At 42.9% G+C, this 288358-nt stretch overlaps 5 protein-coding genes and 1 pseudogene across 17 annotated transcripts in view; 3 read left to right on the forward strand and 3 right to left on the reverse strand.

Annotated features, from left to right (window-relative positions):
• Positions 1-12424, forward strand: part of PNOC (prepronociceptin) — a 26118-nt gene extending 13694 nt beyond the window's left edge. For 2 of the 3 annotated variants that reach the window (XM_067040191.1, XM_067040190.1), the window contains exons 3-4: positions 8232-8683; positions 11997-12424. In XM_067040191.1, coding sequence (XP_066896292.1) covers positions 8232-8636 — 405 coding nt within the window. In that variant the 3' untranslated portion in view covers positions 8637-8683; positions 11997-12424. The remainder of the gene's footprint in view (positions 1-8231; positions 8684-11996) is intronic. The other variant, XM_059071377.2, reaches the window with a different exon arrangement.
• A 2947-nt stretch (positions 12425-15371) lies between these two features.
• ZNF395 (zinc finger protein 395) lies at positions 15372-54726 on the reverse strand. Of its 3 annotated transcripts, XM_067039976.1 has the most exons (11): positions 54258-54398; positions 34734-34983; positions 31845-32091; positions 30233-30465; positions 27722-27831; positions 23205-23440; positions 22653-22753; positions 21658-21937; positions 19993-20085; positions 19013-19116; positions 15372-18815 (listed from the first exon to the last, which is right to left on the reverse strand). In XM_067039976.1, the coding sequence occupies exons 2-11, from the start codon at positions 34760-34762 to the stop codon at positions 18704-18706; spliced, it is 1545 nt and encodes a 514-aa protein (XP_066896077.1). In that variant the 5' UTR covers positions 34763-34983; positions 54258-54398; the 3' UTR covers positions 15372-18703. The 3 variants fall into 3 exon arrangements, with proteins under 3 accessions (XP_066896077.1, XP_066896078.1, XP_058927330.1); XM_067039977.1 differs by lacking the exons at positions 34734-34983; positions 54258-54398 and adding an exon at positions 54696-54726; XM_059071347.2 differs by lacking the exon at positions 34734-34983 and having other exon boundaries at positions 54258-54425.
• Positions 54727-87188: 32462 nt separating this feature from the next.
• FBXO16 (F-box protein 16) lies at positions 87189-144249 on the reverse strand. 8 transcript variants are annotated; one of them, XM_067039982.1, is made up of 9 exons: positions 144061-144132; positions 140027-140162; positions 134728-134799; positions 131039-131074; positions 123852-124058; positions 118143-118307; positions 114170-114384; positions 108050-108152; positions 87189-87753 (listed from the first exon to the last, which is right to left on the reverse strand). In XM_067039982.1, the coding sequence occupies exons 2-9, from the start codon at positions 140123-140125 to the stop codon at positions 87727-87729; spliced, it is 924 nt and encodes a 307-aa protein (XP_066896083.1). In that variant the 5' UTR covers positions 140126-140162; positions 144061-144132; the 3' UTR covers positions 87189-87726. The 8 variants fall into 8 exon arrangements, with proteins under 8 accessions (XP_066896083.1, XP_066896085.1, XP_066896079.1 ...); XM_067039978.1 differs by lacking the exon at positions 87189-87753 and adding an exon at positions 97058-97396; XM_067039981.1 differs by lacking the exon at positions 87189-87753 and adding an exon at positions 97149-97396 and having other exon boundaries at positions 118143-118202.
• A 3708-nt stretch (positions 144250-147957) lies between these two features.
• On the forward strand, positions 147958-222963 carry FZD3 (frizzled class receptor 3). Its single transcript, XM_059071335.2, has 7 exons — positions 147958-148138; positions 158084-158610; positions 174064-174260; positions 181393-182410; positions 211279-211427; positions 215266-215499; positions 221066-222963. Exons 2-7 carry the CDS (start codon positions 158422-158424, stop codon positions 221277-221279), a joined length of 2001 nt encoding a protein of 666 aa, XP_058927318.1. The 5' UTR covers positions 147958-148138; positions 158084-158421; the 3' UTR covers positions 221280-222963.
• An 11632-nt stretch (positions 222964-234595) lies between these two features.
• LOC131760875 (ubiquitin domain-containing protein 2-like) lies at positions 234596-238800 on the reverse strand (annotated as a pseudogene).
• An 8896-nt stretch (positions 238801-247696) lies between these two features.
• Positions 247697-288358, forward strand: part of EXTL3 (exostosin like glycosyltransferase 3) — a 142986-nt gene continuing 102324 nt past the window's right edge. Inside the window, exon 1 of one of the 2 annotated variants that reach the window (XM_067039987.1) lies at positions 247697-247940. The gene's annotated coding sequence lies outside the window, so the exon portion shown is untranslated. Of the gene's footprint in view, positions 247941-261622; positions 261716-288358 lie in introns of those variants that run through there. The other variant, XM_067039989.1, reaches the window with a different exon arrangement.

Consider the following 288358-nt stretch of genomic DNA (forward strand, 5'->3'; position numbering starts at 1 on the left):
TGACTTTGAGCCCCTCGCCTCTGCCTCACTCCTTAGCTGCTCTCGGAGGTCACCAGCAGCTCCTAACCACAGAACCACCCCCTGGCAGTTGTGCAGGCTTCCTCTCCTCGTCCTCTCTGGGTGAACCCGGCTCTCTTCCCCACCATGGCTCTTCCTTTTCTGCCTCCTGTTGCCGTCCTGTTCCTTTTCCTGCCCCCTGAACATAAGCAGTCGCAAAGATTCCCTGCCTCTTACCTCCTTCTGAGATGCCTCATTCCCTTCCCAGGCGGTCCGCTCTCCCCAGACAGCAGGTAACGCCCAAAGGTACACTCCTCACCTCTTCTCTGCTGGGCTTCCATCACTTTCCATAGTTTCTGGGAAATCCAGGCTTCCCTTGCCTTTCCACGGCCCCAAGAACCTGACCCGCCATCTTGCGCATGGCTCTCCCTCCTCCCCCAGCCAATAAATCCTACTCATTCTTCAAAACCCAGATTAGGTTTCACCTCTCAGGAGAATCTTTGCTGATTCTCCACCTGGCCCCAATTGAGCCAGCCCCTAGCTCCTTTGCTCTCTGATGATTACTTGCATCAGCTAGTCTCTCACCACCAGGTATGAGCTTTCTTTGCTGATTATTCTGGGTATCCCCAGCATGTTGCAGTGTGCAGCACAGAGCAGTACTCAGTTAAGAGGTCCCATGGAAACTGTAAAATTGCAAGACCTTTAGTCTCCTAATAGGTGCAGGCACTGCACAGTTTTTACACTGGTGTCTTTCAAAGCCAGTGAAGAATTTGGAGCCTGTTTCCATTTCTCCATAGCATCTTCAGTCTCTGGGGTCCAGGCAACACTGTTAGAAAATGGCCAGTTCTAGTCTCACAGTGAGGGATAATCCCTGCCAATGCCTGCTGACCCCCAGAGGACCTGGCTGCCTGACTGTTTGGTTTCTAGCTTGTATTCACTGTTAACCTACTTTTTTAAAGTTTTATGAGATGCCTAGAACTGAGGCAACCACATCTCATTTCCAAATCTTTCAACCCTTGAGTATGTCCGCTCTGTGAATGATGGGGGACTCAGATATTTAGGCAAGGGTCACCTCCCCAGTCCCTCCACCAAATGATGTAATCCTGAGCTATCCCCAGGACCCTCTGGACCCTCGGCTTCATCAACAATTTCTTTATTTCTCATTCCAGGGCAATGGTCCAAGTATGATTGCCTTTTTTTTTTAGACTATCATTTTGGTCAGTAAATGATTCACACACCCCTAAACCACTGCAATGTCCTGGGCTTTCAGCTAAACTGTGAATGGTACTTACACCATCAGCTTCAGAAGAAAAAAACTAGATTCACTGAGTTGTTTTAGAGACAAAGAAGAGGGTAACTCCCAAGAAAGGTCTGGGGAAATTTATTTAAATTCCCTAAAACTCTATTAAAAGCAGAAGAAACTACCTTCTGCTAGTACTTTGTCTTCATTACATGAAAATTCTTAGTAGTTGACTTGCAGTCGGCGTTCCTAATACGTTTTTCTTTTGTACTATTCCTCTGCTGGCCTGCTTGTGTTGGCCCTCAGATATTCTGGCACAACCTCCTAAAGCAAATAGATCTCAAATGTCTGTCTGTCAGAAGTGGTTGGATTCCTTAGTGGCAGAAACGTCACAAACTCAATGAGTTGCTTCTTTTCCTTCCAATGGGCTTGTGGGCCTGTTTCCCTAATCTTCGATCCCAGACATCCAAATGGCCCTTTGCTCAGTTTCCTCCCAAGCCCAGCTTTACAGATCAATCTGGCACCAGTCTGGGACTTTCCAGATGCTTCTCGGCACTGTGGCTTAATATAGCAATGTCATCAGTGTGGGCTGTGAAAATGTGTCCAGCTCACTTAACGGGCCATTAACCCATCTCTGGAAAGAAGCTGGTGGGTCCCTCAGACCAGAGAGTTTCGGCATTAAGCTCATATGCCCATCTGGTGCTACAAATGCTGCTGTGAATTTGGATTCCTCATTTTTGCCCCAAAGCTTCTCCTAAATCAAGAATTGAGATGATTTTGTTAGTACCTGATTCATCTAACAGTACGTTGAATCTCGGTGTGGGCTCTGCATCTGGTCTGATCGTAGAATTTCGTTTTCTCTGATTGACACACAACCGAATTTCCATCTGGGCTTAGAAACTCAGGGGCTCACGGAAGATCTGATAGCCTCTGGGCTTAACAGCTTCCACCTGTTTCTGTAAATGGAAGGAGCAGAACAATACCACAAGCACTTTGAGGCTCCTGTTCTGTGAGGATCGGACCCCGTGTGCTCCAAAGGTCCATTTCACCTCTAAGCTTCTACACCTCTGAAACTGCACACCGCCGATGGGGACTTGAACCAATGGAGCTGGGACTGGAACCCAGCCCAAACCCAGACTGGGACTTGAACCCACGGTCTTTTCATTGAGATCACCCACCTGGTCTCAGGACTTAATGAAGCTCAGTTTTTTTTTTTTTTTTTTTTTTTTTTTTTTTTTTTGCGGTACGCGGGCCCCTCACCGCTGTGGCCTCTCCCGTTGCGGAGCACAGGCTCCGGACGCGCAGGCTCAGTGGCCATGGCTCACGGGCCCAGCCGCTTCGCGGCACGTGGGATCCTCCCGGACCGGGGCACGAACCCATGTCCCCTGCATCGGCAGGCGGACTCCCAACCACTGCGCCACCAGGGAAGCCCCGAAGCTCAGATTCTTTATGTCTCATCACAGAAAGAATTCAGTACAAGACAAAGTGAAAGGTAGGAAGTGGATTTATTTAGAGAGATACACATTCCATAGACAGAATGCGGCCCATCTCAAAAGGTGAGAGGCCTAGAAATATATGGGGTGGTTAGTTTTGACGGGCTGGGTAATTTCATAGGCTAATGAGGGGGAGGAGTATTCCAACTAGTTTGCAAAAGGGGCGGAGATTTCCAGGAAATCTGGTTTCTCTATGTATCTCACTGAGTTGTCAGCATCTCTGAGGAAACTCTAAATGGAAAAGACATACTCGAAAAAATCCTGTGTTATCAGTAGGGGCCGACCTCACCGCCTCTGGCCAGCAGGTGGTCTGGGCAAAGGTGTTCCTTGGAAACCTTACCAGTGAAGGAGAGTGAGAGTAACACTCCCACTGAATACCACCTCTTTCTTCTCTCTGGTCCGGCAGAAAATGAGCAATTTCCCCATCAGAACCTTACTTTTTGGTCTCATAGAATCCTTATTTTTCCCGTTAGTTTCCACCAATTCGTATTGCAAGCACAGAGAAGTCGCTGACTAGGAGGTGTCCTGGGTTGTGACTTGAAACGTTGGAGTTCTGTTCAGGTTATACTGTTATTTCACCATGTAGTTTTTTTTTTTTTTTTTTTTTTTTTTTTTTTGCGGTACGCGGGCCTCTCACCGCTGTGGCCTCTCCCGTTGTGGAGCACAGGCTCCGGACGCGCAGGCTCAGCGGCCACGGCTCACGGGCCCAGCCGCTCCGCGGCACGTGGGATCTTCCCGGACCGGGGCACGAACCCGCGTCCCCTGCATCGGCAGGCGGACTCCCAACCACTGCGCCACCAGGGAAGCCCTCACCATGTAGTTTTGGACCCATTACTGAACCTCATTATAGCATGCGAACATGGACCACACTGGTCGTTTCCAAACCCGGGCAAATCTCACAGTCACCTGAGCTTTGTACAAATAAGCTTTAAACCCTGGTTCTATTCCTCAGAGATTTAACTGGGTTGTGAAATTCTGCGCTTTAAAAAGTTCTGCAGATGATTCAGAGTCACACCCACGTGTAGGACCCATTGGACCAGGTGTGGCCCAAGGAGTCTATGCAATGCCTTGATGATGCACGAGAAGAGCTGAGGCATCTCCCAGTGTGACCACTGGGCGACCTCAACTGCAGACCCCCTCTTCCTCCTCTTGTTTCTCTTCATTCCACATCCTCACTATGGACTCCACTTTGTATTCCAGCTATGAGATGCCAGGAATGCATACACGTTCTCCCTACAGCACAGCTAGCAGCCAAGTGAAGAGGTCCTAAGCCTGGAGTCCACGGACCCCTGTCCATGGCTAGGCTTTAGAAGATGGAGGAATCCCCTAAAATTATACGCAAATGTGATACGAATGTGCATTTATACGGTGAAAGGGAGGGAACCCCTTATGGAGAATCATTAGATTCTCAAAAGAGTCCATGACCCAAAAAAAGGTGAAGAACCCTGGTCTAATGGGACGGACAAGACAAAGAGCTGCAACGGGGTGACGAGCCCTACATCGGAAGCGTGTGCTAAATGCCAGAGGAGTTCGAGTCTGGGTGCAACTAGCTGCAACTCCTGTTCTTCCAGTGACTCCCTTTCTCATCTTTTTTCTTTTCTCTCTCTCTTTTTTTAAAAGTTTTCCCTTGGTCACGCTTAGCTAAATATAAAGTGAATTCTTTATTAATACAGCTCAGGGCAACAAACCTCTACTTGAAACCCTCCTATTTACTGGACGGAGAAGATTCCTCCATGAGTAAGATGTGCTCCCTAGCTGGTCATATTCTGTCCCGTAAGGTGTTACAATTATGCTAAACATTCAAATTCAAACAAGCGCAAAACAAAGTTTTGTGGGAGCACAGAAGCAGGAGAGAGCAATTCCAGCCGGGGAGCCAGAAGCAGGTGTCACTGAGGGGTAGCTCTGGAGCCTGGTTGGCCCCAAAGGATGGATGGAAGGAGGTTATTCCATCAGAAGGAACAGAGTGAGAAAAGACGTGGGGAAGGCGAGGGAGCTCACTGTGTTTGAGGCACTAGGAGGAACCTCATGTGCCTGAAGCAATGAGGGGTGTTGAGAGGAAGATTCAGAAAAAAGACTGAGGGATTTCCCTGGTGGTCCGGTGGTTAGGACTCTGCGCTTCCACTGCAGTGGGCAGGGGTTCAATCCCTGGTCAGAGAACAAAGATCCCGCATGCTGCGTGGCCAAAAAAAAAAAAAAACCAAAAACTGAAAGACGGGCGAGGACAGGATGTTGGAGCCACTTGAATGGTCTGCTCAGGAGTTTGGAGTTACAGTATTTTATAGACAAAGACAGATATTGGACAGTTGTGGGTAAGTAACGATATGTTGAGATCCATTCTTCAGGAAGATTATTCTGCCAGGGATATAAAATGCATTAAGGCAAAGCAAAGATCAGAGATGGAGACATCTGTTAGGAAGCCACTGCACCCCCAGAGGAACTGAGGCAGAGGGGATGGAAAGGAGGGGGCAGACTCACATGCTGATTGGATGGAGGAATGGGGTCCTGAGAAGGGAGACGTCAGGGTGATGCCCAGGATTCTAAACCTGAGTCACCTGGGGAATAAGGTGCTGTTCAGAGAGAGACAAAGAGAACACAGAGCAGGACAGACTTGGGGCGGAGAAAGTATATCAGACAAGAATTAAATTCACCCGCTAGTGACAAACACCTAAAGTAACATCTTTAATAAGATGCAGATCTGGGAATTCTCTGGTGGTCCCGTGGTTAGGCTTTCGGGCTTTCACTGCCCTGGCCTGGGTTCAATCCCTGATCCGGGAACTGAGATCCCACAAACTGCGGTGGTGCAGCCAGAACAAAAAAGAGATGAAAAGATGGAGATTTGATTCCTCACAAAGAAGTCAGAAGGTGGCCAGTCCACGGCTGGTGTGGCAGCTCCATGACATCACCAGACTCCTCCTCTTTCTGCTTTAGCTGTCTATGGCTGTCACCCTCATATAGTGCCATCCTCTGAGTCTCCTCAAGATTTCAAGATGGCCCACCGAACACCTGCCAAAATGTCCACATTCTAGGCAGGAGGCTGGAGGAAGGGGAGGAAGAAGGAAAAAAAAAAAAGATGTTCTTCCCGGATAAGTCAGCCCCCTACTTTCCCAGAAGCCCCACCTGGTCCTTTCCATGTATATGTCATCGGCCACCTCTGGCTACAAAGGAGGTTGGGAAACATATATGTGGTCTTCAGGAGGAAAACAAGTGTTCTCTCTCTTTTTAAAAAAAAAAAAAAAAAAATATTTATTTATTTGGTTGCACCTGGTCTAAGTGGCGGCATGCATGTGGGATCTTAGTTCCCCGACCAGGGATCGAACCCATGCCCCCTGTATTGGGAGAGCGGAGTCTTAACCACTGCACCACCAGGGAAGTCCCACAAGTGTTCTCTTAGGAAGGAAGAGGGGAGATGGGTACAGAATGGGCAGTTGGTAGCCTCTGCCCCAGAAGAGGTGGGCTTTATTCTTAACAAATTGTACTTAACGTGTTGGTCAGACATTTCGATGGAGATAGAAGACAGGGATCAGAGAAGTGTCTGGACTTCAGGAGGTAACAGGTACCGGATATAGAGACCTGGGGTGCCCTGAAAGAAGTGATGACCAAAATCACAGAAAGGAACAAAGTCACCACGGGGCAGATTGTAAAGAGAGATGAGAAGTGCAAAGACGGAATCTTAGCAGCCCAGGAGGAAGGGGCACCAACAGTCTGAGGGGTGAGTGCAGTATCCGCAAGAGAATTCTCAGCAGGGTGTGGTCCCCATTACCAAATGCTGTAGGTCAAGGGGAAGGAGGGCTAAGCAGGACCACTGGCTCTGGTGACTGGGAAGTCGCTGGAGGTCCCTCAAGTAGGGATGAGGGTGGGAAGCAGAGTCCAAGGAGTTGAGAAGAAAGTGCAAGATGCCGAGGTAGAGACATGGGCACGTGACCACGTCTTGGAGAACCTGGGCCGTGACAAAAGAGGGGCAGGGTTGGAGGTGGCAAAGGCTTCAGGAGAAGTCGGATTGAAGGAAACGTTTTGAGGGTTTGGTGGAACAGCCTGTGAGGTCTGTGATTTACGCTGCATACATATCTCACTCCTTGGTTAGAGATCAGGTTGGAAACCTTGCCTGTGGAGGCATCTGTGCCCCTCTGAACACCTGGGCGGATGTTTTTGCTCCCCAGGTAGGGCCGGTGAGGCACACACACATCTTCTCACGTGCCACACCTGCCCAGGCGGAGCAGTAACTCTTGACGCCCTGTAAGCCAAGCAAAGACTCCCAGGTCTGACGAAGGGCTCCGCCGCTTCCTGCTGAACCATGATGTCAGGGTCGGGTTGAAAGGCGGTTTCCATCTGGCCAAGGCCAGAAACACAGAGAGGAGCATTCAGGGTGAAGTCAAAGCAGCAAATAGGAAAAAAAAAAAAACTTGGAGGCAGAGGCTTCCAGGAGACCTAATCGGAGGCCGGAATGTGGGAGGGAAAGGGCCAAGGCCGGGACCAGTCAGGAGGGTGGGAGATATCACGGTCAGGCTGGTAGCCTAGATGAGAAATGGAGATGCCTGGAGAGACAGCAGCAGGAGTTCCTCGGGGGCTGGCGGGTCTACTGGATTGTGTCCCATGTTCCCCGAACGCCCAACCTGCCTACATCCCAAAGTCTTGACCCCCATTTTCTTTTTTTAAAAAATTTATTTTATTGAAGTATAGTTGATTTACAATGTTGTGTTAATTTCTGCTGTACAGCAAAGTGACTCAGTTATACACATATATACATTCTTTTTCATACTCTTTTCCATGATGGTTTATCCCAGGAGATTGAATACAGTTCCCTGTGCTATGCAGTAGGACCTCGTTATCCATCCATTCTATATATAATAGTTTGAATCTAGTAACCACGAACTCTCAGTCCCTCCCTCCCCCCCTCCCCTTCCCCCTTGGCAACCACAAGTCTGTTTGACCCCCATTTTCTATAACTGATGCACAGATAGTGATGACTAGTGTATGTGAGGTGAAAAATAAAATCACACCAAGGTTGATCTTTACCTGGTGACCTTAAAATAACCATGCAGATTTAACTACGTGACCACATACTTTGACATCCCCGATTTCTTAAACCGATCTGACCTCTCCTAAGCTTGATAAGAGAACAAAATAAAATTCTTCTTTATGGGTGACCTTGATGAGCTGTGTTTGGCTCCAAAAACCCGACGGAGGCTACAACGCGGTGCAGAGTTGCTGTGCTCATTCTGTTAACTTGCTGTGTCACCTGTGGTGAGTTAACCTCACCTCCCCGAGCCCCAGTTTTCTTTGTGAAATGACAGAGCTGGGCTAGTTTTCTGCTTCTTTCCAATTCTGAAATTCTACAAACTTAAAGAACTGCATGTCAAACTGCTGCACGGTCCTTGATAAATAGGTGCTTCAGGAGTACTTGCATTGGCACCAAAGTAGACGACAGGAGGACTTGATCTCCTCGCTGCCTTGGACCAATAGCTGTCCCTGGTCTTTCTCCCTCCTCCACCTCCATCTTGCAGGTATGCATCCTCGAGTGTGAAAGGAAGGTTTTGTCCGGCCCTCTCTGGACTCCGTGCACCAAGGTCATGGCGAGGGGCTCCTGGCAGCTCAGCCCTGCTGACCCAGACCACGTGGCAGCTGCTCTTGACCAGCCAAGAGCCTCTGAGATGCAGCATCTGAAGAGAATGCCCCGTGTCAGGAGCCTCTTCCAAGCTCAGAAAGGGACAGAGCCCGGCGTGGAGGAGGTGGGGGACATGGAGAAGAAACAGCTGCAGAAGAGGTTCGGGGGTTTCACCGGAGCCCGGAAGTCGGCCCGGAAGTTGGCCAACCAGAAGCGGTTCAGTGAGTTCATGAGGCAGTACCTGGTCCTGAGCATGCAGTCCAGCCAGCGCCGGCGCACCCTGAACCAGAATGGTAATGCGTAGCCGGAAGGGGAGCCCCTCCCAGCTGTACCATCCACTTCAACCCATGAGTGAGTGGGGCCCGAATGGGCTGGGGGCAAAAAGAAACCTCCTCTACCCCTGTCTTAGCCATCCTCTCTGGCCTGGGGAAGCACACTGGCCCCCAAACACATACACACACCCTACACCACCTCCCGGGGTTCGGCTCCTGGGAGGCCTGGGAGGTAAACCCACCTCCCTACCTCCTGCCCGCCTTCTCTCTGGGAGCAAAGACTTTCCTGGGAGTGCTGTCGACACTGACCACTGCCATTAAGAGACTGGTTACCATGGGGATAATAGTAGTGTGTTGAGATAACTAATTCCTCTATAGCTCTCCAGGAGCTTAGTTTCTATGGGGACAGTTAAGTGGACCAATCCTCCTATCTGGTTGCCATAGAAACCATTCACTCACCTTTCCTCCGAGACTAAGAACCGAGAACTGGACCTACGCTTAGCCATTCGCAGAGAGTCTGATTTCTGTGGCTCTGATGTTGCTATTTCACCTTCAAAGATGGCTTAGCTCTCCCTTCCCTTCCCCCTGTATCTCAAGGTGACTGGCTTCCACGGAAACCATGAAACTTTCCCAATCTCCCCCAGTCAAGGAGTTCTGGTTAGGACCAGTTCTTGTCAGGACACTTTCTGCTTTTCTTTCTTCCACACATCACTCGTCCATCTGACCACTTTGCCAGAGACGGGCTGATTCTTTGCAGCCAATGGAACCTGAGCAAGGCTTTGAGAATCTGGCCCAAATGACCTGAGTCGCTTTTGGAAGAGGGACTAAGGGATCATCCTCTTTCCTCAGATTTTGCCTCTTTCCAGGTGCCATTTTTGTTGCTTTCTTGCCCTTCTTCCTCTCTCCCTTCTGGTATGTTCTTACCCCCACAGACATGTTTATACATGTACCTATAATGCAGACCAGATGATAAACATCAGAGATGCTCATTTATTGCCCAGTCATTACAAACTCAGCTTTCCTCAGCCCATCAACTTACACATAACTTTGAGTGGCACAGTGGAATTGTCTGAAAATCTAAGAAAATCCCAACCATCAAGCGTGTATGCCGTAATTCATGTGTGGGAATGTGATTATCTGCAGGATCTCATATCTTTCCTTAAACAGTCTAGAAACTTCCCCTAACAGAACGAACTAATCAGTTGGTCAAAAAACTTTCCCCAAACACTGTTACCCAGGTGGGGGCTTTTCCCTGACTCAGAGGCATAAGAGGAAAAAGTCTGCATGTGCTGTGTTATCTTGCTTCCCGAACGTCAAAGGTAGCCAGATGGTTCAAAATCTTCCTTCAGAGTATATTAATACACGTGTGAATTTTTGTCATCCACACTGTAGCGGGGAGGCAGCCCACGTAGTGCTTTGCAGGTAGGCTGGCTTGTTTGCAAAACATCCGTTGCCAAACACGGGTATGTGTATTAAGTTGTGAGCCGAAGGCCGCCGTGTTTATTTTTGCAGAATGACTAATCTCCAAAGGTCCTGAATTAACCTGCAGTGTTTTTGAAGTCATATTCTTGGATCCTTAACAAGCATTCTATTTTTTCCTAAGCCATTCCTGCACAGGGCCTAGGGGTAAATCTTTCAGAGCTAGCATGGATTGAATTCTTTCAAATCTTAAAGGTATTCTTCTTTAAAGGGACCCTCAAGGAACACTGAAGACATGTCTAACTCTGAACTGCAACCATTTTCTTTACCTAAAGACAGTTCGGAATCAGTCACATTAGCAAGAATCAATTTATTTTAAAAAACGTAACAAAAACTATTTGAGCCCCCATTCAGGTAATTGGTTTTTCTCGTTATCTATTAAGCTTCCAGCTGAGCGGCACTGAAACGTAACTGGTAACCAGCTTCTGTCTGTGGCTTTGCTCGAGATGTAAAGTTCTTGATGGAAACACTGCAGATATTAACCAGCTCATTTGGGTGTTATTGACTGCTCTCCTCCTGTGACCACCTCACTCATTCTTTTTTCCACGCATTCACGGTTGCTGAGTTCCAGTACAACTGTGTATTTATGAGTCCCTTAAGCCTGTCTTTATTCGCCTACACATACTCCAACCAGCCCCACACATGCTTGAGATTTCTCCACGGCTGGGGAACTCCTGTTGCCAGGCTGTTCTGGACTCCTGAGACATCCAACACAAACCTATATTTAGAAGGCTTGGAGGAAATGGCGCCACCTAACACACGGGATCAAGAGCCCTTATTCAGGGACTTCTCTGGCTGACCAGTGGTTAAGACTCTGCGCTTCCCACGCGGCAGGGGGGTGAGTTCAATCCCTGGCCGGGGAACTGAGATCCACATGCCACACGGTGCGGCCAAAAAATTTAAAAAAAAAAAAAAAAAGCCTTATTCAGAAAGTATAATTGTTACTGGGTCTAAGCTGGGCCACACGACAGACCAATAACTGAGAGATGAGCTGTTGGGACAAAGCATAATGACTTTATTCGGGAAGCCAGCAAACCGAGAAGATGGTGAGCCAAACCATCTTGCCTGCGTTAGAATTCAGGCTCCTTTTATACTAAAAGGGGAGGGAGTAAGGTCAAACACTTCCTGGTTCCCATCGGCCTCCGGAGGGGATGTGTTCATTTCATTCACAGGTGGGCCTGGTCAGGATGTTTCCTGTGAGCTAAACAAAGGTATTTTAGCTGAATGCTCATTACCTGGGAAGCAGGATTCCCAGAGATGGGCCTTTATGTGTAACTTAAGCTTATAGGCAACATCCCTTTAGTGATTATTAACATGTAGTAGAATACAAAAGCTCTTCCCTATTACATAATGATGTCCTAGAAAGGAAGGACACTGGGGTGCAGAACCAGTTCTAGACAGACCTGGGAAAAGTCCACAACTGGTGGCGGTATATACCGTCCTTTTCCCTGGCCCTATACTTCCCTCCTCTCTTCTGCTGTCCCTGGCCTTGAACTTCTAGACACTGGAAAGTAAGCAGATTCATTCCTGGTGAGAAATTAGTGAAGTTAGCACTCATATTATAAAAGAGAGCCATAAATGAGGGCTCTATTTAGCCTGAAGAAATGAATTACCACACACAGATTCCAAACTCCAGGGAGGAGAGAACTGCTTCTGGGCAGTTCTCCCCTTCTGACTTTCAAGCCCTAGCCCACAGACCTGCCTTCATTCTGTGGTCCTGCCACTAGACCGGGGACCAGGAAAGCAGGCGTGTAGAGGGAGACAGGGAACCCCTTCTTGCTGCTTTGGAGGCTAATTATGTGAATGATAGCTTTTCTTTGCCTCCTGTCTATTGCTCAGGCACTAGGGAAAACAGAACTGAAGGGTCAGAAAAACTGTCAGATTTGCCACTGTAATCATTTCTGTCTCCCCAGGTGTCCGGGTGATCCACAAATCAGCATGTCTCCAGCCCCAGACCTGCCGGCTGGGAGTCAGGACTCCTTACTCCCCAAGGCCCTGAGGCAGGCCTTGTCTCCGGGCCTCCAGCCCCAGGGCCCAGCCCCATCTGGCTGTCTTTCCCTTCCCCGCTCCTTCCTGCCCCCTCCCCCCATGGCATGTTTCATGGCAACCCTGTTACTACATCAGAGTGTATTTTTGTAATTCTTCCAGCTAACATTTAAACAGCCCCATCTTTCCTTCTCACCCGCCTCTTCCCTCTTCTAGGGGTGGGTTCAAGGAACAGGAAATCAAGAGTGGGCTTTTGACTCATCACTGCCATAACTTGTTTGTAAAAGAGCTGTTCTTTTTGACCTATTGTTTTAAACAGATATTTCTCCATTAAACTTCTACTGAGCAAATGGTTAGCAAACTGGTTGGCTGGTTTTTTGTTTTTTGTTTTTTCTTAAAAAGTGAGCATTTTTATTCCTGAAGAGCCTTTAGTGAGAATGAAAACAGGGACAAAGAGGGACTTTCCTGGTGGTCCAGTGGTTAAGACTCCGCGCTCCCAGTGCAGGGGGCTGGGTTTCGATCCCTAATGGGGGAATTAGATCCCACATGCATGCCGCAGCTCACACCTGGCATAGCCAAAATAAATAAATAAATATTTTTTTTAAAAAAAAGAAAGGACAAAGAGAAGTGTTTAAATCCAGAAATTACCCAGGAATATGATCCAAAATGCAAAGGGGGGGAGGGGTGGGAAGCTGGGATTAGCAGATGCAAACTATTATATATAGGATGGATAAACAAGGTCCTACTATATAGCACAGGGAAATACACTCAATATCCTGTGACAAAGCATAATGGAAATTAATATGAAAAAATATATGTGTATATATGTATATATATTATATATATAGTGTATATATAAAATATATATTTAATATATATTATAATATATATTTTTATGTGTACATATATACATATATGTATATATACATATATACACATATATGTGTATATATACATATATATGTGTATATACATATATGTATATATATATATGTATAAGTGGATCACCCCGCTGCACAGCAGAAACTGGTTGGCTGTTTTTGTTGTTGTTTTTTATAAATGTGTTTTTTATTTTATTTATTTATTTTTGGCTGCATTGGGTCTCCGTTGCTGCGCACGGGCTTTCTCTAGTTGTGATGCGCGGGCTTCTCATTGCGGTGGCTTCTCTTGTTGAGGAGCACGGACTCTAGCTGCGCGGGCTTCAGTAGTTGTGGCATGCAGGCTCAGCAGTTGTGGTGCATGGGCTTAGCTGCTCGGAGGGATGTGGGATCTCCCCTTACCAGGGCTCCAACCAGAGTGCCCTGCGTTGGCAGGTGGATTCTTAACCACTGAACCACCAGGGAAGCCCTGGTTGGCTGTTTTTAAGTGAAGTAAGTGAGAGGCACAGACGCCGGACACACGGTCAGAGCTGCCTCTCCTGGGAGGCAGAGGCAAAAAGAGTGAGGCTCTGCTTTATGTAAAGTGTGACAGGCGAGATACAAGAGCAGAAACGCCGCGACTGTGCTGGGTCCCCAGATGCAAGCCCACAGCTGCGTGATTGGACCCGGCGGGATGGCGGGGGCCAGGTTGCTGGGCACCACCCCCAGTTTCTGACTCACTAGAAATTTGCATTTTTAACAAGTTCCAGGTGATGTAGAGCCTTTAGGTTTGGGATCCCCGGATTGGGTCGCAATTAACGCGAAACATGTTACGATGTGTAATCATCAGTTCAGCCAAGAAACCTCGGGTCCACCCAAACGGAGTGCCTGCAGAGAGTCAAACATCTACAGAAGTAGACGGGGCCGTGGGAAATCAGTAAGGGAGGGAGGATAAGGCGCTCTGTGGGGAACTGGGAGGCCCTGGTGAGGGATTACTGGAACCCAGTGAGAACTGTAGCTCCCTCTAGCGGTCAGTAGGGAAACGGCCACTCACTGTGCAGGGCAGTAAAGGGCGGCGAGATTCAAATACCCCAACTCCTCTCTCCTCCGTCCCTTCCAACTCCAGCCTGTTGTCTCCAGTTGGTCAAACCCAACTGGAAGCCAGAAAGTTAGGGAGTCCTCGGATGCAGGCCCAAAGGTAGGCCTGGGAGGGCCCAGGGCCGCAAACGGACGATGTCCAGCCCAAAGGCAGTAAACTGATTTAAAGGAGGGATGGGGGAAGGGGGTCAAACTGCAACAGAGCAATGATTCTATTGGGGCTTTCTTACCGAAGTGGGGCAAGGACAAGGGAAGGGGGAGAAAGGAGCCCTCTGTTCTACCCCCAAGGTGAGGAAAAGGCCAAGGACAACCTCCTCCACAGGCTGCTGAGCTTGACGGACTCCGGCGGTAATGCAGTCCCTGGGTCTTCTCCAAGTGGCCTCACCCTCCCCACTGGGTGCTGTTAGGGGGCCCTAGAACCCCCTCCCAGAGATGCCTCACCGCCCCCAGAAACGCCTCCAATTTCGTAAAGCAGTCCCTGAGCTACCAGAACGAGACAGCTTTCTGCACCAGCTCCCCTCCCACCCAGGCCAGCCCTGAACCAGCTACGTGGGCCATCATAGGACATGGAACCCATGAATTCAGGGAGCGGCCCGTGTCACTCCCTAGGGTCAGAGCTCACTCCATAAGCAGAATGTGACTCATTTTCTCCTTAGTCACCTGCACAACTGCCCAACAATCTCAGGTACAGAGACAGGAACATCTCCCCCGTGGTCAATACAAGCAGGAGAGAAAAATGGTTACTTCCTCAAGCGAGAAAGTAACTGACACAGAAAGTCAAAGAATAGTGGTTGCTTTTATGCGGAAGGGAGGAGTGGCCCTTTGCTTGAGGTACAAAGGCAACTTCTGGAATGCTGGCAATGATCTGTTTCTTGAATGACTGGTAGATACTTTGGTGTTTGCTTTGTGATAAATCATTAAACTGTACAAATAAAAACTGGAGATTAAAAAGAAAATGGTTACTTCCTAGATTGTAATACTAGTGCCATTATTTCCCAGATGATGACTTTGGTCAAGTTTTGTAACCTCTGGGCCTCACTCTCCTCATCTGTAAAATGGGAATGATGAAAAGAAGAAAATAAATTAAATTAAGAAAATAAATTTTAAAAAGTTTTTAAATTTTTAAAATAAAATAAAATAAAAAACTGACAATAGTAACTCCTTCGTGGGTTATTCAGGTAATCCACGTAAGCAATTGGCTGGGTCCCTGATAATGTTGCCTGTTGTTATTATAAGCAAACGAGTGTGTATGCTTCGCCCCCAGGGCTATCACTTCTTTAACACCAAGGATAATGATCATCTTATCCTTTGTAGGGGGAGAGGGCAAAGGCACAGGCACACATTAAATCAGACAATGTACCATTTTATTCCTTATAAAATATATTTCATATTGTTGCTGTAAAAACATTACATTTCACATTTTAAAAAAAATTTTTTGACAGTAAAAATAATACTTGGAAGACAGCTGGGGGAAAAGGCGCCAAGAAGACAAGTTCACAGATGGGATTTGTCTCCCTCTTCTCCTTTTTTTTTTTTTTATTTGCCCCTGGTAAAGTCAGAACCTGGGAGGACCAGAAAGTAACAGGACAGATTTCTTCAAACAAATCAGGGTTTCCACATCCAAATTCATTATGTCCTCCAAGAAGTCGAGCCGCGGGCCGACTGCATCAGTAAGGACCGTCGCTCAGAATGCATTCTGAAATTACACAATTGCTTTCACAGCCGGCTTAGAAGTCAGATCATTAAATCCAAGCCATTTTACTAACTCCTTGGCCCTTATGCTTTGCACCTGTGACCTCATTTGCCCACAGCTACCATTCGCCGGTCTCTCTCTGCACTGAACGCGTAAGCACGGGTGCAGATTTGGTATCATTAAGGCTGTTCGGAGCAGGCACCACGGACCCCAAAGGTACTTCCAGAAATGTTCTGAATAAGGGAAACGTCCCTGGAATAGTTTCCCAAGCCACCTGCCTTTGCCGATCCGTCCTGTTAGTTTCCAGTGCGCACCTGTGGCCTCTTACCTCCTATCAGATTCTGCCGCCCGGGTGGGCCGGGAAGGAGGGAGAGATACAGAGATGAAGAAAACAGGCGTGATCGCGGGATCAGTTCACAAACCCCCACCCCCACCCACGAGAAGAGACGAACGGGACAACCCCAGGACAGACCACACGTCAAGAACCAACACGATAGCCACAGATGGGGCAGCGAGAGGAGGGTGGCCAGAGGAGGCCACCGCCACCAGAAAGGAGGCAGGAGCAAATGCTGACGGGAAAAGCCGCACCAGAACATTATAGAAAAAAAAAAAAGAAAAGAAAAAAAGACCTCAGTTCTTAAATTGTTGCATCAATTTCTTCTCTCTTCCTTTTCTGCCCTGTGCACCAGTGACATAAGAAGCCTGCCTTACCTAGAGAAAATCTTTATATCCAGTTATATCTACACGGTCCAAACTGAGGGGGAAATTAAAACAGCTTTTCTAAAGGCGAGGCCCAGCAAGAGCTCTGATTAAGAAGGGAAGGGAAGAGGCTGCTGGGCTGAGCCTCCCCCCCCACCCCCATCTCAGAAGCCCCTTCCCCTCTCGGGGAGGACCTGCAGATGCACAGGGTGGGAAGTGAGGCGTCAGCACAGCAACACCCTGCGTTAGCTTTTAATCAGGGAGCTTGAGGGGGCAGCAGGAAGAACCCAGGGCACCTCTTGCTGGCCTGGTTTCAAGCTTTACCAAGGGACAGAATTCCACATACATTTGTGTTTTTTGACTAAATTATAAAAATATACCCCATCACCACCAAAAACACTCATGCATAAGAGTGTCTTTCCCTTCTGTCACCAAACCCAGGTCACTATCACTCTTCACAACATCACAGCCCTATTCTGTTTGCAACGCTCGGAAACCTGCGTGTTTGCAGGTGTGTCTCGGACCGAAAAGGCATCTGCACGGTTCCTGCTTCGGCAGCCAGGCGATCCCACCTGGACAGCCTCGCTCACAGCCAAGGGCTGGACGCCGCTGTGCAGGCCCCAGAGGGGTGGCCTGGCGGGATTCCCTGAGCCCCTGAGGGGTCCCCAGACCGGTCCCGCTCACAACAAAGGTGAGGCTTCGAGACGAAAACACGCCCTCCCCTCAGCCCAGCTCACCCAGCCTTGACCCGTCACTGGCTGGCACGGCGCGGAACCCCCCCTTCTCCTCCCTCCTCAACAAGAATAGCTTGGCTTATTTACCTCCCAAGCATCGCAGTCCGGGCTCCCCTCCATTCCTGAGGCCTCCAGAAGCGCCAGCAGCTGCTAAATCAACCCCGGTCCCCCTCACGTGACCTCCTCAGGATCTTAAGTTTCTGCATCCTGCCGGCAGGCAGAAACGGTGCTCAGCACGTATCTGGGAAGGTGACACCGTATCAAGCTGACCCTCCGCATCACACTGACCGGACCAACCAGAAGTCTCCTGCACTGACTGAGGAGTCCTGTCCTACCTGTCACCTCGGGAAGGAGACCAGGTGGTCCCCAAAGGGGCAGGTGAGCCAGTGGACCCTTTGGGGACCACTCAACACCCTCTCACAATGGGGGAAGCTGCCACCTACCTTTCAGTCTGTTCTCCCTGCCAGCTCAGCCCTGCGGCCTTGGAGGGACATGGAAAAACCCCTGGTGAAGCCAGAGACAAAGAGGAACCTACCTCAGGGCAGGGTCTCTCTCTCGGCCAAACAAAAGGGATCTTTAATCAGAAAGAGGCTTCTGAATACACCGTAACAGAAAACAAAGGGCTTCCAGGGTGTCTTCCAGAGCTGGGGGGAGTTGATTCACTCGGGGGAAACAGGGGAGAACTCTTACAAATACTATACCCTCTGGTCTCTCCTCAAGTAAGTAGGAAAGGGTGATCAAGGTAGTGTTTAACTGCCACACCGCACAACATGAATTCGTTTGAGCCTTTTGGCTCAGCTATTTGGGGACAGTCTTTACAAACCTGCGAGTATGGGCTTGGAGAAGAAGCCATACAATACAATATCTGTTGGGCTGCAACTCAGTGTCAGGGAAGCCAGATTCAAACAGTCATCACCAGGAAAACGGTTTTCCTTCGACTTCCATGGAAGCTGACTGGTGAGGACAAGGTCTCCCTTCTCCCAGATTCGGGCGGAGAAGAGGGCCGGCTGCACCTTACAAAGCCCTCAGATTCCCCCCACTCTCCCACCCCAGCCTCGGCAGGTCCCGCTCTCTGAGTCATCGGCCAGAAACTTCTTTCTTTCTTTCTTTTTTTTTTTTAAAGAAAAGCAAATCCATCTTGCTCACAGTGCCTTCTGGAAGAGTGGAGAAAGCAAAGAATTCACCACCTCAGCAGGAAACAGAATGAGCTGTTCTTTCTTTCTTTACGTACAAACTAAGCCCCTAGGGAGACGGGCTGGGGGGAGGGGAGTGGAATCAGTTCTTTGGTCTCTGGTTCGCTGCAGAACACCCTTGGTCAGTTTTGGCTCTCTTCTATTTTAGGGGGAGGAAAAATCTTTTCGTGGTTTTTTTTGTTTTGCTTTGTTTTTTAAATAAAACGTTCCCGTGAGGGAGGGAAAGACGTTTTAAGTATTGAACCTTAGCCAATAGAGCCCAAACTCCCAATGTCCACGCTTTAGCTTTTAGGTTTCTGCTGAGGGCCTAGGACGCGCCTGCCTCTGTCCTCTGGCCGTCGGCCGGGGCTGCCGGACAGCTCAGTCCAGGAAGCGCTGGCAGGCCTTCTTCCAGCGGCAGGCTGTGCACCACTGGTCCCGGTGCTCGATGCCGTACACCTTGCGGCACTTCTTAGCCTCCCCGCGGGCTTTCCTGCAAGGCGGAGCAACGAGGGGACAGTCATGCACTGGCTGGAGTGCGGCCAGGCCCGAGGCCGAGCCAGAGCGGTGGCGGGAAGGGGCAGGAGCCACCGGGGACCAGAGGACCAGCTGCATCCCCCTCCACCCGCCCACCCCGCCCTCAGGGTGGTTCCCCGGGACTGAGGGAGGCCACGGGAGCAGACATCTTACCTGGTGCTGCTCTGGGCCCGGGGTGAAGAAGTGACAATCAGGTGAGATTTCATGGCGGGTGGAGGCTGCTGGGGCTCGCTGAAGCTGAGCGACCGGCTCCGGACCTGGGCACGGCAGGGAGGGGCCGTGAGCACGAGGGCAGAGACGTGCAAGACGTGCAAGGCAAGAGGACCATCCCAAGGGGCAGCCGGCCACACCGGCCTTGTGCCAAGGAGGCCTTCTCTGGAAGGACATTCCAGGCAGAGGTGAGCAGGGACCAGCTAGGGAGGGAGGGGAGGTGGAGAGGGAGGAGCCGGCCTGGAAGGCCACACTCCCGCTAGGAGTAGGGACCACGGGCAGGGGCAGCCACTTGGCCTGGCCACCTTGCAGACTGCTCCCTGCAGGTCTGGATGGAGCCACCATATGTGGGACAAAAGGAGGCACGGCCCTGCCTCAGTGGCACCTCCAAGGCATGTTTTACAACGTGTGATGCCTTCCCGCAGCAGATGTTTCAGACTGGAACCCACTAAGCGTGGTTCAAAGAGACTTCCGATTTACTTTAGTTCAGAGGCAAGCCACCTAAGGCGCTGGTCCCCAGTGGCCTGGGGACCTCTGATCTACCCGCACAGCCCACCCACAAGCTCCTCTCTCCTTTCTCACCCGCCCTCTTCCTCTCAGCTTTCCCACGTTCTCTCCCTTCTCCTCTCAGCATTAAAACCTTACCAAGCACGCACAGACGCTCACGGCTAAATAGGGCACGGACCCCGCCTGGCCCCGTGATCTTCTTGGCAATCAACTGCTCGATCTCTGTGCTCCTCTGCAGGTGCGCCCCTCCCACCTTCTACGGGAGCCTGTGACCGGCTGGGGGTGAGGGGGGCGAGCGGGGGGCCGAGGGCACACAGACCTTCGAGAAGCTGGGGCACGGGAGGCGTGCGCGGGGAGGCGGCCTCCGGCACCGGGTCCCTGGAAGTGCTGATGGGCTCAGAGCTGGGCACACTCACCGGAGAGAGGGAGGAGGCCGTAGAGGGGGCAGCGGCCCAGCTAATACTGGTGTAGATGTGCGGTGAGACGGGGATCTGGAAAGACGGCAGGGCCTGCCGGAGATCAGAGAGCGTCAGCCTGGGCCGCAGCTCAGGAAGCTTTCGGGTCCCAGCCCCTCCCCCCGTGACCTCACGGTCTGCAGCAGCAGGTGCACCTCGGACTAGGAAATTCTGGGACACCCCGAAATGCTCTTCTGGAGAGAAATACGAGAGTACCGACTCTGGGGTCGCGTGAGTCTCAGGCTCCAATCCTTCTTTTGGAGCCCTTCTCTCGGAGCTGGTGTACACGCCAGCCTCGTGACTTAATCATCTCCGCGGAGGATTAACTTCTTGGCTGGATCACCCACCAAGACCACGCTGGAGGCAGTTTCCCCCAAGAAGTCCAAAAGCCTTCCGAGTGGGAGCTTCCGGGGCTGCGCTAAGGGTCTGGTGTCCCCAGGCAACCGCGTGGAAGAGGCACGTCCAGGTGGAGGGTTGTTTGTAAAAACACCAGCCGCCCTCTCCAGGCCCCAGCTCACGGAGTTGGCCGGCTGCCCAAGGGGCCACCTGAAGTTGGCCCGACATGCAATAGCTAAGCGGCCACTCATTCTAATGAGCAGGAGAGCTGGCTGGACCTGGAAAGGCTTTCTGATGGAAAACACTGCTTTTTAATTACAAACTTGCAAGTCAGCCTGGAGTCGGATAAAGCCAAGCTGGAGGCACACAAGGATTTTAAGAAACACTGACACATGGCAAGCAGGGTGTTCAGTACCTACTACGTGCAGTAAAGACCGTCCTAATGCCACTCCCTCCATGACAGCTTTACCAACCCCACAGGCATAGTAGCTTGGTCTTTCCTGTACCCACAACAATTTCTTATGCCTCCAGTAAGATACTTTGATTACTTATTATAATTAACCATAGTTACCCACCATTCATTTCTCTCTCCAGCTAAAGCATACACTTCACAAGGCCAGGAACTATGTCGTATTCTATACGTAAAGCTTAGCCCGAGGCTTAGTAGGTATTCGAAAAACTGAGTGCCAGATTACTTTTTTTTTTTTTTTTTTGAGGTACGCGGGCCTCTCACTGTCGCGGCCTCTCCCATTGCGCAGCACAGGCTCCGGACGCGCAGGCTCAGAGGCCACGGCTCACGGGCCCAGCCGCTCCGCGGCACGTGGGATCCTCCCGGACCGGGGCACGAACCCGCGTCCCCTGCATCGGCAGGCGGACTCTCAACCACTGCGCCACCAGGGAAGCCCCAGATTACTTCTTAACACAATTCTAGGAACCGGGGATTTGCTTTGGGAAACCCAACCACACTATTCTATCCCCTTTTATAGCCAGCGATGTACCAATTCCCCAGCCCGAATCCATCAGCCTGGTTACCCAGGGATTCATCCAGATTTCTCATAACTGCTCATGACGGCCACTGAGGCAGAGAACTCTGGAATCCCCATATTTATCGAGTGTGAAGTCATTTTTCTTTTTCTTCTTTGTAGAAGTCAGAGATTAGTAATGCAGCCAAAGGACTCAGCCTTCAGCCGGGGTGGTCAGTGGCCTGTGATCAGGCTGACCGGTGACGGTCAGACACTGAATGTCCTCACGGCCACCAGACCGAGCTCCCACCAGGTCCCCACCCTGTACCTGGTATGCATGGTCGGCCTGAATGTGCCAGAAGGAGCCAGGAGCTGACTTGCTGAGAGCACCAGAGGGCAGGTAGGACTCCAGGCCAGGGTGATCTGGGCCTGAGGACTGGGCTTTGGGAGGAGGCGGAGGGAGAACGGCAAGGGGCGGGCTGGTCACGCTGGGGGTGGGAGCCGGGTCCACGGTGGGGCCACCAGCGGCAGTAGCTTCCTCCTTCACCTGCACCTCTGTGTAGTAGAAATCCTCCTCCCGCTTGAACTGGTCAGAGTCCACGGTGTCCCTGCGTGGGAGGGAGACGCACTGATGACCAGGGCCACGCTGCCTGGGTCCAAACACAGGGGAGGGTGGGGCGCGAGGAGAGCACTTGCCCAGGGCCACCTGGCAAGTCTGGGAAGAAGGCAGCAGGACACCCAGGAGCCCTGCTGCTGACGTGGGCTCACGGGGGATTACATGCTGGCCCGCCAATGGGAATTGTTTTCCCCATCACTGAAGGCTGCTCCTCCCGCAAGATCTGACTCTGCTCTCCGCCCGCCCCGGGTCCTCTCCGGGCCCCACCCACTCGCAGTTGCTCTCCTTCAGGGAAAGGGCTCTGAGTCAGCTTCCTTGGCCATAAGCTGCCCCAGCTCCAGGGAGTCAGTGCAAAGGGAGCCCTGGCTTCCCGAGGGGAAGCAACAGGCTTCTCACCAATCGCCCTCTATCTGTCCGGAACCGAAACACCTTCCTTCCTACGGTGAGGTGAGAAGACACAACGGCAGGTGGAGAGAGCTCCCTTTTCCCATCAACAGCATTAACATCCACTACCGCAGGAGGGGCCTCCTTCCCGGCAAAGATCTCTTTCCAAGGGACTGTTTTGCAGGGCACAAGGGCCAGGGACAGGTGGCGCCCTCAGCCGGCCAGTTTCTCGGAGGCGTTCGGGACTGTGGGTCTCGGGGAATCGGCAGGTGGAGGACGCCTGGACGGCGCCCTCGGCAGAGGGGCCCTGGGCTCGTACCTACCCCAGGTGGAGGGCTTTCACGTGGCGCTTGATGCCCACGATGGAGCGCAGGACTTTGCCACAGTTGGGCCACAGGCACTTGTACATCACCTTCACCGAGTTCTGGGGGAAAGGAAGACGTGATAAGGGGGACGTGTCCTCCCCTTCAGCCCAGCCTCACCCAGTGGGGGCTTTAGCTGCCTTCGAACAGAACCCAGCAGAAGGCCGAGGAAAGGGTTTCCCAGGGACCAGAGACACTGACTGACAAGCAGGGACACAGAGCCTGGACTCGGCAGCTGGTCCCGGGGGCCGGCGTCGGCTCCGGGAGTGGGGCTGGCTGGTGGGGAGGAAGGAAGGCCTGCCGGAGGCCTCTGCAGGAGAGTAGGAACGAAGGCAGGGTTGGGGCAGAGGTGAGAAGGCCAAGGACGTGGCGTTGGAGAGGAGGAGCAGGCTCCTGGGAATGCCAGGAGGAAAGAGAAGCAGCAAAGGAAGCTGAAATGGGATGGAGCCTGAGAAGGCCCAGGACCCGGGGCCCGTCCCCTCCATGGCTGAGCTACCGGCTCACGCCACGTACCTTTCTTTTGCGGGGAGCTGGTTCATCCAACAGGAAAGCATCCGGGTCGGTCTCAAATCCATTATCAGTCTGGGGAGAGCCAAAGGCATCCCCCAGATACTTGGGGCTGGCCTGGGGGTGGGGGGGCGAGGGGGTGGAGACGCCGCTGCTCCCGCTCCAGTGCCCGCTGGTGGTGCTGCTGCCGCTGTCCGACACGTCGCCACTCTCCTTCCACGGGTCACAGGCCGCGCGGGAAGCTGGGCAGAGACAAGACAGAGGATGCTCAGGGGCCTGTCCCGGGGTCCACTCCAGATTCCACACAGACAGCCCAGGACGGAGGCCAGGAAACTCTAGTTTGGAGTCTGGGTTCCCACATCTAATTCCTGGCTCTGGCTTGCCTGACTTTGCCACTCCAAGGGGGAAACACGAAAAGACCCCAAAAAATGTCGCCCCGCCCCCAACAAGCCCCTCCCCTTTCTGAGCTTCAGTAAAAATGAGGAGTGGGTCCATTCATTGCAGCGCTGTCTGTGGGTGGCCCTGCTCTGCTGTAGTGGACACTTCCTGGCAACAGCCATGCTGATAATCTGACCACCAGACACACGCTGCAACTGCATTTTGTGTGCAGGCGTCCCCCACTTTTCGGAGGTTTGCTTTACACCATTTCCCTTGGATGAAAGACCCACGGTCGGCCCTCCGAATCTGCAGTTTCCGCATCCAAGAATTCAACCAACCGTGGATTGAAAATATTCAGGAAGAAAAAATTCCAGAAAGTTCCCCAAAGCAAAACGTGAATTTGCCACACACCAATTAAACATTTAAACAGCAACATTTAAAAGGCATTTACATTGTATTTAAAACTATTTACACTGTACGCAGCATTTACATTGTTTCAGGTATTGAAAGTAACCTAGAGGTGATTTAAAGTATACAGAAGGATATGCGTAGGTTACCTGCAAGTACTATGCCATTTTATACAAGGGACTTGAGAGCATCTATGGATTGTGGTATCCGCACGAGTCCTGGACCAATCCTCCACAAATACCAAGTGACAACCATACATTAGTATCTGTTTTCATTAACTAAAAGAAATCTGAGGAGGGTTTTCACTTTATGAAAAAGGGTGAAAATAGCGTTCGATGTTGGTTTTGCAGCGAGCTGTGACAGAGGCAGCGCGCACCCCAAGCAGTAAGAGTGGCCCCGCTGAGCTCCTTCCTGGGAACCACACTTGGCGCCTCGGCACCTAGCGACCATAGCTTTGAACTGTGTCTGTGCGCATCCGTGCTTTATCTAGATTTATTCTGTGCATCTGTTAGCAAGATGTGTCCTAAGGTAATTGCTTCGCTTTACACCATTTCAGCTTTCACAGAAACGTTCTGCTTTCAGATAGCAGGGGAAACCTGTATTATTAATGGAAAGATAACCTAAGTAAAATGTACTTGTCACTTTAAAGGCAGGGGGAGAGCGGGGAGAGGGGAGGGGCAAAGCCTCTCCTGCCTCCCTCCCAAGCACAGACAAGCGGGCTGGGTACCACTTGGGAAGCTTTCCCTGCAGCAGAGTAGGATGGAGAGGCCAGGTTAAGGGCTTGTTAACCAGGCTTTCTTGAAAAAATGTCTGTTTGATCATTTAAACCCAGGCGAGTACATCAAAACCGGCGTGTGAAAAGAAACCATCCAGCTAGCTCTCGCAGCTGTCGGGAGGTGTAGCCTTTACCAGAGCCGGCTGTGGCCCAGGTGGCCTCTTTTACCCACAGGGAACACGCTTAGAGCAGGAAAAGACAAGCTCTGAGAGCAGTTCAGACTCATCACAAGATGACAGGAAGCCCACACAGCCGACGGGGCCTAAACCCGCTGCCCTGCTCCCAGCAATGCGTCTGAATGGGAAGGTCACAGGTGAGATGTGTCAAATTTTCGGTTTTTAAGCTGTCTTTCTTCGGGCTGCTTTAGGCCCGATCCAGATTCTTCCATGCCGAGACCACAAATCCATATTAATTTTTACTATAGGAGAATCTGAAATTTTGATATGTGGAAATAGCAGGAAAAGGGGGGGGAAACTGTGACACATGCAGGTATGGTGGCCTTGTCCCCAAAAGCCCCAACTCCCAACATGGACGGCATTCCACGGAGCCCCCTTACCCTGGATTCCGAGATGGTCTACCACATCCCCTGTGGCCAGGATAAACATCTCACTGCTTTTCTCTCATCCTGCTCCATATTCCAAACCGCTTCTAGACTAAGGTAGACACCCAGCATTTCGTGTTTCCAACGCAGGCTTTCCTTAATTAAGTCTCACACGCTAGGAAAAGCCCACCCAAACAGAAGGGGACAGATGAACTCTGCCCTTCCTAAGTGTCACTGTCAAGTCTCAAAGCAACGACTTCCTGGAAACCAAGAGTTTACAACATCTACACATGGGGCTAAAAACAGGGTAGCCCTTCAGGAAAGATCTCAGGAGGCGCCAGCAGGTCAAGGGTTCGCACACATCCACTCAAGAAACCTATCAGGGAGAGAAGGGCAAGGGAGTCGAAGTGCTACATCGAGCATCAGGACAGAAGAAGAGAGCAGGTCAAACGGCAGGCCTGCCCTACAAAACAGCAGCCTTCCACGGAGGAACCATTCCAATGGCTCAACAATGACACTGGCAAACAAGGAAAAATACAAAACAAAGCAAAAAGTGAATCTCGTAAATTAACCTATACCTTGTAAGAGGAACATACATCACTCTACCTCAGGTCATAAGATTTTAGGGCAGGGTCAACAGAGCATGAAAGCAAAGTGCTCCCCTGCAAACGCATGGCGAGCTCCTAAGAAATCCTTGTAATTTCCTCTGCCCTCTACATGCCCATGCAGAGCCATCCTAACAATACAGAGACCGGAGGGAATGGGCGGATTCTGCACAAAGAGCATCCACGATTAGAGCAAGGTTCTGGTTGTTGCAGAGACCTCGCCTTGCAGAATACGTCAACATAATTAGCTGCCAAGGGGGCCTTATTTCTCCACTGACTTCAACGTAAGATCAGAAATATACTGGAACTTCGCTGGTGGTCCAGTGGTTCAGACTCCACACTCCCAATGCAGGGGGCCCGGGTTCGCTCCCTGGTCAGGGAACTAGATCCCACGTGCCACAACTAAAGATCCTGTGAGCGGCAACTAAGACCCAGGGCAGCCAAATCAATCAATCAATCCATAAATTTTTTTTTTTAAAGATATTGTAATGGGAAAAAAAGTCTTTAATAGACAATGAAAAATGTTTATCAAAAGAGACTTAAGATATGGCATACTATCAGTTAAGATACATATATGCTGGTGTTGGGACATGTGTATGAAGATATATAGATGGATTACACACACACACACACACACACACACACACACACACACACACACACACACACACACACACACACACACACACACACACACACACCCTAATGGGAATTGCAGTGAACGATTTTCTCGCCCTTTATGACACTTTCCTGGATCTTCTTCCTGTTGACCGAGCTCCTGCATCTCCTAAACTCGTAGAGTTTCCTAAGAACTTAAAATTGACTCCTTTCCTCCCTGCATTGCCTGTGTGGCCCCCAGGTGCTCACAGAGCATGTATGTGATGCTCTGCCTTACAAGTGGTACCGTCAGACTGCAACAGCTTCCTCTAGCAGCCTAGCCATTGACGACAGGCCTTGGGGGAAACAAGTAAGTCTGCCTTTATCACCCCCTTAAATTGATTTTCTATGTAGGGAGATTACTTAATGAGGGATGCTTATAAATAAAGGCCACTTTCCTCCTGGTATGTGTTCAGAGCGGACTCCGTATTTTCCTATAAGCTTTTAAGAAGCTCGCAATTCAGTTGGATCTCACCAATGAAAAAGTTATTCCCTGGGAGTAAGTTAGGCCAGCCTGATGACAAGTTTCAAAAAAAAAACCCCTTCAGGTTCACTACCAGTCTTATCAAGCTACTAATATCCAGCAACCCTCCTGCCTCCCATATTACTCGTGATGTATTTTGGGGGTTGTGCTAGAATTTTCTTTTAATTTATAAATTTGCTGTGAAGTCTTACTATTGATTGGTATTACGCAATTAGATTTATTTTGGACTTCAGCTCATTTGTTCCACACTAATTTACAAGGCTGAATCAGGCACTTGTAACGGGGCAGTGAATCGGCTGAGGCCACGAGGGGACCATCTGGTAGGTCTCTACCTTTAGACCTCAGTGTTCCTCCACTGGCCACGTTCAGCCCCACAAGTGCCTCGCTCGCTTACTCCCATTGAAGAACTTACTCAAGTGGCCAGTGTGGCTCAGTCCCGCGCTCAAATCATCTTCACAATGCACCAGGAAGCTTCTCCCCAGAGGAGGAAACTGAGGAGAAAGAATGCAAGCGGCTAACTCCGGGTCACTCAGCCACTCTGCGATGCCACAGGGAGAAGAGACTCCAGGAACCCTGCTGCCAGGCCGGCAACTTGGGCGATTCTCTGCCCAAAGCACAAGAGGTCTGTCGCGGGCCTCTGCCGCACCCAGAACCCACCCGGGCCCCGTTCCTCACCCGAGAAGCTGGTCTCGGCCCCAGGAGGACTCTGCACCACGGGGCTGCAGGACAGGGACGTCAGCACCATGGCTGCCATCATCTCGTCCATCTCCACTGCATCCGACTTCCTGGATTCAGACAGGTGAGAGCCAGAGGTTACTTCCCGACACAGCTGGTCATGTGAGCATCTTACATTCCTAGATGGTCCCCACCTCCGTGCCTCGACGCCAATCAGTCAGTGTGTGCTCAAGTAATACTGTTAAATAAAGCATGCAGGCCTCTCTTCACTCTTCATGAAAAAGACTCACTTCTGAGCTACACCGGTAATATCAAGTCAACCCCCCCACAGAAGCAGGCTGGTCCCCATCCCACTGCTGACACCCGGAGGCAGTTCCACTCGCCCTTGAATTCCCTTCCTAACTCTAAGTCTGCAGCTTAAAATCAGGAATTTTACTTGGGGGAAAGGAAAATGAGTCCAAACAATGAAATAAAGCATGGGCATGAAAGACGGCCAGCTAGAATTCAAAATCACCAAAATTACGTTCCTTTCCTCGTTTTATATTTAAATTTAAGAGGGAACAATTACACTAACCAATTCCTTCCCCTCCCCCCAAGATTAACGATGAGGTATTGTGATAGCTTCTGGATGTGAACAGAACCTGGTACATAAGCCAAGGAGCAAAAAACCCAGAAATACTAAAATAAATCTTCCAGTGCAAATCTCAATGCTTCATACGGCAGAGTTCTATAAAATTTTACACATAATTTTTTAAATCCATATAAAGTTACATTATTTGGAAATAAAATTAAAGCTATCTATAAGTTAATGCTAAAGTTAGTCCATCTGAAATAAATTTCTAGGTGGCTCCTCTGTTTCAAAGGACTGTATTATACAATTCATTCTTTACAATTCAGATCCACTAAAATATACGACTGGGCTTGAAGCAGCTAAACGAAAACTAGTAATGTATTAAATGTGTCAGCATCCCCCTTTTTATATGATTATTTGTATTTTTATTTCCACAGAATAGAAAGGCAAATTCTTTGCCAGTATTCCATTGAATTGACAATCACAAATGTTGTTGCTCTGGTCTGGTCTCAAGACACGGGGTGTTACTGTCAATAACAATAATACTCACAGACAAACACACATGGGGCAGGGGACAGGGCTCAACTGCTTACACATCCTGTATATAAGAATCTCATTGGCAGGGGCTTCCCTGGTGGCGCAGTGGTTAAGAATCCACCTGCCAATGCAGGGGACACCGGTTCAAGCCCTGGTCCAGGAAGATCCCACACGTCGCGGAGCAACTAAGCCCGTGCGCCACAACTACTGAGCCTGCGCTCTAGAGCCCGCGAGCCACAACTACTGAGCCCGCGTGCCACAACTACCGAAGCCCACGTGCCTAGAGCCCATGCTCCGCAACAAGAGAAGCCACTGCAATAAGAAGCCCGGGCTCCGCAAAAGAGTAGCACCTGCTCACTGCAACTAGAGAAAGCCCACATACAGCAACGAAGACCCAACACAGTGAAAAATAATAAATAAAAATAAATAAATTTATTTTTTTAAAAAGGAAAAGAATCTCATTGGCAGATTTTCTTTTTTAATCTTAAAATATCAATGTGCATAAAGTATATAACATAGAAATTAGAATATACATATTCTCAGGGTAAAACATCATGTCATAAAATTCTCAAGCAGGGACTTCCCTGGCAGGTCCAGTGGTTAAGACCGTGCTTCCACTGCAGGGGGCATGGGTTCAATCCCTGGTCGGGAGCTAAGAGCCTGCATACTGTGCAGTATGGCCAGAAAAGTAAAAATAATTAAAAAAAAAAAAATTCTAAAGCAAAGTAAGCATTCTGCATTCAGCATCGATAGTTTTAAATATCTAGCCGGGGCTCTGCAATCTCTAGACTGAGTCTTCCGCCTCTTTTAGCCTGGCTCACAAGCTAAGAATGGCTTAACAATTTTTAAATGGTTTTAAAAATCGAAAGAAGAATATTCCTTCTTGACATGACACATGGAAATGACATGAAATTGAAATCTGAGTGTCCATAAGTAAGGTTTTATTGGGGCACGACACGCCCACCTGTTTACATACTATCTGTGGCTGATTTCACGGGACCACAGCCAGGCAGAGAAGCTGTGACAGAGACCATGTGGCCCACAAAGCCTACGTTATTTACTCTCTGGCCCATTCTGAACACGTTTGCTGACTCCTGATCTAAGCCATTTTTTTCTCTCTCATCGTGAAAAACTAAGACCTAATTTTAGTTTGAGCATGAAAGGGGAAAAAAAATAGCCCTTAGCCAGACAAAGCTATATCACCCATAATAGAGTTACAGGGAAGAAAAGACGCCCTTCTGGGTCTTTTCAAAAGGATGTCCTCTCACTGTATCCCATTTGTCTGATATCTTGACAACTAGACACCTGGTAAGTTCCACATTCCTTCCCCAACACAAGGCATCCCAAAACCCCATACCTCACCACCCATGTGTCTTTCAGAGCCCAGGTTCTGTCACACAAACCTCTTTGGGACATCAATGTTCCTGGAGACAGGCCTGTAGGCTGGCGCCTGGGTTCCCTGCTCGGGAGGTGGCGCCTGGGGGATGGGGCTCTGCAGCTCGGCTGGCCACACCTCCTCCGCTTTGCAGCAGATTTGTAACTTCTGGTCCAACAGCCAGACAGTCACCTTATCCTCTGCCCAACTATGCCGCTCCACCAGTCCTGTACACTCTTGACCCCCGTACCACACACAAACCTGGGGAGAGAAAAACAGCAACCAGTGGTCAGCACTTGGGAGTCCTCACTCCATATGTCCCAAGTTCTGGAAGCCAGGAGCCGTACGCCACAAACTGCATTCTCTGACTCATCTTTAATTCAAGCAGATGCTCCCAGGTACCTGCTTCCCACCTGAACACCCAGACTAGCCACAGTGGATTGGTTCTTCCCAAAACAAATCCTTATAAATTCTCTAGATGGAGAGGGCAAATATGTCAGTTTCTTGGATTTTTTTTTTTTTTAACTTGGAGTCTACATGCAATTAAAGTTATGTTGTTATCATCTTAAAATAGACTGTTGTAACTATAGGATGTTTTCTGTGAGCCTCATAGTAACCACAAAGAGAAAACCTCTAGGAGATACACAAAAGATAAAGAAATCAACACACAGGACTCAAAAAAAAAAAAAAAAATCAACAAATCACACACACACAAAAAAAGACAGCAAGAGAAGAAGAAAGAAACAAAGGAATTACAAACCAGTCAGAAAACATTTAACAAGCCAGCAATACCAAGTCCTTATCTATCACTAATTACTTTAAATGTAAATGGATTAAATTCTCAAATCAAACGAATTTTGAATCTGTGTCCCTCCCTCCTGATTTCTTGCCCTGATTTCTTGACTAGCCTCTGAAGTCTTATATATCTGCTGGTCTCCAACTATTGCCTTGAATTGCTCACACCCTGCATTTTTCCCTCAGAGGATCCTGAGTCTACCGGGGAGCAAGATGGTAGGTGGTGAAGAAGTAGGCTGACTGCTTTTCAAGGGTGCCTAGCAGTTGCCAGGTGGCCTCACCTCATGGGAAGAGATGTCTGGACGACACAAGCCTTGAAACAGAGGCAGAAAGCAGAGCCTCTATTATCAGCTCTTGAGAAGGCAGTGAAGGAGAAGCCCATGCATCTGGATCTAGTGACAACATCAGGCACAGGTGATGCCTGAGCCCTGCCACAGGGGAGGAAACACTGGAAAAGGGACTCCAAATGGCATTCCAACTAAACAAACACCTTCATCTCTTGAAAACATCTAAAGGTAATTCAAAGATGAAATCTTATCTGTCTTCTGTAAGTCTGAGATTCTTTCCCTTGTTTTTGTAAAGTTGCAAACGGAGACAGATTAAGAGAAACAGCTCTGGCCATGCTTTGAACTGAGGTTATGAACAGGCCTGAGCCCAGAACTGTCGTGGAGGAGCCCTGGGTCTGCTCATTCCCTTGGGAAGCCTGCTGCCCAAGGGCTCATATGGCTGCAGGGAAAAGGTCTGTGCTAAAGCCCGTGCCCAGAGAGTTTCACTCAGGGCACCACTGGGCCGCCAAATGCAAGCCTGGAGAGATTGGACATTTGTCCACTCGGGGATCAACCTACCTTCTGCCCAGGCTGAAAGGCCACCTGCTGGAGGCCTGAGGTGCCTGAAGCCTTGAGGAGTTCCTTGGGCTGCTCCTGGCAGGTCATGTCCTTAGAGGCAAGGAAGGGCTGGGGAGCCGCCCCCTCAAGCAGCTCTGCCTGAGGCTCCAAGGGTGGGGCAGCCCCGGGTGGCCCCAACACCCGGGCGCCCAGGAGGGACCTCTTGCCAAGGCGCCGGGACAGAACGCTGGCCATGCTGCTGCCTTTCCTGGGAGGCAAAGGGGACACAGAGTCCTTTATCCCGTATCTGGAGGCATCAGGAAGCCCTACACACAGCTGGAACCTGTGAGTGTCCGTTAAAAAGGATGCAACAGTTTAAAGTAACTTTTACAACTTTTTTCTTTTTACAAGAGTAATACCTGTTACTAGTAGGACATTTAGAATGTACTGATAAGCACAAAGAAAAACAAATCCCTCAAGAAGCAGCCTCCCACAGATACCCATGTTTCCCATACAGCATTCCAAGCTTTCTTCTACACATAGGTTTATTTATGTATTTCTATTTCTACAAAAATGGGATCACGGTTTGGTAAACTGAATTTACACTTATCCTGTGTGGGTTATACTGTATCATTAAATGTTATTCCACAATCATACTTTTGTAAGTCACACAGTGTTTTCTTAGGCGGATGCGTCACTGCAAATTTAACAAATTCCTTATTCTTCTTCCTGAGGGCTGTAGCCAGGGCTGGGCTGCCACAACTGCTCTGCCTGCAGGGAGCATCTCAGCACACACACCTGTCCGCTTCCCGGGTCAGGATGCTATTACAACAGCGCTAAGTCAGAGCGGGAGGGGGTCTGTCACTCAGATGCTCAAGCTCAGCGGGCTTCAAAGTTGCCAACAGCCACAGAAGTGAGCCAACTATCCTTGTTTTCCACTTGAGGGAACCCCACTTGTGGGGAGCTTAAGCGACTTATTCCTGGCGGTGCAGGTAGTTGGTGTCAGAGCCTGAACCAGAACTGGTCTCCTAACCCCAAACCCAGGTCTCCTCAGCGCCTCCCAACTGCCTGCCCCCTGCCCCCGACAGGCTCCGGGGCTTAGGCCACTCGAGCATTCAGGGCTGATGGAAACGCAGGACCACAGCCCTGACGTGGACCAAAGAGAACCATTCCAGGCCTCTGCACGGTCACCCCACGACGGACAGGAGCTGCTCTGGAAACCGCACACGTCATTTCTGCGTGCTCAGAGCCATCAGCAGAAAGCTTGGTGTGATGCTCCTTTAGTCAAAACCCTCCTGCCTGAGAGGCGGGGTTCTAACCAGCCGGCACTCTCTAAGCCCCAGGGCAGGGGCGGGGGTGGGGGGCAGACACCCCTTGACCTTCAGGTGCCTACACCATTCCAGAAAAGAGGAAGTCAATCGTATGGGACCTCAGAGATTCAAATCAGTCAATGAGCTTGCTCTTGGGAAATCCCACCCCAGATCCACAGCCTCCCTGCTAAGCAGGATGCAGGGAAAGCACAGTATCTCTATCTGCCTCAGGCTGCACTGTGGACCCCACTCAGAGCCTGTGTCCTCATCTGTAAGTCACAATGCTAAGACTCCCCTTATCAACCTTCGAGGAGCAATGAGAACCTTCCGGTAGAAGCCCTCTGGACACAGGCCTTCTAAATAATGCTGTATTAGACTTATCTTTCAAGTTCTTTAAAAGGTGATGAATAATCCCTTTCTCCCCAATAAGATGTGACCCCCAGGTTATGTGGACAGCTCGCCTCTTAACACCTCATTTATGTGGAGACACTGTATTCATACCTAACACTGAAGAGCATTTCCTATGTACTAGACTCTAAGTGCGGTACTGGCATTCTCTCATTCCACAGGTACCATGAGTCTCCATCCTCATTCTGTCCTCAAAAAAACAAAGACCCAGAGAGATTAAAAGCCTTGACCAAGGTCAGGGTAACAGGCCGAATCAGGGCCCCTCAGGACCTGCTGACTTCAAAGTCTGCTTTTTTAGGATGACACCATGCTCCCCCAAACCCTCTGCCTGGGGCCCATGACCTATGGCCTCTAACTTCCCTATTCTCACCTCCTTGGACTCCACTGACTTCCATCTCTGCTGTCCACGTCACGACCTGGGTCACAAGGTACCGCCCAGCACCAGAGGCTCGAGCTTTGGGCTCACGACCCCAGGCGTACCCTCCTTCCTGGTTCCCTCTCCTGGTTCCTCAGGCTACTGGCTGCCCTTGTCAGCAGCCCCATTCCCACCAACTCCTCTCCAAGAACTGCCTTCCACTGGTCACCCAGCAACAGGTCAGAACTCTGCAGTCCCTTCACCCCCAGAAACCAGAATCCCTCGCATCCGCATAGGGCTCGAGGGGTGGATCGCCACCAGGGGGCACAGCTGCTCCCAGGCCTGCTGGGTCTGCTGGCGGAAGGGGAAGAATCAGACCCGGCACCCTGTGAACTCACGCTCCCCCTCCTCCAGAGCGCTCATAGCGCCTCAGCCGTCCTGCGGCTCATGCCCTCTGGGAACCCTAGCACACTCAACACCTCTGCTGCCCCAGGTCATCTGTTCCCTCTTAACTCACTTCTCCAGTCAGTACTTAGTCGATGAACCGATTTGTACAGAGCATATCCCCGGTGCTGTGGCAGGTGTAAAATACTAGGATTTTCACGGACTCAATAACACCACCGTCTCCCTACCTGGAATGCCCATCCGACTAACTCCACCCCTGTCTACTAAGCTTGGCATTTCCAGAGACTGTTCCAGCGGCCTTTCCCCTCCCTCCCACCCCTCTGCCCGTGGCCGCACCCACGCCAGGAGAAAACTGCACCACAGCTATGGGTTCAAACTTGCTTTGAATAGTTCCATAAACCTTCTTTACTTTGCACCCTTGTCCAGAAGTACCTCGGGGCTTCGTTTGGGTCCCATGCCATCTTCACGTCTCCCGATTCCTGGCCTCCTTCCCAACCATCCCAGCAAAGTACGCTCAGCAAACATCTCCACGATAACAAGACGTGAAGGGTAAAAATAAGCTTAAAAGATAAGAATAAAGTCGCAAATACAGAGGAAAAGGGTTTGGCACATTTTTATCAGTGTTTTACTCAGAGCTTCAAGGGCTAGAATCAGAGAGTATGGTATGTCCACCATGAATTCCCTAGAAAGCAAAGAGATAAGAAAAAGGTCAAAATCACAGCAGCATCCTACAGAGTTCCTCTCTAAGTGTCTGGTGACTTTATATTTAGTAACACTCTATTGGAAAGCTTTACTATGTATGTCATCAAAAGGAATAAAAACGTTAAGGAGTGGGCTTCCCTGGTGGCGCAGTGGTTGAGAGTCCGCCTGCCGATGCGGGGGACGCGGGTTCGTGCCCCGGTCCGGGAAGATCCCACGTGCCGCGGAGCGGCTGGGCCCGTGAGCCATGGCCGCTGAGGCTGCGCGTCCGGAGCCTGTGCTCCGCAACGGGAGAAGCCACAGCAGTGAGAGAGACACGCGTACCGCAAGAAAAAAAAAAAAAAAAAAAGTAAGGAGTAAATTCTTTACCACTACCAAAAAAAAATGTCCAAGCTGATTTGTTGCTCATTTGGTTTTAAAAACTCAGTCACCTACCACCATCCTCGAAGCCTCAAGCCGGAAACAAGAACCTCAAACCCTCAGTTTAATGTCGCTGAGCTAGAAGTGAAGCCACAGTGCCACTTAGAGACATCAGATGGCAGCATCCATCCAGAGAAAGAAACAATCCTGCTCTTGACTCAAAAAAAAAAAAAAAAAAAAAGAAAAAGAAAGAAAGAAAAAAAACACAGTGGCCACCCCCACTTTCCACAGCAGGAAGTTTGAGGTTTCTACCACTGAAATGAAGAAAGGGTAGTATTTCCAAAATTCCTGGGCTTCCAGACGGAGCCTGAAATATTTGGCTAACAGACTCTGACGATGTTTTTGTTAAGTCTTTTTTTTTTTTTTTTTTTTTTAAGTGTAAAGAACGCTTTTTATTTGGTTTGTGAAGCTGCACCTTCCAAAGCCTGCTGGATTTGCACAGTTGGTGAACCTGCCCACTTCCGGCTTCTTCCCACATGCATTCTCTGGCCTTTCACCTTTAACTGGCCTGAATTCCACCCTGAAATACCTTTTATTATTTGTTTTATTTATAGTGCGCCCAAATCTTATTTTTTAAAAGCAGAAGAGAAAGAAGGAAGGGAAACTCTCTTTATTAAACGCCTAATAGCATCAACTTTCGCAAATTGTATCTAATTTAATCCTTAGAGTGACTTAAGATAAACATACGGTCTTTTATGTCTGATGAGGAAACTGAGCCGCTGAGAGGTTAGGTTGCCAAGGCTACACAGTCAGGAAAGGCAGCCACTAGAGACTGAACTCATTTCTGCCTGGTGTCAAAGGGCATGATCCTACCATTATTCCAATAGGTGTGAGATCTCTCAAAATAAAACACTCAAGTTGCTTTTCATCTACATGGTATTTTTTTTTCCCTATGTCGGTGAACCTCTACAGGAAAGAAAAGGAAAAAAAAAAAAAAAAAAAAAAGCAAAACAAACAAAAAACCAGCTCCCAATCCTGCAAGTCTCCTTGTGTACTTTTTCTTTCCTTGAAAACCCAATTCTCCACTTGCATCTTAGCCTCCCACCTACAATATAAAGGTCAATGCTTTCCTCCAACCTTGTTCAACAGTCCAGGTCACTGTTAATCATTTAGCCGTTTGGGAAGACCTTTATACACAATATTGCCCTCTGAGAGGGTGCAGAGAGATAATGTAATCAATCCCAAAAGTTAGGGGAAATCTTAGCCAAATTTACACTGAGGATTGATGGCATGGAAGTGAAAAAACATGAATCTAGATTAAATGTAGGCTGGGCAGTATGTCCAGGTGTGTTGATCAGCATTACATTAGGAACACGGCTCAACAGATAACACCATCCCTCAAGTCCCTCGGGGATTCGGAAGTGAATTCAAGCACCTACAGAGGTCTGCCATGCAGGCAGGAAGAGGATCCAGGTTAATCTGGACTCTAGAGGGACTTTCCAGGACCTGTTACTTTATACCTTAGCTTGAGGGTCCCAACCCCCTCCCAGCATGTTTGTACCAATGTAACCACCGCTTCCTTCAAATCTTTCTTCCCTGATCTCTACTTTCAACGCACCCCCCTATTGGTTTCTTTCCTGGGAGCTATTGATAGTCCATAATAACCAGCCAGCCCCTAACTTGCCATATGGTTCTGGTTCGGCAAAGAGAAATCAAGAAACATCTATTTCAGGGTAACAATAACAGTGTTTCAACACATAGTCAAATTCAGCTTTATAATGTTACATTCTCGACTTACGGAAGTCCTTGACCGAAACATAAACTCAGGCTAAAAAAGACTTCCTGGCTGATGTACAGTTTTAAGATATCCCGCGTCCTCTTTGCTTCTCACCCCCACCACTGTCACCCATAGGGAGGGGTTGGCTACCCGAGAAGATGTATTTTGGTCCATGGAAAAGGGGTTAGCCCTTTTCCAGGCTCAGCAAACATCTTCTGATGCGCTAATAGCCCTTAACGAGGACATCTGCCATCAGTTAAATAACTGGGACAGACAGAATAGGAAAACAAACCCTCTCTGTGGTTCTAAGTTGCAAATTGCCATTTGACATGTCACTGTTGTCAGACAATCCCAGGTCTCAGCACACCCATGTGTGTGCGCATGCGCGCGCATGCGCTCACATTCAACAGGCGCTCTCTCCTACCTCCCATGGCAACAGGCCATGACGTCACCGAGTAGCACTTCCAGCACACAGGTCATAAAGTCAAACTGATTCATTACACAACTAATGGGGTTTTTGGTGGTGGCCGTTTTTTTTTTTTTTTGTCGTTAAGGAGGGTGAAGTTTGGAGTAAGACTCCCATTTGCCGAAGCATGGGTGCTTTGCTGCCTCTCTAATGAACAATCTAGGGACCAAGGTGCCGGGCATTACTCCTCTTCCAAGAGTTTCAGGGTCTCCACTAACCTTCAGCTTTCTACTCTATGATCTCCCCTGGTAACCACTGCACAGAACATCGATTTGAGTTTTGGGTTCTTTGGCTAATATTTTGCATATCATTCTTAATCTTTTATCAGAAAGTTGCTAATGTTTTCTTTTTAATTTTATTTATTTATGTCTGCGTTGGGTCTTCGTTGCTGTGTGCGGGCTTCCTCTAGTTGCGGCACGTGGACTTCTCATTGCAGTGGCTTCTCTTGTTGCGGAGCACGGGCTCTAGGTGCACGGGCTTCAGTAGTTGCGGTGCACAGGCTTAGTGGTTCCGTGGCATGTGGGATCTTCCCGGACCAGGGCTCGAATCCATGTCCCCTAAACTGGCAGGCGGATTCCTAACCACTGCACCACCAGGGAAGTCCCTCATATTTTCTTTTAAATCTGTAAAGTTTTAACTTAATTTCTTTTTTCAATGTGACATTCTAAGCTCATGCAAAGGTCAGAATGTTGCAGCACACCACATCTTTTATTTTATAACAGAATTCAGTGGAGAATAGGACAATTCATTTGTCCAAAACAATTCATGTTTCAGCAGTTCTTGGCCAGGGACGATCTCTGTTGAGAGATGCCATGTGCGTCCATAGCATATTGATGACTATATGCAAATACGTCTGTGGTCCTTGCCATCTGAACCTTGGCAGAAAGAGGTAAGGTGTCATACTCCACCATCACCACCCAAATGCTGCCTGGTAGTTTCTTAAGCCTTATTTTCTTCTGGGGTGCCTTCTCCAGAAAAAGTTAAAAACAAACAAAAAAAACCTCACTTCACTGAGCATATATTGACCGTTTCTTCCCAGAGGATTTTCTTCCCAGCCTGGCTTTGGACAGAAAAACCACCAAGGGTAGCCAAGGACCTGCACCAAAACATCTAGGTCTCTCAAGTTATGCATCAGGTCCTGTTGCACCATTTTTTAAATGTGTGGTATGCATTTTAGGTTTTCATGATATCAGCTTAAGATCACAGCACTGAGCATATTAGTAATTGATTCAATACCAAGATTTCTAAATCAGCTGTTCAGAGAATGACCATTTGGATTCTCAGGTCATTCTAACTGTTGTCGTCTTCTGAAGTTTTTTTTTTTTTTTTTTTTTTTGGATTTATTTATTTATTTGGCTGTGCCGGGTCTTAGTTGCAACACGCAGGATCTTCGTTGCCACGTGCAGGATCTTTAGTTGTGGCACGTCTGAAGGTTTTTTTTTGAAAACTGGATTACACTGCCTCCATGTATAATAGTTTAGACTACCGGTAAAATTAAAATGAGACAATCAGGATAGGCAAGGATCTTAAAGGTTGCCCATCCCCCATTCGGGGCTGGCTCCTCGCCACAGCATTTCCTATAACTGAGTGTCCAGCCTTCCCATAGCTGAGTAATAGATGTAACAGAAAAGTGGAAGGAGAAAATAAGGGCCCCAAATAGCCGTGCTATTTTCATATCCCAGCAGATGGGCCACAGAAATAGGTCACCTGATCTGGTTACACTGAATTTTCTCCAGCAAATAACAAATGACCCTGATCAACAAATACTTTTGTTGGTCTGACTGCACAACAGCCATTCAATCAAGTGAAAGAGACCATTCTGTCTGCACTGCCAGCAGGGAAGGAGAGCATTTTCATAGTTCAGCCCAGAACTACACTTCCCCTTCCTTAACACCTAGCTCCCCATTTGCTTTCAAAACCACCAGCGCCCTTTATTCATTGCTCTGCTGTGCGTACGCTACTCTGTATGAAACAAGACAATTCTTAGCACAGTCCTGGGCACACAGGGCTCAGTGATCTGTAACTACTTCTATTAGTTCCGACGGACCGCATCTCCCTTAGACGGCAGGCCCTTGCTCACCCCATCAAATTTATGATTTTTGAAGAGATGCTATTCCCATAGGTGAGGAGAGCCCCGGATGTAAAAAATAATGTGTTGTAAGAAATAAGACCTGCTGCTCGCCCAAAAATGAACAGTCATAGTGTCTTAGTAGCGCTTCGGTGTTCAGACTCGGTTCTAAGACAGCAGTCTTTTCTTGACAGCAGGTAGAGAATGCTTTATAAGGAAGCAGGGATAAGTAAAAGCATGCCTAGGAACGTGCCATGTGAGAGGGAGAGACGATCCAGCACTGTTTTCATACATGCACGGGGCACGCATGCATGTGTATACATGTGGGTGCCTGCACTGTGGTTAAACCTGATTTGGCTGTACCAAAACTATGTGAGACGCAGGAGGCACGGAGATGCGTGACTGCTGACTCAGCATCCTACCCAGAGCCAGCAGGAAGGAGGGAGCCAGGAGCTGAGTATCTCCGCAAGAACAAGCCTCGAAGAACTGACAGTTCCCTCCAGCAGTTTGCAGGCTAAGCTTCCAACCTGAACATTAACCGCCAATGAATGCCTGAATGGTATTTGGGTTTACAGTCACTTTGATACACACATTCGAGGCTTCCTTTTTTTTTTTTTTTTTTCTGACCTCCTGGCAACTCAAGGAAACACGGAGGGACAATTTAATCCCAATTTTACAGCTCAGAAAACTGAGGTTCCTCCAGAAGGCCACTGATTTGCCCGAGCTAGCCTGCTGGGGTATCTGCAGCTTTCCTGGCCCCTCCCTGGCCTCGTTCTCTCTTCCCCTCAAGGGGAGACCCAGCAGCAGGACAGGGGCTCGGGCTGGAAGGGCTCCAGAGTTCGCAGCCCCAGTGCCTTCACATTGCCTTGTCTGGTCCTCACAATGAACGCTGTGAGGAAGAAAGCGTGAGTTTCATTGGGAAGAAGGGATCTATTAGAGGCACTTACAATAATGAAAAGAGAAAGCTGGCAATAAAAGAACCACCCCCCCAAAATATAAAACACAGAGGGGAGAATTTAAAACGCCTGACAGTCCAGGACCCGTTAGTGTAAGGCCCTGAGTGGTACACACGCCAGAAAAGCTCTGTGATCATGATACCTGAGGTGCCAACCCCGAGATACAAGAAAAGGGCCCCTTATGTTCTCCTTACTTTGAAGGCAGAGAAATGCAGGCTCTCTCTCTATATATATATATTTTTTTTTTTTCATTGAAGTGGTTAAAGTAGAAAAATTACTCAGAACTCACCAGTCATTTGAATGAATAATCACATTCCTTGACTATGCTAAATAAACAGATGGTGGGGGGGGTGGCAGTTGTAGGGAAGGTGAGAGCCACCTGGCGACTTTCCTGGCTGGAATCAATAGGTAATAAAAAGGCAGCAGCCCTCTACAGGGGTGGATAATCAGAGCACAAAGGGCTGCAGGTGCCCAAGAAAGGAACCACCTGGTCCGGGGACCGGGCCAGGAGTGGGAGATGCAAAATTATAGATGAGAAACCATGCACACACAGACAGGATGGCCCAACTAGAGACACCAAACCAGAAAAGAGAAACAGCTATGGGAAGGGATCAAGGTGCCCAAAATACCCCTCCAGAATCCAAGTCTCATCTGGGAGCCACCGGTGCCAAACCAGCCAGTGGGAAATAAAAGTGTAATCTTGGCAGTTATAAGTCACAAGATAAGAAACACGTGCCGTTGGGATGACAGAACATTCTAGTGGCTGATAACATTTAAAAACCTGAAATAAGAGCTGGGTGCCAGAATTCGTTCCAAGACCAGGATGGCTGACCGGCCAAGGGAATAGACGTGTCTAGCCAGAAGGGCGATAACAGGCCTCCACAGATCCACTTTTAATCCAACTTTTCCCTCCCTTCTGACTTCCCGGCTGACTGTACAGGCTTTCTGTTTCAGGATGGCAGTGGCTCCTCATGCTGTCACTCTATCACCTTCTCCCGGGAGACTGCTCTGATCATCTCCTGGGATTGGAGCATCTCCCCCAGTACCAACAGGAATGCTTCCCATCCCCCAGGAATGCTGTGGCTGAGGGGGAAAAAAAGTCTGGATACACCTGAGCAACTAAAACTGGCTCCTCAAAATGGAAACAGAATGTGCAAGAGAAGCTAACCCCGGGCACACTGCCGGGGACGCCTCTCCAGGAAAAGGGCTCGTGGCAGCCCGTCACCTTGACCTGTGCAACTTTCGGCAACAAGCCACCCCCTCGGAGCCTTAGTTTCCTGCCTCAGCGTGAAAAATGAGAACAGTGCCCAGCATGTGAAACGATCTCAACAGATGTGTTGCCTCCCCTGTTCCCCGATTTCAGACCAGCACTAGACAGCCCAATGACACGGTGGGCCACTCGGAGAGCTAAGGAGCCCCTGTCCCGCTGGCATCTGAAAACTGAGGCTGCAAAAGGATATTCAACCCGAACCAGTAATACAACTACTGACTCTAAAGGGAATCAAGAAGTTGACCACAGGTGAGCCGCTGATTCACTGAAATCCCAACAGAACTGATTTCAGCAAGACCGGGGAACCGAGAAATCCAGCATGTTCCATTTAGAGGCCAGCTGGCCACGGTGAACCAACCCCAGGGCTCCCTGCTTCGAGAGCTCAACACCCAGCCAGCCAGCTCTGCCCTGCGGCCCAAAGCAGAGCCCACGTGACCCGGCCCCCCACCTTGCTCTCTCAGCACACAGGTCCCGACCCTGCCTCCTCTTCTAGCTGAAATCTCCATCTTGGTGCCCCGCCCAGGGCGGCTCGAGGCCCACTGCCAGGCCTCCCCGAGGCGGAGTGTGACCAGCCTCTGCGAGGACAACCCCCCCCCAGGATCCGACGCTTCAGCCCCGGGTCCCCGCTGTCCCAGATCTGGATCCACATTCACCCGTGCAGACCTACACAGCACACAGGGCAGCACCGACTCTACCAGAAACCCAGGGCAAGGGGGGCAGCAGAACCAAAACACCAAGCGTTCTAAACAATCTGTCGGTACTCGACACGCGTGCAGGCTCTCGCCGGTGAACCGAACAGGAGAAGGACGGAGCCTCCGCTTCGGACCCTGACTTTAGAGAACTTTAGGCCTCGCTGAGCTCCTCCTGCATCCTCCCCAGCACTTGTTTATTAAAGCACTTAATACGCTCCAGAGTGACATTCATAGATCTGTGCCGTTGCAGTGAGTGTGAGGCCACACTCTGTATTTCTAAAGACGGGCGGAGAAGAATCACAGATGCGCTGAAGATCTCCAGCTACAGGGAATGAACTGGGTTTAGAATTTACCATCCGGAGTCCACCACCGCTGCTCACCCATCCAGTAATACTTCTCCCACACACACAGGCCAGAGTCCTCGGGGGCCCAGACAGAACTGACTACGGGGCTGAGCGGAGCCCTTCCCAACACCCACCCCTCCAGCCAAGCCGTGGTGAAGCACACGGGGCCACACACCCACCCGCACACCCTAACGCCTGCCCCACTCTCAGAAAACAACTGCTTCGTGTCTGAGCCCACCTCATGTATGCCCGGCCTGCGTTACATCTAAGCTTGGAACTGACCTTGTAATGGGTCTTTACTAAGATTTTAAATTAATGTACCCTGTTACCTAGCAAGTCCCCTTTCTCAGGATCTACCCTAGAGAAACACTCACGTGTGTGGCAAAGAGGCATGTATAGCCACGTTTATTGTAACAGCATTTGTAACAGCAGAGGATTTGGAAATAACTTAAAATGGCCATCCATTAGGCTAAATCAACCAACAGTTTAGCCTTCTGATTCTAAGGAAGGCTATGCAGGAGTTGAACAAAATCAATAAGACCTATACATATGGACAGGACGCCATCCCTGAGATGTAGTGGGGTGGAGGGGGCCAGCACACTACTACTGGTAGTGCACTTAGCTTCTTTTAAGTTCTTTAGGTATAAATGCAAGTATGTTAAGCATTTGGAGAATACCAACAAACTGGTAACAGTGGTTAACCTCTGGGGAAGGGCTGGGATTAGGAGTGGTTGTCAAGGAAGATTTTGTTTGCTCTGGAAGGTTTGCATTTTTTTTTTTTTCCCCTACAGAGAATGTGTTCAAGTACTACTTGTGTAATGAAAATTTCATTTCACCATGTAATTTTGTTTAAAAAGAAAGAAACTGACCCCGCTCCGTACATTTCAGTCACGTGTTTGGGGGCAATTTCTACTCCAATCTCACACACGCGTCCCAGGAGGCTGAGCGCTCAGCGGTGCAAAGCAGTGGGCTCTGCAACACAGATCTTGTTTCAATATTAGAAGCCCAACTCTGTGACTCTGTGAACCGTTCAATTTATACACTACTTCAAGGAAGAGGCAAGAAAAAAGAGAAAGGCATGTCAGGGGACTTCTGGGTAATTCAAAGGGATGTCCTAGGAGCGATTTCAGTTCTTCTAGTTGAGCATTCCAGCTCTCCAACACCACACACACACACACACACACACACACGCACGCACGCACGCAGGCGCACACGCGGACTTGCCAATAATGGCAGCCCTCGCCCAACCACACGTAATCCACACCAGGCCTAGCCGGCTGTGCCTCAGACTCTCCCATCCGGGAATCAGGATTTCTAACATAAATTCAGATCCTGTGGGCTAATGAGAAGGAAGAATCTGACCACCACATTAGAAAAGCTCCAAAAGATCATTTACTCCCCCAGGGCCACCTAACCACACAGAAAGCTGATTTTTAAACACAGACACTCCTCCACCTCCACCTCTTCAAGACACTATGTGAAAAGTCCTTAGAAACACAAAATTCTAATATTAAGGACCTAGGCTAGGCAAAACTAACCTAGGGTGATAGAAATCAGAGCTGTGGTCCTTCCAATCGGGGGAAGATTCACTGGAAAAGGTCACATGGAACACTTCGGAGGTGATGGAAATGTTCTGTCTCGAAATGCATTTGTCAGAACTGATCAAACAGCACATTTCAGATCTGAGCATTCCACTGTATGCAAATTACACCTCAATTAAAAAAAAAAAAAAAAAAAAAACAACTACCCCAGTACAGTTTCTCTGCTAGCTGCAGCAGAACTTTGAGCTGTCCTATCAGACATCTGAAATCTCTGTTGTGCTATGTAAAGAGCACAAGTACCATGGCGACAGTCACCATAAAAATAGATAACAAGATTAAAATGGATAGAGGACACAGGAATTTAAGAACTGGCGCACCAGGAGCAATTCGTTTCGGCAGAAGAAAAATAGAGGACAGGGAGTTTCTCCGTTCCCCCTGCACTTTGAAAAACAACCATTTAGTGTGGTTGTTTTTACTAGAAGAGTTTTATGGCTTCCCAATACTCAAAGGACAAAAAAGGCTGAGAGCTGTTACTTATCATATTTTGCCTTAAAAAAAAAAAAAGTATGATACCCTAAGTTTTTCCCATACCCACTGTTCTGTGGCCCAGGGAGCCGATTCACAGCAATGTGACCAGCACAGATGACGTGCCATACGCTGTGTGAGGTCCAAATGATCCTGAGATAAAGGCGGCCTGGGCACTTTATCAAGTGCACAAAGACTTCCAACTTTAGTTCCAATTACCAAGTTCTGCCTACATTCTTTACATACATCGAAAACTGACGCCCCCTAGGTGTACACCCTGAAATTACTCCACGTGAAGAGAGCACTTTCTTGCCCCATACTGACTTTTTTCAAATGCCAAGATATAGGCATGAATCACTTGGCGACAGAAATCTTGTGTTCTTCTCCAAAAGATGAGATAAACCTCTGCTCTCCTTGTGGAGTTTCTCTAAGAAATGTCTGCTAAGGGACTTAGCCCTTGCAGTGTCCCCAACAGCAAAAGAAGTAATCCAAAAATATCAGGAAGAAAATCTAAAATTTTTAAATAATCAGGGTGGATTCTAAATAAGCCATATATTTAAGTAAAATTTAGGCAAAATTAAACTTCCACGTGTACGCTACAAATAATAAAAATGCAAAAACAAAAAAAATTTTCATTCAAACCACAAATTTACTGTCGGGTAGCAACTAAACATATGCATTCCTGGAAAATCCCACCCCGAAGTTTCTTTAAATCTGTCTCTTGTTCCCTCTGTCACTAAGCCTACAGAGCAATCACAAGGTTCAGACTCGTCCCTGATGTTGGGATGGTTTTAACGTGCTGCACCTGGTGATATAAATCTGCGGTGGAGAAAATGAAGGAGGAAATGGTCAAGGACACTCCCAGGCCCTCCGCAGCCGAGCAGAGGACCCAGGAGTCAGTTAAAGGTCCCCCATCTTGATTCACTCATTGTACTGAATACAACCAGCCAATAAACATATTAGTCTTCCGTATGTCGATCTGTTTTATTTATTGTTATTTGCCGTTTTCCACCCCACACCCACTGTCTTGCTCTTCCTAAAGACAAAATTCCATTTTCAGCAGCCCTGGGGCCACAAACTGAGTCCTGACCCACCTTGGAATAGTTCTCTTCCTCCTTTCTAAAATAACCCCAGAAGATCTCTTGAAAATGTTAGGACCCACTTATTAACATTTTTTAAAAGAGCTTAAAATGATGATTTGACCCCAGTACTACACACTAGAGGTATATTCCATACTCCACATTATCTTTCAGCTTTGACAAGTCACACAATAACCCAAGAATTAGAAAGGACTTTGGAGGCCAGCCTAACTCCTGTTCTCTTCTACAGCACCCCTAATCCACAGCATTCAGCCCAACCTGAATACCTTCAATGATGGGGAGCTCACTACTACTCCACGGGCAGACATTTCCACTGTTGGTCAGGGCTGCCAGCTAGAAAATTCTTTTTCTGATACAAATGAAATCTGCTCTCCCAGTCTTTAGGGTTAAAAGGAACCTTAAAGCTCATCACATTTGTGTCATCATTCAGTGGATAAAGAATCATGTAACGCAATCATTCTACAGAAGAAGAATCTGAAGCTAGAGAGGATAAAGCAGTTGTTCCATCCACTGGCCATACTCCGACACCAGAGAAGAAATGAACAAGTCGACTCTTTCCTATACCTCATAACCACGAAAATATCTGAAAAGTGCTATTGTGTACCCACCCCACGAATGTACTCCGGTCATTCCTGATCCCACAGCATCCTAGTCTCCCCTTCCTGTGGGTGAAGCCTTGTTTGTTCATGTTTCTTTTCAATCATGGCTCCCCAGTGGTCCGAACGCCACAGGACCAGCAGAGGTCATTAAAACTAGACCCTGTGATTGGACTGATGAATTTCTGATCCAGTTATGGATTCCCATCCATTCCCATCAATTTCTAAAAAGCCTCATCCCACTCAGGGCTCACATTTAACTCATGAACAGAACAATCTCAAAACTTATTTCCCACATGACCTGCTCCCTCCTCAGCATCTGGAGGACCACCAGGGTTACACTGTGCTTGTCTGTTTACCTGTCAGTCTCCCTCTTTCAATCAGATCATCAGCTTCAGGTCAGGGACTGAGTCGTCTTTTTTTTTTCTGACTCCAGTACCTAGTCAGTGCTTGACACACGCAGGTAAACACTCAAGATTAGTCACTAAATGAAGCATCTACCTTTACCCATCCTGTCCTTGAACGATAAAACGTTTTTAAAATAGCAGTGTTCAAGAGAATGAAGAGACAAACCACAGGCTGGGAGAAAATATCTGCAAAAGACACATCTGATAAAGGACTGTTATCCATAATATACAAAGAACTCTTAAAACTCAACAATAAGAAAATAAACAACTCAATTTTAAAAAGGGAGCCAAAGACCTTAACAGATACCTCGCCAAAGAAGACATACAGATAACAAAAGCAGCACATAAGATGTCATCACAAATCATTAGGGAAATGCAAATTAAAATGAGATACCACTACACACTTAAGAGAATGGCCAAAATCCAGATAACTGACAACACCAAATGCTGATGAGGATATAGAGCAACAGGAACTCTCATTTTTTGCTGGTGGGAATGCAAAATGGTGCAGGCATTTTGGAAGACAGTTTGGTGCTTTCTTACAAAACCAAACACACTCTTACCATATGACCCAGCAACTGCCCTCCTTGGTATTTACCCAAAGGAGTTGCAAATTTATGTCCACACAAAAACCTGCATACCGGTGTCTATATATAGCAGCTTCGTTCATAATGATTGCCAAAACTTGGAAGCAACCAGGGTGTCCTTCAGTGGGTGAATGGGTAAATATACTGTGGGACATCCAGACAATGGAATATTATTCAGCGCTAGAAAGAAACGCGCTATCGAGCCACGAAAAGACATGGAGGAAGATTAGATGCATATTACCGAGTGATGGAAGCCAATCTGTAAAGACTATATAGTGTATGATTCCAACTGTATAACATTCTAGAAAAAGCAAAACTGTGGAGGCAGGAAAAGGATTACTGGTTACCAAGGGTTGTGGGGAGGGAGGGGTGAATAGGCACAGCACAGGGCATTTTAGGGCCGTGAAAGAACTCTGTGTGATACTATAATGGTGGGTACGTTTGTCCAAACTCAGAATGTACAGCACCAAGAGTGAACCCTCATGTCACCTATGGGCTTTGGGTGATTATGACTGTGTAGGTTCATCAGTTACAACAAATGTACCATCTGGTAGGGGACGTTGATGGTGGGGGATGTGCATGTGAGGGGGGCAGGGGGTGTGTGGGAACTCTCTGCACCTTCCTCTCAGTTTTGCTGTGAACACAAAACTGCTCTAAAAAATAAAGTATAGTTTTAAAAATATACTTACATATATGGTAGTGTTTTTTCCACTGTGATATACATACACACTATAAAAAATGCAAATAGTAAATTTTAAATGTAAAAAAAGAAAGTCACTCAACTCATCCATTTAGAAGTAAGCAATATTAGTATTTTGGTATTAGAATTTTTAGTATATTTCCTTCCAGTCATTTTCTATGCACTTTATTTAAGATTTGAAATCATATTGTAGATGCACCTTAACTTTTAGCAGAAACATCTGTCCATGTTATTTTAAAATTATTCCTAAACATTATTTTTAATGGCCATAATATTCCACTATTATGGAATATTAGTGGAATCACTTTCGGATTACTTCCAGCCCAGTCGCACCATTGGATATTTAGGTTGTTTCCAATTTTCCATTATATTTAGGTTGTTTCCAATTTTCCATTATAGTTTAAGAAAAAAAAAAAAAAAACTTCTAAATAACCTCTGTGCACAAAGCATCATCTACATTTTGGATGTGGTCTCCAGAAGTGGAATTATCTTACCAGAATGTATGAACATTACAATTCAAATTTTAAAAAGTAAATCAGACTTTACATTTATCCCTTACTGAATTTTTTTTAAATTTGGGGCCTCATTCTGGATATCGTTGAACCTTGGTTTATCTACTAAATAAGCAATTCCTCCCACCTCTACGCCATCAACAAAGCTGACAAACATACCTTCTGTATCTTGATCCACGACACTGGAGTAAATGTTGAACAGCTCAAGGCCAATAATAGAAGCCTATGGCACTCATTTTCAGACCCCTTTCCAGGCTGGCTCGGTGCCACTAATTAACAGGTTTTGCATATGACAATCAAATTAAATTAATAACACCATCCAGCCCACATTCTACCACTTATTTAATATGGACTGTCACATCTTCAGAAACTGTTAAGTACTTTACTAAAGACAAAGTGTACTATAGCTGCTGCACCATTTCTCTGATCTAATAGCCATCATATAAAACAGGAAATGGGTTTAATTTGATATTATCTGGCTGACTTCTGATTATCCCTGCATCCTAAGGGCACACTTTTTCAAGCAGTTAAGCAAAAAGCATTTCAGTTTCGACGTTTTTTTTCCCCAAAACCTGTATTTTAAAATAATCAGACCTGTATAAAGCAGGGTGGCTCTTATTCAGTCCCTGTCACCTGTGGCTCCCCCAGGGAAGGGCTCTGAATTATGGACCCCCAGGGTAAACCAAACTGTCTCCAGATCACAGAGATCTGAACTTATTCATTTCAGCTGGTCCCAAATCAGCCTAGTTTTCCAGGAGTCGTTTGCATTCACACCTTGAACCAATTATCCCGTGGTCATTGGGAATCCTGGCTTCTCAATCTCTGGATCCTGGAGGCCTACCCCCTGACACAGCCCCTCTCCTTGCCGTTCCTTCATTACTGACTCACAGAACCAAAGCTCCTGAGAATCTAATGTCTTGCGGCACTTGGCGGCCATGACTCACATCTCACCAAGTTATTACCCCGACATCGTTCTCAGAGGATACGTGCCAGGAGCCACCAGCTAACCAGGTCAGCCCGAAGTGGAAAATGGCAAGGCCTGAGAGATCTTGGGGTCGCAAGAAATTGGCTTCACCATAGAGAATACATACAGCCCAAAGCCATCTCTAATTAGTACCATCCCAGTCATCAGAAAAATATTTCACAGTGCCAGCCGACAGCAACTCAGAAAGTGCTGCTCACCTGCCCAAAACAAATCATGGGCACACAAGGCTCTCAGATTCCATGTCACACTCCTACCCGAATCCCTGCGGTGGCCACCCAGGGCCAGGGACGCCAGGGACGCGATCCCAAAGTCCCTACTTGGCCTTCGAGTCTCTTGAAAACTCAGGTCACAAACCCAAAGGGCTGCAGGGCTGAGCAGGGAGTTGACTTCGACTGGATTGAGGCAACAGAGCAAAGGGGAACTGGGACGGCTGGGGGCCCCCCCCCGGGCCATCTCCCGCCCACAGGGGGGCAGCCGCCATGCAGCTGCACAGACCTGCCTGCTCTGACTCTTTACCAGAGTCCCCACTCCAGAGGTTTTCCGGATTGCTCCTAATTTTTGAAAACCTTTGCGTGGTCCCAATGACAACTCATCTGAAGGCTGAACACATTCTTCAGGCCTCCCGTTTACATCCCTTCCACTGCCCTTTGATCCTAACCGACCTTTCCAGCCTGACTGCTCCCCCCTCTCCCGAGGACCTCCGTTCTTCACTCTTCCGCACGCTATGTACACCCCCAACTCCAAGCTGTGGCCCGTGATACACACCCCACCTGTGTGGCACCATGAGACACCCCAAAGGGTTCTTCCCAGACTTCCTTCCTTATTCCAGAAAGTTTTCCAAGCCCAACAAGCATGGCCCCTTCTCCTGAGCCCTATGGCTACTGATTTTTCATCTTGGCATGTCGTCATCTTGCCTTGCTCCTTAATCACGGGTGGATCCTAGCTCTCCTATCTTTCAATCCCTTCCTCACGCTTCCTTCCACCTTCAGCATGACTAGGGGTAGCTCTGCCCAGGCGCAGCTTACTAAATGCTTCTTAGATATGAAGATGCTCTATAGCTGTGAGTTATGACCCATTACAGACTGGTTACATCGACTTAGTGTGAAACAATAAGCATTTTTAAATGAAAAATAATGGAATAGAAAATAAAAGTACCAGAGAAGATTGCACACCAAGCAAAAGACGTAGTACTCATGAACTTAAATTAGATTTTTACATACATGATTGAGTATACTAGGTCATGATGTAAATTTTTATTTCTTAATGTAGGTCACAGTCGAAACAGTGTAGAAAACACTGCTCTCTAACGAATAGATTAGCTCCACCAGTGTTCGCTCCACGCAACTTTATTTTTTTTTAACAGTCATATATTCTCTAAAAAGAAAAAAATATCTGATGGCTACCTCTCCCCACACGAGTCAGCTTCCCCTGCTACTTCACTGATCCTGCATCTCAGAGAAACACGGAGGCTAAGTAACTGCAATTACATTCTCGCTCATTCTGCAACTTTTTGCAATCACCCTTCAAATTCACCAGCCCTCGGATGCTGCAAGTTGAGGCTTAGGGAATTTGTTCAGCAAATCACCCTAAGTCACCCTTGCAACAGGAAGGCAGAATTCAGAGCTCAGGAGAAGCCCCAGCTCCCCTCTGCGGGCTGGTCACTGGCTTCCAGGGAACTGGCAAAGGCTCTGGTTAGGAGGGACCTGGCCCTGGGAAAGGCACTATCCCTAGGCCCAAAATCTTCTCCTTCCTCTTTTAGATCATCTTGCTGCCCCCTCATCTTGTTGCTTCCCCCATGCGCGTCTACAAGGGGACAACAGGACTAGACTGAAGGTCTCGGCAGAGAGCAAAATTCAACGTATTTCAAAGCCCAGCAATGTATGTGCTTAGTGAATGCCATTCTACTTCCCTCCAATCTCCAATTCCACCCTCCTGGTTAGCAGAAGTGGCCCATCCTCCTTGGAGCCACATTTCCTCCGAGTTGCTTTGCCAAATTCATGTTCAGGACCAGGTGGTATCTTCTGAATGGCAAGACAGAACAGAGCCTTCCAACTCAGACCCCCAGTCCCCTCACCAGCATCCTCTACTGCCCCCCACCCCATGACCAAGAAGACACTCCTCGGAATGCCTTCCCTCCCCGGCTTTGGCAGCCTTTTCCACCCTACACACCCTGGTTTCCCACCAACCTCAGAGACACAGCTGCTAGCAGGACACCTATGTTTCGACGTCTTGGCAAACACAAGAAACTTCCCTGCAGCCTGAGTGTCAATTACTTCTCTCCAAAACACACATTTCCGATTTCTCAAGTTACCAACTACAGCAGCTCCAAGGCCCTGGCGTGTAATCAATTTCCACAAAGAATTAATTTCCATTCATCTCCTTCCTTCACCCTGCCCCTGTCAACAGATTATTTCAACAGTAATGCTTCTAAAATCCACTGTTTCCCATTTCCAGTTATCCCAGTCCAAGCCCTGGGCACTCCACAACTGTAACAGCCTACTAACTGATTTGTCTCCTAACATTACTTTTAAAAATCTTTCCAAATACCCTTTCGTTACATCAGTCTCTGGCTCAGAAACCTTTACTATCTCCCCAGTACACACAGTGTAAAATGCAATACCCCAGCCTGGCTTTCCAGGACGTTCACAACCTCAACCATTGTTCCTCTCTATCTTTATCTCCTACTGTTCAGGAAACATCCCCTGGTCTGGCCAAGGCCATCTCCTTGTCTCTCGGGAAAAGTCATGTTCATTTGCACCTCATGGCCCATCTCAAAGGTCTCACACCCCAGAAACACAGTTCTGGTGATTCCTACCGTATTCCTTCTCTGAACGCCAACAGCACCTATTCTACACCTCGCAGTTTGCCAGGTCATTGGGCCCTCTCTTGAGGTCTTATTTCCCATGTTCAAGTCTTTCTGTCCCCCCGCCCCCCGAGGTTATAAACCCTGGAGGGAATCATCTCATGTATCTTTTGCATCCTCCTCACTGAGATAACTGTTCGAACCCCTTCTCCTCCGTAGTCCCTTTCTGACCTCTCACACCGGTTACTTCTTCCTCCCTTGCCTTTGGCCTTTACCGGTTATCCTTCACGTGCATAACTTATTTCCTAACTTAGGACTCTAAGTCCATTCCCAAACTCTGACCTTGCCTTTAATAGTCCCCCCTGTCCCCCAGCATTTGCAGTCACTTAGGCAGTGTGAGCACATTAATTTGAACTTGAGCTCTCAAATCACTTCCACTTGGTCGGTAGGCTTTCCGAGGCCTTAGATTTCTTGAATGTCTTTTATCTCCCAGAGAACCTGGCATGGTGCTGAGAACGCAGCGGCCCCCCAGAGGTACCTGTGGAGTTGAACTTAATTGCTATGTTTCCTGGTATTTCAAGTTCCCTGAGACCCAGAACCTCTGTTTACACAACATCTTAGGAGGGTGTCGAAAAGGCCTTCAATACCTGTTGATCACTCACTTCCAGGCAAAATGCACCAAATACACTTTTCTAGAAAAGGGGGTGTAAAGAACGGACCGGTGGCCTGTAGGTAACCCCTGCACCTGGCCGCCTGGTATCAGGAGAACGCCGGCCTGCGGGAAGCGCTCCAAAGCACCGAGCATTGGCCCAGGTTGCCTGCAATCAAGGGGGCAGCGGGACCCCCCCCTCGCCGCCTGGTAGGTGGGCTTTTTTAGGTTACTGCGTCCGTCCCAAAGTGAAGGCGCTGAGCCCTGAATTCCCAGGCAGAAAAGAAAATGCTGCCTTTGAAATTGCACATGACAAACTCCCCGTCCAGGCCCCCACCCGGGCACCGCACATGCCCACAGTGCCAGTGCTGAGGAGGGTCAGGGGCCGCCGGCGAGGAGAGGCAGGGTGAAGGCGCGCAGAAGCAAGCAGGGGGGTGGACAGAAGGGCACCGGGAGGGTGGGGGCCAGCCCCCGAGGTGGAGGGTGTGTCGCGCAGCGCGTCCTGGAGCGCGGCACTCGCCCGCCCGGCCGCTCGGCGGAGCGGGCAGGAACGCGCGGGGCGCCGGGAGAACTGGGCCGGCGGCCCGGCCGGAAAGGGTCAGGGAGGGGGCAGGTCACCCTCCGGCGGAGAGGCGACTCCTGGCCAGCGCTCAAAGTTGGGGAGGGGATTCCTCGGCGAGCGCCGGCGGCGGACGAGATAAACAAGGCGGCGCACGGGAGGGCGGGCGGCCACCCTCTCCCGGCCGGCGCGGCCACTGCCGCAGCGCCCCCGCGCCCCGACCAGCCGCTGCCCCGGCGGCGCCCGCCTCCCGGGCCCTCCTGTCGCCGGCCCGGGCCCTGCGGGCGTGCGGAGCGTGGGAAGTTCCCGGGCCGCCCCCGTCCCCGGGCTGCAGCGCCGCGAGGTCCCCGCGCAGCTCACCTCGCCCCGCCACGAGCGGTGGCACGGGCCGGGCAGCTCCCGCTCGGATAGCTCGGCTCGGCTTGGGGCTGCGGCTGCCGTGGCCCACCGCCCGGCTCCGCTCCGGCCACCCGCCCGCCGAGGCTCCGTTCGCGCCCACCTGGCCGGCCTGCCCTCCCTCTCCGGGACACTGCGCTCACGTACGCGGCCGCGGCCACAACCCGGCCCGGATTCCCCGCCCGGGAAGGGAGCGGAGGCGCGCGCCAGCCAGCGAGCGCCCGGGCGAGGCGGGGGACACACCCCCTCGCCGCCCTCCCTCCGTTGCCTCCCCCCAGCCCTCAGTCCCCCGCCCCCCTCCCTCGGCGCCGCGCGCGCACGCCACCTGCGCGCGCCTCGCCGGCCACGCGCGCTAGCGCCCCCCGCCCCAACACCCCTCTAGCGCGCGCCCGGCGTACACACCCCCGGCCGCTCGTAGACAGTGGGCGCTCAATAAGTGCCGGAGCGACTCCTCGCGCACATGCGCACTTGAACCTGACCGAGTGGTGACGCCCCCGCCCCCACCCCCAAGTCGGACCCGGCGGCTGCAGCTCCAAACCAAACTTGAGTCTTAGCCTGTTTTCACTGAACCGGCCACCGAGCCAAAGTTTCTTGCTGTTGTTTTTCCAAGCCGGGCTCCGGGACAGGCTTCTCCGAGAGAGGCCGAGCTCGCCCCAAGGCGGGAAATGCCGCCAGCGGGCTCCGGACGCCTCCGACGGGCGCTTGGCGGGGGCGATCGAGACCCAGGCCGCGCCGCCCCGACCCGCCGAGCGTGAGCGAAAGGCGAGAGGGAGGGAACGCTGGAACCAACCTTTCCATCTTCCTTTGCTTTAATGTTGTCTTCTCCATTTTATGACATTTTACTCGATCTCACTCTTTGTAGTTGTAGAGTGAGGCGTTATTTGCTGTTTCTGGAATTAACGTGAGAGAAAGTTAACTATTAGCCTTCAGCCCTTATGTAAACAATACCAGTTGCTTTTGGCACCGTTAGGCTCTGGCTTTTGTATAATTTGTAACAAGGAGAATTGAAGCTGATCCATTGTGTTGCTCTATGTTTTTCAGAGATAAGACCAGAGCCACAACTGTAGTGAGGAGCCCCAGTACCTACATGTGTGAGCATAGAGTCATATTCAAATAAGTTTAATGGATAAAAGAAATAAATCCCCTCCCCCCAGAAGTTTTAAAATATTTTTGGACATACTTGTTGAGTTTGCAGTCAGTTCACCTTCAATTTGAGGTATGCTGTTTTTCCTGCAGAGAGGCAGTGGGGAGTGTGTAGGAAAGGACTAAAGGCTTTGCAGTCAGACAAGCCTGGTTTGCAATCCTGATTTTACTGCTGAACTAGTTTTATGATCTTCAGCAGGTTCTTTTATCTCTCTGAACCTCAGTTTCTTTATCTATAAGATGAAATAAAAAACACAGGTATAGTGCCTAGCTCACACTAAATAAACACTAGATATTATTTCCCTTCCCCCACCGTCCACCATTTGTTACAAAAGAAATTAATCTAAAAAAAAAAAAAATTCCTATAGGACATTGGTTCTCAACTGGGGATGATTTTGCCCCCAGGAGACATTTGGCAAAGTCTGGAGACATTTTTGATTGTCACAGCTGGGGGTAGTGGTGCTCCTAGCATCTAATAGGTATAGGCCAACGATGCTGCTAAACGTCCCGCAATGCAGAGGACAGCCCCATACAGCAAAGAATTACCTGGTCTGAATTGTCAATAGTGACATCGTTGAGAAATCCTGCTATAGGCTAATTCTGCCATCGAATAATTCACCAAAGACTGGTTCTACCTTTTAATTCTCATCCTCAAGGAAACATTCTTGTTTTGCATTCAAGAGCACAAGAATGAAAGCATTTGGGGGACCACAGCAATTATATATATGCAACGGCTGCCCTTAACATGAAAATGCAGATTCGAATTTTACATTTTATTATTAAAGGAATATTTTACTTAATTAACAACCAATGTATGTGCCCTAATTATTAAGGTGTCTTATGATATATTATGTATTACTACAAGTCACAAATAGCTTTTGGTTCTGTTTCCCTTTTTCCTCAAACAGTGGGTGTTTACTCACTTCCGCAGATTCAGCTCTCTGCCAAGTCCCTCACCTATCCTGAAGTTTATAACATAGTCCCTGCCCCCAAGGAACATCCAGCCTAGGTGGAAGTAGATGAATGCACATGCAACAATTAAGGAACAATACAAGATAGCATATAATTAAGCTTTAATTGCAGCACCCAGACTAAGGTGGCACAGAAGCAAGGGAAATTAGTTCCAACAACAACACCCAGTGCCGCCTGGCTGAGGTGTTCTGTAAATGTTTGTTGAATGAAATGAAACAGCGAAAGCTTTTGACATGAGATAGGACTCCAGCTAGTATATAAATTCCATTCCAGGATTTATACTGCTAGACTTTGTAAATGGATGTTGGTGCCTGGCTGTGAGTTTATTTTTCTTAAAACATCCAGTTCAAACTTGTAACCCAACCTATATATTTCCTAAAACGATCAAACTTTAATAAAATGGAAACAATCATTCGTTTGACAACTATGTGAGCGCCTGCTGTGTGCAGCAGGAACCAAAAGAGTCTCTAAATTTGAACAGAACCCAGAGCTTGTTCTGTCTGAGACAGGCCATCAAAAGGCACGTGCTCTCTTACAGCATATATTGAATGAATATCCCCTTTGACTGCAGGTATGTACTTGTCAGTATGCATTCCAGAGTTTTGCACATTAACACAGACTGAGAACTTTCTCTCACAAACATCCATTCGCAAACACACACCCAGCACTCAGAACCTCCACAGGGACTCCAGGCCCTGTCCTAAACACATACTGTGCAGCACACAGGACATAAAGCAGGAGGTGCTTAGAAAACTCTAACTGGTTGGTTTCCAATCTTGGCTACAGCCCCACCCCCCAGAATAGAGCTCGCCCTCCCTGGAGGCTGTCCCATCCTAGAACTGCCGCTTACCATGGCCCCCTATTAAAATGTAGGCATCTGGTACCTCCTTTCCATCAAAGTCATTAGCTTCTCAGAGAGCATCTCCCATTAAGCTGGGGTTCAGCAAAGCAGACCCAGGCCTCCTCTCGTGTTATATGGACACATTTAGGGGAGATTTTCAGGGCACTGTGAGTCTGAAATTGCCACAACCTCCCATCCCCTGATGTAACTCTTTTCAGGCTTGCCTCCCTCCAATCCATGCTTTACACCAGCCTCTTTCCTCTGCTTCAGACTCCTCCAAGGCTTCCTGTAGCTTTTATAATAAAGTCCCAGCATTGCTCATTAAGATCCTTCAGGGTGGGGCTCTTAATTAGTTCTCCAGTCACTACTTGCAGCTCTCCGCCTCCAGCCCCTTCACCCTGCACTCCAGACAGGCTAAACTGAACTTCTGTCCTTTGCCTGAACAGACGTTTTCGTTGCTTGACCCATGCTCTTCTCTCCACCCCGAACACCCTCCGCCCCCTCTCTCATGTCTTTATCTGGCTATCCCTACCCATCCTTCAGAGTCAGCTTAGATAGCACTTTCTCTCACCTCCAAGGCTGGATTAGGTGCCTCTCCTTTAAGTCCAGTAGGACCTATACTCCCTCCCCTGCCCAGTGCATTGTACCGAAATCTCCCTTCCCTTGTCCTAATTTCCCACAACACTGAACATCCTAGGGGGACAAGGAGTGTGTCTTGTCTCCATGGAATACCCAACATTTGGCAGAGTGCCGGGCGTGGGGTAGGCACTTGATAAACACTGGTGAGTAATGAATTGCTGGTTGAAACCTGGGGAGTGACTAGAGCTTTTCCATCCATGGTCCAGGCAATCCCTAGTTGGAAGCGTGCCTCAGATGCTGAGAAGATGTCAGGGCTGGTGAAGACTTTCTAACCACTTATTTAGAACAGGACGCAGCCTATGGAATGAAATGAGTTTTCAGGTTCCCCCAGAGCCTCACTTTATACCTCACCTGGCTTCTTGAACACCAGTGATCTACCTAACACCTCCACTTGGATATCAGATTGGATCTCAAATGTCCACGTCCAAAACCAGACTTTGATTTCCCTCCCAAATCGGCTTCTCCCTATCTCGGTAAATGGCAATTCCATTTTTCTAGTTGCTCAGGAAACAAAAGAAACAAGAAAACCTTGGAGTCCATTCTTTAATCCTTAACTCCTTTCTTTTTCTTTTACTACACGTGGAATCCACCAGAAAATCCTGTTGATTCCATCTAGGAAACATATCCAGGATCAGTGACATCTCTCCATTTCCAGCCCTCCATCACTAGGCAGACCACCATCTCTCTGAGCTGGATTTCCGCAATGGACTTCTACCGGCTCTCCCTGCTTTTTCTGTGGCCTCCTTACACTGTGCCCAACACCACGGCAGCCAGAGTGATCCTTTTAAAACCTAAGTCAGATCACATTACCATTCTGTTCAAAACCTGCAACTGCTTCCCGCCTCCCTCACTGCAAGGCCCCCAGTCAACTCTCTAGTCCTACCACCCAGCACTCTTCCCTGGGTGCCCTAGTGCCAGCCACACAGGCCCCCTTGCTCTTCCTCAGACCCACTTCCAACTCAGTCTTTTCAAGGCTGTTCCTCTGGGCTGGAATGATCTTCCTCCAGATATCCACATGGCCAGCTCCGTCACTTGACTCAGGTCCCTGCTCAAAAGCACTCTTATGAGAAAGACATTCCCTCGCTAACCTATCTAAATAGCGCCACCCAACCATCCCTTGGCCCAGCTTTATTTCCCTTCTTAGCATTTATCACCACCAGACAGCCTGTTTCCACCCACTCGACTATAAGTTCAAGGATAGTAGAGACTGTAGTTTTGTTTACTGTGTATCCCCAGCTTCTAGAACAGTGTCTAGCATATGGTAAATATTCAAGCAATAATCACGAGGGACTTCCCTGGTGGCTCAGTGGATAGGACTCCACGCTCCCAATGCAGGGGGCCCGGGTTTGATCCCCGGTCAGGGAGCTAGATCCCACACGCATGCCACAACTGAGAGTTTGCATGCCACAACCAAGGAGCCCATGTGCTGCAACTAAGGAGCCTGAGAGCCACAACTAAGACCCGGTGCAACCAAATACATAAATATTTTTAAAAAAGAAAGAAAGAATCACGAATCAAGGATCTGGTTATACTACCAAAAAGTTATCCCTGAACAGGTTCCTATCCACTGCTTTAATCCCAACTAGTCCCTCCAGAATTTAGCTCTCCTACATTAGGGCATCAGGATACCAACAGCCCAATTGCTTGCCACCCTGCTTCTCATCCACTTAGACCAGGGACATTTATTACCTCTATGATACACAGTTTGAAACACAGCTTCCATATCACAACCTCAAACCAGGCTATGAGTTTCAAATGAAAAGAATAATACTGCAAATTTTGCATTTGTAGCAGACTTTATCCTTTTCTTTTGATTTAGAAAAAGTACAATGTGTCCTAGTGACCAAAACAGACCCAACACCTAGTTTAAACTTTTCATTCTAAAAGGCACAAGACTCAGGAACTCAAAAGAGAAAGTCAGGGACTTCCCTGGTGGTGCAGTGGTCAACAATCCTCCTGCCAATGCAGGGGACACGGGTTCGATCCCTGGTCCAGGAAGATCCCCCATGCCACGGAGCAACTAAACCTGTGCACCACAACTACTGAACCCACGCGCTGCAGCTACTGAAGCCTGTGCGCCTAGAGCCCATACTCCTCAACAAGAGAAGCCACCGGGATGGGAAGCCTGCGCACCGCAAAGAAGAGTGGCCCCCACTCGCCGCAACTAGAGAAAGCCCATGCGCAGCAACAAAGACCCAACGCAGCCAAAAAGAAAAAAGAATTTTAAATAATAATAAAGAGAAAGTCGGTTGCAGTTATGCCTGAGGCAACTGGCATCTTCTCTCTGATCTACCCAATCTGTAAGGCTTTCCTGGAGAAGGTGGGCTTTGCATCTCATTGAAGAGAAAGGATTGACAGGTTGCAAGTAGGCTGTTCAAAGTTTAAGGGTGTCCCTGGAGTAGCTGCTTAGATCTGCACAGCCATACTTTTTAACAAACAAGCTCCCACATGTGTAAGGATACTCACAGACACACCCCAGTGCATAAACACCCAGATCCTTGCTTACTTCTTCCTAGCTCTGAAACTGGGAATACAAGAAAGAGTGCATATTCACAAGGGGAAAAAATGAGCTGACTTTGGGAAGACAGACCATAAAGCCCTATAACTCTGGGTATGAAAGAATGTGTAAGCCCAGGCAGGCTCTCTGTGCACATCTGGTTTTTCCTTTTATGCTTCTGTGATTTCTATGACACAGGAAATCCATTCTGGAACAACCCTGTCTGCTTTCTAGTGAGGACATAAAAAATGAGGATTAAAAGTATGTTCATCTCACTGTTCAGGGCAGGAAGATAAAATCCAGAACAGTACCAATTTGAGGGTGGACCAACTCCAGCTTCATCCTCCATGGTGCCCCAGGGGAGATGCTAGTAACTGAGATACAGGAATGAGAGGCCTAGGGAAAAATTTCTGCCCAGGCTTAAGACTATCTAGGCATGGCTCTCACGCTGAAGCATACCAGGTATAGGAAAATACCACGTGGTGAAAATACCAGTTCCGTCAACTCAACAAATACTATTGGAACCGCTCCCAATCTCACTGGGAGTCCTTCTCCATTCGGCTTCCCCAGTGTAACCTTTGTAAAAACAGTCTTCTCACACAAAGTCCTTAAAATGGGCTGAAGCAGCCAGCTTTCCCACTCCAGTAAAACTTAGAAAAAGCTTTCCTGGAAAAAGACAGGAAAACTTAGATTGTGAAACTGAAGAGGACTGGGTCACACCCCAGTGGGGTTGGGGGCTGAAGTCATCTCACCCCCGAGGAAGCAAATGTGATGAGAAAAGCAGATTGGGAGAAAAGAGAGATCAAGCAAAGGGAAAACAACCAGTAAGAAGCAAAGCAGTGCCAGAAAAGTGTTCATTGTGAATGCACCTCCATGCCACCCCTTATTTTAGTTTCTTAGGTTCCAATCAACAATAATTACTTTTCTGGGACTTTCCTGGCAGTCTAGTGGTTAAGACTCTGTGCTTCCAGTGCAGGGGGCGAGAGTTTGATCCCTGGTCAGGGAACTAAGATCCCACATGTGGCATGGCCAAAAAAACCCACACAAACAATAATTACTTTCCTGCCCTCTGTGTTTTGTCATGTGATTTTGCTCTTAAGCCGTCTATTTTTGCTTTCTCTCGCATGGCGGTAGTACTCTCCCCGCTCCACAGCTTCCCAGAGAAGGGGCTGGTGGCCTTTTCTCTGGAGAACTTGCCAGAGTTTCATTTTGCCAAGCTGTTAACCCCCTCAAATACATGCCATTTTGTTCACTAGCCCTGCATAAGGTCTGAAACTTAGCTTCTCTTTCAAATTTCATTTTTTCAAATTGAAATCATTTACTGACAAAAATTTCTCCTATTTCCATAGACCTGCCTAAACTAATTTAGATGAAAAGAGTGAGCCTTCCTGATCTTTGGTTTTCTGAAGAAAGTCGGTCAAATACTTGCCCAGGAAACCCATAATCTTACCTTGATAATATATCCATATAGTCACCATGGTGATTCTTTTTTTTTTTCCCCCCACGGTGATTCTCTACAATTCATCTAGCTTTAGGCCACATCCTGCCTTAAGAATCCTTATAATACATTAGAGTTGGGGCTTCCCTGGTGGCGCAGCGGTTAAGAATCCGCCTGCCAGGGCTTCCCTGGTGGCGCAGTGGTTGAGAGTCCGCCTGCCGATGCAGGAGACACGGGTTCGTGCCCTGGTCCGGGAAGATCCCACATGCCGCGGAGCGGCTGGGCCCGTGAGCCATGGCCGCTAGGCCTGTGCGTCCGGAGCCTGTGCTCCACAACGGGAGAGGCCACAACAGTGAGAGGCCCTCATACCGCAAAAAAAAAAAAAAAAAAAAAAAAAGAATCCGCCTGCCAATGCAGGGGACTCGGGTTCGAGCCCTGGGCCGGGAAGATCCCACACGCCGCGGAACCACCAACCGAGTGCACCACAACCACCGAGCCTGTGCTCCAGAGCCCGCGAGCCGTAACCACTGAGCCCAAAGCGCTGCAACTACCGAAGCCTCGCACCTAGAGCCCGTGCTCCGCAACAAGAGAAGCCACTGCAGTGAGAAGCCCGCGCACCGCAACGAAGAGCAGCCCCCACTCGCCACAACCAGAGAAAGCCCGCGTGCAGCCATGAAGACCCAGCGCAGCCAAAAAGAAGTATTTTTTTAAAATACATTACAGTAGAAATCCTGTGAATTAACAAAATCCTGCTCAATTATCCTTTTGCGTTATCCACCTGGGAGCACTCCGATTTGCCAATACTTGTTTTCGACATAGCCACTCACAATCTTCTCACTTATAAACTGTTGAGTCACCAAATCCCAACTTTCTCCATCTGACAGTATAATTGATTGCCTCTCAGATCACCCTTGATAAGCTATAAATGACTCCTGAGGGCAAGAGAAGTGGCTAGCACCTCACCTAGGTTTTCAGCCATTTATCATGCAAACGTGGGAGTGAAGATCTGCCATATACAGGAACCAGATTTCTATCCAGTCCCAGACCACCCGAGGTTGTTATTTGTCTGATATTTCTCTTCTTCCTTCGTGGCTGACCTCCCAAACCAAACTAATCACCGAAAGAGAAAATTCACTAGCCAATAACCTGCCAAGCTTCTTTGACATGAATACTAACAGCCAAAATGGCTGGGGAATCAGTACTATCACATACTTTGGCATCCGCTGGTCCCACGGCCAACGTGCTAACCCACCACTTGATAAATGAAAGTTATCCTTGTCACTGACTTCTGCTATGCATTGGGAAAGGTGCAGGAGGTGAGATGCTACAGCACCTTCAGTGAGTTAGAGGGGTGATGAAATGCTGATGGCAGACTTGTGAAATCTGGGTGACACAGCCAGGAGAAAAAAACAATTCAGTTCCAAAAAGCCTTAAAAATAATATGTCTTTGTTGACATTTTCTTTAGGAGGAAGCCAAGAAGGAATTGCATCTCACCACACATAACAAAGCTTCCAAAAATCCTCTTTTCAAGCTTCTGTCCCCCAAAATCCTACCCCCCCCATTAGCAGCTGTCTCTCTCCCCTCTTCCTCCTCTGTCTTGCACTGTCCTCACCTTGTTCTCTTTGTCTCCTTGCTACCCCTTCTCCTCTTTCTCCTCCTTCTTCAAGTGGATAAATAGCCTGCTCCTGACTCCTGTCTCTGAACTTTGTCAAAGACCTAGCAGCTGACTGAGCCAGCCAAGCATCCTCCCCGCGGAAGCCAGGGAGTAGCAACGGATTGATATCTATCGTATATAGAGAAATTTTAATGTTTTTCTTTTCTTCTTCTCATGACAACAGTATCAGTATCGGACCAGTTCCAGTCTCTCTGGTGCCTCTATAGTTTTATCCCCAGACCTTCAGAGTCGCTGAAAAAGTATGTGAAGGACCTGCTCATCCTTCCCTGCTCTCCTTGGACCACTGACCACCTTTTGCTCAATGGCTACCTAGCTGTCCATCACCAGAATCGATCAGGAGGAAGAAGAATGATCTGTCAGGGACTCCATCTGTCTCTAAGATCCCGTGATGCCTAAGGCCCCTGCTCCTTGTAGTTCAGTGTCGTTTTTCATTGCCTCTCTGAAACTGACCGGTCCCCTTCCCACGCTTCAGCTTGAATCCACTAATAGAGTAGTCGTTACTGGACCCTCTTTCTTTACCCTTTCACTAAAAGCCCTCTAATAATCTCATCTCAAAAATCTCATTCTTATCCTCTTCATGATTCAGACTGTTACAATAGCCCAAGGTTAAATGTTATCTAACCAACTTCTAATTTGAGTTTGTTGGCTGGTGTCCTGTTTACCATACAATAATACTGAGGAAGAATTCTATTTTCTTCTGTCTACCCATATCCATGGGACACTTGGTATGACTCATGGGAACTAGAATACTTAAGAAGTGATAGTTGTGGCCAGCACCCAACTTCCATTATTTTCTGAGGGATAAAGAAATAATCCTGTGCCAAACTTATTAGTCAGCCCTCTCTTTGGAGACAAGTGACAGGAACTGAATTCATGCTAACTTAAGCAAAAAAATGAATTTGTTGGCTCACTTAACTGGGAAATCCAGGAGTTTATACTGGCCACAGACACAGCCAGACCTCAGGTTTAAACAAAGTTGTCAGGGTTTGTGCTCTAAATCTCTCCTTTCTGCTTGCCCCCTTTTATGAGTCCCCTTCTTTCCTATTTCAAAAGAAACACACACACACACCCCGCACAAAAAAGAGCTTCCTTCATACACTTGGGAAGCCTGTTGCTGGCAACTACCAACTATGACATCCCGATTTAGCAACACCAGCAGAAAACAAAATTCTCTTTCTCACTATTCACATATTAGTTCCAGGGAGAGACTCTAATTGATTCTGCTTAGTTAAAATGCCCCACTTTGGACTACTGTTGGGTTACTATGATTTTGAGCCTAAGTAAAACCACAGGGAAGAGAGGACTGATGTCCCAGAGGAATGAACGCTGGAGAGAGACATCACATATGTCCACTACACAAACGGGAGGGAGGAAAGGAAGGATAGCAGTTAGGAGTCAAAGGACTCATGTTCCTGTGCTCTTTTACCAGCTGGGTGATTTCGGACATGCCACTTGGTCTTTCTGAACCTCAGTTCCTCAGGTATAAAATGGTTACATGGTAGTTACTAGTACAATATCAAGTTATATGTGACAGTATCTCTGTATGGTACCAGGTGATTTTTCAGATAATGGAAAACTGACTTAATTGAGGAAGGTATTTTTTACTAATACATTATGGAGCACTTTACATTTTACCAAAAGCTTTTTCATCTACCGTGCAAATTGGAAAATTAAGTTCAAGAGGCTGGAATGCCTAGAATATAAACTAACTTATTTGTGTAACTGTAGCCACACGCAGACACGCAAAAATATATGACGATCCTGCAACTGAATCATTTCCTGGATTAAGAAAAGTGGCAGAGACCCACTCCGAGACAACACGCACGCAGACATCCACCTCTTAAGGCAGGGATCCCTACGAGCACGTCTGCACAGCCCTCTCTTCCGGGGAGGGGAGCCCATTCTAGGTTTAAGGAATTTCAGGGCCGAAAGGCTTGCGGGCGAGCACCCTTCACCAACTAGAGAGAGAGAGACAGAGAGAGACAGACAGAGAGAGAGAGAGAGAGAGAGAGAGAGAGAGAGAGAGAGAGAGAGAGAGAGAGAGAGAGAGTGTGTGTGTGTGTGTGTGTGTGTGTGTGTGTGTGTGTGTGTGTGTGTGTGTGTAGGCGGGGGGCGGGAGCTGTACAGGCTAGGAAATTTAAAAACACCCACACACCAAAAAAAACAACAAAAAACAAAACTGTCCTGGGCGTCTTTAGCTGGACCCTTCCAGGAACGCAGCGGCCTTGGCACCTTCGGTGCAGTCCCGCCTTCCGCCCCTCCTCCGCCCCACTCCCGCTCCGGGAGCTCGCAGATCCAGCTCCGTGTTTTCCCAGCCGCCCTCCCGCCCTTCGGGTTAAAGCTCCCCCGCCAGGAGTAAACAAGCAGCCCGACAGGCAGCCGGTAGGACCGGCCCCCTCTCCCCGTTTCCTGCGCCAGCCCCAGCAACAGACCCTGCCCTTCGCGACAGGCCCCGCCCCGGACCGCCAGCCCCCCACCTCTCCGCGCCCGTCGGCCCAGGCAGGGTCCGGGCAGCCGGCCCAGTCCCCGGCCCGCCCCCGGGGCCGCCTCCCTCAGGACCCCGCTCCCCTCCCGCCCGCGAGCCCCCAGCCCGCGCCGAGGGAGGGTGCGTGGCGCACACGTGACTCGTGTTGTGGGCGGAGCCTGCGTGGGCCCGGGCGGCGACGGCCGCGGGGGCCGGGAGGGCGGGTGCGGCCTCGCCTCTCGCACTCCCGCAAGCCCGCCTGGGCCGCGGCCTGCTGCCAGCCACTCCTCCGGCCGGGCTCGGGCCCCGCTCTGGCCCCTCGCCCGGCGAGCGCTGCGCTAGGCCTCCCAGTGACTTTGCCACTGTGACTGCTCCTCCTCGCGCAGTCTCCCCCTGCAGCCCGGCCGCTGGGCTTGCTCCCGACTCCTCGCCCCCAAGTCCCCACTCGGCAGAGCCTCTGAAGTTTCTTGCCCCATCCGCAGCGCCCTGCGTACTCACAAGCCCCCTGCTGCACAGACACACCGCCTTCCTGCTTCCACCCGCAGAGAAGTTCTCCTGCACACACAGACCTGTATTGTACCGCCTTCCGACACCTCTCCATTCATTACCTATCCCGGCCCAGCTCCCTTTCCTTTCTCGTACTTTGAAGGTGGGGAAACATGAGGTTCAAAAAGGTGAAGAGATTTCCTAGATCCGGAACCAAGACCAGACCTCCTGTAGCCAGGGCCTTCTCTGCCCTGATCCTTTCCTGCAATTCAGGGTCCAACTGACTACCCTGAACCGGTTAATTCCAGCCTTGGTTAATACCTTCTAGATCCCCCCCCCCCCCACACACACACACACCGGGGGAAATGTATCCGCCCTCTACCTTCTGTCCGTCTCAGGGTAGCTCAGGAAATAGATCAGAGCTGGCAGAAAAGAAAACCTTTATCGAGAGGCAGTTTCATCTCGAGGTTGGGAGCGTGGACTTGTAACCAGTCGGCCTGAATTCCAGTCCTAGCTCTTCCCCCTACTAGGTATCTTGGGCAAGCCATGTAACTTCTCTGTGCTTGCTTCCTCACTTGTAAATCGAGGATAATGACACTACCTACCTCATAGAGAGTTTGTGAGGATTAAATGAGTTAATATAAGTAGAGTTAGGACATCACCTGTCATATAATAAAGCCATCAAAGAAATCACTATGGGCTAGCCACTGTGCCGGGTTTCTTTACGTCCTAGCTCTCTTTCCTGATGCCTCCCTCTGTGTATTGCAGGCAGATTAATCTATCAGGCCAGGCTCAGCTTTAGAGGAGTGACTTCAGGCTCCAGCAGATAGTGACTAGAAGGGCAGAGGCAGGGGAGCCATGTTGGCTGGGGCCTCCCCAGCTTGAGAGCAGCACAACTGACTTCTGAGGAGGGGAACAGGATGTGTGACAGAGTGAGGACAGAGTCAGGGAGCTTCTGAGCTCTGCCCTTGTAGGGTGTACGTGGTGGGGTGCTGGAATAGGGGGAAAGCTGGGATTCAGAGGGGGGATTCAAACAGTGCAGTGGGGAGACGAAGGCCACTCCCAGAGAGAATGTCAGATAGATACTCCACCAGTTGCTGACCTTTTAGCTCCTGACCGCTCATTCAATAAATTCCGCAAGTGAATATGTGCATCTAATCCTCCCTTGTAAATTTCTTCAGGACAAGCTCTGTGTTTTGGTCTCCTTTTTTCATCCTTTAGCTCAGTGCTTTGGAAATAAGTGATCAACAAATGTTTGAATGTTTTTTAAATGAAAGTATAACATGCCTATCACTGAGTTGGGCCTCGGCCGCGGGGTCCTAATTTTAAGAAAAGGAATCCTAGAGTTTCCCTATCCAACCCCCTCACTTCTGGGTTAATTTGTCCCGGGGTTATACAGAAAGTTAGAAACAGAAGCCAAGTCTCTGCTTTCCGTCTGATGTTATTTCCATGACATTGCACTGGACTTACAAAGCAATTGGAAGGAAAAACAAACTCCCTAAAAGCTATAAAACAAAATAAAGCAGTGTGTGGTTAATTCCTGAATGCAGGGTTCAAATGGGAGGAGTGGTAGGGGTTGGGAGAACTGCATTCCCCCGGGCCTGGGATCAGTCAGAAAATGCTCACTCCAAGAGAGGGGACCAGTCCTAAAGAATGGGTAGGATTCAGGACTGTGGAGGGGAGAGACAGTTCCTGGCTTTCCCTGAGGCCGTGGTGGGTATTTAAAGGTCAGTGAAGAAACCAGTCTGGTTAGAAGACAGGTTTGGGTTGGGTTAAGGCGGTGGAGGGGGAGGGGGTGGATGCTAGAAGGTTAAGTTGAATCCTTTTTTTTTGGCCCCACTGCTTGCGGGATCTTTGTGTCTTCCCCCCCCCCCCGCCCCCGCCCCCGCCCAGCCCCCTGCAGGGATTGAACCTGGGCCCTCAGCAGCCAAAGGGCGGAGTCCTGACCACTGGACCGCCAGGGAATTCCCAGAAGGTTAACTTGAGCTGTGGGGGAATTTCAAATACCAGGATAAGGAGTTTCAGCCTTGCTCTGTGGAGGATTGGGAACCCCTGAAAATAGACACTGAGCTAGGCACTGCACCAAGGCAAGACACCAGACAAATATCTGCCAACTTGGTCTGATTTGCATCTTTCGTAGACAGTGCTTGCCATATATGTGCATTTACTTAATTTACCCACACAAGGGAAACGCCACCAACCAGCTTGTCTATATTTGTTTTGTCTCCAAATATACATGATATCTGTGTGGGAGCAGAGAAAGAGAGGGCGATTGAGTCTGTGTGCCCGCCGCAGCCCAGGAACTTCCATCTGCGATATCTCACGTAACCCTCACGATCTTGTGGGGTGTGGGCCTTACTGCTCCAGTAACACCAGAGATGGTAAGTGACTTGCGCAGATCACAGAGTTGGAAGTGGTGGAGCCGGAATTCAAACTCAGCTTTGATGCCAAAGCCCTTTCCAGTCCCCTGTCACAACTTTCCAGTGAGAGGATACAGAAATTGCGTTCCCACTCTCAGGTTCCTTCTTACAGAAGGTCAAGTGTGGAGATGACCCAGCTAGGCTCACATTTCTAGGAGTGCTTTCACATCCCGGGTTTTCTATTTTTATCTTTCCATTCTTATCGTTTCTAGTCTTATTCTTTTTTTTTTTTTTAATTTGCGGTACATGGGCCTCTCACTGTTGTGGCGTCTCCCATTGCAGAGCACAGGCTCTGGACGCACAGGCTCAGCGGCCATGGCTCACGGGCCCAGCCGCTCTGCGGCATGTGGGATCTTCCTGGACCGGGGCACGAACCCGTGTCCCCTGCATCAGCAGGCGGATTCTCAACCACTGCGCCACCAGGGAAGCCCCTAGTCTTATTCTTATCTTAAGCATCAGGACTCCTCCTTGCATAGGCCCCTGGCAAGCCCTCTACCCAATTCTAAACCCCTAATCGTGCATTATTGTCTGTACAGAGAGCTTCAACAATTGTATAAGCTTCAGGTCCTGTGAAACCTGGATCTGCCTCATCTGGATGACCTCCATCAAGTTACTTTCTGAGACTTAATTTCCTCGTCTATATAAAAATCATCCTAGACTCTGGCCTATCTATTTTATTTCATTTTTTTCAGGCCACACCGTTCAGCATGTGGGATGTTAGTTCCCCCGCTACAATCACGTACTCATGAAATTTGTACACCTCTGGAGCCCCACAGACTTCTCAAACCTTGGAATCCGAATGTGCACAACCACCCTCTTTTCCTTTTCCCCATCAATTTTCTTTTTAACACAGGAGCCGCAAAAACCCAACTCCATAAACGCAGGATGTCATCGAAACAAATGTCATGCAACCTTATGTTGAAATTGTGGATTTCCTTTAACTAGTAATGCATACAGTGTGGAACCGGTGTTACCCATCAGTGCATTTCCCTCAACAACGTAAAATATCCCAAGGTGCCCCTGTGAATTTTCTGCAGCACCCTGGGGTGAGATGGCACACACTTTGGGAACCTGGGACTGAGGCCTGTGTTAGAGACTATTTAAGGAAGCCGCCAGAGGGCAGCAGAGTTCGCGCCCAGAGAATGGGGGAGGGGGACTCACTTATAGCCTTGTTCACGTTTTGCCACAGTGTTATTACTCAGCTATCCACAGGGAATTTTCCAGAAGTTGCCCTTCCTGCTGACTCTCCACTCTGCCTTGTGGCTATTTACATGACATTAACAATGCAAGGAATGATTCAGGTGGTTTGTGGGGAGTCCTGGGCTCCGGTTCTAGATCTGCCACTTGAGAGGTCCAACACCTTGACCATAACCTCCTCTTTCCGAAGTCCCTTCCAGATTTAAGTATGTATGAATCTATGAATCTACCCTCAGGCTTTCTCCCGAGAAGCCAGAGTTTTTAATGACCTTGATTTTTTTTTTTTTTTTTTTTTTTTTTTTGTAGTATGCGGGCCTCTCACTGTTGTGGCCTCTCCCGTTGCGGAGCACAGGCTCCGGACGCGCAGGCCCAGCGGCCATGGCTCACGGGCTTAGTTGCTCCGCGGCATGTGGGATCTTCCCGGACCAGGGCACGAACCCGTGTCTCCTGCATCCGCAGGCGGATTCTCAACCACTGCGCCACCAGGGAAGCCCAATGACCTTGATTTTTAACTTGGCCTCAAGACTAGGAAGGAAAGAAGTAGTTCTTCTGTTGTACACATGCTGCATGCGAGGAAGCTGGGGAATGTGCCATCTTTAAATCAGATAAAAATCCATTTTCGTGTCAGGCAAATTTATGAAAAGAGGGAAGAAAGAACAACAAGAAGAAGCTCTATACAGCGGGGGCTTCTGGGGTGAAGGAAATGTGGTTTCTTGATCTGAATACAAGTAACTGGGTGTGTTCAGTTTGGGAAAGTTCATCAAGCTATAGACTTTGGATATTTGCATCTCTCTGTATACATACATAAATAAATAAATAATTTACAAAAAGGGAGGAAAGCAAATCGCAGAACTGAAGTGATATATAACTTACATAAAAATACAACACAAACAATGCTTTTTTAAAAAATATTTATTCATTATTTATTTTCTATTTTTTGGCTGTGTTGGGTCTTTGTTGCAGCACACGGGATCTTCGTCGTGGCATGCGGGATCTCTCGTTGCGGTGCACAGACTTCTCTCTAGTTATATTGTGCGGGTTTTCTCTCTCTAGTTGAGGTGCACAGGCTCAGGAGTTGTAGTGCGAGGCTTAGTTGGCCCACAGCATATGGGATCTCAGTTTCCCGACCAGGGATCGAACCTGCGTCCCCTGCATCCGAAGGTGGATTCTTTACCACTGGACCACCAAGGAAGTCCCCAAACAATGCTTTTAAAATTAAAAACAAAAACAAAAAAACCCTGACAATAAATTGTAAAGGTGTTAGTATGCTGTATGTTTGTGGTAAGGTTTTAAAATAAAACAGTCAGTGATCAGAGGCTGCAGGAAAGAGCATGGGATGCCTGTGTCCTAGCCTTGGTGACTCAACTAGCAGAGTGGCCAGAGAGTACCTCCTCTTGAAAATGATGAGTAGACACCGGATAAGGTCTCTCTAGCTTGAAGATTCAATCATTTTGTGAGTTAGTGATGCTAAGAGAATGGTTGTCTTAAGGAAACCGCAAAGAAGAAGTAAGCAACACATCCACTCTGGAAGAATAGTTATAGCAGTCTTTAAAAACATCACAAGGGGGCTGCCCTGGTGGCGCAGTGGTTAAGAATCCGCCTGCCAATGCAGGGGACACGGGTTCGAGCCCTGGTCCAGGAAGATCCCATATGCGGCAGAGCAACTAAGCCCGTGTGCCACAACTGCTGAGTCTGCACTCTAGAGCCCACGAGCCACAACTACTGAAGCCCGGGCTCCTAGAGCCCATGCTCCGCACCAAGAGAAGCTACCGCAATGAGAAGCCTGTGTGCCACAGCAAAGAGTAGCTGCAACTAGAGAAAGCCCACGCACAGCAATGAAGACCCAACACAGCCAAAAATAAATAAATACATTTATTTAAAAAAAAAAAAAAAAGAACATCACAAGGCCAGTGGCCCAGATGGGAGATGCAAGGCAAAGGCAAAGGCAAATACATGAATATAACTAACTTCAAAGGTAAGGCTAACTAACTTCAAAGGTAAGGCCAGAACAGGAGGCTCTGGGTGCAGGAGTGAGCTGAATTTATGGGGCTGGGAATGCAGGCCAGCTTAGTGGATAGAATATGGTAAAACCACGTGATGACAAATTTGCAGCCAAATAGAAGTAAACATGAAAAGTGGTTGCTGCAGCTTTGTGGTTTGATCCCATCAGTGCTGTACTATGATTGGGTTGACATGGTACACAAGGGTTTAGAATTTAAGAAAAAGTGCAGATCTTGTTCATATTCACTCTCTCTCTCCACTGGTGCGAAGGGGTAAAAGAGAAGGCAACATATGCTATCAGTTACAGAGTATCAAGGAGTAAGACAAACCACTCTGACTTCAGTTTCCTTATCTGTAAAATGAGGGCCATAATACTACCTTCTTCAAAGGATGATTGTGACCTAACACTCAGAGCATGCAAACTCATGCCCAATAGAGTGGCTCTTGTTATTTATTCTATTATTATATATTATGCAATGCCAAAGCTCTAGAAAGTCACCCAAAGTCCCTTCAGCCACCCTGATTTGGGGAATCTAGTACTTGTGACTTGCTAAGCAGTCCTGAATGGAGAGGCACTCAGTTTTCGAGATTTTTTTTCCCCTCTTGGCATTTTGCATTCACCTTTATTATATCACTTGTCCATTTAGATTTTAATTCTTCGTGGGATGAGGTGAGAGTGAGGTCATTTCTGTGCACAATGTTGCTTCTTTTCTATTTTATTCTCTAAGGTCTCCCGCTCTATGGGAGTTGTTTTTTTTTATTGAAATACATTTGACATATAACATTGTGTAAGTTTAAAGTGCACAGCATGTTGATTTGATACATTTGCAATATGATTACCACTGTAGCATTAGCTAGCACTTTGATCATATCACATCACAAAATTATGATTTCATTTTTGTGATGGGACGAATTAAGATCTAGCCTCTTAACAAGTTTGATGTTTATAATACAATATTGTTGTCTATGATCCCTGTATTGAGCATTAGATCCCCAGGACTTATTAGATCCCCAGAACGTCTGCTAGTTCCAAGTGTGTACCCTTAAATGACATCTTCCCTACTCCCCCATCCCCCAGCCCCTGGTAAGCACCATTCTACTCTGTTCTTATGAGTTCAGCTTTTTAAAGATTCCACATGTAAGTGATATCATACAGTATTTGTCTTTCTGTCTGACTTATCCCCCCTAGCATAATGCCTTCAAGGTCAAATTATATATATCTGGTATCTATGTGGTATATATATCCCACATCTTCTTTAGCCATTCCTCCCTCTCCTGGTACTTAGGTTGTTTCTCAGGGATTCCGAGAATTCTTAAAGGGAATAATTACTTAACACCTGAGCTTTGACTTCTTAGCGGCCTGATCCCATGGGAGCCACTGCATCTATTAGCAGGCTGAGACCCTGAGGAAACACACTGAAGTAACCTCACTTGGAGGCAGGAGGGCAGGGTTCTAGAAGAGACTTCTGGCTGGTTTTCCTTCCATCTTTAAGATACTGATTGGGTGGTATCCTTTCAAAGCTTTCGGGGAATAGAAAATGATGGGGTAAACTGAAAAACAAGAACTGGCCAAAGTCCCCAATAGTCAATGTCTGAGTCCAAAAGGCTTTGAATTCTTCTTTACATTTTTAACGAAAGGAGGCAGGTAGAGCAGAGGTTTGGTGTGGAGGAGAGATGGGGTTACCTGATCAAGGTCCCCGGTGTCTTTCTCTAATCAACATATACCGGTGTAATAAGACTGGCCATTCATTCAGTGCGACTGGAAAAATGAATTCGTATCGTCTTTGTAGAGAACAATTTAGTATTAAGAATCAGGAACTTTAAAAATATTTTTATCCTTTGGACCTTTAAAAAATGAAAATGGTTACATTTTGTTACAGCTCTATGTTAGCACGGAAAATGTGTTCAAGGAAATGGGAAATGTTTGTAAGGCTATTAAGCACAAAAAGCAAGATACTAAATAATTTGCACAGAATTATCAATTATGTAAAGAAAAATATACATAGCCTCATATGAAGAAATATCCCAATATGTCAAGTGTTTCTTGTGGTTAGTGGAACGACGGGTGCTCCTATTTTTTTTTTTTTCTTTCTTTCTTTTTGGTCTAATTAAGTTACACTTCTGTAACTATGGTGGCAGGCGGAGGTTGAAACCGACCTCAAATCCTCTCAGTTTCCTTCCCAGTTCTCTGAATCAGGTTAATTTCCCCCTCTTAAAAGTGTTGAAGCCGCCGCAGGGTCCTTCAGGCGAGCTCGGCGAGGCTGGAGAAAGAAGATTCGAGAGGCTGAGGCCAAGCGGGGAGGGCGGGCTTCTGCACGTTCCTTTCCAGATGCGAGCACCGCCGGGGCCGTCCTGCCTCGTGCGTCCCGGCTCGTCAGCGCTCGGAAGAGCTGCGCCCGGGACGCCCCCAGACCGCGCGGGGCGACGGCTGCCACGGCCCTGGGCCGCCCGGCGTCCCCGCTCAGTCTCTGCCCAGGCGCAACGCCGAAGCCTGCGGCCGGCGGAAGCTCCCAGGCCCGGAGGCAGCGTGAGGCCCCTCCCCTCCAGCTCAGCCTCCGGGCGCGCGGGGCCAGGAGGGCGGCGGCGCGGACGTGCTCCGGCCCACGGAGGCCTCCCTGCGCCGCTCCGGGCGCGAGGCTGGCGGGCGGGGAGAGCGGACGGGACGCGAGGAGGAGCGTGGAGGCCGGGCAGCCCCACAGCCCGGACGCGCTGCCTTCCCCGCGGCCTACGCGGCCTCTTGGTTCCCGAGTCGTGCTCGGCCCGCGGATGGGAATCGCGTCCCCGGGCCGTGCGCGCGCTTCTGCGCCGGGGTGGCGGGCCTGTCCCCGCCCGCGCCCCGCCGTCTGGTCCTGCGGGCTCTCCACCAGCCCGATCGTTAAGGCCCGCTCAGTCCTAGGCACCAGACAAGGTTTTAAGGCAGCGTTTGGCTTGTCCTCAGTCTGTCCCCTTCACCTTTTTGGCCTTGGCTGTCTTTCTACCTCGATTTTCCTCCCGTCCCGCTGCCTGACCAAGGCTGTCTGCCGCCCCAAAGGCCTTGAACCCATCTTTCGCCTCTTCTGTAAATTCTCCCTCACTCGGCAGCTTCGGTAATCTCCTCCCACCATCCACTACCCTTTTGCAACACACGTGCCCAAGGCCAAGTGAAATTTGACCTGCGCTTTGCCCCTGGGACAAGGTACTGACCTCTCTCTGTCACCTACACATATTCCCAAAGAATAGATTACACTTGCGAGGTCACTCAGGAGCAGCCACATAATTTTCAAGGTCCAGTGCAAAACGAAAATGCAGGACCTCTTGCTCAGAAATAGAGCATTAAACCAAGCCAGCGACTCTTCTAAGCGCGGGACCCTGTGTGCCTGCACAGGTGGTACCCCCAGGACGTAGGTCTTGCCGACACCCTTTCTATCAAGCCTATGCGCTAACCATCCCCCCTCCGCCACCGAAGTTTGTCGGATGCATACAAGAACAGACGGATAATGTCTTCCTCGTGGCTGGTTATCAGAACTAGGGATCCTTCCGTGGTCAGCCGTCTCCTTTATCTTCTTTGCAGCACTTACATGGCTGGCTACTCTTCCGTACAAAACCCCCCTTTCCTTTGGTTTCTCTGACGCGGCACCATTGGATCGCCCTCCCTCTTTGATGCATTCCTTTAGGTCCTTTGCGGGCTTCCTTTTTCCTTCTGTACCGCATCTGTGCGCGTTCCCAAAGGTGAGGTCCCCAGTCCTTTTTCCTTCTCATTCCCTTGGAGAGATTATCCTCCTCGTTTCAATCACCACCTTTGTGCATGTAACGCCCCAGCCTTTATCTTCAGCCCAGATTTCACTCCCAAGCCCTATAGGGCCTTGCTCTTCTAACGCTTAGGTGTCCAGGCAACTCAAAGGTAAAAAGTCAAAACTTGAATGTAGGGAATTCCCTGGCGGTCCACAAATGAGGACTCCACGCTCTCACTGCTCAGGGCCAGGGTTCAGTCCCTGGTTGGGGAACTAAGATCCCTCAAGCAGCACAGCCAAAACATAAATAAATAAATAATTTAAAAATTTTTTAAACTTGAACCTCTTTGCCCCTTCCTTCCCTCCCTCCTTCCTTCCTTCTTTGTGGGAGCTGAGCAAAAAGTAAACCAAACCTGGGACCCTTCTAAGTGCAGGGCCCAGTACAACTTCATTGGTGGTACTGCCAGGAAGCCAGCCTTGTCAGCACTGTTTCAAAGTATCTCTTCACTACATATTTTAGTAATTAGATAGGGAGGGTGGAGTCACTTTACCGGGGCGAAAACTGGCAGATACCATCTTAATCGAGCTAGGAAAGTTAACATAAGTAATGAGAGAAATCACTTTGTTGATGCAGTGAGGATATGGTCACTTCTGTGACAGTACGATCAGAGGTCAGGGTCTACACCCAGACAATCGCCTGCGTCTAATCTGGAGGAAGCAATACACAAACCCAAACTGGGAGACAAACCTGCAAAATGGCCTGTAATATTCAGAAAAGTCACAGCCATGAAAGTAAGGGAAAATCACAGCACTTTTCTAGATGGAAGGAGATTTGAAAGACGTGACAGCTGAGTGCACTGCGTGGTCCTATGTTGGATCCTTTTGCTGAAAAGGACATTATTGAGACGGGTGAAAGTTGAGTGAGTTTCTGGGTAAAGGGAATGTGGTAGTTATTTTGTGCTACTCCTTTGGTATAACTTTTCTCTTAAGTTTGAAATTATTTCAAAAGAAAAACAAAAGAAAATTTACCATTACAAACCCCCCTCCAAAATCACTTTTCCTCTAGGGTTCTGTTAATAGCAATAACATTCTCTTAGGTGCCCAAGTTCAAAAACTTTGGGATCACCATTGATTCCTCTCTTCCCTGCCATCCCTACCCCCACAAACCTACCACTCACTAAGTCCTGTCAATTTAAAAAAATATATTGCTCACATAACCACCTTTTAAATTAAATGTCCACTTTTTTTTTTTGGTTTTTAATGAAACTTCCTCACATAATCATTTTAAGGAGTGCCTGTGAAAAGAATGTGTATAATAACATAAAGTAGGGTAAATATAAGGTCCTATTTCTCCATCTCAAGTCTGGATTACTGTTGTTTACTGATCTAATCTCCTAACTGGTCTTCTTGTCTTTGGTTGCTCCCTTCAACAACCCGGCGTGTATACAGTTACCAAAGTAATCTGCTTAAAAGCACACATTTATCCTTTCGGGTCCTTACTTCCCACGGTTGACAGTGTGACTTAATCCATATTCCCTGGGAAGTCTGATGTTCTCTGAGCTAAACCAAGGTGGTCTGCCCTGGTATCAAATATCCTTGACCTTCCCCCAATTCATAGAGAAAAGAACATTTAACAGGTAGAATTTCCTCAACTTGTAAGGTTTTCTTCCCGCCCGATATTTGTTTTTCCGCAGTAGTAAGGATCCAAACTTTTAGCTGCTAGCATTAGCAGATGACAAACTGAATGAACCAGCAGCAAGTAAATAATAACAAAGATTTGGCAATTGCGGATTGTATTTATTTTAACAGCTTGGTTTTCCCCCCGGGCACACGTGCTCGTAGTAGTGATCATTATGATATTAAAGGTATATAGTCATTTTCTTTCTTAAAATTGTTTCTCTTTGGGATGATGGAAGGAAATATATCAAAATTTCATCATGAACACGTTAGAGAAAACACATGCACCCCCGAATAAAAACCGTGGCCTCTTCTGCAGCGTTTTTCCAATCTTATCACTACTACTCCCTTTCATGAATCCTTGACTTCACAAAAAGTTGTCTAATCTCTGTTCCCATTCGCTTTTTTTTTTCTCCTTCGCATAAACAATTTTATCTCCCTGGAACTCTGTCCTGGCCGCCCACACCTATCCATACAAACCCCGTCCAGCCTTAAAGGAACAAATCAACTCTCTACTTGGTGAAAACTTCTAAAATCATAATAATCTCCTCTAACTCACTATGTTACTGTGAAAAGTGCATGGGGAAGAGCAGAGTGGTTTGCATGTGTTCTTCAAACATCAAAGTGCCTAAGAAACACCTGGGAATCTTTTGAAAACAGTTTTTCGTTTTGGTGAGAACATTTAAATTCTACTCTCTTAGAAAATTTCAATTATACAGCAAGGTGTTCTCAACCATAATCACCATGTTTTATGTCAGATCCTCAGGTCTTTTTTATTTTACAGCTGAGTTTGTAGCCTTTTACCAACCTCTCCTATTTCCCCCACCCCCTCTCCAGCCCCTGGCAACCATTTTTCGACTCTGTTTCTATGAGTTTTGACTTTTTTTTTTTCAGATTCCACATATAAGTGATATCATGCAGTATTTGTTTTTCTTTCTTTGCCTTATTTCACTTAGCATAATGCCCTCAAGGTCCATCCATTTGTGGTCACAAATGTCAGAATTTCTTTCTTTCTCATGGCTGAATAATATTCCATGTGTATATACACAGTTTCTTTATTTATCTGTTTACAGACGCTTTGTTTCCCTATCTTGGCTATTGTGAATAATGCTGCAATGAACATAGGAATGCAGACATCTCTTTAATATTCTGTTTAATTTCCTTTGTATAATATACCCACAGGTGGAATTCTGGATCATATGGTTGTTATATTTTAAAATTTTTGAGGCAGCTCCAAATTGTTTTCCACAGTGGCTGCACCCATTTATATTTCCACCAGTAGTGTGTAAGGGTTCCCTTTTCACTAGATTCTCCCCAACACTTGTTATTGCTTGTCTTAATGTCTTTCTGATGGTCATTCTAACTGGTATGAAGTGATATCTCACTGTCGTTTTGATTTGCATTTCCCAGATGATTAGTGAGGTTGAGCACATTTTCATGTGCCTCTTGGGCCATTTGTATGTCTTCTTTGGGAAAATGTCTCTTCAGTTCTTCTGCCCATTTTCAAATTAGATTTTTTTTTTTTGCTCCTGAGTTGTATGAGTTCTTTATATATTTTGGATGTTAACCCCTTATCAGATATATGATTTCAATGATTTTCTCCATTCTGTAGGTTGCTTTTTCATTTTCTTGATGGTTCCGTTTGCTGGGCAGAAGTTTGTTAGTTTGATGTCCCACTTGTTGAGTTTTGCTTTTGGTGTCAAATCCAAAAAAATCGTTCCCAAGACCAATATCTCACCTGTGTTTTACTCATTTTGTTATATCATTTCTCCATGCAAGAACCCACAAAGGCTCCTTACTGCCTCTTGTTCAGGTTTTGCCTACCCTTGGCCCTACACTCCCCATCCACCCTTCCTCTTCTGCCCTCACAGGGTAAGGGTCAAGCCTTTACACCCCTCCTGGTAGCAAACTTTCCTGCCTCTGTTCTCCTGCTCCTACTGTGGTCTCCTCCTCTCTGTCTATCCGAGCCTCACCCTTCCTTTGGGGCTTGGGGCAAGATTCACTGTCACAGCACTCTTTAATGATCCCAGCCCACACCGACTATATTCTTTGAACTACAACTATGCTTAACACCTTTAAAATGAAGACTAGAGTTTTGAGGCCCTGCGGTTGTTTCTTTTCTATAAGAAACCTTCCTGCTACATTGTAGTTTCCTGGATTGCAGGGATCCTGTCTTAACAGCCTTTAGAATCCTTTATGGAATCTGGAAGAGAAACAACTTTTTTTTTTTTTTTTGGTACAAAAAGCTGCTATCTTTGTTAAATACACCGATGACAAGCGGATGGGGTCTCATGAAAAATCAGTTATTGGTGTTTCAAAGATATTAGCAAGGGAGTATTTATTTGGGCTTTTCTGTAAGATTGTCTTACAATAGAGCCACGATTCTCAACTCAGGGTGCATGCTCTCCCGAGTTCTAAATTACATTCATTACACACCCCGAGTTTTATGCACTCTCCCAGAATCATCAGCACAGAGAGCCACTGATATAATAGGAGAGAGTCATTTCCCTCAAGTGTTTTGGGGTTGAGAACCACCATGGCAGAAAATTGAAGGTATCGGTGGTATTGATCAAAATGAGATGATTTCGATTGTACTGGGTTAGAATTGCACCTTTCTGAGAGTATATCAGTTCTTAGTTCCTTGAAGACTGATGTGTAAGAGACTCTGCTAGACAAAGTGGGGAAGAATATGCCAGATCTAGGAATGATATGTGCTCCCATGCCGGCAGGCAGGGCAGTCCACCCTGACAGCGCACCTGCTCATATACAAGCATCTCTAGACCACCTGAGACTCCATCTGTGTGCGACGGTGTGCTCAGGAGAAGGCACCGCCTCTCATGCTCTGCTCTACCACTCCTTGGCACCTATATATTTTACCTTACTTTTAAAAAAAAAATTCTTTGGCTGTGCTGCGTGGCATGTTGGATCTTAGTGCCCCGACCAGGGATAGAACCTGTGACCCCTGCAACGAATGTGTGGAGTCTTAACCACTGGACCACCAGGGAAGTGCCTATTTTACCTTAGTACACACACACACACATACTCAGATATTTTTTCTTATGCCTCACAGATAGGATTTTGGAGAAGTAAATCTCTTCCCCAGTAAAAAAACTGAGACTCACAGGAGTTAAATGATCCCCACAATCATGAAGCCGAGTGGGGTAGCCCTGTCAGAAGTGTCTAAGATCCTTCCTGCCTCATTTTATGTTTAAGAAATAAACGAGGGACTTCCCTGGTGGCGCAGTGGTTAAAAATCTGCCTGCTAATGCAAGGGACACAGGTTCAAGCCCTGGTCCGGGAAGATCCCACATGCTGCGGAGCAACTAAGCCCGTGCGCCACAACTACCAAGCCTGCGCTCTAGAGCCCGTGAGCCACAGCTACTGAGCCCGTGTGCCACAACTACCGAAGCCCGCGCGCCTAGAGTCCGTGCTCTGCAACAAGAGAAGCCACCGCAGTGAGAAGCCCGCGCACCACGACGAAGAGTAGCCCCCTCTTGCTACAACCAGAGAAAGCCCACACAGCAACGAAGAGCCAATGCAGCCAAATAAATACATAAAGAAATAAACGAAACATCCTTGGCTGCTGAGTATGAGGTACTGGCAGAACATCCAAAGCTCAAACACCCTGTAAATCTGGGGAAAGAGTGGGATTAAACAAGGGTGGGTGGTCTGCATTGGGGATAGAGATTTCGGAGTCATCATCGTAATCTGGCAAAGTAGACACAGATCTGATGACCTCTAAGGCAAGACCACAACAATGTCTATAGAGTAAACAGATGGCTACTACAGACTCAAGGGACCCACCACAGTTAAGGGATGGAGAAGAACCAGGGTTGGTGAAGCCAGTAGTGGGTAGAAGTCAAATAAGACAGTAGCTAGAGGAGAGAACAGGCTTCGGCAGCAGTCACCAAGATGGGGACAGACTTCTAAAAAGAAAAGAACTCGGACTTCCCTGGCGGTCCATTGGTTAAGACTCTGTCCTTCCATTGCAGGGGGGTGCGGGTTTGATCCCTGGTTGGGGAACTAAGATCCCACATGCCTAGGAGCCAAAAAATTTTAAAAAGGAAAAAGAATGCTCGTCTAGACCAAATGCTACAGAGAGGTCAAGTCAAATGAAGACACAGAAAAGGCCATTTGATTTGGCAATGAGGAGGGTCCTGGTAACCTATGTGCTATGATCTGAATGTTTGTGTGCCCCAAAAATTCATGTTGAAATCCTGGGGTTATTAGCTGGGGCCCTTGGGAAGCGATTAATACATGAGGGTGGAGCCCTCATTGGTAGGATTAGTGCCCTTATAAAGGAGACCCCAGAGAGCTCCCTAACCCCTTCTGCTAGGTGAGGAGGACACAGGAAGAAGGTCCTGGCTGTGAACAAGGGAGAGGAGTCTGACCAGACACCGAATCTGCCAGCACCCTGATCTTGGATTGCCAGCCACCAGAACTGTGAGAAATAAACGTCTGTTGTTTTTAAGCTGCTCAACCTATGGTATTTTGTTTTAGCAGCCCAAATGGACTAAGACACCATGAGAGTACAATTGCCATGAGGTTAAGGCTGAGACCAGGTTAAGGAGAGTAGTTATTGAAGAACAAAAGAAAGACACACATGTAACTTGCAGGAGAGTGTTTAGTGAAATGAAGGAGAGGAACAAGGCTGGGTCAAATGATAACATTTTAAAGACCAGTGGTAAATTGTGGGGTGAAAAATGTAGGCACCCGAAAGATGCTAAACTGAGAAAGCATGGTCTCGGGAGACCAAAGGGGATGGAACCAGGAGCCCATTTTTTTCTTCCATCTTTAAAGGTATGCTTTAGTACAATTAAGTAGATTTTTGTTTATCCATTCATCTGTCAGTGGACCCTTGGGTTGCTTCCACCTTTTGGCTATTGCAAATAATACTGCTATAAACATGAGTGTACAAATATCTCTTTGAGTCCCCACTTTCAGTTCTTTGGGGGATATACCCAGAAGTGGAAATGCTGGATCTTATGGTAATTCTGTGTTTAACTTTTTGAGGAACCACCATACCATTTTCCATAGCAGCTGCCATTTTACATTCCCAGCAGCAATGCAGAAAGCTTCCAATTTCTCCACATCTTTGCCAACCCTTGTTATTTTGCATTTTTGATAATAGCCATCCCAATGGGTATAAAGTGGTTGGTTAATTTTTAAAATAGATGTTTCTTCCTTAGACTATAAGTTCTTCCAAAACGGACTATGTGAATATTTGTTTGATTCAAATGGAATCAAAGACTTGAGCTGAATAAATATTTCCCTAAGTGTGTCACTATAAATATTCAAAATTCCCCAAAGCCTCTCCCCAGTAGTAGTAAAAAACATGTTTTCACCAATGTCAGTCCTGTCTAAGTTTTCAAAAGAGACTTGAAGGGTCAGAAAAGGTGCAGCTCCCTGAACTCAGATAAGAGGGGAAGGAGCGCCCTCTTGTGTCCTTTCTGTGCCAGTGTCAGTGAGTAAAGAAGCCAGCTGAGAAATGATCATTTCAGATCTTCTGATGACACTTCCAACGACAACAAACTCCAGACACATGCCTACTGCATAAAAGAAAATGTGAAAACATGGAGAGAGTGAAACTAGGATCTTTTGAAGAATGCCCAATCTAGAAGGGAGACGGGAACGAAATCCATGCAGAAATAACAATAGAAGACTAAAAGCAAAATAAGCAAAATGAATAGTTTATCTATTAAGACTTCACAGGAGATAAGATTCGCATCAAAATGTTAACGTGGCTGGTTACGAAGGAGCATGAGTTGGCTCTCAGGTTTCTCTTAAGGCTCCGGTTCCAGGGTCCTGGAGGGACCTGGGAGGGCAGCCTCCATGTAGGGACCACTTACATGGCTGTCAGGTTTCCAGAGCCCCTTCTGAGGTTTAGACAAGCTCACTGTGCACTCCCATCTTTGGGAGGGAGGCCCTGGGGACTCCTCCCATGTCCCTTTCTTCCCTGTAGTGTCCTGCCCATGGCTACCTATCCCTTGAGTTTCATCTCCCCCCGCCTCAATCCCTCCCTCCCTAAACAGGCTGTTGACGGGTACACTGTCTCCAAAGCTTCGTCTGGCCTTGATGTTCACAAAGATAATTATACAGGAGGTATGGCTTTCGGAGTTTTGCAGGTATCATCAGCACGGAGATCAGTTACAGAGGATTAAGAAGCTCTCTTGCAAACCTTACTCCTGCAAGCAGCCTTCAGCTAGCCTCTTAGGGCCCTGAAGGAGGTAGAGCCCTTACTTTGGTTCACATCCTTCTCTCTCTCTCTTTTATTTATTTATTTATTTTTGGCCATGCCAAGGCACGTGGGATCTTAGTTCCCGGACCAGGAATCCAACCCATGCCCCCTGCAGTGGAAGCATGAAGCCCTAACCACTGGACCGCCAGGGAATTCCCTGCATCCTTCTCAACTGCTGAATGAAGATAGAATGAAGGCATGGCAGTAGATGTGACCACATATCCAATCAGTAGAAACTAGTGCGTTAATTAGGGAAGCAGCATGGTGGAAAGAGCGGTTTTTCAGAGTCAGACACAGCTCACTGTAGAGCCCAGCTCTGCTGTTCTGTGGCAGTGGCCCCGGGGGCATGCTACTTTATCCCCATCCGGCCGTTCTGAAATGGGAATAACCGTCTCCACACCTCCCTCCCTCGTAAGATTCTCGTGAAGCTTAAAAAAGATAATAGTGTACATAAACCTTGAGGAAGAGTCTAGTGTCATAAACAGCCCTCTCCTTCCCCCTCTCGCCCCAAACCTCCTCCTTATCCCTATGTTCCCATAAGTCTCCTGGCCGTATGGACCTGAGATTTCTGGGGCAGTTGCACAATAACAGAGATTTTAGGTCAACAAGAGCTGTATGGGAAGCAGAAGAAGGGCTGCTTTGTTTGTATTCTCATGTCAGGTGCAGTGGGGAAGGTATTTCCAAACCATCTTAATGATTTCCCGAGACTTTTTCCAGTTGCCCGAGCCAGAAATCTGGGAGTCATCCTTGATTTCTCCTTCTCTCTCACCTCCCACACGTATATTTCTAAGTTCTGTTACTTCTCCTTAAGACATTCTGAATCCTCTGGGTCTGTCCATCTCCCTCCACTATTTTACTTTAAGTCCCCATCTCTGTTCCCTGGAAAACCACCATGGCTTCCTGACTGGCCTCCAGTATTGTCCCTCTTCTTCATCATCCAGCAGATAGAGCTCTTTCTACATGCAACTCTCAGCCAGTTGCTCCCCTATTTGAGATCACTTATCGATGGCTCAACGACTTCCAAGAGAAAGTCTTAACTCCTGAGGGTGTCTCAGTTCCTGTTTGGGCTCCGCCTACTTTTCCAGCGTTTCTCCCACCAATCCTGTGGCAACGCCCACTCCTCTGGGCACCAGCTCTAGTGGACTATTTACGGTTCCACGGGGAAGGCACAGTGGCCAAGGCGTTTTCTGAACATGGGACTTTTAGTGCTAAAAGCAGGACAGCCCTGGGCAAACCAGGATCGTGGTCTCCCTAGTTCTACCTCAGGCCCTCAGGCCTCCGTGTATTTTTTTTTTTTTTTTTTTTTTGCGGTACGCGGGCCTCTCACTGCTGTGGCCTCTCCCCTTGCGGAGAACAGGCTCCGGACGCGCAGGCTCAGCGGCCACGGCTCACGGGCCCAGCCGCTCCGCGGCACGTGGGATCTTCCCGGACCGGGGCACGAACCCGTGTCCCCTGCATCGGCAGGCGGACTCTCAACCACGGCGCCACCAGGGAAGCCCTATCTTCTTTCTTAATCCCCTTGTCCGTCCTACCCCGTTTACTACTCAATACTCCTCATCCTCGGTTTCTGCTTGGATATCACTTCTGCAGCCTCCACGGAGCCATATATTTGTCCCTTCTAGGAGCTGTCACAGCAAGCGCTCCTGGCAGCGATCACTGTATTGTAACAGCTGCTCTGTCTCCCTCGCAGTTATAAACTCATTAAAGACAGGAACAGTTTTTTTTCTCCTACCTGTATATCCCAGAGCCTAGTAGAGAGTCTGGCACACAATAGGTGTTCAATGAAGTTTTCTTGAATTAATGAATATCAATATAAATTTATCAAGTGTCATCTATTTCATATCACTATGGGGGATGTTAGGGACTGAATGTTTGTGCCCCCCCCCACAAAATTCGTATGTTGAAGTCTTAACCCCCAGAGGGGCTGTATTTAGAGATGGGGTCTCTAAGGACGTAATGAAGGTTAAGTGATGGGATAAGGGTGGCACCCTGATCTGATAGGATTAGTGTCCTTATAAGAAGAGACACCAGGAGAGACATCTCTCTTCCTCTCTCCCTTTCCTTCTCCCCCTGCAGAGGCACCAAGGAAAGGCCATGTGAGCACACAGTGAAAAAAGACAACCCAAGGAGAGCTCTCATCAAACACTAACCCTGCTGACACCTGGATCTCGGACTTCCAGCCTCCAGAGCTGTGAGAAAGTAATAAATTTCTGTTGTCTAAGCCACCCAGTCTATAGTATTTTATATGGCATCCCAAGCAGACTAACACAGGGGATGTGCCTAGTTTACATAACTACGCTGTGACCAATGATGGGTACGGGTCACACGGGTACCATCCTGAGGCAGAGATTTGGCTTCTACTCCGAAACAGCTATAATAATATTTCCCATCCCACGTGTTCTTCCAGAACCTTGCAACTCTCCTCAGTCTACAACCCCTCCGCTTGAAACTGGACAAGCCTCGTGATCACCAGGGGATGATGCAGTGACTTGGAGACGTCAAGGTGTACGGTCAGGCCACTCAATATGGCGGTTCTCTTGCTCTCTGTACATACCCCGCCCGACCAGTGCCTGCTTCACCTATACCTTACACCGGCGGCCCCCAACTTTTCTGGCACCAGGGACCAGTTTCACGGAAGACAATTTTCCCATGGATTGGAGGGGGCGGGACGGTGCAGGCAGTAACGCGAGTGAGGGGGAGCAGTGGAAAGCGGCAGGTGAAGCCTCGCTAGCTAGCCACTCACCTCCTGCTGTGCAGCCGGTTCCTAACAGGTGGCGGACTGGTACTGGTCTGTAGCCCGGGCGGTTGGGGACTCCTGTCTTACACACGTGACTGACCTTCCTACATACGTGCCTCCGCCCCAGCTGATGGTTGTTCTTATTAACGAGGTGGCGAGGGGCGTGCCCCTCTGCTAGTTTCCCTGGAAACCGATGAGCCCACCTGTCATCAATTCTCCTATAACTGGTAATCTCCACTTCCCCACCCCCCACTCCACCCCGAACCAAGACTGCCGCCACCTCCTTCCTGCCGGCCACCACACACGGCGAGGTGTTGCTCCAGGACCTTGGTCCAGATGTGTAAGCTCCCCCATCCATTAAACCACCGATGTCTCTGTTGTTGACTTGGGACTCTTTCTTCAGTCTTGAAGTTGGCAAATGCAGGCCTGTGGGGTGCAGCCCAATGCAAGGCTAGGATAAAAATGCGATTCAGTTTCTACCTGGCTCTCTTGGGACTTTTGTCCTTAGAACCCACCTCCCCATGCGATGAGAATCCCAGCCCGGGTGGAGAAGAACAGAGGCCCCCCAACCCTCAGCCCTGTTGAGTGCCCAGCGGACGGCCGGGACCAACTTTCCAGCCATGTTCCTGCACTATCTTGGAAGTGGACCTTCCAGCCCTCTGCTGGGGGGAAGATGCCGTGTGGATCCGAGACAAGCTCTCCCCCAGGCCCCTCGCAAACTGCAGATTCAAAAGGAGACTAACAGACAGCTGTAAGCAATTAAGTTTGGGGTCAGTTTGTTTCACAGGAATAGATAACCCAATACAGCTTAAGACAAGGTGGAGCCACTTGTACTGGACGAGCCCTTCTTTCTCTGGATTATGTCCTTGCCCCAGGATATCCTGGTTTATTCCAGAAGGAGCTGGGGACTTACTCCAGACTGGCCCATTCAAACATAGGCCTCCAACATGACTGGTCCCTGACATATTCACACGGGTTCACTGGGACAAAGTGGGGGCACAATCCTGGAGCTGCAGGTCCCCCCACCCCAGCTTACACAGCTGCCCCCGGCTCCTGGGGGCTGACCATGAGGGCTCAGGCCCCAGGAAGAGGAAACCCTAACTGACAGCCATCTGCGTTGCCCATGGGAAGAACACAAGGTCTCGGTCTGGGTGTGTTTTCTTTCTTCTCTGCCTCAGAGCCACGTATTAGCTTCATCCTGGGTGATGCAGACCAATCAGCTGTAAGCTGGTCACGTTTTGTCCTCCACCGATCGTCCGGGCATCCAAACCACTGTATCTTGGGCCATCCTGCCAGGTCACCATTTTGAACCATTCGAAAATACCTATATTACAGTATATAAAGTAAGAACGTAAGTGATCAAGATGACAAGATTGACAAACATATTTGTTTTTCTACCATTCTGCTTTACTTACACAAATACGTATCCTAGAATGGTCACTTTGGGGACCTGGAAAGGGTTACATGAGCAGGTGGTTTAGTTTAGAATGTATGACTAACATTTTTGCAGTGAAGTGGCATTTTCTGTTTTCCAGTAACTCTTTAAAGCCCATTTAGGGCTTCCCTGGTGGCGCCGTGGTTGAGAGTCCGCCTGCCGATGCGGGGGACGCGGGTTCGTGCCCCGGTCCGGGAAGATCCCACATGCCGCGGAGCGGCTGGGCCCGTGAGCCGTGGCCGCCGAGCCTGCGCGTCCGGAGCCTGTGCTCCGCAACGGGAGAGGCCACGGCAGTGAGAGGCCCGCGCACCGCAAAAAAAAAAAAAAAAAAAAAAAGCCCATTAACGTTGCCTGAATATGCATCATAATTCCTCCTTTGGAAATGTCTACATTTCCGCCACCGTGCTGGTGATTCTTCACCGTCCCACTCAAATCCTACCCCTCCCCGGCCACTCCTGGCCACACCTGTCAGCCTGTTCCCTGGCTCAAAGGCTGACACCTACGGGCTGCATCCCCCAGGCTTCCCTGTTCTCTGACTTCCAGGTGGGTTTGACCAAAGGGAAGTGCTGCTGGAGTGTGAAGAGCAGCGAGAGAGAGAGGGCTGGGTCTTCTCCCTCCCTCCCTGCTAGGCCCTGGTCTCCATCATGGCTGCGTTCCTCCACCATATACCATAGGCTGGGCAGTCCCTCTCCCGTGGCTACAGCTCTCACTGGGTTCTAGGGATAGCACGCCCTTTCTCTTTTGCTTCTTCGGGCCAAAGGATGATAAAAGCTTCTGCTGTTGCTAGTTTCCAGGGGCTTCACCGTCTCGTCTTGATTCTCTGAACCCCGCCCACAGTGTGGGTTAAGGGCTGAACTGTAACCTCCCCACACCAATTCCTATGTTGAAGTCCTACCCCCGAGACCTCAGAATGTGACTGTCTTTGGAGAGAGTATCTTCAAAGAGGTAATAAAGGTTAAACAAAGTCATATGGGTGGGCCCTAAACCAGTCTGGCTTGTGTCCTTATAATAAGAGATTAGGGGGCTTCCCTGGTGGCGCAGTGGTTGAGGGTCCGCCTGCCGATGCAGGAGACACGGGTTCGTGCCCTGGTCCGGGAGGATCCCACGTGCCGCCGAGCGGCTGAGCCCGTGAGCCATGGCCGCTGGGCCTGCGCGTCCGGAGCCTGTGCTCCGCAATGGGAGAGGCCACAACAGTGAGAGGCCCGCATACCGCAAAAAAAAAAAAAAAAAAAGAGATTAGGACACAGACACGTGCAGAAGGGAGACCACGTGAGGACACCCGGAGAAGACGGCCATCTGCAAGCCAAGGAGAGAGGCTTCAGAAGAAACCAACCCTGCCCACACCTTCATCTTGGACTTCCCAGCCTCCAGAACTGTAAGAAAATAAACGTCTGTTGTTTATAAGCCACTGGTCAATGGTATTTTTGTTATAGCAGCCTGAGTGGACTCAGATAGCAGTAGTTTGTCACGACAGCCCTAGAAAAAACACTCCCATCATTAAACTGCTTAAGTAGCCTTGGGAATGTGCTGGCCGTATCCTTCTGGGACCCCGCCTCACACACCCAGGGTCACCAACGGTGCTATCATATGTCCCTTTATCAACCCTATGGTAACTATCATCACATTTCTATCTCAGTTTGTAAAGAGGTCAACATCTGTGCCATGAATACCTTTTACCGAAATACTGTAGGACTCACTTTCACAATAAGGTACCTAAACTGTTTCTAATAAAGGAGCCAAGTTAACATCCAGCTCTCCACGTAGAGCAGCCTGTCATTTCTAGAAAAATCCTTTCACATTTTTAAATCAACTTTGGCTGGAAGGCCTGGGGTAATGATTGAAGCCCAGAGTGTCTCTGGAGATGCTGCATGAGAGGTTTCATTGCTGCTTCAGTGGCTGGGAGCCCCACTGGTCGATGTGGAAGCCAAGCAAGATGAGCTGGAAGGTGTAGGTGGGTGCTGGGTTCTGCACTTAGGGATATCTAGGGAGGACAAAGATATCACTAGAGTGAGAGTCGTTAAAACATCCAAAAAAGCTATATAGTTAAAATTATTTAAATGATAAAAAAACGATTTTGTAAAATCACCGGGCTGGATGGGATGTATTGAGTTTCCCAACGCCACCACCTTCCCCTCCCCCATCCCCCCCCCACATCCCACCATCTTCACCTTGAGTTACTAATAATAAGTTCCTTAGTCTCCAAAGTGCTCTTACAACGATATTTCATTTGAACCTCAAGAAAATTCTGCGAGGTAGGTAGGGAGGTATTAACATCTCCGTCTTACAAATAAAGGAAACCGAAGAGCAGGTAGTTTAAGTGCCAGCTCAAGTTCATGGAGCTAAAAGGCATTAGAGCTGGGTCTGGAGACTTGTGATTCTTTGACCAGGTGGGTATCAGTAGAGTTCCCGTTGTTTATCCTCCCTGCTAATCTGGGCAGGCACGCAAAAGGCAAACGTCACAGGTTGACACTCCAACCACAACTCACAGCGAGAAAGCATTTCTCCTCGACATCTGGCCGTGGGCGGAAAGGGGAAAGAATGGAGACGGCAAGAGAGAGAAATCACACGAGCTGAGCTTGCAGGGAGCAGGAGGGATGTACGCTCACCTGCACCTTGGCCCCGGCTGTGTGCAGAGCGACATAGGAGGGCTGGCAGATGTACAGATGCTGAACTTCCTCAAACACCGTCCCCCTCCCCGACTCCACATTCAGCTGCCAAGTCCCAGCAGTCAGATCATCCATTCCATCCCTCTCATGCTCTGACGGCTATGTTTGCAACACACAGGGGTTCTATTAATCCGGGGAAAAATCCTCCTTTAGACTGTCATTGGATCAGAAACTGCTTCCGCCGGGACTGCTGTGTCCAGAGAACCGGGTTCCTCTTCCTCACAGAGCTGGGCCACACGGGCTGGTCTCGCCCACACCCTCCACCTGCCTCAGGTGCGCTCTTTACTTCTTCTCTAAACCTGTCCTTGGAGGCCCCCCTTCTCCTAGAAGCTTCAGTGTATCGACCCTCAGGGATTTCTGCCTCAGCTGCATTCCTGAAGCCATTAGTATCCAGACCCCTAACTTCGCACTGATCGTATGCTCTCGGGTGTTAGTACCCATTTCTGAACGTATTGGGTGGGCCAAAAAGCTCACTCGGGTTCTTCTGTAACATAGATAACCTGAACGAACTTTTTGGCCAGCGCAATAATTATTTGTCTCCCGATGAGACCTGTCAGTTCCCTGAGAACAAAGCTGGACTCCCACACCCTATTGAATCTACAGTCCTGCCTTTAGTAGATCCATCCATGTTTGCTGGTGACTTTTCTGGGAAAGCGTAGGCAAAACCGCGGTTAAACATAGCCAGTTGTTCGAATCCAAGAGGAAAGGGGGAAGGAATGGGAGTAAATCATGTTCCCATGTTTGCAGTTTTCAGTGTTGTTTCAAGATCAGCATACAGTCAGCATTTTTGTGTTGTTCTAAGATCAGCATAAGGTAAGAGAACAAACAGAAACCTTCCTTTGTATCATTTTAGGAACAATGAAAATAAAATAACACCTGTTGAATGGAGAAAAAAGCCTAGCTTTCTGTGATACAAGAATGGGCTAGTAACACCTCACCTGTAACAGTTTCAAATTTAATCCTATTACAGTGCAAAGCATAATTCATCACTGTATTTGAGGAACCCTTTCTCCTAAGTCCCCCAGGGAGATTCACAGGCCCAGGCAGGCTCCCCTCAAGCTCTCCTCTTCCACCCCGGCAGGGCCCAGGGACTCTCCCGCCCCCCTCCTCTCCTCCTGGTAACCGTCACCACCTACCCAGACTGTGGGTTTCTCATCCCTCCTAGATGGGTTCCGGAAGATGGTCTCGTTATGTCCACCTGTTGGGCTGCACCCCGCAGGCCTATGGGCCCTGCACTTGCCCAGGTTCAAGACTGAAGAAAGAGCCCGAAGTCAACAACAGAGACATCAATGGTCTAATGGATGGGGGAGCTTACATGTCTGAAGCAAGGTCCCCCCATTTGCAGCAGGCGGCAGACAGGACTTGGCGGCAGTCTTCGCTCCCAGGGCGGGGTCGGGGGGCCCCGAGATTACCAGTTATAGGGGAAATGACGTCAGGTGGGCTCATTGGTTACCAGGGAAACCAGCAGAGGGGCACACCCCTCACCACCTCTTAGATAAGAACAGTCACTAGCTGGGGCGGAGGCAAGTACATAGGAAGGTCAGTCATATGCGTCAGATATAGGTGACGCAGGCCCTGGTAGGGCAGAGGACTTACCAGGTAGGACTTACTCCCTACTTACCTGGTAGGGAGAGCAAGAGAACAGCCATCTTGAGTGGCCTGACTATACAGGCTTCCTTGCTGTCCCTGAAAACAAGTTTGCAGACCCTTTTCATTTTAAGACTTTAATGTCCATCGTTACAAGAGAAAAGACAAGATCTAAGGGCAAAATATGGGGAAATTATATAAAAGGGTACAAATCTGACCGTCTTGGGTCTTGGTCCAGAGCATCTGATGATCTGGTTAAAATAACTGGAAATTTCTTTTACACTAACATTGGGTATTATAAGCAGAAAGTGTAGGGGGTCCCCGGAGAAAAGAAAAGCAGGCATGGCTTTCTTGACACAGGAGAACCCATTTTGGCCTAAGCCATTTTGCGATCTAAGCCTGGCCACAGTGCTTGCCCTTGATCAGGTCTCAGTAATTAATGATCTTAAGGGAACAAAAGAATGCAGGAACAAAGAAAAAGCAGTCAAGAAACAATGGTTCTGTGATAAAAGAGTCCTAGATTCTCCTCGAGAGATATAGGTAGATGTAGAGAATGGACCTGAGGACACGGAGAGGGGGAAGGGTAGGCTGGGATGAAGTGAGAGAGTGGCATGGACATATGTACACTACCAAATGTAAAACCTATAGCTAGTGGGAAGCAGCCTCATAGCACAGGGAGATCAGCTCGGTGCTTTGTGACCACCTAGAGGGGTGGGATAGGGAGGGTGGGAGGGAGACGCAAGAGGGAGGAGATGTGGGGATATATGTATACATATAAGTTGATTCACTTTGTTACACAGCAGACACTAACACACCATTGTAAATCAATGATACTCCAATAAAGATGTTCAAAAAAAAGAGATATATAACAATCTGGTACATATGTTGAGTACATACATATTTCTGGGGGCAGAAAGTAAGGCTGACACCCAGGGGGAGGATGGAATGATGATGTTGACCTTTTCTGACCCTCGTGACTTCAATCAATTGAAGCTTGCACTCTGTCAACCTTTGCCCCAATTCTACACTGAATTTTCCACTGCTTAAGATCCTTCATGAATATGCGTGTATCCTTAGTTTCAAACTTCCCCAATTTTGCTATTCAGGGAGGCACAGCTTGGGAAAGATCCCTGGTGTTCTCCTTTCTTTCGGCCACGCTGTGAGATCTTAGTTCCTTGACCAGGGATTGAACCTGGGCCCTCGGCAGTGAAAGCATGGAGTCCTAACCACTGGACCACCAGGGAAGTCCCTCTCCTTCCTTGCTGCAGATGAGAATTCCTTCCTTCTCCCATTCTTTGGTTTGGCCATGTTTCTTGGCTCGACACCCACCAAAAGGCAAATCCAGTTTTTTGGGTAACACATCCACACCGGGAGGATCACACACCCCAACTTCACAGGGACAGAGGCTCCAGTGCTTGGGACCCTCCCAGACCCCACCCTGTGTGTCTCTTCATCTGGCAGTTCATCTGTGTCCTTTATCACATCCTTTAATAAAGGAGTTAAATTGAGTTAAATTACAGGCCACCCAGCTGGTGTTGCAGAGAACTGCTTGGTGTGGGGAAAATGCCCACACTTGGTGACCAGAAGTGCCAGAAACGTGTGTTTTGTGTGAGAAGTAAAAGAAGCACTTAGGAGACAGACGGGGCTGAGGTTTTTTCCTATAACAGGAGGGAAAGACTAGGGTTTTCCTTCACATTGGGGCTCATCAAACCTTTTACTTCCTATTCATCTTTGGCTGCTGCCTTGCTGTGAAACTCCGTCTTGGTCCTTCCCCCAGAAAAGTCCATTTCTTCAGTGCAGAGACTTAACAAGGACTATCTTAGCAGGATAGTTGAACCCCTATTTCAAGAGGCTTATTTTCACTTCTGAGCACTTGGAGACCAGGCAAGACATATTTTACTACACTTCTATCCTACATGGGATTCTTCTCTTAAGAGCTTTTGCCTAGAGCTCCACTGACTTTTTTCCCTTTGCTCTCTCTTTTTTTTTTTTTTTTTTTTTTTTTTTTTTTTTGTGGTACGCGGGCCTCTCACTGTTGTGGCCTCTCCCATTGCGGAGCGCAAGCTCCGGATGCGCAGGCTCAGCGCCCATGGCTCATGGGCCCAGCCGCTCTGCGGCACGTGGGAACTTCCCGGACCAAGGCACAAACCTGTGTCCCCTGCATAGGCAGGCAGATTCTCAACCACTGCGCCACCAGGGAAGATGCCTTTTCTCTTTTTTAAAAAATAATTGTTTATTTCTGAACAGGTTACTTTTCTACATAGTTCAGTATTGGAAAGATACAGAAAGGGACAGTGAAAAAAATCTCCCCCACTCACCTCCCAGGCCTCCAGTTCCCTTTCTCCAGGGCAACCAAGATGATCTTTTTTTCCTGTGTATCCTTCCAGAGATATTTTATACATTGCAAGCAAATATACACATAAAATGAAAATATATTCTCTCCCTCTCCTTTTTCATACAATTGGTAGTATACTATCACTTTCTGTCCACTGTATATATGAGAGTATGCGTATGTATATGTGTGTGTGTGTGTGTGTGTGTGTGTGTGTGTATGAACAGTACTTAAAGAACTTCCTTGGGGACTCCCCTGGTGGCACAGTGGATAAGACTTCGCACTCCCAACGCAGGGGGCCCGGGTTCGATCCCTGGTCAGGGAACTAGATCCCGCATGCATGCTGCAGCTAAGAGTTCATATGCCACGACTACAGAGCCTGTGTGCCGCAACTAAGGAGCTGGAGAGCTGCAACTAAGGAGCCCTGGAGCCACAACCAAGGAGCCTACCTGTCACAACTATGGAGCCCACGTGCTTCAACTAAGGAGCCCACAAGCTGCAACTAAGGAACCCACCTGCCACAACTAAGACCCGACACAGCCAAATAAATAAATAAAATTTAAAAAAGAAAGAAGCATAAGGGAACTTAAAAAAAAGAGAACTTTCTCAACCTTTCAAGGGTTGTATTATAGTCCCTTTATAGATGAGCCAAATTTATAGCTATTTGAGCTGTTCACAATCTTTTGCTCTTAGAAATGATGCTGAGATAAATTTTTTTTTTTGGCTGTGCCACACAGCATGCAGGATCTTAGTTCCCTGACCAGGGATTGTACCTGCGCCCCCTGCAGTGGAAGTGAGGAGTCTTAACCACTGGACCGCCAGGGAAGTCCCTGCTATAAATTATCTTTACATATGTGCAGGTCTGTCTGCCGTCGCCTGTTTTCTGATGGGCTAAGGGTGTCGACAGCCATGCAATCTACCAGTAATCCCAGTACCGGAGCATCTTCACATAGAGTATTCCTCTCCTCAACCTGCTCCTACAAAGACAGACAGAATCGGGTAGTTTAAATGTATTTTTTTCATCAGTTGAACTTACTGTTCTTTTTCTAGAGATATTTACACAATAGTTTCTCTCCATGTGGCTGTCACGTCTTTAAATGGAAGGACATGGGAGAAGATGCATGGAAGGCCATGCTTCACACATCAGAACTCTCTGGGGTTCTTTTCTTAGCCCACCTCCTGGGCAGTCAGTGCCTAAGTCTTCAACTGCTGGATTTATATCTCTCGCCCTGCTCTCCCCGCCAAGCTCTTGGCTCATACATTCAGCTCCCTTCTCAATGTGCCTACTTCTCATCCTGCAGGCACTTCACACCAAGCATGTCCAGCCTCAGTAGGAGATGGCATGAACCTTTACACAATCGCCCAGTCCAGATACCCCGGAGTCATCCCTATGTGGCTGCCTCCCCCTCAGCCTGTTAAGTCCCTCGAGGGCACGAGGGCACGACTGGCTCTTGTGAGGGTCACACATCCCTCGGGCTCCCTCCAGGGGCTGTAAGATACTGGTTGGATATATGAATACACATATGAATGACTTCTCCTTCTCTTTCAATTTCAGGGCAATGGCTGAAACCACCTTGCAGGGGAAATTTGAAGCAGGGAGAGAAAATTCCTATTTTCCGGCTGGATGTCATTTTACTGGGCACAGAGAAGGGAGTGAGAAAGGCAACAGGCTAGTGAGGCTGAGTGACCCCAGAAAGAGGGGGGGCTCCTCAGGGGGCTAAGGCCCGAGAAGGGCTGTTACAGGGAACAATTTGCAAACCAGTGTGTACACTATACACCTGTGTCTGTCGCTCCCCAGTTGAATTTTTTTTTGTTCTCCGTTTATGTTATTTGCAGACATTTGCAAATGATCACTGATACAAACAACACCATTCGATAAACCCATGGATCACTTCAGAGAAAAGATCATGTAAAGGAGTACTGTAGGTGGATATGGAAAACAGGTAAATAGAATCACAACAATGGTAGCCTTGCAGGGCGCCAATCACTCTTCTAGAAACACCACCACCACCACCAATAATAATTGCAAATATCTGGTGGCTGGGCATTATATTACTTCATTTAATCTTCCCAAGCCTGTGATGTGGTAAAAAAAAAAGCTAAAGAGGGACTTCTCTGGCCGTCCAGTGGTTAAGACTCTGCACTTCCACTGCAGGGGGCGCAAGTTCGATCCTTGGTCGGGGAATTAAGATCCTACATGCCTCGAGGCCAAAAAACCAAAACATAAAGCAGAAGCAATATTGTAACAAATTCAATAAGGACTTAAAAAAAAAGAAATCTACCCTCAACACTTTATGATGACTCCCCAGTTCAGGCGTGATGTGGTAATACTGTATGTAAATATGGATCATTGTGTCTGAAAGTCATAAAATCAGGAGTTTCGGGCCTCTCACTGTTGTGGCCTCTCCCATTGCGGAGCACAGGCTCCGGACGCGCAGGCTCAGCGGCCATGGCTCACGGGCCCAGCCGGTCCACGACACGTGGGATCTTCCCGGACCGGGGCACGAACCCGCGTCCCCTGCATCGGCAGGCGGACTCTCAACCACTGCGCCACCAGGGAAGCCCAGGAGTTTTTCATTTTAGTCATATAAACACAGCTTCGACTCACCCCTGTAAATTGCCTAAGCGTAGGCTGGGAGCTGAGTGACAAGTAACGGCCACTGGTGGAGGTGAAGATGTCTGGGGAGGACCCCCCCCCCCAGAAGGGTTTCCTTCCAGGAGGAGAGTCTAAGCGGGGTGACTGCTCATCCTGGCTTCAGTTGAGTGGATGCTTCACCCCCAGGATGGAGCTGCTTCCTGGGCTTTTCCATCTGGGGATTCTGTGCAGAGGACCCCTGCTGTCCTCTGTCTGCCTATGAGCCCAGAAGGCTGCGCAGACGGTCTGATCGCCCCTCCAGGTGACACCGACGAAGAGGGTGCTCTCTTTTCCTCCTAGCTTACTCTGCTTCTATGAGAAATAGAGGAAGGTGTGAGGGAGAAATAATCAACACAGCTTTAAAGAAGCCACAGCCTGTCTTTGTTCTTGGTTTGTCTTTAACTCCGGGTGAAACTGTCAGCTGTGGAGGAAGGCTAGGCAGAAAATTCTAGCCAGGGTTTTGAAATTTAAATCCAAGATTTTGTGGGACTTCCCCGGTGGGCCAGTGGTTAAGACTCCATGCTTCCACTGCAGGGGGCGCGGGTTCCATCCCTGGTGGGGGAACTAAGATCCCACAGGCTGCACAGCGTGGCCAAAAAATTTTAAAATAAATAAAATAAATAAATAAATCCAAGATTATGTGATGGCACCATTCAGCCTCCCAAGTAGGTGGCATAAAGTAGGGATGTGTTACCAAAACATTCCAATGGTTGTTTGTTAGTAGGGATCATGAATTCATATTTCAAAATATCCATGTCTTAGAATATTGGCTTCTACTGTAGTTTGTGGTAAAATACCATATTGCAAAATGTTTTACACGTGCGCATACATATATACTACATATACACATATATATTTTAAACCCCAGTAATAACAGTGATTAAAATACCCGTCCTAACTAATATGTATATAACTAGAAATATCACATAACTCATAAACAGAGTTCTTCTTTTCTGGTAGGTCCCCAGGAGAAGCCCATTTTTGACAAATACTTTGTGTTTAACTCTTCAGTAAAAACAAGCAGCCATTTGGCCCCAGGGCAAGAGAAGCAGGTAGAATCACTCCTGTTGGAAATGCCAGGGTAATTTATTATGGGTAGCATGATCAAACAAGAGGCTACAAGACAGAACAAGTAAACTATGCTCCTTCAGAGGCAAAGGAGAAATGCAAAGACTCTAAGCAGTGGCCCTTTCTGAGAATTAATTTTGCCCCCAGGATTCTTAGCAATTAGGCCTTTTGGTCTTGTAGGTATCAGAAATTAACAAAAACCCAGATTATAGTTAGTAGGCAGCGGAGGTCGCACAAGACAGAATTCACAGCACTGAGTTTAACACGCACTATTCCATCTGGGAGCGTGGAATCAAAAACCCAACACTGGGGACTTCCCGGGTGGTCCAGTGGTTAAGACTCTGCACTCCCAATGCAGAGGGCCCAGGTTCGATCCCCGGTCAGGGAACTAGAGCCCGCATGCCATAACTAAAGATCCTGCGCGCCACAACTAAGACCCGGCGCGGCTAAATAAAAAAGCAAACAACAAAAGAAAAGAACAACCCCACACCGATGACGAGTAATGAGCAGGCAGCAGATGTTATGGACATGTACCAAGAAAGGCTTTTTTAATTTGTGTGTGCCATTCTGAGGTGTTGAGACTTAAACTGGTCATTCAAACAGCATGATCACATCAGAGTTCACACAGCAGCCATTACACTTTTGATTAGTACTTATTGTCAGATATTTTTACCTATATATTTTGTTGAGATCCGCCTCCGACTTTTATACACTGGTCATTTTTTCAACTTCATTACTTCAAATTTAGTCTTATTACTCTTTTATATGACTCTCTTTCAGATATTTAAAGGTGTCACCTCCTTACCTAAGCTTTATTCTCTAAACTTAAAATTCCAGTCATTTCACCTATTCTTCATGTTCTTCTTGGAACATTTCAACCTCAAAATGTGGCTAATGCAATTAATAAGTAGTCCAGGTAGGAAAAGAAACTATTTGGCTTGCATTTCCTATAGCTCTGGCTGCAACTATTTTTTACACAAAGGAAACTGTGAGAAAGAAGACAAAGAAAAGTGGGGAAAGTAAAAGTAAAATTGAGAAACAAAGCTTATTCCACAGGTTGGAGCCTCCTCCTGGCCACGTGGCTGACCGCTGATCAGCGTCTCAGCAGCTGCTCACCACCAGCACTCTCACTGCTCCCTGCTGTCTCCATGATGATTTGGAGGACTCTGACAGCTTCTGCTAGTTACTGAACGCTTACCTTGAGCTGAGCACTGTTGTTACTAACTCTATTCTACAGAAGAGGAAACAGAGCCTCCGAGATTGCTACAATTTGGCCCAAATCACTGAGCTGCTAAGACTCTGAGATCAGGCATTGAACCTAGGCTGTTTCAGTTCCTAGCCTGTGCTCTTGTTCAGCAAAGTGAAAAATAAGATGGTATTTAATGGGGGAGAACACAAACATGTATTGAGTACTTAATATATACCTGGTGGCATTTAGTCCTCACCACAGTCCTGCAAGGGAGGTATCATTATTCCCATTTTATAGATGAAGAAACTGAGGCTCAGAGAGGTTAAGTAACTTATCCAAAGTTGCGCTGTTAAGTGAAAAAGCCTAGGTCTCTCAGACTGCAAAGCCCATACTCTTTCTTATTCTAACTTCCAAATGGAATTCTCAGGAATTTCACTGAACTAAATAAATAAAAATCTCTCCTTTAGATATTTTTACCTCTGCACATCCAAACCAAACAGACGTTATAAAATGAATACCTGGGGGTTTCGTCAGAATTTGAAAGGAATCTATTAAAGATTGCCTGCAAGGAAGCCACTGCATAAACTGTGGGTTTTTTTGTTTGTTTTGTTTTGTTTTTCAGTACGCGGGCCTCTCACTGCTGTTGCCTCTCCCATTGCGGAGCACAGGCTCCAGACGCGCAGGCTCAGCAGCCATGGCTCACGGGCCCAACCGCTCCGCGGCATGTGGGATCCTCCCGGACCAGGGCACGAACCCGCATCCCCTGCATCAGCAGGCAGACTCTCAACCCCAATGCACCACCAGGGAAGCCCTAAACTATGTTTTGTAAATTCTTCTGTTTTAATTAAGTTTTCTAAAGTTCAAAGAGAAAGATGGGAGACAGAAACCAGTTTTTATTGGTTTACAATCAGAATTCATGAATATACTGGCTTCCTTTTTGGTATAAGGAGAGAGCAGAGAGTAAATGTGGTAGGAAACTATGGGGGTCCACAGATCCAGACTTTAGCCTGGAATGGATTTTAAAGATGTAATTCAAACTTATAAACGGGGAAATGAAAACTCAAATAGCTTGAGTGACTGCTAGTTAACAGTAGAGCTGAGGCTAGAAACCTGTGTGTTCTGATTCTTAAACCATTATTCTTTCCATGACATGAACCAGGAATCACTTTAGAGAATATTCCTTTTTCCTCCTCTTTTGACCCAGACAGGGATGAAAAAGTGAGAAAGCTTAACACCATGATCAAGTGGGGTTTATCCCAGGAATGCAGGATTCTTCACAATATGCAAATCAATCAATGTGATACACCATATTAACAAAATGAAGGAGAAAAACCATATGATAATCTCAGTAGATGCAGAAAAAGCTTTCCACAAAATTCAACACCCATCTATGATAAAAACTCTCCAGAAAGTAGGCATAGAGGGAACCTACCTCAACATGATAAAGGCCATATATATCAAACCCACAGCCAACATTGCTCTCAATGGTGAAAAACCATTGAAACCAACTGAAACCATTTTCTCCAAGATCAGGAACAAGACAAGGTTGCCCACTCTCACCACTATTATTCAACATAGTTTTGGAAGTTTTAACCACAGCAATCAGAGAAGAAAAAGAAATAAAAGGAATCCAAATAGGAAAAGAGGAAGTAAAACTGTCACTGTTTGCAGATGACATGATACTATACATAGAGAATCCTAAAGATGCTACCAGAAAACTACTAGAGCTAATCAATTGATTTGGTAAAGTAGCAGGATACAAAATTAATGCACAGAAATCTCTTGCATTCCTATACACTAATGATTGAAAATCTGAAAGAGAAATTAAGGAAACACTCCCATTTACCATTGCAACAAAAAGAATAAAATACCTAGGAATAAACCTACCTAAGGAGACAAAAGACCTGTATTCAGAAAACTATAAGACACCGATGAAAGAAATTAAAGACAACACAAACAGATGGAGAGATATATCATGTTCTTGGATTGGAAGAATCAACATTGTGAAAATGTCTATACTACCCAAAGCAATCGACAGATTCAATGCAATCCCTATCAGACGACCAATGGCATTTTTCACAGAACTAGAAAAATTTCACAATTTGTACGGAAACACAAAAGACCCGGAAGAGCCAAAGCAATCCTGAGAAAGAAAAATTGAGCTGGAGGAATCAGGCTCCCTGACTTCAGACTATACTACAAAACTACACTAATCAAGACAGTATGCTACTGGCACAAAAATAGAAATATAGATCAATGGAACTGGATAGAAAGCCCAGAGATAAACTCACTCACATATGGTCACCTTATCTTTGATAAAGGAGGCAAGAATATACAGTGGAGAAAAGACAGCCTGTTCTATAAGTGGTGCTGAGAAAACTGGATAGCTACATGTAAAAGAATGAAACTTGAACACTCCCTAACACCGTATACAAAAATAAACTCAAAATGGATTAAAGACCTAAATGTAAGGCCAGACACTATAAAACTCTTAGAGGAAAACATAGGCAGAACACTCTATGACATAAATCACAGCAAGATCCTTTTTGACCCACCTCCTAAAGAAAGGGAAATGAAAACAAAAATAAACAAATGGTACCTAATGAAACTTAAAAGCTTTTGCACAGCAAAGGAAACCATAAACAAGACAAAAAGACAACCTTCAGAATAGGAGAAAATATTTGCAAATGAAGCAATGGACAAAGGATTAATCTCCAAAATATACAAGCAGCTCATGCAGTTCAATAACAGAAAAACAAACAAGCCATTCCAAAAATGGGCAGAAGACCTAAATAGACATTTCACCAAAGAAGATATATAGACTGCCAACAAACACATGAAATGATGCTCAACATCACTAATCATTATGTGATTAGAGAAATACAAATCAAAACCACAATGATGTATCACTTCACACTGGTCAGAATGACCATCATCAAAAAATCTACAAACAATAAATGCTAGAGAGGGTGTGGAGAAAAGGGAACCCTCTTGTACTGTTGGTGGGAATGTAAATTGATACAGCCACTATGGAGAACAGTATGGAGGTCCCTTAAAAACTAAAAATAGAACTATCATATGACCCAGCAATCCCACTACTGGGCATATACCCTGAGAAAACCATAATTCAAAAAGAGTCATGTACCACAATGTTCACTGAAGCACTATTTACAATAGCCAGGACATGGAAGCAACCTAAGTGTCCATTGACAGATGAATGGATAAAGAAGATGTGGCACATATATACAATGGAATATTACTCAGCCATAAAAAGAAATGAACTATTTGTAGTGAGGTGGATGGACCTAGAGTCTGTCATACAGAGTGAAGTAAGTCAGAAAGAGAAAAACAAATACCATATGCTAACACATACACATGGAATCTAAAAAAAAAAAAAGTGGTTCTGATGAACCTAGAGGCAGGATAGGAGTAAAGACACAGATGTAGAGAATGGACTTGAGGACACAGGGAGGGGGAAGGGTAAGCTGGGAAGAAGTAAGAGAGTAGCATTGACATATATACACTGCCAAACGTAAAACAGATAGCTAGTGTGAAGCAGCTGCATAGCACAGGGAGATCAGCTGGGTGCTTTGTGACCACCTAGAGGGGTAGGATAGGGAGGGTGGGAGGAAGACGCAAGAGGGAGGGGATATGGGGATATATGTATACATATAGCTGATGCACTTTGTTATACAGCAGAAACTAACACAACATTGTAAAGCAATTATACTCCATTAAATATGTTTTAAAAAAAAGAGTAAATGGGCATAAGGGATCTTATTGGGGTTTTAAAATGAAATGTTTTAAAACTGATTTATGTTGATGGATACACAACTTGCTAATTTCACTAAAAATTATTGAATTGCACACTTAAAATGGGTGAATTAAATGTTTTGTAAAATATGCCTAAAAACACCCCCCAAACTATCAAGACACTAAGAATCAAGTTATCCTGGAAAGAGGTCAATAAGGTAACTGCAGAGGCTGGAGCTAGCAAAGCGCTGGAAAAGATAAGGTCTTATCTAAAGCAATTAACAGTAAGCCGGCAATTAGAGGCTTTTGTTACTTGTATTTAGCTGAATGCTGTGAATAGCAAGCTTTTTGAAATTCTTGGCCAAATCAGAACCTAGAAAGTGAGGACTTCTAACCTCCAAGAAAAGGTTGAGCGTGAGACAAAAAGGTAGTTGTTTTTATACTTAACTTGGTAGAAAAAAGAAAAAAAACAAAAACAGACAAGAAACAAGATATCTGCTGGGGTCCCTGGGGTCCCAATTCCAGGCCCTGGGAAGACCGAAGCTCACCCGCTTGGTTTTTGTGAATTGTCCTGAAGGGCTTTCTAGGTTTCTAGACTTCTTTTTTTTCTTGCTAATGTTAGAAAGTGAAGTCATCCTTTATTCCTCTTTTCTTCACATGCCACATCCAATCTACCACAATGCAGAATAGGATCACTCCTCACCAATACCACCGCTAACATGCTGGTCTGAGCTACCAGCACCTCTCCTGACTTCTTTCCCTGTTTCCATTCTTGCCCGCCCCCCTTTTCTTATGGCCGCGCCACACGGCATGCGGAATCCTAGTTCCCCGACCAGGGATGTCGAAGCCGTGCCCCCAGAAGTGGAAGTGTGGAGTCCTAACCACTAGACCACCAGGAAAGTCCCCGGTTTCTAGACTTTTGAGACCTTGCTTCCATGTGTAAATTGAGTAAAATTTACTAGAGAGATGGAAGGCGGGGTTTACATCCCAGTAATAGGGAAAAAATTTGATGGGAATGGATGGGTTACTATCCAACACTAACCTGGCCCCTCTCCCCTTCCCTGTCTCAGCTTCTCTCCATCAGGCTGCCTTCTCTTTCCTGGTCTTATCTCTCTCCTCCCCTCTCTCTGCTCCCCCTCTACTCCCCTTGCAGGAGCAGAGGCAACAGGTCTTCCTCTAATCTCCAGCCTCGGCAGGCTGTCCTCCTCTGGAGGCCAGGTGCCTGCAGCATCCAAGTCCTCGAGGTGTCATCCCTCCTTACAAGCCCCTCAGCGGCTTTCCCCCAAGGAGACAGCTCCCTCCTTCCCCTTCCCAAAGAGGAATCGTGGGGTCAGCTGTTAAGTTTTAAAAAAAAATTTTTTTTCACGTCTTTACACAAGATGTGAAAATCTCTGAAGTTTAAGATGGTACCCAGCTGTCCTGTGGTGTTTATATTTTTTCATTGCTTTGTTCTCTATGGAATTTTTTAAAATAATAACTAACGGTAATGGGCATTTCCTGACATTTACATAATTTTAATAAACCACCTTCAAAATTACAAAGCATTAGTGATTGGATCTAGGCTTTATTCCCATCTTCTACCAGTGATTCACACTAAAAGGTGGTTCAATGAAGCAGCTGTGATGAGGCGGTGCTAGAATTAAAAGGGAAATCAGGTACCCTTGTGAGGGGCAGGCTTTGAGAACTCAAACCTAATGATAGTAGAAAACATCGCCAACTCACAGCAATATACGTGGATTTGAAACTGTTTCCTTGAGGAATGTTTCTGATACGGGGGAGAACTCTCATATTTGAAGGCTCTAAGTAATGACAGGCAAAAAGTGAAAATGTCTCAGTGGCCTGACAGCCATGCCCTGGAGAGATGACCTAAGGAATATTCTTTGTACTTTACATCCGTGCTTTTTTTTCCCCTTCCAACCCTTCCATTAAAAAAAAAAAAATTATTTATTTTTGGCTGCGTTGGGTCTTCGTTGCTGCACATGGGCTTTCTCTAGTTGTGGCTAGTGGGGGGCTTCTCTTGTTGCAAGAGCACGGGCTCTAGGCGCACGGGCTTCAGTAGTTGTGGCTCGCGGGCTCTAGAGCGCAGGCTCAGCAGTTGTGGGGCAAGGACTTAGTTGCTCCACGGCGTGTGGGATCTTCCAGGACCAGGGCTCAAGCCTGTGTCCCCTGCATTGGCAGGCGGATTTTTAACCACTGCGCCACCAGGGAAGTCCCAACCCTTCCATTGCACAAAGCTTTAACTTCTCCAAGTATCACATACCCCTTTGCCACTTAGAGGGGCAAGGAATACTCCAGTGTTCAGGTCTCAGGTCCTTCCTGGGCTTTGGTGATCTGTCCTTCTCGTCCTGGCTTTATAACCTGTTCCCCTAAGTTTGCCTAGTCACCTGTTTCTCAAGTTCCTCCTGAATCTTCCTAGATAAACCTGTCTAAATGATGCAAGGATTTTCTATCTAACGAATACGGGATTTTCTCCACTGCAATCACATCCAGGCTGTGTCTACCACACTCTCTCTACAGCTGCTCTTGTCGGAGTTTTATTTACTCACTACTTTGCTTATGTCCAGGCCCCACTGCCACTATTTCTTCATGTTCACAATCACCTTGCCTCATCTAGGAGGTTGCTCTTTTCCTCTGAGGGATGTTGTGGGTAGTGGGGCAAACTGGCACCTCGGGGGGAGGGGGCCTTAGCCACCTGAAGCCTGTGGTCCAAACAGCAGGCTTGTGGACATCATTACAGAGCCAAAAATCCTAGCTCACTTTTGGAGGGTTTAATTATGCTTTGTGCTCCTCGGAACTCCTTAGCAGAAACAGGGATTCTCTCTCTCTTTTTTTTTTTTTTTTAACGTTTTTTCCTTTTTTTTGGCCTCGCCATGAGGCACGTGGGATCTTAGTTCCCCGACCAGGGATCGAACCTGTGACCCCTGAAGAGGAAGTGTGGAGTCTTAACTACTGGACCCGCAGGGAAGTCCCCAGAAATAGTGATTCTAATTAGCATATTTACAGAAACAATACAAGTAGATGGATACAATTGTACACTTCACTTATTAATAGCTTAATGGTTCTCCATCATTGTTTAATTTGCCCTGGCTTCCCTTTCAGCTTTAATTAGCACAACTTTGGAAGTTGTTAATTTATAATGACTATTTTCACTTAAGCAAGCCCTGCTAGTGTGTGCCAGAGGGTGAACATCAAAAACCCAGAGGGGGGCTTCCCTGGTGGCGCAGTGGTTGAGGGTCCGCCTGCCGATGCAGGGGACGCGGGTTCGTGCCCCGGTCCGGGAAGATCCCACATGCCGCGGAGCGGCTGGGCCCGTGAGCCATGGCCACTGAGCCTGTGCGTCTGGAGCCTGTGCTCCGCAAGGGGAGAGGCCACAACAGTGGGAGGACTGCGTACTGCAAAAGGAAAAAAAAAAAAAAATTAAACAAACAAAACCCAGAGCGAAGGTTTCTGTTTAGCCTTTGATTTTTGTTTTGTTTTTATTAAGCCAGAGAAAGCTTCGATGGTGCTGATAATTTGTAAGCATACATCACCAACTTTTATCTTCCTTCAAATTCCCTGTTCTCCGCCAGATATTTCTTCTACTTCTGGCCTAGGAGGGGCCAGGGAACTAGGCAGAAGCGTGCCTGAATGGCTTGGGTGATAAGCCTCACAGTTATTTTTCTCAATTAATGGTTTTCACTGACAATTTTACTTCTCTATTTTAAGCTTCCCCGTTCCCTTGGGCATCTGTACATATGTCTGTGATAAACTTCATCCAGTCCAACAAAACTGGCTCCTCAGAATACAGACTACCCTATATTAAAACGCTCATCTCTCTTTTTGGAACATAACACTTGAAAATGCATTTAAACAGAAAGTAATTGAGCTTTAAAGGAGAACTATAAAAGTGATTTATTCACGAGTACACACTTATTCCTCTCTCAGTTGACACCCATTGTATATTAATTTTCCTTGAGTGTGTATCCGCAGCCTTTTTCTAAATCTTTACTACTAATAGAAACTGTTTATTCCACCCTTATTCCCGTCAACTTTGCTCCAAAGATTCTCATATGTGCTGAAAGGGATCTATTGGGGGTACAGAACCACAATTTGGGAAAGTCTGCTATGAAATAATAATGCTCCCTAGTCATAATCACTGACTTTTATTAGGTAGTCATTAGCTATTTTTTAATTAGGGAAAGAAAAGTTCTTAATTCATTTTTTCTGAACTTATTTGAAATACACTATTATAATCATGTTCCATTGGTGGCAGGAAAGCTATGGAAATCATGCCTTTTTCTTAGGTTAGTGGAACCTTCACTCTGCAGATAAGTAATTTCTACAGAGAAATTTCTATAGGCTCTCCTCCCCCCACCCCAAAGGACTCACAGAAGAAGAAAGAACCAATGATAATAATGCTCCCTTTATACTGTACAGTTTTCAAAGAAGATTCATACATATCAGTTCATCCAAGCTTTTCTCTCTCTCTCTCTTTTTTTTAAACAGGTGGGAAAACAGAGGCTCAGAGAGATAAAATAAAGGGCATCTTCAAGGTCACACAGCTAGTCAGTCAGTGTCAGACTAGGATTTAAACCACCACTTGATGATTCCGATTAAAAAAAAACAAATTCAGGGACTTCCCTGGTGCTCCAGTGGTTAAGAATCCGCCTTCCAATGCCTGGGACGCGGGTTCGATCCCTGGTTGGGGAGCTAAGATCCCACATGCTCCAAGGCAACTAAGCCTGCGTGCAGCAACTTCTGAGCCCACACGCTGCAACGAAAGATCCTGCAGGCCGCAACAAAGACCCCGCATGCTGCAACTTACACCTGACACAGCCAAATAAATAAATAAATAAATAAAAAATTTTAAAAATTAAAACAAACAAAAAAAACAAATTCAATCTTGCGAACAGGATTAGAGATCCAGCAATTATCATTAACATTATGTTGGGGAATCTTTTGTAAGAAATACTTACCAGTGACTGTGCTTTTCTTAGTTTAGATCTGTCCTGTGATTTATTTTTCTTATCACGTGACTGTCGGTTGAAATCTGGGGTCATTTCGTGTCTTTTCCTTCTTCTGTAAATTGGAAAGCATTGGAAAAATTATAAATATCATGTTAAACCTTTGGTGGTTGGCACAGCAGTTTGTCCGTTTGATTTTGTTGTACCTGTGGTTTTAAAAAGTGTCTAGGGCTTCCCTGGTGGCGCAGTGGTTGGGAGTCCGCCTGCCGATGGAGGGGACACGGGTTCGTGCCCTGGTCCGGGAAGATCCCACATGCCGCAGAGCAACTAAGCCCGTGAGCCATGGCCGCTGGGCCTGCGCGTCCGGAGCCTGTGCTCCGCAGCGGGAGAGGCCACAGCAGTGAGAGGCCCGCATACCGCAAAAAAAAAAAAAAAAAAAGTGTCTTCACTCAACTGGAAACAAGCCAAATATCTATCAATAGAGAATGGGTACAGTAAACTCTGACACATCCACACAATGGAGGGCTGTGAATTGTAAAAAGGAAGGCAGAATATTTCTTTATATAACTGTGGAGTGATCTCCAGGATATATTGTTAGATGAAAAAAGAAAGGGGGATAAAGTGGTATGTATTATGTGATACCATTTCTTTCAGAAAGGGGTGTGTGTGTGTGTGTGTGTGTGTGTGTGTGTGTGTGTGTGTGTGTATCTGTTTATATATTTTTAAATGGAAGGACTGCACCATGACATTTTGAAAAATAGTTACCTATCAGCAGGATTCCTTTGTGGCCCAGTCAGGAACAAGGAACAGTATGGAGGGGTCGGAACGGAAGCTAAACTTCTCTAAATACACTTTGTTTTGTGTATCTGACTTTGGAACCACATCAAAATTATAAAATAAAATGAAGGAAGAAAATTCCTAAAAATCTAAAACCAAAATGAAACAAATGATCTTATCTCTCCAGTTGGTGGCATTACCCCACACAAAGGAATTACTTCGTGGGACTTTACCATAGTAATTTGTCTGAATAGTCTTAGTAGAATATATCCTAAGGACAAAAACACAGGCAAAGAAATCTTAAACTGTTTTTAGTAATCCTGTTGTTTGTATTAATACTAATATTTGTTTTCTAAAACTATTGTATGTAATAGGACAAAGTAGGGATCCACAAACTACAGCCCAGAGGCCAATGCAGACCCATGCCTGTTTTTGTAAATAAAGTTTTACTGAAATACAGTCATGCTTACTTCTTACATATGGTCAATGGCGATTTTCAGGCTGCAGTGTTGGAGTTGAGCAGTTATGACAGAAATATGTCCTGCGAAGCCTAATGTATTTGCTGTTCGGCCCTTTCCAGAAAAAGTTTGCCTAAAATAATGGACCAAGGCAATGATCATCAATGGCCACTAACATCACAAAAAGAGAGACAAACAGAAACCATGTGCCTCATGATGGAAGTACCTGAGCATTATATACTCAGGCCTCCAGATCTGACGACTGGTACTTGTACAGGAGACATGCTGGGAGTACAGTCCCCAAAAACCAGAAGGTGAGAAGGTCTGTAGGATAAATGACCTGATTTCTATAACAAACAAATTGCAAGGGGAAAAAAAAGGTGGACAGGAAGAAACCTATGGATCAAAACACCCCAAAAAACTTAAGTGACACATGGACTAAATGTAATATGTAGACCTTATTTGGGACCTGATTAAACAAATCAACTGTTTAAAAATATCAAACCCTGGGCTTCTCTGGTGGCACAGTGGTTGAGAGTCCGCCTGCCGATGCGGGGGACGCGGGTTCGTGCCCCGGTCTGGGAGGATCCCACATGCCGCGGAGCGGCTGGGCCCATGAGCCATGGCCGCTGGGCCTGCGCATCCAGAGCCTGTGCTCCGCAACGGAAGAGGCCACGACAGTGAGAGGCCTGCGTACCGCAAAAAAAAAAAAAAAAAAAAAAAAAAAAAAAATCAAACCCTTATGAGACATTCATGGAAACGTGAAAACGGACTTGATACTTGATTGATTATATTAAGGCATCATTCATTGACTTAGAAGTGATATGGTATCATCTAACGATTTTTAGACAGTCTATCTTTTAAGGAGAGGCCTTGAAATATGTATGAATGAAATAATATGACATTTGGATTTGTCTCCAAAGTAACCAGGGGGAACAGCAGAGTGGGTGAGGAATGAATGAAACCAGACAGGTCACGTGTTGAAAACTGTTAATGCTGGATTGTGGTTATAAGAGGTTCTATTCTCTTTACTTTTGCATATATTTGAATTTTCATTATAAAAAGTTTTATTGGGACTTCCTGGCAGTCCAGTGATTAAGACTCCATACCTCCATTGCAGGGGGCCCGGGCTCAATCCCTGGTTGGAGAACTAAGATCCCTCAAGCTGCGCGGCCAAAAAACAAAACAAAACAAAAAAAGACCAGCTTTGCCCAAATATTTCCTGATAGTTAATTTTCAAAAATTTCCACAGCTTTTTTTTTTTTTTTTTTTTTTTGCGGTACGTGGGCCTCTCACTGCTGTGGCCTCCCCCGCCGCAGAGCACAGGCTCCGGACGCGCAAGCCCAGCGGCCATGGCTCACGGGCCCAGCCGCTCCGCGGCACGCGGGATCCTCCCGGACCGGGGCACGAACCCGCGTCCCCTGCACTGGCAGGCGGACTCCCAACCACTGCACCACCAGGGAAGTCCTCCACAGCTTTTAATTAAGAAATTTCAAACATACAGAATAGTTGAAAGAACAGTAAAGTGATTACCCATATACTCTCCAACTAGATTCAACAACTGATAACATTTTGCTATTTTTGCTTCATCTCTGTGTATGTGCGTATATATTTTCCCCTCCCCTGGGCCATAAAAATGTAAATTGCAGACACTTCATCCCCAAATACTTCACTCATGTCCTAAGATAAAGACATTTACCTACCTATCCACACTAGTGCCATCATACCTTAGAAAATGAGCAGGAATTCTTTAATGTCATTTTAATATATGGTCCATATTAACTTTCTGCAATTATCCCAAGAGTGTCCATTATAGTCTTTCTTTTTTGAACCAGATCCCGCCTAGATTCCAACTGCGTTGGTTTGTTGTGTCTCTTATGTCTAGAACATTTCCTCCTGCCTCATTTTTCCCCCTATGGCACTGACTCTTGGAAGAGTTCAAGCATCTGTTCTATTTTGGTGAATGTAGCACATGCACTTGAAAAAAAAGGTTTGTGGAATTGTATGTTTATCTTTTAAAATCTTTCAGTTTTTGCTTTCTGTACTTTTAGGCTTTGTAATTTAATCACGTACATATGCATTTGCAAGAGTTATGTCTTTCTGTTTAGTTTATAGATCCCTGTATCATTATGAAATGTCCCTCTTTTTGTTTGGGAATATACTCTTTGTCTTGATGTCTATTTTAACTGATATTAATGGTCATTCTAGCCTTCTTATGCTTCCTCTTTGTATGGTACATCTTTTTCTATCACTTTATTTTTAAGCCTAACTGTGCCTTAGTATTTAAGGTGTAGCTCTTGTAAAAAAGCATATAGTTGGTTCTTGCCTTTTTTACCCATTCTGATAATCTCTGCCTTTTAACTGGAGTGTTAATTAAGTACATTTAATGTAATTATTGCCTTTCACAAATAGTATTTGAGTCTCACAGAAAACTCTGGAGACTATTGGTTTTTCTCAGGTTAATGTACCATTCATATGCCTAGGTAACTAAATTTGCCTCTCTCTAATTTACCAACCTAGTCCAGACTAAGGGCCACATACAAACTTAGACACTGTCTCCAGGGATACACTGACCAATACACAGTTAGTACATTCACAGTGATTCCAAATTCAAGAGTTCAAAAGGATATACAGTGAAACTTTCCTATCCATCCTTGTCTCCAACTTACCGTTCTCCTTGAAGGCAGATGGTAGTATCAGTTTCTTGTGTTTATTCCAGAGATATTGTATGTATATAAAAATATGAATGTTTATATATGTATCTTTCTCCTCCACCATTTAAATGTAAACAGTAGTATTTCTTTCAAACTCTGTTTTGTACCTTGTCTCCCCGCCACCCGCCCTTGAACTTTCTAAATTATCAGCAAACTATTTAGACTTTTTCTGATACAACTAGATGAATGTGAAGTTCATGAATCAAAAGGCTACACTTCCTTTGAAATCAACCATTTAATGAGTATTGCAATGATAGTCAGTGGTAACAAAGATGAGAAGGCATAGTCTGTGCTCTCAAAGAGCTCAATTCTTGCTTAATTAGGGATACCACTCTCATCTCACCTCCAAAGGACCCCAATGTAATTTGAATGTCCCTAAGTCAGCAAGCCTTCTGGGATTACCCTTTCCTTTTTTAGCCAAATAATATCCTTTTAGAAGCCATCCTACTAAAAAAAAAAATGCTTACTTACTATGTGTCAGGCACTATTATAAGCATGCTACATATATTAATCCTCACAGTGATCCTATGACTTAGGTATTATTGCCATTTTACAGAGGTGGAAACAGGCACAGAGAGGTTAAGGGACTCCCCAGGGCCACACAGCTAGAAGTGTGGGAATCTGGATTTGAACCCATGCAGTATGGCCCCTGAGCCCGTACATTGTCCCTATCTTATGCTGCCTTGATGTTAATCTGTTGAAATAGAACCTAAAACTATGAAAAGTCTATTAAAACATTTTCAAATTTTGTTTCCTTAATTTCTTGTTTATCCTGTGTGCATGCATACGTGTGTGTGTGTGTTAACAAATGAACAGATACATATATACATACAGATGTATATTTTCTTACTCTCTTTTCTTTCTACATTATGTGTAGGATACTAGAGACACTCTTTTGCAATTTGCTTTTCTCACTTAACTACGTACCCTGGAAATCACTCCTTACCCGTTCATAGAGATCTTCCTCATTCATTTTTACAGTTGCCTAATACTCCGTAGTGTGAATGGACCATACAATAGTTTATTCAACAAACACTCTCCTACTTATGGGCACTTAAGTCATTTCCAATATTTCAAAATCATAAACAATACTGCAATAAATATCCTTGTGCTGACGTACTTTTGGTATTTTCAAGGTTGATTCCTAGAAGTGGGATTGCTGGGGCAAAATAAATACCGATATTTTTTGCTGGATGTTGTACAATTTTTTTCCACAAGGTTTGCGCCAATGTACATTCCCACCAGCAGTGTGTGAGGGTGGCTGCTTGCCCACAGCCTCACCAACAGAATATATTGTCAAACTTTAAAGTTTTTGCCGATCAGAGAGTTGAAAAATGGCATATTTTTGTAACGTTGTGCAAAAAGCAACACTGGGAGGATAAAACAGAAACGCATAAGATTTGTAAGTGGGAATGGGGTGGAAAAGATGAGTGTACGGTAGAGTGGAGGAGATGGAGAGGGTGATTCTCTGAGTCCCCCTTCTGTACGCTTTTTGTATAGTTTTACATAGTTTTAACTCGAGAATCACGTAACATACTCACATGGGGAAGGGGATATTTAAAGAAAAGAACCCACATGACTTTTGAACACAGTAGTATGAGTATAAACCCAGGCTAAAGGCAAAAAGAACCAGAAACAAATACTGAATTCTAGTTAGTAGATTTGTTTCAATAATGATATGAGTTAGCAATTCTGAAATTACTTTCAGTATTTGTTAAGTAAATATATACTCTGTGTATGTACTATATATAATACAACTTATATAAAATTATATATGTACATATACTATATAATCAAAATTATATATGTATATTTATGGAGATATGAATATGGAGACGTACATATTTGTATATCCCTCCCTCTGTCACAGAAGGGAGATGCAAATGTGGAAAAGGAAAAGGAAAAGACTAGAATGAACCTTATGGTACTGGATTGGAATCTGAGGTATTAAAATATTAAAAGAAGCTGTAAGGAAAGCATTACAGCTACAAAATGCAAACAAATCCTAAAGAACTGGGCAAATTTACCAATAATGGTTCATTTACTTTTCAATGACTTTTTGCTTCTGTGTAGTCAAAAGCGTTTGTATTTCACAGTAAGTTCTGTTGTCGTCTTTTCATAGACTGAAGTGCCAGTAGGTTGTTTCTAAAAGCTAAAGAAGTGGAGAAGGGCATGACTCTCACCCTTGCCAGCTTTGCTCAATGGGGTCACAGTTGTCCAGGTAATTGAAGCGAATGATATCAGTTGGATGTTTGTCAGAGGATCGCCAGGGTGGGAGTTCTTTCTCCCCTGGGTGGTTCTTCTTTCTTAAAGAGGAAGAGGACCGGAAAGCTGATGAAGGAGAACTGCTTGTAACTGGCTGAACATCAGCGATCACAAACCCATCTTTTGGAGGTGTCTAGAAGAAGAAAATTAATTCTTTCTGTTCTCAAAATACTATAATAATACCAGAAGTAAAACAAAGAACACCCTCATCACCATGATGGCAAGGATAATGGTGATAATGATTATAGCAGCCACCAACCCAGGACTACTTGCTATGCGCCAGGCACTGTCTCAGAAGTCTTCATGCGTTACTTTATTTAACCTTCACAATAACTCTAAAAGGTAATTGTAACTACTCCCATTTTACAGAAGAGGAAACTGAAATAGGATAAACTAATTAATTTGCTCACTGCTACTACGTAAGTATTGACACAGGGTCAGAATTTGAATCCAAGACTATTCTGCTTCAAGTCCACACACTGAACCTCTCTGTCCTGAGCTGCCCCCTCTCCCACAATATCATTGTACAGTTTTCCACAACTGCAGTTAATTTAGTCATTAAAATATACACATTCTTAAAAAAAAGTAGCCCAGCCCTAAGTATACCTAAAACACAGAGACAATTTCGATTATGTAGGGGTAGACTTCATAGATTTTATCAGTTATCAAAACTTCAGCCATTTGCAAAGAATACTTCTGCTTTAATTGCCCAAAATGAAAGTGTATTTTTTGTGTATAAAATTCATAAGGTTTTTATGTGGTTGTAGCCTAAGGGAAGTGGTAGTGGTATGCTGAGAAACCATTAAAGGTTTAATTTTTGCTCTTTAAGAGATTAGGGAAGCTTTGCTCAGTAAATTGGTTTGCTTGACTTGTTTGTGAAAATTTAAAAATTCCCCAGTCCCTCCAAGCAGAGTCAGTTAATTTCTTATCCTTGTTTCAACTGTTCTTTGTATATATTTCTATTACCAGATAGCACTTAGTATGCAATGTTGTAATTATTTGCTTGTCTGTGTCCTGGGCCACTAGACTAGGCTTCCAGAAAGTGGGGTTAAGACTATTGTACTCTTAGCACCTAGCACATAACAGTATTTAATAAATATTTACTCATTTAGTGAGTGATTGCAATTAATAGAGTAAGAAGACATTTTACATTTATATAACTGATAGCTCATTACTGGTTTAGCATTCAATATTTTGTGCAGATCTCATTTTAAATGGACATTCAGGGAATTCCCTGGTGGTCCAGTGGTTAGGACTCTGCACTTTCACTGCCTAGGGCTCGGGTTCGATTCCTGGTCAGGCAACTAAAATCCCAAGCCACACAGTGCGGACAAAAAAATAAAATAAAAGTAAATAACATGGACATTCATTTCATTTCTCTGAGTTCATATTGAATGAAATCTGTCTGTTTTTGCTGGAAGAGGTCTTGTTTAACACCATTGGGAATAAATAATACATGATAATAAAAAGCAATTTCAGGGGAGAAAATTTAGGCGTGCATGCTAGTAACTATATATAAATAAGCATCATTAATTCTGAAAAGTACACAATATTTGACCCATTAACAGAATAGGTAATAAAGAAAAACTGATGACTTTTCTGTTAAGTAAACAAAAATCTTGTTCCCTTTACCCAAAGTCTTTTTGAGAATTTTTAAAATCGTGAATGTTGAAAAAATTTTGAATGTTTTTGTTTGCATATATTGAAATGACCATACATCTTTTCCCTTTTATTCTGTGAATTACATGGATTGATTTTTGAATATTATGCCAACTTTATTCTCCTTGGATACATCCCACTTGGTCATCATTTATTATTCTTTTTTTATATATTACTGGATTTAATTTGCCAATATTTTTAGAGGAGTTTTATGTCTGTTCATGAGGGGTATTGGTCTGTGGTTTTGTTTTGTTTTAAAGTCTTTATCTAGTTTTGGTATAAAGGTTATGAGTTGGGCAGTGTTCCCTCTTCGTCTATTTTCTGAAAGAGTTTATGTAGAATTGGTATTAAAATTGGTATATTAAAAAGTACTACCTACAGAAATTTAATACTAAGCAAAGATGTGGCAATTTTCTTGCATCAGAACTATTCATTATTTTAACATATAGTTATGCATAAATATTTCGTGGAGAAAGAGTTATTGCTGAAGACGAAGCATTAAAGTCAGGATTATATATAATACTCAAAACCTTTTTTCATTCTACAAGTTGGTTAATCACTTTGCTCTCCTCTGTCTCAGACCAGCCCATGCTTCAGCCATTGAATGCCATTTCCTGCCTACAATTGAGAACAAGAGTCAAGAAAAGCCTCATGGGGATTTCCCTGGTGGCACAGTGGTTAAGAATCCGTCTGCCAAGGCAGGGGACACGGGTTTGAGCCCTGGTCTAGGAAGATCCCACATGCCGCAGAACAACTAAGTCTGTGTGCCACAACTACTGAGCCTGCGCTCTAGAGTCCGCGAGCCATCAACGAAGAGTAGCCCCCCCTCGCGGCAACCAGAGAAAACCCGCGCGCAGCAACGAAGAACCAACGCAGCCAAAAATAAAAATAATTTTTTTTTTTTTTTTTTTGCGGTAGGCGGGCCTCTCACTGTTGAGGCCTCTCGCGCTGCGGGGCACAGGCTCCGGACGCGCAGGCGCAGCGGCCATGGCTCACGGGCCCAGCCGCTCCACGGCACGTGGGATTTTCCCGGACCGGGGCACGAACCCGCGTCCCCCGCATCGGCAGGCGGACTCTCAACCACTGTGCCACCAGGGAAGCCCAATAAATAAATTTTTAAAAAAGAAAGAAAAGTCTTTTGATAAAAAAAAGTCATAGCTATTGTAATTTTAAAAATAACTTGTCTACCAGTTGAGTTTAAAACTTTCTTTTTTAAAGAAATTCTCATGGAGAAAACCAATTATTGAACTCAGAAAGACTAGTTTTATCACTGCAATTATAACAATATTAATTATGCATAGTTTATTAATATATTAAATGTAGATGGATTCTTCTTCGAGCAAACAATAGAACGAAACCTAAATCAGCACGTTAAATAGCTCAGGAGCTGAATATTCATATTCCAAATGGATTCTTCAATTTGAAAAGGATTCACTGCAGCTTTTTTACAGAAAACCCCTGTGGTTTTAAAAATCATTAAAAAATTTTAATTTACACATAACTTTTCAGGAACTCATCTACTGTACAAAACAATGCATAACTCTGTAAGTATATATTAGATCGTGCCATAGAGAAAAAGCTCATAAAAATTTCCCATAAGTTACCTAATTAACTGTGACTATAAGGTGAACATAAACATTGGTTATAACGCATGCGAAACCACTAGAAAATATTATGCTCACATTATTTACTTTTTATGATTATATGTAAATACTTTACATTGCTAGTTTCTACGGTAAAAAGAACTTTAACATGCCCATTATTCCCTTCCCTAATTACTAATTTATTGCAAAACTCTTCTTTATAAATAATACAAAAATAAACTTCAACTCGTCTGGTAGAATCATAGAAAATTCGAATCAGTTACGTAAAGTGTGATGACCCATAATAGGTAATAAGGACTGCACACTCCCCCAGAATCCCGGTGTCAGAACTCTGTGGTATAGGCGCCAGAGACACAGAAATCCAGGAATCTGAGGAGTGAGAAGCTCCCAGTCCTAACCTGGGTGGAACTGTGGTTTGGCAGTGTCAGGTGACAGTTCTCAACTCACATGGATACCTTGAAAAGCACCATCAAGTTCTCAGAAAAGGAGAATTTTAAAGTCACATCAATAGTATATTTCCCTTGAGTCAACCGCCTTCCTCAACTTCAAGATTGATCATTTAGTCTTAGTTCTAAAATTCCTACATAGTGGATGTTTGTAATTTTGTTGCTTCTTTCCCCAAATTTACCTTGGGCTTGGTAACATGGAGTTCTTTCACCATCTGAATATAGTGTTTCTTCCATATACCCTGCTCAAAGGGAGTTGGAGAGAAATTGATGTACCAGTTAAACCGTAAACATTTCAGCATCCAGAGCTGATCCAGTTCAGTTAAGTTCTTCCAATGCCAGCTCACCTGGAAAAACAACAAAAATTTAAAAAAAAAAACAAACAAAAAAACTATTCAGTTTACATGCTCACTTTCTCTAGGTTTTGAGCTGTCCCTTTCCTCCAAATCACAGCTTAGCTACCTACTGCCTGAAGTGCTGCCTAGCCAGGCAGAAGGATTTTTTTAATGATAATTCAGACTTAGAATAGAGTCAACTAATGTTTATTGAGCACCTATTAACCATTCTCATAGCAACCTAAGGAGGGAAGTATAATTATTATTCTCATATTGCAAATGAGGAAACTGAGGCTCAGATAGACTTTGGAACTTCCTAAAGGTTCCTGAAGGTCTCCATATGAAAGTTATATGAAAGTTACAGAAACTCCAGTTGGCACATTGCTTATTCTTTTCATTATATGCTTCCTTTTTTCCCTCCAGTCTTATGATTTAAATAAATATAAATTTTATAAAGGGAACACCATTGCTAATACTATATTGGAGTGTCCTAAATAGCCTTTAAGATTCAATAGAGCATTAAGTATTTGTTCTATACATTCCATTTCCATAGCTTTAGTGTCAATCCTACACATCCAGCAAATAGTGGAGGTGACCCTAATATGTGTAGTAGAACTTACAATAATTTACTCCAGGTTTTGAGTAAGTCTTGTTAGAAACTAGAGTCGAGTCCATATATAAAGTTGAGACTAGGCATTCTATGTCTCTTATCAAGAGTTGCAAAGATGACAGATAACCTTCAAACTCAAATTTCATCCTTGGAAAACTGGCCTCTTTTTTAAGATTAACTAAATAATGAATAATGTTTGAGTGCCCCCCAAATAAGCAGAACACTCTATAATGGAACTTGCTACCCATCCACCCATTTATCTAACCCTCTCTTCCTCCCTCCTTCCGTCTTATCATGTCTAGGATTGTTTTATGCGCTGAAGATGAGATGTGCAGGAGAGAGGCATGCCGGAGAAGGCACAATTAGAAGTAATGACAGGTTCAGGAGCTGGAAGGAGGAAAAAGCTTAGAGGATCTGATAGAGCCCTGTGGGCAGAAACAGAAATCACATCTACTTTGTTCAACCAGACATGAAACTACACAGACCTTCATCTCCATATGGTTAGTTAACTCAATTCAATTGAGAGGGGAGGTTTGGGAAGGAGGGGATGGGGAGAAACGTTGCTCAATTCTCACTCTTTTCCTCTGAAAAGAGGAACCTCAGATATGGTTTAGACCTGGGTATTTAAGTTGGGGGTCCCCCCGCTGGGGTAAAGTTTTCTTTTCGTTGTTTTTTGTTTTTTAAACTAAACAGGAATGAGGAGAAGGGTAGGTAAGAGCTTTCAAAGCTATAAGACAGGGACTTCCCTGGTGGCGCAGTGGTTAAGAATCCGCCTGCCAATGCAGGGGACACAGGTTTGATCCCTGGTCCAGGAAGGTCACACATGCCAGGAGCAACTAAGCCCATGCGCCACAACTACTGAGCCCACGCTCTAGAGCCAGCAAGCCACAACTACTGAGCCCATGTGCCACAACTACTGAAGCCCACGCGCCTAGAGCCTGTGCTCTGCAACAAGAGAAGCCACCGCAATGAGAAGCCCGCACACCACAACGAAGAGTAGCCCCCGCTCACTGCAACTAGAGAAAGCCCTCGCGCAGCAACGAAGACCCAATGCAGCCAAAAAAAAAAAAAAGTAAACAAAACAAAAAACTATAAAGCATCCGCCACCATATTTTTAAACAGCTCAAAGCTCATTTTGGTGCAATGACTTTACTGTTTACTTTAAATCTAGCTGAAGAACAACTGCTTCACAGTCAGTTCTGGGAATAAAATACGATGCTGAAATCTTGTAAGACTGACATATGGTGCACATAGATGAGAGAATTAGTTATTTAAAATAACATCTCCCTGGAATGATAACATTCTCATTGTGAAACACTTGGAAAATTCTGAGAAGCTTGAAGAAAAACAATACCCATAACCCCATCAATCAGAGATGACCATTATTAACAACTTGGTAGAGTTCTTTTCCTTGCCATCTGTTTCCTAGGCATATATGAAACAAAACTGGGAAACTCTGTATACAATTTAAATCATGCTTTCTTCATTTTACACATAATCAGCATCTCTGTTCTTCCAAAACATGTTTTCTAATGGCTGCATAGTAATTCATCATATGACTGTATGATACTCTCCTATTATTGGGCATTTAAAATGCTATGTTGGGGACTTCCCTGGTGGCGCAGTGGTTAAGAACCTGCCTGCCAATGCAAGGGACACAGGTTCAAGCCCTGGTCTGGGAAGATCCCACATGCTGTGGAGCAACAAAGCCTGTGTGCCACACCTACTGAGCCTGCGAGCCACAACTACTGAAGATCACATGCCTAGAGCCAGTGCTCTGCAACAAAGAGAAGCCACCACAATGAGAGGCCTGCGCACCGCGACGAAGAGTAGCCCCCACTCGCTGCAACTAGAGAAAGCCCGGGCGCAGCAACGAAGACCCAACACAGCCCAAAATAAATAAGTAAATAAATAAATTCATTTTAAAAAAATGCTATGCTTTTTTTTTTTCTTTTTTAATATTTATTTATTTTCTTATTTGGTTGTGCCGGGTCTTAGTTGCGGCAGGTGGGCTCCTTAGTTGTGGCATGCATGTGGGATCTAGTTGCCTGACCGGGGATCGAACCTGGGCCCCCTTGCATTGGGAGCACGGAGTCTTAACCACTGCACCACCAGGAAAGTCCTGCTATGCTTTTTTAAAAAACTGTTTCATTTTTGGAATCAGTAATAAGTGTACATTAATACTAAATTCAAAGGTACCGGGCTTCCCTGGTAGCGCAGTGGTTGAGAGTCCGCCTGCCGATGCAGGGGACGCGGGTTCGTGCCCCGGTCCGGGAGGATCCCACGTGCCGCGGAGCAGCTGGGTCCGTGAGCCATGGCCGCTGAGCCTGCGCGTCCGGAGCCTGTGCTCCGCAACCGGAGAGGCCACAACAGTGAGAGGCCAGCGTAACGCAAAAAAAAAAAAAAAAAAAAATTCAAAGATACCAAGGGGCACACAGTAAAAAAGAAGTCTCTCTCATCCCTGTCATCTAGCCACGCATTTCCCTCCCTGGATGTAACCATTGTTACCAGCTTCTTGTGTGTCATTCCACAATATTAACAGATATGGATATACTCTTTTTTTCTCTTTCCAAAATGGTAGGACAACACTGCACCTTTGCTTTTTTCACTGATGTTCTATTGTGGAGGTGGCTGCAACCGGTCCCGTATTAGCAGACACTTCCATTGTTTCCAACATTTTGCTACTACAAACTATGCTGCAATATTCTTACACAGACATAATCTTTGCATGTGTTGAAGTATGCCCATCAGACAAATTCCAAGAAGTGGAACTGCTGGGGCAAAGGGAATCTTTATTTAAAAATTGAATACTACAGGGCTTCCCTGGTGGCACAGTGGTTGAGAGTCCGCCTGCCGATGCAGGGGACACGGGTTCATGCCCCGGTCCGGGAAGATCCCACATGCTGCGGAGCAACTAAGCCCGTGAGCCATGGCCGCTGCGCCTGCGCGTCCGGAGCCTGTGCTCCACAACGGGAGAGGCCACAACAGTGAGAGGCCCGCGTACCGCAAAAAAAAAAAAAAAAAAAAAAAAAAAAAAAAAAATTGAATACTACAAATTGTTCCCTGTCATGATTGCATCAATTTATCTACCAGCAATACATAAAAGTGCTTGTTTCCCCACACCTCCACCAATATAAAATAGTATCATTAAAAAAAAATGACTCAATCTATCTGAGTCATGAAAGATGGTATGATAATGCGGCTAAGCATTTTACATATTTTAGAAATATCTGCTTTTCTTTCTGTAAACTACTTGTTCTACTACTTTCTGTGAACTACTTGTTCACTTCCTTTGCTCATTTTTCTGCTGGGTTTTTTTTTTTCTTAATGTAGATATATAGTAGTTCTTTAAAAAATAAGGAAATTAGCTCTTTGCTGGCCATATGTTTTTCTCCTTGTGTACTTTTTTTTTTTTGGCAGTACCATACAGCTTGCAGCAACTGAACCCTGACCAGGAACTGAACCCTGGGCCCTCAGAAGTGAAATTGTAGAGTCCTAACCACTGGACCGCCAGGGAATTCCCTCTTGTTTACTGTTTGGATTTATTTATAGTGTTCTTTTCCATGGAGAAAATGTTTATTTTTATAGTCACAACTTAAAATCTGTTTTCTTTATTCTTATTTATAAAACATATGTAATAGGGCTTCCCTGGTGGCACAGTGGTTAAGAATCCGCCTGCCAATGCAGGGGACAAGGGTTCGTGCCCCGGTCCGGGAAGATCCCACATGCCGTGGAGCGGCTAGGCCCGTGAGCCGCAACTACTGAGCCTGTGCGTCTGGAGCCTGTGCTCTGCAACGGGAGACTCCGCGACAGTGAGAGGCCCGCGCACCGCGATGAACAGTGGCCCCCCGCTCACCGCAGCTGGAGAAAGCCCTTGCACAGAAACGAAGACCCAACACAACCAAACACTAAAAAAAAATTTTTTTAAAGATTTCCAAAATACCCTTAAAAATAAAAAACATATATAATATATACAAAATATATAAAATAAATCAAGATTTTAAGTTATATATTTTCTTTTGAGGCCCTGAATATTATAGAATACTCACAAAGGCCTCCTCCCCTATGTTTCCTTTGAGTACATTTTTGGCTTGCAGGATCTTAGTTCCCCAACCAGGGATGGAACCCGGGCCCTCAGCAGTGAAAGTGCAGAGTCCTAATCACCGGACCGCCAGGGAATTCCCTCCTTTGAGTACTTTAATGGTTTCCTTTAATTTCATATCAATCTTTTATCCTTCTAGAATTTTTTTCCAGATAGCTGCCCAATTGTCTCAATACCATTCATTGAATAATTCACGTATCTTACTGCATTCATTTTCTTAATCTTAAAAACTAAAGTTATCATGTTACACGTATGTGAATGCAAAGTAACAGGTAATTTCTGGTCTTACTAGACTATGAAAAGAATCAACAAAATGACTATCAGTTTTATATCTTAAATAATATACTTTAATACACCATGGAATCACTTGTAAGAAAATAATGGTCAGATCCGTTCCCAACCTCACCCCTGTGAGCACATCTGCCCACTCTGAAGACTTTTAGTCTCATAATTCTTTTGTAATTATTGCATTAGCACCTGATTTTAAGCTTTTCTATTTATGAATGGCCTGCACTCTACAGTTCAGGATTCTACTGTAGTTCTGTGCTGTGCAATATAAGACTATTCTGCTGATGAGCCATGACACACATGTGTATTTGTTTCCCCAGCTAGTTAATACTATTTTGTGGACACTTAGTAGTGTCTTAACACTTTTTCCCACTCTTGAGCACTAAATGTAGAGTCAGACACAAAGGAGATGAGGGTTAATTCAAACTGTACAGACTAGTCATACTAAGCATCTCATCTACTTCTTGGTTTTGTGTACGTGCTATTTTTTTTCTCAAGTTTCAGCGTTTTCTAGGCTGTCTTTACAAGATGCCATACACTGCTTCGTTGTCTTTACCTGTGCACAACGACAAAGGCTTCGGGGATCCAGGAAAGAAAAGATATATAAAGATAACACCCTTGGAAGCGTGGTAGTAAAATCCAGAGCTTCTGCTGGAATTTTTTCCTGAAGCTTTCGACAGCAGAACTTTTGCTGTGACAGGGAACAGCGTTCTAACAGCCCTGTCAGGATTCTTCTCCTTTGAGAGTCTGTCCATTTGTCAAACTGGGGGGAAAAAAAAGGAAAAGAAAACAAAAAAAGATCCAGGTTTAGTCTGACACCAGAGATGCACTGTAAAAAGAAGAGATTAAGAATGGCATAGAAAGTGAGTTTAGTAATTTATTCCTAATGAGTAGCATGTATTTCTTTCCCTAACTAGTAAATTCCACGTTTTACCACTTATCTGTCCTTTCTTATGTTTGCGTGGGTGAGCCCGTGCAAGACTGGGGTGTGGACACAGAAGTGCACTTGACCTCGAAACTTGGAGTTACATAAAAACAGTAAGTTGAGAGCTGGCCATATTCATAAACTGAGAATATATATCCTTATAAAATACAGATCTTCCTCAATTTCTGATGAGGTTACATTCCGATACACCCATCATAAGTTGAAAATACCATGTCGAAAATGCATTTACTACACCTAACCTACCAAACATCCTAGCTTAGCCCAGCCTACCTTAAACGTGCTCAGAACACTTCCATGAGCCTACGGTTGGGCAAAATCATCTAACACGAAGCCTAGTGTTGACTATCTCATGTAATTTATTGAATACTAGACTGAACGTGGAAAACAGAATGGTTGTCTGGGTACAGAAGGTTGTGGGTGTATTCGCTGTGTATCCTCGTGATCGCATGGGTGACTGGGAACTGTGGCTTGCTGGTTACCCAGCATCATAAAAGAATATCCTACTGCACGCAGCTAGCCTGAAAAAAAAACCCCAAATTTACAATTTTAAATATGGTTTCTGCCGAATGTCTATCATTTTTGCACCATCATAAAGCCGAAAATTCACTAAGTTGAATCACCGTAAGTTGGGACCGTCTGTACAACCTCAAGAGAAGACACTTGGGCAGACTCTCTCCCCCAACAGTTTCTCTATTAACTCGTTAGTGATTAAAACTCCAGGACGAGAAACAAACCTTTGTGTTCACAATCGGAGATAAGGTATAGCAAGCAAATACCCCTGAGAAGGGGAGTATACAGGGTTAAAGTTCTACTCACATGTAAATGATTGATATGATTGCAAAGGAAAAGTTGATAGGGGGAACTGGGAAAAAAGTACCAGAGATAGGAAGTAGATGCCAAAGCCATCTGGGGTATGCCAAACAAAAGCTTTGGTTACTACACAATTTTCCTCAGAGATAACCCCAAACCAGTCCCAAGATCAGTGACTGATCAGAGATAAGAACTTGAGGGCTGGCCAAAACCAAAAGAAAGCCTGTTAGGGGAACACCTAGCAGCTGAAGGGGCCATTACCAGTGTCTAAATCTCGTTTCTTCTTTAAGCCGTTCGAGAAGAGAAAACAGGGAAGTTTGGGGCTACTTGTATTTTGTATACTATTGCATTTAACATATAGAGGTTTATTAGTTATTATAAAGTAATCAGAATTTTATCATAAACTTTAGTTGTAATCATAAAATACACTGACCACCTAAAAAGGCATATAAAGTAAAAATGTATTTTTTATAAGCCTTATGACGAGTCAACTTCGTTATAATCATAGGATGTATCTTTTTAATTAGTAGGAATACTTCTTGATTAAAACTATTCACTGGTACAGATCTATTCAGTGACCCATGAATCTCACTTTGGAGACTATAATTCATGCGCAGGGGGTGGGGTTGGGGGGATGGGGAATACTAAAATGAAAAAAAAAAAAAAAAAACCCAAACCTTAACTTACAAATAAGTGAATAAAATGTATTCACGTGTGAGTGTTCCCAGATTTCTTCTATGTTTGTTTCTGCACAGTTCATATTTCCAACTCCCACAAAATGAGACTTCTTTCCTTTGGGGTTGGATTATTAGAATGAATATAGAGAAGCCGGACCAGAATGGCCAGGGCCAGGGGAAGGACCAGGCCCAAGAAGCTGCTTTGATCTATAAAATAAAGAGCCAACGGGGAGGCATATGGAGATGGAAGAGCTGCAGGGCTTGGGCTTGCAGGGAGTTTGGGGGGTTCAGACTGTAATTGCCTCTGCAGCAGTTATAGAGTGTGAGAGAACTGGGGAACGAAGGAAGGAGATGTGGGAAGTACTGTTACGAGTTTTGAATTGTATCCCCTGTGATTCTTCTTTGAGAGACCAAATGAATATTGGTATTCATTTTTTAAATTACTTTTGGGCAGTGCTATGTGGCTCTGTAGAAACTGAGCTACGTGGAGACCCAGGATGATTATGCTTACAAAATAACTTTTATGAGATATTAGCACTGCAAGAAATCAGAAAAAAACCCCAAATGCCTAACAAGAGTGGATCAGTTCAGCAAACTAATTCTTAATTTCTTCATTTCCACGTTAAGAATAATTATATCTAAATTGCAGGATTGTCGTGAGGATTAAATAAAATACGTATAAAATTCCTAATGTGGTGCATGATTCGCAGTCATGGCAGTTAATATTATAAAATATCACAGTGATGTTAAAAATAACAGGTATGTGGGATAAATCAATGTAAAAAGGATATGCAAACAATTAAATTACAAAGCACAAAATTACCACGTCTGTACATTGACACGGAAGGGGAAGTACATTTCGAATGACTGAGGTTAGCTCAATTACTTTCATGGATACCCACAAAAAGAGAATGAGCTCAGATTGAAAAACAAGTGATTTAGAATGAACACAAAAGAACATTAGGATTATAAAATGCTGAAGAAATCTATAAAAGAAAACATTAAAACATTTTCCCCTGGAGATTAAAAAGATCATTACATTGGTTCCTCATTTAGTTCCCTGATTACAACAAAGATCATTTATATTTGGCTTTGATTGGTGTTCTTTGCCTCGAGGGATTTTCCTTTCTAATTGTGTTTATTTAGGCTAAAAGAAAACTAATTTGCATTCCTTGAACTCCTACCAATTGAAGGTGGGTAGATGACTCAGAAGAATGCTTAACAGTTGGGGAAAATCCCTTTGGAATTTAAAAGGTGCTAGGAATAATCCAAAAAGTAAATAATCCATGGAAGAGTTAACTGTACAGGAATTTGGTCATCTCCCAGCAACTCTTTTTTTAAAAATTTTAATTTCTTAACTGAAGTATAGTTGATTTACAATGGTTTAGGTGTATATAGCAAAGTGATTGTTTTATATATATATATATATATATATTCTTTTTCAGATTCTTTTTCCATTATAGGTTATTACAAGATATTGAATATAGTTCCTTGTGCTATACAGTAGGTCCTTGTTCTTTATCTATTTTACATATGGTAGTGTGTAGCCATCCCAACATCTCTTGCATCACCTCTCAAGAAAAAAGAGCCATAACATTGCAGCCAGGGATCTAATGTGTGAGACTGGGGGGCAGCTAGGGTCACTTTCCTATCCTGGTAGGTATCTCATTTCACAGTTCGTTCCTTTTTAACGTTATATATTATATGACACTATGCTATATTATATTATGCTATCCTATCTTATATCGTATCATATTATATTTTATAATTATTTTTAATGCCTTTCTGTAGGGCTTTCTTGACAATAGAATCGTGAAAGTCCTATTTTCAGAGTAGTTGTTACAACGTTTCTTGCTGCACTTTCAGGAAGTGAGGACAGTTGCTAGCGCGTCAGTGCCTCTCATCTTACACCGAACAGCAAGGAAAGTTCCTGGGGAGTGAGGGGCAAGATGAAGACAGAGGCTTGTTATTTTTCACTTACTGGTTATATTATCTTAATCTGCTTGAGCTTCTGAATCTTATTATCAAAGTTAAAAGTGATGCCATCTACTTTAATCAAATTCTTTATAACATTATAATTATTTCTAACAACATAGCAGAAGCTGAGAAAAAATCTGAAATACTATCTTTTCAACTGAAATACTTTTGCTGGTGTTTTCTGTCCATTGGGAAGTAGTTGCTTTTTCTAACAGGGATTGAAGAGCAGAGAAGATTTAAGAGAAAACGGATTAAGTAATAGCATGGAACAGCAAAGTTGAAGAGATTTTTTTCAGTTTCTCTTAATCATTTTGTTTGTAACTGTACAGAACATCAGACATTTGCCATATGCAAATGTATGAACAAAAGTGACATTCTATGGCTAAATATAAAATACTTTTGAATTGTTTATCATTGAATAGGTCTCATATTACATCTTGCCTCTTACTATCCAGATTGTTTTAAAAAATGACTTTATTTCTAATACTAGATTGAGCTTTAAAATCAATACTTAGTCCCTACAATGAATAACCCAAGTAACTTTATGTTTAAATCGACATCTTTATTTCTCCTTTCTTTTTTTGGAAAATGCATTTCTTATATTATCAATCTCTTATCTTGTTTGTAAAGTACACAAACAAAAAACCTAAAAACTAAAATGGAGAGAGAAAACTGAATAAAAGTAAATTGGAGGGACTTCCTTGGTGGTCTAGAGGTTAAGTCTCTGCACTTCCATTGCAGGGGGCATGGGTTTGATTGGTCGTGGACCTAAGATCCCGTATGCCACAGGGCGAGGCAAAAATAAATAAAATAAAATAAATTGGAAACATCCCCTTGAAACTTAATTGATGTGGCTTTCATGGAGGTATAAAGATTACTATGTGATCTAGTGAATTTAAGGAATAAGTTTGTTGTCAGGCAAAAGAGAAAAATCAGTGAGTATCATTTAGAAAATATTTATTAAATGTCTGATAGCATCAAGGAATGTATAACAAGGAGTATGATAGAACCATGCCTACGCCCTGTAGTTTAGCCAATTGCAGTAAATAGATAATTAGTGATCTTTGCAAATATACGTTTCTATTAGTTATGGTAAAAGAAAAGAATAAACAGGACCTTTTAAAAAGTTTGAAGACCTTGAACTTCAGCCAGGGTGATATTGAAAATATTTAACAACTGGCAATGTTACCAACCAATCAAAACAGACAGTAGCTGGTCAGCCATAGCACTGAGCACTGGCTGAACATTAGCCCTGGTTATACTAATTTAGGGATTTCCACTAACAGTGAGTGGAATGACAGTGCAAATATAGTCATTCTAAATAAATGTCTTTTTTAAGTTTCTGGTAACAGATGCAAAGTTAGTTTAAAAACATAAATAGAATATGAGAAAAACTTGGCTAGATTGCAGTATTTTTAAATTAATTTTTAGTGAATTTAAATTTATTTTAGAATATATATATATATAATTGGCCCACACCGCATGGCATGTGGGATATTAGTTCCCTGACCAGGGATCAAACCCACGTCCCCTGCATTAGAAGCACGGAGTCTTAACTGCTGCACCGCCAGGGAAGTCCCTTTAGTGAATTTATTTTATAAAATTTTAGTACTATTTTGAATAGGTAATACATCCACATGATTAAAAACATTCGCATGGGGCTTCCCTGGTGGCGCAGTGGTTGAGAATCCGCCTGCCGATGCAGGGGTCACGGGTTCGTGCCCTGGTCCGGGAAGATCCCACATGCCGTGGAGCAACTAAGCCCGTGAGCCATGGCCGCTGGGCCTGCGCGTCCGGAGCCTGTGCTCCGCAACGGGAGAGGCCACAACAGTGAGAGGCCCGCATATCACCAAAAAAAAAAAAAAAAAAACATTCGCATGGTTAAAACTTCAAAAGGTACAAAAGACTATTCACCTAAAAGTGCAAGTTTTTGCATAGCTGTGTTTTCAGTTCTCTTGAGTGAAGAGACTCTCAGGTGAGACCGAAGAGGGATTTGAGGAGTAGTACGCATTGCTCAGAGACGAGTACTTTGATCATGATAGACAGCAGTCACTGAGACCGTGTCTCCTTTGAGGAAGAGTGTGAAAGTCTTTGTGCTAAGGATAGTCATATCTTGTTAGGTAGAAGCATAAAGTTGTTACAGTTTTCCTTTGGAAGTTTAAGTATATGTAGAGGGGTGTATATGGATGCTGAGGAGTTAAGTGGATGAGCTGTGCTGGTTTCTAAGCTATCATCTCTCAGATCCAAACCCACCCCATATTCTGTGAATATGGAAGGCTAGGGCTCCACAAACCAAATTTCTCCTTTGACGGCGGGCTCCCTGTTAAATACTGCCAATGGGGAGGGGTCACTAGAGGGAAACTGAGGGAGAAGAACCTCACTCCTTTCTGTTCCCTTGCTGTCCCTGGCAGTTATCACCTTAGCTCTTCACCCTGGCAGTAGCAGTTGAATCCTGAATCCTGTTTTTTCCACACTCCCAGAACCATCAGGCTTCCTCAGATATATCAGAATCAGCTGGCCACGATATCCTCTATTTTATTCTGTAGACGTCCCCTACAGGGATGGTCCCAGCTCCAGAATCCTTTCTCTGGGCTCCTGAGGCATCAGTGAAGCTGGTGGTGGCTACTTCCTGCATCTCTAGCTCCATGGTACCTCAGTGTTCCCTTTTTGTCTTTTCTGTCTTCTAGTATTTATGTAACCAGTTCTATTGATTAAATTATGTCTGTTAAAATAACTGGCATGATTTCTTTTTTTCTGACTGAACCCTAACTGATACATACAGAAAGTACGTACGAAGTCAAACTCAGAAGTCAAACTTCTGAGGGAAAGAGCAATTGCTCATTACCTTATGTCCAAACTGAATTCTTTGGGCTCCATGATGACATAACACAATAGAGAAGTAACTATACTTTTTTTTTTTTTGGTCAGTGTCACCCAGCATACAAGATCTTAGTTCCCCGACCAGGGATTGAACCCACACCCCCTGCAGTGGAACATATATATATATACCTGTATTCTTTTTTTAATATTCTTTTCCATTATGGTTTATCCCAGGAGATTGGATATAGTTCCTTGTGCTATACAGTAGGTCCCGTGGTTTATCCATTCTAAATGTAATAGTTTGCATCTACTAACCCCAAACTCTCAGTCCATCCCTCTCCCTCCCCCCCTCCACCTTGGCAACCACAAGTCTGTTCTCTATGTCTCTGAGTCTGTTTCTTTTTTGTGGGTAGACTCATTTGTGCCATAGTTTAGATTCCACATATAAGTGATATCATATGGTATTTGTCTTTCCCTTTCTGACTGAGAAGTAAGTATACTTTAAATGGTTACCCATTTTCCAAGCAGAGCTCTTCTTTCTTCAAATACCTACAATAAATTAAAAAAACAATGAAATGATTTCATATTTCACGGTTCAAAATACCCATTACAAAAAAGACATCATTAAGGTATGAATAAATATTGACAGGCTTTTCATTATATCCACTGAGTATAAAACAGATTTTGTACCTGAAAAGGTACTTTACTTATTTTTTAAAAAATATTTATTTTATGTATTTATTTGGCTGTACCAGGTCTTAGTTACGGCATACAGGATCTTCGTTGCCGCGTGCAGGACCTTTTCTTTTCTTTTTTTTTTTTTAGTTGCAGCACGCGGGATCTTTTTTTTAGTTGCCACATGTGGGATCTAGTTCCCTGACCAGGGATTGAACCCGGGCCCCTTGCACTGGGAGTGAGGACTCTTAGTCACTGGACCACTGGGGAAATACCTTTACTTATTTTTTGTTTTTGTTTTTTGTGGTACGCGGGCCTCTCACTGTTGTGGCCTCTCCCGTTGCAGAGCACAGGCTTCGGAGGCGCAGGCGCAGCGGCCATGGCTCACGGGCCCAGCCGCTCTGCAGCATGTGGGATCCTCCCGGACCGGGGCACGAACCCGTGTCCCCTGCATCGGCAGGCGGACTCTCAACCACTGCGCCACCAGGGAAGCCCCCTTTACTTATTTTTAACTTGGGCAAAGTTTCTTTTTTCTCCGTTTCTCCATGTGAAATAATTCATCTTAAAGAAGAAATAATTTTTTAAAGGCAAGAAATAACAAAAGCTGGGAATTCCCTGGCAGTCCAGTGGTTGGAACTTCACGCTTCCACTGCAGGGGGCACGGGTGCAATCCCTCGTTGGGGACTAAAATCCCACAAGCCACTTGGCATGGCCAAAAAAAAAAAAAAAAGAAATAAAGAAGAATGGAATTGTGAAGTGAAATCATTTTTGGAATTTGAAAGGAGATGAAAAAACTGACAAAGGAAAAAACAGGAAAATGGAGAACCTCCCCCAAATATTTCAGCATCAGTAGTATAAGAACCTGTGAAACTGATGAGTGAGTGGCTCTGTTTTTATATATCCATGAGTTCACATACCAGGGAGGTGTTGATATGTTTGTAGGATTAGAAACTTGCATATGACTATGTGACTTATATGTTTGTAGGATTAGAAACTTGCATATGTGCGCCTCTGGGCTTACAGCTCAGTGTTTATCTGTATAGGTTTGTCGTTATATACTATTTAGGATAGAAACCATGTCTTAGTCACCTTGATTTCTCCAGTGCAGAGTGCAGTACAGGGCATATTACAGGGACTCATGTTTGCCGGACTAAATGAATGTGATCGTGACAAACGAATATCCTTATGGATGTATCGGTGCAATGGGAGTGTGTTTCTAAACTGGTTTTTCTGAGTATCAGTCATCTGTATATTTGAATGAGTGAGGAAGGGACAGCTAATGTGAGAATGTTTGGCGGAGGAGGGAGTTCTGGGGAGAGGACGCAAGAGACAGAAGTGAACAGATGTGAATGTCTCTCTCACTCCTACACTACACCCTCTGTCAGCTTTCAAAATTGGGCCTGATGTTTTTCCCCTCCTCTTGGCACTATCTAAATTCTCTCGCACTGTTAAGATCATTCCTATTTGGAAAGTAGCTCAGGCCTATTTCTTCCCTTTTGTGGAGGAGGATGAGGCGCTGGCTTCATTCTTCCAACAGATATATTTTCCTTCCTTTTTCAGACTCTCAAACTCTACTTTCAAAGGGCATACGAAACGGAGATTGAAATAACTGGTTCAACAGCAACCTCAAGGCCTGTAAAATGTCATCTTTGCTACTAACCACAGAACCTCATACATCACAGGCAGACACTTTTTATACTTTAGAGAAGAAGAAAAAGAATACCATTCTCCCTTTCCCCCTAATTAACTGCCATCTGGGCTACTAGGACCCTCAAATAACGGCAACAGATAAACTCAGAATTTCTAAATGAAAATAGAAGAGCGGGCTTCCCTGGCGGTCCAGTGGTTAAGACTCTGCTCTTCCACTGCAAGGGGGCGCGGGTTTGATCCCCGGTTGGAGAACTAAGGTCCCACATGCCCCAGGTGCGGCCAAAACCACAAAACAAAACAACAACACCAAAAATAGAAGAGAACCTATAGAATACAGAAGATTGAAAAATCAGCATTCAAATATTTCCTGAACGCTTCTCTTGTGTCTAACCAAACCCTAATTCCCAGCCCGAGTCCCTGGCACCAGCACGTTTCCGGCACCCACTGACCTCACTCCTCCCAACTCCTCCTCCACTTGCAGCCCACGTTCCACCTGGACTTTCTAGGGTTTGCTATTGCCTGCCAGGTGATTCTGTTCATTTTATCTTCCCATGTAGATTACAACCACTTTCCCTTATATGCCCCACAAGCTCCAAGGCAGGCTCTCAACAAACACCTGCTGATGGAACAACAACAAAAGTTTCAGACGTCATAGAATTTTAGAGCTAAAAGGAATCCGAAGATCTTTTTGTTCACTTCCCTGATTTTAGAGGGGATAAGCAGAGGCCCAAAGAGTTAATCATTGGTTCCAGACTGTCTGTTCAGCTCAACTCTATATTTGGCTCCTCACTAGATCCCTGGTCTTCCCTATCCCGACCTCCAGCCCTACGTTCTCCTTTTTTTTTTGCGGTACGCGGGCCCCTCACTGTTGCGGCCTCTCCCGTTGCGGAGCACAGGCTCCGGACATGCAGGCGCAGCGGCCATGGCTCAGAGGCCCGGCCGCTCCGCGGCATGTGGGATCCTCCCGGACCGGGGCACGAACCCGTGTCCCCTGCATAGGCAGGTGGATGCTGAACCACTGTGCCACAAGGGAAGCCCTCCTTTTTTTTTTTTTTAAGCTTATATTTAGCTGGACAGATTGATACATGTTTTATTTATTTATTTTAAAAACTTATTTGGCTGCGCCATGTCTTAGTTGTGGCATGCGGGATCTTTGTTGCGGCATGTGGGATCTTTAGTTGTGGCACGTGGGATTTTTTGTTGCAGCGTGCGGAATCTCGTTCCCTGACCAGGGATCGAACCTGGGCCCCCCTGCGTTGGGAGTGTGGAGTGTTAATTACTGGACCACCAGGGAAGTCCCAGCCCTATATTCTCAGTGAACTGCTGCTCACGCTTTGGCCTGACAGTGGGAAGAAAAAAAAGATTAGGTCCCAAGACCACAACCTCCTTTCAAAAGGACGTTGGGGTGACCATCGTGGTGTCCAATGGGAACAGGGGGCATCGGAAAGAAAGGGGCACTGACTTGAAGGGAGAGGACAGTCAGCAAGAAGGTGGCAGGAAAGGAACAGGGTGGGAGGTGGAGTCTTGAGAGAGCCAACAACCAAGTCTAAGCAGGGTCCAAGCAAATCCAGTTCTTTACCAAAAGGCATTTAGACCCAAGTGGAAACTGATGGGAGTAAAGAGGGAGAGGAGAAACACTAGACAGACTCAGATCTGGCTCTGACTCTGCCCTTGACAAGAAATATAATTTGGGACAAATTATTTAATTGTCAGGTCCTCAGTCAGAGTCAGAATCATGTATTCTCTGGTTTGGAGCAAGTCTTCATTCCAGGGATTTGCAATCAGGTTTTTCATCTTTAAGAGCTGGGAAGGGGGTGGAGGGATAAATTCGGAGTTTGGGATTAACATATACACACGACTATATATAAAATACTTACCCGACAAGGACCTACTGTATACCGCTGGGAACTATACTCAATATTTTGTAATAACCTGTAAGGGAAAAGAATCTGAAAAAGAATATATGTATTTGTATAACTGAATCAGCTGGCTGTACACCTGAAACTAATACAGCACTGTAAATCAACTATACTTCAATTTAAAAAAAGAGATGGGAAACGTATCGCTTCAAGTGGAAACGTTAAAGTGGGTCTCCTTTCCTTGCAGAATGCTGTAGTCTATTTACATGGCAGTTTACTCAGAGCCTGCTGTTAAGTCAAAATCCCACCGTTTTTATTTTAGTCTGTTGACACTGCAGTTGCATATTTTACCATGTGACATCATTAAAGTTAGGAATAAGACATTTTGGGGCTCCTCAATTATGACAGATGTATGGTAGTTAGGTGCTTTTTCTCAGAACACCCTTTTAACATGTACTGTACTACATGTGTGAACCATACTCAAAAAGAAATGTTGATCATTTTCAATTATAACACTGGATGGCAAAGAAATACATACTTTTTTTTTTTTTTTTTTTTCTTTGTGGTAGGCGGGCCTCTCACTGTTGTGGCGTCTCCCGTTGAGGAGCATAGGCTCCGGACGCGCAGGCTCAGCGGCCATGGCTCACGGGCCCAGCCGCTCCGCGGCATGTGGGATCTTCCCGGACCGGGGCACGAACCCGCGTCCCCTGCATCGGCAGGCGGACTCCCAACCCCTGCGCCACCAGGGAAGCCCAGAAATACATACTTTTAAAACATTCTTTCTCTTGAAGTTCACAATGCCTGAATTGTTTTATACTCTGTTATATTTGCCTAAACTGATGATGCTATTTTTTTTTAGGTGTCTACATTTGAATTCAATCTCTATGCTTAAAGCCTGCTGTGAAGTTAAAACCCTGTGACTTTCAGTCTGAGACAGTTATGTATTTCACATTTTACTACAGAGTAGAAAAAAGGCAAAATTAAAAACCAAAAACAGAGGGCTTCCCTTGTGGCGCAGTGGTTGAGAGTCCGCCTGCCGATGCAGGGGACACGGGTTCGTGCCCCGGTCCGGGAAGATCCCACATGCCGCCAGAGCGGCTGGGCCCGTGAGCCATGGCCGCTGAGCCTGCGCGTCCGGAGCCTGTGCTCCGCAACGGGAGAGGCCACAACAGTGAGAGGCCCGCGTACCGCAAAAAACAAAACAAAACAAAAAAAACAGAACCTCCAAATTACGCTGATCATTGATGACAAATGCCCTGTTTTAGAAATAGAGTAGCTCTTGAAGTTATTGTATGGACACCTTCTGCCGAGCTGTATCCTTGGTCATCTATTTTTAATCCTTTCCACACAGTCAGAATGTTAGATCTGGAAGGGACCTTTGAGGTCATCTGACCCAACCCACTCATTTTCCAAAGGAAGGTAGTAAAGACCAGGGATGTAAGTGACTCACTGAAGTCAAGCAGGAGATTATTAGTACAGCTGATCTGGAACCTATGTTTTCAATTCTCAGAGTTTTTGTTCTTTGTTTGCTTTTATTTATATTTGTTTTTTAAATTGTTTTAAAATTTGAAATATTATTGCACTGTATAAAGTAAAAACCAAAAACTCTTCTAACAGACCTCCCTCCCACCTTCCCATGACATCCAACTCTTTGGGGGAAACCACTATTAATAGTTTGGTATATACATATCCAAATTCTATGGGTGTGTCTATGTACATTAATACACAGACATATGGTTATATACACATGCCAATATTTTTTTTTTTTAATTTTTTTGGCCACACTGCAGCATGTGGGATCTTAGTTCCCCCACCAGGGATCAAACCCATGCCCCCTGCAGTGGAAGTCCCCCAAGATTTTAAAAAATAATTTTACTCCTAACTGGAACCTAACTAAACCAAAATAAAAATTTTCAAATAAAATGGGAGTTCTGAACAACAAAATAAATATCATCTTTAGAAATTATCATGAAATTTGACAAAAGCTCTTCATGAACCAAGATAAGGCTGTGTCATGCTTGCTATGATGCACGGCCCAGATCCCCCTCCAGGATTGAAGGATTTATTCCCCCCAACTGTTGGGAGTGCTGCTGGCTGACAGCCATGAGCTGGAGAGATCTGTCCTGACCAAGATCCCATCCACTGAATGCTCAGTGTGGAAGTATAAAAAGGCCAGGCCCCCGATGCAATGCAAGACTCTGAAGGATCTTCGGGGTGTCCTAGGGGGTCCATGGAGGCCTTGTTGCAACTTCCTGACAGCCCAGCTTCCTCTGCCCTAAATCTACATCCTGTTCTTCCCTCCCCACACCTCCCCAGGTATTGATCCTGAGAGCCTTCCCCCATCAACGCCCTACATGCCAACCTCAGAGTCTGCTTCTCCAGTAACCCAAGCTGCAACAGGCAATCAGACAATCAAGATACTTTTTCTCGGGCTTCCCTGGTGGCGCAGTGCTTGAGAGTCCGCCTGCAGATGCAGAGGACGCGGGTTCGTGCCCCGGTCCTAGAGGATCCCACGTGCCGCGGAGCGGCTGGGCCCGTGAGCCATGGCCGCTGAGCATGCGCGTCCGGAGCCTGTGCTCTGCAGCGGGAGAGGCCACAACAGTGAGAGGCCCGCGTACCACCAAAAAAAAAAAAAAAAGATACTTTTTCTCCATGGCTGCTAAATCGATGAAGACTTCTCATTTTTCAAAGAAAATTTCTGAAAATCAAGACATCCAACGAATACGTATTTAAATTCAAGTCACTTTTCCACGTGCGTAATACCTTTACAATTCTATGAGAAAACATATTTCAAAACTAAACACTGAAGTTTCTGGGGGCAGAAAGCAGAGAAGCTGCTATATAAACTGTTGGAGAACTAAGAGCATTGCAAACAGGTGCTCAATAAATAATTGTTGAGCTGAGTTAAAAAAGACTGTCAATAGACTTGTTGCTCATGCTGGATGAAGGCTGGATTTCTCTCTTTCTCTGCTTCTCCTTTTGTTTCTCCTGGTGCCTCCTTTTTTTTTTTTCTATTTCTCGATCTCCTTTCCTCTCTTCCTTTATCTTTTTCCTTTCCAGTATCTCTCCCTTTTACTTCTTAGTATTCCGATTGCTCTGTTGGTTCCCCTGTCTCTCTCCCAAATTTGCTCATGTTCTGTATCAAATGAGTAGAAATAGGGTCAGGATGGATGCTCCAGCTTTGCCAGAGCGATTAGCCTATCTGTTAGTTCAGGGAGGCAAAGGGTCAAATCCAGGCTAAGGAAGGAGAGACGTGGGGACAAGGAGGTCAGAGTCAATGAAGGAGGTCTCAGGGAGTACAGTTGACCTCTGACTCCATTCCTTGTCCTTCAGGAAACACATCAGGCTCTGGAGATGCAGAGGGAAAAGACAGAATCGCAACCCTCAATGCATTAGAGTCGGGACTTCCCTGGTGGTCCAGTGGTTAAGACTCCGTGCTCCCAATGCAAGGGGCACGGGTTGGATCCCTGGTTGGGGAACTAAGATCCCGCAGGCCGCATGGCACAGCCTAAAAAAAAAACAGATTAGAACCAAGTGGAGAAGTCGGTAAACAGTGATGAGAGGAAAGAAAAGCAAGGGGGATTAGGCTTCCCCAGATAACTCTTACGGGAGGGAGACCACGAGGTGTGCACTACAAAGGCGTGGAGGGCATGAGAGAGCTTGGCCCAGATGTAGGACGAGAGGAGGCAGAGGCAGGGCTTGAACTGCGATGCTGGTTGAGTCAACTCATGAAGGGTCCTCAGTGCTGTGTGTGTGGGGCAGGGGTTGGAATTTACCCTTTGAGCAGCGTGTTATCAGTTTTACTTAATAGGATTAGTTTGGTACTTTAGAAAGATCATTCTGGGATCAGAAGAGAGGATGGATTGCCAGGGATAGAGGCAGTGAAACCAGTTGGGGGGGTTACTACAATGTGCCAGGCAAAGGGTGATGAGGGTGTGAACTGAGAATGTGGAGCTGGAGGTTCACAGTGAAAGGAGAAAAGGGGTCCGGATGAAGAGACCTAGGAGGAAGACTTACAGAACTTCAAAACGAACTGGGTGTGGGATTGAGGGGGAGTGCTGGTAGACACTCCTTCCTGAGCTTCTCATCTCCTAAATATCTTGAAATGCCAGGAGTGCAAGGTCCTGACTGCCCTTTTCTTGGGTCATTACTCCAGGCTGTGCTGGAAGCAAGGAACCTTGAGGGGTGAGGTACTAACTCCCTTTAGAACCAAGAGCAGCCTTGCTAATGCTCCACTGCTATGAAAGCAGTGGATTCCCTGGGCTCCTTGTTCCTCAGCTGTGGTGCAAACCCACTGTGTGTGCAGTATTTATCTGGGCCTCTGCGTCACCCCTGTGGTACAAGTTGGGCCAGGAGAACCTGTGCAAACATGAGGCTCATGCCCCTTGTTGCATTGTAAGAAAGTTCTTTGTCTCTGACCCAAGCATCTCTTGTCTTCTACTGTGAAACAGTAGTGACTTTGCCATAAGTAACAGGCTAAGTTATTAGCTTGTAAGTTGGGGACAACCAAACCCTGGACCCAAGAGGGAGAAGGAAGATTTCCAGCTTGAGTGATTGGGTATAAAGTGATGCCCTTCCTTAGGGGGAGGAACTGGTGTGTAGGAGCAAGATAATGAGGTCAGTTTTATTGATGTTGATTGTAATTTACTGTCAACTAGATATGGTCCTTGTATATAAGTATTGATATAGGAGCTCACAGACCTGTTGGAAATTCTGCCCCTAATTGAAGCAGGAGTAGAAATCCCCAGAGGTTGTCAATCTCACATGCCCGCATGATACCCAGCTGTCCACACTTGCAATGCTTTTTCTGGTATATTCTGCTGGCACCTCCCCAGAATGCAGGTGGCAAATAAACTTCTTAGGAGAATCCGGGTAATGTGAGTAATCAGCTGACATTGACTCATTTTATTTACCTGGTTAAATATACAGCATTATCCAGTAACCTCAACTCTAGCAAGAAAACCTATTTGGGGGGGAACTCCTCACACATCACCCCCTCCTCTTTCATTTCCGGTGGTTCCTGCAAAGAACCAGTGAGAGAAGGGAAAAGGCATTTGGGGTGAGAGAGAGGAGGAGTGACAGTGGAGGAAAGAGCAAATCTAAGACCTTTCTTTCTAGGCAGGAGCTCTGTGTCTACTGCCAAGCCTGGCCATGTAGCAAGCGTTCAGTTAAAGTTTCTGAAAAAGTCCTTCATTTTGTTTTTTCATCCATTACACAGTCCTAAACAATTAGTGTTTATATTTTGATAACCAAGATTTTAATACTTTTTTTTCTTTAAGGCATGGACCCAACTGATAAAACAGCTCTTATCACTTACCTGGTTATTCAAAAGCTGGTGGTTTAGGGGTGTCCAGGTACTCATCTTTGTCTGCATTTTGGGACCACCTATGTTTTTTGGAGGTGCAAATGCCATCATGAAATAACTGGATATTCTTCCATAAGAAAAACTATACCTGCAGAAGAAATGAATCATATAATCTTCAGAATACTAAAAATAATACCTGGGCTTCCCTGGTGGTGCAGTGGTTGAGAATCTGCCTGCCAATGCAGGGGACACGGGTTCAAGCCCTGAGCCGGAAAGATCCCACATGCCACAGAGCAACTAAGCCCATGTGCCACAACTACTAAGCCTGTGCTCCAGAGACCGCGAGCCACAACTGCTGAAGCCTGCGTGCCACAACTACTGAAGTCCACATGCCTAGAGCCTGTGCTCCACAACAAGAGAAGCCACTGCAGTGAGAAGCCCGTGCATCACAACGAAGAGTAGCCCCCGCTCACCGCAACTAGAGAAAATCCCCACACGGCAAGGAAGACCCAATGCAGCCAAAAATAAATAAATAAATAAATAAATAAAACTCATAACAATCTGGTGAGGTAGTGGGTTTTAGCTCATTTTACAGATGAAGAAAATGAGGCTCACTGAAATAAAACTCTCTGCCCAAATTTATACAGACAGTAAGCAGAGAACTGGAAATCAGACCCAGGTCTATTTAACTCTGCTTGATTTTCATTGAACCATGGGGGGAAATCCAGAATCACTCCTAGCTAAGAGCATACTATATTGGCCAGAAAGAAGAAGTATTTATAAAATCACAGTGCAATATAAAAACACTCCATCTTTGTCCCTTGTGACCTTCTTCCTCCCCTCTTATCTTTCTGACATCTAGGTAACAAGGGTTCTAGCTTGATACCATATTTAAGAGGTAGAATGGTACAACAGACAAAGCCAAGACTTTGGATACAGACAGATTTGGGTTTAATGGGGGAAATGTGCTGCTTTAGATGTCCAGTACTAAATATGTCTTCCTTCATTTGATTAAAGCACTCTAGTTTCCATTAGGAATTACTTTTCCCTCATTATTTAGAGTCTGCTGTGTTGGTTAATCAAGGTGGCCTCCCCCTCCCCAGTCATGAGACCAAGCTAGGCGGGTTTACTTTTTTTTTCTTTGGGGGCTGTACCACTCAGCTTGTGGGATCTTAGCTCCCTGACCAGGGATTGAACCCAGGCCACAGCAGTGAAAGAGCCAAGTCCTAACCACTGGACCTGCCAGCGAGTTCCCCTAGGCCAGTTTACTGATGCTGGCTTATCCTTACTTTACAGCTGAGGTGGTCATTCAAAGTACCACAGTTGCTCTAGTAAGCTGTAATTGCTGCCTTAACCTTCAGAAGCCCCTTGTCCTTTCTATTCATTTTGTAAGCCAGCTGATACAGTAAATCAATCTCCTCTTTAACTTCCATTAGCTAGAATCTATTTCTGTTGTTTGCAACCAAAACTTTTTACCTTATACAGTTTGGATCCTGGTTCTAAAACGTACTGGCTGTGTAACTTTTTGCAAGTTATTTAATCCATCTCAGTTTCCTTATTTGTAAAATAAGGATGCGCATATCTACCAACAACTGCTGTTGCAAAGGTTAGAGAAAAAAGCCTCAAGCAGAATGCCTGACAGATGAGTGGTCTTGTTGATAAGTAGAATCCCTGAAGCCTTTCTTAGAACTTCCTGTCATTTACAGAGTGCCTCAAAGCCTGTCCTTTAAGAAGGCCACAACAAAATATTTTAAGGTGAAAAATATTTAAAGCAGAGGGATGGTATTTTCAGAATGTATCCTCAATGTTTCTGCTTATTTGTGCTTTTCTTCCTCTCTGTAGGTAGGTTTCACATCCAAGGAAGTGGTGCTGAGTGAGGGGGCTAGGACTTACTTGCTTGCCTGATCTCTGGGCTCCGAAAATTACAGCAACAAATACTGGACAGCTCTTTAAAAAACATCACTAGGTTTTAGCTGATAGAGGATTCCCCAAATGCTAGATCTGAAATTTTGAGGCTCTCACTTGACATGTAATATTCTCTCTCAGGTTTAAGTTAGAGCTGAAGATAAAGCCAGTGTTTTAAAATCTCAGGGTTTTAAACAGTAGACAGTATCTTCCTACAGTTTTTTGCTGTCACCACTCCACTGGCATAAGGGGGAATAAGGGGGTTCAGATCAGTCCTTATATTCTTAGCTCCAAACAGCTATGTTGCAAAAGGCATAAGAAATTATTTCATTACAGTATTGTTAATTGGCAGCTATAAAAGTACACGTGAGCAGGCAAATTATACGTACAAAGCATGGTTGCTGAATCTAGATCTGCCCAGTTAAAAATCACATATTTCTTTTTTGTTATTGTTATTTATTCATGTTTGACCTTTCTTCCCGTTAAACCAATTGGTTTTTTCTTTGTTTTATTTTAAATTTTTATTTATTTATTTATTTTGGCCGCTCTGTGCAGCTTGTGGTATCTTAGTTCCCTGACCAGGGATTAAACCCAGGCCCTCGCAGTGATTAAGAATCCACCTACCGGGGCTTCCCTGGTGGCGCAGTGGTTGAGAATCCACCTGCCGATGCAGGGGACACGGGTTCGACCCCTAGTCCGGGAAGATCCCACATGCCGTGGAACAACTAAGCCCGTGTGCCACAACTACTGAGCCCACGTGCTGCAACTACTGAAGCCCACATGCCTAGAGCCAGTGCTCCACAACAAAAGAAGCCACTGCAATAAGAAGCCTGTGCACAACGAAGAGTAGCCCCAGCTCACCGCAGCTAGAGAAAGCCCACACTCAGCAACGAAGACCCAATGCCACCAAAAATAAATAAATTTTTTTAAAAAATTCTATAAACCCAGGCCCTCGGCAGTGAAAGTGCAGAGCCCTAACCACTGGACTACCAGGGAATTCCCTAAACCGATTGTTTTCAATCTTTTTTTTTTCAGGGCCATAAAACTCTGAGAATATGATGAAAATTCCTGCTGTAAGCTGAGAAACTCTCTCTTTCCAGTTTGTGTAGGAAACGATCTGACTGATTCTAGGCACAATTTCTGATTAGGACAAAGTAGCTTTTCTAGGGCCTCCCCAAGGCCTTACATTGGTTGTTTTCTTTTTCCTGGGTCCTCAGAGCTAGCAATTATTTGAATTAGGCTTTCTTCAAATCAACTTGAAGAAAGTTTGGTTTTCAGGAGATGGGCCAGGCCGGGAGAAAGAGCCCTCTTGGTAATAGTCTTGCTGAAGCAGGTAAATGGAGGTGCCCTGCTCTGTCTTTTGTCATTATCCTTTTACAGTTTTTCCTCCTCCATCCATTCTAGAAGATGGGCACCATGCGTATTTGCACGCCCACACCGGTTCAACATACATAAGATAACAAGACAAAGTAAGTTGTCTTCCCTCCTTCAACATACAAAGCTTGTTGTTGCTTTTTTTTTTTTTTTTTTTTTTCCGGTACGCGGGCCTTTAGCTGTTGTGGCCTCTCCCGTTGCGGAGCACAGGCTCCGGACGCGCAGGCTCAGCGGCCATGGCTCACGGGCCCAGCCGGTCCACGACACGTGGGATCTTCCCGGACCGGGGCACGAACCCGTGTCCCCTGCACCGGCAGGCAGACTTCCAACCACTGCGCCACCAGGGAAGCCCGAGGACGATTGGATTTTTATCTGGAGTTTACAGAGTGGAAAAGGATTGAGTTTCTATACTGACATACATTTCACCCATTGTACATTGCAGTATCATCAGAGGAGATCAGATATTATCAGGAAAGAGAGTATGGTTAGCCTTAAATATGAATTCATCTGATATTCAACTAGGTAGAAACAGAAAAACTATAATTCCGTGCAAAGAGCTAGTGCTTGATAGGCATAGAAAAAATTATTTGTTGGTTGTTAATTTCAGAAATACGAAGCATCTGTCACTTGAACAGCAGCTGAAACGGAGCGCAACATGTAATTCCCGGGGGGCACTGCCAAGGTTTGCGAGAGACCCAGGGGGATCTGAGAACGGAGCTCTCAAACGAAAGTCTCCATCTTTTTCATGCACTGCCCACTGCTCTCACCTCTTTTGGTTCGTCTTTCTCTTCAAGCCTCTGGCGCTGGTGTTGCCATAGTTGCTGTTTCTTTGACTCTGCCGAGCCCCCACCCCTTCCAGTGGTCCAATCACCGTCTATAAATCTTTTTGCTGGCATCCGGGGTCTCTTAGGCAACAATGTGTGGTCTCTTGATTGGCCAGGAGATCCTGGAGGGCTGGCTCCAAAATTGGGCACACGGATAAAACAAAAAAGTGTGAGCGCCAAGAGGGTGGGAGGGAGGGCAATCTCCCAATATAATGCTAGTACGAAGATGCAGCCGATCCTGAAATAAACAGCCTTAAAAGCCCTCATTCAAGACGTGTGTTCCAAATCAGGCCAACCTACTGAGCATGCCCAGTTACATCGTTCTGGTCGCTCCAGGGTTCCAAAATATCAACTCCATTTCTCCGGGTTTTAAGAGTGGCCAACAGGTAAAAGAAGGTTGGAGGAAAAAGAATTTAGAGAGGTTCAGTGAAAGAATAGCACCTGCACACAGGAAGTGGAAGAACGTGGGAAAACTGCCCAACACACAAACTCGCAAATGCTTCAACATGACTTTTAATTTATTGGATTAAAGAATTCAGGCCGACTGACAGATACACCAGGGAACCAGCAGATGGCATGCCTTAATAAGAATAGCTCCAAATTTGGGAAATTTTAGGATCGGTCTAATTTAATTAATTACATTTGTGGAGCATCCACCATGTAATGAGAGGCGGCGTGAGAATGCAAGGAAGAAAAGAAAAAAAGAAATCTAATGAGGAAGCCTGGAAAATGCAACGTACAAATAACTACTGTAAGGACCACAGTGATAACTACTGTGATAGAACTATAAACAAGTAGAGAAAAACAAAACATTCAACATTTCAGAACGGAGCTTCTCTGGTAAATGTAAAGCAGTTCTTATGGGCAGCAGCTAAACAAATTTTTTTTAAAAAAGACTTTCTCACTAATATTTCCTAAAATAGATAAAAATGTACTCCTCTGCAAACAAATGTAAACTCTATGTTTGTATCGTTTCATAGTTTTGAAATAGGCAGCATTTGTGTATCTCCCATTTAAAAACTAAATGAAAAGTGAAGCTCATAGATGTTGTTGCTTTCCATGAGTTGACAAAGGATCAGTAAGTGGCCAAACTGAAATTAGAACCTAGGTTGTCTGAATTCCAGCCTAGTGGTTTTTCCGCATGATCAGGTTGTATGTAAAATGAATAAACAAAGCCTTTTTGCAGAGGCCTGGGGGAGGTAGGTAGATGCAATACTAAATTACCGTGTATTACCAGTTAACATGTATGGTTTCAAGACGGGTTCATCCAGAAAGAGACCAGTTTTAACAACATGCTGGGAGAGTGCTGTGTCTCTGTGAAGTTCCTGCTCATTAAAGATTTTCTACTGGTGGTTACAACATTGAATGAAAGAGAGATGGGTTTAAAGAGAGCAGAATACTTTATCCCTGTTAGAGCTGATTTTTTTTTTTTTTTTTTGCAGTATGCGGGCCTCTCACTGTTGTGGCCTCTCCCGTTGCGGAGCACAGGCTCCGGACGCACAGGCTCAGCGGCCATGGCTCACGGGCCCAGCTGCTCCGTGGCATGTGGGATCTTCCCGGACCGGGGCACGAACCCGTGTCCCCCGCATCGGCAGGCGGACTCTCAACCACTGCGCCACGAGGGAAGCCCAGAGATGAATATTTTTATCCATGAAAATAAGGTCCCTTTCTTCGATCCTCTCAACCAGCACCCTCTAGACCTCTCCTCGGTCAACCCTTCATCAGTCTGACTGCTGATCCTCTAAGCCTGAACAAAACCATTCATGCTGTGTTCATGGTGAGCACATTGGCTCAATATCCTTGATAATTCAACATTACTTTTCAATGAAACATTTCAACATTTCAACCACAAAGAAAAGTTTAGAGACTTGCCTAAGAAACACCCTTGTCTCCCCACAGAGATTTTTTTAAATGTTAACATTTTGCTTCCTGTGTGTGATTAACAGTTGAAGCCCCTCTTGCATGCTTCTCAGATCTCATTCCCCACCCTGCTTGCCGAGAGGCAACCACTATCATGAAATTACTGTGTAGCCCACTAGTCCACTTTTGATGCTTACTCTATATACATGGTTGACCTCATAAACAATATGGCGATTTTAGAGAGCTATCATAATTTACATATCTTGTACTTTGGTTTTTCCACTCAATGTTCTATTTCTGAGATGTGATCATGTTGATACATTCAGTGACAATTTCTACAACATTCCCACCTCCCGGTGTGAACCAAGATATGTTCTATGCCTGACAGCTTCAATGTGTCCGTGTGTAAATTGCATAAAAAATGTGCTAGCAGCACATCTCCAGAAGATCTGCAGGTACAAGGGACCTGGAAGTACATGAAGCAGGTCCACACAGATTTTCACAAGCGCTCTTAGTTGCTTCACTCACCCTCAGTAGAGGCACTGTTGGCTCCATAGGACAGAATGACTTGCTAAGAATCAGCCTAAGGATCAATACTACTTTCTTTTTTTTTTTTAAATGTTACTGCACGAGTAGTTATTTATTAACGAAATTGAAAATGTCTCTTCAGATCTCTTTAATGATGCGCTTTCCTATAGCTCATCTTCTGACGTTCAACTGTATTTATGGCTGTCTCAGCTCAACATTTATTTATCATTTAGGGAACACCTTTAAAAAGACTGTGTTAGGGAGGGGGAGGGGTGGGCTGTGACGAAGTGGGGTAGTGGCAGGGACATATATACACTATCAAATGTAAATTAGATAGCTGGTGGGAAGCTGCTGCATAGCACAGGGAGATCACCTCTGTGCTTTGTGACTGCCTGGGGGGGTGGGATAGGGAGGGTGGGAGAGAGGGTGATGCAAGAGGGAGGAGATGTGGGAGCATGTGTGTATGTATAACTGATTTAGTTTGTTGTAGAGGGAAAACTAACACACTATTGTAAAACAATTATACTCCAATAAAGATGTTAAAAAAAAAAAAAAAGACTGTGTTAAAATATACGAACCAAAATTTACCATCTTAACCAAGTGTACAGTTATGTTAAGTACATTCGTATTGTGCGACAAGATCAAAATATTACTTTAAGTCTTGTGTGCTACCACAGATCAAAATGATGCCTGTGAAGTCTAGGTTGAAAACGGACGAAAAGGAAAAGAAAGGTAGGTAAAATGATGTAGGCAAAAAGAAGAACAGTTTTGGCTTGAAATGAATCCAAACTCAGCCATTAAAACGCTGTGTGACTTTGGGTAATTCATTTAACCTTTCTGGACCGTTCTTTTCCGCGTCTGAAAAATGAGAGGTTGGGTTTAGATGACTTCTAAGAAATCTTTCAGTTCTAAAATTACTTATGTAGAAAAAGCGAGGAGAAACGTTTCCTAAGGAGCAAAAGATGGGGGAATACCACCAATCATCCACAAGCTCCACCTGCCCACTAAGGTGTTGGTAAAGAAGATAAACTGTTCATGGGCAGGTATCCTGTCTGCTCTGTTGTTTCAGCCTGGAGCTCTGCAACAGGCCAGTTGACTACCTCCACCTGAACCCAGTGCCACCCTCAGCAGCTGGTGACCCGCCTCTTGACCATCTCCAATTCCCGGGTCCCCGGGGGCACACTGGTTCTCAAAACAGGTCCTGGTAGTCTCGCAATACTAGCATCCCAGGCTTGAGAGATGAGACTCGTCGCGCTGTCTCAGCAAGGAAGAGAGGGATGGCTTTGCAAAGAGGTTTATTTAAGAAAAACGCTTCCAGAGCTCGAAACGACTCCGCGGGGTAGGAAGCACCACCGCGGCTCGAAGCCGGGAAAAACGATGTGAGCTGAGCGGGTATCAGGCAGCTGGGCTCAAAAATAACACTCGGCCGCGCATGCGCAGCGCGCATGCGCCGTGCGTGCGTGCGCGCACCCGGGCGCGCTCCCCCCTGGCCGCGCGTCCCGGCGCTCGCGAAAGCTCGCGGTCGCTCCGAGGCGCGCGCCGCCGGTCCTCCTTCGCTCCATTTACTAGAGGGACCCGCGGCCACCCACGGCCGGCGCCGCAGCCCCCCAGGAGCCCGGCCCAGAGGTGTGAGGTGAGCCCCGGAGCGTGCGGCTCCCCCGTCCGGCTCAGCGGGAAGGGGGCTCGGGGAGTGTGGGGACTGAGGAGGTGCCGCCGCGGCTGCCCGCTCCTCTGCCTAACCCTTTGCCGAGGAGCCACCAGCAGCCCCGGCAGCTCCTCCTCAGGGATAGCTATTCTTGTCGCGGCCAAAACAAAAGCCTTGGGTGCCGGGCTGTGGCGGGGTATCTCGGGGCTTCTCGGGGTGGGCGGCGGGCCGGCGGGGCGCGGGGGAGCGGGGTTTGGGGCTGGGGTTTGAGGCGGACAGATGCCCGCGGACAGGATTAACCCTCTCGGTCTCGAGCTCGCGCTGGGCAACCTGTGCGAGTGTGGCCCACGTTCCCTCCGCGCCGACCCCGGCCCAGCCCTTCGCTTCGGTGGGCGCCGCGGGGGCGTGTGGCGCCCCGGGGCCGCCCGGGGCGCGGGTGGAGGACGCGGCCGCTGGCAGGGAGGACAATGTACCGAGGGTTGCGTGTCGGGGCGCGGGGGTCCGCCCGAGACCCGCGTCGAGGCTTCCCCGGGCCCGGGCGGAGTCTCAGCATCTGACCTGCCTCCTGTTTCCAGTCCTAAAAGTTGTTCCCTTCCCTTCCTCCCGTCAGTTCGCAAAGTCGGCTGCTCCCTCCCTGAGGCTTTCCCCGCTGCTCGCTTTGATGCTCCGTGTGTTTGCCCTGGGGTACCGTGGGGCAGTTCATCCGTAGCCTCTGAAATAAAGCTACTGTTAACATATTTTAAGACGTTTTAGCAGCTTCTTAGAGGCTTTTGAAGAGTTAGGTGCCTCCTCAATAGGAGAAAGAAAGACGGCTGCTTCTGTTTCTTTTCTTTTCTTTCTTTCTTTCTTTTTTTTAGAACAAAAGCACGTGCCACTAATTCAGGCATAGGAGTCAACTTAAAGTTGCAAAATATCTGCTGTAGGAAAGAGGTCCGGTTTTTGGCCCAGAATTAAAATGAAAATTTGAATTTTGGTTCCCTTCTAAATTTAAGCAGATGGAGCAGCAGAGCAGACTAGCAGCTATGGAAGTGAATAACTGCCATATAAAAACAGCCAAACAGGATCTTATTTTATAGAAGTAGTTCTCATAGACCTGTCATGTTTATTGACAGGAATTGGGTTACTTGGCAAAACCAGTACCGCAAGAGCAAGGAAACAAAGACCTGACATTGGGGATGTTACCTCCCTCTTCAGCCTTCTTTTAGCCTCTAGTGGTGGGCTGACAGTCAAAGGAATAGATAAATCAGTAGTTTTGTTATTAAGAAGCATTTACTCCTCAAGATAATGCTTTCCATCCGTACTTTTAAGCAAATCAATACCATCTTTTTCCTCTAGGAAAAAAAAAAAAAAAGCATTTGCTTAAACTACCTACCAAACCACAACATAGAGGTAATAAGACAGGAAAGTGGTGTAAAAGCTTAAAGGGGCAGGCTTGCAAGGATAGAGCTGAAGATAAAAGATAATTGAGATGCAGCCCTTCTCTTACCGGGTTGCCTTTTTATTTAGTGGAATAACATGTTCCTCCTCTACCCCCCAAGGGCTTTAAAACTATCAGGAAAATAAGAAGGTAATTAGTAAAGCCTACCATCCTACCTTCTCTTTCCTCCTACTTTTATTTTATTTTTTCTCATCCACTAATATTCTCTACCTCCACATCTCTCTTGAATCTACCAGTGTCCCATTAATAAAAGAAGAAGACTCTTTCATTCCTTTTTTCATCTTAGCTACTGTATTCCTCTGAGCTTTATTCTGTGCTTTCAACATTTAGGTGGCTTTTTCTTGGGAGTCCCATAATTGAGATATTTGAAGTAGGGAGGGTTGAGGGGAATATAATAGTAAAGTGTACATTCTTTCTTTGTATAGTACAATGTGAAAGCTTCATCATTGGGCAAAGAGAGGGGACTAAGTCCTCTGTTTCCCACTTGACAAGGAAAAATGTCTCTCCCCAACTTAAATTTCATATTTGTTAGTAAAACTATGAGATTTTATACTGAAAACTTTTTCTGAGCATATTAGTTTGTTGATGTTAGGCTGTTATTGACTTTATTTTCTTTAAGAGACAGGTGGTAGGAAACATTTCCTACCACATCTTTACCTTCTTTCGAAGGGGAGAGCAGTGTTGGCCTCAGGTTTGTTTTTTTTTAACCCCTAAAACTCTAGAATTAGGGCTGCTTAAAGCTGCAGCTGCCCACATAAAGAGCAATAGTGCAAATGAAAAGCAAGACTTTGAAATATGTATGAGAGATTGTTCAGTGTAGGTTTGGGAAAAGATGTGTAGCAGGGTCTTGAGGAAAGAAATGAAGGTTTTTAATAGTGGCATTTAAGAGTAACAACTCTTCATTGGCTAGGAAGCAATTTTAACTGACTATTGCATAAAAAATGATGGATCTCTCTTTGAATTCCAATTTGTTATACTGAGAACTAGCGACAGTTTTGGTGGATCCAAGGAATGCACTGCAGATGAAGGTTGAGATAAATATAACTAGGCTAGTCGGCTTAAAGAAGAAATCCTGGTCCCCAAATTTTATCTCACAGAACTAATTTTATAGTCAAAGCATACAGCCATGCTAAAGGGAGAAAAACAAAAATCAGGGGCTTGATATTAGACCATTTTCTGAACAAATTTTAATTGAAAAGGGAAGCCGGGCTGGAATGTCACCTGATTTTTTTTTTTTTTTTTTTTTTTTTTTTTTAGTCCAGAATCTGGCCATCTTTTAACTTTCCAGTTTTGTTTTTAGATTCGTTTTAAAAGATCTTCTGCTTTCTCTAGTCTTAAAAGTAATGTATAATTTGTAAAATGGACTGGATTTTGATGCCTACCATTCATTTTAATTTTGAACTTAGTTGTATTTGTTTTTCCTGTGTTTGTTTTTCTTTCTAAGCCCTATCACTCAGCACACTGGAAGATTAGATTATCTGTTGTAATCAGTAGATGACAAGATGAACTTTAAAAATTAAAGATATGAAGTAGGAAGGAGATACTCTGAGATTAAAAGGAATCTAGGACCTATGAATTAAATATGGAGCTGTATAAATTTTCTTTTTGCAACCAGGAAACAGTATTTTGAGAATGAATTTATTTTTTAAGTAATAAGATATGGAAAACAAAAGGCCAAAAACCACATGGGTTTTAGGAAAAGGAAACACTTAGAGCAGTGAGTATGCTCTGAATGTTGTATATTTTGCTCTCCAACAAGACAGTAATTTACTTGAGAGAAGAAACTCTTTAGAGGTAGTCATTGCTAATCCTTGTAATGCATTCTTGGAAAACTCCTCTGAAAGAAGACAAGGAATATTTCGCCTGTTCCCATTGTAGCCACTGTGTTTGAGGCAACCTTTAGATGTATTTCTGGATTGGAAATGCAAAATGTTATCTACATTTATAGAGTGTCAAGAAAATTAAATCTAAACTGAGAATCTGTACAGAAAGTGTGAATTGGAATAGAATAGCTGAACATAATCTTTTGTTGCAGGACCCTCTTGACAAGCCCTCAGGGCCCACTGTTGTCATTGTTTCTTCTGGGATTCACCTGCTTTCCTCTTCACAGTTGACATCTCCTGCTTTTCCCACTTGAGTTCTTTGGGTCTGGCTTTGTAGCCAGCCTGGGAAGACAGTCTTCCAAGATTGCATCCCCTTTATTGCTGTTCCTCAGGACAAATACTCAACTTATTTAAGGGCTTTTACTTTCTATCATCAAAAGAAAACTGATAAATTGGGTAATACCAGATTCCTGATGTTACACATTGATAAAAATTAAGGTGTATGTTTAAATGTATCTCTTCCTTTTTGTTTTGTGATGAAATGATAATCAAGTAGCTTAATCTGAAATCAGTTTTCCATGTTATATTGCTCTGTAGAGAAGTGAATGTGCCTCTTTTCTCAGGGTTAGGGCATGAACAACTGTTGTCATATCGCTCACTTTTTACTGGGCCCTTCCTCCTGAGGCTGTTCACTCCAGTTACGTTAATCCAGCAGTTCCCTTTATTCAGCGGAGATTCTACAGATTCTTATAGTAAAAAAATATAATATCTGTAAGAATGCCAGAAGGACTTTTAACCTTTATTTAATGAGTTGCTATATTTTGGCAGTATCTCTTGGGGTCCCGAATCTTCTCTGTGTCCTGCTGTCTAGAACTTCAACTTACAGCTTTTCCTAGGATGATTCTACCTTAGGAAAAATGACTGTTGCTACCCATACTCACATGATCCTGATTAGAAGCAGATATTTCATTATGTTATTTAAAAGCAGTTTAGAATACATATCAAAAGTTTTTTTTAAAACTGAGAATAACATTTGATTCAGCTGATGAGTGATCTGATTTTTTTCAATATTGAAAGTCAGTTTTTGACTCATACCATGTTGATCATCAATTTTTTGCTTTTCTTACTACCTACAGTAGGACAGTTTTGTGTCCCTTGGCTTGTTGCATAATTAGCAGCCAATAAATCAGTGATTCAGCTAGTATTCTTGTCAGCTAGTCAGCACACATTTATAGATTTAGCAGAGTTAAATTACCCCATGCACAAATAATATGCGACAGATTTTTAAATAAAATTTTAGCATTTACAATATTTTATTTATTTATCTTTTGTTTTCATTTTCTGGCCAGTTCCCCAACCAGGGATGGAACCCTGTGCCCCCTGCAGTGGAAGCACAGACTCCCAGCCACTGGACTGCCAGGGAATTCCCTATAATATTTTATTTTTAAACAACTGAAATAGTTTTATTCTGTACTGTGTACGTATCTTTTTGACAAAAGTGAGATATATGTATATATATATGCTGTTTTGCAAACCCTTTTTAAATTTTATTTTTTACTTATTGTTACTGTCTTACCATGTCAACATATACAGATCCTGCTCATCATTTTTAGTGAGTATATCATGTATTGGTTGTACCATAGTTTAACCAGTTACTTATCGGAAGACTTATAGGTTGCCTCTGGGTTTTATTTTATTTATTTTATTTTATTTTATTTTTTGCGGTACGCGGGCCTCTCACTGTTGTGGCCTCTCCCATTGCGGAGCACAGGCTCCGGACGCGCAGGCCCAGCGGCCATGGCTCACGGGCCCAGCCGCTCCGCAGCATGTGGGATCCTCCCGGACCGGGGCACAAACCCGTATCCCCTGCATCGGCAGGTGGACTCTCAACCACTGCACCACCAGGGAAGCCCTGGGTTTTATTTTATAAACAATGTTGCACTAACATTTTGGTTATACATCATGTGTACTTGTGTTTACTTTTTTTTTTTTTTAAATTTATTTTTGGCTGCATGGGTCTTCGTTGCTGTGTGCGGGCTTTCTCTAGTTGTGGCGAGCGGGGGCTGCTCTTTGTTGCGGTGCACGGGCTTCTCATTGTGGTGGTTTCTCTTGTTGCGGAGCACAGGCTCTAGGGCGCACAGGCTCATTAGTTGTGGTGCACAGGCTTAGTTGCTCTGCAGCACGTGGGTTCTTCCCAGACCAGGGATCAAACCCATGTCCCCTGCACTGGCAGGCAGATTCTTAACCAGTGCGCCACCAGGGAAGTCCCTGTGTTTACTTTCTTGGAATAAATTATAGAATAGGTTTGCTGGATCAGATTGTACACATTTTAAGGGCTTTTGATGTACGTAGCTGTTTTTTTTTTTTTGAAATACCAACTAGTTTACATTCCCACCAGTAGTAGTTGAAAGTGAAGAATTCCCTGGCAGTTCAGAGGTTAGGCACTTTCACTGCCATGGCCTGGACTCAATCCCTGGTGGGGGAACTAAGGTCCCGCAGGCCACACGGCTAAAAAAACCATAGTTTTTGAAAGTGTTGGAATGTTGAAAATGTTCTTTTCCTTGCACCCTCTCCTATACTGTGTTCTGCTATTCTTATTTTGCCTATCTGATTGGCGAAAATGTTATATATCATGTTCACATGTTTTTAGTAGTAAAGTTGAATATCTTTTCATGTGTTTGTTGGCTATTTGTATTTCTTTTGTAAATTTATGTCTTTTTCCCATTTTTCTATTAAAGTATTCTTTATCTGCTTTAAAAAAAATTCATTTATGTATTACTTTTGCTAAGCACACAATTACGTACAAATATCCTATACTCTTAAATTACTCTTTTAGGATAGCATTTCTCAAAATATGATTTATAGATCACCTGTAACAGAACCTGAGATAATCATTAGAATGCATATCATTTTCCAGAGGTTCAGATTTCTTAGACTTATGGGGGAATCTATGAATCTCCTACACATTAAGATTAGGGCACCTCTGATTTGGGGGAAATATAAATTCTTTAAGATTTTTACTATTCCTATTTTTCTTTTTGTCTCACGGCATTCCACTGGGTCTTTTTTCTTATTTATTTTAATAATCATAAACTACTCTTGATGTATTAAGATTATACCCCAGCCTAACATAATTTTACAAAAATGTTTTGATATGTGGAAATTTTTTTTTTTTTAATTTTTTGTCTGTGTTACATCTTTGTTGCTGTGCGCGGGCTTTCTCTGGTTGTGGCGAGTAGGGGCTACTCTTCGTTGTGGTGCACAGGCTTCTCATTGTGGTGGCTTCTCTTGTTGCAGAGCACGGGCTCTAGGCGCGTGGGTTTCAGTAGTTGCAGCATGTGGGCTCAGTAGTTGTGGCATGCAGGCCCTAGAGTGCAGGCTCAGTAGTTGTGGCGCACGGGATTAGTTGCTCTGTGACATGTGGAATCTTCCCGGACCAGGGATCAAACCTGGTGTCCCCTGCATTGGCGGGCGGATTCTTAACCACTGTGCCACCAGGGAAGTCCTGATATATGGAAACTTGAATGTCATAGTACATAAAGGAAAGCACTTTTGTAAGGTGGCAGGAAGCCTTGCTTGTAAATGAGGCAAAAGGAATAATTGAGAGAAAAACAAGTAAATAGAGTAGGCAGAAGTATAAGGGGGTTTCTCATCTAGTTTCAAAAACCCAGTGAGCTATTGCTTAGTTTCTTCCTCAAGTTTTATGTGGTAGTCTTCTTTTTTTTTTTTTTTTTTTTTTTTTGCGGTATGCGGGCCTCTCACTGTTGTGACCTCTCCCATTGTGGAGCACAGGCTGCGGACGCGCAGGCTCAGCAGCCATGGTTCACAGGCCCAGCCGCTCCGCGGCATGTGGGATCTTCCCGGACCAGGGCACGAACCCGTGTCTCCTGCATCGGCAGGCGGATTCTCAACCACTGCGCCACCAGGGAAGCCCGGTAGTCTTCTTTGAACCATATATTTGAAACCCATACTGCCAGAAAAATAGGGTAGTCTAAATTAAGTTTTTGAAATTCTTATTGTTATATACATATTCAGTAGGGAGCAATGTTCCCTTTAACTTTTTTTAGTTGCAAGCAGATGAACATGCTGCATAAGCAGCAAACTACAAAGATGGAACTTATATATGGATGTTTTAATACTGTAACCAAATAAAACTTTCAGTGGTTATTTGACACATTTAATGATTTGCATAATTGTTACTGTGCTGCATGGTAATTAAGCTTAAATATAAATGACTGTGTTTATTATCAGTTTTCTATAGCCAGACATCACATTTTGGGGATCAGCTTGAAGGGGGAAAAAATATGGCAGGCCAAGAAGCTTTTGCAAATATTTCTGGTTTAGAGATTTCAGTATTAGAGAGATTAGATGTTTGGGGATGGGATTGCTCGTATCTTTAGTGTTCCTAATTCTGGAGGCCACAGACTTTCCTTTTCTCTTCCACTGCTCAAGACCAAATACTAGGGGGAGAAATTGGGAAGATTCAGCCATTGCTTTACTTTCTCCAAATAGTTTTTTCTGCCTAGTAATTAAAGCTGGGGATGCAGAAGTCCCAGTCATTGATGGTCAGTGCACAGAGGATAGTTTCCTTCCCTGCTTAAGCCAAACCAGTTCCAGGTCTCAAGATCTAAGCTGTCACGGGCCCTAGTATATATTTAAGTTGTCTGTTAACCCGGGTCTCTGAGAATTTCTGAACCTGTCTTTTTCATGTTTTCCCAATCTAGGCTGTCTACCGCAAACAGAAATATCTAATATCTATGAAACGAAATGAAAGAAAAGCAAATTTAACATCATTATGAAACCAAATGAAAGTATGATAGCTTAGAATGTGCTTTTTTCCTGCCAGACCTGCCTTCCACTCCACCTATACCCTTCCAACCACAAATGAGCTGTATATTTTTGCCCCTGGAAAAGTAGTGTCAAGTCAAAGATTCTAAAACTTGGAAGAAAATATAACTGGGAATCATTCCTATTCCTGCTATAACTTTCTAGGGATGATTTCTAGTCTCTACAACTTGGCTGTGTGTAATGAAGCATTTGTTGGTCAAATGTTTCTACATCTATGGTACTAAATTTTGTACTGTCTAAAAGGATGAAGTAATGTTGGGAAAATGTCCTGATACTACTTTTAGAATCTTCTATTTGCCAGTTCAGTATTGGTTGATAGTAGTCTTTGTATCAGCTGTTATTCAGCAATAAAACTACCTAATGTTTGATGTTGCTTTACCTTTTATAGAGTACTTTTACATGCATTACTTCATAATTCACTCATAAATCATCTTGGTTAGGGAGGTGCTATTTTCAGGAAGGAAAGTTCTGAGTTCAGAGAAGTTAAGTGACTCAAAGAGCTATAAAGAGGCTTGAATCCATATCTTTCTATTTATTTATATTTTACATCTTTCACAGATACCATCTGCCAAGTCATTTAATGTAAAAACTGCACTATTAATGATTAAAACACATATAATAACATTTAAATTAAATTACTTAGGTTATAAGTGTGGCAGATATTTAAATAAAATTTAGGACAACAGCATACAGATTTTTCAAAATGCATCAGTTATGTCTTGTGACAAATGAAAAATTGCCATCATAGATGGGAAATTAAATGATACGTTATATAGACAACTGAGGAAAGAAAATTTGCCTTTGGGTGCTATTTATGTATTATGTTAGTATATCTATACCATAAATGATAAAGTAGAAAAAACTATACTATATCTTTATGAAATACCCATGTATTTTATCTATTAGGTCAGTATTATATCTCTCATCAGATTTTTATTTTTTTTTATTTTTTATTTTTTTTAACATCTTTATTTGAGTATAACTGTTTTACAATAGTGTGTTAGTTTCTCCTTTACAACAAAGTGAATCAGTTATACATATACATATGTTCCCATAACTCTTCCATCTTGTGTCACCCTCCCTCCCACCCTCCCTATCCCACTCCTCTAGGTGGTCACAAAGCACAGAGGTGAACTCCCTGTGCTATGCTGCAGCTTCCCACTCGCTATCTAATTTACATTTGGTAGTGTATATATGTCCCTGCCACTCTCTCACATCGTCACAGCTTACCCTTCCCCCTCCCCATATCCTCAAGTCCATGCTCTAGTAGGTCTGTGTTTTATACCCATCCTACCACTAATCTCTTCATGACATTTTTTAGATTCCATATATATGTGTTAGCATACGGTATTTGTTTTTCTCCTTCTGACTTACTTCACTCTGTATGACAGACTCCAGTTCTATCCACCTCATTACACATAACTCAGTTTCATTTCTTTTTATGGCTGAGTAATATTCCATTGTATATATGTGCCACATCTTCCTTATCCATTCATCTGTTGATGGACACTTAGGTTGCTTCCATGTCCTGGCTATCGTAAATAGAGCTGCAATAAACATTTTGGTACATGACTCTTTTTGAATTATGGTTTTCTCAGGGTATATGGCCAGTAGTGGGATTGCTGGGTCATATCTCATCAGATTTTTAAAAAACATTTCTCTTTCTGGTAGTTCATTGTTAGTGTATAGAAATGCAACTGATTTTTGTGTACTGATTTTGTATCCTGCAACTTTACTGAGCTAATCAAAGATTTTAATATCAAGTCCATAATATTTTGAGAGGAAATGACTAATTTCTCCCATTTTAAAAAAATTTCTTTTCAGATATTTCAATCAAGGGAAGAAATAGCTCTTCTCCTAAGATGGAATCTGTTGTTTGGGAATGTGGTTGATCAACTTGATATGTTGGCCAAGTGGTGCCCTATGTAATAAAATGAAAAGAAGAGGCAAGATGATGTCATTTTCCCATATTGTGAAACCAAAAACAAATACCTTTTGTGAGACCAAGTTAACAAACCTCTGACGGTGCAGAGTATTTCTGTCTGAAGAACTTAACAGAAAGACAGAAGAAGTACTTTCAAGCTGAGACCTGCAAGTGTATAAAGATCTAAAATACATATTGAGTAGGCCTGATCATCTGAGTCTCATTCAGTCGAGGAAGCATGGCTATGAGTTGGATCATCTTCATTCTGTGGCCCTTGACTATGTTTGTGGGGCATATAGGTGGGCACAGTTTGTTTTCTTGTGAACCTATTACCTTGAGGATGTGCCAAGATTTGCCTTATAATACTACCTTCATGCCTAATCTTCTGAATCATTATGACCAACAGACAGCAGCTTTAGCAATGGAGGTAAGACTTGATCTATTATTTGACATGTCGTAGAAAATGATTCTTGTATTGCCCTGTTAAACCAATCTAATGAATGTGCCTGATAGACAACAGAAAAATAATGTTTTTAACTACATCTTGTACATTTAAAAGTTATGTATTTATGTTCAAACTAATGGATTGAAGATTTCACGTTTGGGGAGTGTTACTCATCTTAGTTTTCAGACATTATTCTTTTATGAAGAAATTTGAAACGCTGGAACTTGGGAGATAATAGCTATTCAGAAGTTTAAAATTGTCCAAGTTATGAAATGATTACATCTTTTCTGTTTTTGATAATAAAACTTTAAAGAACAGACTATACTAATAGTACTCATAATTCAGTTACTAAATATTGAAGGTAACATGATTTTGAAAATGTGTTCTTTTGTTCAGATTTAAGGCTGGTGGTTTACAGTATCTGAATTTTCTTAAATACTTAAAATGATTTCCTGGTCTTACCATGCCCCTCTGCATGTGGGATCTTAGTTCCCCGACCAGGGATCAAACCCGTGTCCCCTGCATTGGAAGGTGGATTCTTAACCACTGGACTGACCACCAGGGAAGTCCCTCCCTGTAACTTTTTATTACGGAAAATTTCAGTTATATATTGATAGAAATGTATGGAGTGATATAATGAACACCATATACCCATCATCCAGCTTCAAAAATTATCAACACATAGCTAGTCTTGTTTCATTTATGACTGTACACCCACCTGGGTTACTTTAAAGCAAATCCCAAACACCATAATTTCTTCCATAAATATTTCCATATATATCTTTATAAAGACTCTTTCAAAATATGTAAACATCATACCTGTATCATCAAATATAAAATTAATGTTTAAATTGCTCTTAGAATTTCAGTTTTTTTTATAGTTGACTTTTCAAATCAGAGTTCATCAATGCATTCAATTGATGTCTCAGTTTATAGTTTCTCCTTCCCTTACCCCTCTTCCTTTTTTCTTGTAGTATGTTTGCCCTATTTCTCATAGTTTTATTTTGCAGATTGCATCCCTGTGATGTTATTTACCATGTTCCTCTGTCTCTGTTTTTGTTTTTGTTTTGAAAGAATACTTCGTAGGCACATAATGTCTGCTTGTTACTCTTTGTAATTTTAGCAGCCATCTATCATCTCTTAGGTCAATAATTTTATCAGGGGTTTGCAAAATGGTGATATTCTAGTTCTGTCATTCTTCATTTCTCAGCCAGACTACTTTATAAACAGAAACTTCCTCTTTTTGACTATTGGACTATTAAGTTACTCTCGTGTTCAGTTTTTATAAGAAAGACAGGATAAATACTTGATTGTTTTCCTTTGTTTATTAGTTTTTAGGATAATAAATTGATTCACAAGAATCTTTCAAAAGTGACTAATGAGGTCTTTTTTTTCTTTTTAAGTATCATTATGAACTCATGGATTTTTACCGTACTTGATGTGTTTCAGTCCATTGCAGTTATTATTTTATTAGGGCTCAAATTGTTCTGTCTTTGGTAGTGAGAGCCGCTTCAAGGTAGCTCCTACGTGTATTTGACACTACCCTAGTGGTTTCTAATAGCTTCCTTGCTTTCTGGTATGATCCAACCTCATTTCATAAAATTCTGCCTTAGACCTTGAATTATCAGTTTTTTTAGGGAGCACTGGTTCCTTTTAGTTGGAAAGGATTTTCATGGACTTCTATCTGGGTGTTACCCTTATTGATACCAGGTTAGTCATTTTTAGGCCTTTTCATAGATCTAGGAAATACTTTTTTAAAAAAGAAAGTACATCATGAGTTTATACTGATACTTGCAATTAAATCATATCACAGAGTTTTTATTTAACAGTTTTAAATTTTATTTTTGTTTCTTCTCTTATACTGAAACCTTATTATATAGAGACATTATATAATTTCAGAATAATAGCAATATTATTACTAACAATGTAATTACTGAAAGCAGTTTTAGATTTCTTTCTACTTCTTTTAGTCCTTAGGGATGTATTTCACCAAGGATGTACAGTCAAATTACTGTGTTTTAAGTTACTTAAGTACTTCTGTTTGGTTTAATTCAGTACACAATTTAGGTTTGTGTTTCATTTTGATTTTAAAGAATGACTTATTTTTTTTGCTTAAGTTTGTTTTATAATTATGTTTCAGAACTTTATATATAGGACAAGGTACAATCAGAGAAGTCTAGTTTCTGTCCCTCTCCCCTCTACCTTATTCTTTCCTTCCCTTAGGGGGTAGTCTTTTTTTTAAGTTTTTTTGTTTATCCTTCCATTAAAAATTATAAATATAATATAACAATTATATAAAATGTTTATACAGTATCTGTCTATATTTATATATTCTTTCACTTTCCTTTGATATAGTGTCATACTGTTTGTTTTCTCTACCTTGCTTTTTTCACTTAACAGTATATCCTGGATATTCCATAGTAGTGTTTATAGATATTCCTCAAAAAGATTTCTTTAATTATGGCAAATTATATGTAACATAAAATTTACCATTCCAATCTTTTTTGGGTTTTTTTTTGCCGCACCGTGCTGCCTGCGGGATCTTAGTTCCCTGACCAGGGATTGAACCCCTGCCCTTGGCAGTGAAAGCACAGAGTCCTAACCACTGGACAGCCAGGGAATTTCCCCATCCCAGCAATTTTTAAGTGTGCAGTTCAGTGGCATTAAATACAGTTACCTTGGTATGTCATCACACTATCCTTCTCCAGCACTTTTTCAGCTTCCAAAACTAAAATTCTGTACCCATTAAACAATAATTTCCCATTCTCCCATTTCCCAGTCCCTGGCAACCACCGTTCTTTCTTTCTTTTTTTCTTTCTGTCTGGATTTGACTACTCCAGAGAACTCCCCAGGGGTCCGGTGGTTAGGACTTCACGCTTTCACTGCTGTGAGCCCAGGTTCAGTCCCTGGTTGCGGAACTAAGATCCCACAAGCTGGGCCGCTTGGCCAAAAACAAAAAAAAATTGACTACTCCAGTATGTCATTTAAGTGGAATCATACAATATTTGTCCTTTTGTGATTGGCTTATTTCACTTAGCATAATGTCATCAAGATTCATCCATGTTGTAGCATGTGTCAGAATTTCCTTCCTTTTTAAGGCTGAATAATATTTCATTGTACGTATATACAAAACATTTCGTTTAACCATTAATTCATCAGTTGGGTTGCTTCCACTTTTTTGGCTGTTGTGAATATAGCTTCTATGAATATGGATGTATAAATATCTGTTTCTCTGCTTTCAACTTTTTCTGGGTATACACCCAGAAGTGAAATTTCAGGATAATATGATAATTCTATGTTTAATTTTTTGAGGAACCACCACAGTTTTGCATAGCAGCTGCTCCATTTTACATTTCTCCCAACAGTGCATGAGGGTTCCAATATCTCTATATCCTTACCAGTGCTAGTTATTTTCTGGGTTTTTTGTTTGTTTGTTTGTTGTGTTTTGGAATAATAGCCATTCTGTTGGGTATGAGATTGTCCCCATTTTTTTTTTTTAATAAACTTATTTTATTTTTGGCTGTGTTGGGTCTCCGTTGCTGCACACGGGTTTTCTTTAGTTGTGGCAAGTGGGGGCTACTCTTCATTGTGGTGCACGGGCTTCTCATTGCAGTGACTTCTCTTGTTGCAGAGCACGGGCTCTAGGTGCGTGGGCTCAGTAGTTGTGGCTCGCGGGCTCTAGAGCATAGGCTCAGTTAGTGTGGTGCATGAACTTAGTTACTTTGTGGCATGTGGGATCTTCCCGGACCAGGAATCGAACTCATGTCCCATGTATTGGCAGGTGGATTCTTAACCACTGCGCCACCAGGGAAGTCCCGTCCTCATTTAAAAAATTGAGTTCTTACTGAAGGACATTTGCTTTTGAAAGCAGAGCTTGCTGTTGATGTCCTTATTCATCTTTGTAGGGCCGGCAGCTAACATAGTGCCTAACATAATAATTGCTAAAGAAATGTTTGAGTGAGTTAATGAACTTTATAAACTGTGTCTTCTGTAAGAGGTGGTGGTAGTCATGGTTACGGTTATAGTGCTGTACCTAAGCACTTAATCTCTTGGAGTTGTAATTGATAAATAGTGATGGGCTTTTTGGCGATGGTAATGGTAATCCTCATACCAGTACCAAAGATACCGCTTTCCTGTGAACACTAGTATTTTACTTTGCCCTTTTTTGGCGGGGGTGGAGGGGGAATGGAGATCAAAATGACTTGAAGCTTTCAACATTGTGTTTACACTTATAAGTGGGGTAATTAAGAAAAAAAATAAAGCAAACCAACTCTCATCTCTAGACCTCTCATGTTCTTTCTGCCTTAATAGTCTCCATCTCCATCTTTGCCTGTCATATTCTAATGGTTGTACTTGATGCATTAATAAGTAGGAAAAAAAGGAGTGGATAACAAAACATTTCGTGTGGTATCATCCTGTTTTTGTTGAAGAAAAAAAAGCATGTTCATGTAGAGTAAGTGATCTGGAGAGATTTTTGCCAAGGCCAACAGTGATTGTTCCTGAATTAGCACAATTTATTTGTGTTTTCTATGTTTTTTAATTTAACATTTGTATCACTATTTTCTGATTTTTCTGTAAGAAACACATTGTGTTTTCAAAATAGTAAAATTAGTACAGAAACTTTATTGTTAAAAATCTCAGCTGTCCTTTTTTGTCTAGCTCCCAGTTGCAGTGTCTAAGACTTAGTATTTATTAAGTATATTTTGATTGAATGACTGAAACTTAAGGAAGAACTTGGTAAATGCCATAAATAGGCATAAAGTGCTAAGAGGATTCAAAAGAGAGAAGGATTATATGTGGAAGAGATTAGCTGCAGATCATATTTGCATTGACCTTGAAAGACAGGTGGATTTTTTGTTTGTTTTTAAGAGAATAATACACCCCTTTGTACCAATAATTAACAATTTGTGGATAGGCTTCTTAGGAAATGAAATTTCTTTGATTATGTTTATTCTTGAAATTCATTGCTTATATCTTTAGAGTATATGCATTATCCAGCAGATTTACCTCTCTGATTATCTTTTGTTTAGGTTAATATTAATAAGGTGGTTTTCCCTAAGCAAACAACAATCTAGTAAAGTGGATTGAGAAGCCTATTGTGTGACAGGGAAACCAACCAGGAATTAAGAAACTTCTAAATTGAAAAATGTGCTCGCTTGGGCAGCACATATACTAAATTGAAAAATGTACACACAAGTAGTGGAGAGTTAATTGCATTTAGTTATTTCTGACTATAGGAAAAAAATAGCTTTTAAAATTTTAATTGATTTTCTTGTGTGACAAATCACTTTAAAGGAATGCCTTAAAAATACTTTTTTTTTTTTTTTTGCGGTACGCGTGCCTCTCACTGCTGTGAGCTCTCCTGTTGCGGAGCACAGGGTCCGGACGCGCAGGCTCAGTGGCCATGGCTCACGGGCCCAGCCGCTCCGTGGCATGTGGGATCCTCCCGGACCGGGGCACGAACCCACGTCCCTTGCATCGGCAAGCGGACTCTCAACCACTGTGCCACCAGGGAAGCCCCAAAATACTTATTTTAAATTAAATTACTAAGTGTGATGGAATTTGGTTTGTGAAGTTTTATCTTTTGAGATAGACCGTAATTCACAACTGTTCATGATATTTGAAAAAAGTTTACTTTTTTTCAAAAGTAAAAGAGAAGTCAAATTTTATGGGCTGCTCTGGAAACTCCCCTTTGACTTAAGATAAATATACGCCTGTGATAATGTCATCTTTCTGCAAACCAACGCACTGAAAGAGTATTGGAAAGTATTTAATATGCTGTCATAGGACATTTTTAAAAAGTAAGATTGTAAAAGAAAAGCAAATATGTGGGATTAAAGGTATTTTATTGCAAACCTAGAATTTTTTTAATATGTATATATAAAGTATAATTCTTAAAGTTTTAGACCTTTTCTCATTAGGAATTTTACTTGTTATAAAGAAGTTTTTAAAATGTCTTATTTTTAATCACTTAAAATTATTCTAAAAAGTTGTTTTTTAATAATTTCTCGCTCTAATTTGGATCTGAAATAGAATGAATACCATTTTTGAATTTTCAGTGCCATTCCACATTTGGTTTCACATTTAGTGAATTTAGTCATAATATTCCCAAACCTAGTAGGATACAGTTTCTATGGTTATCAGACCCTTTGTAGAGTGACAAAGATTGGAATTCTGATTCTCTTCAGTCAAATTTTGGCCTTTGACTCTGTCCCCTTTTCACACTCCTTGCTAAGCTTAGGCTGTTGCTATGCTTGAGGGCTTGTCAGCTAGCAGGTTCCTATGGTAACAGGAATGGAAATTTCAAAGAAGAAAGAGAATGAGAGCACAAAGGCTTGGTTGATTTGAATCTGAACAAAGAATAGAAGGTTCCATGTCTTGAACCTTTGTTGAAGACAGCAGAAATTTAATTTTAGAAAGTTACTTTTCAGTTTGTAAACTTTCTATACCCTGGTCTTAATTTAGTGAATAAAAGTATTACTGCTTAGGGAAGTACTCAGTAAGAATCTTTTAAAAATTTAATCAGCTAAAGTTCCTTTTTTCTCCTTTATAGAGCTTTGATAGTATTCCTTATCCTAACATATTCTCAACTTTGCAGTATCAGGCTAGCTTATTTAATTTTAATTTTGCTGAGATTAAAAATTGTTAGGGTTAAAATCAAGGCAGTTTGCTTATTTGAAAAATATTAATTTTTTTGCTTTTATGTAACAGCTTTATTGAGGTATAATTTGTGTACAATAAATTGCACCCATTTAAAGTGTTCAATTTGATGAGTTTTGACAGATGTATATATCCATGAAACCATCACCACTATCAAGATATAAAACATTTCCATCACCTCAGAAGCTTCCTTGTGTCCCTTTGTAGTCCACCTCCCTGAGTTGGCTCCCTGTTCCAAGCAACCACTGATGTGCTTTCTGTCATTATGGATTAGTTTTCGTTTTCTGAGTTTTATATAAATGTAATTAATATAGTATCTACTTTTTAATGTCTGGTTTCTTTCACCCAGCATAGTGATTTAGAGATTCATGCGTGTTTTGTTTTACTTTTAAAAAACACCATTCCAATTGACAATTGACTTTCTCACTTGGGAATTGAGAATGGGAAATCAGCAGGGTTCCTCATGCCCATCAAATAGGCCTTCTGCAGCTTTAATAATTTGCAGCTCTTTCCTGATCTCCTTTTAAAATGTCATTTACTGGGGTCTGTACTCTATTTTTAAATTTAATTTAATCTTTGAAATGTGTGTGTGTGTGTGTGTGTGTGTGTGACACGGGCCTCTTGCTGTTGTGGCCTCTCCCGTTGCGGAGCACAGGCACAGGCTCTGGACGTGCAGGCTCAGCGGTCATGGCTTACAGGCCCAGCCGCTCCACAGCATGTGGGATCCTCCCAGACCGGGGCACGAACCCGTGTCCCCTGCATCGGCAGGCGGACTCTCAACCACTGTGCCACCAGGGAAGCCCTAAAAATTAAAAAAAATTTTTGGCTGCATTGAGTCTTTGTTGCTGCATGTGGGCTTCCTCTAGTTGCGGTGAGCGGGGGCTACTCTTCGTTGTGGTGCACGGGCTTCCCATTGCGGTGGCTTCTCTTTGTTGCAGAGCACGGGCTCTAGGTGCGCGGGCTTCAGTAGTTGTGGCACTGAGGCTGTGTAGTTGTGGCTTGTGGGCTCTAGAGCACAGGCTCAGTGGCACATGGGCTTAGTTGCTCCGTGGCACGTGGGATCTTCCTGGACCAGGGCTCGAACCTGTGTCCTCTGCATTGGCAGGCGGATTTTAACCACTGCACCACCAAGGAAGTCCCTATTATTTGTATGTAATAAGACCATTTTACAGAGGAAAAACCTGAAATTTACAGAGGTTACATAGAACAAATTGGTTAAGCTCAAGGGCTCTAGACAAGAATGCAGAGGTTTAACTCTTGGGACTGTCTTTGTAGTTATGTGATCTTGGGCAAGCTACTTAACTTTCTGTGTCTCATTGTTTTTCACGTGTATTATAAAATGGGATGACTAATGATAGTACCTACCCTATGGGATTGTTGAGAAGGTTAAATAAGATGTGTGCGGCACTTACAGCACTGCCTAGCCTGTAGTAAGTGTCAGTAAATGCTAGCTGAGATACAGCACAAGGTACTTATAGTTAACAAGTGGCAGAAGCATAAACTTATAGCTTTAGACTCAGTGTAAGCAGCACAAAGTAGTCACTCAAGTCAATTTTATAATTCATGATGGGGCTCACAAATGGAGGTTTTACTAACATAGTAATACATCACGATATTGGATTAGTTGGTATTGTATGCATTGCTGAGGACCATGCAAGTTTGAGACTTACTTAAGGCATACATATGCATATATGTATGATGTATGTACATACATCAAAATAGTGCAGAGAGATTCTTTTTACTGTACCTAGTTTTCCCCCAGTCTTCCTGTCTTATATAACTATTGTACAGTATCAAAACCTGGAAGTTAATATTGATACAATCTATAGCTCTTATCATATTTCATCAGTTTTTACATGTAGTCATTTTTTTTAACATCTTTGAGTATAACTGTTTTACAATAGTGTGTTAGTTTCTCCTTTACAACAAAGTGAATCAGTTATACATATACATATGTTCCCATATCTCTTCCCTCTTGCATCACCCTCCCTCCCACCCTCCCTATCCCACTCCTCTAGGTGGTCACAAAGCACAGAGGTGAACTCCCTGTGCTATGCTGCAGCTTCCCACTAGCTATCTAATTTACATTTGGTAGTGTGTATATGTCCCTGCCACTCTCTCACTTTGTCACAGCTTACCCTTCCCCCTCCCCATATCCTCAAGTCCATGCTCTAGTAGGTCTGTGTTTTATTCCCGTCCTACCACTAATCTCTTCATGACATTTTTTTTTCTTAGATTCCATATATATGTGTTAGCATACGGTATTTGTTTTTCTCCTTCTGACTTACTTCACTCTGTATGACAGACTCCAGGTCTATCCACCTCATTACACATAACTCAGTTTCATTTCTTTTTATGGCTGAGTAATATTCCATTGTATATATGTGCCACATCTTCTTTATCCATTCATCTGTTGATGGACACTTAGGTTGCTTCCATGTCCTGGCTATCGTAAATAGAGCTGCAATAAACATTTTGGTACATGACTCTTTTTGAAATATGGTTTTCTCAGGGTATATGCCTAGTAGTGGGATTGCGGGGTCGTATGGTAGTTCTATTTGTAGTTTTTTAAGGAACCTCCATACTGTTCTCCATAGTGGCTGTATTGATTTACATTCCCACCAGCAGTGCAAGAGGGTTCCCTTTTCTCCACACCCTCTCCAGCATTTGTTTCTAGAGTTTTTGATGATGGCCATTCTGACCGGTGTGAGATGATATCTCATTGTAGTTTTGATTTGCATTTCTCTAATGATTAATGATGTTGAGAATTCTTTCATGTGTTTGTTGGCAATCTGTATATCTTCTTTGGAGAAATGTCTATTTAGTTCTTCTGCCCATTTTTGGATTGGGTTGTTTGTTTTTTTGTTATTGAGCTGCCTGAGTTGCTTATAAATTTTGGATATTAATCTTTTGTCAGTTGCTTCATTTGCAAATATTTTCTCCCATTCTGAGGGTTGTCTTTTGGTCTTGTTTATGGTATCCTTTGCTATGCAAAAGCTTTTAAGTTTCATTAGATCCCATTTGTTTATTTTTGTTTTCATTTCCATTTCTCTAGGAGATGGGTCAAAAAGGATCTTGCTGTGATTTATGTCATAGAGTGTTCTGCCTATGTTTTCCTCTAAGAGTTTGATAGTGTCTGGCCTTATATTTAGGTCTTTAACCCATTTTGAGTTTATTTTTATGTGTGGTGTTAGGGAGTGTTCTAATTTCATACTTTTACAGGTAGCTGTCCAGTTTTCCCAGCACCACGTGTAGTCATTTTTGTGTCTGTGAATGCACACGTACATGTGTGTATATTGTCTTTGCAGTTTTATCACATGTATAAATTCGTGTAGCCATCACTTTGGTTAAGATACAGAACTGTTTTAGCGCCACCGAGGAACTCCCTTGTGCTTCCTTTCTCCCTCCCCCCTTTCCTATTTCCAAGTAACCACTAACTTGTTCTCTAGCCCTATAATTTTGTCAGTTGAAGAATTTATATAAATAGAATCATACAGTATATATAATCTTTTGAGATTGGCTTTTTTTCATTTAACATAATACCCTTGAGATCCATCCAAGTTGTTGCATGTATCAGTAGTCATTGTTTTTAATTGCTTAGTTGTATTCCATTATGTAGATGTTCTGCAATTTGTTTAATCATCCATTGACGGATACTGAGTTGTTTCCAGCTCTTTGCTATTACAAATAAAGCTGCTATGAACATTCCTGTACAGGTTTTTGTGCAGACATAAGTTTTCCTTTTGGGGGGATAAATGCCCAGGAGTGTGATTGCTGGATCATATGATAAGCATATCTTTGGATTTTTAAGAAACTGCTCAGCTATTTTCCATAGCGGGTGTACCATTGTACATTCCCACCAGCAGTGTATGAGCGATCTACTTTCTGAGCATTCTTACCACCATTTGCTATTTTCACTATTTTTTATTCAGCTGTTATAATATGATGTGGTATCTCATGTGGTTTTAATTTATATTTCCCTCATGGCTAATGATATTGAACATCTTTTCATGTGCCATTCGTATATTCTCTTTGATAAAATGTTCATGTCTTTAGTTCATTTTTCAATTGATTTGTTTTTTACTTTTGAGTTTTGAGAGTTCTTTATAAATTCTAGATACAAATCCTTTGTTTGATATATGGTTTGTAAATAGTTTATCCTGGTCTATAGCTTGCCTTTTCATCCTTTTAACAAGGTCTTTAGGAAAACAGAAGTCTTAAATTTTAATGAAGTCCTATTTACCAATTTCTTTTTCCTCTTATGGACTGTGCTTTTGGTGTCTAAGAACTCTTCATCCTGGGTCTGGAAGATTCTCTGTCTTAAGTTTTATAGTTTTATGTCTTACATTTAAATCCATGATCAATTTTGAGTTAATTTGTGTAAAGTAAGTTTCAGTTTTTTGGCTGTGAATATCCACTAGCTTTAGCACTATTTGTTGAAAAGACTGTCCTTCCACCATTGAATTGCTTTTGCTTCTTTGTGAAAAATGAGTTGGCTATTCTTGGGTGGATTTATATCTGTGTTCTCTATTCTGTCCTGTTTTATCTTTGTGTCTATTTTACCACCAATACCACAGTGTCTTGATTACTGTTAGCTGTATAGTAAGTCTTAAAATTGGAGAGCATGATTTTTCCCACTTTCTTTTTCAAAATTGTTTCATTTATTCTACTTCTTTTGTTTTTTTAATACAAATTTTAGAATAAGCTTGTCTTTAGCTACTAAAAGCATGCTGGCTTTTGACAGAAATTTCATTAAGTCTAGGGATCATTTGGGGGAAGATTGACACCCTTACATGTTGAATCTCCAGTCCATGAACAGTGTTGTTACGGATTGACTTGAGTCCCCCTAATAAGCCCTAACCCCCAGTACCTCAGAATGTGACCTTGTTTGGAAATAGGGTCTGGAGTAGTGGAGTACTGAGGGACTCCTATTCCAGTATGACTGGTGTCCTTATAAAAGGGAATTTTGGACACAGGCACACATAGAGGGAAGATATGTGAAGAGGCACAGGGGGAATACTGTGTGAAGATCGGATTTATGCTGCCACAAGCCAAGGAGCTACTAGAAGCTAGGAGAGATACCTGGAACAGATCCTTCCCTGGCACCTTTAGAGGGAGCATGGCTCTGCCAACACCTTGATCTCAGACTTTTAGCTTCAAGAAATGTGAGACAATGAATTTCTGTTGTTTAAGCCACACAGTTTGTGGGACTTTGTTGCAGCAGCCCTAGCAAACCAGTATAACTGTATATCTGTCCATTTATTTGTATCTTCCTTGATTTCATCAGCATTTTATAGTTTTCAGCATACAAGCCCTATACATGTCTTGTTGGACATATACCCAGGTGTTTCTTTTTTAAAAAATAAATGTGATTATAAATATATTGTTTTAACTTAGTTTCTACATGCTCATTATATATAAAAATGCAATTGTATATAGAAATACAATTTTTTGGTATGTTTTTCTTGTATTCTGCAACCTTGTTGAATTTATTAATTCTAGGATGAATACATTTTTCTTCTCTTTTTTTTTTTTAAATTAATTTAAAAGTGTTTTTTGAGATTCCTTGGGATGTTCTATGTAGACAGTAATGTCATCTGCAAATAGGGACAGTTTTCTTTTTCCAGTCTCTACACTTTATATTTCCTTTTCTTGTTTTATTGTGCTGATAGGACTTCCAGTACTATGCTGAGTAAGAGTGGTGAGAGCAGGCATTCTTCCCTTGTTTCCAATCTTAAAGGTAGGAATCCAGTGTTTCACCACAAAGTATGATGTTAACTGTAGGGTTTTTGTATATGTACTTTATCAAGTTGAGGCAGTTACTTTCTGTATGTACTTTGCTGGAAACTTTTAAAAATCATGAATGCTTTTTCTGCATCATTTGGTATGATTATGTGATTTTTTTCTTTGTTATTAGCCTGTTGATTTGGTGGATTTCATTGATTGATTTTTGAATATGGAACCAACTTTAGATTTCTGGAACAAACCCTACTAGGTTGTGGTATATAATGCTTTTAATATATTTTTGGACTTGATTTGCTACTATTTTGTTAAGGATTTTTACATTTTGTTCACTGGGGGTATTGGTCTGTAGTTTTCTTCCTTTGTATTCTCTTTGGCTTTAATATTAAGTAATCCTGACTTCATAGAATTTGTTGGGATTAGTTCTCTGCTATTTTCTGGAAGAGATTGTGTAGAATTGGTATTCTTTTAAAATTGTTAGTTAGATTTTACCAGTGAAACCATCTGGCCTGGATATCTTTTTTAGGAGGTTTTAAACTACAGATTCAATTTCTTGAATAGTTAGAAGACTATTCAGATTATCAGTTTCATCTTGGGTGAGTTTTGGTAGTCTGGCTTCTGAGGAATTGGTCCACTTCATCTAAATTGTCTAGTTTACGTGCATAGAGTTGTTTGTAATATTCCTTATTGTGTTTTTAATGTCGACAGTCTCTAGTGATATCCTCTTTCATCCTTGATATTGGTAAGTTGTGTTCCTTTCTCTCATTCTTTTTTTTTTTGTTTTTTTTTGGTGGTACGCGGGCCTCTCACTGTTGCGGCCTCTTCCGTTGCAGAGCACAGGCTCTGGACGTGCAGGCTCAGCAGCCATGGCTCACGGGCCCAGCTGCTCCACGTCATGTAGGATCTTCCCGGACTGGGGCACAAACCCATGTCCCCTGCATCAGCAGGCAGACTCTCAACCACTGCGCCACCAGGGAAGCCCCCGAACATATTTCTTATATACAGTCTTATCTACTGTAAAGTCCAATAGCTGGGATTACCAAAACACTGTAATTTTTTCTTTTGTTTTTCAGTCATATGGTCCTGTCTCTTGGAAGGCCTAGTATTTTTTATTGAATAGTAGACATTACAAAATATTGGTGAGGTTCTACATGATGTTATATTAGTACTCCAGAGAAAGCTCACCCTTTCTTCTGCTTAGCAGATGCATGGGGGCTGATCACCTTAATTCGGTGAGGGACTGAGCTGAGTTGAGGCTGGGTTTCATTTTTCATAGGTCTCTGCCTCCCTGTCATTTACCCCTGCTACTGAAGTATAGTCACTCAGGGGCTTCCAGCTGAGAATGTGGTATGTTCATTTCCCATTTCCCCTGGCAAGACTTGAACCTCGAATTCATGTTTCCTCATACTGATAAAACTTCCAAAATCTCCACTCTGCTTTTCAGAAGCTTTCTTCTTAGCTTCCTAGCCTCCTTCTCTGTGTAGCTTCAGAATTTTCAAATATCTTGAAGGGAAAACTGGCTCTTTGTCAGGCCCAATTCTAGGTACTTCCCCTTTTCACCCTTTTGTTTCTAATTTTGCCTGTAGTCTTCTTTTTTTTAATTGGAGCATAGTTGATTAACAATGTTGTGTTAGTTTCAGGTGTATAGCAAAGTGATTCAGTTATACATATCCATGTATTGTCTCTAGTCTTGCAAGACAACCAGAGCTCTGCTGGTTTCTTGGTTCTCTAGCACCACCCTAGGCAAAGCTTGATTCTCAGCCTCTTGCCTTATACCCAGATTCAATAGATACCTCCTCGGAAAAGTGGCTGCACTTATCAGACCACCACTCCATGCTTCTGAGCTCTCTAGATTCTTGGTCTCTCTAGTTCTTTTCCTTCACTACTTCTCTAATAGCTTTAAATAGGTATTTTTAAAACTTTCTTTCCTGAATTTTGAAGTTGTTCTTGATGGAAACATTGATTTAACACAAATTACCTCTTCATACTTGGAAGTGATAGTCACATATAGTTTATTGTTATATATCAGTTATCACATCCTTTATAGTTAACTTCTTTGACACCAGTTTCTTTAAGAGACTTGGTTTTCTGACTGTGTTGTGTATAGAAGGACTCTGGAAAATGTTTTATATCGATGTAGAAGTAAGTTGATTGAGTCTTAATGGAAAGGACTGGTGGTGAGAACATCTGTTATCAGTTCAAAATCAGCAGTGACTCTGAAACTGTTATATAAACAAGTGGAAAAAATATTTGGTAGTCAAAAGCCCAGATGCACATTTCTTGGGATAATTGATCTATTCCTATGGTTATAATGATGATTTTAGTATGGTTTTATGTTTGGGGCCATTGTTTTTTCTTTTTGTTTCCTTAATATCAGCTTAACATTGTGAGCTCTGTTTACATCATGTGATTTCAGAGTTGAAAGAACTCAATTTTTAAAAATAATTTTTTTAATGTAAAAAGAAAAAGAAAATGTAAGACCAAAGTGAAATCTCTTCCCTACTTCCCACCCTCAAAATATGTACTACTGTGTATAACTACTTCTCTTCCTACCCCACCCTTTCCTTTCACTTCTTGTCTTCTCTCTCCTATTGATACACATTAATTGAAGAAAATATAGAAATTGAAATACATAAAAAGAAGAAAATTTAAATCTCTTGTAATCCCATCACCAAGCATTAATCACACTTCTGAGCGTTTGACACATATCTTTTGTGGACTTTTCTATGTAAAATGGATCATATTGTTGTTAATGGTTCTCAGCCAGGCCTTTTCATTAATATCACCTGTAACAATTAAAATATGTATAGATTCTGGGATACACCTCATACTTAACCAAATCAGAATCTCCAGGGATAGGGCTAAGACAGTTTTGTTGAAAAAAACAAAAACTCCCCTTTAGAAAATTTTAATTGCCTTCAGAAATCTTTTAAAACAGATAAAAAAATATATATATATTGCCATATTATATGCAGAAAACTTTAACTTGTATGCAGGTCTTTATCTAATGATTTGATTTTAACTTTCTCCTAGCCATTCCACCCTATGGTGAATTTGGATTGTTCTCGGGATTTCCGGCCATTTCTTTGTGCACTGTACGCTCCTATTTGTATGGAATACGGACGTGTCACACTTCCCTGCCGTAGGCTCTGTCAGCGGGCTTACAGTGAGTGTTCGAAGCTCATGGAGATGTTTGGTGTTCCTTGGCCTGAAGATATGGAATGCAGTAGGTGCGAAAATCATAGATTTTCATGGACCATTACTTATGTTGCAGTATATTTAAAATTATTTGTCTTCTAGTTCATCAGTTTTTAAGAACTTTTTTGAAGTGTGTATATTAGTCATAATTGTGAACAGCAGTTTCAGGGCCTCAGAGCTGTTCATTTCCTTAGGAATTTGGAAGCACTAAATGAAAAAGGTGGGAAAAGAAAAACGTTCTATGAAGAAATTTTTTAAGTAATCAAATTAAGAAAAACATAGTCAAGATATTGATTGTTGATCTCTCTCCCTTACAGATTTTTTCTGGTTATAAAAGTAATGCCATTTATTTAAAAATTAGAAAACATAGAGAACATAATCATTTGTTACCTCATTATTAAATATGTTTAATGATTTTAATGGGACTCAAATATCTTTATGATTTAAATGTGTTAATGACTACAGTAGTCCTGTCAGTTCCGTTTTTGTCATGTATTAACATACCCAGACCCAGTAAATGTCAGATACTTTTCAAATCACTTCCAATATATAGATTGTAAGCATTTCCTAAAGGTTTGAGGATATTTACCAGACAGTGTTATAGATTTGTACAAGAGAATATTATTAGTAGTAATAACATATACAGTAGTAATACTGTATTTCTTATATAATAATGTTGTGCCTTTTGTATTCTTAATGTTTCAAGGATAAAGAATAAGATGAACACTTACATAACTCTTATTACCTAGCTTTGTCCAGTCTTAATATTTTGCAATGTTTGCTTCAGATTTTCTTTTTTTTTTTTTGCGGTACACGGGCCTATCACTGTTGTGGCCTCTCCCTTTGTGGAGTACAGGCTCTGGACGCGCAGGCTCAGCGGCCATGGCTCACGGGCCCAGCCGCTCTGCGGCATGTGGGATCTTCCCGGACCGGGGCACGAACCCATGTCCCCTGCATTGGCAGGCGGACTCTCAACCACTGTGCCACTAGGGAAGCTCCCAGATTTCTTTTTTTTAAAGATAAAACAATACAGATAGAGTTGAAGTTTCCTTTCTTAGTACCCATCTTGATTTCATTTCCTTCTTTTCTCCCCAGAGATGAGATAAGATAATCATAATGTTGAATTTGTTGTTGATCATTCCTATCTTTGTTTTTATACTCTTACTACATATATACATGTCCATAAACAACATTAAATTTTTTTTACATGTATCTGTGTTTATTCTGTAACTCTGGTTCATTCCTCTTAATTGCTATATAATGGCCAATTGTATTACCATCCTATAGTTATTTAGCCATCTCCTACTGATGGTCATTTAAGTTACTTCCAGGTTTTTGCTATTATGGGCAGTGCTGCACAGAACACATTTTTCTCCTTCATGTTTAAAATTAATTTGTTTATCATATGACAGTAGCCCTTGGAGACAGGTGAAAGGCAGGTGTTGTTACTCTCATTTGACAGATGGAAGAACTTAATAAAACATGTATTAGTTACTTGTAGTCAGTTCACTGGCATTTTGCTTTCTCATATTTGTCTCCTCTATTTCCCACCTATTTAACATACTCTCTTATCTAGCCCCATCAAACCATTCATCCAGTTTCTCCCCAAAACCTGGTAATATTTATAGTCCCTCTTTCAGAAGCTTGTAAATTTCTTGGTATTTATAATAACAGTTATGAATTACCTGGGCAGGAACCCTATTTTATATTTTTTGTATCTAACTCCTATTGTTTAGTGGTCTTTTTATTTTAATAGGTTATATACAAGTATAGAAGTGTCATTATGATCTATCTTTATTTGTTTTGATAGGGTTAAATCTGTTTTATGTCCTCAGTATTGCCTGGGATTGTCTAGGGTTAAATCTGTTTTATGTCCTCAGTATTGCCTGGGATTGTCTAACTCTTAAATCTTGAATTCTGGCAAACAGATCTTTCATAATAACCTTTCATTCTTCCACATCTCTCATATCCTAGTTCCTACTGTACCTGTTTTTCAACTTCACGGACATCCACAGACTTTTGAGATCCCCCCCTCGCAATAGCTCCCTTCTTGGGCTTCCCTGGTGGCGCAGTGGTTGAGAATCCACCTGCCAATGCAGGGGACCCGGGTTCGTGCCCCGGTCCGGGAAGATCCCACATGCCGCGGAGCGGCTGGGCCCGTGAGCCATGGCCGCTGCGCCTGCGCGTCCGGAGCCTGTGCTCCGCAACGGGAGAGGCCACAACAGTGAGAGGCCCGCGTACCACACACACACACACACAAAAATAGCTCCCTTCTTGATCTTATTTATTTTCTTACTTAGGTTAAGCTTTGTGGTCCGTCACATAAAGTAATACTTTTGCTAGCAGTTTCAACTCATTCCTTCCACTGTACTTGTTCAGGTCGCCAGCTCAACTCATTTCTTTTTTTTTTTTTTTTTTTAAATTTTATTTATTTATTTATTTTTTGCGGTACGCGGGCCTCTCACTGTTGTGGCCTCTCCCGTTGCGGAGCACAGGCTCCGGACGCGCAGGCTCAGCGGCCATGGCTCACGGGCCCAGTCGCTCGGCGGCATGTGGGATCTTCCCGGACCGGGGCACGAACCCGTGTCCCCTGCGTCGGCAGGCGGACTCTCCACCACTGTGCCACCAGGGAAGCCCTCAACTCATTTCTTACAAATTAATTGTGCTGCATATTTAATGATTTAAACCATAGCAACTTTTTTTTAACTACCACCCAGATTTCTACCATTGTTTTATTATGTTTGCTTTTCACGTTTGTCCATCCCTCTATTGATCCATTAATCTACCTTATTCTTTGTGTGTATTTCAAAGTAAATTAGAGACAACAGTTATTGCCCTCACAAATATTTTATCAGATCTTTCACTAACTAGAATTCAACATTTGTCTACAGTTTTTTCTTACAGTTTAAAACTTTACAAGGAAATGCACAAATCTAAAGATATCTGAGTTTTGACAAGTGCCTGCACCTGAGTAAGCCAGATCCTCAGAAAGATGTAGAACATCATCATTACCATTATCTCATGCTCTCATGCTCCTTGATCGTCAATCCTTGTCTGTACCATCCTCTGGAAGGAACTACTGTTTAACATCCTTCCAAAGTATCAATAATTACTTTGTCTATTCTAGAACTTCATACAAATGGAGTCATACAATATGTACTTGTTGTGTAACTCTTCCTTTGCTCAGGTTGAGATTGCCCTTCTTTGCTCTATTTTCAAGACTCATTAATGTTCTTGTGTTCATCAGTAGTGCTTTTTCTTGCTGAGTAGTCTTCCATTGTATAAATATACTGTATTTTGCTTATCCATTCTCTTATCGATAGACATTTTAAACCATAGCAGCTCTATTTGCTCTTTGTCTTTGGTCAGTTTCCAATTTGGTCAACAGGAAAATTTCTGTTCATTCTCCTCAGCACTTATGCCAAATCTATGTCACTCATTTCAAACCCATATTTCACCTTTATTCTGTATTTGACCCTTATTCCCCTCAACCTTAGCCTGTCCTCCTTTTCTGAAAATCCGTTAGGCCATTTTGTGCAAACTTTTGTGGTCTGCTACATCTCAGACCAGTCTTTTTCAGTTTCTTTTCTTTCATCCTCTTCCTCTTTCTGGTGTTTCTTAGAGTTCTGTTCCTGTTTTGTTTTTGTTTTTGTTTTTGTTTTTGTTTTGCGGTACGCGGGCCTCTCACTGTTGCGGCCTCTCCCGTTGCGGAGCACAGGCTCCGGACGCGCAGGCTCAGCGGCCATGGCTCACGGGCCCAGCTGGCTCACGGGCACTAACCCGTGTCCCCCACGTTGGCATTGGCAGGCGGACTCTCAACCACTGCGCCACCAGGGAAGCCCTGTTCCTGTTTTGTTTGATTCTGCATGCTTTCCCTGGATAATCCCATCTCACTGATTTAAATTCTTATTCATATGCTGATGGCTCCTAAATCTAAATCTATAGCCTTGGCATCCTTCTGCTAAGTTCCAAATCTGCATATCCAGCAGCCACTGGTAACCTGAATTTGTCTCAAATACCTCAATTTTAACATGTCTAAAATTGATTTTACTCCTTGCTCATTTTTTTTATTCCTGGAAGGAATAGTCCTCCTCCATTGACCTAAGCTCCCACATCCAATCATTTATAAATTCTGTTGCTTTTATTTAAATAATTTCATAGCTGTCTCATTCTCACTGTCTTATCTGGTTTTAGTTATGGCTCAACTGATATCTCTGCTCTCATTTTTGCCCAGCTCAAGTGTCTTCCACACTCCTAGTCATCTTTCTAATTACTTGGTGAGGGCTATACGAATATATTTATTCAACTATATGAAGGATGTATGATAAATTTATTCAATTTATCATCAATTCAGCAAATATTAATTGGATGTCTTCTGTGTGCTAGACACTATTCTAGATAGTGAAGGTGAGTAGTGAACAAAATGTCTCTGTTCTTATGGAGCTAAAATTCTAGTTGTGGTGGTGGTAGTGGTAGGAGATAAATAAATAATGTCAGATGGTAATGAATGTTAATAAGAAAGAATAGAGTTAGGTGATAGTGATACAATATGGGGAAGCAGAAGGACTCTATTTTCTATGGAGACGTTGAGTAAGTCCTTTTTTGTTTTTTGTTTTGTTTTGTTTTTGTTTTTGTTTTTGTTTTTGTTTTTTTTTGCGGTACGCAGGCCTCTCACTGTTGTGGCCTCTCCCGTTGCGGAGCACAGGCTCCGGACGCACAGGCTCAGCGGCCATGGCTCACGGGCCCAGCCGCTCCGTGGCATGTGGGATTTTCCCGGACTGGGGCACGAACCCGTGTCCCCTGCATCGGCAGGCGGACTCTCAACCACTGCGCCACCAGGGAAGCCTCAGTAAGTCTTTTTTAATAAGGAGGCAGTGAGACAGGAATCTGAATGAAATGAGAGAACAGATTATATAGATATCTAGGGAAGAACAGTCCAGGCAGAAGAAGCAGAGCAACAAGTGCAAAGGCTCTGAAGTGGAAGCATGCTGGTATATTCACAGGACACCAAAGAGGCTGGAGCCAAGTGAGTAAGGGAGAAGGGAAGGAAATAAGATCAGCAAAGGACTGGGGGTGGGTCTTTAGAGCTCTCTTACGGAACTTGGATTTGACTGAGTGAGAAGGGAAGCCATTAGAGGATTTTGACCAGAAGAGACATGATCATGAACACAGGAGTGGCATGTCTTTAAAGGATTACTCTGGCTCTTATGTGGAGATGGAGATAAACTGGAAGCCACTCCAGAAGTCCAGGGATGAGGTACTAATGGCTCAGGCTGGGTGGCCGCAGTAGAGGAAATGGAAAGTGGTCAGATTCTGGGTACATCCCAAAGTAGAATGACAGGAAGTGCTGGTAGGTTGTGAGGTGGATATGAGGGAGAAGGGATTTCAAGGAGGACCCTAAGGTTTTTGGACTGAGCAACTAGAAGAATGGGATTACCATTTGTGGAAATGGAGAAACGAAGAAGTGGAAATCAAGAGTTTGGTTTTGGGAGGGTTAAAGAGTGAAGGGTGTGTATATGGTGAATTGGCAGTTGGATATACAGATATAGCCATTGATATATTTATATCAGTGTTTATGCATACATACACACACATGCACATATATTTCTGGAATGTGCTTACCTCTCCAAACCTTATCTCCTGTCACAATTCATGCACTCCTCATGCCCCAGCAATGCTAAACACACCCTGTTCAAACCTCCGTGCCTTCGTTCCCATTTCTTGCTAGAATACTGATTGCCATACTGCCAATACTGGCAAATACTGATTCAGAGATCCTGTGTTGAGGGACTTACTCTATGAAGTCTTTCATAACCTCTTCCCCTGAAATAATTCTTCTTTACATCATTTTTATATTTTATATAGGTTTTGATTGCTTCATATATCACACTGTTGTATTTTGTGTTGTGTTTACATGTTTTTGCCTCCTTTTGGACTCAGGGATAGAGATCCTGGTTTTTTGGGTCTTTTTCTGTTAAAGCCCTGACATACTGTAGAATTCCAGTAAATGCCTGCATGCAATAAGTTTCTGTCATTTGGCTTTATAATCCAAGCCCTGTGAAGAAAATGGTTTGTATTAGAAAATAAAAGATTAATCAGCTCCAATGTAAGGTTATACATATATATGGCAAACTTAATACCAGTGATAGTTTATTGGAAACTGTTTGATGCATATAACTGCTAAATATCTAGTTGGTGGGAGTCTGAAGGCTTAGAAACTGATGCTGGCAAGAAAATTGAAGATGCAGGAAGTTCATGAGAATAGTACTGTCAATAGTGTATGTCTGCAGCACAGCCCTGTTTTTTCTGTACTATGGTTATGATGCTTTCTCAAGTCTGGAAAATTGTCAAAATGCAGATTTCTTTGGCCCTAACACAGGCATACTGAAATAGGATTTGAGGTGGTGAGGACCAAGAATTTGTATTTTTAAATGACCTTAAGTTTTTCTCATGCACGTTAGTGTTTGAGAATAACTGGAATAGAGAATGCAGTGGATTGGAGAGACATTAGTAGGGGTAGGAAAGAACTAGTTGACATTAGAGACCTTAGGAGGACTGTAATTAACCAATATGGTAAGCAGAGAGTGAATTTTAAATGGGAAGAAAAGATCTAAAACTAAGCCACTTGTAAGGATTTTTAATGCTAATCTAACTCAAAACACTTTGGGCCATGCAATTAGGGAAGATTTTTGACTCTTATTTTTAAGAAAGTTCTGTTTGAGTCTAGGGTAAATTGAGGACTATATTGTAATTAAACTTTAGAAAGAAGTAACTTTAAGCTTCTATTCTGTTGGAGCTTTTTTTTAAATGTATATTTATTATATATATATGTTTTTTTAATTTATATTTTGAAATCTAACTCTAATCTGTGTGTCCTAAATACTATATAAATACACTGTTTATTGGTGGCTATGCGTGACTACTTTAATAAAGAGTAATCTTTTTGAAGCCAAAACAAAATTAAGTATAAATTTTTCATTTTTTTGTCAGCTGTGGAAAATCTAGTTTTATGACCCGCAAACAAAATATCACCATTTGCATTATTTCTTCCACTTAATTGTAATGTGCTCCAAGGACATAAGAATAAACCACATGTGCTAAATTTGGAAATCCAAATCAGTAGGTTCCCAATAAGTAAAAATGGTTCTCATCTTGTATTTTTAGGTTCCCAGATTGTGATGAGCCGTATCCTCGACTTGTGGATCTGAATTTAGCTGGAGATCCTACTGAAGGAGCCCCAGTGGCAGTGCAGAGGGACTATGGTTTTTGGTGTCCCCGAGAGTTGAAAATTGATCCTGATCTTGGCTATTCTTTTTTGCACGTGCGTGATTGTTCACCTCCTTGTCCAAATATGTACTTTAGGAGAGAAGAACTTTCATTTGCTCGATATTTCATAGGATTGATTTCAATCATTTGCCTCTCTGCCACATTATTTACTTTTTTAACTTTTTTGATCGATGTCACAAGATTCCGTTATCCTGAAAGACCTATTATATTTTATGCAGTCTGCTACATGATGGTATCATTAATTTTCTTTATTGGGTTTTTGCTTGAGGACCGAGTAGCCTGCAATGCATCTAGCCCTGCACAGTATAAGGCTTCCACAGTGACACAAGGATCTCATAATAAAGCCTGTACCATGCTTTTTATGGTACTCTATTTTTTTACCATGGCTGGCAGCGTTTGGTGGGTAATTCTTACCATCACGTGGTTCTTGGCAGCTGTGCCAAAGTGGGGTAGTGAAGCTATTGAGAAGAAGGCATTGCTATTTCACGCCAGCGCGTGGGGCATCCCTGGAACTCTAACTATCATCCTTTTAGCGATGAATAAAATTGAAGGTGACAATATCAGTGGCGTGTGTTTTGTTGGCCTCTACGATGTTGATTCATTGAGGTATTTTGTTCTTGCACCCCTCTGCCTGTATGTTGTAGTTGGGGTTTCACTTCTCTTAGCCGGCATCATATCCCTAAACAGAGTTCGAATTGAGATTCCATTAGAAAAGGAGAACCAAGATAAACTGGTGAAGTTTATGATCCGGATTGGTGTTTTCAGCATTCTTTATCTTGTACCACTCTTGGTTGTAATTGGATGCTACTTTTATGAGCAAGCTTACCGTGGCATCTGGGAAACAACATGGATACAAGAACGCTGCAGAGAATATCACATTCCATGTCCATATCAGGTAAGGGAAACCTTGTTCTAAATTTCAGAATATGTGACAGTGAAAAGAGCTAATCTTAGCTGATTGTTTTGTTGTTGTTGTTATTTTTTTTAACTCTTCATGAACGGACCTGTACATTAAAAATTTAAATTGAAGATAATGAACAAATTTATTGTAGTAAGAATGTCATACACATGTTTTATAAACATTTTCCTTTTAAAAGATGACTTACAAGTCCAAGCTGTGGGCTTTTAAGTACTTTACTTCTGTTACCACAAAATAGTTGCTTGTTGATTATTTAGAAGTCTGCAGGTTTGAGGGGAAGTTGTTGATTAAAAGGCATTGTCTTTCTGTGGAAATTTTACTGATATTCAGAATAAGGATTGTTTTAACAGTTTTGCAAAAAAAAAAAAATAGGACACAGTTGTACAAACAAGTTCATCTCCTAATTAGTCTTGGTTTTTTCTTTTTTGCATACTGAAGTGTTTTACCTTTGAGTTTAAAGAGATCAGATAATCAAGAATCATAGAATTTTAGATCTAGAGAGGACTTTAGAGATCATTTATTCAGGTTCCCTCTATAATTTAGAGTTCTTAAACATCTGTCTCATCTGAGGCTTAGAATTACTAAGTAACTTGTTCACACTCTGCTTGGATTTAGTTCTAGGAGAGGAGTGGAACAAGGAAAGCAGTTTAGAGGGATTGATGCTAAGTATTTATCTCTCTCATCTTAAAACCTCTCTAGAACCTATGCTCCTAGCTATTACCCTCTCTTCTTTCTTTTAAGACAAGATTTCTTGAAAGAATTGCCTCCACTTGGTGTCTCATGTTCGTTGTGCTCCAGCTTCCCTGTTCTCGAAGTGCACTAGCCACCCTTTCATCTCCCCCAACGCTTACGTTTCTCTAATACCTTTTAAATACCTTTATTAAAGTACTTATGCATTATAGATAACTTTTGTTTATCTCTTTTCCCTACTAGACAGTGAACTCTTTGAAAGCAAGAACTTCTTTTTTTTTTTTTTTTTTTTCCTTGGTACACGGGCCTCTCACCGTTGTGGCCTCTCCCGTTGCGGGGCACAGGCTCCGGACGCGCAGGCGCAGCTGCCATGGCTCACGGGCCCAGCCGCTCCGCGGCACGTGGGATCTTCCCGGACCAGGGCGCGAACCCGTTCCCCCTGCATCGGCAGGCGGACTCTCAACCGCTGCGCCACCAGGGAAGCCCCTGGCAGGCAGATTCTTAACCACTGCACCACTAGGGAAGCCCCGAAAAGACATTTTTAAGAAATGGTAACAGTAGTACTGCAGACAAGGAGTGTGTGATTAGCACATAGTCAATGCTCATAAATATTTGATGACTGAGAATACCAATTCCCCCTTTTTTATTTTGTGGTATAAATAGTCCAATACAAAATTAATTTTTATTATATAAATATTAGCTACTGGCTTTAAAAAAAAACAGCTCATAATTGAAAGACCAGAAAAACTGAATAATTGAAATTGTATCACACTTCTTGACAGAATTACTTATTAAAAACTCTTAATGTGAGGTTTCAGACCTGAAGCTAAGTAATCAAATTTTGCCCCTAACGAGAGAGAAAGAGATGGTTGAATTACATTGTGCGTTTCTCCATATAAAATTTCTAGGATTCCAAATATATATTGTCTTAGGGCTATTGAAGAAATAATGTCTGGCCCTGAAATAATGATCTGAAACATACCAAACCTCAAACATGTAAATTAGTGAATTAGAGCAGTTGGGCTGCTGCTATTTTCAAGACATTCCTAGAATTCTTTTAGCATCTTTAGAACCAGTTTGAGTTACACAAAAACGTGTGTGTACGCATCTGTTTATAGTCATAGGTTAAAAGTGTTTTTTATTTCCAACTTACAGAAATAATGTTGGATTTCCAACATCCTAAAAAGAATAGAGAATGGTATAATAACAGTAGCATAGTTATTAAGGTGTAAAGTCTGTGTTAGGAATCCTGGCTTCATATCTCACTCTCATTATTTACTAGTTTTATAACCTTAGATCAACTTCATCTCTCTCTACTTCAGTTCCTCATCTGTAAAATGAGTAATAGAATTTAATAGTAAGAAAACAGTAATCATATGAGATACAAATAGTAGTAGAATCTGTCTCCTAGGGTTGTATTTAGGAGTCTACATGCAAACACTTAGAAGAGTGCCTTCTACATAATACGTGCTCAAATGTTAGGTCTGTTATTCATTTTTTAATTTATTGTTGCTGCTGTTACTGTTATGTATGCACACATACATACATATGTTTTTTTAAACCATCCAATACCAAACTTTAGGAAATGCTATATTTGTTTTAAGTTTTTGAGAATATACATGCCGATATGTGTACCACTAACTTGTCCATTTTAACTGCAGTAATCTAATATATAAATATACTGCTGTTTGTTCACTCATTATTTTGTTGATGGACAGACATATAGTTTTCAAGTTTTTTTGCTGTTGTAATACCTGTCTTCCTTGTACATGACCAAGAATTTCCATGGGCTGTATACCCAAAAGTGTAATTGTGGAATTGTAACATATATGCATCTTCAACTCAAGTGGTTATTTTAATTTACACTCCCAGTATAGAGTATGAATTCCCCATTTCTACCCATCTTGGTGTTCTCAGGCTTTTAGGTTTTTGCCAACCTTTGAAACAATATCTCAAGTCTATCATGATTTTTATTTCCCTTATTCCTCATAAGGTTCAGTATGTTTTCATATTTTTATTGGCTATTTGGGGTTTCTCTTCTGTGATTTGCCTATTTGTTACTGTTATCCATTGCTCTGTTAGGTTATTTGCCTTTTGTTGTTATTGTTGTTTTAATTCTTTGTCAGTTGTTTGCATTGCAGGTATCTTAATTCTGCTCTGTACCTTGTCTTTTCACTTTGTGTTTTCTTTGCCTTTTGTGTTTTAAGAAATCCTTCCCTGCCTCTCAAAGTCATAAAAATGGTCTGCCATATTTTTCCTAGCTGTTTTTAAAATTTGATGTTTTGATTCATAGCTCTAATCCCTTGCAATTTACTTTTATGTATGTTATGAGTAACATAATTTTATTTTTTCATATGAATAAGCAGTATGCTTTTTGCACCATTTATCAAATAGCCCATCTGAATTGTAATGCAATGGCTATAATATACAAGTTCCATTTTTAGTCTCTCTCTTTTGTGCACTGGTCTGTTTGTATATAACCTTGTAACAATTCCACATTTCCTCTACCTTATTCTTCTTCAAAATTATTTTAACCATCTTGGCACTTTTCTATATGAATTTTAGAATAATTTATCCATGAAAAACACTGTTTGGATTTTTATTGAAATTGTTTTAGGTTTTAAATCAATCTGGGAAAAATTGCTATCTTTGTAATACTGAGTTTTAGTATCTTTTAGTTTCTTTCTTTATGTATGTATTCATTCATTCGTTCATAGGTACCATACAGTTTTTGTTGCAGAGGTCTTTTCTGTATTACGCTTTTCATTTGGTTATTGCTGGTGTACAGGAATGCCGCTGATTCTTGCATATGACCTGATATTGAGCATCCCTGCTACACTCTTTTATTAGTTCTAACTGCGTATCGGTTCTCTTAGATATTCTTTGTAGAAATCCTCTTGTCTGCAAATAAGGACAAATTCGTATGTTGTTTGCTTTCCAATTCTTATGTTTTATTTAAGATTTTTCCATCTGTACTCATGAGTGAGACAGATTGTGATCATTTTTCTTTTCTTGCCCTGTCCTTTTTGGTTGTCAAGGTTATAATAGCTTCATAAAATGAGGGGTTTTTCCTTCTATTCATTGAAACAGTTTTTACAAGAAATAGGGTCTGTCTGCTCTTTGAAAGAGCTGGTATATCCTTCTGTAAAAACCCTCTGTCATGGTATCTTTGAAGTAAGGAGAGAGAAGTTTCATCTTTCTGAACTGAAATTCTGCACCCATTAATCAGTAACTCCCCATTCCTCCCTGCCTCCCAGCCTTTGGCAACCATTATTCTACTTTATATCTCTATGAATTTGACTACTCTGGGTACCTCATATAAGTGGAACTCAAATACTAAAATTTAAAAAAAAATAAATTTATTTATTTGTTTTTATTTTTGGCTGTATTGGGTTTTTGTTGCTGTGAGCAGGCTTTCTCTAGTTGTGGCGAGCGGCAGCTACTCTTTGTTGAGGTGCATGGGCTTCTCATTGTCGTGGCTTCTCTTGTTGTAGAGCAAGGGCTCTAGGAGTGACGGCTTCCGTAGTTTAGGCACGTGGGCTCAGTAGTTGAGGCGCGTAGGCTCAGTAGTTGTGGCGCACGGGCTTAGTTGCTCCGCAGCATGTGGAATCTTCCCGGGCCAGGGGTTGAACCCGTGTCTCCTGCATTGGCAGGCGGATTCTTAACCACTGCACCACCAGGGAAGCCCTCAAATACTAGAATTTTAATACTAACTTTCATTCAGAATTTTACTTTAGGGGACTCTTATATCGACTTGTGAATTGAGCATTACAGATATTAAATTTCTATTTGAAGTAATATCCATAAATAATTGAACAAGATTTGCTATTACTGAGCATACCTAAAAGAATGCTTAGCAGGTTCTGATGATAATTCCTAATGAGAAGTTTTTAAAATGTGTTAGGCAATGATGTTATACTATGAGGTAGCCTCCTCAGGTGACTTAGAGAACATAATATTTGAATATATATTCACTTGAAAATCAGTGATGTTGCTTTATAGTCATTTCTTATATTACTGAAGCTTTAAAACATTTGAAAAATCAGCTTGTGAGGTAGTTGATCACATTGTTTCAAAATACCAGTTGGTTTTAATGTAAATTGCATGTATTTAAGTCCATAATTTGAAGAAAAATGGGCTTGTATAAAGTATTTTAAAATATTCAAAATGAGTGTTCTTGCTGAAAACAGAAATTTGCTGTTTGGATTTTAAAATACTTTATACCAACTGTTTTTTTAAGAACAGTCTATTTTAAAAGTGCATATTAAATGAAACTTGAGAAAGTAGTATTTAATGCCTGAATCAAGAATTAATTGTGAAATATAGCTTGAGTTTTCAGAATAATGTATATTTTACAGTTGAAAATCAGTAAAGTTTATTCCTAGACTATGTTTCGTCTTAGGTGTTAATCATTTATTTATGTATTTGTTTATTTTTATGTATTATTTAAATAACACATTAGTAATTTTCCAGGTACTTAGCATTTTTGTTTTTTCTTTTTTTTCTTTAAAAGTAATTCCCTTTATTCATTCAGGGGCTTTTAAGAGGCTCAAAGCATTTTATGAAAGAGTTTACAAGCTTCAGAGTTTGTTGATATTTCTGGAAAACCATTCACATTTTAGTAAAATGCTGGTTAAAAACATGGGCTTTAAAGCCCTGTCTCTAACATTCTGAGTCTCAGTTTCCTCGTGTAAAATGTAGGAAATAATATGTTAAAGATAGTAATATCTACCTCATGGGTGGCAGAGAAGATTAAATGAGAAAATAAACTTAAACCTCCTAATGGAGTGCCTTGCACAAGGAAAAATTTCAGTATTCTGTTGTTACAAGTACATAATTCCTGAGGTTTAAAAAAGGATTGTTCTTAAACTCTGTACTAGAATCATCATTTTTTTCTTTAAGCATTGATTTTCAAAAAAACATGTTTCCTTTCCTAAAGTGCCCCTAAAGTTTTTTTCCATCTCTTTTCATCCATCTAATCCAATGCTGTATGTCTCAAGGAATTTTGATACTAGAATTTGTGTTTCAAAATATAAATAAATGCGTTAGCATAATAGAAGCAGCCTAGCTAAGACTGTCAAATTCACATTAGAGCCATTTGTAGAATTTAAAAAAATTATTTGTGTAGAAAACAAACAAAAAAACATTATTGGTATTCTTTCAGCCACACAAGGCAACCCATCTGATGTTTATCTAATCTTGATTCAGAAACGTACAAAAATAGCAGAATAACATCAAATCTAACTTAACAATTTTAGCTTAACAATTTTATGATAATAGTATTTCCCTTTACCAGACAATTCCAAAAGGAATCAGCATTGTTTATGAAAGGACCATAAGGAAATGGGTATGTTTTGTAGTTCCAACATTACTGACAACAAATAATTCTGTATAAAATATGTAGTACATACTACTAATCTTTTTTTTCTGCTGCTAATCTTTAAAGTGGTAAATATCCTGCCTGTGGCTTCCTAGCACCAAATTAATTTTTCCTCAAAATTTTTTAGTGTCTGTAATAGAGGGAAAGAGTGAGAATTCCTGAAAAAATATTCTAAGTCTCTTGTAGGAAAATATTTTAAAATATTATATTTTAGAAATATAGAATATTAAAGAAATTTATTTTAAAAACTATTCATACTATTATGTACAGGTTGTAAAATGCTGTCAAATGGCACTTTTGGATAAATATTAGTATTTTAAAACATACAAGTTGCTATTATTTTGGCGTCTGCTAAACAGAATAAATAACCTAAGCCATGAGTTCAATTTAAGTCTTAACTGCAGATATATCTGGTATAAAATGGTTTACACATGTTTAGGAAAAAATTCAATGTACTTGCCACAGTCTACAGCAGGGCACAGCAGACTTCCTCTGTAAGGTCATATAATAAATATTTTAGGCTTTGCCAGCCATGTGGTTTTTGTTGGAACTACTCAGCTCTGCTGGTGTAATGCACAAGCAGCCATAGACAATATGTAAACAAATGGAAGTAGAAGTATTCCAATAAAACTTTGTTTACAGTAACGTAATTGGGGCGAATTTGGTTTGTAGGTTGTAGTTTGCCAACCTGTGAACTACAGCAAGCACTATTCTCTATCACCTTTGAGAATTCCTTCATACCACTGGTTCTTTATCACCTTTGAGAATTCTTTCATAACCTCTGGCACTTTTCTGTCCCATGGAAATTGTCACTGTTTCATTCTCATTACTGAGTTTTGAGAATCATCATTTTACTGTATCACATAATGGTATTAAAAATATTCAGTAAAATCTGGTATTATATCATGATAATAAAATAAATTCTAGTACATCACTATAATAAAGACATGCCAATAAATCTTATTTCCAGTTGTCTTTGAAGTCATCACCACACCAGTTTAAAGAAATAATTTGAGTAGTTTATGGGAATAGTAAAATAGAAGCAATAATCTGAGAAGCATCTAGTTATTAAGTATGTACTATGTATCAGGTCCTGTACTTAGCAAATTTATACACATTATTTCCTTTAATCCTAACAATAGCCCACTAAGTTAGATTGTATTCAGTTTCATAAATGAGGAACTGAGTCTCATAATTATATACAACCTATCCAAATTGGGGGGTTTTTTGCCGGGGGGCTGTGTTGGGTCTTTGTTGCAGCCTGCAGGCTTTCTCTAGTTGCAGCGAGCAGGGGCTCCTCTTCATTGCAGTTTGAGGGCTTCTCATTGCAGTGGCTTCTCTTGTTGTGGAGCACACGCTCTAAGCACATGGGCTCAGTAGTTGTGCCATGTGGGCTCAGTAGTTGTGGCTTGTGGGCTCTAGAGCGCAGGCTCAGTAGTTGTGGCGCACAGGCTTAGTTGCTCTGCGGCATGTGGGATCTTCCCTGACCAGGGCTTGAACTGGTGTCCCCTGCATTGGCAGGCGGATTCTTAACCACTGCACCACCATGAAGCCCCAACCTATCCAAATTCTTACAGTAAGTGCTAGAGCTGGGGTGTGAATTGTATTTCTGATTCCAGAGACTACTAACCACCTACCTGATCATGTCAAATGTGAAATCTTCCATTTTATTTCCTCTACTCAATCACATACATTCTATCAGTGACTTTTTAAGCTGTGTTAAGGTCATTGAGTTCATTAATATTGTAAGTTTGCTAAAGAAAGAGCTAAGAAGTTTGTCTTAAAGTAGAACATTAGGAAAATAATAAAATACACTCGGGTTTCTTCAGACAATATGACTTCTGACAATATGTCTGAATAGGAGCGTCAACAGTTAAAGTCTGAACCAGTAAAATCTGGAAAGAACACACTCTTTGAGACATGACAGGTCTTACATACTCTTTGGGGAGATCTCCAAAGAGTCCTCCAATTCAAAAATTATTATGAATTGGAACCAGCACAATAGGAGCTAGGGCTCGTCAAACAGAGTCAATTAGGTGGATGAGATGGGAAAGGTAACTGAAGTGTGGTTGCTGTTGGCGGAAGTTGAGACTTGGGCCAGCTGGGAAGTTGAGAAAGGGAGCCAGAACTCCCTTGCTAGCCTAAATCATCAGGGTCATAGGCTGAAGTGTTTTCAGGTTAGTTGTACGTCCTGGCAATCAGCTGGAGCAAATTCTTTCTCCAGGATTCCCACTGACTGATTAACCAAATAGCTCACAATATAAAGACACCAAACACATGAGAAAACAAGCCACTATGACTGAGAGTCATTGGATATAGCAACATCAAACTTAGAACTATAGATGCTGAAATTGTCAAAACTGAATAATAGAAGATAAGTGTGTAACATTTATGGAAATAACAGATACAGTCACAAAGGTTACAAATCTACAAGAAATTACTTGGAATAGAAGATTTTTTTAAAATTAAGCATCTAGAAAGATAATTTTTGAAATAGATACTCAATTGATGAATTTCTGAAATATAAAACAGCAGTTTAGACTGCTGTTTGAAGAGAAATTTGATGAACTAGTAGTAGGTGAAAATAAAGGTATCCAGAATGCAGTAAGAGAGACAAGGAAAATATGAAAGTGAGTTAAGAGAAATGGAGGACAGAATGAGAAGGCCTAATAGGAATATAATCAGAGTCCCAGGAGGGAGTTCCAGGAGGAGGGAATTGAGAAAATGTAGGAGAGACAATATTTCAAGAGATAATGGCTGCAAATATTCCACAACTTCTAAACATGTGCATTCACAGACCAAGGAGGTTCTATATACCACTAGCAGGATAAATAAAAAGAAATCCACACTTCAGTGCAACTGTAGAACACCAAAGACAGGAATCTTGAAAACAGTCTCAAAAAAGGACAGATCATCTAAAAAAAAAAACAACAGGTAGAATGACGGCAGAGTCCTTAATAATAACAGTGAAAGCCAGAAGACGATATATTATCTTTTAAATGTTGAGAGAAAAAAAAAACTTTTCAGGGACTTTCCTGGTGGCTCAGTCTTGGCTATTGCGACTAATGCTGCAGTGAACATGAGGTGCATATATCTATCTTTTCAAGTTGGTGTTTCTGTTTTCTTCGAATAAATTCCCAGAAGTGGAATTGCTGGGTCATGTGGTGGTTCTGTTTTTTATTACTTGAGGAATCTCCATACTCTTTTCCGTAGTTACTGCACCACTCTTCACTCCCACCAACAGTGCACAAGGGTTCCCTTTTCTCCACATCCAACACTTGTTATTGCTTGTCTTTTTGATAATAGCCATTCTGACAGTTGTGAGGTGATATTGTGGTTTTGATTTGCATTTCCCTGATGATTAGAGATGTTGAGCATCTTTTCAAGTACCTGTTGGCCATCTGTATGTCTTCTTTGGAAAAATGTCTATTCAGATCTTCTGCCCATTTTTTAATTGGATTGTTTGGTTTTTTAAATTGAACTGTTTGAGTTCTTTATATATTTTAGATAGTAACCCCTTAACAGATGTAAGATTTGCAAATATTTTCTCCCATTCACGAGGTTGCCTTTTCATTTTCTTTCTTTTTTTTTTTTTTGCCTTTTCATTTTGTTGGTGGTTTCCTTTGCTGTGCAGAAGCTTTTTAGTCTGATGTAATCCCACTTGTTTATTTTTGCTTTTGTTACCTTTGCTTTTCATGTCAGATCCAAAAAATCACTACTGAGACTGATGTCAAGGAGCTTGCCACCTATGTTATCTTCTGGGAGTTTTATGGTTTCAGCTCTTATGTTCAAGTCTTTAATCCATTTTGAGTTTATTTTTGTGTATGGTATAAGATAGTGGTCCAGTTTCATTCTTTTGCATGTGGTTGTCCAGTTTTCCCAACACCATTGATTAAAGAGACTGTTCTTTCCCTATTGTGTATTCTTGGCTCCTTTATCAGAAATTAATTGACCATATATGCACTGATTTATTTTTGGAGTCTATTCTGTTCCATTGATCTATGTGTCTGTTTTTGTGCCTGTACCATATTGTTTGATTAGTGTAGCTTGTAATATAGTTTGAAATCAGACAGCATGAATGATGCCTCCAGCTTTGTTCTTCTTTCTCAGGATTGCTTTGGCTATTTGGGTCTTTCGTGGTCCCATACACATTTTAGGATTTGTTCTATTTCTGTGAAAAATGCCATTGGAATTTTGATAGGATTGCTCTGAATTTGTAGATTGCTTTGGGCAATATGGATATTTTAACAGTATTAATTTTTCCTATCTATAAGAATGGAATATCTTTCCATTTATTTGTCTTCAAATTTTTTTCTTTAATATCTTATTTTCTTCTTGTAAATCATGAGATTACAGGACAATTTTGTGGCGTTTCAAAGAACTCATTTCTGAACATGGTCTAACCTCTAAATAGTTTATCTGGGCTGAGGAAGTTGATCTTTTGTTGTAATGCTTAGGAAAGTCTAAGCCATGTTTTCTGTTCTATTATTCTATACTTAATAACAAACTAATTTTTAAAAATTTTACTTGTTATTCTTCAGTTCGTATATAGAAGAGAGAATGGAACTTTTCAATATTATTTACCTTTAATTTGATTTGGTTTGAGAAAAAAAATAGTTTATTACTTTAATCCAAAAAAAAGGTTATGCTTTTCACAGATGAATGAGCATCATTATCCTGTGAATTCTGATTAGGAGTTTTCTGTGTGCATCAAGATTAAGCATAAATTCTACAGTTTTAAATTATTTCCCATGTATTGCATCCATTATTGTAAAGTATATGTGTGCAGAATAATGTTGCATTTTCTAGCTATTTCTAGTTCTTAAGATTAAAGTGACATAGAGTAATGATCATTTTTTTCCTTCAGTAGAATTAGGATGAAAGTTCAAGATGTCCTTTGTTTAATCAAATGTAACTTCTGAAGAAGTAGAGTTTTCTGTTTCATAATGTCATCAAAGCAAAGGAATAGAATTGAGATAACTATTATTTCTGTGTTCATTTTAAGTTCTTGAGTGAATTTTGGTTTTAAGCCTTTTCTTAACTAATTTGTGAGTTTTCCATGAGGTTAGCTAAATAGTAGCCACAATATATCCAGATGTCATGATAAATCTTTGAGATGTTAATATTCTATGGTTATTCTTCTGAGTATATATGCTCTGTACCAATTCCTTTCTAATCAGACACGCTCTCCTTTATTTCCTGTCAATTTACTGAAGCCATTTTCTCATCTTCCCTGACTAGTCTGTCACTTGGAAAGTTGTGTGTCCCTTAAATAATGGGATAAAAATTTGTTCTGTAATCATTAAATTTTATTTTTTATTTATCTAAAAGTTGACATTGCCCAGAGTTTTACAGCAGTCATTGATAAAGTTAATTACGATCTAAATTGTTTACCTTTCTTCATTGCCATTAGCCATTCTTTTTTTTTGGTTTTTGTGGTACACGGACCCCTCACTGTTGTGGCCTCTCCCGTTGCGGAGCACAGGCTCCGGACGCGCAGGCTCAGCGGCCATGGCTCACGGGCCCAGCCGCTCCGCGGCATGTGGGATCTTCCCGGACTGGGACACGAACCCGTGTCGGCTGCATCGGCAGGCGGATTCTCAACCACTGCGCCACCAGAGAAGCCCCAGCCATTAGCCATTCTTGAATTTAGAAGAAAGCATTCTTTTAAGGTAGTCTTTGTGTTTGGAAAAGAAAATGAGATTATTTGCAAAATATTTGAAATGTGGAGTTTGTTTTATCATTTCCTCTGTTGATTGAAGGAAAGCTTGGGAATTGAAATACCAGCTTACTATACATATTTTTCACAGGGTTACAAATAAATCGGTGGGCCAAGGATGGCAGAAGATAAACTTAGAAGTAAAAGGAAGATAGATTGATAGGTAAAGATCTAGTTAAAGGGGTGAATTACTAATTAGTTCTCTACCCTACCTAGTGCTGCTTTAATTTCAAAATTATTGCCTCTCTGAAAGGAACAAAGTATTTTGAAATTATAGGAGCCTTGACTTCCTTTTTGTCCTTTATTTTTAAAAGGTATTATAACTGTTTCTGACATACAGGTATTTATATGTATTTTTATATGTCATATACATGTATATTATAGAGAATAGTACATTGAACAACAATAGATTTATCACTCATTTAATAAATAAAACAATAACAAAACACCAGGTCCCCCTCCCTGATTGAATCTCCCTTCTAAACTATCATTATCCAGGATTCGGTGTTATTGTGTATTTACTTATATATTTACTCATATATATATTTACCTAAACAATATATTAGTTGAAGTATTTAAAAACTTTACAGTGTCAAAACTGTATGTATTTTTGCAGCTTGCTTTTGTCATTCATTCTTTTTGTGAGATTTATCTATGGTAATATGTACAGTATGTGTTGATTTGCTGTCTTTGCTGTTCAGTATTCTATTGTATGAATATATCACATTTGTTTATCTATTTTACTCTTAATGGATATTTAGGTTGCACATTGTTTTTACTCTATTATAAATAATAGTGCTGTGAATATTGCACATCCATGTGAGTTTCTCTAGAATGTATAACTAAAAATGGAACTGTTGGATCTTTTGAATCTTCAGCATTACCAGATGTTGCTAAATTGTTTTCCAAAGTTGTCCCAATTTAGAACCTCATATGAAAGTACAGTGAGTTCTCATTGTTCTACATCTTCACCATCACATTGATACCAATTGTCAGACTTAAATTTTTGTCAATCTTATTGGCAATCCTCTTTGCTATTTTAATTTGTATTTCCCTGATTACTAGTGAGATTGAACTTCTTTTCTTAAATAACTTACAATAAGTTAAATAACTTACTAGCTATTTAGATTTCCTCTTCTGTGAATTGCTTGTATATACACACATATATTCTGGATTATAATTTCTTAGTTTTATGCATTACAGATACCATCTAACTTCGGTTTTTCATTGTTTTAATGGTGTCCTTTGATGTGCAGAAGTTTAAAATTTTAATATATATATTATTCTTTTTCTTTTTTTAAAAAAATTGTATCTTATTTAAGAAATCTCTACCCAAAGGTTGTAAATAATATTCTCCTTTGGGACTTCCCTGGTAGCACAGTGGATTAGAATCCGCCTGCCAGTGCAGGAGACACAGGTTTGATCCCTGGTCTGGGAAGCTCCCACATGCCACAGAGCAACTAAGCCCGTGCGCCACAACTACTGAGCCCACGTACGACAGCTACTGAAGCCCCCACCCCTAGAGTCTGTGCTCCACAACAAGAGAAGCCACCGCAGTGAGAAGCCTACCCACGGCAACGAAGAGTAGCCCCCGCTCGCTGCAACTAGAGAAATTCAGCGTGCAGCAGTGAAGACCCAACACAGCCAAATAAATAAATAAAAATAAATAAATACATTTTAAAAAATAGATGGTGGGTTAGCTTACCTTGTTAAAAAAATTCTCCTTTGTTTTAACTGTTTTAAAGTTTTACTTCTTCTCAGACTTGGATTTATAGAATTTATTTTCAGATCTGGAGTGAGGAGGCAATATCATTTTTAAAATATGTAGATGTCTAGTTAGCACTATTTATTGACTAGTCCATCCTTTCTCCACTGATCTGTAATGCTGCCTCTGTCAGACAGTATCAAGTTTCCATCTATGAAACTTATTTTGCTGTTCCACGGTCTGTTTTCTATTCTTGTCTTGATCTTCTGTCATTGTCTTAATTACTGTAGGTCTTAATTCTGATAGATCTTTATATGTGATAAGGTAAGTATGTGAGTTTTCAAAGCAGAATAACAGTAAAGGCAGATAAAGCCTATGTAGTGTAATAAGAGCACAAAATTTGGAATCCAAAGACCTCCATTCCAGAACTGTTGTCACTCATCAACATGACAGACTCTGCATGAGCCTGATCAATAGTTTATTTTTATATGGGCTTTAGATGACTACAGCCTCAATATAAGACATTTTGTAATGAAAATTTTTTTTAATGGAAACAAATCTAATACAATATGTGTCTCCATAAGTAAAGGATAGATTCTACTTGATAGGGAAAAAAGCCAGGGACTCTGCCGACCTGATTCAAAGCTGGAGTCTCAGGAACAGTAATTGGGGCACCACAATAACCGTAAATATGCCCTTGGTGGTCTTCTTCTTCTGCAAGGCTTTTTTTTCTTTTTTTTTGCGGTACTCGGTCCTCTCACTGTTGTGGCCTCTCCTGTTGCGGAGCACAGGCTCTGGACGCGCAGGCTCAGCAGCCATGGCTCACGGGCCTTAGCTGCTCCGCGGCATGTGGGATCTTCCCGGACCGGGGCACGAACCCGTGTCCCCTGCATCGGCAAGCGGACTCTCAACCACTGTACCACCAGGGAAGCCCAAGGCTTTTTTTTTTAATTAAAAAGAATTTAAGCCCCAGGGTCTTTGGTGGATTATGGATCTAAATTGGGAAAACAAACTACAGAAAAATATTTTCCATGTTGTGATCAAATAAAGTCATATTGCAAAATGCTGTTGATTAAAATTAGAGTGGTGGTAGTGAAGATCCATTGTTCAGAAGATAGTGAATATAGGCTGTTCACAGTTAGCCAGGCTGTTGTAGATAAAGGACAGTGATCAAGTATAGGGCTTACAGTGGATGCTGATTGTCTCCTTTCTCTGCCTGGGATTCTCCTTCATTTCCCAGTAAATAGAGCAAAAAAATATATCAGATGAGTTTTTTTAATTGTTAAGGTGGTATTTTTTAAATTTAATTTTTATTTTATATTGGAGTATAGTTGATTTATAATGTGTTAGTTTCAGGTATACAGCAAAGTGATTCAGTTATGCATATACACATATCCATTCTTTTTCAGATTCTTTTCACATATAGGTTATCACAGAATATTGAGTAGAGTTCCCTGTGCTATACAGTAGGTCCTTGTTGATTGTTTTTTATATAGTAGCGTGTATATGTTAATCCCAAGTTCCCAATTTATCCCTCTTTCCCACCTTTCCCCTTTGGTAACCATGTTTATTTTCAAATTCTATGAGTCTGTTTCTGTTTTGTAAATAAGTTCATTTGTATCACATTTTTAGATTCTACATATGAGTGATATCATGTGATACTTGTCTTTCTCTGACTTACTTCAGTTAGTATAATAATCACTAGGTTCATCCATGTTGCTGCAAATGGCATTATTTCACTCTTTTTTATGGCTGAGTAATATTCCATTGTATATATGTACCACTTCTTCTTTATCCATTCCTCTGTCGATGGACATTTAGGTTGCTTCCATGTTTTGGCTATTTTAAACAGTGCTGCAATGAACATTAGGGTGCATGTATCTTTTTGAATTTTGGTTTTCCCCAGATATATGCTCAGGAGTGGGATTGCTGGATCATATGGTAGTTCTATTTTTATTTTTTTAAGGAACTTCCATACTGTCCTCCATAGTGGCTGTACGAATTTACATTCCCACCAAGAGTGTAGGACGGTTCCCTTTTCTCCACACCCTCTCCAGCATTTGTTGTCTGTAGACTTTTTGATGATGACCATTCTCACTGGTGTGGATGATACCTCATTGTAGTTTTGATTTGCATTTCTTAATAATTAGTGATGTTGAGCATCTTTTCATGTGCAAGGTGGTATATTTTAACATCAGTAGGAATATAGTATTTTCAAAGGACAGTTACAAAAGAATACTTTGAAGTTTTTCGTTTGTCCATATTAATTTTACAAGGAACTAAGATATTTAGTGGATTCCGCCCCCCCCCCCAAAAAAAAAGGTCTATAGGTATGCAGTTCATTATAGGGATATTTTAAAATAAAAACTGAATGTTGTATTCCTTTTCCTTTATTTAAATATTTTTCTTTAGTGGATTTTGCCTTTCTAGCTAGTACATGTTCTGTTTTACATACTAACTGCCTGCATTTTTGTGTGTTCCTTGTGTGACTTACAACCAGATAATAATGCATTCTCCTTCCTCTTTCTTTTTCCTCATTTATAGGGCAAAACTCCTTTCCTTATAGCAATAACTTGCATTCTTCCCCAGTATCTTGGCCTTCTGGCTCCAACACTCTTCACCAATAGCACATTCACAAAATAGGTGTTGCTTGAGTTGCTTTCTCACTGTATCCTTATCATGGCAGGTACTGACTTGTCTTCCCTAGGAGTTTGGCTTTAACCAGAACCTTATAATCCAAAATGTTCCTTGTTGCAACCCTCTGTCCTCCAGTTCTCCTCTGTACTGTCTTGCCTAATTGACGGTTTTGGTTGTTGCTGTTATTACTGATTTGGTTTTTAGCACTCCTTCCCTATAATTCAAGCATTTCTGTTATGTGGACAGTATTTCTAATTTATGAAAGACAATACAATGCAGTTTAAAAACACTGTAGAGGTTACAAGATGCGGTTTTTCGCTGGGCTCTCTTTTTCTCCCCTCCTCCTTTTCTGGGTAAACTTACCCAGTCCCATATTTTAGATTATATAGCTCAACTTTGTTTCTGAGCTCCAGACATATATCTATTTATATGACATTTCCAACTTAACATGTCTAAAATAGAATTCTTAATTTTTCTCCTTAAACCTGCTTCCTGCATCCTATCCCCAGTTCTTTCCATTCAGTAAATGGTATTATCATTCACGAGTTGCTCAGACTCATGTTTGGAGCTGTCTTTGAGCCTCCCTTTCTCACATACCTCATCACACTCAATCCATCAATTTATCACCACCTCCACTTATACCTTAGTCCAAGCTATCTGATACTTCCACAGTGGCCTTGCAATTCATTTTCTTGCTTCTATTCTTGTTCCTTTACAATTTTTTTCCAACACAGTAGCCAGGGCGATCTTTTAAAAACATAAATGAGATTTTGTTGCACCTTCAGACAAAACTCTCCAATATTGGGCTTCCTATTACTCTTAGTATAAAACCCAAAATTCTTAATGTTGCCTGCAGGGCCATATGTAATTTGGCCCCTTCCTACTTCCTTGACTGATTTTCTACTGTTCTCCTCCTTGCATCCTCAGCTCTAGTCACGCTGGTTTCCATGTTACTGTTCTTCAGAGACAACAAATTTGTTCTCTCAGGATTATTGTTATTGCTGTTCCTTCTTGAAATACTCTTAACTGCACAATATAGTTCAAATCCCTGCTTAATTGTTAAGTCCTTGGAGAAGCCTTTCTAACCACTTTGATACATGCCCCATCTACCATACTGCATCCCAAATGCTATTCCCTACCCTGCTTTAATTCTGAGTTTATTACTACCTGAAATTAAAAGATTTCTTTATTTCCTTCTTTATTGACAACATTCCATCCCTCCCTAGAATGTAAACTCTAAAGGGCAGGGAATTTTCTGACTCATTTATAGTTACATCTCTTTACCAGGACATTGTAGGCACTCAGTATTTAAGTGACTAAATTAATTAGCTTCGTGACCTTGAGCAAATCAGTTCACTTCCCTAGACTTTGATTCCACGTATACAAAACAAAGGGATTTGACTGTTATCTATAAGATCTCTAAAGAAGAGTGTTTTAGACTACAGATGATCAATCATCTGGAATTGAAGGCAACCCAGAGTCTTTAAGTTCAGGCCCCCTATTTAATATATAGAGGTCACATTGCTCTGGCCAGTGCTCTTTTCACATCACACAATACCTCTAATTCAGTGCTCAACTCTGATTAAATCTCCCTCTATACTTCTTCGGTGACAACTTTACTAGCTTTAATTTTTAGATTCTTGACCTTGTTCCTTTTCATTATATTGTTTCTGTAAGCCACATCTTTACATTTACAAATAATTGTTTTTCTTTATTCATTGTTTTATCACTTCATTGAATATAAGCAGATGTGATTTGAAGAATGCTTCTCAATGGTCACATTCTTCCCCCACCTCCCTCCACTTTAAAAAAAAAAATAATAAATAAAAAAAAAAAATATATATATATATATATATATATTTGTTTATTTGGCTGCGCTGGGTCTTTAGTTGGCAGCATGCGGGATCTAGTTCCCTGACCAGGGATCGAACCCCGGCCCCCTGCATTGGGAGCCTGGAGTCTTAACCTCTAGACCACTGGGGAATTCCCCCTCCCTCAACTTTTATAGGAACTTCTTTTTTTTGTGAGTCAAAAAATGTTTACAATTTAAAAAAATGTATATACTCATGTTCACATGTACATCTTAGCTAGTACTGTAGGTGGTTTTTTTTTTTTTTTTTTTTTTTTTTTGCGGTACGCGGGCCTCTCGCTGTTGTGGCCTCTCCCGTTGCGGGGCACAGGCTCCGGACGTGCAGGCCCAGCGGCCATGGCTCACGGGCCCAGCCGTTCCGCGGCACGTGGGATCTTCCCGGACCGGGGCACGAACCCGTGTCCCCTGCATTGGCAGGCAGACCCTCAACTACTGCGCCACCAGGGAAGCCCGTACTGTGGGTTTTTAAATCATGGAAAAGGAAAATAACTTTTGTAGTAAAATCGGGCATAACAAAAACTAGTCTTTAATTCCCCTAGAAAGTTTTTCAAGATTAATAGGATGAATGACTTTGCCTATTCCAACCCCTTAATTTTCAGATGGGGAAATTTAAGTGTATAGCGGCACAGGAAACACTAGGATAAACAAAGATAAACAGTTCCTTCAGCACTTCTCAGAGCCTTTAATATTACATGAATGTACATGTGAATCTCCAAGAGTGGGTTATAATATCCAAATTTTATTTTGCCACAGACTATCTTATTATGGATTACCTTTTAGTATCTTCTGGGACAGTAGTGCTTCATGTAGTACCACATGTTTGAGCATTTATGAGGTGTCAAGCACAGTTCTAAGTACTTTACATGTTTTAACCCATTTTACATACTATATGTATTTGTTCTTTCTTAACACTATGTGAAAATCTATCTTTAAGAAGCAGTGTGCCAAAGCAGAGAATGCAAGAAATCGCAAGAAGGTGTGCGTGTGTGTGTGTCAATGCAGAATATACGTCCTGTGTGTTGATTCATTTACAGTTAATTCATCATGTTTTCTATCTAGTTGATCATTTATCTGTTTATATATCTTTAAATATTTGTGATATTCACTGTATACTGTGTATTAAATATCAATATAATTTTTGATAGTTTTAGGGTGATTCATCTGCAGAACATTTATTGATTATCTGCTAATCCAAATTTACATTGTATTGTAAGCTTTTGGCATTCTGTTAATATGATAAAAGTTTTCCTTGTTAAATATGTTTTATAAATGTTAATGATATATATATGGTTTTCTCCACTTTACAAAATTTCAAAATATCAGGAAAAGTTATTGTAAAATCATGCTCAGAGGAAAAACACACTTCCCCGTCACTATTTACATTTTCCTGTCTATTTTTGTATCATTTTGGTAGCTACTGTTTACATATGCACCCCACCCCTTGCCTCCAGCCAGTGAACCACACTTCTTGCTCTTGTGTGGTCCCTTTCCTTGAATTGGCTGGCCCTGTGACTTGCTTTTGATTAGTAGAATGCAGCAGAAGTGATTCTGCATGACCTTGGGACTAAGTCATAAAAAGACTTCCGGCTTTTGCCAGGTCTGTTGGAATGCTTGCTCTGGGATAAACCGGCCTCTAGTAAGAAGTCAGACTGCTCTTAAACCACAAGATGTATGTACTCCCAATCTAGTCATATATGGAAAGGCTGCATGAAGGGAAGGAGGGATGGAGAGAGATCCCTAGCCAGCTCCCACCTTTCCAGCAATGCTAGTTAAGATGCCAGACATTTGAGTGAAGAAGTCATCTTTATATGTATGTCTAGCTCTGTCTTACATTCAGACGATTCTAGCCCCAGCTGCCATCTGACTGCAACTACATGTGAGAACCCAAGTGAAAGTCACCCAGCTGAGCCCAGTCAACTCACAGAACTGTTAGAGATAATAAATTTTTGTTTTAAGCCATTAAAACCATTTTGGTGTGGTTTCTTACACAGCAATAGATGACCAGAACAATGCATGGTGGTATGTAACAAAACACACCAAAAAGTCATATTTGATATATGTATAAATAATATGTTGTGTTATGGATACTATGTATAATATTAAAATAAAAATGTGATTATATTTGATACAGTAGTCTACACCTAGTAGCATACTAGGGCTGGCTCACAAGAGACAGTTGTGCACATTTCTACGTGACTTCACGTTCAGTGATACCACTTTGGTAGCTTGAAATAGCCATGGTTGGTGTATTTATACCACAGAAAGTGGCAGATGCTACAAACCAGGGCTTCCCTTCATCTAGAAAGCTACCAATGTGTGCTGGTAAATGTTTAACAAACATTTACCAGCACCCCACTGTCTGTTACTTCCTTTTTTCACTTTACATTATCATTTCTGAATGGCTACTTATTTGGTTATTTGGATGCACCATATTTTATTTGAGTAATCCCCTATTATTAATCTGATATTTCTTTAGGGTGTATTCCTTGAAATAGAATTTCTGGATTAAATGGTGTACACATTTAAATTTTTGATAAGTATTACAGGATTATGTGCCAGAAAGATTATACCAATTTATATTCCCCCTCCCCAACAATGAAAGTATTTCCTCATATGCCACCCAACTCTTATTTTTGTATTTGGAATGCTCATACTTAAAAAAAAAATTAAGTTCTCTGTACTTTTTTTATTCTTAAAATTTTTTTAAAGATAATATATTCATGTGGTTTAAAACCTCAAAGTTACATAAATATATGGGAAAAGGTCTCCCCACTGTTTATACCTGTATTTCCCAGTTTCCCAGTACCCTTTTCAAGGGTAACTTGAATGTTACAAGGAATTTGTGAATCATTTCAGAGATGTTTATGTATATAAAAGCAAGTAATTCTTTTTCTTATTTATTTATTTATTATATAGCAGATTCTTATTCTGTTTTATACATATTAGTGTGTATATGTCAATCCCAATCTCCCAATTCATCCCAACACCATCATTGCCGCCCCGTCCCCCCCGCCACTTTCCCCCTTTGGTGTCCATACATTTGTTCTCTACATCTGTCTCTGTTCCTTTTTTTTTTTTCTCTTTTTTATTTAACATCTTTATTGGAGTATAATTGCTTTGCAATGTGTTAGTTTCTGCTGTACAACAAAGTGAATCAGCTATATGCATACACATATCCCTATATCTCCTCCCTCTTGTGTCTCCCTCCCATCTTCCTTATCCCACCCCTCTAGGTGGTCACATAGCACTGAGCTGATCTCCCTGTTCCATGCGGCTGCTTCCCACTAGCTATCTATTTTACATTTGGTAGTGTATATATGTCAGTGCTACTCTCTCACTTCGTCTCAGCTTACCCTTCCCCCTCCCCGCATCCTCAAGTCCATTCTCTATGTCTGTGTTTTTATTCCTGTCCTGCCCCTGGGCTTGTCAGAACCATTTTTTTTCTAGATTCCATATATATGTGTTAGCATATGGTATTTGTTTTTCTCTTTCTGACTTCACTCTGTATGACAGACTTTAGGTCTGTCCACTTCACTACAAATAGTTCAATTTCATTTCTTTTTATGACTGAGTAATATTCCATTGTATATATGTGCCACTTCTCCATTATCCATTCATCTGTTGATGGACACTTAGGTTGCTTCCATGTCCTGGCTATTGTAAATAGTGCTGCAGTGAGCATTGTGGTACATGGCTCTTTTTGAATTATGGTTTTCTCAGGGTATATGCCCAGTAGTGGGATTGCTGGGTCATATGGTAGTTCTATTTGTAGTTTTTTAAGGAACCTCCATACTGTTCTTCATGTGGCTGTATCAATTTACATTCCCACCAACAATGCAAGAGGGTTCCCTTTTCTTCACACCCTCTCCAGCATTTATTGTTTGTAGATTTTTTGATAATGGCCATTCTGACTGGTGTGAGGTGATACCTCATTGTAGTTTTGTTTTGCATTTCTCTAATGATTAGTGATGTTGAACATCCTTTCATGTGTTTGTTGGCAATCTATATCTTTGGAGAAATGTTTATTTAGGTCTTCTGCCCATTTTTGGATTGGGTTGTTTGGCTTTTTGATATTGAGCTGCATAAGCTGCTTGTATATTTTTGAGATTAATCCTTTGTCAGTTGCTTCATTTGCAAATATTTTCTCCCATTCTGAGGGTTGTCTTTTGGTCTTGTTTATGGTTTCCTTTGCTATGTAAAAGCTTTTAAGTTTTATTAAGTCCCATTTGTTTATTTATTTTTTTCCATTTCTCTAGGAGGTGAGTCAAAAAGGATCTTGCTGTGATTTATGTCATAGAGTGTTCTGCCTACCTCTAAGAGTTTTATAGTGTCTGGCATTACATTTAGGTCTTTAACCCATTTTGAGTTTATTTTCGTAGATGGTGTTAGGGAGTGTTCTAATTTCATTCTTTTACATGTAGCTGTCCAGTTTTCCCAGCACCACTTATTGAAGAGGTTGTCTTTTCTCCATTGTATATTCTTGCCTCCTTTATCAAATATAAGGTGACCATATGTGCGTGGGTTTATCTCTGGGCTTTCTATCGTGTTCCATTGATCTATATTTCTGTTTTTTGGAAAGCAAGTATATTCTTTGTCTCCCTCTTTTTTTACTCAGTAGTAACTACTTTACACACTTCATCTTGCTTTTGTCATTTAACAATGTATGTTAGAGATCAATACCTAAAGAGAAAAGGCTTCCTTAGTGTTTTTTATGACCTCATAATATGCCACTGACTGAATAAACCACATTGTTTCTAATATTTTACTATTGCAAACAGTCTGTGTATGTGTGAACAGATTTACATATATGTGATATAGTTGGATCATAAATTTTTAAAAGGATTGCTTTATCAATGATTGTAATATTTTATTGAGATATAATTGACATGTATTAGTTTCATAAAAGGTATAATTTTGATAAACATTACTAAATTGTTTTTTATAGAGGTTGTATGAATTTGTTACCATCTCCAATGTGAGACTACAGCTGAACCTCGAACATGCAAGGGTTAGGGATGCTGACCCCTATGTAGTGGAAAATCTCTGTATAACTTTTTAGTATTGTAGTATGTATTTATTGAAAAAAATCTGTGTATAAGTGGTCTGTGCAGTTCAAACCCGTGTTGTTCAAGGGTCGGCTGTATATTTTACCACACATTTGCTAATAAAATGGCCTATGAGACTGCTGGATCTTACCTATCTGATAGGCTAAAAAACAGAATTAGCGTGTAATTTTAATTTTTTTAAACTATGAGTGAGACTGAGCTCTTATATTTAGATTTCATTTTCTGCAAGCGATCGATATCTTTTGACAATTTTTCTTTAGGTGGACTTATATTTATAGTCGGCCCTCCATATCCATGGGTTCTGCATCCATGGATTCATCCAACCTCAGATGAAAAATATCTGGGAAAAAAAATTCCAGGAAGTTTCAAAAAGCAAAACTTAAATTTGCCGTGCACCAGCAACTATTTATCAATACATTGTATTTACAACTATTTACATGACATTTATATTAGGTATTATAAGTAATCTAGAAATTATAAGTAATCTAGAAATTATTTAACACACACAGGAGGATGTGTGTAGGTTAAATGAGAATACTGTGCCATTTTATATGAGGGATTTGAGCATCTGCAGAATTTGGTATCCATGAGAGGTCCTGAAACCATTTCCCCAAAGATACCAAGGGAGGGGACTGTATTTGTAGTTCTTTATTTATTAACAAAATTAGCCCCTTTATCTACCATAATTTAACAATATATCTTTTGCAACAATTTTTCACAGCAATTTTATGTGAGTTTTTAAATTGTCTTTTGAGTGTTGTGGCCATGCAGAAATGTTGGTACTTTATGTAGACAGATTTGTCTATGATTACTTTTACAGCTTCTAGGTTTTGTGTCATACCTAAAAAGTCATTCTCCACCTTAATGGCTTCTTTTTTGTTGTTAATTTTTTTTTTTTACATTTGAATTTTTGATCTACTTGGAATTCTTCTTGGTATGAGATATGGTATGGCTTCAGTGTTACTTTTTTCTAGATGCTTATCTAGAATCCGTTTGTTGAATAATTCATCTTTTTCTGAATGGTTTGAAATATCACATAAAATAAATACTAAAACTGTTTGCCTATGCCCCAGTATAACACAATTTTATTAAAGCTTAATGATCTATTTCTCTTCTCTTTCAGCATTTTCCTGTTAAGTCTTGCTTGTTTGTTTTTCTGTAAGAAATTTAGTATCATCCTGTTTAATTCAGATAACTGTGTTGGTATTTTTATTGGAATTGTGTTCAAATTTATGACTAAATCAAGGAGATTTGCATTTTTATGATAGCGGTTCTTTCTAGCAAAGAACATTTTAAAGGAAATACGTTTTAAAGCTTCTTCAAATACATCACTCATTTTTCTTATTAAATGTATTCCTAGGTGTTTTATCTGTTTTGTTATTATGGTTGTATTCGTTTGCTAGGGCTACCGTAACAAGGTACCACAGACTGGGCGGCTTAAACAACAGAAATTTATTTTCTCACAGTTTTGGAGACTGGAAGTCTAAGGTCAAGGTGCCAGCATAGTCCATTTCCTCTGTGGCCTTTCTTCTTGGCTTGTGGGGGGCCACTCTTAGTATTTCCTCACGTCATTTTTTCTGGTGGTCTTTTTCCTCATATGATCTTTTTTCACATGGTGCATCCCTGGTATCTATGTGTCCAAATTTCCTCTTCTTATAAGGACATCAATCAGATTGGTTTAGGGCTCACCCATAGAACCTCATTTAACCTTAATTACCTCCTTAAAGGCTCTATCTCTAATAAATCACATTCTGAGGTACTGGGAGTTAGGGTTTCAACATGTGAATTTTAGGAGGACCCGTAACAATGGCAAATGAAGATTTTTCTTTCTTTTACCTACTAACTGATATATATATGATAATAAATATGTATATTTGATTTCTGTACTTTACTTTTTACCTAGTGACCTTGCTTATGATATATAATAGTTTTTACTTTATTCTCAGCTTTTCCAGGAATAAAATTATTATTATTTATAAATAATAATAATTTTATCTCCCTCTTTGTAGTTTTTATACCCTTAATTTATTTCTTTTGTTTAATTGCAGTCTGTTAGAACTGTTGAAACAAGGTTAAGAGTGGTGGTGTTGACCTAAATGGGAAGGACATCCAAAAAAGAGGGGATATGTGTATACATATGGCTGACTGACTCTGTTGTACAGTAGAAACTAATACAACATTGTAAAGCAACTATGCTCCAACAAAAATTTAGAAAAAGAAAAAGCTCACCAGAAAAAATGAAAGAATGGTAATTGTAAATACTCTTCTTGTATTCCTGACTTTAATGCAAATATTTAGTGCCTTTGGTGTTCCCATTAAACATGATAGAATTATTTTGTCACTTTAAGGGCTTATTCATCATCTGTATGTATTTTATTACAGTATTTAAAAGCCAAGAATAGATTCTTAATTTTATCAAACGCTAAAAAAGTAAATTCGGGCAGCTAGAGCATTTCTATAACACCCAACATAAGCTTAAAAGTGAAAAATGACAGGATTAGAAGGAAAACTGATGAGCCCTCAGTTTAGCATACCTCTATTAAAATGGATAGGTAAACAGAAAATTAGTCAAGAAAACGTGTACCTCATTTTATTGCACTTCGCTTTATTGTGCTTTGCAGATAATGCATTTTTTACAAATTGAAGGTTTGTGGCAACGCTGTGTTGAGCAAGTCTGTTGGTACCATTTTTCCAACAGCATTTGCTCACTTCCTGTCTCTGTGTCACATTTTGGTAATTCTCACATTACAGACGTACCTCAGAGATATTGCAGGTTTGGTTCTAGACCACTGCAATAAAGCAAATATCACAATAAAGCAAGTCACACAAATTTTTTGGTTTCCACGTGCATATAAAAGGACCTCCATATTAGCTTAGACACAACAGTATTGAAATCAGGCCAACTAACCTTACAGTGGTCTGTAAGGGTTCAAGTGAAAGGGAGAGTTGCACATCTCTCACTTGAAATGGAAAGCTAGAAATGATTAAGCTTAGTGAGGAAGGCATGTTGAAAGTCGAAACAGGTGAAAAGTTAGGCCTCTTGAACCAAACAGTTAGCCAAGTTGTGAATGCAAAGGGAAAGTTCTCGAAGGAAATTAAAAGTGCTATTCCAGTGAACACACTAATGATAAGAAAGTGGAACAGCCTTATTGCTAATATAGAGAAAGTTTTAGTGGTCTGGATAGAAGATCAAACCAGCCACAACATTCCCTTAAACCAAAGCCTCATCCAGAGCAAGGCCCTAACTCTCTTCAATTCTATGAAGGCCGAGAGGTGAGGAAGCTGCGGAAGAAAAGTATGAAGCTAGCACACGTTGATTCATGAGATTTAAGGAAAGAGGCCATCTCTATAACATAAAGTGCAAGGTGAAGCAGCAAGTGCTGATGTAGAAGCTGCAGCAAGTTATCCAAAAGATCTAGCTAAGAAAATTAATGAAGGTGGCTGGCTGCACTGAACAACAGATATTCAATGTAGATGAAAGTCTTATATTGGTAGAGGATGTCGCCAGGACTTTCATAGCTAGAGGGGAGAAGTCAGTGCCTGGCGTGAGAGCTTCAAAGCACAGGGCGACTCTTGTTAGGGGCTAATGTCGCTGGTGAGTTTTAAGTTGAAGCTAATGTTCATTTACCATTCTGAATTATATTAAATCTACTCTGCCTGTGCTCTCTAAATGGAAAGACAAAGTCTGGATGACAGCACAACTGTTTACAACATGGTTTACCGAAGCCCACTGTTGAGATCTGCTCAGAAAAGAAAAGATTCCTTTGAAAATTTTACTGCTTATTGACAATACATCTGGTCACCCAAGCAGTCTGATGGAGATGTACAAGATTAATGCTGCCTACCCAGCATCCACTCTGCAGCCCACTGATCAAGGAGTAATTTCAACTTTCAAGTCTTTATTATTTACGAAATACACTTTTTTTTTTTTTTTTTTTTTTTTTTTTGCCACGCGCTGCTCAGCTTGTGGGATCTTAGTTCCCCTACCAGGGATTGAACCCGGGCCACTGCAGTGAAAGCGCCAAGTTCTAGCCACTGGACCACCAGGGAATTCCCATAAGAAATTACACTGTTTGAGGCTATAGCTGCCATAGATAGGATTCCTCTGATGGACCTGGGCAAAGTCAATTGAAAACCTTCTGGAAAAGATTCACCGTTCTGGATGCCATTAAGAACATTCATGATTCATGGGAAGAGAGGTCAACATATCAACATGAACAGGAGTTTGAAAGAAGTTGATTCCAGCGCTCATGGATGACTTGGAGGGCTTTAAGACTTGAGTGGAAGAAGTAACTGCAGATGTAGTGGAAGTAGCAAGAGAACTAGAAGTGCCGCCTTAAAGATGTGACTAAATTGCTACAATCTCATGATGAAACTTTAATGGATGAGGAGTTGCTTTTTATGGGTGAGCATGAACAAACTGGTTTCTCAAGGTGGAATCTAACTCCTGGTGAAGATGCTGTGAAGATTGTTGAAATGACAACAGAGGATTTAGAATACTACAGAAACTTCGTTGATAAAGAAGTGGCAGGGTTTGAGAGGATTGACTCCAGTTTTGAAAGAAGTTCTACTTTGGGTAAAATGCTTTGAAACAGCATTGCCTGCTACAGAGAAATTGTTCATGAGAGGAAGAGGCGATGGATGAGGCACACTTCACTGTGGTCTTATTTTAAGCAATTGTCACGGCCACCCAGCCTTGAGCAGCCACCACCCTGATCAGTCAGCAGCCTTCAACATCGAGGCGAGACCCTCCACCAGCAAAAAGAGTACGACTCACTAAAGGCTTAAGTGATGGTTGGCGTTTTTTAGCAATAAAGTATTTTTTAATTAAGGTATGAACATTGTTATTTAGACACTTAAGAGTAAATATTGCATACTTATTCAACTACATTATAGTGTAAACATAACTTTTATATGCACTGGGAAACAAAAGTATCCCCATGACTCACATTATTGTGGTATCTGCTTTATTGCGGTGGTCTGGAACTAGACTTACAAGATCTCTGAGGATGCCTGTATAGAAGATTTGAACAACACAACTAATAAAGTTGATCTCATACATATAGAAAATTTTGTACCCAACAAATAGAGAGTAAGCGTTATTTTTGAGCACACGAGGAATACTTTAAAAAATGGACTGTGTCCTAAATCACAAAAGAAGTCCCCCAAATTTCAGGTAACCAGAATCAAACAGACCACATTCTATGACCACAGTAACTAAACTTGAAATCAACAATCAAGAGAACTTAAAAAAAAAACTCATCTGAATAGAAACTAAAAAACTCACTCATAGGTTAAAGAGGAAGCTTGAAAACAGCCAGCAAAGTAAACATGAAAGTAGGTAGAAGGAAGGGCATATTAAATATAAAAACAAATTAATAAAATTGGGGGGGAATGATTAACACTTTCCTAATTGTATATTGTGATGACCAATAATAGGATGAGAAAATTGGCCAAGAAGAATATAGGTATTATTTGAGCCTCTATTCCTAGTCATGGTTTATTTTCTATATTAGTAATCTTCTTCTTTAGAAGGTATCCAATATGAGCTAATAAGAAGACTATAGAACTCAAAATATAGAACATAAATTTGTTGTCAAATTGTCAGTAGTTCGTCTTTTCCATATAACAGGAAAATTAACTATAGAACTGTGTAAGTGAAAATATCAGACTTGTAGAATTATTTTACTATTCATTTTATTTAAAAGATTTTATAATGGCCTTTAATAGAAAATTCTATTTATATACATAAGATATTTTTCTTTCCCTTCTTGTAGGTTACCCAAATGAGTCGTCCAGACCTGATTATCTTTCTGATGAAATACCTGATGGCTCTCATAGTTGGTATTCCTTCCATTTTTTGGGTTGGAAGCAAAAAGACATGCTTTGAATGGGCCAGTTTTTTTCATGGTCGTAGGAAAAAAGAGTAAGTTGAAGTAAATTTATCATGGTGTTCACAAACTTCACATTTACGCAATATTCTTTGTGTTTCCTGTGTTAAAATAATTTAGATTTGGAGGAAGTATTCCAAAAAGATTGTAACCTCAGCTTCCACCAGTTATGATTAAACCTTAAATCACAGTTAAAAACTTATTCAGAAAAGATAGCCAGGTAGAACCAGGCTTAAGGCCTATTCCTTACTAATTCAGAATATTTGAGGGAAGACCAATCTTTATTTTAAAAAGTCCAAATTATAATCTTATTAAAACTAAAAACAAATTAATGCTTTTATATATATTCTTATTTGATCTTCTTGACACTTCTCTGAGTACCGGTGTGTATCATCGTCTCAGTGTTACAGATGAGAAAACTGAGGCACAGAGAGGTTAAGTGCCTTGGCTGAAGTCACATAGGTATTAGATTAGACTTCCATTTCCAACTGTCCGTCATTCTTCCAGGTTGTACCATAAATTATTTAAAGAGATAGCATGTTATTCCATTTTCGTGCGGTACACATTAAAGCCAAAGTAGTAAAATGATATTAGTAGATAGAATGGAATATGTTAAAAAATTATTTTAATTCATAGCTGGCCACATTGCATATTAGAGTGTCATATGGTAAAATATAAGATTTGCCACGGCAGTCTTCTCAGGGCCTATTTGAGGAATCGTGAATTTTTTGACCCCAAAATTAATGAAACAAAACAAAACAAAACAAGACCCTGCAGTATTCACAAAGAAACAAATGACTTCAAAGTGTTTACTAAGTATAAGTCTTATATGTATACTGTATTTGAATTATCACAGACTCTAAGTTAATAGAGTCTATATTCTTATGATTTTACTTAACCTAAGTTCCGTGGAAAATGGATTTGGTGGGATAGTCTATAAAACTCTTTAAGATTATATTTTAAATGTTATTGTGTCTTGTATGGGTTAATGTACTTTTTTAATACAACTTAAGGTACTGCATTAGCAGGATCTGTATTTTCTAAAATGCCAGTAATTAGCAGCTTCTGTTACATGGATTAGATTGAGATTTTTTAAAAATCACAGTTTTAAAGTATACATTTCTTATTACCATATCTGAGACTACTGCTAGTAATATCAGATAATGCATTTCCCCTTTAAATTCAGTTTCATAGGCCAGAGAAAGAAAGAAGGAGAAAGATGAATTCAACAACAAAAATGTATTTCCTAAGAATTCGTCCTTTCAGAAAGTCTTTAATGAATGTTTACTGTGTGCTTTGAACTATATTGGGATGCCAAGGATTCAGTAGCATACAAAACAGGTCAAGTCCTTGCTTTTTGTGGCACATCCTTCCTTGGGGGATTTATCTGTATATTCTTTTGAAATTTTTAAATATGTTTAAATCACAGTAAAACATAATTCTGAGGGTTTGAATTAAACATTCCTGGTCACCTCTGGACCACACACAAACAATTCTGTAATACAACAATTCTGTTGTACTAGAAACTCCAGACGGAGCTAAGCCCAAGCTACCCTTTTGGGGAATCTTCCTAGTTATTTGGGGGGTCCTGGTTGGGTCAGAATCCTTTTGAAACTGGTTAGAACTCCCAAGAACCCTTCTATCTGGTTTTCTGGAACCATGGACCACCCCCCCAACCCAACAAAGTCATTGTGACCCTCCAAGCTGGGACTGTGCTCTGGGCCAGAGTACCACTCCTCAAGAGTGTGAGCACCCTACAGCCATTTCTAGCATTTGTCTGGTTGAGCCTTTGAGAAATGACAATAGACTAATCATAGTAATGGTTACCGATTCATTGAACACACTTAATACTCCAAGCACTGTCCTAAGCATTTTACTTATTATTAAATCATGTAATCCTCTAAACAACCTTGCGAGGGAGATCGTCATTTTACAGATAAGAAACTGCGGCGTAGAACCGAGGTTTAATAGCTAGTGAACGGCAGAATTGAGGTTCACACGCAAGCAGTCTGACTCTAGCCCCTGGTCTGCTCTTCGCCCCTCTGTTACACTGTGTGTCAAAAGACTGGCTTCTGAAATTATGCCAATCAAATTAGTGTTCTTCCTCTGAGCAAAGCCACATTTAAGACTGTGCTTATGCTGATATTTCTGACACTGAAATATTTGTAGAAATCTTTTGGAATTATCTGGGTCACAGCACTTAATTTCTCTGGACCTCTGTTTTCTTATTTGTAAAATGAGGGGACAGACCTTCACCATTTGAAGGTGGATTAAATTTTTGGAATGACCAGCAGTCAGTTTGAACCAATTTTTAAAAATAAGTTTAGAAAACAAATTCAGCAATCCAGAGTGACTTGGGATGTATGTATATATGAACAGGGCCATTGATAACACAAGAACAAATGTTGTTTTAACTATCTTTGAGTTGTTCTTTATTCTATTTAGTTTTTGACATTGTGTTTTTATCATATACCTAAACATTATGTTTTATCGTTATTTTATGATTGTCTTTGAAGCCATTTAAACTTGTTTGATCCCCAACTGCTGTTTTTTTTTTTAAAAAAATCTTTATTAGAGTATAATTGCTTTACAGTGGTGTGTCAAAGTTTCTGCTTTATAACAAAGTGAATCAGTTATACATACACATATGTCCCCATATCTCTTCCCTCTTGCATCTCCCTCCCACCCCCAACTGCTGTTTTGTTGTATGACTTTTGGAAAGTCCTTTAATCCCTTAGAACCTCAGTTTCTTCATCTATAAAATGGGGATCACAATATTTATTCTTAATAGATATCTAATATCTTTTTAGGACTTAATCTCTACAATAAAAACATTAAGAAAGATTAAAGGAGAGTATATGTAAAATACCTGGCACAATGCAGGTACTCAACAAATATTAGTCTTCTTTCAGCCCTTCTACCCCAGCACGAAAACAACAACGGCAGTAACAACAATGATCTTTTTCTAATTCGAAAACTTAGAATATATGCACTTTCTCAATTTATGATCCAATCTTTACATGTCGGAGGGTTTTTTTAAATGAAATTGTCTAATTTTATCTTTATGTATGATTCTCATAGTCATTATTTACACAAACTGATACACTGACCTTTGCATCTATTTAATTGGCTCTTTTATTAACTACCACTTTGTTCATCATCATGAACATCTGTCTGCTTTTAACCCTTTCATAGCAGTTAAAAACGTTTGCTCTGGACATAATTCATCCCCTTAATTCTTTTTTCCTAAGCCTTTAGTGGGTCTGGGACTTAATTGTATGTTTGCTTAAATTAATTTTTCATATGTTTTGTTCTAGTTATGATCACTCGTTTATTCCAGCACTAGACAAATGCTCTGTCATTAAGTCAACTTGTTACCTTGAAACAACTGCTCTTACAAATTAAAGAATGTGTCTATGTCATGATGAGGCCTCTACTACTTCCATAAACCATGCAAGAAAATAGTATTTCTACTTTATAGTAGTACCTTTGTAATATTTCAGTGTCCTTGAGAATGATAAATTTCTTTAGCTGAAAGGGGCTTTTTAGAAATGATGAAATTGTATACCTTCATTTTATAGATGAGGAAAATTAAGAAAAGGGGATAGTGACTTGCCTAAGATTACATATTTATTGACAGAGTTGGAACTAAAATCCTGATTTCCTTATTCTAATACGAACCTCTTTCTATCATACCACTTTGGGGAACAGATTGACACAGATTTTTGTTATATTCTCTCTTCGGTCACAATGTTACCTTGTATCTATCCTAAAGACATTATTTGGGAAGGAATTAGTTTCAAGAATAACATCAGTTTGTCAAAAAAGTAGAGATGTTAGTCTGTATCTTAAACCTAGTATTTTGTTGTCTAGGATAGTGAATGAGAGCCGACAGGTACTCCAGGAACCTGATTTTGCTCAGTCCCTCCTGAGGGATCCAAATACTCCTATTATAAGAAAATCAAGAGGAACTTCCACTCAAGGAACATCCACACATGCTTCTTCAACTCAGCTGGCCATGGTGGATGATCAGAGAAGCAAAGCAGGGAGTGTCCACAGCAAAGTGAGCAGCTACCATGGCAGCCTCCACAGATCCCGTGATGGCAGGTGAGTTTTATTGGGAGCTTAGTTTATTTCGTGTGCTGAATTAGAGTCACACGGCGAGTAGCCAATGTGACTACTACTCTTGGAAGAGTAGCCGATTCTGAAAAAGAAGTTGATCGTTATTAACGTTTTTGAACTTTCCTAGGTACAGTTGTTCCAGATTATGGTCAGACTTCATGCCAGTCAGAGGAGTTTAGAGTTTAGACTCGATGCAGCAAGCAATATGGAGTCACTGATGGGTATTACTGATCAGGGAGAAGGCAGGGTAAAAGTGGTTATTTTAGTAAGATTAATTTGGCAAACAGTTATGGAATACCTACCATGTCAGGCATTGTGCTAGGCTCTGGGAATACAAAGATGATTTAGGCATGATCTTTGTTCTTAATAAGCTCAAGAAAGATAGTGTAGTCATTATTCGTGTTGTGGTTAAAAGCATGGAGTCTGGAATGATGAGCCTCAGTTTCCTCATCTGTAAAATGGAAATAGTAATAATACTTGCCGCTTTAGCAATGTTGTAAAAAATAAATGAGATAATGTACCTAATTGTTTGGAACAGTGCCCATCTCAGTAAGTGCCTGATATCAACTTTTATGATCATTATTATAAGTTAATAATTAAAGTAAAATGCAACTATAATGGTATAGTCCAGAGGTTGGCAAACTTTTTCTATAAAGAGCCACATAGTAAATAACTTTAGTCTTTGTGGGTCATGTGGTCTTTGTTGGCAACTATTCATTTCTGCTGTTGTGGCACGAAAGCAGCCATGGGCGATATGTAGTCAAAATGGGAATGGCTGTGTTCCAGTAAAACTATTTACAAAAATAGCAAGGGGGCCTCATTTGACTGGCAGACCACAGTTGGCCAACCCCTGTTTAGTAGCTTGGACGAGGGGGTGACTAATTCTGGTGGGGAAGGGGATGGGAAAAAGCTTCACAGAGAATGTTTGAGAGTGGGCTGGATGTGCTTTCCTGTTAAACTTGATGGTGGAGACACTAGAATTAGAAACTTCTTAGGAGCTTTGCATTAATTCAGCTGAGAGATGTTGAAGGCTTCTGGAAGAACAGTGGCAGTGGCAAGAGAGGAAGAGCTGATCTGAAGGATATTTAAAAAGAAGAAATGAAGTGATAGGAGTTGGAGGTGGATTAAAAGCAATTGCAGAGAAGGAGTGTGCCAACGATTTTTTTTTTTTAAGATTTCTAGTATGGGAAACCGAAAGAATGAAAATTATAATGCCTGAAATTCTTTGTTCACTTTGAAACATCTCTGTTTCTACAGCTGTCCTGTATCCTTCTAGTCTCATTCCAGCCTTTCTCTCAGTGTTCCCTGTCCTCCTAGTATAGGATATGATTCCTATACTTGCTGTCTTTTTAGTCCTTCTGGTTTGTCCTCTCAACTTGCTTTCTTTCGCCTTCTAACTTGGTCAGCTACCCTATGTTTTAGAAAGGAACAGCCTTTCTTGGACTATCATATATTTTCTATCTTTTATCCATTTCTTTTTCTTTTCCTTGCCAGATTTTTGAAATGAATATTTTGAATATTTCCGTTCTACCAATTGCATCCTTCATTCCTTGTATTTCTAGTCTTTTTCACCTTCTTACCCACTTCTGACATCACCAATGACCTGTTTTTGAATCACATTCAAAAATCTTCTCTTTCCTGCCTCTTCCTTCCATTCAGCACTCCTAAATAAAAAGCATTCTTCTAAGTGCTAGGGACACAGATGGAAGACAGAAGAGTAAACAGTTGGTAGTAATATACTTTAATGGATATGAAAAAATCATGTACAAGGTCCTTTGGGATTCCAGAGAAGAAAACCATTTAAGTCACCATGGAAAGTCTTGTTCACAAACAGGATAGCACTTTAATTTGAATTGGATTCAGAGGAGGCAGTTGGAAATTTCAGACAAGGAAACGGCGTATGAGGAGGGAAGGAGGACAAATGGGCAGTTACGTACAAGGGCAAATGTAGGAGATGAAACATACTGGGAAGTTTGGGGTTTTTTTTTCCCTTACAGCAATGAGAAACTATTAGAAGACTTTGAGCATTGGGGTGATAAAATCAGATTTGTATTTTAGGAAGATCACTTTGACACCAGCAAAGGAGAGGAGATTGTAAGTAAGCTCAGTTGGGAAGTTTCTAGAGTAACTTAGAGGTCTTAGGACACTCATAAAGAGGGAGGAAATCAGAGAATCTTTCAGAGTACGTTTTGTCAACACCACCCTCCATGAACTGACTCCCAGCATTATTTGATGTTTAACATCATTAGCCTTATCCTTTTCAATAAGGAATGAATAGTTAGAATACAGCTCTTATGCATGTGGCATTCTGTGTATAAAGAGATATATAGAAGGAAAAAATAAAAAATAAAAAGAGATAAATAGAAGAAAGCTAAAGTATAATATCTGCGCTCTAGGAGAATATAACCTATGAGAAAGATAGGACATATACATAAGAACCAACTAAAAAATAGTGCAAGCCAGCATATAATTAAAACAGTGAGTATTAGAGATGATCAATGTTATAGAACTTCAGAAAAGGGGAAAATCAGATTGGCCCATGAAAATATCTCAGAGGAGATAAGGAGGGTGAGTGAATGGTAATACATGGTAAGTTCATATTGAGTAGAGAATTTCTGAAGGCAATTAAATATAGGGGGATTTCAGCGTCAGTAATCTGAATGGAATGGGAGTTTAGATAAGAAGGTTTATAATCTTTAATATAAGGTAGTTGGTAATTAAAATTGTGAGATAGAATTCCTTGAATCTTAATAAAAAAAAGAACAGACCAAGAACAAGACCTTGGTAAATACAGTAATGATAATAATACAATAAGAGGGACTTCCCTGGTGGCACAGTGGTTAAGAATCCACCTGCCAATGCGGGGGACACAGATTCGATCCCTGGTCCTGGAAGATCCCACATGCCGCGGAGCAGCTAAGCCCATGCACCACAACTACTGCGCCTGTGCTCTAGAGCCCGCGAGCCACAACTCCTGAGCCCATGTGCTGCAACTACTGAAGCCCGCGCGCCTAGAGCCTGTGCTCCGCAACAAGAGAAGCCACTGCAATGAGAAGCCCGTGCACCACAATGAAGAGTAGCCCCCACTCAGCACAACTAGAGAAAGCCCACGCGCAGCAACGAAGACCAAATGCAGCCAAAAATTTTAAAAATTAAAAAAAAAAATTAAGTGCCTTTAAAAAAAAAGTAATAATAATACAATAAGAATAGCCTAGCATGTGATTCAGAGAAAGTGCTATAGACATATGGAGGAATCTATGAAAGTATAGTGTCAACTTTAGAAATAATGTGGGCATGCCATCTCATGGCAATTTCTTTCTGCGTCAGTTTTTAAGTTTACACGTGAACACTATATTTTGGCCATGGTTTTCTCATCATTTCATGGTATCTTGGCTATGAGATCACACGTATACATACATTCCTGCTTCTCAGTACTCACTCTAGTCCAGAATCCTTGATGGATAATTACTGATCTCAGTGCTATGTAAAATAAAATAGACTTGGGTAAATATACCTTCACATGTATGAAAACTTTAAAGAATAAGTAATTGGTAGTTAGATGAGAGGATATAAAAAAGGAAGTGGATGAGTAGGTAGGTGGAGGTTTGAGAAAGAGTGGTTAGTTTGGTAAATAGGTGACATTTTACTATGTAGTTGAGTCCTAATTATCCATGGGCAGGTGGTTCATATTCTAGAATTTTGTGGATATCCATATATTTCACTTAAATAATTAGACATAAGAACTCAATTTTTTCTATGAAAAAAAGTATTTTAGTCTTATTCATTAAATTAAACTCAGATTTCATTTTAGAAAATACTCAATTCATATTTTTAATTACCTAGTAATTACCTAATTACCTAGCGTTCATTCTTGGAAAACTGCATCATATTTTGCTCTTTTTCATTTGCCATATTTGTTTGAAATAGATACTTATGAAGTCATTGAGAGGTGAAAGGTCTCCAGATTGGCTGGCAAATCATATTTGGAGAAATCTTTCACTCAGTTTAGGGCAATGATTATTATGTAAAACAATTATTAACTAGAATAACAGGCTTATTATGAAATATTTTCATTTGCAAACATTGTAATTATTTTACCAAAACTTGTAAACCAAAGTTAAAACCTTTGTGTTCTGAATGTGAATTCTTTTAATAAATAAGAATTAGATGCTCTTTTATCCATTCCGTTAACATGAGCAATTTAAAAAATATTTTAAAGGTAGCTTTTTATTCTTAAATGTTCTTTTTTGCTTTATGCAAACTGGGAAAAAAGACATGCTTTCTTTTATAATTTTAAAGGACTTAATTTTTCAACTCTGTGATCTAATGAAAACATTATTTGACAGGCACTGCTATAATACTAGATCACCTCAGTAGTATATGAATCAATCTTTAAAATCTTTAAATTTTACAATGAAATTTGTTATAATCATTTAATGAGAGAAATGATAAATTAATGCTTTTTGACAGCCAGTAGGTCTTCAGCTGCTTGTAATTAGTTGTTTTGATGACTATTTGAAAAAGGAATGGCCTGCTACCTTTTTATTTTCAGAAATACTACTTAAAATTTAATGTATTAATTGAAGTTATAAATTATTTTCAGTTCTTTTCTTTGATCTTTGTTATTCTAAATTAAATATTTTTTACAAAAAGTATATAGTATGTTTGGGTGTGAGTTTTCTTAGCTCTGATGGGGGCTCAGTGAGTCAGAATTGCAACAAAAGAAAATGTAACAGCTTCCACTGCTGCCTTTCAAGATAAGTAGAAAGATGGAGAAGACAGTCTGCAATAGCCAAGTAGCCCAGTTGACATACTCAAAAGCTGTGTCTTGGGCCAGGGATAAGCAGAGAATTTGCTTTTGCAGGAATATGGGTTTACAGAGTCTTAGGAGTTTGTTACTTGTGTATTTAAGTTGTATGTAGCTTTTACAAAATAGCATCCTCACAGCCTGAAGCCCTAATGAAAAGTAATTAAGACCATTTACAGGTAGTTAATTCAGCTGTTAACTGGGCTTTCTGGAAAGAAGCTGTCTGCACCTAGCATCATCGTTGCTTGCCAGTTCCCTCACTTTTTTTTTTTTTAAGGTCACGGTAATTTCTCCTCTAATTTCATTTGCTCGCTTTTCCAATGTACTCTTTTAGTAAAATTGGAGTTTGCTGTCCTACCATTCTTCTAAACTCCCAGGGACAATGCTGTATTTCTTCTGTTGCTGTTCTTCCTCTCCTGGAACCCACCTCATAACCCAAAATTATTTGAATGAGAAAAGTATCCTTACTTAGCATAGCTCCAGATCAGTCAGCTCTACTTAACTTCAGCTTCTGTCCTTTTTCAAAGCATACCTTAATTCTGAGCCTAATTAGTAGATTTTCTCTCCCTTCTGTTTGGCCACTTGAATAATTCAAGAGTGTGAAAATCATCAAAAGTTGGTTGTTACTTTTTCACTTGTTGGTTTTCTAATTATTTCACTTGATGAGGTATTTTCATGAAAATTTTTAGAGTTATTTTCTAGTGTGTTCTGTTACCTACTTCAAAATAAACTCTCCTGTATTAGGTACACTCCCTGCAGTTACAGAGGAATGGAGGAGAGACTACCTCATGGCAGCATGTCACGACTCACGGATCACTCCAGGCACAGTAGCTCTCATCGGCTCAATGAACAGTCACGACATAGCAGCATCAGAGATCTCAGTAATAATCCTATGACTCACATCACACATGGCACCAGCATGAATCGGGTTATTGAAGAAGATGGAACCAGTGCTTAAATTGTCCTAAGATGGAAAACTTGTGTTGTTTAAAAAGCAGATTTTCTTCTTTGCCTTTGCATGACTGATTGCCATAACTCACTGTTATGATGCTTTCAGTCAGGTGCAGATTGTGTCCATTGAAAAGTAAACTTTTGCTTTTTATATTGCAACAAACTTGGAACATCAGGGCATCCAAAATGCTAAGAATTATATCATCGCATAAATAATTCTTATTTCTAGGTTATGAAGAAATAATTATTTGTCTGGTAAGCATTTTTATAAACCCACTTGTTTTATATTTAGAAAAATCCTAAATGTGTGGTGACTGCTTTATAGTGAACTTTCATATAATATCAGCTAGTTGTAAGATGACATTCTGGTAGTTCTGTTAATAAAACAAAATTTCAGAATTAAAGAAATTTTCTATGCAAGGTTTATTTCTCAGATGAATAGTAGGGCTTTGTAGTTTCCTTTCCACTAAGTGAAAAAGAACTGTGTTTTTAAACTGTAGGAGAATTTAATAAATCAGCAAGGGTATTTTAGCTAATACAATATAAAATCAACAGAAGAATCTGATTAGTCTATTGAAGGCTTTTTTGAAATTCTATCAAAATAATCTTTATTCAGAGAAATACAGGAGCAGGATTAGCAACGGAGTAAAAGCGGAGATGGGCATTTTTCCCAGTAATTGTGCTGTTTTTATTACTTTTGTAAATATTACTTTTACTGGCTGTGTTTTTATAACTTACCCATATGCATGATGGAAAATTTTTACTTTGTAGCCATGTTTTCCCATGTAGTAGTATTGATTCATAGAGAACTTCATGTTCAGATATGTTCTGTGGAAGCATGTAATAGAATAAGCATCACACGTTACAAGGTTTTTTGTGGTAACCATAATTACAAAATGGCAAAATGTTTCCTCTGTATTTGTTGTTGTATTTTTCTACAGTGGGATGTGATCTTGCCAAAGCCACCAGATCTTGGTATCCAGGCCCCTCCTGTCAGTGCGTTGATTGTCTGCACTTGCATTGCCCAGTAGCCAATAGGCTACAGCATTTGCCCCACACCCTTATTTTCAGATTCTGGATCATTCTTGTTTATAGCTGAAATATATATTAACCTAAGTCCAAAGAGGTGATTAATTTGGGGTATTTGAAAATCACTGCAGCTAAATGGAGCATGATTAGTCCTGCTGTGAAGTATCTTTTAATCTTAAAAATATCAACTCAAAAATGTTTGACATTTTGTCCTGTACAATTTAAATAATTTATAATAAAAACTGTGAACTTTATTAGGCATGAAATTGATCGGAAGGGAAAGAAAAATTCTGGAAAATGTTGGATGTGTTTTATAGAAAAGTATATTTAAACAAGGGATCCTCATCCCTGACTACAGATAAGAATCACTTGGGGAGCCTCTGATACCAGACACCTTCCTCTCATTCAGATGAGAACTGGTAGTTTTTTAAAAAGCTTTCCAGGTGATTCTAATCTGCTGCCTGGCTGCCAGGAGTTTTAAACTAACTTGCCCCTGATGATGATGTGATGGCATCATGTTGTATCGTGTGAAAATCTAGCTGGATTCAGTGTTATGCTTTTATATCATTATCTGATATACAACTGGAATTCTGGATCCCACTTCTAAGGATTCTTACTCATTAAGTCAAAGGTGATGGTAGGCCTTTAAAATCTGTAGTTGTAAAAAAAAATACCACAGGTGATTCTTATGCAAGTATCCAAGAATCACACTTCAAAAAATATTCTAGACTCTAAAGAGGCCTGGCTTTGCCATATGCTAATTTTTTACCTTTAACAGGTCAATTTCTCTGAGCCTCAGTTCCCTTGTTTATAAATGAAGACAGAAGATAAATACCTACCTCACAAAGTTGTCAAATAGGTATCAGGTGAAAAATCATATGAAAGCTCTTTGAAAATTTTAAAGTGTTATGAACTATAAGGGATTAAGATTATTGAGGATTTAAGAGATTTGTTTGAGGGTTACCATAGTACATTCCTTGACATGTGTTTAATTCATGTGTACTTTTTCCTCTCTTTCTTTAAAACAAAAAGTACCAATAAATTAGGTGTTGATAAGCTTTTATCAGGCGCAGATGTCAGTTTTCTGATAATTTGTGTATCATGCTTTTTCCTTTCAAAGATTTTTTTTTTTTTTTTTTTGCGGTACGCGGGCCTCTCACTGCTGTGGCCTCTCCCGTTGCGGAGCGCAGGCTCCGGACGCGCAGGCTCAGCGGCCATTGGCTCACGGGCCCAGCCGCTCCGCGGCGCGTGGGATCCTCCCGGACCGGGACACGAACCCGCGTCCCCTGCATCGGCAGGCGGACTCTCAACCACTGCGCCACCAGGGAAGCCCAATATGTATTATTAATTCTTCTTTAGATATAGTTGAGCATTTGGCTCAAATGCTTTACTTTTTCCTCCATCTTCATCATCTTTTCCCTTGAAACTGGAGTTAATACTCAAGACAAGTAGAGTCTGAATTCCCTCACATCTGACAGTTAGTAAACCTTTACTCTGAAAGCCAAACTTATAACAACTCATTTATAAGTAAATCAGTAATTCTTGAGGCTTTTGTGTGAGGATTTCCCCTGAGAAAGCAGGAGAGACCAAAGCAAACATTCAGACAGAAAAATAAGTTAATATAGAAGGTACCAGTTTCAGCTCAAAGACGTTGTCATCCATTGCCATCTGCATTATATTATCAATTGCCAGAATGTTAATTGGTTTCTTTGTGGGCCAAGTATAGACAGTGAAGTGAACATCATTATGAAAATCTTAACTTTGTGCTTCCTGATTTTTATATATTCATTTGTATCTTCTCTACTAAACTGTTGATGTATTTGTAAAGGCTATATTGGCCTCTCAGTTACTTTTAGTATCTTAGTTTTGCTCGACAAAATTTACTTAATATTGTTAATCCATTTTTTAAAATAACCGTATTTAGTTTGGGTTGTATTGTTTACCAAACTAGTGCTCCAAATTAAGATTTTTTTTTTTTTTTTTTTGTGGTACGCGGGCCTCTCACTGTTGTGGCCTCTCCCATTGCGGAGCGCAGGCTCCGGACGTGCAGGCTCGGCGGCCATGGCTCATGGGCCCACCCGCTCCGCGGCATGTGGGATCTTCCCAGACCGGGGCACGAACCCGTGTCCCCTGCATCGGCAGGCGGATTCTCAACCACTGCGCCACCAGGGAAGCCCCAAACTAAGATTTTTTTTCTTTAAAGAAACAGTTGAAGAACTATAGCAAAACAACAATTTCAAGTCTCAGCTTAAACCAACATGAGCAAGTCTGGACAGCTTTCTTACCATATGTTTAATTTGTGTTGTGATTGGCATATGATAAGGTTTAGTATTTTATTTGTTCAGTTGACAACTGAGAAAATAATAGTTCTCTCTAAAATGTTAATATATAACTGAAAGGTTTTCGAGAAGTACTCTGATTTCAGCAATATTGTATTGAATTTTTCCAGTAATTAAAGCAAACAATTCAAGACAATATTAAGCTTGAAACAGTACTTAGTTTCAAAGAACAACTGATTAAAAACAACTAGCAGAGGGCATAGTACATAGTAGGTTTTCAATAAATATTTAAATGAATGAATAACTCATGTTATGCAACTCACTTTTACTCTAGCAGTGAAGTCTCACTTCAAAGAAATTTGAAGTCTAAATTTAAACGAAGTGAAATGAAGTCTCTGCTTTACCAGAATAATATGCAGCAATTAGTAATATGTGAATTACACCAATAAAGTGTATTTCTCCTAGAGTAACAGTCCATATTACTATTTTAATTAAAGAAATATATATACAAACTTGTACCAACACTTTATATTAATTTTAAAAGGTGATGAGCAATTCTTAGAGGTATTTAGGTTCTTGTTGGTTTTATGTGAAGTTAGATCTTTGTGTAGTAGTTGGGTAAATGAATATTCAAGTAAACCTTGATTAATGATGATTTTCTAAAAGCTGTTTCTTAGAGCAGATTTATGAAGATTCTGAGAATCTCTTCAAATTAGAAAAATTTACTGCATTTTAACCTACCTCATTAGTTTCTTTGTGATAATAGCTGGCAGCAACTGAAGTTATAACTGTATTGGTTTAGGCTATATCCCCATGAAATAAAAGGAACTACTTAAAATTTTTTGATAAAATAGTGAATCATTGGCTTGAGCTTAGAAAACATTAATATACCAAAATTTCACTATGATGATATTTATATTGCTTTTGACATGCCAAAGGTATATTTACATATTATCATACTTGGAATCAAAAGACCCATAATTATGATGTAAACTAGACAGCTCATTTAATTTCTCTTGGTCTCAGTTTCTTTGATGTAAAATAAGGATAAGGTAATTTGGGGCCCTGAAACCTACCTCACTGGACATTGTGAGGATCAAATGAGATAACACGAATTATAGTGCTCTTTGACCTGTAAATTCCCCTACTGATAGTATTTGTTTTTGTTAGAATTTGGGGGTTACAGAAAGCAAGGATAATGGTCTTCAGTGGTATTTAGCAGTAACAACAGAATAGGCAATTAGACCAGTGTTCATTTGGTATAACCTTTAAATCAGCAATCCAGTTAATCCTTTAAAAAGGAGGTTCTTTTTCAAGAGTGGCTATGCCCTTAGATTGTATTGGTTCTTTATTATATGTTATACCAGAATATGCTTTCAAATTTTATATGGCTGAATCTGTAGGTCACTTTCATCAGAAATTTGGGGCTCTCCATTATATGTTTTCTTTGATACAGAATGATATAACTACATTAGCTTGGTTTCAATGAAATTTATAAGAAAAGTATAAAGAGAAGTGTAAGCCTTATTTTTCTTTCTTTGAGGACTTTCATGTGCCCAGTTCTTTCCAATTAAGAACAATTTTTAAAATGTGATTACTGTAACTTGTTGGTTTTCATCATAGCAAAACTTTACATTTTAAGTGATAATATTATCTTGTTTGTATATTTGCATATATAATTTTTAAACCTGCATAAAGTGAGGATTTCTCCATTCTTTTCCACACAAAAGAGCATTTTTATAGAACCTAGATTTACAAAGGAACTCATGATTCTTTTAAACTTCTTTTATGCCTTTTTTACAACTGATTAAAATAAGAAAAAGTGTTTACATTTAATTCAGCTATGTTTCTTGGTAGCTGTATGATTTTATACATTATTCTTATATCATTTTAATCTATTTTATATGAAAAAATTATGTTGACATCTCTTAATATTTTAGTTCTCTTCCCTTCTTTTTTGTCCCAGTTATATGAGTTTTGAGAAAGGAGTAGGAAGACTAAGCAACCTTTACCTTCCATCTGACTATAATTAGTCTCCTGGGTTTTTTTCTAATGTAAATTCTATATTTCTTTAATAGCCAAATTGATACCGGGTTATAATTTTCTCTCAGGATCCAAAGTATTCTGAGAAAGAAAATGTTAAGTTCTATCCAGAACCAGCCATCTTTGCAGACATTCCTATTTGGTTGATTTATAAAGATTTAATATAATAAGTTAATAAGCATCTTTCTTATTTTGTGATCTCTAATTAGAAAGTAAAAATTTTGTTGCCATAAAGATAAGAGAAGGTACATTTTCACTTATATTTTAGTCAAATCCCATACCAGTACAACATTATTCCTATAAGTGAGAGTCATTCAGTCTATTTAAATGTATTGAAGGTTGGTTTCCTTCAGAGTATTTTTTTTTTTTAATAATCACTTTTCTCAGAAAATCTGTTATGTCATTTCTCGGACATTTTCATTGGTATAGCATTGTTCATAATTTTTTTCTCATTTTATTGGCCACTGTCACCAGTTTTCCCTGATCAAGAGAAACAAGTTTTTTACCTTGTAGTAATTCAGGTTTTGAAAATTCAGTGTTCCATTATTTTGGTAATTACCATTCACTAGTAACATTAGTATTTATAAGACAGTGCTATTTTCCAAGCTTGTTATTTTATCATATTTCCTGAAGTAGGGTGAACTACAACATTATTATTATTGTTGTTGTTATTATTATTGCCCTGGGGTTTTTGTTATATAAGTCAGCTAGTTTGTATTGCTAACTTGCAATTATTTCTTTACCTGTGTTGACATGCTTACTGACATAAAAGAAAAAACTTTAGAGCTTAATAATTTCTTTTTTCTAAATTGGCAGATTTTTTTAATGCTTAGTAAAAATGCATTGTTAGTTTTAAATACCACAAAACTTTGTGTCAGAAGACCTGATTTCTAGTGTTGCCTCTGTTTTCAATGAGCTTTGTATGGGACCTCAGTTTTCTCATCTGTAAATGAAAGGAACAAGGGGTTTAGATCAGGTAGTGTCTCAAATTCCACCTGTCTCTGATTTGGTTATCCCTTGACTATTTTATAATCATTATCTAGGCTTACTTTTATTCTTGTTATTCTACCCATGAACTATATTTACTAGATCAGCCTGTATTGTTAATGCAAGTTATACTCAAGTTAATAGGCTTCAGATATGTTGCTAATTTTGTTTCCCATTCATGATTTTAAGTTATTTTATTTTATGTTTTTTGGCCACACTGCGCAGCTTGTGGTATCTTAGTTCCTTGATCAGGGTTTGAACCCCGGCCATGGCAGTGAAAGCACCAAGTCCTAACCACTGGACCGCCAGGAAATTCCTGATTTTAAGTAATTTTAAAGGAGGAAAATTATATTACAGATAATAAAAGTAAAAGAAAGGTTACAAATAATTAACATGACCGTTTTTTCTCCCAAGGGAAAAGTCTCCTAAAGAACCAGCATAAGCACCTTAAAACCGAGGTACAGAAAAAAATAACATGTAAAATTCTGTGATCTTTGTTCTCTTAAATATGAATGTAGCTATTTAGGCTAAACTTTTAACAAAATGTATTCAAGGTAAAATTAGTAAACAAAGCAGTGATAGCACTGGCACATATAGCTAATTAAAAAGGTATTAGGTTTTACTGACATTAAAATGATTATAAAATGTGAAAGGAATTTAAGAGGAACGGATTGAAATTTTTCGGTTCAATAATTATTCTTAAGCTGTATTCTTAGATTCATTGCATGAATATAGTTGCAAGATTGCCATGGGCAAGTGAATGTCCTGCTTTAAAATATTGTTAGAGATAAATGTGGTGCGTTATGTTTTATTTTTTTCTGGCTCTGCAGGAGATGTTTCTCTAAAGCCTCCTTCTGTCATAAAATGTGGAGATTCCATTAGTTCCATCTCTCAGCAGAGTTCTCTTGTAGATTTAATTACGTTCTCTGAGAACCACGCCAAGGAGGTTCCTGTTACTTTTAAAGATCACTGTCTTTCTTCTAATTGTCTTCATTAGCTCATATCAATCTCTTGAACCCTTGGTCTGTAGATTTACAGTCTAGGTATTGGGTTTGGTGTCTGATGGGTAGAGAAGAATAATGGAAAGTTGATATAGGAAGGTGTGCTGGTTTCTGGTGTGATTTCTTTGGCTGTACTTGATTTCTTGTCTTTGGTCAGTTCACTGGATCAGACAACTCTCCTGACTTCCAGAAATTAAATTAGATGCCCAGCTTTTCTCACTCAGACATGCCTGTATTACAATGTTATTTTAACTGCCTGTTAAAAACAACCACTTCATTTTCAATTCTCTGTCTCTGCATGTTTTGATATTACATTTGTTAAGCTTGAATCTGAGGTCTAAACATTTCATTGAGTATTTTCTGGGTTTTGATAACGGGTTGATAACGGGGTATTCTATAAGATAAAACAGATAATCCTAGGGTGATTTAATTTATATTTATCCATCCACTATTTTTCTATTTCTCTACCTACTTATCCCCTCTCCCCCAGGTGTTTTTTTTTTTTTTTTTTTTTTTTTTTTTTTTTTTTTTTTTTGCGGTACGCGGGCCTCTCACCGTTGTGGCCTCTCCCGTTGCGGAGCGCAGGCTCCGGACGCGCAGGCTCAGCGGCCACGGCTCACGGGCCCAGCCGCTCCGCGGCATGTGGGATCTTCCCGGACTGGGGCACGAACCCGTGTCCCCTGCAATGGCAGGCGGACTCGCAACCACTGCGCCACCAGGGAAGCCCCTCCCCCAGTTTTGAAAAGGAAGTTTATGTCTTGCCTGTCTCCCTTCCTTAGTCCTGCCTCAGATAATTTTTCTTTGAACTACTCTTGTTGGCAAAAAGATTTAATATGAGATAATTCTATATTTCTGAGACAAGATCAACACAGTAGTTCTTTACACTGAGCTGAGGTGTTTAGGTACTTGAAAATACTGTGTTTTCTTTATATGTGAACTTAAAATTATTTTTTTAATCATGAAAAGGACTCGATTTGAAAATATTAGTCTGGAAATTCTTATCATCAGGTGCTATTTTTACCTTAGCTTGTGAATTATCGTAGTAAATCTGAATTCTTTATCATTCATCTTTTTAAAAAGTTAATTTCTCTAAAATTATCCCATTTCACAGATCTTTAATACCAACTTCAAACAACTTTTCTGCTTTTATTTTCAGAAATGCCAAATTCTGTTTTCGAGAGTTTTATTTTTTCATTGCAGTTTAAACATATTGCATATGTGAAGGAGAGATGCAGTTTAGAAATTTACTTTGGCATGATAAAGACAGCAACAGCACAATCCCTTACTCCCAGTCCCCAAAAGAAAAGTTCATTTGACACTCAAAAGCTATTAAATTGTCTTATTTTTATTTGAAAGAGCTATGGAAACTGTTTCTTCTAATTTAAACTTTTTAAATTAGGAAAATACCAACTTTGCTGTATTTTAATGTTAGTGAATTGGGGATATTATTTATGTAAGTATATATATCTACAATTTATTATAGTTAATAGTTATTTTGCTTTCTGTAATATACAATACCCGAAGCTCACATTTATTTAATGTGAGCTTTTTTTTTTGAGACTTTTTTTTGTTTTCTCTTATTTTCTTAATGTTGTACAGTGTTGTATATGTTAGATTATCACAGTCATCTCAGCAGAAAACTCTTCCATAGATGGACTGTTCTTTCTGAAAATCAGCCCAAGGAGATTCATATTATGTGGTCATAGTTGGATAATATTATTCTGAGCTGTGTGAAGTTGCTGGTTTTGTTGATCAAAAGTTAACAATTTCATAATATATATTCAAGAAACAACCAAACAAAGATCTTTAGAACAGATGTAATGACTTCCCATTTCAACTCTTTTAATCAACCTACCAGGCTTTATGAAGGAGACTCAAACTGCAGATAACCATAGGTCTATCAAGAAAGTTCTGCTTTGTTTTGCTGTTAAATTGCCCAGTTTTCAAAGATGTTTAATCAAAATGACTTCAGTAATTGAAGCAAATATCTTTTGGGAATACATAAGTTACATACGCCTTTCATTAAATCTGTGTGTAGTTTTTAAGCTTGCATTATTGAAATATTGTCATACATCTAAATATCATTTAGAGGCAAAATAACTCCCCTCCCCACCCAATATCTAATACGGACTCAAATTTTGCCAGCTATAGAATTTTATCTTCTTGATAGGCATTCTAAAATAATGAATACTATTATGTTATGTAGTCAAAAAATTTGCCTTAAAGTGCCATTTAAAGATTTTCTTTATGCATATGTTTCAGGTTGTAAGAATTAAAATATATGAGTATTAAAAAGCATATAAAATTAAGAAGCTCCTACACAGGAAATCCCCAATTTTAAATAGAGCTATCGGGCTTCCCTGGTGGCGCAGTGGTTGAGAGTCCGCCTGCCGATGCAGGGGACACGGGTTCGTGCCCCGGTCCGGGAGGATCCCACGTGCCGCGGAGCGGCTGGGCCCGTGAGCCATGGCCGCTGAGCCTGCGCGTCCGGAGCCTGTGCTCCGCAACGGGAGAGGCCACAGCAGTGAGAGGTCCAAGTACTGCAAAAAAAAAAAAAGGAAAAAAATAATAAATAGAGCTATGTTCTAAAAGGTTGCAGGTTGCATTGTTCCAAAAGTCATACTACATCTCCTCATAAAAATAATATTTTTGTGAATAATAAAGGTAACAGATAGCCAACAAGAGCTGACCTAGTAGACTCCAGTATTAATCTAGGGGTCTTGGTTTGGAATAAAGTGTTAGTGACTGTAGCCCTTTCACCTCTCTTAAAAACAAACAAATACATTGTTGTTAGCACAGATTACTATCAGTTAGTAGAATATTAAGCTTTAAAAGTGGAAATAATTTAGTGTTGGTGGAACTGTATTGAGACAAGAGATATCATTTAAATGACCTAACTTGGGAATCTGTTCCTCTTTCCCTGAACTCATGTGATGACTGAAAATGCTATATATTTTCAGTGACCTTGAAGAAAGGAGCTAGTCATTTCTTTTTTATGCGTCATATGAAGTCGGGGCCTTACTGATCTCATGTTTTTCAGTTCAAAGGCTGTGTCTGGAACATCCTAGATATCCTTCACCCACGCTCTTCTAAGGCTGTCTAAGGCTCTGTCTACCCTACCTTCAGCTAGGCCTATCTTCCAGCTCTGCTCCTTGATATTAAATTTACAGATGGGCACTGTCCATTCTTGTTTTAAAAAAATGTCTTTCCTCATTTTACTGTTATCAACAATGACCACCACCTTCTCTTTTTTTCAAGAGATATAAAGGTAGAAAGGATATTCATTTTTCATTATTTTCAAAAACTATTATTCTTAAACAGCTGGCACTTAGCAATTTAGTTTTCAAACTCTAATCTGAATTAAGTTGATGAGGTGATTCTAAAATGATTCTAAAATTTTAATCTCGCTTTATCATATAAACATCTAGTTAGAAACTTTATGCTAATAAAGACTTGTATTTTGTGGCATTAGTTCTTCATGTTTCTTTTTTATGTATTTAAAATCGTTCATTTCCAAATGAGTGGAGAAGTTACTGTTGAGCTCTGTATAGGACAAGTGGGCTTGATTAGAGCATGAAATGTACTTTCACATTAGCTGGATGTGCTTTGCACTCTGCTCTTGTAGATTTATTTTGTTTACAGTAGACTGATGTCAGTTTTTGTAAATGTTTTTACTTAGCACTTTAACTGTGAGTGTATAAACTGATTTTAAATGTAGTGGTTGTATATTTTGGTTATAAATTGGAAATTTGTAATAAAATTAAATGATTTGTTCTGTATTTTGTCATTAGTACCTGACTGAGTATAGTTTTCTACCTCATCTTCTAGACTCTTTTTAACATATTACACTGCTATTTTTATTTTTTATTGTTTAAGTATATCACCAAATTTACTTAAGAAAAATAGATTTGAACACTTTTTTTCCTCCAGTTGACAACCTTTGAGAGATGTTGCTGTTCAGTTTGGCACACGAATTAATAAGGAAACATTTTGATGATGGGGCATTATATTGAAATGCCCTCGCATACCTCCACCTCCATGTATAAAAATACTCCTTTGGAATTAATGATGCTGTCGCCTCTTGAATTTAGATTCAATTGTCAGTAAACCTAAATTAAATGTAGCCACAGTCTTTAAAATGATTGCATATGGGCTTCCCTGGTGGCGCAGTGGTTGAGAGCCCGCCTGCCGCTGCGGGGGACACGGGTTCGTGCCCCGGTCCGGGAGGATCCCACGTGCCGCAGAGCGGCTGGGCCCGTTAGCCATGGCCGCTGAGCCTGTGCGTCCGGAGCCTGTGCTTCGCAACGGGAGAGGCCACGGCAGTGAGAGGCCCGCATATCACGAAAAATAAATAAATAAATTAATTTAAAAAAAAAAAATGATTGCATAAAAAAGAGAAGTAGTTAAAGCTCTCAGAAACATGATATGTTACAATTATAGATACGTGTAATCAGGCTATAGGAAATGTAATACTATTTTAAACATTACATTTAAACTAAACAGCAGTTTCATTTTGCCATAAAAATTCGTAATGGTGCTTCACATCCAAAACAGGTGTGGAGGTTTGATTATTTCTCATTTGAGAACAACGTAAATGCCTTCTTGCCTCTACTTTTCCATCTCATGGATTCTCAGGGGTTCAGAGGTCATGTGGTAGCCCCCTTCTCACTTACGGAACCAGCTTTGAAAAGGCTCCAAATTAAATATAATCCTTGGCAGCTTTATTCCAGTCCTAGTACAGAAGAATCAAGTTATCTCACCAAATTTTTCAGTCCTCTGATAAAATCTGCAGATGCTTCTTAATTTGCCTCTTTGCCAGGAAAAATGAGAGAGGAAAATTCTCATCCATCACAACTGTAGGTAACAGTGAACCATGGAAAGCGCTCAAGTTTAAAGCAACGTATCATCATTTGGTCTCACTGCCGATGTTTAAATGATGTCAGTAAATCTTTCACGCTAGCAAATTATAAGTTGAAATTTTTTCTAAAAGATTGAAGGTAGCCACAATTCTCCCAGGCACAGATAGAATGGGTTTTCCTTCCTGCAAATTGGGAGAGAAGAGATAATTACTTTATCATCCTACTGTGGGAACAGCTGTACTCGATTCTGTGCATTCCCTGGCCTAGTATCCATGCATTTGGGGGTACAGTTAGCTCTGAAAAGTTCTAAACAGAGTAGGTAGATCAACGAAGGTATTACATAGTAGTGACCTTCTAAGCCTGGATATGAAACAGCTTCATTATGTAGACATTTCAAAATACCTATGCAGCAAGAGGAAAATAGACTTTTCAACCAAGCATCAGTTGAAAGTCAGAGATCTGAAGGCACTGACTAAATTATTGCCTAGTGTTCCAGAAAGGTGCCTGCCACCAACGTGCTGGAAGGCACCAAACTTTACTGTGAATGTAAATAAGGAGCTCAACATACGGGCGTAGGGAAAGCAATACTGAAACACAATTTGCCAGTCTCTCCTCCTTCATGGCTAAATATTAATTGAGCAAGGAATTAAGACCAGAAAAGAAGCGAACCTCAAGTACTGCTCCTTTCAGTTTCCGTTTTAAAAAGCTCACGTTTTATAACTGTTATTGATGATTTCCAGAAATTCGATTTGTTTTTCAAGAATTCTGTGTTTATAGGCGCTTGGTGCTGTTCTTCATGAACGCAGTGTTCTATTTACAGTCCGAATCATTTACAGCCGTTACATAGTTGTTGGGTATTTTAAAATCAATGGTTATCCATTTCTTCACTGCCTCTCGAATTAGAAGCTGTAATTACATGAGTCTCAAAGGCTGGCTCTTTATGTTTTATTAGTTATTTTTGTTGGTCTCCATCACAGATGGAATTTTTCACTGGTAATCCCTCAGCACTGAATCCATTCATAGGGAATTCAGAGCAGTGAAAACAAATTTCACACCATAGAGTAGGAAATGATAACAACAGCAATAAAAAGCAGGAGGGATCTGGGGACGGCCAACAGGACCAGGTCAGTTCTCAGCTGGTGCTGGGTTTTGCAAAGCTTGGCTCATTATAACCTGTACAACATAGTCCTTTACGATCTTCAGCTCCTCCAGCTTCATTTTGTCACTGAGAGGCCTGCCAGAAGAGAACTACCGCTGACTGCCCGGTTCCACTCCTGCTGGTGCGTAGCTGCAGCTTCCTGTGGTACAGCGTGTCTGTGCCGTGGACCGCAGGGTCGAGTCCTTGCTGGTGGAATGGCGCAGGTGGAGCCGAGATTCCTACCCAGCATTGGGTGGTGGCTCAGGAACATCCAGAGTCTCTGTGTTGCTCTTTACCTCTATCCTGCTGATTGGGGGTGCCACGCAATAGACCGGAAGCTGATGCCTATTCCCCAGTTCATCAGAGCACTCTGTAAGCGCATCATGTGGGAACGTCATGTCCGCACCATCCGTGAGTGCCTGTGTCGGGTCATGATCGTTGCTCTCAAAAGCATGTGCTGCAGCCTTCAAGGCATCCCGAATCTCTTGACAGCCTTCCAAAGCTGGTGTGGTATCCCAAAATTTATTTCTCTTGCTGATGAGCTGTTGTCCATCTATGGGATGATCGCTTTTCCATTTGGGTTTCTCCTCTTTCAAAGGCTGGTCACGACCTAAAGAGACTCAGTCCCAGGGCCGCCCGCCCGGCAGGCCTGGCCCCCGAGCCGCCCTCGCCTCTGGCTCGGCTCCGCCAGACCAGAGCTGGCCCATCCCGGGCGGGTCGCAACGCCCGCTTCACCCCCTCACAGCCCAGCACACCTGCGTCCGGGTGAGTCCAGCCCTGTCTCAGCCTGTCCGCCAGGCCCCATCGGCCCCCGCCCCTAAGCTGCTGTTTTTAAATTAGGTTTCATATTTTATGTTCTTCTAATTACTAATTTTTTCATTCATAATAACAGGATCCACACTAATCTGGAATATAGAAATATATAAACACACCATTCTGTATTATATCTCTTTCACACTTATCTTGTTGATATAGATGAGTCTCATCTCTGTTCATTATTATATCCTCAATATATACCACCACTAGGCACATAATAGGGGACAAAAGGAAATACATTAAAGTATCTGTATCAATTTCCCAATAGAAAATCCTACCCACGTAAGCAAATCAGTTGTTTTTTTTTTTTTTTTTCACACACAGGACAGCAGATCAGGATTTAAACTGTGTTTTGCCTAGATCATACAGTGTTTAGTTGGAAGGGACCTTAGAAATCATAAGGTCCAACTTCCAACCCAGTACAAAAATCCTTCAGAACCATCTTTTATAAGCCTCGGCTTGAATGATTTCAGTAACAGGAAGCTTACTACTCTGTAAGGCCTTCCATGTCATTTTGAAGTCGGCCAGCAACCAAAATGATCAAGGAAATTAACACTCTCCCAAAGTCTTCCTGAAGGAGCTGCTGACATCAGCCCTGTGAGCTCCATGTCAGACTTAGAGAGGATAATAAGCTTGTGTTGCCTAAGCCCCTAAATTTAGGGTAATTTGTTAGAGCAGCAATAGAAAACTAACATATTCAGCCTCACACTTGCACATCTGCAAAGTGTAAGCAATGAACAAGTGAGTAATGGAAAATGGCCCAAGGAGTCCATCAGGGACCAGAAAGGTTTCAGAGAGCTGGCCAGTTGCCATGGAACAGACTGCTGAGGTGGCTGGGATAAGGTTGGAGGTACTGAGATTAATAAGAGCAATCAGTCCCTGGTGCCCTTCTTCCAATCTTATTCTAAATTTTTTTTCACCATTATTTTCCAGTTTTCTTTTTATTCCCATTTCTCCTTTTATCCTCTCTTCTATCCCACTTTCCTCCTCTTTTAAACACCGCTCTTCATTTTTCTCTGCTAATCAAGCGTATGTTTTTATCAGCCCCACACTCCCAGCAGCATACCCACCCATTTGTCAGAAGGAGAAAAGGAGCAGCGCATGAGAAGAGCCTTGGGAGAATGTCGAGATTTTCAAGCGTGCCAAGAGTTAAAAAGGTGAGGAACAGGGGCTTCCCTGGTGGCGCAGTGGTTGAGAGTCCGCCTGCCGATGCAGGAGACACGGGTTCGTGCCCCGGTCCGGGAAGATCCCACGTGCCGCGGAGCGGCTGGGCCCGTGAGCCATGGCCGCTGAGCCTGCGGGTCCGGAGCCTGTGCTCCGCAAAGGGAGAGACCACAACAGTGAGAGGCCCGCGTACCGCAAAAAAAAAAAAAAAAAAAGGTGAGGAACATAGCTTTACCACTTGGTCTCTGGGTTCTCCAGAGCACCACATGCATTCGCAAAAGAGGGTTATATACAAATCCACTTATTTAAAAAAAGAAATCAACACAAAACTAAGCAGGCACTCAAAAGTATTTTGAAAATAACAAAAGGTTTTTGCTAAGGTACTGATTAGTCACTATCTTCTCTTTTGCTGCTGAAAAATTACGTTGAGCCCTTCTCACTATCTCTTAGCGCAAAACTAAAGGCCCTAAGGGGCTAATGGAAAGTCTTCATCAACTTCAAATAATATTAGGTGAGCTACTGAACAATAATAAATACAATAGAAGCATTTAAACACTTCACATGAAGTGAATCAATGAAGCATGTACAGTTTTATTTTAAGAAATTTTTGGCACCGGATTTGCTAGAAAAGGGTTTGCTGAATACGGGGACTAGATCCAGGACTCATATCTATATGCAAGCTTCCGGTTTCCCACAGGTCCTGGTGGCTGCAAGGGCAGACGAAGGGACATTGTTCTCTGGCAACAGATTGGGCTTTGGTTGAGCCAGTTTAAGGGAACTGTTGGTAAGAATCCTGAGGTTCATCACCTACTATGGGGTGGCGCCCGCTCCCTTTTTGACCCCCAAGGAGCCTTTCTGCGCATGTGTAGTCAGGAAGTTCTCCTCGACCTCGAGAATGAGAAATACGTGGTCTCTTGATCTCTTACCTGGGCAGGATTCAGCTCTTCCTCCATCCTATTATTACCTTCATCTTGGAGTATCTGTCCACAGGGGACAGACTCCAACCGCCCAGTCCGGGGCCCATCTATCTCCTGCCTCAGAGTGGCGTGCTTGGAGGAGCATGGAAACTCTGCACTGTCTCCCCATACTTTGACCTGTTCACCTCTTCCATCTGGCTGCTCCTGAGTTATATCTTTTATGAAAAGCCAGGAATCTAGAGGCTACTTATGAAGATGGTGGCATCAGATAATGCAAGGAGACACTTGATTTGCATTTCCCTGACGATTAGCGATGTTGAGTATCTTTCCATGTACCTGTCGGCGATTTGAATGTCTTCTTTGGAAATATGTCAGTTCAGATCCCAGACCAACCAGCACCATAGGATGTGCTTTGCCGCTGCCCAGGTTCTCTGGCCAGGTTTCCCAGATGGGCAGGAACCGAAGCTGTGTACTTGCTTTCCTGCTGAAGTGAGGCGGTAGAATGAGCTGGTGGGAGGCCTCGACTGGAGACTCAAAGGCAGAACTGCCAAACAACCGTATTCACCGGCCAGACAGGACCACAGGCAGAGCCACTGGCTGGGATCTCTGCATCGGCGCACGGCAAGTAGTAAGTAATGCGGTCTGCAGAGGTCTGAGTGCTGGCTGCTGCTGCAAGCCTGGCACTCTGTCTCCAGTGGTGGAGCCCAGCTCGTTCTCCAAGTGATCTCTTTGAGGTGAGACCCGAACGGGCCTCCCCGGAAGCCCGTTCCGCGATACTGGGAAAGCTGGGTGTCCGCTTTGGGTTCTCTTTTTCCCACTGGAGGAAACCGTAGGTGAGGGGCCCTCTTCAGGTAGTGCTGTGCCGGCCTGGGGGAGGGGCAACGTGGTCAGAGTGTAGCCGCTCCTCCTGCCTTCTAATGTGGTCCTTCTCAGTCTCTGTGGTCCAGGGGGGGTGCTTCAGCGTCACCCCTACTTTCTGGGATTTTCTCAGTGGTGTCTTGTCTATGGACAGTTGCTAATTGATCTTGTGAGGAGGACTGAAGTGGATTGAGGCATGTCTCCATCTTGATGATGTTATTTGGGGGAGGATGCTGCCGCAGGCCCAGCTGGGGCACAGGTGGCAAGCTCTTGCTGGCCCAGGAAGCTAGGTTGGAGATGGCAGGATCTGCTAGTATTGGAGGGTCTAGTGTGGAGGCGGGGGTGGCGATGGCTGTGGCTCCCTGCGGGGACGAGGACACCGGGGACGGTAGTTCTGGGGAGTACTCATCGGTGCGAGCCCTCCTGGAGCCCGCCATCTTCTCACCGAGACCTGGCCCTACCCAACAGCCTGTAGCCCCTCAGAGATTTAGAGACAGTAGGTCCGAGGTAGGGCCCAGGAATCTGAATCTAGAAGCACATATGATTCCTATGCCTGTGGTCTGAGGACCACACTTGGAAAAACACTCCCCCACATCATGGATTCTTGAATCCCTTAGGCAGCAAGTAAATCCTCTTTATCACTGAAAGACAAATAAGCAGGGGATGGTGAGTTGTTCTGAGTACTTCCTGAGGTTTTCCCCTTCCCTTTGTCCCCGAATTCCTCTCTCGGCAGCAGCTTGCCTGTGCCGTGAGGTGGGCATGTGTGAAGTAGGCAGACACCTGTCAGCCAGCCGAGTGGGCGCCGTACAGCTCCAGGGAGCGACAGGGCACTTCTGAGTCAGCTTTCCTAATGAGCATCACTTGTTGACTGACTGGAGGGGAGGAGCTCATTATTCACGTTTGGCCCAGAGCCTCCTCTTGTAGGGCTGCAAATGAATGGAGGCCATATGGCTTCCACCACATTCACCTCCGTGGAAAAAAGTGGATCATCAAAGCAACACTTTAGTTCACCCTTCTCATTGAAAAGGACCAGACTGGCTGGAAGGAAGCTCACGAGGCTGTTTGGCACAGACTTTTCACACTTGATCTATTCCTTTCTTCCTCCATCCATTACCCCTGCCCAGCCCACCTTGAACCCGTGAATAGGGACATTGTCTGCTCCAAGTCATCCAAAACAAAGCCTCTGTTCTTTTGAGCAATTCCTGCCTCCAGCCCCCTAGATGCTTCGGAAATATAACCCCTAAGAAAACAACCTGAGGTTAAGAATATCATGTCAGTATCCCTATTCCTGTAAAAGGGCTGGCCTAATCCAGAAACTTCGTTTCTTATATTATCCCTGCTTCAAACCCCCTACAGTACCTTTTTCTTGGAGCTCTTTATCTCTTGGTGGAACTCTAGAATAAAAACCCTAGAGCCAAAAGTATCTATTTGGAGTTAAAAATTAAGTTGGAAGACAAGGTGGAATTTGTGGCTTTCCTGGTTCAGCCCCCGCCAGCACTGCAAGGAAAGTGAGGAAGCCTGGGGCAAAGGTCAGCTTTAGACACTTCAGGTTGATGGTTTCAACACAGACAGCCCCCTTCTTTAACCACGAGCCCCCTCTATACAGAAGTGCAAAGGGAGGCTCCTCCCCCATCCCAGAAAAGGGAGGTTCCTTTCATTCCTGCCCCCATTTCTGTAGCCCACAGGTGCTGAAAGGGAGGGAATTCTTAGCTCGTCTTTCTGCAGCCTTTGCTGCCCCCGGACAGCTTCTGAGCTGACCTTGTATTGAGTCAAAAATGTCCGTTACCCCTATGTGAGTCCCTTCACTGGGTCTTGAGAGGTGAATAATTTGCTAAGATAACACTGCTCAGCAGGGTGGCTGCCTTTTGATGTTACTCTAGAATGACTCCTATCAATAAGTTTTAAGACCGCGATGCTCCCTTTTAATGTGGGGCGTAAGTTTAGATGAGAGAGAAGATAGGACCGGAAGAAGAATGCTCATCTTCCTTTCTTTCCTTGGGGCACTTTCTACCCATCTCTCCATCTTTCTGCATTGCTGGATCTTTCTCTCTGCTTTTGCTACTCTGTAGCCCTGTTTAAACCAGGAGTTGGTTTTTTTTTTTTTTTTTTTTTTTTTGGCTGTGCAGCTCGGCTTGTGAGATCTTAATTCCCTGACCAGGGAATGCACCCGGGCCACGGCACTGAAAGCCCAGAATCCTAACCACTAGTTCACCAGGGAACTTTGTTAAACCAGGAGTTCTTAACCTATGGTTCATAGATCCCTTGAATATACAAGAATAAGTCTATTGTATGGGAAAAGGCCCATAGTTTTTCATATTGTCAAAGTGGACTGTAATGAGAAAAAACTTAAGAACGATTATTCTAGACTTTTTCTCCTTTTTCCTTTCTCTGACCCTCTCGCTGCCCCCTTAGAATTCTGACTATTGTACTGCTAACACCCTTCCTCCCTGGCCAATGTCTCTCCTGTCCCTTCTCTCATGCCTTCTCTCTTTCTCCATCTGTCTTTGGTTTATTGCCCCATGCCATCTTTCTTTTTTCTTTTTTCTGAAAATTGGCCATAATACAAAAGTGAATACTAATAATGGTCACATATTGAACAGTGTTCAGTAAATAAAGGTTTAGTTTCCCTAGTTATGTTCCTAATTTTAAAAGCCACTGAGTAGGATCTTTCATATTTTTCTCTAAAAATAATTCAGGAGGGGTAGTTGTCGGCTACTTTTTTTTTTTTTTAAGTTCTTTAAAAATTTTTTTCAATTTGCTTTTGGCTACATTGGGTCTTCGCTGCTGCGCGCGGGCTTTCTCTAGTTGCGGCAAGAGGGGGCTACTCGTCATTGCGGTGCACGGGCTTCTCATCGTGGTGGCTTCTCTTGTTGCCGAGCATGGGCTCTAGGCGCGCAGGCTTCAGTAGCTGTGGCTTGAGGGCTTTGTTGCTCCGAGGCATGTGGGATCCTCCCGGAACAGGGATTGGACCCGTGTCCCCTGCATTGGCAGGCGGACTCCCAACCACTGTGTCACCTTTTTGTGGCTACTTTTTTGCTCATCTGTGACAATTAATTTTACCCCCTATGAACCTTCAGCTGTGAATGAGAACGTAGCTTCCTGCCCTTGGTCTAATGAGATGTCTGGAGCACAATCGCTCCCCCTATTGTCACATTTTTACATTGCATGCTGCGTTAGACGAGGAAGGTACGTCAAAAGGCAAGAAACCTAATAGAATTTGAATCCATGAACAAGATTGGTTTTCAGCAGCCTGCTGGTCTGTCTGAACAGGTGGCTACAGAGAGAAAGAGGCAGAGGAAGAAGGGAAGGGTCAGACTCTATGTCATCTGGGCAATACGAGACTCTCCTCAACCATTGGATAGAGCAGATCTTTGATCTTCAATAGTACAGACTGCAATCCCACCTTTAATCGTGAGCCCACACTATACAGAAGTGCAAAGGGAGGTTCCTCCCTCCCCAGAAAAGGGAGGTTCCCTTCATTCCTGCCCCCATTTCTGTAGCCCACGGGTGCTGGAAGGGAGGGAATTCTTAGCTCGTCTTTCTGCAGCCTTTGCTGCCCCTGGACAGCTTCTGAGCTGACCTTGTATTGATTCAACAATGTCCGTTTACACCTCTACGAGTCCTTTCCTTGTACCTTCGGAGGCGAATGATTTGCTGAGGAAACACTGCTCAGGAGCGTGGCTCCCTTTTGATGTCGGTTTCTAGGGAAGCATTTTCCCTGCTTCACCTTTAGCAATTGGCAACATGCTACCTTGACATTCAGAGACTGAGTGGGCAGCCCAGGTAAGGCACCTCTCATTTGTTTGTCTGAGGCCCATCTTTACGGGTAGATAGGTTTTCCCTGCATTAGCACATGTTTTCTCCTCCAATTCTCTGCCCCAAACACTCGCCCCGTTCCTCCACCCTAAGTCACATCCACATCCACCGTCCTTGGGTTTCTCTGAACCTTCCCGTCTTCCCTACATCGCTTCCAGCCTCTCTATCCCACAGTTGCTCTTCGCCCCTCACACGTTTTATCCAGCCTCCGTCCCAACCCTCCACTCCTCTCCCCAGATTGGAGGTCCCAAGTCTCCTGACCGCAGTCCGCCCTTCTCTTCTCCTGGCCTCTCCCTCCCACCTTCCCTCAGCCTGGCTCTAACGTCTCTCCTCTTGGGTTCTTTCTCGGGTACGAAACTGCTCCTGAGAACTTGGGATTTGGGATCTTTGGTCTAAAAATCCTGGCATAACCCTGCCCTTAAGATCCAAGTCACTGGGACTTCCCTGGTGGCGCAGTGGTTGAGAATCCGCCTGCTAATGCCGGGGACACGGGTTTGAGCCCTGGTCCGGGAAGATCCCACATGCCGCGGAGCAACTAAGCCCGTGCACCACAACTACTGAGCCCATGTGCCACAACTACTGAAGCCTGTTGCGCCTAGAGCCTATGCTCTGCAACAAGAGAAGCCACCGCGATGAGAAGCCCGCGCACCGCAACGAAGAGAAGCCCCCGCTCCCCGCAACTAGAGAAAGCCCAAGTGCAGCAACGAAGCCCCAACGCAGCCAAAAATAAATAAAATTCTTAAAAAAGATCCAAGTGGCATTGGTTTGAATGCCTACTGCAAAGCTAGGGGGAGTCCAGAAGTTTGCCTGCACTTCTGTGATTTCTCGACTCTGAGCCCTGCCTCCACCATTAGTGTAGCTTATGGGTCTCGTCCTCACCCCATAAGCACTGTCTGTGTTCTGCACTATATCTACGCAGAAATGACATTGAGCTTCACCTCCGACCCCACCTAAAACTGACGTACAGGAGGCATCTGTGTGAGGAACAGACTTAACTGAAGGTTCAGGAGTAGGGAGTGGTCGCAATGCTCCAAGGCAAAAAGCTGCAAAATGGCCATCGGAAATTTCTGGTTTTGAGAGGGGATGGGTGGTTGCCAGGGGTGGGGGGAAGATGGGTGAAGGTGGCCAAAGGGCAGAAACTTCCGGTTATAAGATGAATAATGTCAGCATGGTGACTGTACTTACCGATAGTGTATGTGTATTTGAAAGTTGCTAAGAGGAGATCTTAAAAGTTCTCACCACATACACACAAAAAGGTAACTCTGTGAGGTGAAGGATGTGTAACTGACCTTCCACAGTATATACACATGTCACATCATCATGGCAGACACCTTAAACTTCACGTTATATATCAGTTATATCTCAGTAAAGCTGGAAAGAAAGAAGATCTGTTGTTGAAAGTCCCTTAGCCAGGTTGCCTGCCAGTGACTCTTGCTCCTTTGTTCCCCTAATTGTTCTGCCCTCACGACATCTTCATAGCTCTTTTCACTTCTCTTTCTTCTCCCTCTCCCTCACGTGCTTTTTCCCAGTTACCGGTGGGAACTATACACATTTATTTCTTTATTTGACTGAGTAGTTCAGCATCCTAGCCCACTGTTTTTCAATCTGTGTCAAAACCCACTCATGGTGATAGAATCAACACAGAGGGTCACCACCAGGCTTTCTTTGAAATGAAATAGAATAGAAAATATGAATGTGTGCACGGTGAGAATAAGGACTGTTTTGTGAGATGTTGCAGTCATAATATAAATAATAAGGGTTGTGGGCTTCCCTGGTGGCGCAGTGGTTGAGAATCCGCCTGCCGATGTAGGAGACACGGGTTCGTGCCCTGGTCCGGGAAGATCCCACGTGCCGCGGAGCAACTAAGCCCGTGAGCCATGGCCGCTAGGCCTGCGCGTCCGGAGCCTGTGTTCCGCAACGGGAGAGGCCACAACAGTGAGAGGCCCGCATACCGCAAAAAAAATAAATAAATAAAAAAAAATAATAATAATAAGGGTTGTGATTTTGTAAAAAAAAGAAAAGAAAGTCTGTAAAACACTTTCTGGCTCTAATGGGTGAACTTGGCCCTGGGTCCCCCTTTGCGTGACCAAAACCATCAAAGAGCTCAGCAGAATCAGAGGACCTGTCTTTGAACATGACACACTGTTCCTGAAGGCTGTTTGTAAGATGATTTTATTTTATTTATTTATTTTTATTTTATTTTTAAAATTTTACTGAAGTATAGTTGATTTACAGTGTTGTGTTAATTTCTGTTGTACAGCAAAGTGACTCAGTTATATGTACATATACACATATATATTCTTTTTCATATTCTTCTCCATTATGGTTTATCACAGCATATTGAATACTGTTCCCTATGCTATACAATAGCACCTTGTTGTTTATCCGTCCTATATATAATAGATTGCATGTAAGATTATTTTATTGTTGTAAGATTCTTTTTTGTTTGTTTGTTTGTTTTTTGTGGTACGCGGGCCTCTCACCGTTGTGGCCTCTCCCATTGCGGAGCACAGGCTCCGGACGCGCAGGCTCGGCGGCCATGGCTCACGGGCCCAGCCGCTCCGCGGCACGTGGGATCTTCCCAGACCGGGGCACGAACCCGTGTCCCCTGCATCGGCATGCGGACTCTCAACAACTGCGCCACCAGGGAAGCCCATGTAAGATGATTTTAAAATACACCCTACACAGGACTCACATTTTCCGAAGTAGTGACTGCTCAGCTGGTTTCTGAATATGATTGTCATAATGCAGAATACGTTGGTTGCTACCTATTTTAGCAACTGATTTGATGCTGCTGTCTGACTTAGGAACTTTGTGACATAATTGTTTCATTCAGTAGTGTCCAAATGTAAAATTGTTGTTTGCTGTTTGTTTTGTTCCTACGTCATGTGCAAAATTGACATCCATCCGGGGATGGGAGATGGACGGCCTCCACGGGAGTCTCAGGGACCGAGGGAGGATATGTTTCTGAAGGTGAAAAACAATGATGGCATTAGAGGCCGAATCAAAATGCTCCTACATCAAAGCAGCTGCACCAAACTCTCACAAACCTAATAACATGTGCAGTTACCAAGAGGCGGGGAGGCGTGAACAAAATCGGCCCTGCCCATATGGGGGCGGTTTATCTTGATTGCAGGCCAAGTAGTAGGAGGAGATGAACTTACCATTCTTTGGCTGCGTTGGGTCTTCGTTGCTGTTGCTGCCCGCGGACTTTCTCTAGTTGCGGCGAGCGGGGGCTACTCTTCGTTGCCGTGCGCGGGCTTCTCATTGCGGTGGCTTCTCTTGTTGCAGAGCACAGTCTCTAGGTGCACGGGCTTCAGTAGTTGTGGTACGCGGGCTCAGTAGTTGTGGCCCACAGGCTCAATTGCTCCACAGCATGTGGGGTCTTCCCGGACCAGGGCTCGAACCCGTGTCCCCTGCATTGGCAAGCGGATTTTCTTAACCACTGCGCCACCAGGGAAGTCCCCACCTTTTTTTAAGGGCTGTGAAATGAGGTGGAGTGGGATGGGAGTGGAAAGGAACCAACATTTACTGAGCACCTACTATATGCCAGCTACTGCCGCTCATTTAACCCTCAAAAAAGCCCTGGGTGGTAGGTATTATCAGCCCTAATTTTCAAGATTCAGGAGCTGAGAATCAGGTTAAATGGCATGAGTTTTCCATGTTCCTACCGTGGATTTTCTAAATGGTCCCTCAATAACTCCTTGCAGAGATGAGCCAAAGGTGGGTCCAGTTATAGTTGCCCAGACGTCCATCTCTGAAGAGTGCCCATACCTTGCTGGAAATGTAGTGAGGTGGAGAATGCTTTATTTCCAGCACTTTCGCTTGCGGAGAGTAGAGTAAGAAGCTTTAAGAAATAGTCGATGGGCTTCTGGGGGTGGGGTGGAGTTATAACCCCTGGTTCCTAGTCGGCCTTCTGGAGCGTGGAGGAGGCTCTGGCTAGCTCAGTGTTCTGGTTTGCCGAGGTGGCGTGCAAGGTGAGAGAGAGCTGAGTGCTTTGGGAGCGTGGGGGGAAAGGCGGAGCGGCTGCCCCCAGAGGGCGCCCTTCCCTACCCGGCACCGCAGAGTGTCCACACCCACCCGTGCAGCTCTTGTCCCCCTTCCCAATACTGAGAAGGCAGCTAAAGATGACTGCGGGTTGAAAGGCGAGGCTAATGGTTGGCCCAGCCCTGGCTCCGTCTGTGCCTTCCCTCCCTGGTCTCCACCCACATCCGTTTCATTTCTCCAGTCTTCTCCTTTCTCCCCACTCTCCACCCTCCATGCACACCCCCTCCCACTCTTTTCTCCGAGGATCATAAGGTAACAATGAAGCAAATCTCCCGTAACTGCTTTTCCACCGCGAGGCACTTTGTCAATGATCGTGTCTGTCTATAAACTGAGGTCATGTAGAAATTCTATGTGACTTCCACTTTGAGTAAATATTTTCGGTCCTTAATAACAATGTTGCTGGAAATTGTTCTCCTCAGGGGAAAACGGCAAGCCCCTCATACTACAATTCCAACAGGCGTTGTTTTTTAACTTTTAGAGTAACAGCTACTTTATTTTTATTTATTTATTTATTTATTTTTGGCTGTGTTGGGTCTTTGCTGCGGGGGCTTTCTTTAGTTGCTGCGAGCAGGGGCTACTCTAGTTGCGGAGCACGGGCTGTAGGCGTGCGGGCTTCAGTCGTTGTGGCGTGTGCGCTCAGTAGTTGTGGCTCGTGGGCTCTAGAGCGCAGGCTCAGTAGTTGTGGCACACGGGCTTAGTTGCTCCGTGGCATGTGGGATCTTCCCGAACCAGGGCTTGAACCCATGTCCCCTGCCAATGCAGGGTGCTTAACCACTGTGCCACCAGGGAATTCCATGAAAACTACTTTAAAAAGCAGATTTCTATGTGATCATGTACACGTGTATCTAAGTTAACAGGAAAGATGTTTCATAAAACAAAATCTAGCCTTTTCCAAATTCCTTTTTTTAAATTAAATAATCTGGAATGCTGTAGAAAATTGTTAGATCTTCTAAAATAAAAGAAAAGAAACTTGTTAGATCTTTCTCCCACATTATAGAGGAAAGACATGAGTGGGAAGATTGGAAAGAGAGAGGGAATCATACAGAGGGATGGGGTAGAAAAAGAAGTAGGGGGCTTCCCTGGTGGCACAGTGGTTAAGAATCCGCCTGCCAAGGCAGGGGACAGGGGTTCGAACCCTGATCCGGGAAGATCCCACATGCTGCGGAGCAACTAAGCCCGTGTGCCACAACTACTAAGCCTGTGTGCCACAACTACTGAAGCCCGTGTGCCTAGAGCCCGTGCTCCACAGAGAATCCACTGCAATGAGAAGCCCACGCACTGCAACTAACACCAGCCCCCGCTCATTGCAACTAGAGAAAACCGCACGCAGCAACGGAGACCCAGTACAGCCAAAAATAAATAAAAAAAGAAAAAGAAGTAGGAAGATAAAGAAGATAGAGTGGGAGGAGGGCACGGAGAATGACGTGATGAAAAGGATGAGATAGGTGATGAAGAGGAAAGGGAACGAAGAGAGGCACGATGGGTCCTGTACCATGTGAATTCCAGAGTGAATTAAACGGGCAGAAATTAAAGCCCGGGTGTTAGCGCTTTGAGTTTTCCTTGACTATGAGGTGGAACGTGAGGGTGAAATTCGGGGAAAAGAGTCATAGAGAAACGGCTAATTCCACCATCTTTCTCGGGGCATAGGCTCATCTTCTATATCCACAGCTGAGGAAACTGCAGAAGGAGGGTCCGGATCTGTTCCCCTCACAAGGTGTGTATACTTCCATCTGGCAGGCTGTCTGCTTGCTCTGCACATCTCTCTCACATCATATGCTAACAGCACCCGTCGTATGCCATCCCGGCACAAGCACAAGAGGATGCAGCTAAATTAAAATGTGGGGGAGAGGGATAGAGCACAGCTTGTTTTCTGTTCTGAAATTTGTGGTCATTCACGGGTTACTTTATTATTTTTTTATTTTAATATATCTTCTTACTTTTAAATTGAGGTTTAACTTATATAGAGTAAATTGCATTAATCAGGACAACTTTTTACATGTATTGAGTTGGCCAAAAAGTTTGTTTGGGTTTTTCCATATCTTACAGATAAACCTGAACAAACTTTTTGGCTAACCCAGTATGTTAGGATTAGGTAACCACAAACCAGATTAAGATATAGGGTGTTTCTGGACTCCAGCAGGATCCCCCATGTCCCCTCCTGGTCAGCATCCCCCCAAAGGTAAGCACTTTTCCAGTCTCTATCACTATACACTACCTTTGTCTGTTTGATGTGTACATATGGAGAGACAGATGATAGACAGACAGATAGACAGATATTTGTGTGTTCGGCTTCTTTCTCTCATCATCGTCTTTGAGATTTATCCATGTGTGGTGTTGTATATAGCAATAATTCATTCTTTTTCTTTGCTGTGAGTCATTCTACTGTGTGAATATATCACAATTTATCCATTTTGCTGTTGATGGGCATTTAGTTATTTCTAACTTTTGAAGAAAGCTGCTGTGAACATCCTTGTCTATGTCTTTGGTGGCCATAGACACTCATGTCCCTGCTGTAAACCCAGGGGTGGGATTACTGAGTCAGAAGGATACCATATCCTTTAGCAAAGCATCTAGCTTTAACAGGTACCGAACGTTGGTCACTTTAATCAAAGTGCTTGAAAAGAGAAGAATCCTCCATGGAGATTTGTATCTGTGGTGTTCAGAAGACCCAGTAAGTTGCTAGAGAGTGAGAAGTAGAGAAGGATGTAAGGGGTAAACTGACAGGAGATTGTAAAAGAAAAGAAGCAGAGAAGGGAAGAAAAGAGAGGGAGGAGACAGGGCTCCAGCAGGAGGAGTGAACTTGGCCATGGGATGTCGAGGGCAAGACGAGTGAGGGTGGCAGAGAGAACACTAGCTGTTTGGGGGTGGATCTTCAGCATTGAATATTCTTTTGCTGATCACAAAAGAGAAACAAATGGAGAGGACAAAGCTTTTAAAACAGGTTAAAATCGTTCAGAATGATGTCATTTGCCTGTAATGATGAGTGAATTCATTTTCCTGAAGACAAAGTCAAAAATAAATACCCCTGGAGTCCCATTGTGTGGCTGTCTGCTGGGTGTGATGGGGGCCTCGGTCACGTAGATCAAATTTGACATCCGTGACAGTCACAGACCATGAATTGCCCGTGTCTTATTTACTGAAAAATATGTGTTCATGAAAACAGTTTAACTTCATTATTTTAGAGATTGCATGGTAGAACAACGTTAGAAGCACATACGCAAGTAAAATCAGACGTTTTCTTCATTAACCTAAAATTTTCATCTATTAAGTCTGTTAACTTACTCATGTCTTAGCAGTTAACTCTTCATTCGTCAGGATGCCTCGGCATCACATGTCGCATATATTGGGGGGGCCTGTTTGGGGAGGTCTCTTCCTCTTTTCTGGGTCACTGCAGCAAAGCACAGCAAAGCCTGGGTTTGTGCTGGCAGGTGAGAAGGTAGCTGTGAATATATGTAAATGCTGTCAGAAGTTTAAGATCCACCCCCCGCCCCTCCCCCACCCCCACCCCCCACTCTTCTGAGCCATAAATTGGTTTAGCCATCTGGGTAGGAGTCTCGCTGCCCTCTCTTATTTCCTTTGTTCATTTAGCTCATTTATGGAACACTGCCTCTGTATAAATAACTGTGATCATTGCTAAGAGGAGATTTAAAAAATGAATGACATGATTCTTCTTTCAGGGAACTTATAATCTTCTAGGGTAACTCTAGGTGTAAAAAGTAATTATAAGATAAAATAAAATAAGTAATATAATGGATTTATGTACAAAAGGGTAATGGAACCTGGGAAAGCCTTGGCTCATCTCAACTGCAGGAGATCATGGAGTTTCTGAGCAGCTGTAGCACTGTAGCTGTGCCTTAAAGATGAGGAAATAGGATTTCAGGAGGTGTGGGATAGGAAGGAGCCGAAGGAAAGGCAAAAGGTATGAAAGTGCATGAGGTGAAAATCAGGAAATTTCACATTTGCTTTAAGAAACTGGTTCTTTTTTTTTTTTTTTTTTTTCCTCGGTACGCGGGCCTCTCACCGTTGTGGCCTCTCCCGTCGCGGAGCACAGGATCCGGACGCGCAGGCTCAGCGGCCACGGCTCACGGGCCCAGCCGCTCCGCAGCACGTGGGATCTTCCCGGACCGGGGCACGAACCCGCGTCCCCTGCATCGGCAGGCTGACTCTCAACCCCTGTGCCACCAGGGAAGCCCCAAGAAACTGGTTCTTCTTAACAACATCTGAGCCCTGGCTTGAGATAACCTCTCCCTTCCAAAACGCCTCCCATGAAAGAGGCTGTAGGACTTACATAGCAGAGCATTTGTAACAAAATTCATCTGTCTGAAAACAAACATTTGGGCTGGTCTCCATTACAGAAACACATAGAACTCTATTTCCAGAGGTCTCCTGGTGGAGTGGCCTTTAGATGTCCAGACAGTTGGGATCCTCTAGAAAAGGATTCTGGGTTTTGTGCTGAACTTACCCGCTCTCTTCTCATTTCCATTATAACCTGGTGAGCTTCTGAACATCACCAGATTTCTGTAAGGCGATTTGGGGATTCATTTAAAATGAACACTCCCCAAGATAAGGCTCTTTAGTTCACTTTTGGTGGTTTGCAGTTGTTTCCTTTTTCTGTTCAAACAATAAGTATTTGTTGCGTGCCTTCCCTGTGCCAGAACAGGAAACAGCATGGATTGAGAGATTCCTGCTGTCTCACAGAGTGAGACAGACAGTAACTAAAGAAATAAACAAGAGAACTCTCAGCAAGTGATATGAGCTACGCAGAGAAATAAAATAGGGTGCCAGAATAGTGAGTGAATGGGTGGCTTCTGGCACAGATCGTCTGAGATGGTGACATCATGCTGAGCTCTAGAGGGGACCACCAGGCAAAGGTATGAGGGAAACACATTCCAGGCAGAGGCACGGCTGGTGCAAAGGCCTTAGCACAGGACCAAGCTTGGCACGTTTGAGGAACAGAGACAAGGCCAATTTGTCCTGAGCCCAGTGACTGAACAGAGAGAGCAGGCATGAGATGAGTTAGAAAGGCAGTAGGGGGTGGGGGTAGGTCATTGAGGATTTTGTGACTCAGAAGAAGGAATTTGGAATTTTTTTCCAAGTGCAGTGGGAAATCATTGGAAAGCTTTAAGCTTTGGGATAATTTGATCTGGTCTATAATTCACTCCGGTGGGTTTTTGAAGAGGGGGCAAGTCTGGAATCAGGGAGATCGGTTGGGTGGATACTGCAATGCTAAAATAAAAACTCATGGTGGCCTGGACTTGATGGTGGTGGAGGCACAGCAGAAGAAGAAATGGAGAGGGGAGAATGGATTCGGGTGCATTGTGAACGAAGGTTCTACGGCGCTGAGGAAGATGAAAGAAAGAGACCCAGGAAAATCCCTAGATTTTTGGCTTAAGCAACTGAGAGGATTGTGTTGCCTTTTTCTGAGGCAGGGATGGTTGACAGAGGAGCTGGTTTGAATGTGGGAAGGTAGAATCAAGAGTTTTCTGAGCAAGCTCATTCTAATGCCTGTGAAACCATTCAAGTGTTCGTCTAGAGTTCTGGGCAGGGGTCAGGGCTGAAAATGTAGATCTGTGGAGCCACGAGGCCATAGGAAGAATCCCCTAGTGCTCTTTGTTAAACTGCTATTGCGTTTGTCTTCCTGGGCCAACATTCTCTTCTCTTTCCACATCCGTAGAACCTCACTCTCCCAAGACCATGCAGCCTCCTTTTCTTGGCCAACTGGCTCTTTCTCTTTGTATGTATGAGGACCTGGGCTGACCAAAGTCCCTACTGACCCCGATCATTTTTCCATTTAGAATAGAACCACCTTTCCATCCATTCCCATCATCTTCTACCATCCCCAGTCATACACACACACACAGACACACACACACACTTCTAGTTCTTGCAGCAAATACAGATGTAAATACAGATTAAGAAAAGCTCATTGAATTGAGCAGTTGGGAAGGCTTCCAAAATATCAGATAATATCAATTTTTAATGACCTTTGCCCTATTTCTCAGATGGAAAAATTGAACTGCAGGTGGATCTAGGTTTTCATGGATAGCTTATCAAGGGCAGAGGCAGAAACTAAGCCCCATTCAGTATCTCACTCGCTGGAGAGCAGAGCTACAGAGCCACTGGAACACACCCAGGGATCCCTTTCATCCCCATCTCGACCTGGTACCTGCAAATACTCTACCTGTTGCTGTCATTTGGACCAGAGGAAAGAGGAATGAACTGTGATTCCAGAGCCCAGGCATTGAGTTCTGGCTCTGACCCTGGGAACCAAAAGAAAGGAAAATAATTATTGAGGACTTTTATGGGGCAAAATCTATGCCAGTGCTCTGCAGGTTTCTATCTTAATTTTCACACGAATCCTGTGAAATGATTCCTGTTATGCCCATTTTACAGTTGAAGAAACAGGGGCTCAGATGGGCTCAGATGCAACGACTTCGCATTTGGGAATCACGCCCAGATTCTTGTTTGTTTCTCCTTGTCACGTGTCCAAGGGCCAGACTTTTAACCTCTCTTGACTGGGGTTTCTTCATTTATTAAATGGGACATTAAAGTTTTAATTTATATGGTCTCATCCAGCTGTAATATTCTGGATTTTAAATGCATTTCAATGTTTACTTTTTCAGTTTTCTCAGCAAGAGTTTTGAATCATACCATAACTGAAATGCTTTAGCCAGAGTATGATTTCCACCCTTTCATTGCAAGAGAGGGTAATTGACCTCGCCTTTGGAGTGGATTTGTTACCCTGACACCCAGGAGTGAAAGGCCACTTAGACACAGAAACGATACTGACATAGCTTCTTTGTTGCCCTTGTTTACAGCTCTTGGTTTCTTCTTTTCTTTCTTTATGTCTGGAAAATACTTCTCATTTTCTAAATCCTTGTGCTTTGAAGACCAAGATTGCCAGAGAAATGTCAAAAGAGACACAGGGTTAAATACAGAATTGATTCTGTTCACTGCTAGCTGCAGAAGCCCCAGACACAATGTCACCCCAGACCTCGTCATCATTGTGAGAGCAGAGGCTTGGCATTCTGGGATCATCACTTCCTTTGCCAACAGCAAAGGGCAAAGGGCTCTTCCTTAATTGATGTTTGACTGTCTAGGTCCAGAAGAGCATTCTGATGGGAGAGAGGAAAGGCATCACCAGTCTGGCAGCATGATGTTTTTGTCAAAACCTATCTTCATTGCAAAACTTATCTTGGCATTTTAATCTCATCCCTTTTGATGGTTGTCCATTTATAACATGTTTTAAAATTCTAGCAAGGCGAGTGTGCTGTCTCTTAGTGCTCTTGATGATAATTTATTCATTAAAAATTGTTATTATCTTATTAATTTTGTATAAAAGCCATTATCATGAATGGGTGTTGAATTTTGTCAAGTATTTTTGCTGTATCTATTGATATGATCATATGATTTTTCTTTTCTAGCCTGATATGCTGGGTTCCATTAATTGATTTTTTTTAAAGATTTAATTAATTGTATTTATTTTTGGCTGCGTTGGGTCTTCGTTGCTGTACGTGGGCTTTCTCTAGTTGTGGCGAGCGGGGGCTACTCTTCATTGCAGTGCGCAGGCTTCTCCTTGTGGTGGCTTCTCTTGTTGTGGAGCATGGGCTCTAAGCGTGCAGGCTTCAGTAGTTGTGCCTTGTGAGCTCTAGAGCACAGGTTCAGTAGTTGTGGCACATGGGCTTAATTGCTCTGTGGTGTGTGGGATCATCCCGGACCAGGGATTGAACCCGTGTCCCCTGCATTGGCAGGCGGATTCTTATCCACCGTGCCACCAGGGAAGTCCCTTATTAATTGATTTTTAAATGTTGAACTCGCCTTGCATACCCAGGATAAATTCCACCTGGTCACGGTATAAAATTCTTTTTATATAATGTTGGATTCAATTTGCTTATAATTTGTTAAGGGTCTTTGTACCTAAGTTCATGAGAGATATTAGTTTGTAGTTTTCTTTTCTCATAATGTCTTTGTCTGGTTTTGGTATTAAGATAATGCTGTCGTCATGGAATGAGTTAAGAGATGTTCCCTGTGCCTCTATTTTCTGGAAGAGATGGTAGGGAATCGATATAATTTCTTCCTTAAATGTTTGTTAAAAGTCATCGGTGAGGGACTTCCCTGGTGGCGCAGTGGTTGAGAGTCCGCCTGCCGATGCAGCGGACACGGGTTCGTGTCCCGGTCCGGGAGGATCCCACATGCCGCGGAGCGGCCGGGCCTCTGAGCCATGGCCGCTGAGCCTGCGCGTCCGGAGCCTGTGCTCCGCAGCGGGAGAGGCCACAGCAGTGAGAGGCCCACGTACCGCAAAAAAAAAAAAAAAAAAAAAAAGTCATCGGTGAAACCATCTGGACCTGGTGCTTTCAATTTTAGAAGTTTATTAATTATCAATCCACTCTCTTTAATAGAGAAAAGCCTATTCAGATTATATTTTTCTCTTTGTGTGAGTTTTAGTAGAAGAGAGTTTGGAAAAATCCCTGTATCTTCAAGGAATTGACCCATTTCATCTAAGTTATCAAATTTGTAGGCATAGATTTGTTCATAATATTACTTTATTATCCTTTTAATGTTCATGGGATCTGTTATGAAAGCCTCTCTTTCATTTCTGATATTAGCCATATGTATTTTCTCTCTTTTCCTCTTGATTAGCTTGGCCAGAGGTTTATCCATTTTATTGATCTTTTCAAAGAATCAGCTTTTGGTTTTGCTGATTTTCTCTATTGATTTCCTGTTTTCGATTTCATTAGTTTCTATTCTAATGTCTGTTATTTTTTTTTTCTTCTGCTTACTTTAGATTTAATTTGATCTTCTTTATGAGTTTCCTATAATATAAGCTTAGATGACTGGTTTTAGATATTTCTTCTTTTGTAATAAATGTATTCAATGCTATAAATTTCTCTTTAGGCACTACTTTCACTGTATCTGACAAATTTTGATAGTTGTACTTTCATTTAGTTCACATTTTTAAAAACTTCTCTTGAGACTTCTTTGACCATCTGTTATTTTGAAGTGTGTTGTTTAAACTCCAAATATTTTAGAATTTTTCGATGATCTTTTTGTTATTGATTTCTAGTTTAATTCCACTGTGGTTTGAGGGCATACTTCGTATGTAGTTTTTTTTTTAATTTGTTGCGGTGTGACATGGAAGCAACCTAAGTGTCCATCCGCAGATGGATGGATAAAGAAGATGTGGTATATATATATATATATATATATATATATATATATATATATATACACATACATACATACACACAATGGAATATGACTCGGCCATAAACAAGAATAAAATAATGCCATTTGCAACAACATGGATGGACCTAGAGATTATCATATTAAGTGAAGTAAGTCAGAGAAAGACAAATATAATACGATACTGCTTATATATGGACTCTAAAAAGTGATACAAATGAACTTATTTACAAAACAGAAATAGACTCACAGACATAGAAAACAAAGTTATGGTACCAAAGGGGAAAAGAGGAGGAGGGATAAATTAGGAGTTTGGAATGAACATATACAAACTACTGTATATAAAATAGATAATCAACAAGGACCTACTGTATAGCACAGGGAACTATACTCAATATCTTGTAATAACCTGTAATGGAAAAAGAATCTAAAAGAGAATATATATATGTATATATGTATATATATGTGCATATGTATAGAACCGAATCACTTTGTTGTGTACCTGAAACTAACGCAACATTGTAAATCAACTATATTTCAATTTTTAAAAAAGGAAAAACATTTGTTAAGGTGTGTTTATGGCCCAGAATGTGGTCTGTCTTGGTGAATGTTCCATGTGCACTTGAGAAGAATGGGTATTCTGTTGTTGTTAAGTGAATTGACAGTAGATGTCAATTATATCCAGTTGATTGGTGGTGTTGAGTTCAACTATATCCTTACTGATTTTCTGCCTGCTGGATCTGTCCATTTCTGATAGAGGGCTGTTGAAGCGTCCAACTATAATAGTGGATTCATCTATTTCTCCTTGTAGTTCTATCAGTTTTTGCCTCATGTATTTTGATGCTCTGTTGTTAGGTGCATACATGTTAGGTATTATTATTATGTCTTCTTGAAGAATTGACCCCTTTATCACTAGCTAATGCCCTTCTTTATCCCTGGTAATTTTCCTTGCTCTGAAGCCCACTTTGTCTGAAAGTAATATAGCTACTCTAGTGCTCTTTTGATTAGTGTTAGTGTGGTATACCTTCATTTCTTGGATTAAAATAAATTATGTCCAGTCTATCACTGATGAAATTATTACTTGGAAAAATGTGACTACTCTTGCAAAAGGCAGTATATTAGGCTATTTTCAGTCATTCATACCTTAGTATGAATTAGTATATAAGATCCTTTCAATAAACATGTCAAGATAATTTTATGTGGAAGGAAATGGGGAATCTGTAAGAGATGAAGAGTCAGTAATGGAGACAGCGAGATGGAAGCCCCAGAGAGAGAGAGACAGTCAAATGTAAAAGGCAAATCTTGTGCTCCTTAAGATTTTTGCACAAGGCTGACATCGCTTGAATGCTTAGGAGCTTTCCTTTCTAAGTGAATTCATTAGCAGCTGCGTACTGAGTGTGGACTTGGCTATGGAGCAGGGGCTAGGAACACACGAAGGCTCCCAGAAGCACCCTGGCGCCCACAATACCTAGTGGCTCTGCATAGTCTGTCTTGGAACTTGCTGTGGTTTCTGTCTCCAGGCTTAGGAAATGGAAGGCAAACAAAATTGATTTACAGGGCTTATTCCCCAAGGTTCTTTTTGCTTCCTTCTTTAGCCGCATCCTCTTTTATCATCTCAAGCCCTCTTTACTCAGACGACAGTGTTCCCGGTTACGCTCAACTCCGGGAAGGAGGATGTCCTTTCCAAGCCCACTTCCTGTCAGTGTCTCAGTCTTGAGAGGGTCTGTCCAGGTAGGACCGGCCTTTCAGCCAAGCTGAGTGTGTGGTGTGTGGATGGTGTGATTTGGGGAGTGTCTGTGGGGTTGTCACATCCGAAACATGTCCTTCCCACTCATGCCTAAAATTCTACCCTTAATGATTCATACTAGTTATCAACACCCGGTGCCTGGAAGGGAAAGACACAAAAAGAAGATGCTGGCTGTTTACTTCCTCATTTTGCCTGGCAGTGGCCCATGATTAGGTTCATAAAGTGACTTAAAAAAAAAAAATTTTCGGGGCTTCCCTGGTGGCGCAGTGGTTGAGAGTCCGCCTGCCGATGCAGGGGACACGGGTTCGCGCCCCGGTCTGGGAGGATCCCACGTGCCGCGGAGCGGCTGGATCCGTGGCCGCTGAGCCTGCGCGTCTGGAGCCTGTGCTCCGCAACGGGAGAGGCCGCAGCAGTGAGAGGCCCGCGTACCGCAAAAACAAAAACAACAAAAAAAATTTTCTTGGAGTCTAGTTGATTTACAATGTTGTGTTAGTTTCTGCTGTACAGCAAAGTGAATCAGCTATACATACACACATATCCACTCTTTTTTTTAGATTCTTCCCCATATAGGTCATTAGAGAGCACTGAGCAGAGTTCCCTGTGCTATACAGTAGGTCCTTATTAATTATCTATTTTATTTTATTTTTTAAACATCTTTATTGGAGTATAATTGCTTTACAATGTTGTTAGTTTCTGATATATAACAAAGTGAATCAGTTATACATATACACATGTTCCCATATCTCTTCCCTCTTGCGTCACCCTCTCTCCCACCCTCCCTATCCCACCCCTCTAGGTGGTCACATAGCACTGAGCTGATCTCCCTGTGCAATGCAGCTGCTTCCCACTAGCTAGCTATTTTACATTTGGTAGTGTATATATGTCAGTGCCACTCTCTCACTTCATCCCAGCTTACCCTTCCCTCTCCCTGTGTCCTCAAGTCCATTTTCTATGTCTGTCTTTATTCCTGTCCTGCCCCTAGGTTCATCAGAACCATTTGTTTTTTTCTTTTTTAGATTCCATATATGTGTGTTAGCATACGGTATTTGTTTTTCTCTTTCTGACTTACTTCACTCTAAATGCACTTCCTCCTGCTGTGTTTGGACTCCTCACCCGATCCCATCCCCACTGCCCTGGAGGCTGTGTGTGGTCCTGGCCTCTCCACCGCCCACCCGTGGCTCCCTGCTAGCAGGGCTGCCCAGCTGGAGGCTCTGCTCCACACCCACAAGAGCTGCCCTTCTCTCTACTCCTCACTGGGGTCCTCCCAGAAATGGCTCCCTGGCCACCTCCTGGCTTTGAGACTCTGAAGCCAATTACCAGGGCTTGGTGGCATACTGGCATTCCAACTCTGTGTTCAGTGACCTTATGTTGGTAGCTTGAAATCAGCCACGGTGGAAGTATTTATGATGCTGAAAACATGGCCTGTCTGGGCCAGAGCCAAATCGAATCTCAGACACAGAGTTTTTGGTGAAGTAGAAAAGAATAACTTTTTTGCTTTGCCAGGCGGGGCGGGGGAGGGGGGGACGGACGACACGGACACAGCAGGCTTGTGCCCTGAAAAACTGTGGATTCCAACCGGGAGGATTTGGTGAGGAGTTTTATAGCTATAGTTCAAGGGCAGGTTTGCTGATAAGGATCAGGGTGTGTGAAGGGCCTGCATTCCTTTAATCTGGCCTCAGATGGTGTCCTGATGAGCTTTTTGTTGTCAAGCTTTTGTTTTTGTGACCTTCTCTCTGGAATGAAGAATGCTTCAAGTAGTTAACATCTTCCATTTGTTGGGGGTTTTAGGTCTGCAGAAGAGCTCAAAGATATTGTTATGTGTATCCCTTGAGGCGAACCAGTACCCTGACCCAGGGCTGCACTATTGTTTCTTTTTTACGCGCAGGCGCAGCGGCCATGGCTCACGGGCCCAGCCGCTCCGCGGCACGTGGGATCTTCCCAGACCGGGGAACGAACCCGTGTCCCTCCGCATCGGCAGGCGGACTCTCAACCACTGCGCCACCAGGGAAGCCCTGCACTATTGTTTCTTGACTGCTCCTCCCTTGTCTCTGCATCTCCTCCCTTTCCTGATTAGCAACTGTTTGAACCTGCCCTTTGGAACTCAGGGAAGGTCACAGAGGCTGAATGAAGCCTATTCCCTACGAACAAGAAACGGGGGACACAGAAAGGCTTCCACGCCCAGGAGCCTCACAGGGTTCTGCTGTTTTATTTACACCACAGAAATCTGCAAACTCCACGAATCGGAGCTTTTCTTGCTGGAGAGCCAGTTATTTTTATCAGTACATCTCTAATTGGGCTTCTGGTTCTTGCAGAAGAATTAACAAACAAACAAATGGATCTGGAAGTATTAGGCAGGGCTTCCTTCTCTCAAGAGATCTTCTGGGTACCCATCACCTCAGGGCTCAGGGATGATTTAAAGCTTCTCGTCCCACCCATGTGGTGAGGTTACTTGGGAGAGGCTGGCCCGGCTCCGGGAAGACTGGATTCCACCTTCGCAGGGCACCTTCCCCAAGCTGAGGCTCTTATTGGCTTCTTGAACTAAAGCTGAGTTCTTCACAGGAGGCTGTCTGTGTGTGCTCGCCAAAGACGGGATCCTGCTTCCTATAATTCTCCACCCGTGGGCTCTCTGCCTTGTTCTCGAGGCTCAAATGGAAGAGATGCCGCCCTTCTTCTGGGCACTTGGACACACCCTTCTCCAAGCCCTTCCTGCAGGAGGCCAGACACATCAGATCTACTATCTGTGAAGCTAGAAGCTACCTTATTCCATTAACATCTCTGGTTCCACTGGAAAGGCCTGAGATGTGTTAGAGGACAAAGAAGAATGTTGTAATCAGTTTGGTTTTACTCTAAGTTGTCAGGGTTTTGATACATTTGAGACTGTATACATTATTACTATTATTTTTGTCATTGGGTGAGTGCCCCTTTCATAAGATTACACTTTGAATCTCAAGCTCCTGCTCCCTGTTATGGGCTGAATTGTGTTCCGTCCCCCCAAATTCATAGATTGAAGTCCTAGTCCCCAGCACCTCAGAATGGGACCTCCTTGATCTCAGACTTTGAGCCTCCAGAACTGTGAGACAGTATATTTCTGTGGCTTAAACCACCCAGTCTGTGGTAGTTTGTAGCTCTAGCAAACTAATACACTCCCCAGTAAATTTACTTTTCTTTTGTGCCCCATCAGGGTTTGCAGATAAGCAAAACTCTTTAATGTCTTATCTTTGTTAAAACCTCAGAATTTTTTCTTTATCATGTAGAATGAGGGGAAACTGAAATATTGCAAAGCCACCCAAAATTAGAACTAGTACCTACAAGTTAGAAACGTTTAAAAAGTTATTTAATATAAATAAAACAACCTTAAGACATATAAAACTATTTACATTGCTCCAAAGTTTCTTTTTACATTTGTCAACACATATTTTCATTTTTTTCTCTTTTTTTTTTTTTTTTTTGTGCGGTACGTGGGCCTCACTGTTGCAGCCTCTCCCGTTGTGGAGCACAGGCTCCGGACGTACAGACTCAGCGGCCATGGCTCACGGGCCCAGCCCCTCCGCGGCATGTGGGATCTTTCCGGACCGGGGCACGAACCTGTGTTTCCTGCATCAGCAGGCGGACTCTCAACCACTGCCACCAGGGAAGCCCTGTCAACACATATTTTCACACAGAATCATTGGCCATGGGCTTTCCTGGGTTCTGTTTTTAACATTATTTGATAGAAATATTTCTACTTAGTGATGATATTCATATTCTTATTTAAACAGCGACATTTTATCTTTGTGCCTTTCATGTATTTTAGTTGTTTGTTACTCTAATTTTTCATTGTGAATATTTTTGTGCAATTTATTTTTTTACTCCACTTGAACTATTTCCTTGAGGAAGAGAAAGTCCTGGATTACACACTTTCATAGTTTCTGTTCCATATTATTTTTATTCTCTAAACAGATTGAGCCGATCTGTGGTTTCACCAGAACTAAAAACTAAATGTGCAGGTTTTCCCATAATCTTGATGTCATTTAGTTTTATGATTTTAAAATTACTTTTCCCAGCTTAAAAAGCTTTTCCGAGACTGAAAGTTGCTTGGTTTTTTTACTTATGTCACTACCCGGGAGAGGGGGCCCCAGGCACTTTGAAAACATCGTTTATTTCTAACTTTGAGATGTGAGCAATACGTAACACACACTAGCTCGCAGCGGTCCCCGAAGTGCCCGGCCCCGCCTCTCCCTCGGCGGGACCCCGCAGAAGCACCCAGCCAGCCCGGGGATGCTTTTCGGACGCGCCCGCCAGGGGTCAGCGCAGCCTCGGCGGCGGGCTCCGGCGTCCCACAATGCACCGGGAGCTCGGGTCCGGAGGTGACCGAGCTGAGGCTAAGCCGGTCGAGCCCCGAGGGTTTGCGGGCGTCCAGAGGGGCGGGGCGTCCTGGGGGCGGGGCGTCCGAGGGGCGGGGCCAGACCGCAGCTCCAAAAGCCGTCACTCGCAGCTGCGCCCCTCCTGCGGCCAGCAGCCCGGGCTCAGGTTGTGTCTTCCCCGGCCTCGGAGACCTGTCCACCTGGCGCTGTAGCAAGGTAGGGGGTGCCCTCCAGGACCATCCCTTTTGGGGAGTGTGAAGTCTTTTTTTTTTCCTAGTTGTGCCAACAGAAGTCTTAACGTTGCTAACATTTAGAGATGGAGCTACCAGTTTCGCTCGGAGGACTCTATTTCAAAAGTCTACTGTTTCCGTCCCATCCTCGCCGTCCCCCCCCCCACCCCCGACTCTGCTGGGCTTTGGGAAACCTGATTTGGGGAGTCTGTGCCGGGGTAATTTCAAGCTCTTGGTTCATCCCTCCTGTCTTGTGTAGGGATGCAAAAACTCCGGGGTGGGGTTAGAATGCGTGAGAACTTGTGTGGGTGTGGGCTGCGTGTCTTCAGAATGTGTGCCTTTGTGAAAACTCCTGAAAAATTAGATGTCCATAGAGGTCTAATTCTCGGGGTGGGTGTGGGTCCTGAGTCCCCGCTGTTTCAGATACTTAGTGAGTGACATCTGTCACGTGCCCGTCTCCGCCACCCTATAGCCATCAGGAGGTTGCTGTCCTGTGATCTAAGCCAGTGGGTGCCCTCAAGTTCTACACCCCAGAACTACTCTCCAGGACACTGCTTACCAACAGTCCCTGAGCGCCACACCCCAGAGCGCCTCAACCCAGCTGACCCTAGTTTGGGGATCCCACATTCGAGCTTTTCAAAAAAGTTAGGCAGATAGAAGGCACTGGAATATGCGGGCACCTGGGATAGCTTAAGCTTGTTGGGGTCTGCCCTCCTCAGCCTGTTTTCTGGGTCACACTGCATGGCTCCATCCATTCGGTCTCACTTCCTGTTACCCCAGTGCTCCCCTTGGTAAAAATGCCAATCTGAAATAATCCCCACCTGAAACCTGCGATTCTAAAGTGACTTCACCTTTGCCCACTTCTAAAGGCTCAGAAGAGCACTTTAGTCCTCTGATCCTTAGCTCCGATGTAAAAGAAGTTATAGTTTTAAAGGTTTATTTTTCTTTAAAACCCTCACTCAGTAAATATCAGTTGATTGCTTTTACTTGTGAAACCCAAGCAGTTTCATTTGTTAGTTAGTAATCAAGAGTATAACTAGGAAGACCATCTAAACGATATATTCTTCAGGTGAACATGATCCTAATTAACAAATTAGCTGATAGTGCAAAAGGCAGAAGATGGGAAATCAGGGAAGCTTGGTTCTAAAACATTTCTGCCTCTGAGAAGTCTGGACAACTAAATTGCCTTTATTTTTCCTTTAAAATGTAAAATCCTGTGAGCACAGGTTCCTTTTTTGCTAGACACACCTCTTGATTTGAGATAACAATCAGAAACAAGAAAATTCTTTCAAACAGTTATCATCTCACCTGTGCCCAAGGAAAGAAGGTAAGTCTAGGAGTTGTTAGGATTCTAAATCTTTGTTAAGCAGAAATTCTTAATGATCCTTAAACCCATCTCTGGGTACTTTCCCCCAGAAGTGTCCGTTCTCCATCAAATAAGAAATTATGAATTTCTCATTATGTATAATACTTTGTATTTGGAAAAATATTTGTATTTTCTACATCTAACATTAATATTCATTTAAAAGCGTTGTGTATTTGTGCATAAAATGATACAAATCTTTAAAAGATTAAAAGCAAGAAAAAAAATTTTCTTAGCTAGTATTCATCAATGATTCCCACCATAAGGTCCTCGGTTAGTGGCAATAAACCCCAAAGATAAAACCAAAATCTAGAAAGTCATTAATAATCACCAGCACGCATAAGAACTAGAGGGCACCGTTTGAAGCTTAAAAGGAGCCGTTTAAGGACATGTTAAAGATAACCTTGAACAGGGCTTCCCTGGTGGCACAGTGGTTGGGAATCTGCCTGCCAATGCAGGGGACATGGGTTCGAGCCCTGGTCCAGGAAGATCCCACATGCCACAGGGCAGCGAGGCCCATGCGCCACAACTACTGAAGCCTGTGCATCTAGAGCCGGTGCTTTGCAACGAGAGGCCACTGCAATGAGAAGCCCATGTGCCGCAGTGAAGAGTGGCCCCCGCTCACAACTAGGGAAAGCCCATGCACAGCAAGGAAGACCCAACACAGCCAAAAAAAAAAAAAGCTAACCTTGCACAGTAGATTGCAAGCATGAGTTAAGGCTTTAGCTTCAAGAGATTCATATGGAAAGACACTGACACCCATATAATGAAACTTAAATACCAATTCATGGGCTCACTAAAAATAAGCAGATCAGATGATTCCCACGTCAACTGTAAATACTGTATACGCACTTTAGGTTAATTTAAATAATTGTCCCATTGCTTTTACAACCTTCCAATGCCTTGATTACTTCAAAACTGGAACAGCTGGCACTGTTCTTGCTTCTGAAGGAGGTAAATTAAGAAACTGACCTCCAGCCACAGGCTGCAGTTCACAGGATTTAGCACAAACAAGCAACTCATGAGGAACTCAGTTCTTAGGCAGATATTTATCAAGTACCTACTAAGTGCAAGACTGGACTCATTACTTTAGTCCACTCATGAAAAATAGCTTCAGGGATGATCTCTTATCAGGGGTCGTGTCATCAGGGCCATGCACTTAGAGGTCAGGCTATTTCTCAGATGCCAAGGAAGCAGAAGTATCTCTCAGAAGAACCATGAAGACCCGAGGAGCTCAATTTAAAAACATCCCACTTATTTTAGAGGGAGAAGGGGATAGAGAAAGTACCTTGAAATATTTCCCTTTTGGCTTCCATCCTTTGTGGTGCCATTTTTTCAAAAAAAAAAACCCTCTTCATTATATAATGATACTAATTATTCTAATACTAGTCATGTAATATGAGACTTTAGAAACAGCTATCCTGATGAACTCAGAAGTTAACCTTGTGAACTGTTCCAACTTTCCAATAATAAAAGCACCACCTTGTTATTCATATATATATATATATATTTGTTCAATAAACATCCTAGCACTGTGCTAAGGCCAGAAATGCAGAGATGAATCATCCAATCCTTGACATTAAGAAGCTGATCGCCGTTGGGGAAATCAACCCACGGATGGTTGTAATGAAGCGTGTGCTCCGGGCGGCGATAGATAATTGCTCCTGGTGCCATGGGCCTCGAGTCTAGTCTGGTGGAGTCAGGAAAGGCCCGGAAATGTCGGAAATTAGTAATTCTAGGCTGACTCACTTTTAGCCAACACTGGGGGAAGAGTGCTCCAGGTGGAGGGGACGAGCATTAAGAAGATCATGGGGGTAGAGTGGCAAGATCTGAGACGTAGACTGAACACAGGAAGGCCTGGTGAGGGTGAGGGGAGCCACTGAAAACCTTATCAGGAGGGACAGGATCCTATCTGCTTTAGGGAGCTCACTCTGAAGCTGGAGTGGAGGGTAGATTTAAGAGGCCAGGAGGCAGGAAGAACTCTTAGGAGACCATAGCAGAGATTAGGAAAGAAATGAGGAGGGCTTAGCATTTGTAGAAAGCATGACCCTTTCCAGCTCTCTCATCCGTTACGTGGTTTGGTTTTCATAACCACCCTTTGCAGTTAGTAGGGTGATATTCAGAGCTTCATTTTTCTTTTCTTTTTTTTTTTTTTTTTTTTGTGGTAAGCGGGCCTCTCACCGCTGCGGCCTCTCACCGCTGCGACCTCTCCCGTTGCGGAGCACAGGCTCCGGACGCGCAGGCCCAGCAGCCATGGCTCACGGGCCCAGCAGCTCCGCGGCATGTGGGATCCTCCCAGACCGGGGCACAAACCCGCATCCCCTGCATTGGCAGGCGGACTCTCAACCACCGCGCCACCAGGGAAGCCCAGAGCTTCATTTTTCTAAGTGCTTACCTGGTGCTTTGTGTACATGATCCCTGACCTTTATAAAAACCCTGAAAATTAAGTATTATTGATCTACTTTACAGAAGCAGATCCTGAGGCAGGGTCAGGCTCAGAGCCAGGTCCTGTGTCTAAAGCAGGACTTACTCTAAACAGCAGGTGGATCCTGCTCCTCTAGAGAATGAGGCAAGACAACCCTTCTGGGCGAATCTACACCCGGGAAACATCTCTCAGGAGTCAGCATGACAATACGACTGCAGTGGCCAGCTCTTTAAGCAGTTCTGTGTCTGCATTTAAAAGTCCCATGGAGGGCTTCCCTGGTGGCGCAGTGGTTGAGAGTCCGCCTGCCGATGCAGGGGACACGGGTTCGTGCCCCGGTCCGGGAAGATCCCACGTGCCGCGGAGCGGCTGGGCCCGTGAGCCGTGGCCACTGCGCCTGCGCGTCCGGAGCCTGTGCTCCGCAACGGGAGAGGCCACAACAGTGAGAGGCCCGCGTACCGCAAAAACAAACAAACAAACAAACAAAAGTCCCATGGAACAAAACAGTGTGGAGGTTCCTCAGACTAGCAAACATCGAATTACTGCCTGAGCCCGCAGTTCCACTTCTGGGTGTACACCCAAAAGAAGTGAACGCCGGGACTCAAGATACTTGTACCCTTGTGTTCATAGCATTATTCACAATAGTCAAAAGGTGGAAACAACGCAGGTGTCCACGGATAGAAGAATGGATAAACAAAATGTGGTCTGTACAAACAATGAAGTATTATTCAGCCTTAAAAGGTAGGAAATTCTGACACACGCTACAACATGGATGAACTTTGAGGACATAATGCTCAGTGCAATAGGCCAGTCACAAAAGGGCACATGCTTTATGATTCCACTTACAGCCAAAATCACAGAGACAGAAAGTAGAATGGTGGATGCCAGGACAGGTGGAAAGGGGGATCGGAAGTTGCAGTTTAATGGGTAGAGAGGTTCAGTTTGGGAAGATGAAAAGAGTTCTGGAGGCTTCCCTGGTGGCACAGTGGTTGAGAGTCCGCCTGCCGATGCAGGGGACACGGGTTCGTGCCCCGGTCCGGGAAGATCCCACGTGCCGCGGAGCGGCTGGGCCCGTGAGCCATGGCCGCTGCGCCTGCGCGTCCGGAGCCTGTGCTCCGCAACGGGAGAGGCCACAGCAGTGAGAGGCTCGTGTACCGCCAAAAAAAAAAAAAAAAAAAGAGTTCTGGAGGTGGATGGTGGTGATGGTTGCACAGCTGTGTGAATGTACTTAATGACTCTGAACTGTACATTTTTAAAAAGGTTAATATGGTAAATTTTATGTGTATTTTGCCAAAAAACAAAGTTCCTTTGAGCAAGTGACTTATCCAGGGTCACTGAGCAAGTTCAGGCAAAAGGAGAATTCAAAGCAAAAACATGGCCTTTGCCAGACAGTCACACCTGGTAGTGACAAGGAGGCTCTCTGGGCGGACGGAGGTGCGCTCTGGCTTTCTTTCTAAGCAGAGAGAGAAACCAAGTTTTCCACTGTTATCAGCCTCACTGCAGCAAATTCATAGGATTCCAATCACTGAAGAAATATGGGTGCTTAGAACCTGGTGTTTGGTTGCTGGTTTTGTCTAGGTAATCAGGGTGGGAAACTGGTGATAATTTGGATTTTGTTCATTCATTCATTTGTTCATTCATTCATTACCAAATATTTGAGGGCCTATGTGGTACCAAATATCCTCTCCAGTTTCCAACATTTCTGTCTAGTTACAGCCATCTGCCAGCTTTATTCTAGATGCTCTGCCAGTTTCCCTTGGACATAAAGTCCTAAGTTATATAAACCTTCCTTGATTCCTGGAAAGGTCAATAGGGGGAACAGGTAGGGTTGAAGGGAGGTGATATGAGGTGAAGTGGGAGGTGCCACATGCCTACGAGAGTTGCGATTCCAATGGAGAAGCTGCTAAGCGCTACAGGAGTCCCATGAGGTGTGTCCAGGGGCTGCAGGTACAGAAGTATTGAGTCCAGCTCGTGTACCTCACCCCTGGCATAGACCAAGTGTGGGCGCTGCCTGGAGTCTTTTTTAAAAAAATTGAAGTATAGTTGATTTACAGTGTTGTGCTAATCTCTGCTGTACAGCAAAGTGACTCAGTTATACACATATATACATTCTTTTTTCATACATATTCTTTTCCATTATGGTTTATCCCAGGAGATTGGACATAGTTCCCTGTGCTATACAGTAGGACCTGTGGTTTATCCATTCTAAATGTAATAGTTTGCATCTACTAACCCCAAACTCCCAACCCATCCCTCTCCCTCCCCCCATCCCTGCTGGCAACCACAAGTCTGATCTCTATGTCTGTGAGTCTGTTTCTGTTTCATAGGTAGGTTCATTTGTGCCATATTATAGATTGCACATATAAGTGATATCATATGGCATTTGTCTTTCTCTTTCTGGCTTACTTCACTTAGTATGATCATCTCTAGGTCCATCCATGTTGCTGCATATGGCATTATTTCACTCTTTTTTATGGCTGAGTAGTATTCCATTGTATATATGTACCACATCTTCTTTATCCATTCATCTGTCTATGGACATTTAGGTTGTTTCCATGTCTTGGCGATTGTGAATAGTGCTGCTGTGAACATTGGGGTCCATGTATCTTTTTTTAAAAATTTTTTAAAATAAATTTATTTATTTATTTTTGGCTGCATTGGGTCTTTGTTACTGCTTGCGGGCTTTCTCTAGTTGTGGCGAGCGGGGGCTACTCTTTGTTGAGGTGCATGGGCTTCTCATTGTGGTGGCTTGTTGCAGAGCATGGGCTCTAGGTGTGCGGGCTTCAGTAGTGTGGCACCTGGGCTCAGCAGTTGTGGCTTGCAGGCTCTAGAGCGCAGGCTCAGTAGTTGTGGCACACGGGCTTAGTTGCTCCATGGCATGGGGGATCTTCCTGGACTAGGGATTGAACCCATGTGCCCTGCATTGGCAGGCAGACTCTCAACCACTGCGCCACCAGGGAAGCCCCATGTATCTTTTTGAATTGTAATTTTGTGTAGGTATATGCCCAGGAGTGAGATTGCTGGATCATATTGTAATTCTATGTTTAGTTTTCTGAGGAACCTCCATACTGTTTTCCATAGTGGCTGCACCAACTTGCATTCCCATCAGCAGTGTAGGGGTTCCTTTTTCTCCACATCCTCTCCAGCATTTGTTATTTGTAGGCTTTTTAATGATGGCTGTTCTGACCAGTGTGAGGTGGTACCTCATTGTAGTTTTGATTTGCATTTTCTAATAATTAGTGATGTTGAGCATCTTTTCATGTGCCTACTGGCCAGCTATATGTCTTCTTTGGAGAAATGTCTGTTAAAGTCTTCTGCCCATTTTTCGATTGGGTTGTTTGTTTTGTTGTTGTTGTTGAGTTGTATGAGCTGTTAGTATATTTTGGAAATTAAGCCCTTGTTGGTCACATTATTTGCAGATATTTTCTCCCATTCTGTAGGCTGTCTTTTTGTGTTTTCTGGGTTTTTTAAATGTTTTCCTTTGCTATGCAAAAGCTTGTAAGTTTGATTAGGTCCCATTTGTTTATTTTTGTTTTTATTTCTATTGCCTTGAGAGACTGACCTAGGAAAACATTGGTACTATTTATGTCAGAAAATATTTTGCCTATGTTCTCTTCTAAGAAGTTTATGGTGTCATGTCTTATGTTTAAGTCTTTAAGCCATTTTAGTTTATTTTTGTGTATGGTGTGAGGGTGTGTTCTAACATCATTGATTTATATGCAGCTGTCAAACTTTCCCAGCACCACTTGCTGAAGAGACTGTCTTTTTCCCATTTTATATTCTTGCCTTCTTTGTCGAAGATTAATTGACTGTAGGTGTGTGGGTTTATTTCTGGGCTCTCTATTCTGTTCCATTGATCCATGTGTCTGTTTTTGTACTAATACCACACTGTTTTGATTACTGTCACTTGTCTGAAGTCTGGGAGAGTTATGCCTCCTGCTTTGTTTTTTTTCCTCAGGATTGCTTTGGCAATTCTGGGTCTTTTATGGTTCCATATAAATTTTTGGATTACTTGTTCTAATTCTGTGAAAAATGTCATGGGTAATTTGATAGGGGTCACATTAAATCTGTAGATTGCTTTGGGTAGTATTGCCATTTTAACAATATTCTTCCAACCCAAGAGCATGGTATTTCTTTCCATTTCTTTAAATCCTCTTTAATTTCCTTTATTAATGTTTTATAGTTCTCAGCATATATGTCTTTAACCTCTTTGGTCAGATTTATTACTAGGTATTTTTTTATTGGTGTGATTTTTAAAAGGTATTGTCTTTTTACATCCCCTTTTTGATATTTCATTGTTAGTGGGAAGAAATGCAACCGATTTCTGATCTTGTATCCTGCTACTTTGCTGAATTCATTTATTAGATCTAGTAGTTTCTGTATGGAGTCTTTAGGGTTTTCTATATATAGTATGGTACTGCCTGGAGTCTTAACTCCTGCATGGAGGGTCAGGGTGATACCCACAGCAGAAACCCCGGAAGGCAGACAAAAAGGGCAATACATGGACACAAGCAGTGGTACAGAAAAAGAGAGTGATGTGGAAGACAGTGCAATCTGGAAAAAGCCCAACTTTTATGGAATGACATCCCCATCTTGTGCCTCTAAGGATAAAGCCTGGTTGGCTGTTTACAGCTACGTGCATAAATGTGAATGGAGTCTTTTAAAAAATCCACAACATTTGGACCTGTCTGCTTCTAGGAGATATGAAGTATAGGATACGAGGTAAAGCATAACTCTAAAAATAAGGCACTAGGGTAGTCTAGTAAAACAAGCACTAGATTTGAAATGACGTGAGGAGGAGGGGCACATGAGGAGAAGCAGGGTGCTTGTTGTATAAGAGACGCACAGTCTATTCTAGCTATTTTCAAAATATAAAACAAAAATGGTCATAGCAGTGAAGTGGAAGTAGGTCCTACTAGGCATCTGAGATGAGACATTTTGGCATGGGATTTGGTTTTAAGTTTCTTGGAAGCCATGCTATAAAAGGAAACAGGTTGGGTTACATCGTTTTCTCACTCTGGCAAGTTAAAGTATACAAATTCAACTCTAGAGGAGACAAAATTTTTTTCCTAGAACTAAACTCAGGGGAGGATTTACCACACGGGCCCCGTGGTAAATTGAATACAATTTTAAAGCTGTGGACAGTGTCTTCGATAACATTTTATAGGTCAGCTCTGAAGACGTCATGCAGATGAATGGGTTTTACCTCTGGTGGAAACCATCTGGAGTCAAAACTGAACGTGTAAAGTATTTTTTGTTAGAATGCTGTAGAGGGGCTTCCCTGGTGGTGCAGTGGTTCACAGTCTGCCTGCCAAGGCAGGGGACACAGGTTTGAGCCCTGGTCCGAGAAGATCCCACATGCCGTGGAGCAACTAAGCCCGTGAGCCACAACTACTGAGCCTGCACGCCTAGAGCCTGTGGTCCGCAACAAGAGAGGCCACCACAGTAAGCCCACGCACCGCAACGAAGAATAGCCCCCGCTCGCCACAACTAGAGAAAGCCCGCGCGCAGCAACGAAGACCCAACGCAGGCAAAAGTAAATAAATAAAATAAATTAATTTTTTTAAAAAAAGAATGCTGTAGTGGTGGGATTCCGGGACAGTCACTTTCAGGAAGTTACCTAAGGATGAGTCATTAGAAGAACCTGGAGAAGTGGGCTGAATTGGACACCTGAGTGGGAAACCTCTAATCCTCAGTTGAGCTCAGTCATTTGCATTGTTCTCATGGGGTAGAGGATCCCTTGGCAAGAAACCAGAGCTAAGTGGTCCAACAGACGTTTAAGCTTTGAAGCAGGAATAGAATAAGGCCTGTGCCGATCTTCACACAAGATGGCCAGCTCTGGGGACGGCAATTCCTGCTGCTGGTTAGCGACCAAATCAGTAGTTTTACTTCATATAAACTAAACAGGAGGTTGTGATGTAGTGGATGGATATGGTCTTTGAAGTCAGATAAATCTGCTTCACGTCCTAGGTCTGCTTGCTGCTTCCTAGCTTTGTGATTTCACAAATTACTTAATTTTTCTGATCTTCAATGGGATATTAATATCTACCTTGTATGAGTCATTTTACTGATCAGAGGTAAGATGTATAAACAATAATAAGCAATGGTAATAGTAGCTAGCAGTTTTTGGTCAGTTATTTTTATTATTTTTTAAAATTTATTTATTTATTTTTGGCTGTGTTGGGTCTTCGTTTCTGTGCGAGGGTTTTCTCTTGTTGTGGCGAGGGAGGGGCTCTTTATCGCGGTGCGCGGGCCTCTCACTATCGCGGCCTCTCCCGTTGCGGAGCACAGGCTCCAGACGCGCAGGCTCAGTAGTTGTGGCTCACAGGCCCAGTTGCTCCGCGGCATGTGGGATCCTCTCAGACCAGGGCTCGAACCCGTGTCCCCTGCATTAGCAGGCAGATTCTCAACCACTGCGCCACCAGGGAAGCCCGGTCAGTTATTATTAAGTTTATTATGTAAGATATCTGGCATCATGTTTATTCCAACTTAAATCTCTAATATCACTCAGGTTTTTCCAATTCATTCAAATAATGGCTGCCACTCCCCAAACTTTCAGCAGAGGTGCTGCTTGTCTGTGGTAGCTGACAATTATCATGCTTACCTCAGAGCAAGCTTTATGCTAAGTGCTCTGAAGACATTATTTATTCTTCAAATCAACTCTGTATGGTGCATACCACCTAGCACATAGTGGGTGCTCACTGAATGTTATCTATTAGTATAATTAGTATCAGTTATAATAATAAACTGATGACATAAAAGAAAAGAGGCCGTCTTTGCCCTGGGAATAAGTGCCTATAATCCACAGGGCAAATCTGGCCCATCTCCTGTTTTTATATAGTTGGTGGGTTAAGAATGGTTTTTACATACCATTTTTTTTGAAAAAAATCAAAATAAGGATATTTCATGATAAATTAAAATGACATAAAAGTCAGATTTCAACGTCCATAGATAAAGTTTTATTGGAACACAGCCATGCCCTTTGGTTTATACATGGTCTATGGCTGCTTTCATGTTGCAGCGTCAGAGTTGAGTAGTTGTGACAGAAATACATATGGTCTCCCAAGCCTAAAATATTTACCACGTGGCCCTTTACAGAAAGCACTCGCTGACCCCTGATCTAGAGCAAGACCTCCAGGGGCCACTCCAGGGGAGAAGCTCAGCTAACCTCAGTGTAAGCCAGATGGCTCAGGGGTGAATATTAAGAACTGGGTTCTAGAAGGAGCAAAAATCCCATCGGCCTCACGTTTGCACCAGGGACAAAGCAAGTGGTAAGCTGTTCCAGTGCCAACATGGATGGGTAGAGGAGAGAAAGAGGGCTTGGGTTGAGCCATCAGTGTACAAGTTCTAATCTGGAGCTAGAACTTTGTGAAGCAGCTAAGAGATCTGGGATCTGTGAGCTGTTCATTTTTATGCTTTTTAACTGTTTGCTTTTTGTTTTGTATTTGTTTGCTTTTCCCTTTGTGCTTTAGTGAAAATTTGCTTTCAACAATTCTAATCTTATCTAGGCTAAGCCAAGGGAAAAAATGATTGGTTCACACCTGAGCCAGGATAAAGTTCAAACTTCTTAACTGCTCTTAAGCCAGGCAGTGTCTGGTCTGGTCCCTGCTCACTTGCTTAGACTCATCTTCCAACCTCTCCCTACACCCTGTGCTCTACTTGTGCTATGCAACCTATAGCCCCCAGAAGTAAGCCTGTACCACGTCTCAACAGTTTTTTGGTTTTTTTAAATTTTAGTTTATTTATTTTTGGCTGCATTGGGTCTTTGTCTCTGCGCGCAAGCTTTCTCTTGTTGCGGTGAGCTGGGACTGCTCTTCACTGTGGTGCGCAGGCTTCTCATTGTGGAGTCTTCTCTTGTGGCAGAGCATGGGCTCTAGGCGTGCGGGCTCAGTAGCTGTGGCACGTGGGCTGTAGAGCACATGGGCTCAGTAGTTGTGGTGCATGGGCTCTATGGCGGCAGGCTTCAGCAGTTGTGGAGCACGGGCTCTAGAGTGCAGGCTCAGTAGTTGTGGCACATGGGCTTAGTTGCTCTGCGGCATGTGGGATCTTCCCGGACCAGGGCTCGAACCCACGTCCCCTGCATCGGCAGGCGGATTCTTAACCACTGCACCACCAGGGAAGCCCCTCATGGGATTTTATACTCTGCTGTTCCCTCTGCTTCCCACTCTTCCTCACCTTCGCTGCCCAGAGAAATCCTCATCCTTCAAGACTCTGCTGAAGTGTCGCCTCATCCAGGAGGCCCTCCTAACCCTTTCTGCTCATCCTGGAGGAGACGATCACGTTTGCCTTTCCACCCCCTCTGCCTCCGTCTCAGCTCCTGTCACTCTGTATTGGCATCGTTTACTGAGTCTGTGAATCCTTCAAGGTTAGGGATGAGGTTGTAATCTTAGCTCGTCACCTTGCTTCTGGCATGAGGTAACCTAGGTGTGTGAAGGCTGAGGAGAATCAGAGTACTCTAAAGGGCGAGGAGGAATGAACTTTCCAGCTTAAAAACCTGGAAATGGTAAGTCAGAAGTAGGGCAGATAAATGAAAACCCAGGCAAGGAAGGCCTTGGATAGGAAGGTTCCCACCTGGCTTTTTCTTGTTTGTTTCTGTTTGCTTTTTCTTTATGACGAATATTGAATAATTCAGTAGGAAATACCCTCAACTATGAAAGACAAAAAGAATAAAACGCTCTTCAGAGTGTTTACATCATACCTCTCTGAAGATAGGTATCACAAGACTACGTCGTAATTTGGAAAAGACATTGCAGGAGGGGTTGAGACAGTATGGTCCAAAAACTTTGTTGAGGATGAAACTGAATATAAGGATAGAAGTTGAAAACATGGATGACTAATGTGATCAGTAGACGAGGTCTTCAAATACAGTTTTCTCACATGAGTTCTTATCACTCTTAACTGAAACTTAAGTCTTGATACTGGAAAGGACCTTATCTAGTGGCCTCTTGGTATTTGGTATTTGTTCAACCCAAGGTTGTATCTGCTCTTAAGAGCATTGTTCTGGGGATTTCCCAGGTGGTCCAGTGGGTAAGACTCTGCACTCCCAATGTGGGGGTCCTGGGTTTGATCCCTGATTGAGGAACTAGATCCCACATGCATTCTGCAACTAAGGAGTCCTCATGCTGCAGCTAAGGATCCCACATGCCTCAACTAAACATGCCTCAGTGAAGATCCTGTGTGCTGCAACTAAGACCCAGCACAGCCAAAATAAATAAATAAATAAATGTTAAAAAACAAAAAATATTGTTTTTAAAAAAAGAGCATTGTTTTGGTAACTTTGATCTCTTAATTGGGTGGTCACTGAGATCCCAAGACCTTTATTTTACGAGCACAGTTTGAGTTTTGTTTTGTGTTTTAGACCCAGATTCCTTATCACATTCCAGCCTTCTGAATCTTATCCGCCACTCTGAATTCCGTCACATCATTTTGTGAGATCTTCCTGTGGTTTATCTCCGTCAGGTTGGCAGTTTACTATGCAGAAAAGCTGAGTGTCCTATCAGCAAACTTAAAAGTTCCTCTTCTAGATCAGTAATGAAAACGATCGCAGTACACACTAACATTTTTTAATTTATGAAAGAGATAATTTATAAATCAGTTGCCTCATTGTAATCAAACATTTATTTTCAGATTCCACCCTTTCCTCGACGTACCAGGTTTGGGGGAAACTATGGAATGGTTTCTGTCATCCAGTGGGCCCTCATAGCTTCCAGTCAATTCTTCTGTGTTTTCCTAGTCTCTCTCCTATTCGCCATGGCAAAGTTTCAGATGGCTTCCATTCTCTTTAAGCCTTCTACCCCCAACCCCTCCCCCTCCACCCCTGTTCACCTCATCCTCAGCAAAGGGCCCTGCCCGCTACTTTCTGGAGAAGATGGAGGTTGTCAGACAGTTTCATCATCGAGTTCCTGCTGCCACTGCTAGGACGCCTAGTTAATTCTGCCCGCATCCTTCTCTCTGTCGGTTTCCAGTGAAGAGGTGTCCTTCCCTTGAATTGGGGCCGACCTTTAAGTCTGTGCTTTGTCCTGTGCTCTGGACCTTCTCCCTCCTCAGGGACTCCCCCAGCTGACTGTCCCCTCTCCTGTATCCTGCTTGTTAGCCTTTACACATTCTCCCTCCCCATCCATCTAAAAGCATCTCCCTCCACGGCCCTTCCCTTCAAACTCAGGGCCTTGACTTAGAATTGTTTCTGTTCTATTTCCTCACCTCAGCTCCTCACCCTTTCAGTCTGGCTTGTACCACCACCCCTCGACTGACACTGTCCTCACCAAGGCCACCAACTACTGCCTCGTGGCTAAACCCAACGCATACATCTCGGTCCTTGTCTGCCTTATCTCTCTAGAGCATTTGGCTTTATCGACCACAGGCTTCTCTGAAAACTCTTCTGCTGGCACTGCGGTTTCCCGGGCTCCTCCTTTCCTCTCTCTTTCTCATTGGGCTCATCTTCCTGTGTCGCTTCTTCAATGGTGGTTCTACCCTGGTCTCTCCCCTCCCACTGTCCCCTCTCTTCCCAGGATTCTTTTGGTTCCAAGAGACAGACCCCAACTCAAATTGAACTAAACAGGGCTTCCCTGGTGGTGCAGTGGTTAAGCATCCGCCTGCCGATGCCGGGGACACGGGTTCGAGCCCTCGTCCGGGAAGATCGCACATGCCATGGAGCAACTAAGCCCGTGCACCACAACCACTGAGCCTGCGCTCTAGAGCCTGCGAGCCACAACTACTGAGCCCGTGAGCCTGGAGCCCGTGCTCCACAACAAGAGAAGCCACTGCAATGAGAAGCCCACGCAGCGCAACTTGGGAATGTCCACGTGCAGCAAGACCCAATGCAGCCAAAAATAAATAAATAAAAAAGAAAAAACAAATTAAACTAAAAACCAACCGAAACACCACCACCACTGAAAACCACAACAAGGGAAATTCACTTATTCATGTGCCTGCAAAGTCCAGTAGTAGATCTGGGATAGCTGGTCCAGAGACGTAACATAAGGACGTCAAAAACAGCTTCACCCTCTCTGTCTCAGCTTTGTTTTCCATTGTGTTTGCTCCATTCTAAAGTGGCCTCTTTCTAAATGATGGCAAGACTTCTGCCAGCAACTCCAGGCTTATAGCCAATCCTCTTAGGAAACACAATGGAAGATTTTCTACCCAGTTTCTTAAGCTGGAAGTCTAGGAATCATTTTTGACTTCTGTTCCCACACATCTTAATCACCAAGTCCTGTCCCGTCTTCTAAATATCTCTGCATCCCCACTGCCAGTGTTTTAATTTAGGGTACCATCTTTTGTCTAGATTCCTGCAGCAGCCCCCAGTGATTTTCTTCCTTGAGTTTTGCTGCCCTCCAACCTGTTCTTCACATCACAACCAGGGTAATATTTTGAAAATGTTATGTGATGGGCCCCCAATGGATAGGAAGTTCAAGACAAAACTCCTTGTTATGTTCTGGGAGGCCTTGCATGATACAGCTCCTGCCTACTTCTCTTTTCACATCATCCCTTATTCCAGGCAATTCAGCCACAGATGCCAGACTAGCCAACTCCCTCCTATCTCTGCCTTTTTCATGCAGTGCTCCTTCTACCTGGACCGTTTTCCTCCTGACACCCCACCTAATGAGCCTCTTCTTATCCATTCAGGTCTCACATTAGATATAACTATATTGAGAAAATCCTTTCAGGAATCCCCTGGTGGTCCAGTGGTTAGGACTCTATGCTTCCACTGCAGGGGGCACAATTTCGATCCCTGGTCAGGGAACTAAGATCCTGCAAGCCGCAAGGTGTGGCCAAAAAAAAAAAGAGAGAAGAAAAGAAAAACTCTTGGCAGAGAAAATCCTTCCATATTGCATTATGTACACACTCTTCCTACAAGAATATTCTTTTTCCACCTCAGCAATGATCACATTTTATTGTCATTGCTCGTTCAATCGTCTGTATCCTTCAGCAGATTATAAGGTCCATGAAGGCAGATATTTCCCTTGTTTTCTGAAATATCCCCAGCATCACAGAGTAGACACTTGATAAATATTTGTTAAATTGTAAAATAAAATGAGATGTGATTATAGTAAGTGATTTTAGAATCTAGATTGATTTGCGAAGCTACTGGAAAGTCTATAATGTCTACTGCTTTTCTTTTTTATATGCTTATTGGTCCTCTTAAAAATAGTAGAATTATAGGGCTTTCCTGGTGGAGCAGTGGTTGAGAGTCTGACTGCCGATGCAGGGGACACGGGTTCGTGCCCCGGTCTGGGAGGATCCCACATGCCACGGAGCGGCTGGGCCCGTGGGCCATGACGGCTGAGCCTGTGCGTCCGGAGCCTGTGCTCCGCAACCGGAGAGGCCACAGCAGTGAGAGGCCCGCGTACCGCAAAAAAAAAAAAAAAAAAAAATAGTAGCGTTATAAATGAAAGAGGATCTTAGTAATCATCCTGCATTAATTCACTTCGCTTGACAGATTAGGAAGAGGGAGCTCAGAGGGACTTAGTAACTTACACAAACCGTGGAGCTATTCACGGTGGTCTAATTGGACTGGAGCTCAGAGCTTCTGACTTTTAGTGCAGAACAGCCTCCTCTTCACCATGATAGCAGCACTTCTAACAGACTAGTGTAGTGCAATTTTTACTTTATAATTGCCTTTTAAAAAAATTTATTGATTTATGGCTGCTTTGGGTCTCCGTTGCTGCATGTGGGCTTTCTGTAGTTGCAGTGCGTGGGCTTCTCTCATTGCGGTGGCTTCCTTTGTTGCAGGGCACGGGCTCTAAGCATGCGGGCTTCAGGAGTTGCAGCATGCAGGCTCAGTAGTTGTGGCACATGGGCTTAGTTGCTCCGTGGCATGTAGGATCTTCCCAGACCAGGGCTTGAACCCGTGTACCCTGAACTGGCAGGCGGACTCTTAACCACTGCGCCACCAGGGAAGTCCCTGTAGTGCGATTTTAATTTTAATTTAAAGAAATCTTATTGCCGATAGCATCATATGTTTTCCTTCTTAAGATGTACTTGCCGATCCTGTACACCTCGGTGGATTCTGACAGTTTTTCAGGATGCAAATCTCCCTGGTCTATAGATGCCTAAGTATCCTGTAGAGTCTGTCCTCTATGCAATTGGCCCACGAAGAACCAGAAGTTACACATTTGATTCCCTTGTTCCACCGTTTCTCCTTGGAAGGGTAATTACTGAGTAGATGCCATCTGGATATGATTTGAGGAACACTCATGTTGTATAAAAGAAGTAAGAGACTTCTGTTTAACTCTTTGTATGAACTACTCTTCTCTCTTCCCTCTGTGAGGCTTACTGACTGATGCCCAGTATGAGGTAGGAGTTTAAAAAGAGAACTGCTTCTATAAAAACAAGTTGACGTTTGGAAAAGACTGGGTAGGAGTAACTTTCTAAAAAGAATTATAGGGCTTCCCTGGTGGCGCAGTGGTTGAGAATCCGCCTGCCGAGGCAGGGGACGCGGGTTCGTGCCCCGGTCCGGGAAGATCCCACGTGCCGCGGAGCGGCTGGGCCAGTGAGCCATGGCCGCTGCACCTGCGCGTCCGGAGCCTGTGCTCCACAACGGGAGAGGCCACAGCAGTGAGAGGCCCGCATACCACCAAAAAAAAAAAAAAAAAAAAGAATTATAATAGAATTGGGTACGGGTAAGAAAACAAATATTGGGGAAAAGTTTTAGTTAATCGAAAATAGTTTTTAGGGACTTCCCTCGTGGCTCGGTGGTTAAGAATCCACCTGCCAATGCAGGGAACAGAGCTTCAATCCCTGCTCCGGGAAGATCCCACATGCCACAGAGCAACTAAGCCCATGCGCCACAACTACTGAGCCTGCGCTGTGGAGCCAGCAAGCCACAACTACTGAACCCTCAAGTCACAACTACTGAAGCCTGCACACCTAGAGCCTGCGCACCGCAACAAAGAGAAGCCCACACTCTCTGCAACTAGAGAAAGCCCACACGCAGCAACGAAGACCCAACACAGCCAAAAATAAATAAAGTATTTTTTAAAAAGTAAAAAAAGTTTTTATATTAAAATTTTTAATTTATTAAAAAAATTTTAAAACTAAGGAAACCAAAAATGGAACCTGTCGACCAAAGCATTATGAAACTTCAATTAATTGACCTATCCTGTGCATAAATGTCTTCAAGTGTTCATTTTAAATAAAACGTTCAGTGTATCTTTTCATTATGGTTCCTGCTTTAAACGGATTATTTCAGTTAACTGAATTACCTACTCTTCTGCCTTTTGTAGGTGGACATGTTATATGCAGCTGAATCTTTCATGTGGTTATAATTTTGCTTTTGAATCTAATTTAAGCTTCTCAAGGGCTAGGAGTGGACCTACGTGTTTAATTTCCTGTAGATCTTACCATGGGGCCTAACTCTGCATATGCCTGCGATGATGGGGTTTTATTTCCGTAGCCAACTAGTCTTTCTTTAGTGGGCCAACTAGTCTTTTTCACTCTGGGTCAACATTATTATTTTGTTTCCATCTTTACTCCTTCCTTCTTCCTAACTCACGGATATTGTTCCTTCTGAAAAGGAGAGAGAGAAAGGGAATATAAGGAGAGCATCCGCCAACCTCCCTTGGGGGCTTGCCATGTATTTGATACTAAAAAAGAAACTGAAAAGGAAGCGAAAGACAAGTTAAAAATATATTTAAAACAGATGTTTGTGCTTAAATTAAAAAATTCCAAATGCCACCCTTTGACCCAGCAGGTCTACTTCTAGAAGCCTATCCTATGGAAATAATTAAACACATGCAAAAAAGATTTAGCTCTACCATGTTCATTTCAGCCTTGTTTATAATGGGGGAGAATTAGGAACAACTTGAATTTTCAACCTTCAATTTTCAAGGACTTAACATTTAAATACAATGGAGTTCCATTATTTTAAAAAATGCATTTAGTGACATATAAAGATAGTTATAATTTATTAATTGAAAAACAAGCTATAAAATGTGCACATCCTATTTCTGTAAAAGACAAATGTGCAAAAATGACCAGGAGGATATACGTAAAGATTATATGATGGTAATGAAATAATTTTTTTCTCATTTATGCTTCAAACTTGTTTACAAAATCTTCTTAAAGTTATTTTTAAATTAAAAGCTACTCCCAATGAAATAGTTCCTATTAATGTCATTGTTGGATATGACTTTTTTCTTCAGAAGTAATTGATTGTAAATAAATATGTTAATAGTTGAGGTCTTAGGAAAAGGAAAACATCTCCTCTACTTTCCTGCCTTAATACCACTTTTCTTCCTAGCTGCAGAGGATTCCAAATCAATAGTTCTGTTAAGCTGGAGTTTTGTGAGAGGGGAGTAGGTGACTGGATTTTATTTCTAGTTTACTAATTCTCTTTATCACCTTGGGACATTTACTTTTCGGCTTTTTGTCCAGTAATCCTCTCTGTAAAATGGGGAGAACTCCCTCCTCGTTACTACCCCAGCGGAGGGATTGAAAACACCAGTGGGTTCCACCCCTGGCCTGGAACATGACCAGTCTCTGCCACAAAGCTATGATACACATAATAAGTACTAACTTACCAGTAATTCATTGATTATGTAACAAGTAATAATTCACCTGGCCACCCAGGGTAACTCATCACTCTCACCCTAACTACTGTGAACATTTACTAAATTGTCAAGTGATTCTGAACCATTACTTATTCATTAATTGAACAAATAACTGAAAAATGGCAACTGGGATTCAAATCCCGGCTCTCCCATTTAACTCTGTGAGCTTGGGGAAGGAAGTTAATTTCTCTGGGCCTCCGTTTCCTCCTTTATAAAATGAATAGTATAATACATTGTTGTTGTAAGGATTAAATGAGATACAAAATGTGTAACGCCCAGCACATAGTAAGCCCTCATGTGTGCCAAATGCTGGGATTCACGTTTGTTCATTCAACAAACATTTATTGAGTGTTTAGTACAGGGCAGACAATGTTTCAGGTGCCTGGGTTACATCAGTGAACAAAACAGATTTGCCTGTTATCATGGAGCTTACATTTCAGCAGACTGAAAGATTAATTCAATGTAGTCCAATCCATGGTTATTGATAATAATACACTATTATTACTATTAGTGTATTATGTGCCAGCCACTGTGCAAGTGATTTTCATATATAATCTTATTTTCTCATTAACCCTGTAAGGTAGGGATTTTTATTGTTACTTGAGAGTGTGGAAACTGAGCCTCTGAAAGGTTATGTACATACAACTGGCAAGTGAGTGGAGGGGCTGGTATTTAGACCACCAGGTTGTCTGGCTTCACCACCACACCTTTCTACCTTCACTTGGTGAGTCATTGGTGGTTGTCATTTTTGCTTACGGTTCTTTCTTTCTTTTTTTTTTTTTTTAAACTAATTTTTATTGTAGTATAGTTGCTTTACAATGTTGTGTTAGTTTCTACTGTATAGCAGAATGAATCAGCTATACGTATACATACATCCCCTCTTTTTTGGATTTCCTTCCCGTTTAGGTCACTGCAGTGCATTAAGTAGAGTTCCCGGGCTTCCCTGGTGGCGCAGTGGTTGAGAATCCGCCTGCCGATGCAGGGGACACGGGTTCGTGCCCCGGTCCGGGAAGATCCCACATGCCGCGGAGCGGCTGGGCCCGTGAGCCATGGCCGCTGGACCTGAGCGTCCGGAGCCTGTGCTCCGCAGCGGGAGAGGCCACAACAGTGAGAGGCCCGCGCAACGCAAAAAAAAAAAAAAAAAAAAAAAAAAAGTAGAGTTCCCTGTGCTGTACAGTAGGTTCTGATTAGTTGTCTATTTTATACATAGTATCATAGTGTATATATGTGTATATGTGCCAATCTCCCAATTCCTCCCACCCCCTGCCCCACTTTCCCCCTTGGTATCCATTCATTTGTTCTCAACATCTGTGTGTCTATTTCCGCTTTGCAAATAAGATCATCTATGCTTACAGTTCTTTCTTGACATCCTTGCCAACACTTTTTGCTCTGCAGTAGGAGCTGTGAGAGGAAGAAACTTGAGTTTTCCTCATTTGTATTAAAATACTTAATTATCTCTGCAGGAAACGATCAGAGAAGGAATATATGACAGCTCTGCTTAGAGTGGTTTTTTTCAATCAATTAGAAATTGCAGTTGACTCCCATCCGTGTTTAGGAAAGAGGTCTCAGTTAGAGGGAGGAGTTGAGGTCGGCCTTGAGAGAGGAGCGTAGCTGGTGGGGACGGGGAGACTCCCAGTGGAATGGCCTTGATGCTGGTCACCCTACCAGGCTAAGGTGAAGGCAACAGAATTGGTGCCTCCTGTGTCTCTTGGAGTTGCACGATCTTCATCTTCTGGCTCAGAGTCTTCAGGAAAGACACCGCTGCTGCACCTCTTAAGACCCCTCTTCCTTTGCTGCTCTGCAATTGCCCAACGACCTGGAATGTTCATGTCCTCCTAAGTCATGCTGAATAATACTGCTAGAGTTTAAGAAAGTATTGTTATGAGGTATTTCAAGTATTCAGAAAAGCGTAAAGAAGATCATGTACTCCCAATTTACTTTTGCCAAATATTAACGTTTTGCCTTTCTGCTCCAGTTCCTTTTTTTAAATAAAAAAACATAGATGTAGCTGAAACTCCCCTGTCTACCTCTTCCCAGTTTCACTTCCCTCCCTCCCTCCCAGAGGCCACCACTGTCCTGAATTATCATTACAATGCGTGCTTTCATCCTGTCACTTGCTGCCTGTAAGTGCGTGGATAAGCACCCTTACACACGGTGCTCTGAGGCACATTCTTGTACCCGTGTCCTTGTACACGTGTGCAGGAGTGTCTCTAGGGTGTTGCTGGCCATCGTGAATGTGCACTGACATGGCCACATTTATCTCCAGGATGGTTGTACCAATTGATGGTGTGTATAACAGCTTCTCCTTCTCCACGGCCTTAGTCGTGCTTACTTTTACTTTTTTTTTTTTTTTTTTTCGGTACACGGGCCTCTCACTGCTGTGGCCTCTCCCGTTGCGGAGCACAGGCTCCGGACGCGCAGGCTCAGCGGCCACGGCTCACGGGCCCAGCCGCTCCGCGGCACGTGGGATCTTCCCGGACCGGGGCACGAACCCGCGTCCCCTGCATCGGCAGGCGGACTGTCAAGCACTGCGCCACCAGGGAAGCCCAGTCGTGCTTACTTTTAAAATTTATTGCTAACTGTCTGACTTTTAAAATTTATTGCTAATCTGATGAATGTGAAATGGTGTCTCACAATTGTTTGTATTTTCCTGATTACTGTGGAGATTGAGCATCTTTTCATGTGTTTATTGGCCATTTGTGTTTCCTCTTTGTCGAATTGTCTGTTCACATTCTTTGCTTTTGCATCTGTTGTGTTGTCATTTTTCTCACTGGTTGAAGTAGTTCATTGTGTATTCTGTTTACTCAACCTTTACCAGTCACTTACCATGCAGAGGTCTTCTCCGAGTCCCTTGCTTGTATTTTACTTTGTTTATGGCATATTTTAATGTACAGACAAGTTTGATTTTAACGTAGTCAACTATTTTGCAATTTTTATTATTCGTGCTTTCAAGTCTTATTTTAAAAAAAAATTTCCCAACTTCAAAATCATGTGTATATTTCCCTCTATTTTCTTTCTAAAATTTTCTAAAAATTTGATTTTCACATTAAGCATGGGATCCATCTAGAATGAATTCTGTGATTGCTGTAAGGTAGGGATCCAGTTTTCTTTTTCTTCCACGTAGATAATCAACTGGTCCAGCCCCTTTACTGTATAGTCTTTTCTTTCTCCACTGGTTGGTTATGTCTGTCTGATACCAAGTTTCCATAGAGTCAGGGATTTGCTTGGGGCTTCTTTGGTCCATCTAGTTATCTATCTATTCCTGGGCTAATCTTACACTGTCTAAATACTATAACTTTCCATGTATGTCTTGATGTCTCATAGGGAGAGGTGGCCTCCCTTGTTTTTCTTTTTCTAAATTATTTTTTGTTATTCTTAGTTCTTCCATATGGATTTTAGAATCAGCTTATCTAGTACTTTGAAAACACTCATCAATACTTGATCTTGAGCTTTCCTGGGCTTCACGTAGACCCCACCACGCTTCTGTTTGCTTAAACGCTGTAACAGTATCCCTCCTGCTAAACTTTCACAACAGCTTCTAATTCCTGTGTTCACAGGTCAGTTAGCACAGGTTACTTTTTTCTTTTTAAACATAATTGTGAAAAAATGTATATAACGAAATTTGCCATCTTAACCGTTTTAAGTGTGTGACTCAGCACTAAATACATAATGTTGTGCGTGCATCACCATTATGGCAAAACTCTGTAATCATTAAGCAATAATTTCCTATTCCTCCCTTCCACCAGCACCTGGCAACTACCATCTATTTTCTGTCTGTATGAATTTGCCTTTTTTAGGTTTCTCATAAAAGTATAATCATACAATGTTGTCCTTTTGTGTCTTTCACTTAGTATGATGTTTTCAAGGTTCATTCACGTTGTAGCGTGTATCAGAACTTCATTCCTTTTTAAGGATGAATCATATTCCATTATATGGATACTCCACATTTTGTTTATCCATTCATCTCATGTTGGACATTTGGGCTATTTCCCCCTTTTGACTATTGTGAATGATGCTACAGTAAACATAGGTGTACAAGTATTTGTTTAATTCTTGTTTTCATTTCTCTTGGGTATTTATATAGGAGTAGAATTGCTGACTTATGTGGTAATTCTATGTTTAACTTCTTGAGGAATTGCCAAGCTGTTTTTCACTTCTGATGCACCACTTTATATCCCCACCAGCAATGTCTCATTGTTCCAATTTCTCTACATCCTCTCCAACACCTGTTATTTCCATATTTTTTATTATAGCCATCCTAGTGGGTGTGAAGTAGCATCTCACTCTGGTTTGCTTTGCATTTCCCTAATAATTAATGATGTTGAGCATCTTTTCATGTGCTTATTGGCTATTTGTGTATCTTCTTTAGAGAAATGTCTATTCAAGTCCTTTGCTCCTCGCCTCCTTGCCCCTGCTTTTAGAGCAGTTTTAAGTTTACAGCAAAATTGAGTGGAAAGTACAGAGAATTTCCATATAACCCCCCCCCATGCACAACCTCTCCCACAATCAACAACCCACACCACAGAGGTACATGTATTACAGTCGATAAACCTTTATTGACAAATCATTATCATCCAAAGTCTTTAGTTTACATTAGGGTTCATTCTTGGTATACACTCTATGGGTTTTGACAAATGTATAATGACATGTATCCACCATTATAGTAGTACATAGAATAGTTCACTGCCCTAAAAATCTTCTGTGCTCCACCTACTTATTCCTCCCTCCCCTTTAATTCCCCCCTTTGCCCATTTTAAAATCATGTTGTTTGTTTTTGTGTTGTTGAGCTTTAGGAGTTCGTTATGTATTCTTTATTTCAAACTCTTATTGTATATATGATTTGCAAATATTTTCTCCCATTTTGTGTGTTGTCTTTTCACTCTCTTGATAGTGTCCTTTGGTGCACAGAAATTTTTAATTTTCATGAAGTCCCTTTTATCTATTTTTTCTTGTGTTGTCTGTGCTTTTGGTGTCATGTTTAAGAAACCATTGCCAAATCCAAGGCTATGCAAATTTGCCCTTAGATTTTCTTCTAAGAATTTTATAGTATTAACTCTTAAATTTAGGTCTTTGATTCATTTTGAGTTAATTTTTGTATATGGTATAAGGCAAGGGTCGACTTCATTCTTTTGCATGTGGATATTTAGTTTTCCTAGTACCATTTATTGGAGAAATTGTTCTTTCCCTATTGATTGGTCTTGACACCCTTGTCAAAATCAATTGACCATAGATGTGGAGGTTTATTTATGAACTGTAAATTTTATTCCATTGCTCTGTATGTCTGTTCTTATGCCAGTACCACAGTTTTGATTACTGTAGCTTTTTAATAAGTTTTGGAATCAGGCAGCGTGAGTCCTCCAACTTTGTTCTTCTTTTGCAAGATTATTTTGGCTATTCTGGGTCCCTTGAAATACTGTATGAACTTCAGTATGGATTTTTCATTTCTGCAAAAAACACCTTAGGATTTTCATAGAGATAGCCTTGACTCTGTATGTCAATGTGGGTAGTATTGTCATCTTAACAACATTAACTCTTTCAATCTGTGAACATGGGATGTCTTTTCATTTATTTAGACTTTCTTTAATTTCTTTCAGCAATGTAATATATATTTTTCACTTATCATATTTATGTTGGTTGTTTGCTGATAGTAGGAAGATAGTAGCATATCTCTAGGATACAAATAAGAGGCTTGAGATGTAGAGTCATAAATTTTACCTATAAATGGAGAAAGCGACAGTATTTATTTTTAGTATCAGAATTGGTTTCCCTAGTCATGATCTTTTAGGATCTTTGAATAGGGAAAAAAAAAAGATAGAAATGTCTGGGTTACAGATTCTCCGGAGATTTTGTTGACCTCATCATGCTTAGTAGGTCACAATGAGATTAGTTTACCCTATGTTGAATTTGACTCAAAAAAAAAAAAAAAAAAATTCAGGAAGAGTTTATTGTTGAATCCATGTTCAAAATGGCAATATCTTTTCTAATTCCATCTTCTATCATCATATTCACATTACAATCTATATCATATAACAATTCAGGGCAAAATACTTTAACTGTTTGACTTTCTGAATTCCTGTCTTCTTTCGGACCCTAATTTAGTCATAATCCTTCCAACATTCAAATTTACTGGCACATGCCAAATACCCCTCCCCCCCCATCAAGTTCAACAATATGCTGGGAAGATTACTTAAGTTACTCAAATTTTACTAAAAACTTCAGGGAATTAACATTCTCAAATTTTCTATCTCTTACACGGGCCTCTCACTGTTGGGGCCTCTCCCGTTGCGGAGCACAGGCTCTGGACGCGCAGGCTCAGCGGCCATGGCTCACGGGCCCAGCCGCTCCGCGGCATGTGGGGGACACAAACCCATGTCCCCTGCATCGGCAGGCGGATTCTCAACCACTGCGCCACCAGGGAAGCCCCTCTGTCTCTTTAAATACAGAGTCTGGCTGTACTCTGTCCATCCCAAGGAAGAATGATTCCATACCTTTTCCTTTAGATAATGGTCTGCATCAAAACAGTGATGGAAAACAGTAATAAGGAAAACAGAGAACAGTTATTTAATCAGTTCTTTCAGGCTTAGAGGAAAAAAATGGCATATCTTTGGGAGCCAGAGCAGGGTGGGAAGAGGAATGCAGATTCAGCCTCCTGGCCCTCTGTACTCCACTTGCATTTGTATATTGACCTTTGTAAGGTTAGCACGAGTCCGCTAATATTAGCAGCATATATTGAAGTCCCTTAGCATCTTGGCACTTAACAATCTGTCACCTGATTTAATCTTCACAATACGTCTGCAAGACAAATACTATTACACCTGTTTTATAAGAAACTCAGCCTCAGAGGGATTGGATAACTTGCCACGGTCATGCAGAGAGTAAGTGACAGGGCTGGATTCAAGCCAGAGCTGTCTGGTTCCAAAACCCATGCTCTCGTCTTGTCATTTTCCTAGTCTTGGCTTCATTAATCTTATCTTTTGGGACTAAAAATCCTTCTCCCTTCAATAGGTATTTGGCAAAAAAGGACCTAGGCATCATATTTCTCTTTCTACTATGTACAAAGTGATTCAAAATGGGGTCATAATGGGGTTCGGAACCAGGACAGTTGTAGATGGAGGGAAAGGGCCTAAGTGGAGAGTTGCTATTGCCCAGAAACAATAGGAGTTGGTTGGCCAGAGTTGGTGGGCAGGAGTAGCGGGTGTCAAGATGAGTCAGGATGCAGGCTCATTGAGAACCACATTGCCTTATTTTTTTTTTTTTTTTTTTGTGGTATGCGGGCCTCTCACTGCTGTGGCCTCT

Source organism: Kogia breviceps, chromosome 8 (genome assembly GCF_026419965.1).
Source record: "Kogia breviceps isolate mKogBre1 chromosome 8, mKogBre1 haplotype 1, whole genome shotgun sequence".
NCBI lineage: Eukaryota > Metazoa > Chordata > Mammalia > Artiodactyla > Physeteridae > Kogia > Kogia breviceps.

What these genes read in the sequence shown, in the direction of transcription:
- ZNF395 (XM_067039976.1), bottom strand. Translation starts at nt 34,762, where the DNA reads ATGGCATGGGACCCAAACGAAGCCCCGAG. An exon ending in CCTTTCAGCCTGGGCAGAAG is followed by an intron (nt 30,466 to 31,844) that starts GTAGGTTGATCC and finishes TTCTCTCCCCAG; the next exon opens with GTTTGTGTGTGGTACGGGGG. An exon ending in CGGGCCCAGAGCAGCACCAG is followed by an intron (nt 18,816 to 19,012) that starts GTAAGATGTCTG and finishes TCCGCCTTGCAG; the next exon opens with GAAAGCCCGCGGGGAGGCTA.
- FBXO16 (XM_067039978.1), bottom strand. Translation starts at nt 140,125, where the DNA reads ATGATGGCATTTGCACCTCCAAAAAACATAGGTGGTCCCAAAATGCAG. An exon ending in GAGCTCTGCTTGGAAAATGG is followed by an intron (nt 124,059 to 131,038) that starts GTAACCATTTAA and finishes TTTTCCCCCCAG; the next exon opens with TTTGACAAATGGACAGACTC. An exon ending in ATTGAGCAAAGCTGGCAAGG is followed by an intron (nt 108,153 to 114,169) that starts GTGAGAGTCATG and finishes TCCAATTTACAG; the next exon opens with AAGAAGGAAAAGACACGAAA.
- FZD3 (XM_059071335.2), top strand. Translation starts at nt 158,422, where the DNA reads ATGGCTATGAGTTGGATCATCTTCATTCTGTGGCCCTTGACTATGTTT. An exon ending in GAAGATATGGAATGCAGTAG is followed by an intron (nt 174,261 to 181,392) that starts GTGCGAAAATCA and finishes TTGTATTTTTAG; the next exon opens with GTTCCCAGATTGTGATGAGC. An exon ending in ACATTCCATGTCCATATCAG is followed by an intron (nt 182,411 to 211,278) that starts GTAAGGGAAACC and finishes CCCTTCTTGTAG; the next exon opens with GTTACCCAAATGAGTCGTCC.